The sequence below is a fragment of the Saimiri boliviensis genome, chromosome 7, assembly GCF_048565385.1.
Source record: "Saimiri boliviensis isolate mSaiBol1 chromosome 7, mSaiBol1.pri, whole genome shotgun sequence".
NCBI lineage: Eukaryota > Metazoa > Chordata > Mammalia > Primates > Cebidae > Saimiri > Saimiri boliviensis.
In genome coordinates this window covers 108,882,733-109,165,503 of record NC_133455.1, presented here as the reverse complement: position 1 = coordinate 109,165,503, position 282,771 = coordinate 108,882,733, and the positions used below count along the sequence as shown (strand labels likewise).

The 282,771-nt window shown below is 48.0% G+C and overlaps 7 protein-coding genes across 13 annotated transcripts; 5 read left to right on the top strand and 2 right to left on the bottom strand.

The window, feature by feature from the left end:
* The first annotated feature begins 16,821 nt into the window (after positions 1 to 16,821).
* VDR (vitamin D receptor) lies at positions 16,822 to 56,338 on the top strand. 2 transcript variants are annotated; one of them, XM_010352254.3, is made up of 9 exons: positions 16,822 to 16,904; positions 20,760 to 20,907; positions 34,187 to 34,317; positions 41,787 to 41,971; positions 42,226 to 42,346; positions 43,819 to 43,987; positions 51,048 to 51,199; positions 51,396 to 51,509; positions 52,842 to 56,338. In XM_010352254.3, exons 2-9 carry the CDS (start codon positions 20,762 to 20,764, stop codon positions 53,099 to 53,101), a joined length of 1,278 nt encoding a protein of 425 aa, XP_010350556.1. In that variant the 5' UTR covers positions 16,822 to 16,904; positions 20,760 to 20,761; the 3' UTR covers positions 53,102 to 56,338. The 2 variants fall into 2 exon arrangements, with proteins under 2 accessions (XP_010350556.1, XP_003941499.1); XM_003941450.4 differs by having other exon boundaries at positions 51,393 to 51,509.
* Positions 56,339 to 79,761: 23,423 nt separating this feature from the next.
* Positions 79,762 to 117,192, top strand: HDAC7 (histone deacetylase 7). Of its 3 annotated transcripts, none has more exons than XM_039461722.2 (26): positions 79,762 to 79,961; positions 97,753 to 97,803; positions 100,930 to 101,117; positions 101,249 to 101,339; positions 101,708 to 101,819; positions 102,422 to 102,537; positions 102,779 to 102,904; positions 103,620 to 103,711; positions 103,901 to 104,011; positions 104,150 to 104,330; positions 104,536 to 104,732; positions 104,984 to 105,157; positions 106,323 to 106,542; positions 107,899 to 108,032; positions 108,197 to 108,317; positions 108,555 to 108,604; positions 109,931 to 110,038; positions 110,271 to 110,326; positions 110,497 to 110,584; positions 111,669 to 111,788; positions 112,024 to 112,121; positions 113,249 to 113,367; positions 114,081 to 114,214; positions 114,509 to 114,593; positions 115,717 to 115,855; positions 116,048 to 117,192. In XM_039461722.2, the coding sequence occupies exons 1-26, from the start codon at positions 79,943 to 79,945 to the stop codon at positions 116,091 to 116,093; spliced, it is 2,976 nt and encodes a 991-aa protein (XP_039317656.2). In that variant the 5' UTR covers positions 79,762 to 79,942; the 3' UTR covers positions 116,094 to 117,192. The 3 variants fall into 3 exon arrangements, with proteins under 3 accessions (XP_039317656.2, XP_039317657.2, XP_039317658.2); XM_039461724.2 differs by lacking the exon at positions 79,762 to 79,961 and adding an exon at positions 94,460 to 94,720; XM_039461723.2 differs by lacking the exon at positions 103,901 to 104,011.
* Positions 117,193 to 119,396: 2,204 nt separating this feature from the next.
* Positions 119,397 to 126,338, bottom strand: SLC48A1 (solute carrier family 48 member 1). The gene is made up of 3 exons (XM_039461728.2): positions 126,085 to 126,338; positions 120,632 to 120,799; positions 119,397 to 119,664 (listed from the first exon to the last, which is right to left on the bottom strand). The coding sequence occupies exons 1-3, from the start codon at positions 126,218 to 126,220 to the stop codon at positions 119,528 to 119,530; spliced, it is 441 nt and encodes a 146-aa protein (XP_039317662.1). The 5' UTR covers positions 126,221 to 126,338; the 3' UTR covers positions 119,397 to 119,527.
* Positions 126,339 to 129,419: 3,081 nt separating this feature from the next.
* Positions 129,420 to 143,037, bottom strand: LOC101031440 (uncharacterized). The gene is made up of 5 exons (XM_074403481.1): positions 143,020 to 143,037; positions 142,436 to 142,831; positions 141,275 to 141,469; positions 140,300 to 140,415; positions 129,420 to 133,988 (listed from the first exon to the last, which is right to left on the bottom strand). The coding sequence occupies exons 1-4, from the start codon at positions 143,035 to 143,037 to the stop codon at positions 140,356 to 140,358; spliced, it is 669 nt and encodes a 222-aa protein (XP_074259582.1). The 3' UTR covers positions 129,420 to 133,988; positions 140,300 to 140,355.
* RAPGEF3 (Rap guanine nucleotide exchange factor 3) lies at positions 142,822 to 175,284 on the top strand. Of its 4 annotated transcripts, XM_003941454.4 has the most exons (28): positions 142,822 to 143,041; positions 143,508 to 143,720; positions 150,624 to 150,677; positions 150,764 to 150,870; positions 151,088 to 151,209; positions 151,392 to 151,560; positions 152,173 to 152,257; positions 152,608 to 152,668; positions 152,779 to 152,855; positions 153,042 to 153,188; positions 153,643 to 153,755; positions 154,032 to 154,120; positions 154,421 to 154,499; positions 154,717 to 154,867; positions 154,953 to 155,035; positions 155,654 to 155,693; positions 158,769 to 158,850; positions 159,158 to 159,304; positions 161,535 to 161,632; positions 162,092 to 162,217; positions 162,313 to 162,494; positions 162,740 to 162,830; positions 162,914 to 162,964; positions 163,842 to 163,929; positions 164,480 to 164,544; positions 164,973 to 165,027; positions 165,127 to 165,198; positions 165,544 to 175,284. In XM_003941454.4, exons 1-28 carry the CDS (start codon positions 143,036 to 143,038, stop codon positions 165,660 to 165,662), a joined length of 2,772 nt encoding a protein of 923 aa, XP_003941503.1. In that variant the 5' UTR covers positions 142,822 to 143,035; the 3' UTR covers positions 165,663 to 175,284. The 4 variants fall into 4 exon arrangements, with proteins under 4 accessions (XP_003941503.1, XP_074259287.1, XP_074259290.1 ...); XM_074403186.1 differs by having other exon boundaries at positions 155,654 to 155,776; positions 158,769 to 159,304; XM_074403189.1 differs by lacking the exon at positions 142,822 to 143,041 and adding an exon at positions 143,173 to 143,192 and having other exon boundaries at positions 155,654 to 155,776; positions 158,769 to 159,304.
* A 96-nt stretch (positions 175,285 to 175,380) lies between these two features.
* On the top strand, positions 175,381 to 194,513 carry ENDOU (endonuclease, poly(U) specific). The gene is made up of 10 exons (XM_003941457.4): positions 175,381 to 178,483; positions 183,261 to 183,383; positions 186,346 to 186,411; positions 186,871 to 187,008; positions 187,473 to 187,644; positions 188,034 to 188,233; positions 191,095 to 191,208; positions 191,847 to 191,953; positions 192,689 to 192,831; positions 193,534 to 194,513. Exons 1-10 carry the CDS (start codon positions 178,429 to 178,431, stop codon positions 193,649 to 193,651), a joined length of 1,236 nt encoding a protein of 411 aa, XP_003941506.1. The 5' UTR covers positions 175,381 to 178,428; the 3' UTR covers positions 193,652 to 194,513.
* A 4,160-nt stretch (positions 194,514 to 198,673) lies between these two features.
* Positions 198,674 to 234,393, top strand: RPAP3 (RNA polymerase II associated protein 3). The gene is made up of 17 exons (XM_003941459.4): positions 198,674 to 198,750; positions 201,806 to 201,964; positions 202,705 to 202,845; positions 207,014 to 207,136; positions 208,453 to 208,580; positions 214,218 to 214,339; positions 215,618 to 215,688; positions 216,935 to 217,060; positions 218,021 to 218,148; positions 220,785 to 220,906; positions 222,931 to 223,001; positions 223,111 to 223,212; positions 226,946 to 227,184; positions 228,536 to 228,722; positions 229,530 to 229,627; positions 230,739 to 230,839; positions 234,145 to 234,393. Exons 2-17 carry the CDS (start codon positions 201,812 to 201,814, stop codon positions 234,228 to 234,230), a joined length of 1,998 nt encoding a protein of 665 aa, XP_003941508.1. The 5' UTR covers positions 198,674 to 198,750; positions 201,806 to 201,811; the 3' UTR covers positions 234,231 to 234,393.
* The last annotated feature ends 48,378 nt before the right edge of the window (positions 234,394 to 282,771 follow it).

The window sequence follows — 282,771 nt, the reverse complement described above, 5'->3', positions numbered from 1 at the left end:
TACCTACTGTGTGCTAATTGTCCCATTGGCCAATGGGGAGCCATTCTCACCTTGCCTGCCTTTTCTGCCTCCTGGCTATCCCTTAAGGACTCCTGAACCTGGCCCAGCTGGAAGGAGAAATGGACTCTAGCCTCCTCTGATAGCCTTGTGCCAGGCCCCGTGCCGACTGCTTTACTTGTCTCCTCTCATCCTAATAGCTTCTCTCAGGGGTAGGTACAGTTATTCTCTCTAGCAGACATAGTGGAGAAACCAAAGTTTAAAGAGATGCAGTCACCTGCCCACGGCTGCAGGGTCAGCCTATAACCGCTGCTATATGCTGCTTGCCGACACTGGGCCTGGCCATACAAACCACTCTGGCAGAGCCTGGAGACAGAAGTGGAAGGAAGAGAAAATGCTCAGCCTGGCCCATGCCCTGTGGGTCCCAGGGTTCCTGGGTAGATGACTAAAATTTTAGATAGTGCTGTTAGAAGCTAGCAGCCTGGCAAAATAAGGGAAACACGGGGTCTGAGTTAGATTCTTGGGTTCAAAGCTTGGCATGATCACTTTGTAGCTTGTGACCTTGGGCAAGTTTCTGAATCTCCCCGTATCTCAGTTTCCTTACTTGTAATCTGGGTATAACAATAGCTCCCTTGTAGGACTGTGTGAGGAGTTGATGATGTAAGTCAAGTGCCTGGCACACAGTAGGCCCTTGAAAGACACGTGTATTAGTAGATATGAGCCAAGAGCCTACTGTGTGCCAGGTACTATTCAAGACACTGGGGATTTAACAGCAGGGAAAAAGAGACTCTTGCACTTCTTTTCAAAACTTCTAGCCCAGAAGCCGATCCTCGTGAGAGCCCCTTTTAGAACTCAGGAATGGCTGTCCTGGCACCTGACTCAACTCAGATTTGGCAAATTGATTTCTCTGTCATTTGTTAGCTGATGAGCTTGCGACCGTTACTTAGCTTCTCTGCCACTTGGGTGCTTCAATTCTTTTTTGTTCATTTTTAAAAACTGTGATAATATCATGCACACAAGATTATATAATATACTTATGTATAGTTTAAAGAATCATATACTCTGGACAATGCGTGGTGGCTCATGCCTGTAATCCCAACACTTTGGGAGGCTGAGGTGGGTGGATCATGAGGTCAGGCGTTTGAGACCAGCCTGACCAACATGGTGAAACCCCGTCTCTACTGAAAATACAAAAATTAGCCAGGCAAGTTGGCACGCGCCTGTAATCCCAGCTATTCGAGAGGCTGAGGCAGGAGAATCGCTCGAACCTGGGAGGCAGAGGTTGCAGTGAGCCAAAATCGTGTCACTGCACTCCAGCCTGGAAGACAGAGTGAGACTCCGTCTCAAAAAATATATGTGTGCTCTGTACCTACCACTTAAGAGTGGAACATTCACAGCACCTTAAAAGCCCCCCTCTGTCTCTCCCCATTTGTATTCTCCTTCCTCACTCCCCACCCCAAAGCGAATTTTGGTTAATTGTTTTCTTGCTTTTCTTTGTAAGTTATCATCTAGGTGTGTTTTACAAAATACTATCTTGTTTTATTTTACATGGCTTTGAAGTTCACATACATGTGTGTTCTCTGTGATGCACTTCTTTGAGTCAATATGAGTTTTCTGAGGTTCATCCATGCTGAGGCACAGCACTGCAGTTCATTAGTTTGCACTGCTGTGTAGCATTCCGTTGTAAAAATACACCACGATTTGTACATCCTCCTTCTCACTGACAGACATTTGGGTTGTTTCCATTTGGGCTATTACAATAGGACAGTACTGCTAGGGGTGTACATGTTATACCTGTCTTCTGGTGCATGAGAAACTCACAAGAATTTCTGGAGGGCACATACCTAGGGTTGGAATTTCTGGCTCCCATGGAATTCTATGTTTAGCATTGCTATAGGGTGCCAAACAGCTTTCCACAGTAGTTGTACCAGAAAAAAACCACTCCTTTCAGTAGTGGACAAAAGTTTCCATTGTTCTCCATCCTTTTCAACACTTGATATAAGCTTCATTTCTAAAATGAAAAAGTTGTATTAGACGAGTTTCTACAGTTATAATGATTAGCTATAATAATTGTATTCTTCATGACCTAGGGACCTAGTTTCTGACACACGTGTGTGCTCTTCCGCTGCACTGTGCACAGGTGACCGCATACGTGCTACAGCCTGACTCTGAGAGCCCTGTGCTGGGCCTGCAGGTGCAGTCGAAGCCCTTCCTGTCTGGGCTTCCATGAGCAGTGCTTGAGGGATCCCACGGCTCTTCGTCCTCCCCAACACTAGGTGGTCCCTTCAGTTCAACCAAGAGCCTGGTGTCAGCCCAAACCCATACTAGGTGCTCAATTAATATCTACTAAGTTGCATTTTCACTAAGTGGATTTGGAGGAATATATATTTTCCTTGGGCACCAATTTTGAGAAGAGGACATGGAAGTATAAGAACCATGAGTGTGCTAGCTAATCAAAGCATGTGGAGCTGGAGCAGTGATAGATTCACGTCTGTCCTGGGCTTCTTGATCATTTAAGGGATCCAGTGAGATGGGGTGAAGTTTAGTAGTCTCTACTGTCTATCTGTTCAGAGTCTGGCCTCATTCTTTGGCTTTCTGATTTGTTTAACCTGAGAAGCAGGGAGTAGCTGGAGGGTTGGGGTGGAGGGAACAGAGACAATGCTATGGGGAAAGGAGCCAAACGCCTGTAGAGAATCCCTTTCCCTTTGAAAGTCAAACACCCTCCTGGGATTACTAGGGAAAAAACTTAACTACACTCGGTGTCCTGGTGGCCACATAAACAGCCGGATACTCACCATCCAGTCACCCACAGGACAAAGGAATGTGGCTGGCTGGACAGTTGCATGGGGCACCCCAGCCCTCAACTTTGTAATTACCTATCCAGTCTGTGCCTGTCAGCTCCGGGCAGGCAGGTGTTTCTGCTTCGGGCCTCACCTTGGCTACCAGGCCTGTGCTGGGCTCAGGGACAGAGCTCTACCTTCTTCAGCCATTCCTCCACTCCTAACTCCACCCAGTGTCTCTTTCTATAACAACCTTTGACCCTTGTGAGGTTACTATATTAAGTCATAGCTGACAATCATACTAACCAATGGTTATTATAACTCACTATGTTCCAGGCACTGTGTTAAATGTTTTTCATGCATTTTCTCATTTATGCCTCTTAATGATCCTACGAGGCTGGTAATATTATGCCCATTTTACAAAAGAGGAAACCAAGGTTCAGAGGCTACATTTCTTTTCCAAAGACACTGAGCTACTAAATCAGAACCAGAACTTAAATTCAGCCCTGAGTCCGAAATGAATGTTCTTTTTCTCACTTGCTCATTGCCTTTCCCTGCGGGGTCCTGGTCATTCCACTCAGTCTTCCCTCCTCCCCTTCCTGTCTGAGGAGGGCTGGAAAAGATGCAGCAGGTGGAGCGAGGGTGAATGGGGCAGTTCCAAGCTGGCCAGGGAGATGCTGGAAAACACCTTCGGGGCAGAGTTCTTTGTTCCAAACGGCTCTGAATTTCAGGACTGCTGCCAGGGGCAGGAAGTGACTTCTGCCCAGCCTCTTTGGCAAGCACACTCATATCTTGGGTGCCATGATGTTAAGAAGTGGGGGAGGGGCTGCCTCAGGTAAAATTCCATTATAATGAACTCCATTTGAGATCAGACCAGCTTTGTTGAAATCACGTGCACAGCCTGGGAAACTGGAAATGGAGTGGAACTAATCTGTGGTTGGGTGTCTTTTAGTAAAGCCCCCTGAAAGGTTTGGAGACTAGAAGGAGAAAGAGAAAAGAGTCAGACCCACCCCCAGGTCCTCCTGAATGCCAAGCTCTTGCATGGTCCTGGGCAGGCTTGGTGGGGAGAGCTTTGGGTGTAATTCCACCTGTCAGCGCTGTATCTCATTGTCCATCCCCCCTACTCTGCTGTGAGCCCCAAGAACAGGTCTGAATCCCATCTCTGAAGTGCCCCTGCTCCACACAACAACTAACATGTCACAGATACACTCGCTAGACGGTTTTTGTCTGTAGACCAGGTCCCTGAGCTAGAAAGAGGGGTTGAAGGGCAATTGCTGTTGTGTTGTTTGTGTTGTTAAATCGTCTTCAAAAACTGGGCTGCAACTCATATGAGTTCTCCTTAGTCATTGCAGCAACTGCACACAGTAATAAGCACTAACATTGACTGAGCAGGTACGACATGCCAGGCACTGTGCTGAGCACTTGACGTGATTATCTCATGGACTCCTCACAGACTATGCAGTAGGTGGTGGTATTCTTCTCACTTCACAGGCAAGGAAGCAGAAGCTTAGAGAGTGCCTTTCGTTGGTTCTGGTTGCACAGCTAGTGGTGGGGAGAATCCAGAGTTGGGAGCACCCAAGCCAGCTGCCTCCAGAACCTCCACTTCTAACTGTGAGCCCTGCTGTCACCATGGGCTGGTCAGGGGGCCAGGGCCAGGTGGGTTATGAGTGAGGCCAGAGGGATTTAAACCCCATGAGATGGGCCAGAGAGCGCTGGTTGACGAGAGCAGCCCCGCTCGGCCCAGCAGGCTTCTCATAGGAGCTGTGGCCCAGTGTGGCCAAATTACCCGACTTTCGCATAGAAAGCTGCACATTCAGGGTTTTGTTTTTGTTTTTGTTTTTGTTTTTCCAAAAATGTAACCTCTTGATTTCTAAAACACTGACAGCCAGTTAAACAAATGTGTACTCACTGTTGGTGAAGGGGGAGGAGAGGCGGCAAAGAGCGCACATCACAGCCACGTCTGCCCTGCAGGCTCAAGTGACTGTTGGCCGGGCTCGGTAGCTCACACCTGTAATCCCAGCACTTTGGGAGGCCACCTGAGGTCAGGAGTTTGAGACCAGCCTACCCAACCTGGTAAAACTCCGTCTCTACTAAAAATACAAAAATTAGCAGGGCGTGGTGGTGGGCGCCTGTAATCCTAGCTACTTAGGAGGCTGAGGCAGGAGAATCACTTGAACCCAGGAGGTGGAGATTGCAGTGAGCTGAGATTGTGCCACTACACTCCAGCCTGGGCAACAAGAGTGAGACTCCATCTCAGAAACAAACAAACAAAAAAAACCAGGTGACTGTTACAGAGTGGGATAGGAAAAGCTCTGTTCATTCCTTACTAATGTACTAGAGAAGGTACCCCTCCCAGCATATGGTAATAGATTTATAATACAGAGTGTTTCTTCCTTGTAAGTTAGAAAGAAACCTTTCAGAATAAGATATTCCAAGAATACATTCCCCTCCTTTCCTTTCTCCTCTCCTCCTTCTCTCCCTCCCATACTCTGTCTTCTCAGGAAGGTATTTTCCCGTGAGTATTAGAAGAAAAGTCATGTAAGAAAAATTGAAAGGAAACTAGCAGAGGATAGGGTCTTAAGGCAAAAACAGAACAAGACAAAACAAAACAAAACAAAACAAAACAAAACAAAAAAACCCAACGACTGTAGAAAGTCTGGGGATGGGCTTGGTAGACAGTGAATGAATGACACTTAGCATGCATTTTATATGAAGTCCTCGATGCACTTGGGCTTCCCCAGGCTGTGAGGGCCTCATGCTGGCAGAAATCATCCTCCATGCCATCAGTTATTGACGTGTTTTTTCACAGCCTTCCCCTTTTTACCTGAATTTATTCCTCTTCCTCTCCTACTCTTAAATACCTGAAAAAATAATAGTAAGGCAATAGCTAATATTTTTATAGAGTGTAACAATTTCTATAACACATTTAAAATATTTACCTCAGCAGACACAACAATCATACAGAACCTCCTTTTGGAGGCTTGGTAAAGTAGCTGTGTCTTCTTCTTCTTCTTCTGTATTCTGTAAGAGTTGTAGCCATGGAGGATGGAAACCCTTGGCTCCCTTGGGCCACATGTCCCATGTGGATCCACAGGTGGAGGCAGGTGTGGCAGACAGTTACTCTAAGCCCTTGACTAAGGTCCCACCTCTATAAATTCTGGTGCCCGGAAGAGTGTGCAGTGGACATGGGAAAGGCCCTAAATGGTTAGTGGCCTTAGACAGTAGCCCGAGGCCAGCCTCCCTGGCCCCACCCCGCCTGTCACTCTGAGCTATTGTTCCGAAAGCTGGCCAGAAAATAGCTCACTGGGGGAATTATTTGCGTCTCTGTTAAACTTCAATCCTGGGCTACTGACCAGCCTGGCTGTAGAATTGTTTTTCAGGTCAGGGGGACCTCTGGGAAAAGTAAGGGTGGAGGAGTGAAGGGAAGCAGTGGGCATCTGCCCCCAGGGCAGAGATGGACCATGGCCACTGGCTTCTCCCCTAGGATGCTACCCATCCGCAGCCCACCTGACAGCAACTCCAGCTGACCTAGTGCAGCCCAGCCTAGTCAGAGGAAAAGGGGTTTCACCCCAAGTCCTGTAATTGAACCTAGTTTCTGAGCTAGTCCATCAAATTCCTTCTTGAAAGATGTCTGCCACTGCCAGAAAGAGTGTTGAGTGAAGGGAGTGGAACTTCTGCCAGCTGGTGCAGAGGCCCGGTGGGCAGCAGGCCTAGCTCAGGGCAGCTCAGCAGGGGAGGGGGCCTGGGGGTGGGGTTGCAGACACCTGACCTGCAGGCGAGAAAGTTGCTTCTCTAGGGAAAGAGCTTGTTCCTCTAGGGACTCTGAGTTTAGCTCCTCCTCTGTCCTGGGGCAGCACTTATGGAAAGTACTCTGTGGTTTAAATCTGTTCTGTCTTTGCCCCCTGGCTACCAAAGAAAAACAAAGAAGAGGGGGATGGCCAATGGGTAGGGCTGGGGAAGGGGAATCAGGGGTTCATGAGTTAGAACAGAGGCTGCTGTTTCCTACCACTTTGTGGCCCTGGGGAAGAATCCTCCAGACGGATTCTGATATTTGGCCTGAAACATTGAACCGAGAGGGTTATTTTCAATTACAGCTCTGAGAGCAAGGCAAGGAAGGCTTGTGTTATGTCGGCCAGCAGTGAATTTGGACAGCCAGACTCACATAGGCACTGGCATATGCCTGTATGCATGGGAGACATTCCACACATGTCCATGGTGCATGCTGTTTGTGAGCATCGTGTATTCTGTCTGATGCCTTTGCTTGGACAAATTCCTGGCAACGAGCAAGTGACCTTGTTGACCAGAACACAGTGGGCTGAGTGGACTGGTGGCGGCCGGTTTGGGGATCCTGCGGCTGTGCGTAACTCACCTCTCTTTGTGCCCAGCAACCATATCTGGCTACCCTGGACAGATTGATGAATTAAGTAAGGATTGCACTGGTGATAAGGCAGCTGAATCGTTCACTAACCTCCCTTCCTTCCATCTGCCCTTATTGAATCATTTGTTCTGTCTTTTGATTTTCTCCCGCAAAACCAATTTTGTTTTTCTTCAGCTCGGCTGAATTTTCTAGGGCTCTTTCCTTTACCTCTGCCTTCTAGCTCAACTACTGATGGTCCTATTCCCAGGGTTAAGGATGTCCCTGAAGAGCTGTGGGGGACAGTGGCTTTGTATGTACCTCAGCCGTGACTTCAGCTGTGCTACAGGAGAGACCTGGGCATAGCTGACCCCTCAATGAAAGAACGAGAGAGGCCCCGTTGTGATTTTCTTCGCCACACTCAATGTGGATTCAGGTTGGAATGGGAATCTGAATGGGGTCTGAAAGTCTTCCGTTTCAATAAATCATGGCAATAATTTAAAATTCCTGATAGTCAAGACTCACTGAGCTTAACTTGAAGAAGCTGAGGAAAGATGGAATGTCCTTCCTCAGGCCTCTGATATGAGTGTGGTCAGTTGGTGCGTCTCTTCCTGGTGCCCTCTCCCTCTCTCCAGCCATATTGAATGAGTTTCTCTGTCCCAAACATGTCTTTTCCCCTTCATTCTCAGCTTGTGCAGGATTGTCTGCCTGGAGTGGTCCTTATACCTCTTACCACTGCCACATTAAAATCCTCTGTTCCTTCCTGTCTCCGGAGAGGTTGAGAGGGGACCGCCTCCGAAGAGCCTTCGCTTCTCTCCTCTCACTAAGATGAGGCAGGGTCTCTCCCACATGCTCCGTTTAGACCTGGCACTTACCTGGGTGGTGGCATGTATTGTATTGAATTGGAGGTTTCTCACCCTGTAGACTGTAAGCTTCCAGAGGACAGGGCCTATGTCTTGCTCACCACTGTGTCTCTCACTCCCAGTACAAGTCTTGCCATGTGGTGCTTAAACATAGGCAGGGACTCCATCAGATAAGGCAGCAGAGGCCAGAATCATGCCCACCACAGTCTGAGGCCAAGGAGAAATGCTGCCACTTCCCCGGCCCTCCAAGGGGGTCCCCAAGAGGGACCCTACCCAGAAGCCTGACCAAAGAATTCTGGAAAAGCTTGTTAGGGGGAAGTCATTCTAATCAGAAACTGAGGAGCAGCTAGTGTCACCTTGGGGTGACTGCTGCTGCTCTCAAAAGTGAGTGGGGACCTCTCACATAGCCCAGGTCTTGAGAAGCTGATGAATACTGCACAGGCGAAGTGTCCACACCTCACTAGTAACCCAGAAGATGGAGAGGATACTTTTGGGCCAATCAGCCCTTTACGGGACTGAGGCTGCCTGGTGGAGAGATAGCCCAGCCCTGCCCATCCCAGAGGACCCTGGGGACCCTTCCCTGATTCTGACACAGGCTTCAGAATCTATCCCAGGATAAATGAGTGGCCTTCCCAGGCCTTTAAGAGCCGGGGCAGCCAGTAGTCCAGGCCCAGAGCCGAAGCCCACCCCATTGTCTAGGCAAAGGGGCATGGCGGGATCACACTTCTGCCAGGGCTTCCGCAGTTTTCACTGCTACCTCCTGGCTCCCGCCCCCACCTCAGCCTTCCCCTGAGTTCTGCTTTCTGCTGTAGGTGGTGGGGGTGGGAGTGTAGGGGGGTGCCACTGCCCTGGTAACAGACAGAGGGGCATCTTGGAAGTAGTCAAGCTTCAGATCTCACTAGAGTGAGAACAGACACGGTACAGGACAAGCACGTGATGATGGGGGAGGTGGGGGAGGGAGGTGGCACTGGGTGAGACAGGGACAGAAAGGTTGGAAGGGTTGGTAATTGGTGACAACTCGGGAGCCATAAGCTTTATCTTCTACGTGGGGGAAAAGTCCAGATATGTAGATCAGCTTTTCTGCTTGTTAGGGGAGAGATTAGAACAACTCATTTCTCCTCATCCCAAGAAGTTTTGGAAGATTTTTAAAAGCCACAGACAATGGGTGGGGTGGTCAGTTGTTTTTTTTCCCAGCTCAGCAAAATTGTGGCTTTCTGGGCAATGTTTGTTTGGGGTGGAGCTTTTGGGACTGAGAGCAGGCGTGCTGCCCTTCACAGCACCTCTCTAAGCTCTTCCAATTTTCCTAGATTCTCTAGTGATTATACTAAAGCCAGGTACAATTTCAATAATAATAGCTAAGATATAAAGCTTTTGGTATGCCGGGAACCCTTCTGAGTGCTACTCAGAGATCAGCTCGTTTATCCCCACACAAGACCTGAGACTCAGGTATTATCAGTTCCTATTTGTAGATGAGGAGATAGGAATGGGCTCTGGGGGGATCTGAACAATGGTCAGGTGGCCAGGGGTATCAGGCTGGCCCAGGTGGCTGGACAAAGCCAAGATGTCTGATCCCAAGGATCCCAAATATCTCAGAGCTGGTAGGACCTGGGTTTGCGGTCCTATCTTCGACACAATGCGGGAAGAGTCTGAGTGAATCAGAGATCACATTGGTCCAGAAGGAACATAAGCCTGGCCACCCTGGATAGGGGTAGGTGGTTGGGCCTCAAAGAGGTCTGCCTGAGCAAGAGTGGCTCAGGCCTATGTGGACTTGGGCTGACGGTCCCAGCATTAAGACAGATGCTTAGCCTGGAAGGAGGCATGCAGGCATGCTGGAAGCTGGGCTTGGGAACTGCTTGGAAGCAGCTCTGTTCTGCTGTCCTGAGATGCTTTTTTTTTTTTTTTTTTTTAGAGAAAATCCCACTTATCCATCAGCTCCACTAGCACTAGCAGTAGTTTGGGTCTCCCCAAAGAAGGATTGAACCTACTCTCTCCCTTCAGGGCTGCCCCAGTTTCTATTTCTTGGTCTCCAAGTCACTTGAACAAATAGCCTCCTTGTCGCAACAAGGTTATCTGCCTTGGGAAGTACCCCCATGTTAGTGTCCCAAGAAAATCCACCCAGAGTAGAGAAAGCTCAGGCCAGGTATATCCCACTTCCCTCGAAAGTATTCCCTGTCTTGAGTCCTTGTTCATGTCTCCGGCCACAGGGGCTGAAGCCAGGAACTGGTTGGGCGGGAGCATGTGAGTGATCCTTAGCAAGCTTTTTGTTTCTCTGTATTGATGGTAAGGATGTAGTCAGTGCTGAGTGGTCCTGCTGCAGTCTACATCAGGCCTCCTACAGGGAACTCTCAGGCCCAGAGGGAGAGTACACATCCCCCTCCATGGCCCATTCCTACCCCACACCACACTCTTGCCTGGAAGCTGCTCAGGCAGGCGGCTGGAAGTCCTGGACTCAGCCAGGTTAGAGGTGAGAAAGTACACTTCCTTACTGTGTGGACTTGGCATGTCACTTCCTCTCTGATGGCCTCAGAAGAGACTGAGGAGAAATTGAGGCCATCAGAGAGGAAGTGACGTGTCCAAGACCATACAGTGGGAGTGTACTTCTCTTCTCTTGTTTTTATTGACTTTCTTAACATTTTTTCTTTTTATTTGTAGTTGACACATAATAATTGTACATATGGAATACAGAGTGGTATTTCAAAATGGGTATACAATGTGCAGTGACCAAATCAGTGCAATTTGCATATCTTTTGCCCCAAACATTTATCATTGTTTGTGTTTGATCATTCAAAGTCCTCTCTCCTAGCTTTTTGGGAATGTAAGGTAAACGATAGTTAGCCACAGTCACCCTATGGTGTTGCAGAAAAACAAAATCCATTCTTCCTGTCCAGCTTTAATTTTGTTTTCGTTAACCAACCCCTCCCCATCTTACCCTCCCTGCTACCCTTCCCAGCCTCTAAATACCCACGGTTTTATTTTCATGGTCTCCATTTTTTCAGTTGTAAAATCAGAGAGATTGGACTGCAGCTTCTAAATGGGCCAGGCCCCTATGCGTCACCAGCCACTCTCCAGCAGTGACGGGCATAGCCTGCCTGTTACCTGGTGAGCAGTAATCAGCCCAGAAATCTTGTTGACAAAGCTGAGGGCAGAGTTTCCACTGGAAAAAAGCAGCTTGCAGGAATAATTATTGATAAAAAATGGAAATCTATCTAAGTAAGCCGTGTATCTCCTGCCCCACTGCCTGAGGCCTCATGGACTCCCAACTCCGAGTCCCCCCATGCTCAGGAAGCTGCTGGAGCTCCCCAGAGTGGCCTTGGTGAATGAGAATGTGTAGCCCGGTTTCCATGGAGTGACCCCTAGCCCTGTGGTATGGTTTGGCTGTGTCCCCACCAAATCTCAACTTGAATTGTATCTCTCAGAATTCCCATGTGTTGTGGGAGGGACCCAGGGTAGGTAATTAAATCATGGGGATTGGTCTTTCCTATTCTATTCTAGTGATAGTGAATAAGTCTTATGAGATCTGATGGGTTTATCAGGGGTTTCTGCTTTTGCTTCTGCCTCATTTTTCCCTTGCCACTGCCATGTAAGAAGTGCCTTTCACCTCCTGCCATGATTCTAAAGCCCTGAGGCCTTCCCAGCCATATGGAACTTAAGTCCAATTAAACCTCTCTTTCTTCCCAGTCTTGGGTATATCTTTATCAGCAGCCTGAAAACAAACTAATATACCCTGATACTGTAGGAGGTGTCAGTCCATGGCTTTTCTCAGGTTCTCAAAGGTGATCCATCGTCCCAAAAGTGTTAATGAAGAACCAGCTTCAGGGGAAAATTCCTTCCTGCAACTACTGTGTCATCAGGCCCTGAATTTCCCATCGTTCAGTCAGTCATGACTGGTGAGCCTCTTAAATGTTCTTAGAGGTCCTTAGAGCCGGGTTGCTGGGGCCCAGCCTCCTCTGGAAAGAGCCAAGTGGCAGATAGAGGAGGCAGCAGGCCTGCTAGGCGCACACCCAGCACTCAGACTGCATCATGGGCTCTTTCCATGGAACAGACGCTGTTCCCTCCCGGTGCAGGGCACAAAGGCGGACGCTGTCTGCGCTACCACCTTAGTCGCTCTTCTTGTGGGGATCATGATCAAACCTGGAAAGCTGATGGGGTCTAAATCAAAATTAAATGTAGCCCAGGCTATCTGCTGCTTCTCCCCTCGAACCTCAATCACAACATAAGCATTGTAGAGTTTTCTATTTTTATGATGATTTTCTGACTGATGGAAGTGAAGTGTCTTAGGGCTTAATGTTTTAGAAAAGTCTAAGTGTCTGAGAAAAAAGGATTCTTTTTCTTTTTTCTTGAGACGGAGTTTCACTCTTGTCACCCAGGCTGGAGTGTAATGGTGCGATTTCTGCTCACTGCAACTTCTGCTTCCCAAGTTCAAGCAGTTCTCCTGCCTTAGCCTCTCGAGTAACTGGGATTACAGGTGCCCACCACCATACCTGGCTAATTTTTGTATTTTTTTTTAGTAGAGAGAGTGTTTCACCATGTTAGCCAGGCTGGTCTCAAACTCCTGACCTCAAGTGATCTGCCCGCCTCGGCCTCCCAAAGTGCTGGGATTACAGCTTGAGCCACTGCGCCTGGCCAGGGCTCTTTTTCCAATGTGCCTATGGCACCATATGGCGGCCCCCAAAACCTCCTCTAGAGCTCCTGTGTGAATGGCCTAGTAGGTTTGTCTAATGTGGCTGCTAAGAGCTGTCTACGAGCAGCCATTGAAAACTACATTGAAAGACGGGGGCTATTCCATCTGTGTATGATAAAGAGCTTTCTAAGCATAGAGTCATCCAAAGAGAGTGGATACCGTGGGAGGTGGCTCTGCACTAGGAAAATTATTCAAGCACGGGCTAGAAAACTGTTTGGCTAGAATATTACCAAAGGAATTTAAGATGATTGGACTAGGTGGTGCTTTTGCCTTCCAATCTTGAGATTTTTCTGAGCTGAATGTTATCTATTGGGTTTTGCTGTGAACATTGTGATCTGTAGAAAATAATTTCCAATCATTCTTACCTATGTTTAAAATACGTGTGTATGAAGGAGCTGGGGGAGACAGTCAGGGCAGGAAGTTGTCTGGATAAGTTCTATTTATACAGTAAACCCTCTCCCCTTGCTCTGTTCCTGGTCAGCTTCCTCTGGGAGGGCCTGAGATTGTTGTGGACAAAGCGAGTGGGTTGTTGGGGATGGTGGAGAAGGAAGAGAGGGTATTACCTTAGCTGGTCATAATGTTGTTATGCCTGAGTTATGTACCAGAACAAAGAGATGACAAATAAAAAGGTAGGTCATGCAGTGCTCAGCACTTGATGAGGCAGAGTTTAGGGGATAATGAAACGAAAAATAGCATGACAAGGGTGTGCGCGCACAGGACCTGTGCAGTTGTGGCTGGCGGACACACAGGCATATCTTCTCCTGGAAAAGCCCAACATGTGGCTGACTCTACGTGCCAATTTTAGAAAGAGGAAGAGTTGTCTCCTCCTCTGTGGGGAACTTTCTTGGCTTTCCATTTTCTTCTAGAAGGAATGGGAACTTTGGAACAATGTCAACAATTAGAAAGCCCAGTTTAGATCATTCCAGTCCCAACCTGATGGAGAGAGGACCCCTCTCCTGGGCTCCGCTTCTCACTGGGGTTGATTAGGGGCCACAGCTTTTGTACCCTTCCTGCTCATTGGCCTCTGAGGATGAGTGAACCTCACTCACTGAGGCATGAATGTTGGGTTCATTTGGTTACTGAGGGATCAGGGAGTAAGCTTCATCTCATTTAAGGCCTCCTTGCCTGGCATGGCTCACACCTGTAACTCCAGCTACTCGGGAGGCTGAGGTGGAAGATTGCTTGAGCCCAGGAATTAGAGGCTGCGGCAAGCTGTAATTGTCCAACTGCACTCTAGCCTGGGTAACAGAGGAGACCTTTTCTCTTAAGAACAAAGAAAAAAAAAGTACTTCTCATGCTGGGAATTCCAGTCTTGCAGTTGCATGCTCCCAGAGCTAGAAAAGACATTAGTGGTCACAGCTTTACCACCTTGGGGGGTGGGCAGTCCATGTGGAGTTAAACTGAGCCACAAGGGACTTTGATCTTTGTCTTTCCAGGGCTCTGCCCAGGACACTCGGCAGTTGACACCCTGAAAGACTGCCGTAGGCAAGACTGCTTGGGGATGCCCATTTAACAGAAGCTGCTGCAAGATGGGGCTGCCTGTGGTATGGGTTGACAGGCAGACGTGTAGGAGAGGCAATGGTTGTGGCTTCAGTGACTGGAAGGAAATATGTTATCTTCTCATTTCTTGCTAAGGCAAGGTCAGGACTGGGGTCAGGGTCAGGCAGAGGTTTTGATGTGGGATGCAGGCCCTGGAGGGATGGAAGCCAGGGGCTTTCTACAGCGTCAGGCTCCTCCCCCTCTGCTTCTGTGAGGCTCAGGGCTACGGGTTTGGTATTTCTAAAGCAGAGTCAGGAGAGGATTGCTCTGGGGACGGTCCCAGCAAAAGCAGTGGGATGTTCTATGTACTCAGAACACGAATTGCTGGTGGGGTGGGCGTGTGACGTGGCAGAGGGCAGGTATTAAGCAGTTTTTCCACCTGTCCTCTTTTCCACCTTATGTCTTTGCCCCACTTTCCCATAAGCTTGCACTTGGACTTAGAGGCTGAATCTAGGATATCTCTCCTAAAAGGACCGTCCAGTACTGGAAAGCTGAGTGAGGAGGAGAGGCCCATCTACTGAATGGGATTTTCCCAGCTGAGAGGGGCTGAATCCTGGGAAAGTGGTTGGATCCTGGCTGAGGTCTGCCATCCCTTGGCCTGGGGATCCTTGGAAGGAAAAGAATAATCCCCAGGTTCTTTCCTCATGACCTGGAGATTATTCTCTGCCTTGTTCCCTACTTAGTGGAAATAAAAGGTGTCCAAGGCTTAGGGTTGCAGAAATGACTTCGAGCTAAGCTACCTAGATTGAAATCCAGCTCCAAAGACAATCACCTTCTCTGTGCCTCAGTTTCTACCCTTAAGATAGGGGTAATAACAGTACCCACTGGAGGAGGCTGCTGTTAGAGTGAAGTGAATGAGTACACAGGAAAAACGTGGAGCAGGGCCCCGTGTGGAGCAGGAGGCATCTGCTCTGATGATTATCGTTGGAAAAAGACCCAGTTGGGGACTGCAATTAGCCTGTCCTCGTTTGGCCCCAGGCACCACCCTTGCCTGGCTGTGGGACCCTGGGCAAGTGACTCAAAGTGCTCTGAACTTTGACTTTGCTTATCTGTAAAGTAGGACTGCTCCCTGCCTCATAGGACTGTTGTGAGGACTAAATGAAATAATGTGTGCAGAGCTTAGCAGGCCTGGCATGTAGTAAATACTCCAGAAACATGTTTTTTTTAGGTTCCAGGATGGTGTTCTACCTAGATGTCACCTGTGACCTCTGAAAACCACAGTGACTGAGGATAGGAAAGCTGTGCTCCTTTCTGCACCCGCCTTTCCCCCGCCTCACCTTCCTGAGCACCAGGAAAGGAGCCTGAGGGATCAATAAGGCCCGAGAGGGAACCCCGCAGAGTGTGGTCAGCTAGGAGGGACTTGGGTCATGGGAACAGAGTGAGCAAAGGAGGGCTTGGCTTGGGACATGTAGCAGCATGTCTGTCCCCAGCAGATACTTCCCACTGCCCACACTTCTTGGGGGTGGGCCAGCCCAACTTAGGTTATCTCAGCCCATTGTCCGCTGGTGTTTTCCTCGGATGCCCCCTGGGAGCTGGTAGTGCTAGAAGGGGTGGCAAATGGGCTCAGCTAGCTCACAGTTCTAGGACTGGACCCAGGTCTTGGAAGCCCCTTGAGTTCTCCTACTTCCCTGCTTCGGCCACTGGAAGACTGAGGTCGCCAAAGAAAGACGAAAGCTGGGGTCCAGACACACCCCATCTGGGGTTTGGCTTAGAGGTCTTTGCCAGCGTCACCTCCTGTTGGCATCAGAGAAGGAAAGGGGTGTGTGTGTGTGTGTGTGTGTGTGTGTGTGTGTGTGTGTGTGTCCATGTCTGCAGGTGGACAAGCAGGGCTGGGTGTCTGTGGAAGTGGAAAGAGCACAATTCTGCCAGTCCCTCCTTGCTGGCCCCCCTGCCAGCTGCTAAGATCCAGAGTCTGGGCACCAAAGTCAGCCCTACTGCAGGTGGGGGTGTTGAGCGTGTCTGGGGAAGAGCTAAAAGTGGCAGAAAACATCCTGTTTGAAAGCAATGCATTGCTGTATTTAACCCCTGCAGCACCTGCTCCGCCTACACCCAGTCTCCACAGACAGGAGATCTCAGACACCTGCCTTTGAAGCTGTCCCAGAAGGCCAGGGCTGTGGGCTGCTTTCCCAGCCCGCCCCATTCCCAGCTCCTGTGCGGCTCCTCGCTGCCCTGCCTCAGGCAGCCATCTTCTTCCCATTCTTAGTACTGGGCCATGTGGCCTAGTTGCTTTGCTTCCAGAGCTGCCTACAACCTGGAGGTGGAAGGAGCAGTGGGAGGGTCTCCCTAGGGAAAAGGCCCTTCCTCCTTCCTGACACCTTGGGCTGTGAGAGAAGTGCCTAGGCAGGAGGCTGTTTCCATATCACCCCTTCCCACTGCTTCTGCTATTCCCTGCCTTGAGGGAGGGCCATCCTGGCTGCTGCCCAGCCTCTGCCCCCACACCCCTGCCAGCGATGACATGGCACACGTGCCCCCAACAAGCCACTTCTGTTTGCAGTCCCTGGTCTGGGGACTAAAGTCACTGGAAAGAGCTTCTCACACCCACTTCCTTAGAGATTGTCAAGGTGGTCAATGCTCTGCCTTAGATAAAACATTTCCCCTTCTTCGTTTCAGAAGGCTTTGGGACTGAAGTGTCTGTGAGACCTCATAGAAGAGCATCTGGGGGCTCCACTTACCTGCCCCTGCTCCTTCAGGTAGGTGTTTCCTCATCAGCCACAACTTCCCTGGCTTTCTGCTTTCAAGGGGCGGGGGTGGGTCATAAGAAGATGGTGGACAGGGGGAGGAATGGATACTACCCAGGATTTTGCAAGGTGGGTCCTGGGCCAGCAGAGTTTGCAGCTGAGATGCAGGAGTATGTAGGGTATGGGTGGGAGTTCAGAGAGAGGCTCAGGAGATGAGGCTCGTTGGCTCCGGCCACGATCCTGGTGGGCTCTCCTGTGTGTCTGATGTTACCCATCCAGCCTCCCTCTCCTCTTTCTCTCTCCTGACCTCTGTAGTCTCTGCCTGTCATTCCCAGGACTTTCAGCTCTCAGGGCGCAGAGGCTTGAGCTTCCTCTCCACATGGGGACTCTGGTCCTGGGCGCTGGTTTCTTGATAGCAGTAAATAAGCCCAAGCAGGGCTGGGTCTTGTGTCAGCTCCCCTGAAATGGTCCCATTCACTGTGGGTCTCTGGCTGCTTGATCCAGCCTTTCCAGCCTTCATCCTCAGCATGGAGACTTCCTGATGTCAGGACAGCACCTCACCCCACTGCAGGCCTGTCCCGTTGCTGTGCTGTGGTAGGATGTCGTTCCAACTCGCTTGCATCATAGCACCTCCACATGAGCCCATGTGATGCTGAACCCTTGCTGAACTGATTTAACGGGTATTTCTTCCTACCCACCGTTTGATTTCTCTGTTTTCCACGAAATCCACCGGATGCTTTGGAGCCTGGATGACCCAGACTCTGTAGCAACACCACGATGACTTGGAACTGCAGCATCTCAGCTGACCCAGGGTTAAGCCACAAGCATCCTGGACAGTTTCTATTACCCCACAATGGCCTTGGGCCTCCAGGATGCTGGCCACATCTTAGATGTGTGCTATGTTCTAAAACCTGCAGGTGTCAGCTTGGACTTGGGATGCTCTATGGGTTATGGGGACAATGTTGATAGACCCACAGGCACTTTTCCTATTTTTAATTGTTTTTAAATTATGAAGCCTTTGATATATTCAGAAGGGCATGCAAACACAGATGTACCAAACATAGATGTAGTGTTCTGATAATAATTGAAAGAATAAGATACGTATACTCACTACTCAAAGAAATAGAATACTGCTACTACATAATGCCTCTGCACACTCTTTCCCGATCTCATCTCTCCAAAGGTTTCTGTTAATCATTCCTTTGTTCATTTTTTTCTGAACGTTTCTTATAGGTTCAGGAAGTATCTGTGCAGGTTTTTTACAACGGTATATAGCATGATACTGAGGTTTTGAGTATGAATGAATTGTCTTCCAGGTAGCAAGCATAGTCCCCAGTAGGTCATTTTTCAGCCCCTGCTCCCATCCACTTGCATTCCCAGCGTCCATCGTTCTCATCTTCACATCCGTATGTACACGATGTTGAGCTCCCACTTATAAGTGAGAACATGTGCTATTTGATTTTCTGTTTCTGTTTCAGTTTCCTTAGGATAACGGTCTCCAGCTGCATTCATGTGGCTGCAAAGGACATGATTTTGTTCTTTTTTATGATTGCATAGTATTTCAGGGTATATATACCAAATTTTCTTTATCCAGTCCAGAGCTGAGGGCACTTGGCTTGATTCTGTGTCTTTGCTATTGCTGCAATGATTTTTTTTTAAAGTGTTTCTCTCTTTATATATAGGTATATATTTATACTTGCTAAACTTTAATGTATATATACTTGCCAAACTTTAACATATACATTAAAGTATGTATGAATGTATATGTAATATATACATTAATGTATACATAATATACACATGAATGTATTATTGTATATGCATTAGAGTTTAGCAAGTATAAATCTAGCTGTGAAACAAATTAGCAATAATGTTACTATTATTATTAGGAGGGTTCAAAAGCAATTGCAGCCTTTGCCATTATTTTCAATGCCCAAAACCACAATTACTTTTGCACCAACCTAATACATTGAGGTTTCCAGGAAAAGAAAAGCTAAATGAGGTTAGGGAGTCTCCAAGATGTGTCTGTGACTGGGATTCCCTCTGTCCCTTTGGGACTGATAATATTATATTCTTGCTTATCTGTACCACTTTCTTCCCTTGGCATGAAGCTCTTGGGGAAATTTTAAAGAAATGTTTAAAATTCATTTTGCAGTAGTAGTTTCCAGAGATGTCTTAAGGTTCGGGCTTCTCTGGGCCTCATTTGTAAAGGGGATGATGGCAATGGTGCCTACGCCAGGGAGTGGTATGAAGATGAAGTAAGATAAGCTTTGATATTCCAAACCCTGCGTCAGGGATTATGGGCCTAGAGCCACCCAAGGGCCCCCAGAATCTGCTTCTGTCACCCAGGGGCAGGAGGAAATGGTGCCCTGGGGTGGAGTGGGCTCTTGTACCCTCTTTTTCTGGGCGTTCTCTCTTATTTTCCTTCTGACATGAGGGGCCCTTTGCCTTGGTTCAAAGGGGTAACTTAAACCTGTAATGACCCTTGCAAGAATTCGGATAAAATTGGGAGAACCGGGAGACAGGAGGGTCTGAAAGCATTTTAGGGCAGTCTGAGGTATCCCAGAGTCATCTCTGACCCTGGCAGTAGATGGGATCAGAGTCAGCAGGCAAAGCCGAGGGCCCAGTTTCAGCTAACGGAAGAGTCAAGCCCCTGCTTCCTGAGAAGGCCTTCCCAAAGCCATGCCTTCCATTCCCTCCATCTCTTCTTCTTTCCTCAAATGTGAAATCCACCTCTAGATAATAATGCCTATTTATGAAAACTACCTCTGAAAACACAGTTAATTGCATGGGACTCATGTGACTCAGAAGGGCATTCAAAATAATGTTTTAAGTATTACCGCCAAAAAAAAGTGGGGGAAAGTATCTCGAAATTTTGATCGTCTTGGTACCAGAACACTAGGAGCATAAGCCTGTTAGTTCTGAGCTTTATGGTTGTGAGGCGCTGGGGCTGGAATGACCAGGGCTCTGGCTTGGGCACCTAAATCTTTAATTCCCCTCACCCTCAAGAGGAGGAGACCTGAGGATTTCTCTCCACATGTGAGGTACTGAGGCTACGGAAGGACTCTCACTTTCCCTTGGAGGGGGTGTTGGGCACCTAATAATAATAGTAACACTATTGCTAATTTGTTTCACAGCTAGATTTATACTTGCTAAACTCTAATGCATATACAATAATACATTAATGTGTATATTATGTATACATTAATATATGTATTACATATACATTAATACATACTTTAATGTATATGTTAAAGTTTGGCAAGTATATATACATTAAAGTTTAGCAAGTATAAATATATATAAAGAGAGAAACACTTAAAAATTTCAAGATACTTTCCCTCACTTTTTTTGGGCAATAATACTTAAAACATTATTTTGAATGCCCTTCTGAGTCACGTGAGTCCCATGCAATTAACTGTGTTTTCAGAGGTAGTTTTCATAAATAGAAGCCCCTGACCTGGTTCAGGCCTGTGCCTGAAGCAGAGCTGGTGCCAGTAGTATGCATGGGCTCATTCATACGATCCATACACCCTGGAAGTAAAGTGCCTCTTCCAATGTAGACAGCGGGGGCACTCAGAGGTGAACCACCAAACCCAAATTAGCCTGGCAGATATAGCATCTGAAGCCAGGCAGCTGATTCCAAGCCGTGCTGTAAGCCAGCTGTGTAGGGAGAACCATTTATGAGGGCTCCAAAGGCACTGTGCTCAGGCCTGGGCCCTGGGGACACACCCGCCCTTGCTGAGCTCCCTGGTGGTGGACGGTGGGGGCGGTGGGATGATGCTGGGGGACGGGTGACACCAAGGATGCCAGCTGGCCCTGGCACTGACTCTGGCTCTGGCCATGGCCTGTTTGCTGTTCTTACAGGGATGGAGGCAATGGCGGCTAGCACTTCCCTGCCTGACCCTGGAGACTTTGACCGGAATGTGCCCCGCATCTGTGGAGTGTGTGGAGACCGAGCCACGGGCTTTCACTTCAATGCTATGACCTGTGAAGGCTGCAAAGGCTTCTTCAGGTGAGGCGTCCTCCCAGGCTCTCCCCAGGGAAAAGGAAGGGAAAGGAACCAAGGCATTTCCATGAATGGAGCTCCTGCATTTTCCACGTCTCCTTCCTTACAATGTCCGGGAAACATGGCGGTGCTCACAGCCACAGGAGCAAGAGGTTCTGAGTGGTATCTTCTTCCCCCTCCCCTCAGCTCCAGATGTGTCCTCTGTTTCACTTGGAAATCGCTTTCCTGAGGTTGCTGTGTGGGTCTCTATCTTTCCATTACCCCTGTGACCCACAGCCTCCTGCACCAACCCATGTGTCCGTTCTTCCAGAGTGAACCTCCTCCCTGTTGATTATCACAGCTTCCTCAACTAAAAGACAGGCATGCCTTTGGGGAAAGCCCAAGAGCTTGGCTTCAGAGCTTGCCTTCCCATCCAATCCAAACTGTTCCTTGGAACAAGGGAAATGGCACCTCTTGTTGGGTCATCACGATCTGTGCCCATATCTTCACCCAAGCCTTATTTGTCCCTGGACTGAAAGCCAACCTTGGAACACCCAAGCAGTGTCAGGAATGTACCTGCATTCCTGTTTGATCAGGGCTAGTTTCTCTACCAGCATGCTCCCCTTACATGAGCTCAGGCTTACAAGTGTGAACGGTGTGAGAAAAGCATTGGAAAGCCAAAGAAGATTCCCATCCAAGGCCAGGGTGGGAGGGTGGGAAAGGGCTGGATTGGAGCAGGAACTGGGAATTGTGAGAAATTAGCATTTGGCATTTATTGGAGAGAGAGTAGCCTGAAAGAAGGCAGCCAAAATAGAGCTTCTGCCTAGCTGTCTACACTGGAGGTGGATATGGCAGGGCTCTAACCATCAAACAAGGAAAGCGCAAATCAAGTCCAGACAAGGATGCCGAGCCTGGCTTTGTTGTTGTCTAAACTGGAGCACTCTCCTCGCCTTGGGGGGCATAGTGAATTCAAGTCCAGGTGCTTTTGTGGGACTCTCAGTCAGGGGCTTGGGGGCTCTGTGTCAATACAAGCTCCGTGTCAACACAAGCTCCAGATTCACCTACCCTCTGCCCCAGGAACCAGTAGGCCCAGAGTTTCATGGCCTTGAGCAATTGCTGGGCAGCGGGGTTTCTGTGGGTGCTAATTGCCTGTTTGGCCTGGCGCTGGCTGCCCGCTTGGCTTCCAGGCAGCCTACTCCCCAGCTCAGGAGCCAGACCAGAAGCATCGCTGGCTCTAAGTTGTTTTTTTTTTTTTGCCAGTGCTCGGGTTTGAGGACCACACATCCTGCAGAGTGGGCCTTCTAGAGCCCTGGCTGTGTCCCAGGTGACATGTGGACCCTTTCCTGCTGGGTCCTGGGACTCGGGGGGGCTGCCTTGAGTGCTAATGAGAGGGGAATCTAACACACACCTCAGGGCCTGCTTCCTACCATGAAACCCATCAGAAAGCTGTGGCCTCAGGTGCTGGCCATGGCAGTAACTTATGGGATGTCCTTGCTCAAATGGATGTCCTTGACATCTCTAGGCTTTAGTTAACTCAACTAATGGCATGCATGTATTGATATCCACACCCTCTGATACACAGTGTTAATCCGAGGATGGATGAGACAACATGTAAAAAAGTGCTTTAAAAAACACTTTTTCAGCCTGATGAAAAAAGCTGAGATGTTTTAGCCTGATGGGCCACTAATGCTGCCCTTCGTGGAACCATGCTCTCATAAAATAAGCAGCCTCACAGCCGGTCAGCCAGCCAGCCACTTTACGTTTGTGTGTGTGTGTGTGTGTGTGTGTGTGTGTGTGTGTTTGTTTTTAAATAATGGGGCCTCCCTATGTGGCCCAGGCTGGTCTTGAACTCCTGGGCTCAGGTGATCCTCCCACCTTCACCTCCCAAAGTGCTAGGATTATAAGCATGAACCACCATGTCTGGCCTTGTGTTTCTTTCACTCATTCCCTCACCAGACTTGAATGAGCATTTATGATCTGGCATAGGGCTAGGAGTTGTCAATATGGAGATTCTCGCCAAAGGTCATATCTTGCCAATCTGCAACCAAAGCATTTGGTTATGGAGTCTCTACCCCCAAATCCACTCTCTTCTCCTAGGTCTCCTTCCTGCTGAGATCCAGCTCTGGGAAATGAGCCTCTTAGGTGCCAGCTGGTTGGGTGGTGACATGTTGGAGGGCAGTTCCTCACTGGAGTGGCTCTGATGGCTGGGCATCTGTGGTTGCTGCTCTCGGACACACCACTAGGCTGGGAATCCTCAGGACAGGACCGTGTAAGGCATCTGGGTGGAGGGAGGGCAGGTCCTATCATGCCCCAGGCTGAGTATGGAAGTTTGCAGAATGAACAAGGACGGTATGTTTATAATCTGTCACCACAGACTGACAGAGCATCTGTGTTGCTTGTGGCACGTGATGCCACCATAATCCACCCTCATCCCACCTCAACAAGAGAACTTAGAGTCTGTTGCTGGCTGATGGCCACAGCCACTCCCTGCATGCATGGCACTGTCGGCTGCAGGCTGCTTCTGTCTCGTTGCCCTGTCTTCGGTCTACCTTAGATCTTTACTGTCCCTGTCTTAACTAAGCCAGGCTGTTATATTCTAAAGACTCAACATGTCTGTCATTTGCTTGAGGTTGTAGATGAAAGAGAATGAGTGTGGTTATCTATGGATTGTCCAAGAGTAATGTTCTGAAGCTAGGATGGAGGAGGCCAGAATACTTGGAGAGGGAAGGTCACTGAAGCTGTCAAGAAAGACAGCTGCAAGGTTCTGAATTTTGTCTGATATATAAATAAACAAACACACACGTGCATACACATGCTCACGCACACAGTCAATCCTCATTATTCATGGATTCTGTATTTGTAAATCTCCCCACTTGCTAAAATTTACCAAAATCAATGCTTGGAGCCTTTTTGTGGTCATTTATGAACATGTGCAAAGCAGTGAACGGTTCGCATGGCTCGGCACCTTATCTTCCAAGCCAAGGTCTTCATGATCTATTTAGTGCTGTTTTTTTTGCCTTTTCATGATTTTTGTTGGTGACTTTGCTGTTTAAAATTGTCCCCAAGAGTGGTGCTGCACCACTGTCTGGTGTTCCTAAGTGCAAGGCCATGATGTGCCTTACAGAGAAACCATGTGTGTAGACAAGCTTCCCACAGACAACAGTACTGCTGCCTGCTTGTTCAATGTTATCTATTGAATAAGATATCTTTAAACAGAAAAATCACATAAGCCAAGGTTATGTGTTGATCGGTTGATGAAATTTTGTGACCAGAGGCTTGTAGAAACCTTACCTTGTGTTTCCTCCGAGAGCAATGGTTCAATATTTACTAATCCAGCACCCACAGTGACTTCATAGACCATAACTATCGTGAATAATGAGACTCAGCTACACATACATCATTTCTCCTCTTCTCCCACCCCTGGTACCTGCTTCTCCTCCTTTAGTTCATCCAAATTTTATTTGGAAGTTTTCCATCTGGTCCAAATAGTTGCTTGAAAACCCTCTGTTTGTGAAGCTCTGACCCCAGGAAGCAAGGACAGTGTCAAGGGTCTGTGCTTTCCCTGTGGTGGGTGCTGCATCCATGCATCCTTGGGAACACAGAAATGACAGCAACCAAGTCTTTGCTCTCAAGGAGCTTGGTTGAGCCTTTCCTGGTAGTTATTGGTAGATAGCATTGCTTGAAGGTTGGGTCACTGGCTGTTTTCCAAGCCCTGGAAACCAGTAATTCAATCCCGTTTGACCATTTAGTATTTGGTTTGGCCTCTAAGATAGTTAACTAAACTGCTCCAGGAGCAAGTTGCTATCATCCCAGCAAGTCAAAGACTCATAATCTAACTGAAAGATGATGAAGGTTAGAGAGGGACCACAGTTCTATTGATCTGTGGTCAGGCATTAGAGGCCATTGCTGGTCAATTCCTCCTGAAAGCTATTTCATGTTGCTTGTGCTTCCTGTTATTCTGGAATACAGGGACATCCTCAGAGAAAGGTTATATTTCCAGTGTGAATAAAAGGTTGGCACGAGCAGGCTTGTAGACGGTCAGACACCTCTTGGCTATATGTTAACAACTAAGGCATAAGTAAGGGCCAGAGGAGGAAAAATATTTGGAATAGATCTATTCCAAATTATATATATAGTGGATGATCCATATATGTATATGCATGTGGATGAATATGGTCATGGATGGCTTCGTCCAGGGTCTGATATAAAGGGAAAGGTGTAATGGACAGAGAAGAAAATCAGAGGAACCCCTTTGATGAAGAGAATGAAGGTGGATGGTGAGGTTTAAGAGCTGGTCCTGGAAGGCAGGATGAGAAACAGGTTATCATTTGCCTGCTTATCTTGTCTTCCTCCTCCCTGTTGGGATGCTTTAATCAGGACACTGTGCAGCTGTGGGCTGCAAGCTACAAGCCAACAAAGACAGTGAAGAGAGGTGCGTTTTTGCTTAGAAGCTCCAAGGTTCTTGAGGACTTTGTTAATTCTGGGTCATGTGGAGTGCAGGGGGCAAAAGGTAGGCTGGCGAGGATCCAGGAACATGAGGAATGTTCTGGCATTCAGGAAGGTCACCCTGCTGATATTTGTAGCTCTTCTAGGAACCTGATGTGAAGGGAAGCAGAGAAATAGGACAGATGTCCAGGAACTTAAAACCTAAACTGCTTAAAGGAGAGAAAATAGAGAAAAAGGGAGGGACAGCCACACGGGGTAGTCTACGGGCACAAGAAAATGAGTCACCAAGAAGTCAGTATTGCTGGAGAGACTTTGTCCAGGTCCACTTCGGCAGCTGACCTCCATTCACAGATGTTCAAGGATGTAGATAAAGAGAATGAGTGTGGTGATCTATGGATGGTCCAAGAGTAATGTTCAGAAGCTTGGGTAGAGGAGGCCAGAATATTTGGAGAGGGAAGGTCACTGAAGCTGTCAAGAAAGATAGCTGCAAGGATATGATTTAACATTACCTTTTTGTTACTCTTTTATTTCTTTTGAAATTCAGCACTCTAATCAGGGCTCATTTGCTTTGCAGTCAGCACACACTTGAGATCTTCCTCGTACTTGGGTTTTATAGGGCCAGTGGAGGGCATGGTCAGATGTGACCCCACACTTCCAAAGCATCCCTCTAGAGACTGCCTGAATCCCAATGGTTTCTTTGTCCTTGAGAAGTCCTTCAAACAGCCTCTGCTTCATGCTCCTGGATTTTGGGGAAGCGTGTGTTTGACTGCTGCTCTAGCTTGGATTAAGAGATGGTAGATTCCTGATGAGGACCATAGTATGTATAAAGATCAGTGTAATAGTCCATTTTCACACTGTTTTAAATAACTACCTGAGACTGAGTAAAGAAAAGAGGTTTAACTGACTCATAGTTCAGCATGCATGGGGAGGCCTCAGGAAACTTGCAATCATGGGAGAAGGTGAAGGGGAAGCAAGGCCCATCTTACATGGCAGCCAGGGAGAGAGAGAGAAATGAAGGGGGAAGTGCCACACTTTAAAACCATCAGATCTTGTGGGAACTCACTCGGTATCACAGGAACAGCAAGGGAGAAATCTGTCCCCATTATCCAGTCATGTACCACCAGGCCCCTCCTTTAACACGTGGGAATTACAATTTGAGATGGGATTTGGGTGGGGACCCAGAGCCAAACCATATCAATTAGATTCCTTGGAGTCAAACAGATTTTGATTCTAATTCCAGTTTCCACACTTGCTAGCTGTGTGACTTAAAGCAAATTATTTAACTTTCCTGTGCCTTTTTGTGTCTTTTGTAAAACAGGGATAATACCTACCCAAAAGGTTGTCGAGAGCATTGGAGATAGTATCAGAAATACTGACCTAGAAAGCTTCCAATAGTAATAGCTAGTATCATTATCCCTTTTTAGTGTCTTAGTTTTGAGGACAGACAAACCTTTCTTCCTTTCTTCTACCATGGAACTTGGAAGGTGTAACTATGTGATGTGCTGGCAGTGGTCTCTGAAAAGAGGTTCCTGGCCGGGCGCGGTGGCTCAAGCTTGTAATCCCAGCACTTTGGGAGGCCGAGGCGGGTGGATCATGAGGTCGAGAGATCGAGACCATCCTGGTCAACATGGTGAAACCCCGTCTCTACTAAAAACACAAAAAATTAGCTGGGCATGGTGGCGTGTGCCTGTAATCCCAGCTACTCAGGAGGCTGAGGCAGGAGAATTGCCTGAACCCAGGAGGCGGAGGTTGCAGTGAGCCAAGATCGCGCCATTGCACTCCAGCCTGGGTAACAAGAGTGAAACTCCGTCTCAAAAAAAAAAAAAGAGGTTCCTGAACAAAAAGAGTTAAATATCAGGTATGGAAGAGGCAAGAGCTGGGCAACAGGCTCTGAGAGAGCTTCATGTCAGTCCAAGGCCGGGTAGAACTGGCTGGTGCTCAACAGAACTGGACAGTGGTTGCTGTAACTGGCATAGGGGCTGTGGCTCTTGACATCAGGAGCTACAGTATATAAAACAGCAATAAGGTTTGAACCTCTGCTGCCTGCAGGGTCCTGTACTAGGCACCCAAAGGGCAGGAGCAAGACATGGTGTCTGGGGTCTCAAATTCTTAATGAAATGCTTAAAATCTGTTTCACCCACTCTTAGCACTCCTTCCCACTGCCTCCTTCTGCCAGTTTCTCTTCTTTCTCTTTATTTAGTGTTTCCTTTGTCCAAGTCCTGTTCCCTTTTCCTTTATTTAGCCCTTACAACCTTCTCTGAAATGTTGTTCCCATTTTACAGATGTGGAAACTAAAGCATGGGAAGGTTAAGTAACTTGCCCAAGATTGTGTTTAAAAATTAAACTCAAGACCAGGTGCAGTGACTGATGCCTGTAATCCCAGCACTTTGGGAGACTGAGATGGATGGATCACCTGAAGTCAGAAGTTTGAGACCAGCCTGGCCAACATGGTGAAACCCCGTCTCTACTAAATATACAAAAAAAATTAGCTGGACATGGTGGCACATGCCTGTAATCCCAGCTACCTGGGAGGTTGAGGCTGGAGAATTTCTTGAACCTGAGAGGTGGAGGTTGCAGTGAGCTGAGAATGCACCATCACACTCCAGCCTGGGTGGCTGAATGAGACTTCATCTCAAAAAAAAAAAAAAAGAGAGAGAGAGAATTACATTACACTCAAGCAGATCAATCTAACCACATACTGTATTTCATTTTAAATTTTTTTGGTAGTTGTAGTGGGTAGTGGATTTTTTTTTTTTTTTTTTTTTTGAGACGGAGTTTCACTCTTGTTACCCAGGCTGGAGTGCAATGGCGTGATCTTGGCTCACCGCAACCTCCGCCTCCTGGGTTCAAGCAATTCTCCTGCCTCAGCCTCCTGAGTAGCTGGGATTACAGGCACGCGCCATCATGCCCAGCTAATTTTTTGTATTTTTAGTAGAGACGGGCTTTCACCATGTTGACCAGGATGGTTTCGATCTCTTGACCTCATGATCCACCCGTCTCGGCCTCCCAAAGTGGGATTACAGGCTTGAGCCACCGCGCCCGGCCAGTGGGTAGTGGATTTTTAAAATGTAATATCTATATATGGCTTTTTAAAAAGCCAACAGTTTAAGAGGATATGTAAATGAAAAGTAAATCACCTATGCGACTCAATCCTTGGTTCCCTACCTCCTCCCGGAAGCTGTCACTGTGACCAGCTCATCTGTTTGCTTCCACATTCTTTATGTAAAAGTGCATATGTGTGTGCACACACGTCACCATTCTGCAGCTTGGTTTTATCTACTAAAGAACACTTCTTCAAGCTCTTTCCCACTTCAGCATTTTTCCTCTTTCTTTTTCACAGTCACAGCATATTATATGGAGGTTTCATGACATAAGAAATCAGTTCTAGCTGGGTGCAGTGGCTATGCCAGTAATCTCAGCACTTTGGGAGGCCGAGGCAGGTGGACCACTTGAGGTCAGGAGTTCGAGACCAGCCTGGCCAACATGGTGAAACCCTGTCTCTATTAAAAATACAAAAAATTAGTTGGGCTTGGTGGCACGCACCTGTAATCCCAGCTACTTGGGAGTCTGAGGCAGGAGAATTATTGAACCTGGGAGGTGGAGGTTGCAGTGAGCTGAGATTGTGCCACCACTGCACTCTAGCCTGGGTGAGAGTGAAACTCTGTCTCTCTCTCACACACACACACACACACAAAAGGAAAGAAACCAGTCCTCTATCATGGGCATTTAGGTTCAGTGTTTGGCTTCTCCAGACAGAGCTGTAGTAACCACTGTTGGGCCCATGGACGATCTACCCACAGGATAACTACCTGGACATGGCTTTACTGAATTAAAATGTCTGTGCATTTAACATGCTTGATTCACATTGCCAGTTTCCCTCCAAACAAACAAACAAAAGTCTGTGCCTTTCTCTACATTGTTAACTGCCCTTTAATGCTTTTTAAAACCTACCTGAGGAGAACCCCCTGATGCTGCCTCTCACATACCTGTAGGACCCTATCAAGTGATATAGGTCTTTTCATTCCTCTAGCTTTACTGGGACATAATTGACAAATAGACATGGTCTACATTTCAGGTGCACAACTCGATGTTCTGCTATATATATATGTTGTGAAATGATCACCATAATCCAACTAGTTAGCATTCCCAGCGCCTCACACAGCTCTTTCAGATCAGGAGCTCCCGCTAGTTCCTGTATCCTGAGCAGGCACTGGGATCTCTGTGACACTCAGTGCTGTGGAGACGGAGCCCAGAGGGAATAGCTGACCCCATGCCTGGTTATGCGAGGTGCATCTCTGCTGGCAGAGGCCACCTGCTGGAGAAAGGTCCTACTGTCCTAGGCCTGAGGTCCTGGCCCCAGGCTCTTGATGCTTTTGTGAGATTCTTGTCTCTTTCTGTTTTGGTAAATTGGTCTCTGGCATGGGAATCCATCCATGTCCTCTCTCACCCCTGGCTTTCTAGAAACTGCATCTATATTTAGCTTTGTTGCCCCACCCCTACCCTCCTCCCTGAGCTGGGGTATAAATGCCAACCAACCAGAGGATGACAGGGTCCAGCCTCAGAGAGCAGCTGAGGCAATGGGCTCTCATGGAAACCTGAAGCTCTTGTTTCTCAAATCTAAACCAACTCACAGGCAATTAGTACTGGGAGGAAGGCAGGGTAGGGTGTGGACCTTCAGGACAAAGCACAGACCCGGGCTTGGCAGTCTGGCTTCCCTGACTCCTCATGGGCAGACAGTAAATAACAGCCACACATGTGCAAGTGTCCTTAGAAGGTGGGAGGACAGGGAAGAACAGGACCTCTGAGCCAAGAGGATCCGTGGCCCAGTAAACAGTCATGTTGGGCCAGACACACCTGAAAGGCCAGCTCTGGGATCTGAGTTCCAGGAAGCCCTGGGTCTGGCTGTTGGAGCTGGTGAACGAGTTTTCTGTATGTACCTTGAACAGTGACCCCACGCTCCAGAGCATAATGGTGCTGTCTTCTTTGTCAGTGCTCTTGGGCTTCATATGACAACTCTTAAGCAGAAGCAAGGGCACCAAACTTTTTTTTTTTAACCCCCAGTACTTTCTGTTTTATTTTTTATTTTTAGAAATAAGAGCCGGGCGTGGTGGCTCAAGCCTGTAATCCCAGCACTTTGGGAGGCTGAGGCGGGTGGATCACAAGGTTGAGAGATCGAGACCATCCTGGTCAACATGGTGAAACCCCGTCTCTACTAAAAATACAAAAACTAGCTGGGCATGGTGGCACGTGCCTGTAATCCCAGCTACTCAGGAGGCTGAGGCAGGAGAATTGCCTGAACCCAGGAGGCGGAGGTTGCGGTGAGCCGAGATCGCACCATTGCACTCCAGCCTGGGTAACAAGAGCGAAACTCCGTCTCAAAAAAAAAAAAAAAAAAGAAAGAAGATCTCACTCTGTCACCCACACTGAAGTGCAGTGGCGCAATCTTGGCTCACTGCAGCTTTGACCTCACTGGCTCAAGTGATCCTCCTACCTCAGCCTCCCGAGTAGCTGGGACCACAGGCGCACACCGCCATGCCTGGCTAACTTGTGTATTTTTTGTAGAGATGAGGTTTCACCACGTTGGCCAGGCTGGTCTCGAAGTCCTGTGCTCAAGCAATCCTCCCACCTCAGCCTTCCAAAGTGCCGGGATTACAAACGTGCTCCCGCCACCGCGCCCAGTCCCAGTACTTTCTCTTAACTCAGCTCTGCACTGTTTTCTCTTCCTATTCCTAGCCTCATTCCTGTTGTCAGGCAAGGTGGGGCTGGGTGGCAATCTCCAACCCTCCTGTGTAGAGCTGTCTGAAATGGAGCTTCATATTTAAAGCAACATGAGAACGATGAGAGAAAGAGGGTGAAGCAGTGGAATCTCTTTTTCAGGCAACCCTGCAGCTGGGGGAGCTGCCCCTCAGTGAGGGTCAAAGACAGGCTCCCTGGAGCCTGGGGAAGGACAGATAGGCCCCCGACAGGCCCAGGGGCCACCTCCCTTCTGAAGCCTCAAAAAGTTCTCAGCCTCTCAGGCCTGGTCTGGCGAGAGGCTTTGGCTCACATCACTGGAGGTGGTGGCTGGGCTAGGCTGACGATGTGCTGTCTTCTTGGTGCCCACGGCCTTGCAGGGGTAACAGGAAGAGCTCCGAGCCAGACAAGACAGCCAGTGGGAGGACAGAGCAGCCCCTCAGCATCCAGAGCCAAATGCCTGATTGCTTAAAAAAAAAAAAAAAAAGGAAATGAGAGTTTCTTCTGAAATAGAAACTTCTGGTCCTTGAGTAGGTTTAGAGAATTACGGGCATTCTGAGGCCTGAGCCTCTGTAGTGACGGATGAAGCCTCAAAAACCACAAGGTTGGTGGGAGGGACACTGATCTCATGTCCGGGAATATACAGATGTGCCCTGTGAGGATGATTGTATCTCATTTCTGGGGAGCCCTAACGGTTCCCAAGGTACTTGTATATTCTCTTATCCATCCAGAAAAGCAGCAGTAAACAAATAGAGGTGAAAGGCAAAAGGCTTTTTGTTTCCGTGAAGATGGAAAAAAGCCTGGCATATTGTCTCTGGGTGGCTACTGCAGGGGCAGGACTGAGCTTGGAGCTTAGGAGCCCCTGATAGCCTGGTGCTGCTCCACCCACCGATAACCCCAGCTCTTTGGGTAGGTCCCTCGGTTGATGAGGGCCGTCACAGCAGGGTACCAGAGCCAAGGTCCCAAACCAACCGCAGCTGCTTCCTTGACTGCTGGGTCATTCTTGGCCTTGAGCCACCCGGGGCTGTTTGGGGTGCCAACTTTACTAAGCACTTTTAAGTTTCTAGGGTTGAAAGCAATCCAGGAAGCTAAAGGCTAAGCCTCAAATCCCTAAGACTTCCAGACCTAGGAGCCCACACTTCTTGCTGAATATCCTCACCCATAAGTTTTTTAACTTCAGTGGTCTCACATATAAAGGGAGGGAGCTGCACTGACGGTCTCTTGGGCCCTCTGTGGATCTGAGTCTGGGCTGCCTGGGACTGCCGGCAAAGCCCTGCTCTGGTCTCTTCTCTGTCCCGTGGGACAAGTCCATGTGGTCTCCAGCTGTCAATTTGCTGGAGCTTGCCTGTCAGTTGATGAGTGCAGTTGCCCTCAACCCCGTGTGTGTTCTAGTGAACGTGAACAGTGACTCATGTTTTACCAAAAATCCTAACTAGTGCCTGGCCCTTGAGCATATGATGTCAGAAGCTGATCTCCAGGAAGAAAATGTTTGGGGCTGGGCTTTGGCTTCGAAGGCTTGGGCATTTCCGCAATCAGCAGTTCCTTGGAAGATGCTGCTGCTCGTGCAGATAGTGATTCCACCACCACCTTTTTCCAGTTATGTCAGAAAAGTGGGGCCTACTCCTGCTGGGCCTGGGAGGAGGACAGGACTCTCTAGGACATGGATGATGACAAGCTTCTAGGGAGGTGCCTCAGGGAGGTGTCCTTTATGCAGCCTCACAAAGTCCACGTGGTGTGTCTGGCCGTGGGAGAGAATATTAGAGTTAGGAACATGAGCCCTTAAACTTAAACACACACACACACACACACACACACACACACACACACACACACAACTTACATAGGCTACAAGGGTACCAACTTTCTAGCTAAGAACACTTCAGTAGTTTTCTGGGGGTTGTTTTGTTTTGTTTTGAAACAGGGTCTTTCTCTGTTGCCCAGGCTGGAGTGCAGTGGTATGATCTTGGCTCACTGCGACCTCTGCCTCCTGGGTTCAAGTGATTCTCCTGCCTCAGCCCCCGGCCCCCGGTAGCTGGAACTACAGGCATGCACCATCATGCTCGACTAATTTTTGTATTTTTAGTAGAGACAAGATTTTGCCATGTTGGCCAGGCTGGTCTCGAACTCCTGACCTCAGATGATCTGCCCGCGTTGGCCTCCCAAAGTGTTAGGATTACAGGTGTGAGCCACTGTGCCTGCCTCTAGTTTTCTGTTCTTACAGAGCTCCTGCTTCCTCTGCCTTTCAAAAATCCAAGGCCAGACCTCAGGAGTTCCACCTGCTTGTCTGGCCCCTTCTCTTGCTGAGCAGGTTCTGGCACGTCTGGAGCTATGGTTTGGCCTTTTCCCCCTTCCCTGTCCATGTCCGTCCCTGGAACAGGCGGTGTTCCAGTCACACATCTCTGGCCTCCAGAAGACTTCATGCTGAGAGTAGCACCCTTACTTCTCACAGTGGCTCATTAGATGTTACTACGCTGGCTATTCCGGAGATTTCAATATTTAAAAGCTTTTTTAAGGGAAATGTTCTTGCGTATTTCCTGTGTAATTGTTAAAAGAGGAAGGGGAAGAGAGTACTGTGAAAGTAAGGATAAGGCTGGGGCGCAGTGGCTCACACTGATCCCAGCACTGTGGGAGGCCTGGGTGAGGGGACTGCTTCAGCCCAGGAGCTCCAGACCAGCCTGGGCAACATAGTGAGACCCCGTCTTTACAAAAAAATTAAAAACTTATCCAGGCATGGTGGTATGCACCTGTAGTCCCAGCTACACTGGAGGCTGAAGCAGGGGGATCACTTCAACCCGGGAGGTCCAGGCTGCAGTGAGCGGAAATCATGCCACTACACACCAGCCTGGGCTATAAATCGACACCCTTTCTTTAAAAAAAAAAAAAAAAAGACACAAAAATTTAAAAAGGTAAGTACAAGCCATGATAGGAGCTGGGCAGGCAATGAAAGGAGAAGGAGGAATTGCTTGGTGCCCGGTCTAGAGGTGAGAGTGGCTGGCAGCTGGGGTGGGCCCCATGTCCTCTGTCAGAGAAATGGAGACCCGGGGGCCCAGAAGGCAGGTCTTTGTGGTCACAGAGAGAGGAGCTGGATGGTCGGTGACCCAGGGCATGGTGTGTGCTTTCTTGGCAGGCGAAGCATGAAGCGGAAGGCACTGTTCACCTGCCCCTTCAACGGGGACTGCCGCATCACCAAGGACAACCGGCGCCACTGCCAGGCCTGCCGGCTCAAACGCTGTGTGGACATCGGCATGATGAAGGAGTGTGAGTGTCCAGGGGCTGGCCGGGGTTTGGGGCTGGACTGGAGTCGGGGAAAGGCCTTGGCCACTCTCCTGCAGGTTCGGGCAGAGATCTGCCTGCCCTTCCTGTGTAGCTGTAGCTGCCAGCATCTGGGGCCAGGGCCTCAGTGGGACCAGCAGCTGGTGGCAGGGCAGCTGGAAGTCCAGGGTCAGATACACTCAGTGGCCCTGTGTGCCTCTTGAGGACCTGTGTGTTGGTGTCAGAGGCGCTGGAAGGGCCCCTCCAGAGTGGGGTCTGCGAGAAAGGAGAGGCAGGACACTGCCTTCAAGATCCCCTGCTACTCCCCGGTCACAGTCTTCCTCCAGGATGTCATCCTAGTCTTGCAGCTCCCTGTTCCCTGGATCTAGAGGACAGAATGAGGTTCGAGGAGCCTCAGGTTCCCTGGGCTTCGGGAGAGAGGGCTGCTGTGGGTTGGGAAGGGCAGGAGTAACGGGGAGAATTCGTATTCACACGACAGCTGGGATCTGCGTTCTGTCCCACCCCAGTCTGCCAGCCTCTCTGGCACCTTGAGCACATCTGAGGGCTTGTGCCAGGGGGAGACCAGGAAGAAAGAGTGTGTGAGGGGAAGCGCCGGGCTCTGGGGTGACCCTCTGAATCCAGATGAAGAAAGAGGAGTGATTCTATAGGACTTCCTTTCCCACTCTGGGGTTGGAGAAGACCGATGTGGCAGATTTATACACGTTCTCACCCACCACTGAAAACACTTGAATCTTGCATCGGAGCTGTAGTACAGTGATTTGGTAGCTAGAGTAGCCACTGAATTCAACAGATGCTGGGAGAGCCAGCCAGGCCCTCTCTGGGCTGGAGCAAGGGCACGGGGCCAGCTGAGCATGGGTGCTCTCTGCACACTCATTCCTTGTTCACTTTCCCTTGCTCACTCCTGTCTGCTGTCTGTACCCAGACCCCCACCCGGCCCCAGGACAGAACCCAGGCCCTGATAGCTGTGGGCCCAAGGAGTCGGGGTCTGGGTTGGGGGTGTTGCTCAGATGCAGGCCTTCCTGGCTATGGGAACGTTTTGGGTGGTGAGCGGTGGGGAGAGGTCAGGTAACAGGAAGATGTGTCAGGGACAGAGGAAACATTGCAGGACAGGGTTCAGAGGATGGGGAGTTTCTCCCTTAATGGGAAAATAATTCTCTGTCGTTGGGACGCAGGCAGAGCTCAAGCCCTCATCTTGGGCTGCCTCTGTGGGCCTTGACCCAGGCTCCTCTTCTGTGGGTCATGACTCCTCCTCCTGATCTGACGACTCCCCAGCCAACACTGGCAGCCCTGGAAGGAGTTTCCAGGGCTGTGGTTCCTCCGCACCCCCACAGCAGCGTGCAGGCCTGGACACGCTGGTCGCTCCTACCTCGGTCCCTGCCACACCCTAGCTCCTCTGTTTATCCTGGAGAGAGTGAGAAAGTGGAGGCTGGAGGCTTGGGTGCCTTATGGGACTTCACACACATTCTCAGTGGGCCCTGCTCAGGGCAAGGTGCTAGGGTGGGCACCAACAAGGTGCGCTCAGCACGGCCCCGTCTCCGCGGAGAACACGGCCTCTTCAAGGCAGGGAGCCTGGTGTCTAAGCTCCAGCCCACTAGGAGTGGCATGGGGTTCCACTGCTGCAGCTCGTAAGGCACTGCCACAGGCGCTCCCCTCAGGGCCAAGCTCAGTGAGGCCCAAGAGGCCCCTTTCCCACCTCAGGAGGAAGCGGATGTCCTACGGACTTAGAATAGGAAGAACATCTGAGAGGCAGACAGGTAAAGACCTCAGCTGGGGTCAGAAAGCGAGTTGATGGCCAAGCTGGGACCAGAATCAGACTCGGTGTCCCCTCCTACCTGCCTCCTGGCCCCATAAACAGCACTGCATCCATGCTGAAGAGCAGCCCCAGCCTGGGGTGCATCAGGGGCCCTGCCCAGGAGCACCCTACCACATGGTGGGGACCCAGCAGCCCAGAAGCAACATCCACCCCATCCCGAAATCAGTGCTGTGCCTCAGCCGCCCCCACCCCAGCTAGTTCTCCCCTGTGGAGTCCTGTATCCCTGTCCTGCTATATGCCCAAGGCAGCTTCTTGCCCACATCACTCTCCTCATCCCAGTGCAGGGAGCAGTACTGAGTTCTGAATGGGCCGGTGGAGTGGGGATCCAGTTCAAACAGAAACATCCTGGTGCTCTTTACTGCCCCAAAGGGAAGATTGTCCAAGAAGAGGCATCATTCCCAGCCTCATGTTAGCCCAGCTTCAGGAGGCCTCGCCAGTGTGAAATCCCTCAGCCTCAGAACCCTGGGAGAGCTGCTCATTTCTCATCTGGGCTGGCTTTTGTCCCCAAGGCATAGTGTCCCAGAGACAACTGAATGTCTCAATATTTGTAAAACCACAGGAAGGAAGCTGAAAGCCCAGGCTCCTGCTGGCCAGGCAGGGAGGTGGGCCTTCCGTAGAGGAGGCACAAGAAGGGAAAGGATGAGAAGAGAAACCATGTGTATTGACCTCCTACCATGTATCAGATCCCATGTCAGGCACATGCATTTTCTTCTGAAATTCTCACAGCACTCCCTGACTATGGAAATGCTTTTATTTTTTCAGTAGCTAAGGCAGCTCAGAGAAATTAAAATATCATGGCGCTGAGTTAATAAGATAATGGTATCAGCGTTCATTCTAATCTAGGTCTGTCTGCTTCCGAAGGTCAGGCTTGTGGGTCACACCCAAGGCAGGCTTTCGTGCCCCCAGTGGGTCAGAACTCACTCCAATGTGCATTTCCAGGCACTTCCATGCACTCTAAGAGATGGGCTGAAGAGAGCTTTGTTCCCATCAAAGACTCATTTTCTCTCTTTTCCATACTTAGTTGACTTTATACCCTGCGAACCCAAGAAATTTCATAACTGAGTTCTTGCTTTTGGCTTATACTATACCTGTCCTGCACAGAACCACACATTATGGTAACTTGTTTGATGTTTTTACAGATGTATGTCTTTCCTTTCTGGTGTTAGCACAGTACCTGGCACATAGTAGGTGCTCAATAAATGTGTGGAATAAATGAATATTAGCTCCTTCTTCTTTGGCTTGGTGTATCTTCCACAGGTCTGTGGATCAGTAAGATTCTCCCAAACCTGATCATTTCTGTGCCATTCATTTGGAAACATTTTATGTCCTCTTCCTGTGGTTGTTCTTAGGCCATCCTTGGCATCTTGAAACATTTTGAAATTGTTTATGTTGCAGATCTTGACTTCGTCAGGGAGAGAACATGTCTTGCATGGGAATAACTGTGCAAAATTATTTTCACTCAGCAAGGAACTTAGAAGGAAGTCAAAAAAAGCTTCTGAGCCAGCTATGTAGGTTTTACAAAGTCCACATGCCAAAGCTCATACACTTTAGATGCCTAATCATCAGAGAGCCCAATACTCTTTCAGAACCTGTTTACTCTTATTCCAGGTCAATGGCTTTTCACTTTGAAATGTGTCTTCCTATATGATAGCAATGACATTTTAGGTTCAATTCATTGAAAAAATGATAAGAAATTTCCTATGAAAGTAAAAAACTCGGGCCGGGCGCGGTGGCTCAAGCCTGTAATCCCAGCACTTTGGGAGGCCGAGGCGGGTGGATCACGAGGTCGAGAGATCGAGACCATCCTGGTCAACAAGGTGAAACCCTGTCTCTACTAAAAAAAAAATACAAAAAATTAGCTGGGCATGGTGGTGTGTGCCTGTAATCCCAGCTACTCAGGAGGCTGAGGCAGGAGAATTGCTTGAACCCAGGAAGCGGAGGTTGCGGTGAGCCAAGATCGCGCCATTGCACTCCAGCCTGGGTAACAAGAGCGAAACTCCGTCTCCAAAAAAAAAAAAAAAAAAAGAAAGTAAAAAACTCTTTAAACAAATGATTTGATAAATCATAGCATGTTTGCATATGTGCAAGGCTTCAGACTTACACAGTCCTCAAACAGTGTTGCCTTGCAGAAAGCTTGAGCCTGTTTGAAACTGATAGATCTCAGCATTTCTTCCTCCGTTAACTGCATAGAAGATGGTGGTTACTATTCGATGCAAGTGACTGGGAGGAATAATGTTTAAACTTGAACCTTCTTTGTCTCTTTAAAGTAGGTAATTTACAAGCTTTGTGACATAATTTTATTTCACACTCTTCAGATGGATTGGAACACAATGCGTGTCAGAACTCCATAGCTGAAAGTCAAGGTCCGCTTATAACCAGTTGTAATCAGACACAGTAGAGAGCAGTGGCTAGGACCTTCCACTCGAGAGCCAGACTGCCCAGGTCTAAATACCAGTTTCACCACTGTTCGCTGTGTGACTTTGAGCCAGGTATAAAGCCTCTATGGGCTTCATCTCCTAAATGGGAATAACAACAGCACCTGCCTTAAAGCGTTGTCATGAGGACTAAATACGTGAGTTAATATACAAAAAGCTCTTAGCATAGTGCCTGGTAGATAGAAAAACTCTACATGTGCGATCCAGTGTTATGAATATTTTCTTTTTATTACATCAAACTTGATCACTAGAACTTCTAGCTCCCAACAGATCAGAAGTAAGTCTTAGTGGGGAGAAAGGCACACTTCCAGAAGAGACACCAATAAGAAGAGAGGGGTGGACGCTGGAAGCAAGAAAAGTAGCCCAAGAACTCCAAAGCCCAGCACACCCAGTTGCACAGTGCAGGGCAGACAGCCTCAGACAATGCCGAGGCCATAACCTTGGCCTGCAATGTTCAGTCATTATTCAGAATGATACCTCTGAATCATCCAGGAAAGGTTATATGACGTTAGAAGTGTTCCGTTACAAGGTTTTCTGTCTTGAAAATGTTTCCATAACAATTGTTTCAATAAAAGAGGTCAGCTTTGCTCAGTTCTCTGGTGTGCCAGGTACCATTCCCTACATTTCAGGGGACAAGCAGGACTGGAGTACTCACTAGCCTTTCCCAAGCCAGGAAAAGGATTTGCACACAGTTGCTGTGATCTGTGTGGATGCGTTTGATGTTTGGTGTCAGACTATTGAGCAGGCACCACGGCTGGGTAGCCCCTCTGGGCTAGCCTTTAGGAAGGAAATAGAAGAATTGTAAGACAAAGTCTGGGCGCGGTGGCTCATGCCTGTAATTCTAGCATTTTGAGAGACTGAGGTGGGTGGATCACCTGAGGTCAGGAGTTCGAGATCAGCCTGGCCAACATTGTGAAACCCTGTCTCTACTCAAAATACAAAAAATTAGCTGGACATGGTGGCGCGTGCCTGTAATCGCAGCTACTCCCAAGGCTGAGGCAGGAGAATTGCTTAGAACCCGGGAGGTAGAGGTCGCAGTGAGCCAAGATGGTGCCGCTGCACTGTAGCCTGGGCAATAGAGCAAGACTATCTCAAAAAAAAAAAAAAAAAAAGAGAGAGAATTGTAAGGCATGGACCCTGCCCTTAAGTAACTTGTAATCTGGAGAGAGACCTTGAACTTCTTGGGCTACCTCCATAGGTATGGATTGAAAACCTGTGCTAACCATGAGTCTTACAGAACAGAAGATAATTGGGTGCCAGTGTGTGGGGGAAAGACTAAGTATGTAGCAGACAGAAGAAATGAGGCTCAGCAGGTGCAGAAAAGATGAGGCTTGGTGCAGATCAGGGCAATTGAGAAATGTGTCATGGAAAAAGAAGGCTATGAGGTAGGCCCTGAAGAACTGATAGAACGCATACAGGTATTAGAGAGATGAGACACAACTGGACACACACCCAGCACAAGTGGAAATGCAGGGGCAGGCATGACCCGTTCGTGTTCTCAGGTCAGCAGCAATGCCAGCGTGCCCAGAGCAGAGGCTGTGTCCAGAAGCACTGAGAAATGAAGTCGAAAAGTTAGGAAGAAGCCAACGTTAGTGTGGACATGGTCAGCAGTAGGGGCCGGGAGAATATCCGGGCAGGAAAACAGCATCACAGAATCACAGGAAAGTTAGCCAAGTCCAGTCAGGCTGAGCTACATGCCTGTAGACACCTGGTATGGCTGGCAGAAACAGGCCTCCTTAACTCTGGTCTCCAGGTGAGCAGGAAAGACCAGACATCTAATCTTGGGCTCCCCGGGTGAGGGCTCACCCCGTTGTCTTCCCTGGATGCTCCCTGCCCCTTCCTCTCCCACCCTGCCTGACCTGGTAGAGTGCATAGACACCGGCAGTGAGAGGAGAGTTGGCAGCTCTTGGGGAAGGTGAGTCAGTCGCCTGGGCGTGGTCTCCTCCCAGGCTCCCCATGGAGGGAAGCTCCATCTCTTGCAGTAGCGCTCCCTTTCCTGCCATGCCAGTGGCACTGGCTGCCCACTCCCACCCATCATAGGCTCTTCCTCACCCCCACCAACTTCTCTCATCCTCCTCCTACCTGGGCCAATGGACCTTTCTCGAAGCCTGGAACTCACCCACCCTGGGCTTCTGGTTCCTTTTCCTTGCTCTTGTGAAACTCCCCAGTTCTGTGGGCAGATGCCCTGGCAGCACCAGCACCAAGCAAGTAGATACAGGCCGAGGGCCCCGGTGCCCACTCCTGCCGTCAGCACTCAGCAAGCCACAGCCAGGAGGTCTGTTTGCCCAGCCGCCGTGCCAGGCACCTCTGCTCCCAGCATCCTCCTGCCACCCCCGCAGCTGCCCCAGCAGGTGGTGTTGGGGCTGTCTACCGCCCAACGCCCTGACTATGGCTGGAGAGAACTTCCAAGATTAGAGCTGCGAGTCCTCACCCTTTGAGGCTTTCCAGAGGACTTGCAGACTTCCAAGGACAGACGCGTCAAAGCTGTAGGGGCCGGAGGAGGGGTGGTTTTGCAGAGAACCGAAGAAGCCTCGTCTTTCTATATTCCAGAGCCCCACGTCTGGAAACTTGGATGTGGAGACAGCCACATAGCAGAGCCAACTCCACATCTCCTCACGTCCAACACTGTGAGAGTCCACACAGTTACTCTGGCACCCTCTGTCCACCCTGACGTCTTCTTCCCGGTCATGGAACATGGGGGCGGGGAGAGAAGAGAACTAGCATTTAGTGAGCATCTGCTCTGGGCCAGGCATCGGTGGATCCTTTGAGGCAGGTGGTGGCACTTCCCCGACCTGCATATGAACACACAGAGACACACACACATCTTACGGAGGAAGGTACAAGAAAGGAGCCTTGGAAGAGCGTATGTGACCCGAACCTCTCATCTTACAAACAAGAGAACGAAAGCCCAGAAAGCTTGCCCAAGGTCCCGCAACTCATTCTTGAGAACCCCGACTCCCTGAAGCCCAGACCATCCCATCTCTCAAATCTTCTTACTCTTCTTCTTGCACGTGCCTTCCTTTTCACCATAGCAAACCCAGTGTTTCTTCATATAGTGAAGTGGGAGTCCCCGTGGCAGGAGGACCCTCGAGGGAGCCCTGAGTGCTGAAGCCCCTCCTATCTTGGGCCTTTACCCACAACCGCAGGAGGCAGGTTTCCTGGAGGAGCTGCTGGCCGGCCCTCCTGACTCCCCTCCCGCCCCACAGTTATCCTGACAGATGAGGAGGTGCAGAGGAAGCGGGAGATGATCCTGAAGCGGAAGGAGGAGGAGGCCTTGAAGGACAGTCTGCGGCCCAAGCTGTCCGAGGAGCAGCAGCACATCATCGCCGTCCTGCTGGATGCCCACCATAAGACCTATGACCCCACCTACTCTGACTTCTGCCAGTTTCGGGTATGTCTGCCTGCTGGGAGGATGAGCCAGTCCAGAGGAGAAGCACTAGAGGAGCTGGGGCCCAGGGAGTATGAACAGAGGGCAGGGAACATCCTGAACAGAACTGGGGTAGGGATGGAGGCTGCTCTGCTCCCAGGCACTGGGAGGCCTCACCTTCTGGAGACCTTCCTCAAAGCCATTCCTGTCAGAGATCAGTGCCAAGGTAGGAAGGTGACGCCAAAATGTGGGTCTGAGACCCCATCTTTCCCTTCCAGCCTCCGATTCGTGTGAATGATGGTGTAGGGAGCTATCCTTCCAGGACCAACTCGAGACAGACTCCTAGCTTCTCCGGGGACTCCTCCTCCTGCTGCTCAGATCACTGTATCACCTCTCCAGGTAAGCAGGACCTCAGTCCTCCATAAGTAAGTGGGCAGGGGCAAGGAGTCCACCCCACCTGCCCTGGGGCTGCTGGATGGAAGGAGGTGGAAAGCTCCCTAATGGAAACTTATATACATACCGTGTGCCATTCAGTGTCCTCAGAACAGGCTCTCTGTTACAGAAGGGGTGACTTGCCCAAGGCCCCACACCGGGGAAGAGGCCAAACTGGGATTCTAGCTGGGCAATATCCTGGGCCAATGCTCTTTCCTCTAAGCCAGGCTTCAGCCCGCGGCCCCCTCCCTGGAGGTGACTGGCTTCCTTTAAGTGATATTTTGATCCTGGGCCCTTTAGAAGGTGAAATTTGGAGTGGGAAGGCGAACATGTTGGTCCCAATGCAGCCCACCCTTCACCTGAGCCCTGGGGACCACTCTGGTCCTGGAGGACCTGTCCTCAGTAGACAGTCTGGGAGGCATCGTGCTTTTTTTTTTTTTTTTTGAGACGAAGTCTCGCTTTGTTGCCCAGGTTGGAGTGCAGTGGTACAATCTCGGCTCACTAAAACCTCCACCTCCTGGATTCAAGCAATTCTCCTGCCTCAACCTCCTGAGTAGCCGGGACTACAGGCACACACCACCACATCCAGCTAATTTTTGTGTTTTTAGTAGAGATAGAGTTTCACCTGCTGGCCAAGCTGGTCTCAATCTCCTGACCTCGTGATTTGCCCACCTCAGCCTCCCAAAGTGCTGGGATTACAGGTGTGAGCCACCATGCCCAGCCTCAGAATATAATTTTTAAAGGCTGCATAGTACTCTGGAATATAGTAATGTACCTAAACCCCCTACCATTGGATATCTGGATTATTTCCCAGCTTTTCAGTAAGATAACAGTATACTTGTAGCTGAATATTTACACTATCTGAAATTTTCCCTTACAATGAATTCCAGGAAGTGGGATTACTGGTCAAAGAGTATACATAATTGTGTGACTAATGTCAAATGGTTTTCTGGATTACCTGCAGTAATGTACATCTCCTTTGGCACCCCAACCCTCACAGGTATTGCCTAATTTCCTGCATCTTTACAAATACTGGCATCAATATTTAAACATTTTTGTTTCTAGTTTATAGGTGAAAAGTATAGATGTTCTACATTGCAGTTCTTTGATCATTAGCAAGGTTGAACATTTTTTTCCATGGGTTGATGGGTCCCAAATTCATTTTTGGTTGAAATCTGTAGAAACAGCACATGGTCTGCTTGAGGTAGTCTCATTGCTCTGAGTGTCTCTGTCTCTTTGATTTTACTGCCTCATCCTGCTGAAAGAGACAGAGAGAATCCCACAGGGAAGTCTGGGGCTGAAGGGTGATCTCTGGAGTCACTGTGGGATTCCCAGCTGGCTTTGCTGCCAGGACACACCAGGTCTTTGCAGGGGCTGGCAGGAGGGGGCCTGGTCCAGGTTTCCTTAAATAGCTCTTTCTCTTCCCTCATGTCCCCCAGACATGGAATCATCCAGCTTCTCCAACCTGGATCTGAGTGAAGAAGATTCAGATGATGGTTCTGTGACCCTGGACCTGTCCCAGCTCTCCATGCTGCCCCATCTGGCTGACCTGGTCAGTTACAGCATCCAAAAGGTCATTGGCTTTGCTAAGATGATCCCAGGATTCAGGTAAGAAACTTCTGCATTGTCTGGGGAACAGAGTCAGAGTCTTAGACTGAGCTAGAGGAAGGGTTGAAGATCAACCATTCACTATTTATTTCTTTATTTTTTTAAATGTAGTCTCACTCTGTCACCCAGGCTGGAGTGCAGTGGCTTGATCTCAGCTCACTGCAACATCCACATCGCAGGTTCAAGCAATTATCTTGCTTCAGCCTCCCAAGTAGCTGGGACCCGCCACCACACCTGGCTAATTTTTGTATTTTTAGTAGAGCTGGGGTTTCACCATGTTGGCCAGGCTAGTCTCAAACTCCTGACCTCAAATGATCCACCTACCTTGGCCTCCCAAAGTGCTGGGATTACAGGAATGAGCCACCGCACCCAGCTTCCACTGCTTCTTTAAAAATAGAGTTTCAGGCCCTACCCTAGACCTGCTAAATCAGAATCTCTGGCGTAGGCCCAGGAATCTGTCTCTAGGAAGTGCAGCCTGTCCTGCATTACTCTGCACACCAGCACTGGAGAGCTAGTCCGTCCCTGCACTTTCTGGGTGATGCTGTGAAAGCCCAGAGAGGTCCAATGGCCAGCCAGTATCCCTTCCTGGTGTTGCAGCCAGTATGTCAGAGCCAGGCGTAGAACTCCCAGTTCACTGCTGTGTTCACTCCAGCTGGCTTGACTACAATCCTCATATTATCTCTTTAAATTCATCGATACGATTCCTCCACACCCCAACTCTGAGACCAGAATGAAGTAATAGAGAGTAAAAGGGCTTGGCCATGTAGACTTATGAGACAGTCTAGGAATCCTGGAGAGAGGGGTTTCCTGGCATATACGACCCTGGCATCCTTCACCAAAATGTACATTTAAAGACCATTTCCTGGCTGGGCACAGTGGCTCATGCCTATAATCCCAACACTTCGAGAGGCTGAGGTAGGAGGATTGCTTCAGCCCAAGAGTTCAGACCAGCCTGAGCAACATAGTGAAATCTCTTTTCTACAAAAAATTTTTATAAATTAGCCGGGTGTGGCGGCGCATACCTGTAGTCCTAGCTGCTAGGGAAGCTGAGGTGGGATCACTTGAGTCAAGGAGATCAAGGCTGCAGTGAGCCAAGATTGCACCACTGCACTCCTAGAGCAAGACCCTGTCTCAAAAAAGAAAAAAAATAAAGACCGTTTTCTAACCATACGAAACATTTTTGCCAAAATAGATAAGTATAAAGAGTTCTACTGGAGAAGGGATCCTCCTTTATTATTTCACTCATATAAATTTTATTCATTCATTCCTATGTTTTATTGTTTTAATACTAATAGTGTGTATAATACTTACTTTTTTTTTTTTTTTTTTTTTTTTTTTTGAGACGGAGTTTTGCTCTTGTCACCCAGGCTGGAGTGCAATGGCACAATCTTGGCTCACTGCAACCTCTGTCTCCTGGGTTCAGCCAATTCTCCTGCCTCAGCCTCTCAAGTAGGTGGAACTACAGGCATGTACCACCACGCCTGGCTAATTTTTTTTTTTTTTTTTTTTTTTTTTTGAGATGGAGTTTCACTCTTGTTGCTCAGGCTGGAGTACAATGACATGATCTCAGCTCGCTGCAACCTCTGCCTCCCACGTTCAAGTAATTCTCCTGCCTCAACCTCCCAAGTAGCCGGGATTACAGGCATATGCCACCACATCTGGCTAGTTTTGTATTTTTAGTAGTAGAGATGGGGTTTCACCACATTGGTGAGGCTGGTGTCAAACTTCTGACCTCAGGTGATCCTCCGGCCTCAGCCTCCCAAAGTGCTGGGATTACAGGTATGAGCCACCACGCCCGGCCAATATTCTTAAAACAATAGAGTATTGACACATTTAGTAGATATGCTGGGAAATGGCTATATTTATGTATATTTGTATCTTCATTATTCCCAAAAGTTCATTTGGTATATTGCCATAAAATACATAAACCATATGGTTGAGAAAGAGGAGTTAATCTCAAGCAATGTTGTCATTTCAAGTAGTGGCAATACCTGTAGTTCTGGCAAAAGGGGAAGACTGCTTCCTAGATACTGATGCTCGGATTCAGTGCCGGAATATGGGGATCTGCAAAATGAGTTAACATTGCTGGCTCTGGATGGAAACAGATATGAGGCGTCATTTCTTGGTTGATGGACCTCTTAGCTGTGTAGAAAAACCATCAGTTATTGCCTAAATTACTGCCTTGTCGGTGAGATGATGGTAAATTCACAGAGTTAAACCCAGAACTTTCCAGTTTGTTTCTGCCCTGAGAAAACTGGCTCTGTGTTATTTTACGCTTCTCACCAACCCAGATAGCAGAAACTTTTCCATGATGTTCCCCTGGAATTAGTGTGAAAATGGTGAAGAAGAGAAAACTGTCAGACAGTGTTGAGACACTCCTACTGCGTTGCACATTTTGCTTGTAGTGATAGGCAGGCAGGCAGGAGCAAGCGGCAGATCTCGTGTGAGCCCGGCATGGCTGTGGGCCTGGGGTTTACCCTCAGCGCCTTTCCTTGGAACTGACAACACATTCCGTCGAGCACAAGTTCCAACTCCCTCCTCCACGCTTACTGTTTGCAAACTCCACATATTCCAAAGTCTTGTTTTGGGTAAACAGCTAGGGAAAAGACACGGGAGCTCTCAGCTTCCATCCCCATGCCAGGCAGCAGAGACTTCACCTTTCCCTGCTCCAGTGGGGAGCAGGACAGAGGACCCCCATGGCACTTCCCAGATACCAAGGTTCAGTGATTCCAATGGTGGCTGAGATTGCACACATGAGAAAGCTGTGCGAAAGAGAAAGTTACTCATTAAACCAGGTTACTCCAATGCTGTCGCTTTCACTAAGGAACCCCAGCCTCACTTTTCTCCCATGCTAAAAGGCCGCTAACCCTTGCCCTCCCACAAGTATCCTGACACAAATAGCACTACCCTCAGTTTCTCTCCCGAGCTTAAGTTGAAGTCTGCCTTCTTCCTTTTATCACGTTTTCCTATGTCCCCTACTCTGTCCTTGCAACTCTCAGCTAAAGTGAGGTACATATGGGCAGGTACGGGAGCTGCCCAGCCATTGATGCAAAATGGGTTTAACTGATCCTGAACATGCTGGGGTTGGCTTCTCTGTCTTCAGTACAACTTGAGAAGTCCCATAGCAGAAGGTATTCCATGAAAATGGAGAAAACCTTGCTAAGAGAGGTGTAGGGACACTGGTGTGGACACTCTCTGTGACTGAGCAGAGGTGATGCTGAGCCTGGACTGGAGCCCAAACCCAGGCTCCAACTGGGCGCAGCGTGGGCCAGCCCAGCATCTCTCCGGTTCTGCTGCTTTCCACACTTAGGGGTTCTGTTTTTCCAAGACATAGAAGAAGAGTGGCTGTGTCCCTGGTGGCTTTGATCTTGCTGTCTGTAGGCAGGGGCGGAGGGTGTGGGGAAGGCAAGATGAGACTCCTGTGTGGGTGCGTGGGGGCACAGGGTGAGTCTCCGGTGTGGGCGTGAGACCAATGTGGGGCGGGGCTGGACCGGCTGTTCTGGGTGTGAACTGTGCTGCGGTGTGGCCTCGGCCTGCTCTCTCCTCCCACCTCTCCTCCCTTAGCCTCTCCGTTTCACCCCACAAATCTCCCTCCTTGCTGGCACTGCAAATGAAATGCATGGAGGAGTTGCTGTCAGCAGCAGCATCTAAATGGCCAGGAGCAGCCTCAGATCCGAGACCTAGGACTCCCAGGCTTCACTGCCAAGTACACGGGAGAACAGGCCACATCAGCTGCAGCCCTGCCCTCTTCTGCTAAATGCCTTCATCGTCATTGTCACCTCCATTCCCAGGGCTCTTCAAAGGCCTGGGGGTTATCATGCTTTCTTCATACTGTGCCCTTTCTCCATGTTCGTTTCTTCATTCATCCAACGAATCGCTTTCTTACATAAACTGTGAGGGACAAAAGTTGTTGAGAACACAGTCCCTGGCATCCAGGGGTTTGGTGTCTGATGAAAGATAGACATATAAACAATTGCTGCAAGGAGATAAGAGCCCTGCTGCAAGCCTGCTGGAGGTACTGTGGGAATGTGGGAGGGGAGGGCCCGGGCTCTGCCTGTGGGGTGGGAAAGGCAAAACAGCAACACAATTCCAGGCACATCTCGGATGCCTGGAAGCGGCTGCAGGCGTGAAGACGGAAGAGGGTATCAATGTCACACAGGTGAGGGATGAGGAACGGAGCTGTGCCGGTGCCTGTCATCGTGCAACAAGCTCTCTTATGGCTCCCCCCGTAATTCCACCTCTACTCCCACCCCGCCAGCATCCCTGGTGCTGGCCGTGAGCTATACTTAGAAAGGCCCTGTATTTCCAAACTGTGGGCCGTCATTTGGGGTTGTTTTGGGTTTGTGCTCCTAGCAGCAGTATGTCTGAATCGCATATGCAGTGTTCCCACTGAAGTCCCTCTGGCCTGTACCCATAAAAGGTGTGTTCGTTGCTGGTCATCTGTTTGGGTGGGACATTGAACAAAAGGCCATGTATAAAGATACTCCTCTCAGAATTACCTGTGATAGCAAAAAGGAGAAGCAACCAAAATGTCCATCACAGGTAAATGGGAGACTGGCTTAATCACTTAGAGTACATTGCTATGATGTAACAGTATGCAACCTCTAAGAACTGGGCTAAAGAATTTTGAGTGATATAGGGAGTAGGATACAGAATTAGTATAAACTCAAATATGTTAAATATATACTCTATGTATGTGTGTGTGTGTGTGTGTGTGTGTGTGTGTGTGTATGTGTGTGCAGAATAAAAGATAGAAAGGCCCAGGCATGATGGCTCACACCTATATTGCCAAAACTTTGGGAGGCTGAGGTGGGCAGATCACTCAAGGTCAGGAGTTCGAGACCAGCCTGGCCAACAGGGCAAAACCCTGTTTTACTAAATATTAGCCGGCGTGGTGGTACGTGCCTATAATCCCAGCTACTCGGGGGTCTGAAGCAGGAGAATCGCCTGAACTCGGGACGGGGAGGGTACAGTAAGCCAAGAGTGTGCCATTGCACTTCAGCCTGGGCAACAAGAGCAAAACTATGTCTCGAGGTAAATAAATATATAAATAAGAAAAAAGGAAGGAAATACACCAAAATGTGACGTGTGGTTATGAGAAATTTTTTTTTTTTTTTTTTTTTTTTTTTTTTTTTTAAAGACAGAGTTTCGCTCTTGTTACCCAGGCTGGAGTGCAATGGCGCGATCTCGGCTCACCGCAACCTCCGCCTCCTGGGTTCAGGCAATTCTCCTGCCTCAGCCTCCTGAGTAGCTGGGATTACAGGCACGTACCACCATGCCCAGCTAATTTTTTGTATTTATAGTAGAGACGGGGTTTCACCATGTTGACCAGGATGGTCTCGATCTCTCGATCTTGTGATCCACCCGCCTCGGCCTCCCAAAGTGCTGGGATTACAAGCTTGAGCCACCGCGCCCGGCGGTTATGAGAAATTTTAATTTGCTTTTACATTTTTATGTATTTTCCAAAGATTTGCTAATGAGTATGTTTTACTTGTATGAGTCAAAACAAAAATGGGGATGGTGTTCACTTTTGTTTTTAAATGTGGATTGAGCACATTGAGCAAAGTGACAAGGATGGTCAGATGCTTAGACACTGTGTCATTAGACTGTCTGAAGGAGGGCGTGGTGATTTTCCTTTTTAAAAAACTCCATTAGCTATGGTTCAAAGGAAGTCCCACGGCTAGTGGAGAAGTCTGGTTCTGTGTTTCTTAGGAGTACAAAACTGTAAATGACAAAGAGTGTACCATCATGTGGGTGGTAGCTGCTAGGAAAGGAGGCCATTAACAGCACTGCCTAACAACCCCATGGCCATGTCCAGGGGCCCTGAGCACCCTGACCACAGGAGTGTCCTGCAGAGGTTATGTGGGAGCCATCTCTATGAGTTTCTAAGAGGGGCCCTCCAACTCTAGCACTTTGTGATTTTTTTCAATACAGATCCTTTGCTGGCCATCCTGATCATGCAAGCCTTCTGATTCTCCATCATCTGTCACTCATTGATACAACACTCTCATCAGTTAATAGCTGCTTCCCGTCTTTATATATAAACGTGCATCCATCGAGGGGACGACAGCCTATCTACAGGATATCCAGGAGGAAGTAGACAGTCAGGAAGAGAAAGGGAGTAAAAGCCAGAAGCAAGTTATTTGTGGGTCCTGGCTTTGCCTTGCCATTGTTCAGACAAGCCCAGTCATGACTCAGAATAGTGGAACCAGTCACTGGCCTCTCAACTCATCAGTGCATACCTATTGATCCCCTTGTTGTGCTCGGGGCTCAACGATCAGTGTGTGGGCAACAGTAAGGTATTTAAGAGGAGGTGCTGACCCCCAGGTAACTTACAAATAAGAGCAGAATACAAGTGGCCGGGCACAGTGGCTCACACCATAATCCCAGCACTTTGGGAGACCAAGGTGGGCAGATCACCTGAGATCAGGAGTTCGAGACAAGCCTGGCCAACATGGTGAAACCCCACCTCTACTAAAAATGCAAAAATTAGCTGGGTACAGTGGTATGTGCCTGTAGTCCTACCTACTCGGGAGGCTGAGGCAGAAGAATCGCTTGAACCCAGGAGGCAGAGGTTGTAGTGAACCAAGATCGCGCCACTGCCCTCCAGCCTGGGTGACAGAGGGAGACCTTGCCTCAAAAAAAAAAAAAAAAGCAATGGCACACATTTAAAAAAAAAAAAAAAAAAAAAACTTGGGTGTTGTTGAAGATATTGTGGCCCTACCTTTTGCAGACTGCCAGATGCATGCCTCAACGCTAGGAGCTTCCCTGGGCTCTGTCTTCTTTTGCCTCATAGCTCTGGCTGCTTACTCTCTGGGTTTTCCCTTTCTTAGTGACTGAGCTACTTCACTTCTGGCCCCGGCACACAATCACAGTGTTGAACTGTTCTCTTTCAAGGAACACTCTTGTCCCTTCCGGTCAGGCTGCCATCTCCTTGATGAAAGACCCAGGGCACATGTTGGTTGCCCAGCAGGTGTATGCCTGTCAAAACACTAAACTGATTTGTGTGGCTTGACGGTCTTGACTGCTAAACTCACCTCCCTCCCTCCCTCCCATGCAGAGACCTCACCTCTGAGGACCAGATCGTGCTGCTGAAGTCAAGCGCCATTGAGGTCATCATGCTGCGCTCCAATGAGTCCTTCACCACAGACGACATGTCCTGGACCTGCGGCAAACAAGACTACAAGTACCGCGTCAGTGACGTGACCAAAGGTATGCCTGGACTACACCTCCGCCTCTTCCAGCCCCCAGACTCTGGCTCCACCCGTCCTGGGGTTTGGGCTCCAATCAGACACACGGGAGGGAGCTGAAGGGAGAGAAGGGCGAGGGTCGGGCCCATCGGGGTTGAAGGTGGGTGGGTGGCTCCTCAGCTCTGCCCGTAGTACCTGGCCATTGTGTCTCACAGCAGGATACAACCTGGAGCTGATTGAGCCCCTCCTCAAGTTCCAGGTAGGACTGAAGAAGTTGAACTTGCATGAGGAGGAGCACGTCCTGCTCATGGCCATCTGCATCGTTTCCCCAGGTATGGGGCCCCGCAGAGAGGAGCTCAGGGCCCTGGGGAGTGGGCAGTATGAAGGACTGCTGAGGGCCAGCTGGGCCACCGGAACGGAGAAGTGGCAAAAGGAGCGGCAGAGAGGGAAAGGCCGACTTTGCTGGTTTCCACCACCCCCGTGGTGTGTGGACACTGAGGAGCCCCTCGCTGCCCTTGGCTTTGCCTTACGGAGCTTGCAGGTAGCATTCTGAGGAACTAGGGGGCATTCCGAGGGCAGATTCTGAGGAACTAGATGAGCAGGGTTCCTCAAGCCACACTCAGGCTCTACTGTTGTGTGAACCGGGCTCGACATTGCTGTTATTTGAGGTTTCTCAGGGACAGGGTACAAAACCCTGGAGTCTGATAGATGGTTCTACCTAGACAGTTTACCTGATTGATTTTGGAGGCAGTGTGCTGTGACCCTTGACCTCTTCTGCTTATTAGAGGTGAGAAGAGGGAGAAAAGGCTGAAGAGGAAGTTATTGTAACCTCGGGGACGTTGTGTTGGTGATGAGGTCCAAAGAGGGGCGGCCCTGCCTCAGCCTGTGCTGTGTTCAGGGGACAAGCTAGTGGCCTCTGCCCAGGGATGCTTTCCTGGACTGGAGGCTCAAGAATGGAGGTGGACTCCACTACCCCTGCCAGCCAGCCTTCACTCACTCATTCATTCATCCACTTAGCAACAGTTTATTGAGCACCCATTAGGTACCAGGCTCTGTGCTAGGTACTGGGATTCAGCAGCAAACAAGACACAGGCCGCTCTCCCATGAAGCTTAGGAGGAAACATTAAACAAATGCTATTTAACAACAAATTCCTAACATGGCATGGGTTTTTTAAATAAAGGAAGTGTTACTACAGAAGGGCAGACTAGAAGGAGGGAAGCTGACCTGGTCTGGGCCATGGAGGTAGTGTGGCCAGGAATGGCCTTTTGGAGGAAGACCTTTTAAGCTGCTACCTGAAGGATCACTAGGAGTCTGGCAAAGATAGCAGAGCAGAGTTCCAAGCAGAGGGAACACAGATGGGGAGGCTGGTGGCCGGAGAGCATGGCACATCAGGATGCTGAGGGGTGGAAGGAGCATGGACAGGGAGTGAGGCCAGGCAGGGCCAGGGCCAGGTGGGCCGATGGAAGGACCTGGGACTAGATCCTAAACGCAAGGAGACGTTGCTGAAGGGCTTTGGGGCCGGGCGGTATCACCGGTCAGCAGCCACAGAGGGGTCGCCTAGAGGGAGCTGCCATTGTGTGTCTGTGTGGGTGGGGGGTGGTGGGACTGAGCAATGAGGGGCCCAGCTCAGACCTGCTGTGCCTTCTCTACCTCGTGCCCACAGATCGTCCCGGGGTGCAGGATGCTGCCCTAATTGAGGCCATCCAGGACCGCCTGTCCAACACGCTACAGACCTATATCCGCTGCCGCCACCCGCCCCCAGGCAGCCACCTGCTCTATGCCAAGATGATCCAGAAGCTGGCCGACCTGCGCAGCCTCAACGAGGAGCACTCCAAGCAGTACCGCTGTCTCTCCTTCCAGCCCGAGTGCAGCATGAAGCTCACGCCCCTTGTGCTGGAGGTGTTCGGCAGCGAGATCTCCTGACTAGGGCAGCGGCAGTGCTGCCTGGGTGGGGCCGCTCCTCCAGGGCCACGTGCTGGGCCCGGGACTGGCAACTCCTCAGCAGCCCTCCTCACCCCCGTCTGGGGTTCAGCCCCACCTCGGGCACCGCCCCTGTCCACCCGGCCCATTCTCTCTCCTGTCCAACCCAACCCCTTTCCTGCAGGCCTTTCGCTGGTCCCTTGAGACCTCAGCCATGAGCAGTTGTTGTCTATTTGACAAAGAAACTCAAGTAGGGGCAGAGGACAGAGGCTGGAAGCAGGGCCTTGCCCAGAGACGCCCTCACCCCTGCGTGAGTGGCTGCTGACTGGTGTCGAGGGAACAGGCAGGAGAAATGCATCCATTCCTCAGGGACACAGACACCTTCCCCTACTCCAGGCCCTGGCCTCCAGAGCCTAGTGGGATCTCCCTCTCCTGCCTACTCATGATAAATAATCGACCCACAGCTCCCACCCACCCTAGCCTTCAGTGCCCGCTGTCGTCCCACTGCCCTGGTTATACTCTCATGGACAGTAGCTGTGGTGAGGTGGGCTTTCTTCCCATTACTGGAGCCCCAGGCACAAACCCACCAGCTGAGAGAACCAAGGAGGAAAAACAGACAAAAGCAGCCTCACAGGAGAATAGTGATGGTGGCCACCACTGTCCCTGTCACTGAGCCACGGTTCCGTGGCCTGGATCTCAGGGGTTGGCTGACGTGGGGGTCCTCCTTCCACGGATCCACGTAGCCGGACTGAATTGTCCCAGCTTGCAGAGAAGCACCTGCCATCCTCGTCCTCCCCCTGCCAGTGCCTTACCTCCCACCAGGAGGGCCAACCCTCCCCTCCTCCTTGGCTGTTCCCCCCACCCCCTCCCCATTCCCAGTCCGGAGAAGCAGTGAGCCGCATCTTCTCCACCTGGCAGAGTGGGAAGGAAGAGAAGAGCTGTCAGACCCCAGTGGGTGAATCATGCTCTCCGCCTGGATGTGGTTCCAAGGCCACTGGCAGCCCCCAGGACCAGGAGCTAGTGCTCCCACACCCCAGGCTATGAGAAAGGAGAGCGGGGCAGCCTCTGGTGGCTAGTCACAGAAAGCGTTTGGGGGTTCCGTGATGTAGGGCAGGGTCCCTTCATAGTCTCGCTCCACGGTTGCGGTGAGCCGAGATCGCGCCATTGCACTCCAGCCTGGGTAACAAGAGCGAGACTCTGTCTCAAGAAAAAAAAAAAAAAAAAAAAAAAATTCATATTCTCGCTCCACCACCCAAAAGTCAAAAGAGGGCTGTGAGGCGGGGGCTCAGTGATTCAACTTCCACTGCATGCTCTCCTCTGCAGCCAGCCCAGCCCAGGGGGTGCGGCCCTTGGGAGAGTCAGCTTCGGGACCAGTAGAGAAGGGTGTGCTTTCAGGTGGATCACAGAGGCTTCTTCAGATCAGTGCTTGAGTTTGGGGAACATGGCTGCATTTGCTGTGTAAAATGGAAGGTAAAAGTCAGTGGGAACATGACCGCCCAACTCCTGGAAGCCGCGTCTTTCCACCTGCATCTGTTGTTCCCTGAAAACCCAGGGAGGAATCAGGCTTTACGCTGCAAGAGCCTCGGTGTCTCTCAGAATTCTTCAGTTGGAAAAACATCTGAAAGCCACGTTCCTTATTGCAAAAGAGCATGTATATCGCCTAATCTTAAATGTATTAGATATGAGTTGCTTTCAGAATCAGACTCCATTTGTACTATATTCTAATATAGAGGGGAGCAGGTAGCACTGATTTGGAAATATTCGTAGGGGGAGAACTTACATTGTGAAACTTCTGTACACTAATTAATATTGTTGTTGTTGTTATTTTACAACAGAGAGACCCTTGTTTGATTTTAGCTGTAGAACATATTAGGCCAGCTTGCTCTTCAGTGGGAGAAAACATTTGAAAGTTGCTAAACCACTCAATCTCCTCTTTAAGAAAAACTGACAGAGGAGGGCGTGACTCCCCTGGGCGTACATAACTAGTTAGAAGTGGACCAAGACAGAAGCCGGGCGCGGTGGCTCAAGCCTGTAATCCCAGCACTTTGGGAGGCTGAGGCGGGTGGATCACGAGGTCGAGAGATCGAGACCATCCTGGTCAACATGGTGAAACCCCGTCTCTACTAAAAATACAAAAAATCAGCTGGGCATGGTAGCGCGTGCCTGTAATCCCAGCTACTCAGGAGGCTGAGGCAGGAGAATTGCCTGAACCCAGGAGACGGAGGTTGCGGTGAGCCGAGTTCGCGCCATTGCACTCCAGCCTGGGTAACAAGAGTGAAACTCCGTCTCAAAAAAAAAAAAAAAAAAAAAAGAAGTGGACCAAGACAGAACCAGACTAGACTGGACTCGTGGTCTGGTGTCCTTTTCACTACACCACGTTTGAGCCCAGACCCCTGTTCCCATTCCCCAGTTGACTGACCCAGTCCCTGGGGAAGCCCTGGATTTCAGAAAGAGCAAGTCTGGGTCTGGGACCCCTTCCTTCCTTCCCTGACTTGTAACTCCACTAACCTATCAGAAGGAGAAGGAAGGAGACTCATCTCCGTCTCAGTGTGAATCAGACCCCGCTCCACCGCAGTGTGGCCCCGGCCCTCCGCTTCAGCCTCGTGTCATGCTGTTGCCTTATCTATAATGTGCATTTGTCTTTGGAATTTGCCACCGTCCCAGCTCTTCCTCTGGCCCTGCCTTCTCCAGGGTACTCCTGGGAATATCAGTTACCCAGTCCTGGGGCCCACAACCTAGACCACTCCCCAAAGGAAGTCTAGGAGCTGTGAGGAAAAGAAAAGAGGGAAAAATGAGTTTTCATGGGGCTGAACTGGGACGAAAGTCACCATCAATTCTATTTTAGAATGAGAGTGTGAAAATAGACATTTATAAATGTAAAACTTTTAAGGTATATCATTATAACTGAAGGAGAGTGTGCACCAGCATTGCAAGATTTCCTCCGAGATTCCCAGAGACAGGAAAATCCTCCGCTGGCTAACTGGAAGCGGGCAGGAGAGTCCAAGTGAGGCCGGTAGGGTAGGCAGGAACGTGCAGCAGATTTGGTGACAGCTAGAGATACGGCAGCGAAAGGAGGATGTAAAGAGTGCCTGCTGAATAATGTCCAAAGAGAACAGAAGTTTGCCAGAAGGTCGTCAGGTCAACGAATGTAGAAAGCTTTGCTTATGGTAATAAAAATGACTCACATAGCACTTACTTTGTTGAAAGTACTGCTGTAAATAAATGCTTTATGCAAACCAATCTGCCTTATCCTTCTAAGAATCCTATGGGAGATGAACTGTTATTACCCCCCACTTGACAGAAGGGATTAACTTGCCCAAAGCCACACTGGCAAGAGATGGGACTTGAACCTTCGGCAGCTAGCTTCAGAAACCACAAATTAAATACTGCATTGTCCTGCTTCCTACTGAGTTGGGGGACCTGACAGGTGACTGATGATCTTGCTAGCTCTCTCCTAGAGAGAAGATAAAAGAGGTTCCCCATCTTAAAGCAGTCCCTGAGCCAGGAAAATTAGGGGTGCTGGATAATCAAGCAGGTATTGGCAAAAATGTGTCTATTAGAGATGGTGGCTGTGCTAGTGACCTGAAGGATTACAAATGACTGCTGTGCAGAACAGGACTCCTGCTGGCTGGGCGCCGTGGCTCACGCCTGTAATCCCAGCACTTTGGGAGGCCAAGGCGGGCGGATCACAAGGTCAAGAGATTGAGACCATCCTGGCCAACATTGTGAAACCCCATCTCTCCCCCCCAAAAAATACAAAAATTAGCTGGGTGTGGTGGCACGAGCCTGTAGTCCCAGCTACTTGGGAGGCTGAGGCAGGAGAACTGCTTGAACCCAGGAGGCAGAGGTTGCAGTGCACTGAGATCATGCCATGGCACTCCACACAGCCTGAGTGACACTGTGAGACTCTATCAAAAAGAAAGAAAGAAAGAAATGAGAAAGAAGAAAGAAAGAAAGAGAAAGAAAGAAAGAAAGAAAGAAAGAAAGAAAGAAAGCACTCCTAAGGAGCCAATGCACTCTGCTCTGCTTCCCAAAGAAGTGGGGTTAATGATGAAGGGTAGCGTTGGCACAGTAAAGAAGAATAACCGACCGGCCAGGCGCGGTGGCTCATGCCTGTAATCCCAGCACTTTGGGAGGCCAAGGCAGGTGGATCACGAGATCAAGAGATCGAGACCATCCTGGTCAACATGGTGAAACCCCCGTCTCTACTAAAAGTACAAAACATTAGCTGGGCGTGGTGGCACGTGCCTGTAATCCGAGCTACTCAGGAGGCTGAGGCAGGAGAATTGCCTGAACCCAGGAGGCAGAGGTTGCGGTGAGCCGAGATTGCACCATTGCACTCCAGCCTGGGTAACAAGAGCGAAACTCCGTCTCCAAAAAAAAAAAAAAAAAGAATAACCAACCAAGGACACAACACTGGGATCTGAAAATAAGGAAACCATGCCAACAGATGTATTGATTTAGGATAAGTTGACCTGGGGGTGTGATTCACTCAAATTTTTCAGAGCATCTGAAAATATTTCAGACCAAAGGCTAAAACGTGTTGCAATGAAATGAGATAAAGACAGGGGAGCTGGCATTAGAACTTGAGGGATATTTTGTGAAACATGAAGGGACTCAGAGAAAGAAAATCAACAGCTGCATAAATGGGCATGTCTCTGGCGGGAGAAATGTGGAGAATGGAGTTCTGATACGCTGTTAGGAGAAGCTTATGTAGCATTTTTATAGCTAACCAAGCAGAACACAGAATTTTCAAGGCTGTGTTATAGTAAACTTTTTCAGGTAAACCAAGGGGAATATACCCCAGGAATATTGCATAATTAGGATCAAGTGATTTTAAGCTTTCACATTCCAAGCTTTGGTTCTACACCTGCACTGTTCAATAAAGTAGCCACTAGCTATGTGTGACTATTTAAATGAAATAAAGGTAAACATGTAGGTTCTCAACTGTACAAGCTGCAGTTCCAGTGTTTGATAACCTCAGGGCTACCATAAAGGACAGTGCAGATACAGAACACTTTCTTTCTTTCTTTCTTTCTTTCTTTTTTTTTTTTTTTTTTTTTTTTTTTTTTTTTTTTTTTTTGAGACAGAGTCTTGCTCTGTCACCCAGGCTGGAATGCAGTGGCATGATCTTGGCTTACTGCAATATCTGCCTCCCAGGTTCAAACCATTCTCCTGCCTCACCCTCTGGAGTATCTGGGTTACAGGTACCTGCCACCACGCATAGCTAATTTTTGTATTTTTAGTAGAGACAGGGTTTCACCATATTGCCCATGCTGGTCTCGAACTCCTGACTTTAAGTGATCTGCCTGCCTCAGCCTTCCAAAGTGCTGGGATTAAAAGCGTGACATTTTCATCATCACAGAATAGTCTATGGGGCAACACTGGTCTACACAATGCATTCTTATCTGTACTAACTGTGAATGACTCCATGAAGATGCTAGCCCATTATGCTTCTGCTGATCTTCTGGGCAGGATGGCCACTAACCTGAACAACTTCCCCTTATAAGGGGTTGTGCTGCACCTGGGGTAGTGTGAACGAGTCTGCTTATTAAAAGAGACATAAGCCGGGCGCGGTGGCTCAAGCCTGTAATCCCAGCACTTTGGGAGGCTGAGGCTGGTGGATCACGAGGTCAAGAGATCGAGACCGTCCTGGTCAACATGGTGAAACCCCGTCTCTACTAAAAATACAAAAAATTAGCTGGGCGTGGTGGCGCGTGCCTGTAATCCCAGCTACTCAGGAGGCTGAGGCAGGAGAATTGCCTGAACCCAGGAGGCGGAGGTTGCGGTGAGCCGAGATCGCGCCATTGCACTCCAGCCTGGGTAACAAGAGCGAAACTCCGTCTCAAAAAATAAAAATAAAAAAGAGAGAGACATAAAGCAGCAAAAACACTGCACAGGCCATGGGGCTGATAGGCTCAAAGCATCATGTGGTATAAATAGGTCACCGGTGTGCTAGGAAGTATTGATTCCTTCAGCCCTGGAACAAGCAAACAGCGCCTGCTGGGAGTGGCCAGAGCCCTTCAGTTTCCCCAGCTTCTACCAGACTCCTCGCAGGCTGCCTGTGCAGTGTGGGTCGGTTGGTCTGCCTGCCCCACAGCCCCTGCAGACAGCAAGAAGGACAGATGTTATCTGACACCTCCAGCGTGGCCAAGGAGATGGCTCATGCCGCTGACATCCTATAGGCAACTAGTCCTCATTGTGCGCAGGGAGCCCGTGAGGCTGACAGCGAGTCTGTGCTTCTGGAGACCCAGAAGCACAGCAGGGTGTGCAGGCTGTGGCTGGCAGGGGGAATCTGAGAGCTCGCTGCTCTAGACAGCTGCTCCGAATCTCTTTACGCACACATGTCATAGATGATATACGGGATGGTGTTGTAAGCTGGGTTCCAGGGACGTAGACTCTGAAACGCAGGCTGAAGTGCAGGGTGTCTGTTGGTGAGTGGTCTCAGGATTCTCAGCCCTGGTGGATTGAAAAGAAGTAGAATCAGCAGCGGGAGAAGTTGGCTGCAATGCAGTCTCAACAAAAGTCTCCACCAACCCGTGTGGGGGTCTCTGAAGCTGAGATGTCCCTTTGGCTTGCCCCAAGATGAAGCGAGGGAGACACTTGTGTATTTCTGCATCAGGCAGCCATTGGATACTGGCTGTTCCCTGAAGAGCGTGTGAGCTCACTGACATGACCTCAGCTAGGTGACTCCTTTCAGCCTGGGGCCCACAGGACGTGTCCATAGGCGGTGTTTTCTTCACATTTTGTGCAACCTGGTGAGAGCTTCTGGAGTGAGCTGCTCTGGCTTGGGGAGACGCTGGAAGAGTTCCAGGCCCTTCCCTGTGGCTCTATCCAAGGAGAGTGTTCTCTCCCGCAAGGGTATTCCCAGCCTCCCCTCTGCTATGGATTAGCCAGGTATTTCTCCTAAGTAATCTTGAGCGTCACCACTAGGTGGTGCTACTGCCCTATGGGGATAGGTTTGAGCTACTTGCCTGGCCTCCCCACCCCCCAGCTCCCAAATACCCGACACCCCCCTTGCCCCCTTCCTCTAACTCCATGATGTGACTGAGATTCAGCAAGACTCCGAGTCTCTGCTACCGAGGGCACCTGGTGGTGCTTACCTGTCCTCATGTGAGTGGTATGGGGTTAGGGACCAGCTCTCTGGCTTCCCAGGCCACCTCTCAGGCAACAGGGAGTATCTGACACTTTCACACCTCAGCCAAGGGCCTCCCAGGGTCGAGATCTTGTGCCTGGGGCCTCTGAGCACAGTCCCTGCTGAGAGTGAGCGAGGCTGCAGTTCCTTGTGAGGTCCAGCCAAGCTGTGTAGTCCTTCCAACGTTTCTAACTTTCTTGGGGAGATGAACAAGACAGTCACTACCCCCAAGAAAGACACAGTGCAGTGGGGAAAGACAGCCCTACAGACAGATGACAAGGCGCACCAGGTGGAAGCTGCAAAGTGTTAAAAAGTCACCAGTCACAGTTAACAAGTAAACGGCTGCCTGGCTCTGCCATTTGCTACTTGTATGACCTTGGGCAAGTTATGTAATGTTTTTGAGCCTCGGTTTCTTCATCCACAAAATGGCAACAATAATAGTACCTACCTCATAGATTTGCGATTGTGTGACAGAATCCGTGTAAAGTGTTTATGATAGTACCTGGCACACAGTTATCAATTGTCATTATCACCATTGGGCTACTGAGATGGCCAAATAAGTTTTGTTGAAGGACGTGACATTGCTCCACGTTCCGACCACCCATCCCTGATGGACCTTCTAGATTCACTCCATGCTGGGTTTTTTGGGGCCCCTTTTCCGAATCTCAGCCTCCGGTGCCAGGGACTCCTGCTCCGTGATAGCTACCAGAGCTGAGAGGTGTCATTGTACCACCTGGGCACCAGGGGGCAGGTGTGGCACTTAATAAACCAAATTGGCCCCAGCTGAAAGCTGCCTGGGAAGAAGAAGAAAAGTAAGGGAAAGAGGTGGGAAGGTAAGAATTCTGAAATTCATGGAACTCTAGTGACTACTCTCCCCCATTTCCTTCAGTCATGGTCTTTCTTTGTCAATGTCACCCCTTCAACAATCACCGACACCTGGATTTCCCTACATGTGTATTTACTGACTATAATTAATGTCCGTATTCTCTAGCAAGGGGTCACATACGCCAAGAGAAAAGGGAATCAAAACAAGTTTCAAGAATCAGGTTTGATCGATGCATGTGTCCCCATATTTGTTGAAACCCTGCTTCTCTGATGAGATGTAAATCCCACCATGATCTCTTCAGTGCCACTTGTCTTTGTTCCAGACATTGAAACTCAGCCCAGCACCGCATCTGGCTGTGTGCAGTTTTCTGAGCATGCACCTCTGTGGCCTGCCTCTAGACCAGAGTTTCTCAAACATTTTCGTCCTGACATCCCTTTACTTTCTTAAAAATAAGGACCCCAAAGAACTTTTGTGTATGTGGGTTAGATCTGTCAATAGGTACTAATTGTGTACTAATTAGAAATTAAAACAGAAAATTTTAAAGTGTGTTTATTCGTTAAATGTGGCAATAATGAATCTATTAAAAGTTAAGATAGGATTCATGGGGTGGCTCATGCCTGCAATCCCAGCACTTTGGGAGGCCAAGGTGGGCGGATCACCTGAGGTCAGGAGTTCAAGACCAGCCTGACCAACTTGGAGAAACCCCATCTCTACAAAAATACAAAATTAGCCAGGCATGGTGGTGCATGCCTATAATCCCAGCTACTTGGGAGGCTGAGGCAGGAGAATTGCTTGAATCCAAGAGGCAGAGGCTGTAGTGAGCCGAGACTGTGCCACTGCACTCCAACCTGGGGAACAGAGTGAAATTCTGTCTCAAAAAAAAAAAAAAAAGGTTAAGATAAATAACACAATTTTTCTTTAAAATAACCATTTTCCAAAGTAAAACTAATTTAATGACACGACAGTATTGTTTCACAGTTTTGCAAATCTCTTTAATGTCTGGTTGAATAGAAGGCAGCCAGATTCTCATGTTGGTTTCTGCATTCAACCTGTTGTGATATCATGTGTCAAGAAGCCCCCCAGAAAACTCCACTGTACATTTGTGAGAAAATGAAAGTCAAAAAGGCTAATAATGTCCCTGCTAGAAAATGAAACGCAAACAGACTTATGCAAATTTAAACACCTTTCTTTCAGCTTCAGAACCCGTGAAGTTAATTCCATGTGGCTTCAGAAACTTCATACTAACTCCTCTCCCTAAAGTGTCTGCCACATCTCCCTCATTCTGTACTCGGCTGATTTTGGGGTGTGTGTGTGTGTGTGTGTGTGTGTAAGAGAGAGAGAGAGAGAGGAGGTCTCGCTCTGTGGCCAGGGCCAGAGTGCATGATCATAGCTCACTGCAGCCTCAAACTCCTGGGCTCAAGCAATCGTCTTTTCTCAGCCTCCTGAGCAGCTGGGACCACTGGCACACCCAGGTAATCTATTTTGTGATTTGTAAAGATGGGGGGTCGCACTATGTTGCCTAGGCTAGTCCTGAACTCTTGACTTGAAGCAACCCCCCCAACTTCCCCTCAAGTCTTGGCCTCTCAAAATGTTGGGGTTCCAGGTGTGAGCCCGGTGCCTGGCCACCAATTTGCTTTTGGACTAAATGCAGAATATAGCATTTGTCCCTCTTTATATTTATCTGATTTGATTATCCCATACTAGCCTGCTCGAACGTTTTGAATTCTCATTTTGTCATCCAGTAGTCTGGCCATCCCTCCTGCTCTTGCATCTTCCAAAACCTAGGTCTGCAGAGCATATTCGGAGTTGACCAAGACAAAGCCAAAGACTGTGTCCTCTTGCAGGTTAATATTAGCACATGAACCAGAAACTCTTTGGTTCAGTTGTTCAAGAAGTCACTGATAAGGAAGGGAAAGGGGCGGGTAATGAGAAATTGAGCCTCAGGTGAAGGGAGTCATTGGAAAGACTCAGGTACCACAGGAATGTGGGGAACTAGTCAGTGCTGCCACAGCCCCTCCCTCCTCAGGACTCAACAGCCTCACTCCAAGTCTGGACAGACTCTTTAAGAATTAGACAGATCTGAGCCAAGGGTCACGGATCCAGGGTTATTTGATCCAGGGGATGCACAGAGAGGTGGATTGAGTCTCAGATTTCAAGCTGGATTGTTCTGCAAATTCTGTCTGAGGTGGACTCTGGGAAGGAAGGCATGGCCTCCTAGATACTGGTTGCTGAGAGGAGGAAGGCAAGAAGAAGCTCCCGTGAGCTCTGGGGGTGTTGGGCAGGGCTCCCCTTAGACCTTCAGACCTTGGTGCTGAAGGGAGAAGTCACACATAGCCTGGTTGACAGTCCTTATTTTGCTCCGTAGGGTCTCTCCGCTGCACTCTTCACTTGTACACAGAAGCCTACTGGGCCTCTGGAAAGACCTCTGCCACCCTAAGCCAATCCCAAATCCTGGTTGGGCATGGTGGCTCATGCTTGTAATCCCAACACTTTGGGAGGCCAGAGTGGGAGGATCACTTGAAGCCAGGAGTTCAAGATTCAAGACCAGCCTGGGCAACATAGTGAGAAGGCATCTCTACAAACACATTTTAAAAATAAATTAGCCAGGCCTGGTGGCATGTGCCCGTAGTCCTAGCTACCTGGTGGGGCCAAGGAGGGAGGACCACCTGAGCCCGGGGCATTGAGGTTGCAATGAGCCATGATCGCACCACTGCACTCCAGCCTGGGCGGTAGAGCGAGATCCCCTCTCAAAAAACAATAAAAACAAAACAATCCTGCAGACACCTGTGAAGATCTGTGGCAGCTGACATGTGGCTAGGGCCTAAGTGAGGGCAGGTGCCTCAACCCTGTCAGCTCCTGGCTACCATTTCCCCATTTGCCTGCTAGCCTGGCCAGATAGATCAAGGAGCTTATCAGAAAGGGCTTGCTCCCCTATGCCACTGGCCCAGCCTGGCAAGGACTGTGAGCTGCAGCTTAAGTGTGTCAGGGAAATGCTCCTGGTATTCTTTCTGCTTCCTCCGCTTCCCCCAGCCCCTCTGATTTACATGTCTTTCCCTCTCCTACCCAGGAGCCCCCGGAGAGGGACAGGGAGGGGACTGTGGAGGCCCTGGGTGATAAAGTAGGGATGGGGAGAAGTGATAAAGGGGGTGGAGGAGAAGCCAGCTGCACTTCCTCCCTGATAGGGACCCCACCCCAAGAGACTCCTGCCTCGCCTGCGTTCACAGGAAGGACTGGAGGTGGTAGAGGAGTGGATGGGGAGGGCGGTGGGCAGGATATCAGCGGCTTCTGCAATCCTTTGCTGTGGGAGATGACAGTTCATTATTTTGTCCTTCGGTTGTTCGTTCATCAGCAAATACCGCACTCCTCCTACCTCTGCTGGCAGAACTCTGGGCTGGGAGGCCCACGGAGGTAGACTGAGCTCAGCAGCTCTCCTGGTCTCCCCTCCACCCCACTCCTCAGCCTCGAGGGAAGCAATGAGTGAATAAGAGATGAACTTTAAGAGCAGGCCATTGGAATCTTTTTTTTTTTTTTTTTTTTTTTTTTTGAGACGGAGTTTCGCTCTTGTTACCCAGGCTGGAGTGCAATGGCACGATCTCGGCTCACCGCAACCTCCACTTCCTGGATTCAAGCAATTCTCCTGCCTCAGCCTCCTGAGTAGCTGGGATTACAGGCACGTGTCACCATGCCCAGCTGATTTTTTCTATTTTTAGTAGACACGGGGTTTCACCATGTTGACCAGGATGGTCTCGATCTCTCGACCTCGTGATCCACCCGCCTCAGCCTCCCAAAGTGCTGGGATTACAGGCTTGAGCCACCGCGCCCGGCCCCGCCATTGGAATCTTGACAGTGCCTCTTACGGACTGTGTAGCCTTGGGGGAAATGTGTGCGCTCTCTGAGCCTGGCTTTCTCACCTGTGAATGACAGTGTAGAGCTGGTGAAGATAACGGAAGGAAGGCTCGCAGCACACCGTGGGGCCCGGCCTTGTCTAGGTTAGTAGTGAAGAGCAGCAGAAGTGGCATCTAGCAGGAGCAGGATTTGAACCCTGGCATCCCCTGAGTCACTGTGGGACTTGCCGGCCATTTCTCTCTCTTCTGTAAAGTGAAGAGAGTAATGGTACTTACTTCATAGGTGTGGTAAGGACCAAATGAGCTACTATGTAGCATTTAGAATTGCTCTTGGCACAGAGTTCGGTGCTCAGTAAATGTTAGCCTTTATTACTGTAATTTTCATCATCCTCTGGGGACTCTCTACTCTAAACAGATAACCTCTATGGCCAGGTGTGGTGGCTCACACCTGTAATCCCAGCACTTTGGGAGGCCAATGTGGACAGATCACCTGAGGTCAGGAGTTCAAGACCAGCCTGACCAACACCTGTAAACCCAGCACATTGGGAGGCTGAGGCGGGTGGACCACCTGAGGTCAGGAGTTTGAGACCAGCCCAGCCAACATGGAGAAACCCCGTCTCTACTAAAAATACAAAAACTTAGCTGGGCATGGTGGTGGATGCCTGTAATCCCAGCTACTTGGGAGGCTGAGGCAGGAGAATCACTTGAACCTGGGAGGTGGAGGTTGCAGTGAGCCGAGATTGTGCCATTGCACTCCAGCCTGAGCAACAAGAGCAAAACTCCGTCTCAAAAAATAAATAAATAAAATAAAAATAAAAAGAGATAACCTATAAACTGATATCGTCTTCCTTACAAGCTGCTCCTCCAACACATTTTGAGTCAGGGACGGATAGAGGGGTAGATGGTGTCGAAGCGGGGACTCCCAGGTGGACCCCTCTTGTGAAAGGCCAAGCTGACCCCCAACCCAGCTCCGAGGATGGCAGACACACTCCTGGCCCGGCCCATGGTGCCAACAACCTGCTCACTCCCCCAGCTCCACGGTGGTGTGGTGGTGGGTAGTGTGGAGGACCCGAGGTCCGCCCCATTATCTCCTCCTGCAAAACCTCCTCCACCCGTTAACCCCCAACCGAGATTATAGAGCCTCAACTGTCTCCAACTGCTCTGATTCAGGGATAAGGCTGGACCTTCGAGCCCACCAGCCCTGCAGTGTTGAGGGGAAGCTGCATGCATCCCTGGGAGCTGGGGAGCTGGGGGGTGGCACCCCCGCCCACCAGCCTGCCTGCCTCCGGAGCTTGAGGAGAAACGTGCTCCTCCTCTGGGGAGAGGCCTTCCTGGATTCTCCAAGGCTCTTCTCCCACCTCTGTCTTTCCTGTCTCTACCCCGCTGGCTCCAGGCTGCTTCTGCTTGCTGCTTCTCTCTCAGGCTGCTCTTCCCCCACCCCCAGAACCTCGAAGCTGCACACCTGGCTCCTCACATCAGATAACCCAACCACAGCAGCTCCCTCACCCCAACAGCCCCCCAGCCCCCTCACCCTCGCCCTCTTCCTCTCCTGCCACCCCCACCTTCTAGCTCCCTGACACACCTAGACGGTCCTGGAGAGGGTCCGGGAGGGGAACCCCAAAGCCTTACTGGGTAATGAGAGTGTGAGAAAACCACTCTTCCTACTCCCTTGACACACACACACACACACACACACAGTGGAAACTCTATACCCCTATGCCTAGTCAGAAACAGTGAGTGGGAGGGACCCAGGGACCAGGTCTTGAGGTATGAGGAAAATCCAGCATGCCCAAGCGAGGGGGCTGGGGAGTCACAGAGAGGGGCAGCTTCGGGTGCTGGGGGTTCCACTGGCTCCTGTTTCCAAGCAAATAGGGTCTTCTTCCCTTTCCAGGGCTTCATCTCCAGTCCTAAGGCTAGAAGCCTTCCCAGCAGGGCCTTCCTCCAGTGGGGCCGGGCTGGGGAGGTGGGTGGGTGCCATCTGGATCTGCCCCAGCCCCTTCCCGCTGGTCCCTAAGGGGCCAAGTGGGGAGGAGAGGGGTGGAGGTGGTTGTGGGGGTGGAGGCGCTGAGTTTGGGATGCCGGGGCTCAGGAAAACGGGGTCAGAGCTGGGCAGGACACCGTGGGAAGGGGAGGGGTGGGACCTAGGAGGAGGGGAGCAACCCCGGGGTGTCTGGGAGCTGGAGGTTTTAATGCCTCTTGACAACAAATGAATCATAGGCAAATTCTGTGGAAATGATGGCGTAAAGAAAGATGTGTTATTTCAAGGCCACAGTGTGTTGTTGTGGGAAGAGAGTGGACGGGGGAGGAGCAGGAGGCCCAATGGCCCCTGCAGGTGAGGGCCCGGGTAGAGTTCCCGGGGGCGCGGCGGAGGTGATGGCCCCTGCATCTCATGTCACCTTCAGGGTGACATGAAACAGCAGGTGGCTGACCACAGCCCACCAACCCCCACCCCAGAGCGGAGAGGCCCTCATCCCTGCCGAGCGCCTCACCTCACTGTGGCCACTACTGCAGAGGCTCTGTACCTCCCCGGTCGACTCTGTCCTCGGGGGGCTGTCCCCACAGGCACCTGCCACGGCCCGCTCCTCAGCAGTAGTCTAGGAGACTATGGAGCTCCAGGAGCCTCTGGCGGACGGGAGGGAATCTGCGAGAAGAAGCCGTCGTCCCTCGCAGTGGGCATTTTCCTACCAAAACAGTACTGAGCTGATACCCACAGTGACCACACCTGCCTTGTGGACGGAGCTCAGTTCATTTAGTTGCCAGACAAATGCATTCATGGCCTCTATAAGGTTGTCAGCGGCCTCCCCATAGCTGAGACCCAAATCTCAGCTTCTGGTCAGTCCTCATTCCCAGTCTCCGCAATGTTAAGACTCATTAAATGGTACCAAAACCATATATACTCGCTCCACCCCACATATATTACCTATGGCACATGTTCCCTCTTTACCTTCTCCTCCATGCCTGTATGGTTGTTTGTTGTTGTTGTTGTTGTTGTTTTTGAGATGGAGTCTCACTCTTGTTGCCCAGGCTGGAGTGCAATGGTGCGATCTCGGCTCACTGCAACCTCCACCTCTCGAGTTCAAGTGATTCTCCTGCCTCAGCCTCCCGAGTAGTTGGGATTACAGGCGTGCACCACCATGCCCAGCTAATTTTTGTATTTTGGGTAGAGATAGGGTTTCTCCGAGTTCGTCAGGCTGGTCTCAAACTCCTGACCTCACGTGATCGGCCCACCTTGGTGTCCCAAAGTTCTGGGATATAAGCATGAGCCACTGCACCCAGCTGCCTGCATGTTTTTTAATACAGTTGCAATCGTAGGGTATGCACCAATCTATATCCTCTTGTGATACTATGTTGCATATAAACATCTTAACAGCTTCATAGTTTTCTATTAAGTGGAAATACAGTATCATAACTTACCTCCATAATTTTCCAATTGTAGGTGTTCAGATTGTTTCTAATGTTCCCTATTATTGGCAGTGTGATGGGGGACATCATTAGGCACATATTCTGCTCATCCTCCCACAATTTTGGCTGTAGAAATCTAGTTTAGGATACACTGGGTGGGGTTATTGAGCCAAAGGGTAACAGCACGTTATAGCTCTTACTATATATTGCCAAACTGATTTCAAAAGAGGTTACGCCACTACCGACACCACACACACTTCACCGAGCTCTCGCTAATGTTTCAAAAGGCATCTACCTTTGTCTCATTTTAATTGACATTACTTTGAGGATGATCAGGTTGAACATACCCGTACCTTTGCTTTTCGCTGTGTTTCCTCTATGCCAGAAGGGTCTGTTTCTGGGCTTTGAACTTCAGTCTCCACTGTTCTAGTGCTTCTTAACAGTTCCTGTGAGCTCTCTTTATAAGAGTGATTTTATAGCATCGTCAACTGCAACTGAGTGCAAATCTCTCCTTCCTGACATTCCCTCCCACTTGGGATTCTGATGCACTTCCTCTTGCTTCATTGAAGTCCGTGACTGCTTCCTCTCGGCCTCCTCCAGCTTCCACTCCTCGTCCATCTGAAATCTTTGTTTTCTCAGGTTTCTGTATTGAGCCATCTTCTCTGCCCTCCCCTTCTCTTCTCTCTCCTCCCCTACTCTTGTGGTGTCATTCACTCCTACAATTTTCTCTCTCACTGATGGCCTCCATATTCTTTCCCGAGCTCCAGATACCACCAACTGTCCCCTCAACACCGCCCCTTGCATATCCCACCCACCGGCACCTCAAACTCCACCTGTGCAAAGTTCCATTCTGCATTTTCCTTCAAATTTGCTTCTCCTCCCATGTTCCCTAACTTGGCCACCCAAATACCTTTGGGTTTGGAGTTGCTTTTGGAAGAGGAAAGAGGAAGGTAGAGGCTAATACGACTGAAGAGGAAATCCGATTCTATCAACCTTCCGCTCAGAGAAAGAGTGCTGGGAAGGGCAGGAGAAGGCCTATTGTCAGGGAAGGTGCTGCTTCGTGCCTCAGTTTCCTGGCCTGCCTGGACACTAGAACTGATCCAGGTCTAGAGATAGATGCTTGAAAGCCAAAGAGAGTGGCCACCCTCCTAGAGCAAATTAACCCGTAACACTGACCTCACCAGCGTTTTCCTTCACCTCTTGAGCCTCTTCCCAGCAAGAGACTGGAAGGGGTGAAGAGGAGGCGAAGCGAAGCTCTAAGTCTAAACTTGTGCTGTCCATACAGTAGCCAGCAGTCACACGTGGCTACTAAGCACTTGAAATGCGGTCAGTCAGAATTGAAATGTGCTATTAAGTGTAAAATATACACTGGCTTTCAAACAGTATGAAAAAATGTAAAAGACTTCATTAATAAATTTTTATTTTGATTGCATGCTGGAATAATGTTTCAGTTTTATTATATTAAGTTACACAAATATACTGCTAAAATGAATTTCACCTATTTATTTTTACTTTTTTTTGATGTGGCTGATAGAAAATAAATTACTTATGTGGCTCACATTCTGTTTCTATAGAACAGTGCTGGTCTAGACCCTCCCAGCAGGTGAAATGTGGAGCTCCAGGCTCAGGAGACAAGGGCAGTCCATGACAGACACAGGTACAGACCCAACTGGAGGTGCGGGCCAGCCAGAGCTCCAACCAGGTGTCTCCAGACACACACCAAAGGACAGATTCTAGGTGGCCAGCCTCACTCAGGCAAAGCAAAGTCAGGCAACATTTCCCGGATAATTTCTTCAGTCTTTGACTTCATGAGGATCTCTGGACTGATGCTTAGCTCTCCTGGGCTTGTCCCTATAAATGCCCCATTATTCTAGAAAAATTCACCCAGGACCACACAGAGCATTGGATTGCCTCACCTCGATAGTTCATTGGAAGATTTTTCCATCATTCCACATGGGTCAGGTCCTAGATCTCTTTCCAGAAGCCCAGAGGTGTCCTTCCTCCTGTCTAGAGCCCTCCCTCCCACACACTTGGGCTTAGGCTCAGCTCACCCATAGGCTGGGAGGGGCTGACAGATGGAAGTGTCCTCAACTTGATCTTGAGCCTCTACCTACACTATCTGGGTCACAGGCACATTTTCAGCTCCATTTCTAATGCCTGTGCTTCTTGGGGAACAAAAGGGAACAGGAGGGAACCAGAGGTGGCAGACATACTCCACTGGGCTACCCTTCTCTGTCTCATTCTCCTTTTCCTGTGCCCCAGCTGCACCATTCGAGGGCACTGAAGCTGGGGCTCAGTTTGCGTGGGTCTGCCCCTCCCTCTCCTTGCCTAGATGACTCCACCTCTCCTAGGTCCTGGCTGGGATCCTAAGGCCCCAGGCAAGTGGGGGAAGGAGAGCCACTCCCACTTTCCCAGAAGCTGCTGCTGCCTCTTCCTGTTTTGCTAAAACTCTGGCTCTGGACCCAAGCAAGGAGGGGGAAGTCACCAGCTCCTGCCCCCCAAAGGTCAACTTTGCCCCCCTGGTCCTCTTTGTTATTTATAGCCCCACCCCGCCCCCAGGCCCTGGCTAAGGAGCTGGATATCTCCTCCCTTAAATAGCAGCTGTGGCCATTGCCCCAGGGATGCAGCCAGCTGGGCAGATCACTCCAGATGTGCAGTGTTTAGGGAGGGGAGGCCAGGCCCTTTCTGCAGTCCCTGTGACATTCCCCGCAGTCTGGTCCAGGCGCCCCTCAACTTCAAGACAACACGTAAGGATTTCAGGAGGATCAGGAAGGTTGTACCTTTTTTCCGTTTTCTGTAGCCGGGCCAACCTACCCCATACACCCTGGAAAGGTCAGTTGGACGATAGCCCTATTGGATTCATCTGCATAAATCAGCTCAGTACTCACTTTGAGACCTCAAATTATAAAGGAAAACAGACTTAGGGAGACAGAAGAGATAGGACACTGTCTTTCTTCTATTACTGATATGAGCATTGGAGCTCTGTCCCTACCAGCCCAGTGTGTATCAGGTGCTGTAGCAAGTACTTCATGTCCTGAGCTCATCAGTCCTCCCAATAACCCTAACATGGCAGGCACCCTAATCTGCAGATGGGAAACCAAGCCTCCTCAGGGTTAAATAATACACCTTAGGTCAAGCAATGGGGCAGCAACAAGCTCCAGCCCAAGCAGCTGGACACTAAATCCTTGCTCTTAACCACAGTACAACACCTCCTCACTTTGTCCATTTGTCTAGGTGCTTTTAAATGATTTCTTTTTTTCTTTTTGAGGTGGAGTCTTGCTCTGTCGCCCAGGCTAGAGTGCAGTGGCAGGATCTCAGCTTACTGCAACCTCCACCTCCTGGGTTCAAGCAATTCTTCTGCCTCAGCCTCCCGAGTAGCTGGGATTACAGGCACCCACCACCACGCCTCGCTAATTTTTGTGTTTTTAGTAGAGACGGGGTTTCACCATGTTGGTTGGGCTGGTCTCAAACTCCTGATCTCAGGTGATCCACCCACCTCAGCCTCCCAAAGTGCTGGGTTTACAGGTGTGAGCCAGCGTGCCGGCCTAAATGATCTCTTAAAAGCTCAGTGCAGGGAGCCCTGGAGCCCAGGTCTCAGGGCCTGCCCAAGGAAAATGTTTGCACATTGCCTCTGCCTCCTCTTTCTTGCTATTCCTAGCCATTTCGGCCAAGGTGGAGTGAGGGATCTGATGAGGCAGAGACTTCTAGAATCACTGTTCTGGTTTTCCTTAGACCCTGAGCGGAGGAGAGCAGCAGGTGAGGGCAGAACCATCTTACCCACCCACAGTCATCCCAGGATTCATTAGGTCTCTCCCATCTTGGATCTCTGGTGACTCTGAACCCACCCTCTCCTTTGCAGCATGTGTTATTCGAGTCCTTCACCTGACAGTTTTCTCCACTCCAGGTTCTGTTCTTAGACTGTATCCTGCTTCCCAGGAGGTGATGAATTCCTCAGTGATAGGGACTGTGGCTTTTTTGTTTGTTTGCCTCTGTGCCTGAGAGCCTGGCTTGGTGCCTGGCACAGAGCAGATGCTCAACAAATATGTGTTGATGAAGAGGAGTATACTGGTGATCATCATGGGTGGAGTTTTTCAAGGTCTTAGCCAGGACACCCTTGCTCACCTCCCAACTTAGACAGCCTCAGCTCATTGCTCTCTCTCCTGCCTCTAGTCTCCTGACTCACAGGCGCATAATCCAAACCCACCCTAAGAGTGTCTTCAGGCCAAGACCTTCTTAGGGGTCTCTCCTGGAGATTCTGGAGTCAGAGGTATGTGCCTCCAAAGAGGAAGCATCGGGATTTGTAGCAAAGTGGGATCCTGCCCGCCAGCCAGTATAGCCTCCGGGGCAACCAGAGGGTTGCGCTGGAGCATATGGCAAGGCCGAAGCCCAAGCCTGCCAGGGGGAGGACCACAGCATCCCTGCAGGGGCCCACTGGAGCAAGCAATAGTGAGCTGGCTGCAGAAAGGCATTTTGCAACTAAGACAAATTTCTTCTCACTCATGATTAGAGTATGGCCCAGTGGCTGCCTCCCTGACCATAATCTCTGCTGGCACAGGCATCTCGGGGCTGGGCAGCACGGGCTGTGGAAGGAGCACTGACCTAGCAGCCCGGGGGCCTGAGTTCTCAGCCTGCCCCAGCCCTGATTAACCATGTCATCTCTGGCAAGTCACATGCTCCTCACGTCCTCCATTTCCTCGTCTATAAAAGAAATGCCTTGTGTTAGACCGGGAAGTCCCACACTTAACCACACTTTAGAATTACCTGTGGCGCTGCAGGTTCCTGGGCACTGCCCAACCCCCTCAGAGTCTGACGGGGTCTTTGATGGGACCCAGGAATCTTTCTTTCACAGGTTCTCTTAAGTGGTTTTGTTTGTTTGTTTGTTTGTTTTGTTTTTAGACAAAGTCTCGCTATGTCACCCAGGCTGCAGTGCATGGTGCAGTCTGGGCTGTGCAACTCCGACTCCTGGGTTCAAGCGATTCTCCTCCCTCAACCTCCCTCATAACTGGGATTACTGGCATGTGCCACCACGCCCGGCTAATTTTTGTATTTTTAGTAGAGACGGGATTTCCCTATGTTGGCCAGGCTGGCCTCGAGCTCCGACCTCAGATGATCCACCTGCCTTGGCCTCCCAAACTGCTGGGATTACAGCCTAAGTGGTTTGATCTAGTGTCAGGTTTAGGGGATCCTAGAGACTAGATAATCTTATAAAACACTTGCAGTCGGCCGGGCGTGGTGGCTCACACCTGTAATCCAAGCACTTTGGAGGCCAAGGCAGGCGGATCACCTGAGGTCGGGAGTTCAAGACCAGCCTGATCAACATGGTGAAAAAGAAAGAAAAATCACGTGCAGTCTTTGGGAGCAAACATTCTAGTAAATGGAATGGGTACATCATGAGGTTTTGCTGCTGAGGGGTTTTATCAGCGAGCAGGTGATGGGTAGTTTATTTCATCACTAGCATTATTATTTTGCTGCTGCCATCATTGTTACAGAAGGATGTGGTGGCTGCCCGTCTGTATGTTTCTGCCATGGACAGGTTCTGGCCTATGGGGGGCCTTGCTTACCTCCGGGTTGGGAGTGAAGCTGACAGAGGAGGGTAGGGAGGGAAGGGCCTTCCCTGGTGGGTGGGGCCTCTTGGCAAGGGGATCTTGCTTTCCCTCTCTCTTGGGTGGAGTTTGGCTCCACAGGCTTTGGCACTGAACTCTGGGGCTGAGAGAGTCTCTCCCCACCCATATTCCTCCCCCACTTTCGCATCTTAGCCACTCAGCCCTGGGGCCTGCCCCCTTCTACTTTTCCTTTCCTGACTTCCTCCCCAGCCCCTCCAATCCTGCCAACCTCATTCCTGAGCCTGGTTAATCTGTTTGCCACCCTCTGCTTCCTTGCCTCGCCCTTGCACATGCCATTCTCCCTACCTGGAATGTCACCCCTTCTTCTCTCCCCACTCTGATTCACATCTCTGGGCTCTTTCAAAACCCAGTTTGAACGACACTTGCCAGCTTCATTCAGGCTGTGCTCGGCCCTGATGTCCTCCGGTCTTCAATCTTTGTGACATACTCATTTGCACTTGGAATAACAGAATCAGAAAACTGCTTAAGACTCAGAAAAATAAATAGAGATGATTCAAAGCAGCTTCCTCATTCGATAGATGAGAAAACTGAGGCCCAGGGTGGTTGTGACTTGGCCAAGATCACACAGTAAGATTTTTTAAATAGCTGGCGTTGCAAGAGGCTTTCAAGTATTTTATGTGTTTGTTTTGTTTCCTCAATGCTCTGTGGCCAATAGAAGGGCAGGGGCTTCATTTTGTTTTTAATGTTCTTAGCTCCACACTGTGGGTGTGTTGTGTATCCAGGAGCTGAAGTAAACAATTGTAATATTTGTTAGGCCATCAGAACAATCATTCTAAAACTCATAGTGGTACAAATCTTTTCACGTATTATTCATCTGATTTCAGACCAGCTCTGTGAGGTAAGTAGCCAAGATATTGCTATTTACAAAGCAGGAAACTGAGACTTAGCAAGGTGTGACCCAGGAAGTGAATGGCAGAGCTGGGCCTAAAACTCAAGTTCCCTGACTCCGGGCCCAGGCTTCTGACGCCCACAATGTCTCCTTTCCAGCTCTCTCCTGATGCTCCTGGCTGGGGACCTGGCATAGTCAAGGCGGTGACCATTGCCATCTTTTGCACTCGTGGTACCTTCTTTGTCTTGGGCTTGAGGAGACTGCCTGGCTTCCTGCCCCTCCCATCCTGTCCCAGTGCTTTCTCCCTCTGTCTCCCACCAAACACGTGGCACATAGACATATACGCATATACTGAGAACTGCAGGTGTCAGGGCAACAGACCACAGGGGAAACCACATCACCTTTGTTGACTCCGTAGGGAGGTGGGGGTATGGGGAAGGGACCGGCTTACTGCTCTTCACCTGCTCCAGTCCCTGCGGCCATCTGCTCTCCCAGCCTGAGCCCCTGGTACTTGTAGCCACGCTGCAGACTCTTGATCTAGCCATCCCATACGGACCCAGAAGGAACTGACACCTCTTCCCGCAGACCCTGAAATCCTAGATAGGGGTCTGCCTGCCTGTACCCCAAAGCCACTCCCCCAACCCTACCCAGAATACAGAATACATATACAGCTCCTCTGATTCTGCCTGTGCAGGGCAACAGAGAAAGGTGGGAAACAAGCGGGAGACCACATGGCTGGGGTCAGAAACTTGGCATCTGGAATGACATGTATATCAGTAAAGGAGGCAGGCTACACTGGAGCAGGAGACCCTGGCACTGGCTTCTTCATTGTTTTGATCTCTAGGAAATTGCACAGGATCTGAATCAGACATATGTGGGATTAAGTAACTTACTGGCTCTGTGGCCTTGGGCAGATCATTTGTCTTTCTGAGTTTTACTTTGCTCATGAAAACAATGGGGATAATAATGAGATTTCAGCCAAAGGACTTTGAACAGTGCGAGATATGTAGAACATGCTCAATAAATCCTAAATCATCTTTCCTTCTTTTTCTTCCAGTCTTCCCTCCCTCCCTCCCTCCCTCCCTCCATCCCTCCTTCCCTCCCTCCCTCCCTCCCTCCCTCTCTCCCTCCCTCCGTCCCTCCCTCTCTCCCTCCCTCCCTCCTTCCCTCCCTTCTTTTCTTCCTTCCTTCCTTCTTTCCTTTTCTACTTCTTATATCTCTTACGTCTGGTCCCATGAAACCCTTTATTTGGAGTTGGGGACCTAATCTCCCCTACTAATTTGCAAGTCCCAGACCCTATGAATTGGCATTTGATTCCAGATCCAGAAACTGAAATGCAAGATCCAAACCAACCCAATGCAATGGGCGGCCACCGAGATCTCACTGAGGCCTTGGGGAAGGAGCACTTTCTGGTTGGCTTTGAGGGAAGTGTGTGATGATAAGCACAGGCTGGGGGAGGAATTGTGGCTGTGGCCCCCACATCTAGAAAGTTGAGAATGGAGGATATCAGAAAGTTTGGATAACTTTCTCGGGCTTTAAATCCTGGCACAGAGTAGGGACCCAGTAATATTTGTTGAATGAGTGAATGACCCTGTTACTTACTAGTTGTGAAATTTTTGTCAGGTTTCTTAACCATAAAGACCATGCTTTACTCATGAGCATAACAAGGATTATTGTTAAGAATAAATGATCTGGCCGGGCGCGGTGGCTCAAGCCTGTAATCCCAGCACTTTGGGAGGCCGAGGAGGGTGGATCACGAGGTCGAGAGATCGAGACCAACCTGGTCAACATGGTGAAACCCCGTCTCTACTAAAAATACAAAAAATTAGCTGGGCATGGTGGTGCGTGCCTGTAATCCCAGCTACTCAGGAGGCTGAGGCAGGAGAATTGCCTGAACCCAGGAGGCGGAGGTTGCGGTGAGCCGAGATCGCACCATTGCACTCCAGCCTGGGTAACAAGAGCGAAACTCCGTCTCAAAAAAAAAAAAAAAAAAAAAAAAAGAGCAAATGATCTAATGTTTATCCAGGGGATAGCGAGGACTGCTACACACTAAACAGTAAACATTAGCTAACTATGGAAAGAAGGAAAGAAGGAGAAAGAGATCAAGTAAGCCCAGAGCCCCAAAGGGAAGCAGATAGGGGTGCCCTCAGGCTTTGTGCTGGCCAGAGACTCTAGGGAAGGCTCAGAAAGCCAAGGCAGGTCCTTTGGGGCGAGTCTCTTCTGCTAGGTGTTGAGCTGAGCAAGCTATGAGAGACCTGGACTCAAGAACCTTTTAAAAAAACGCTCCCCATGGTAACCAGTCTAGAGGAGACAGAAGTAGCTTGCATTTCTCTGTCTCATGTCTCTAAGGTTCTTGGAGGCTCTCTAATTTATCCTGGTAGGCCACATGTGACTTAGAAACGAGCTTAGGACTTTGCCATGAGGCGGGGTCTGGTAAGTAAATCTGGCAGGGGAAGGAGAGACACAGTCCAGCTTTCCCAGATGCAGGTTGCACATGCTGTCTTTCCCTAGGACTGTACGTTGCAGGCAATGAGTCCTGGTGCATGTAGAAAGCCACATGTTGGGCACTGTGTGGACAGACAGGCAGGGAGACAACCTCTTTATTCAGATCACTGAAAACTCAGTGACGAGGTTAAAAAGAGAACGAGATTCACAAATAAATGCATACACAATGCACATAGTATAAATGAGCATAAAAGGGCCTGGCTTCAGTACAGAAATAGCTACAGAAAAGCTACGGGTATGTGTGTGTTGGGGGTGGGGAGCAATTGTGGACCTAGGAGAGGGAGATAGCAGGGGTGTGGCTGGGGGGTCTGCAGTAACCAAGCGGTTTTTCTGAAGTCTGTGGACACCAAAGAGGCATTTGGAAGGAGGGCGATCTGGCTTAGAATTGAGGGCTGGGGATGACATACCTCAGATGGAACAGCATGTGTCCTGGAGAGTCAGTGTGGGTAATCATGGGGTGAAAGAGCGTATTGTAGGTGTCCAGCTGGAGAAGGTTTCTTGAAAGTCATGAACATCTGTCCCAATTCAACAAATAACTCACATCAAGTTTGAATTCTGTGCAAGGCACTACAAGAAATGCACCCACGACTAAGGCAGTAGCTGGACTCAGGGATATCCACTCTTGAATGCTCTCGGAAGGAAGAGAGTTGAGACAAGTATACTAGGTGGGTGAAGGTCAATGTATAAAGACCACACAGTTCAGGGAAGAAGCCCTCTTGGCTATGGGAATCCCGGAAAGCCTTCCAAAGAAAGTGGTACAGCCTGTGGGTCTTGAGGACTGGAAAGATGTCAGCAGGAGAAAGGGGCTGGGGAATACATTTATTTTGGAGGGAGCATGATGAGAGAAGGCAAGGGAGTGGGGATGCATAAGGCCTTGATGGGAAGCAGCTAGCAGCCCAGTCTGGTGGAAATAATGATAGTAATAACAGCAACTAACACTACTGGGCCCTAAGTACCAGGAGATACCAAGCAGGGATGTGTGTGGAGTGTAGTGCCAGCTTGTAGGAGGGCTTGAATGCCAGGAAAGGAGTTTGGGAAGATAAGTTAACAAGCGCAGAGGGGCTGGATCTGCCTGCTGAGGGAGTACTGGGACAAGGGAAGGGACTGAAGTAAGAAGTCCCATGCTGAATATGCCCGTAGCAACAGATAGTGAGTCCCGAGCTGTGGCTGAGGGAACAGAATCTATGGTTTGAAGTTCACCACCAGCATGACCAAGCTCTCCTAGGCCACACTGTGGGCTCTTGCTTCCAGTCACACATGACTCCACCTCTGGGGCTGCCTCAGTTTCTTCTCTGGATTCTTGGGGTTTCTTAGATTGCAGGAGTTAGGATGGGGTCAGGGGAAGCTGCTCCCTGCCTTGAGGTGGCGGCGCCTCACACTGCAGGGAGCCCCGTGTTCCTGGGTGGTAGACGTCTCCCCTCCCTAGGGGCAGCTCCAGATTGCTGGAGGCAGACATGGCTGACAGGCTAGGCCAGGAAGCACAATGGCGAGGTCCTCAGCCCCTGACCCCTGAATCTGACCTTCTCTCCAGCTAAAAGCCGGGCTGGAGGGAAGAGGTAGGGAGGGCCAGTGCCTAAAGTCGGCCTGAGCTGAGTTTATTAGCTGAGGGAGGGCTGGAGGCGGCTGCATTCCGACTCACAGACTGGAACATTTCTGTGATCCGCTGTAATGCACTGGGGGACACTGGGCACATTGCTGAAGTTTGACTCATAGGGACCGGGAGGGGGAAAGAGGGGGGTTGTGGAGGGAGAGGAATGGGAGGAAGAGAGGAAGAGGAGAGGAGGGAAGGAAATCCCTTGAAAAATTTCTTTAAAAAAGGCAAACTTTCAAATTCGCACCACCCCCACACCCTTTTTCTTTTAATAGGAACAGGCTGGACCCTTCCGTTCCCCTCAGCAGGCATGGTGTGTGTGGGGGGGTGCCAGTGGGGGAGGGCTGGGCACTGATTCAAATCAGATCCTGGAACTTTCCTGAGGCAAGTCGTGCTTATGTGTGTGTGTGGGTGGTGGTGGTGGGGGGGTGTACGTCTGGGATTCCTTGCATGGGGCATGGGACTCCACGCGTGTCCCACTGTGCCCGCGTGTGGCTGCGTGCTTGTGGGCTGTACGGGTATGCAGTGTGTGCACCGGGTTCACCCCGAAGCCCCAGTGTGTGCTGTGTGAATGATTCTGCCCCGTGTAAACATGGATGCGAGCTCGTGTACGCTGTGTATGCCAGGGTGCGTGCGCCCAGGTAGCTGGGTTTCCGGGAATTGTGCCCGGCTCGGAGCGCCTCGCGGCTGCTCGGGCTCGGGGCCGCAGCCGGCGTTCCGGGTTCGGCGCTGCCTCAGCCGCCGTGCGCCGCGCCCCGCCGCGATCCGGCCGCGCGCGGTGTCTGCGGCCCGCCTGCTTGCCGCGCCGTGCAGTGTCTGCCGGGGTGGTGTGTCCCAGGGCCGCGAGCGCCTGCCCCCTCCCTCCCCTCCCCCTTGGCCCGCTCTCAGACTCAGATAAAGCATTTCCTTCCATTGTCATCCTACCCGGCCGGCCGGGCTGCCAGGGCCCTCCCCCTCCCGGCCCCCTCCCTTCCTCTCGCCGTCTCACAGTCGCTCTGCAGCCTCCGGCGACTGGGGGGATGTGAGGCCGGCGCCCCAGCCCCCCGCCCCGCCATGAGCCCCCCGCTCTGAGGGCCCCGGCCCCTGGATGCACAGCCCCAGCGCTGGTGAGTACTGGGCGGCCGCTCCCCGCCCCGCCCTGCGCGCGGCACCCAGCGCCGCCCGCCCAGGCTCGGCCTCCGGCCCCGGCTCCGGCTCCGGCTCGGGCTCCGGCCGGCCCCGCGGGCCCAGCCCCGCGTGCGCCCCCGGACCGCGCCTGTTCCGCCCGGCTCCTCCGGGCTCTGGCAGGCTCCGGATCGGAGCTGGTTCCGAGGGCCAGAGGGCTCGGGCCTCCCGCTGGGCGCCCGCATCCGCCCGCCCTGGGGCAGCGACAGGCCCGAGGGAGGGAGTTGGAGGCCCTGGCCGCCGGTGCGCGGGCCCGACATCCCATCACCCCCGTTCCCGGGGAGGGCGAGCCCAGGGACCGGGGAGGGAGGGACGGCCGCAGTGGCCCGGCGAGGGGGCGGTGCTCCGGGGCGGAAGGTTTGGAAGCGCGAGGGCAAAGGGCAGGACCCACTGAGTTGGGGCTGGGCTTTGTGGGGCTGGACATCAGCGCCCCCATCCCGTGGTGCGGGGCAGGGCCCTATTCAGATCCTTCGGCGGGGAAAGAAGTCCCTTGGAGGGATCTCTGGCTGGGAGGTTTCTCCGAGGATCGCCCCCCGTCCTTGCTTTCCCATCAGGGTAAAGAGACACCTGTGCCCTAGTGAGCTGTGGAGGGCAATGCTGGCAGAGGCGCGGGAAGGGGGGCGCCGCAGGCTGTGTGAGGGGTGGGGGGGGCAGGATGTGTACCCTGGGGTCTGTTGGTGCTGGGGAGTGTGAGAGCAGGCGGCAAATCTGGCGGATGGGCTGGGTTCCCACGACCAGAGTTTGTAGGCCTGTGGGCCGGGAGAGAGCCCTCTGTGGCCTGCAGGCCACCAATGACCCCACCCCCATTGCTTCCCGCTGTGGCTGCCCGTTTGGGTCTGACCTCCCCAGCCGCGGCTGCTCCTCACTCTTCCTCCCCGCTGGCTGTCCCGCACACCGAAAGGCCTCCCCCTGCATCTGGACACTGGCTGTCTTGCTGCCAACACTCCCTGCCCACTCCCCTAAGCAACATCTGCCTGAGGCCCAGCTCTTGTCTGCCGCTTTCTAGGGTGAGAATGGGGCATCGTTCCTCAGCGGCCCTGCTGGGAGCTCAAGATGACTTCTCAGCCTGTTTGTTCCCTGGACTTGCAGCTGGACCTGTGGGACCTTCCTCAAGACCCCGTTCAGCCATAGGGCTGGAAGGAGACTGGGACTCAGGTCCTTGCCCTCTGAGGGGGCGCTTTTGCGGCCCTTTCCTCCTCTCAGGACTCCATAGGCTGCTAGGCTGCTGCTATCCATGAGTTATTAAGTCATTTTCTTCTCCTCTGCAGTCACTTCTGAGGGAAACTAAGGCACAGAGTATCCCACTGAGTAGTACCCAGCCCAGTGAACCTAGACTGGAACCAGGTCTTGGACCTATTGGGACTGGTCCTCTGCCTTTAGTCCCCTGATGTCCCTCCTTGCCCAGCAGGACTAAGCTAAGAGGCAAGCTCAGAGCTGCCTCCTGTGTTGCACCTGGAATGGTGTTCTCCAGAGGCCGCTGTGTCCCTCACTGGGCGGGTGTCTCTGTGGCCACCGGGTCTTATACTGGGTTTCGGGGCAGAGAAGTTTGCATGTCTAAGCTGTTCACTCCACTTTGACATTGAAGTTCAGTTTCCCCATCAATAAAATGGGGAGAAGATTCCAAGCACACTTCCCAGAGAAGAGCAGGAGAGGTTGGCTGTGGAGAGGAGAATCAAGATCCAATGCTATTATCCACCCCCTCCAGTTTGCTGAGGGATAATGGACCTCAGCTTTAGTGCTTGGTGGCTTCTGGGCATGGAAGCTGGAACTTTCTCAATTCTGATGTAAAACTCCTGGGCAAGTGAGAACGCATGTGTGAGGGGGCAGGGAGTGGGGACCCTCTGTTAGCTGTGGGCATGCTTGCCCAAGAACTGGGAAGACAGAAGCCTGTGGAATCCCACCTCCTGCTTGCCTTCTTTCACCTGGCCTTTCATTAAGGGCTGGTAATTTTGAAGTTGGCAGGGGCCTGAGAGAAGATGTGCTAAAGCAAGGCCCAGGGTCACCCAGCTAGGGAACAGCAGGCGGAGTGGGGCGAGAACCAGGCGGAGAACCAGGCCTTCTCAGTCTGCCAGTTCCCATTCTGCTGTCCCTCCCTCCACAGCTTGGCTCTCCCCGGCCTGCCCCTCAGTTAGACTTGGGACGGGGGCCTCCAGTGTGGTGTGGGGTATTGCTGCAAGTAGGGTCCGAATAAGGCCTGGGGCTAGGGGGAGGGCATTTGTCCTCCTGGAGGCTCCCAGGACCCTGCGTTTGTGTTGGATTTGTTCACTAGATGGGGCACTTCCTCTGGGGCAGGAAGCTTTGATTTCCTGTGGTGGTGGTGAGGGAGGGGTTGGTAAGGATTAGGAGTGGGGGGCTCAGCTCTGGGCCATCCCTGATGTTGTTTAGAACCATAGAGGGGCAGAGTTTCTGCTTAAGGCTGCTTCTCCCAGTCCTGGGGAGGCAGGAAGGAGCGCCTTGGTGAGGAGGCCCAGGCTGAGGCTGGAGAAGGAGGCTGTGAGAGCAGTGAGCTGGGGGTGGGCAACCCAGCAGGAAGCCCGGTCAGCAGGTGACCCTGCCGGGTATTGTGTTTCCTTGTAATATTTTCTCCCTGTTTCTGTGGTAACCTTCCCTGGAGGCCCCAGGCCTTAGGGCTACAGGAAGGTGCCCCCAGACAGCCCTTTCCTTAGAGGCCTGAGTATTAGGAGGAGTCCCTAACACTAGCCACCTCCCTAATTCTTCTGGCTCCCTAGGAGCAGGGCCTGGGAATCTAGGCAAGTGGCCTGAGTGAGCATGGACTTGGGGGCTGGGTGGAGGCCTTTAGCATCTTCTGGGGGGAAGAGGGAGGGAAAGAGGGGGGCTGGACTTCAGGAAGGGCTCTGAGCAGCTTGAGGGGCTAGCCTGGCCTCTGTTTCCTCCCAGCCCATCTCCACTGCCCTCCTCCAGTCTCCCTCCCCCTACAGGGAGAGGTGGATAGCATGCTGCCTGGGGCAAGGGGCAGGGGTGGGGATGGCAGAGGTGGGAGGGATGTTTTCATCAGCAGAGCATAGCTCCTTTGGTCCTGGACCAGTTCCCAGAGGCAAAATAAATTCAGGACAGTGTCTGTTTAGTGTGGGTCTGCATGAGATGTGGGTGAGCACACACTGGGTGTGCGGGGGGTATCTGTGTGTGTACCCCAGCCCTACCCCTGTGTATGTTGATGTGGTGGCTCTGGGCAAGTTGTGTTCTGTGTGGTGGCTCTGTGTTGGGTGTTTCGGGAGTATGCACACATATAAAACAGACGTGCATCATCTGTATGGTATGCACCTTTGCAGGTTATGGCCCCGTGTGGGGTATACGGAATACGTGGACATGTTTTTGGGGAGTATATACCTGTGCAGGAGTGGCTTTTTTTTTTTTTTTTTTTTTTTTTTGAGATGGAATTTTGTTCTTATTGCCCAGGCTCAAGTGCAGTGGCATGATCTCGGCTCACCGCAACCTCCATCTCCCAGGTTCAAGCGTTTCTCCTGCCTCAACCTCCCGAGTAGCTGGGATTACAGGCATGTACCACCATGCCCAGGTAATTTTGTATTTATAGTAGAGATGGGGTTCCTCCATGTTGGTCAGGCTGGTCTCGAACTCCTGACCTCAGGTGATCTGCCCGCCTCGGCCTCCCAAAGTGCTGGGATTATAGGTATGAGCCACTGTGCCTGGCCAGGAGTGGCTTTCTAATAGAAGTCCAGATGTCTGCTTATACAACACCATTTCATTTGGGATTCTCAAATTCGGGTTCCTGGACCATTTGCTTCGGAGTCACCTGGGGAATGTGTTAAAAATAAAGATCCTGGGCCGGGTGAGGTGGCTCACACCTGTAATCCCAGCACTTTGGGAAGCCGAGGTGAGTGGATCACCTGAGGTCAGGAGTTCAGGACCAAGCCTGGCCAACATGGTGAAACTCCATCTCTACTAAAAATACAAGAAATTAGCCGGGCATGTTGGCGTGCTCCTGTAATCCCAGCTATTTAGGAGGCTGAGAGAGAACTGCTTAAACCCAGGACGCAAGTGTTGCAGTGAGCTGAGATCGCATCATTGCACTCCAGCCTGGGTAACAAGGAAGACTGTCTTAAAAAAAAAAAAAAAAAAAGATCCTGGTTTGACATGGTGGCTTTGGGAGGGGGAAGCAGGGAGATCACTTGAGGTGAGGAGCCTGGCTAACAAGGTGAAAACCCATTTCTACTAAAAATACAAATTTATCCAGGCGGGGTGACACAGGCCTGTAGTCCCAGCTACTTGGGAGGCAGAGGCGGGAGAATCACTTGAGCCCAGGAGGTGGAGGTTGCAGTGAGCTGAGATCCTGCAACCACACTCCAGCCTGGGCAACAAAGTGAGACTCTGTCTCAAAATTTAAGAAATAATAAAGATCGTCAGGCCCATTCCAGATTGACTGGTCAGAATCTGAGAGGTGGGGCCTGGGAATCCGGATTTTAACAGGTACTTCAGGTGATTCTGGGGCAAAGCTGTATTTGGGGGCCACTGCCTTGGGCCAACCTCTTCATTTTTTCTTTTGAGGAAACTGAGACCCACAGAAGATATGTGTTTTTCTAAGGTGACAGGGCCATTAAGAGGAAGGACCAAGAGAAAACTCAAGGCTTCTAAGACCTGTCCAGGGCTTAGTGCTCACCCATGCACCCCCTGTGTGTGTGTGTGCCGATATCCACACTTTGTGATGATGTGGACCCAATTGGGCTGGTGCTAATTGGGTCTGATCTTTCTCCTGGGGTCTTGGCTTTCCTATTTCCTGATCTGGTTCTTCCTGCTACATTCTGCTTTCTGCTTTTTGGAGAAATCCTGGAGCTGTTGAGTGTCAGCCCTAAAGGTCAATATTGGCAACCAAGGAACCATGTTGCTGAGCCAGTCATTCAGCAATTCATCCATTCACTGGATCCTAGCTGAGCCTTACAATGTTCCAGGCACTGGGTACAGATACGCCGTGAACACATAGGCAAGGCACAACATCTGACCTCAGGGAACTTCCACTCTCGTGGAGAAGACAAACAGAACAAGTAAGCAAGTAAAGGAATGAGTATGTGTGACTACTTACACACTGCGATAAGCGCTAAGAAGGAAATGAATGGGGCATGGCAATAGAGAATAACAAGGTGGGACTTCCTTTGATAGGGTGGCCAGGGGAAGCCTGCCTAAGAAGGTGACATGGATGCCGGCTCTCACCTCCCCAGGCTGAAAGGGAGCCATTCCAGCCTCTGGAGCCGTGCTTGGAAACTACCTGGATCCAGGTGGAGATCCTGGCCTAAGCAATGGCGGAGGGTTGGAGCTGAATTGCCAACCTCTCACTTGGCATGGAAAACAGCATCGAGTAGCCCCAAAGGTTGGCAGAAGGGAGAACAGACGGGGAGCTGCACAAGGCCAAGATCAAGGCTGCTCCCTTGGTTGGGGAGCACGCTTTTTCCTCCATGGGGCTGAGTCCAGAGCCCTGTGGCCATACTGAATGTTGAGAAGGAGGCAGGAGCCTCCTCCCCCCAGGAGCTCTCCTGGTTCACCTTCCTCCCACCTCCTTCCCTTCTCCGTCACGTCATCTCCCCAATCGGGGAACCTCTGTGCCAAGTCCCTCCCCTCTGGTCTAGCCTGCTCCCTCTGTGGCCACTGGGATTTATTTACTTGGCTCAGGAATCACCAAAGAGAGAGGGTCAAGGCCTAGAGAGGACCTGGGCCCCCAGAAAGGCAGGCTGGGGCTGGGACCAGAGAGGACCGGGCTTGAGGGAGAGTGGAGGCTGGGACAGGAGAGGTGCACCAGGAAGACCTGAGCCCATATGTCCCTTCGGTTGGGCTCTCCAGAGTCTCTCCCGGGCACTTGGAATCTGCGACTCAAACTGAGGGAGACTCTGAGACCAGAGGGCTAGATGGAGCTGATTCAAGCCACCGGCTCTACGTCAGCTGGGAGGAAATGCCCCTATCTGGTCCACCTGCAGCCCCGCGGCTTCACCCCTCTCTCAGGAGGTTAACTTTCACATTAGCAACTTGAGCTTCAGGTTCCGGCTCTAGGCCAGCGGGCTTCGGCCCCTCTCACTTGCAGTCTCTTCTCCCAGGAAGGTTTTTCCACGGACTCAGAGCTTCAGGCTGCAGGAAGGTGTTCCCTGGCCCTGGCCCTTTCCTTAAAGACGTGAGTGTCAGAGGAGCCCTCAGGCCAGGTGGGCTTTCCCACCTGCACACTGCCAAGGCTGTCCTTCCACCCCGACTCCAAGACCTTCCCTGCCCAAGCTCCACGGCCCCCACCGCAGGATAGGGAGGGGACTTCTCCTCGTGAGGAGGGCCCTGGGCTAAGCTCACCATCCTCACCCTGTCTTCACACCACTTCCTTTTTCCTCCATGTTGGCTGCAGGGATTGGACACCCTAGTGGTCAGAAGCTTTAGGCCTATAGGGTCAGCCTCACCCTGGGGATCCTTAGGGGAACTCCATTCCCCTTCAGTTCAGCTTCCTCCTTGCAGGGCCTGTTCCAAGGAGCCGTGCTCTGACCCCTGAGGTGACCCCAGCCCAGAAGTCCCATTCCCCTCCACCCCAGCCCCCAGAATGGCAGGAGGAGCGGGGCAGTCTGAGAGTTACAGGTTCGGAAAGAGTCCGGGGTGGGGGAATTCGGCAATTGGGCTGTAACCGTCTTGTTTTGCTTGCCCCACAAACCTGCACGTCCGGGGCGTCCGCTGCGCCCTCCCGGGCGCGTTCAGGTTATAGAACTGCTCTCAGAATGACAGGCTGGTGGCACCCGGCTGGGGCGGGGGGTGGAGAGGTGAAGGGGGAGCCCCAGGCAAGGGGGAGCTGGAGGGTTAAAAATAGCTGCAGCCTTGTTTCGGTTAGCAAATGTGGAGGCGGGGAGCTGGAGGCGGGGCGGGCGGCGGACGATGTTTGCCCGCAGCACAAGGCTGTGCTTCCCCTGGGTCCCGGGAGTGAGTCACTGCGGAGACGCTGAGGAGGTGCTGGCGCAGCACCCCACCCCCACGGGGCGAGGGGCTGAGCGCAGGCTTCTCCCCCGGCTTTGAGCGCTAAAGGAGGTGTGACTGTCTTTGAGCGCTAAAGGTGGTGTGACCGTCCCTTCCAAGCCGCCGGGGCCACTTCGAGAGTGAGACAGGGGCGTCCTGTGATAATGGGGAAGAAATGTGACGATAGAGACCTGGTTTGAATCCCAGCCGAAAGGTGCGGGATCTTGAGCAAGGATGCTGATGGCTCTGAGACTCGATTTCCTAGTTTCAAGTGGGGCGTTTCTCTATGCATATGTAAACCCTTGGTGCTTAGAGCACTCTACAGATGTTAATTATCGCCTTAGACCCTACTGTGTCCCTGGCAAAGCCTGGCAGGAGAGCTTCCTGTAAGGTCGCAGAGGGAGGAATAGGATGGCCTTGGGTCGGTTTCTCCTGCAAGTGTGATCATGGCACATTTCGCTCTGTGCCTCTGCTTCTTCATCTGTAATGTAAAAATAATTACAGTTTCAACTTTGTGGAGTTGCTATAAAGATGAAAGGAGATAATGTAAATAAAGTTAGCTCCGTGCCTGGTATGAAGTCAGTGCTCACTGAATATTCGTCATTATTATTAATGTTATTGTTCGTATGTTCTGAAGGTCAGGGATAGGGAACATTGCAGCATGAAGAACAGAAACTGGGCCTAGCCTCAGTTCACAGAAAAAACCAGGCCAAATCCCTGTTCCAGATTCCTCCACCCATCAGGGCCTGGAACAGCCAGAGCCTGTAGCCAGAAGTCATAGGGTGGACCCCTGCTTCTCTCGTTCACTTCACCTCCCCCAATCTTACCCAGTGAGGCAGGGAGAGGAGGGACCCAAGGGCCTTGAAGCCAGCTGGCCCTGGAGAGGGGCTGCTGTGCCAGCTTGGGGAGGGTCTGGGAGGGGCTGCCCCTGATGGCTCTGCCCCTGATGATGGCCCTGATGTGGAGTACCGTGCCAGCATCTGCTGGTGTGACCTTTATTTTAGCCCTTCCCTTGTTGCTCTTATGAAGAACATGAAGCAGAGGAGGGGTGGGCAGGTCAGTGATGTCAGCAGTGAGTATTCCCAGCACAGCGGCTCTGGAAGAGGCATGAGGCATTTCTTTCAGGAAATGATCATTATTCAGCCAGAAGGCATTCATTAATAAGTCCTGACTTTGTGCCCAGCCCTGTGCTGGGTCCTTGGTGGGATTCTGGAGAGGCAGAGGACACTAGGTTGTAGATAACATGGAACCTCAGAGTATAGATGGTTCAGGAAGACACAGGGGCGATGAAAGCCCTGTGGACTAATTCTCGTGGGAACCCGAGGTCACACTTTAACTTTGCAGCCATGGGCTGTACCATCGTTGTGTGTGTCTATGTACATATATATGCTGCTTTATTATTGCAGAGGCAGTCCATGTGCGTTGTGGATGCTCAGACAGGACAGATCAGCAAAAACGAAAAGATAAAAAACATCACAGACCCGTCAGTGAGAGATCACCGCACACCTTGCCATTTCCTTCTGTGTCTTATGTGTTGTAATTTTTACCAAAATGAGATTACTCTGTATATGCTGCTTTTTCAGTCAGTGATTTCCACCTTCCATTATGGTAAATTTTCATCTTACTGAATTCCCAGTTGGCCAGAAATTGTCCTTACGGCTGGTTTGTCCAAATCAGTGCCCAGGACCATTCATCTGTATGTTGAGTGCCCTCTGAATGCTTTGTAAGCACCCGGGTTGGATTTGTGATCTGGAAAAACCCCTTCAACCAAGACTCAACCAAGGCTGCTAAAGGGAACCAGGTCGCCTGGAGAATCTGCCAACTAGACTTCTGCCATCTTCAAAAATAATAGGCAAAACGAGAGGGATTCTAGGGCACCACTGGGATGGGACCTCCAAGATACTTACTTTCACAAACGTTACTGTGGCATCCCTGTGAGTGTCAGCATTCATGGCTTGTGGCTATTCACATACGAGATGCCTTAGTTTGGTTTGCCTGGTTCTTAATGAGTGCAGACCAGGGTCTCCATAGTGGCTTCCGCCTTCCTCTGCCCCAGATCCAGGGATGCTGACAGCCATGCGGCTGTGTTCCTAGTCCCTAGGAAGCTGCCCTGAAGGCAGATGCTTCCCTTTTGCACTTCTGGGTGCTTCCAGCCCTTCCACCTTCCCAAGGCCTGCCTGAGGGTGAGGCCCGGGAATGAGAGACAAGAAAGAAAGAGAGAGACCTTTTCCTCCCAAGGGAATTTTCCCCTTCGTATCCACTCTGAGGGTGACTTGCTCTGGTTATGCAACCCACATTTTGTAGAGGGCTTGACAGTTTCCAGCAAGCTCAGGCAGCGTTTGATCCTCCATGGCAGCCCTGGGAGGTTTGCTTGTTTAGTTATACCCTGCTGGAGGCAGCTAACAGGAAACACTGTAAAGTGTTTAAATGGTACACTTTAAAATGGTAAAATGCACATTTAAAAAGCAAGGAAAATAGAAGATGAAAAAGAAAGTGAGGATGGCAGGGGTGAAACGCAGCACGCTTTGTGGGAACAGACTGGCACTAGGAGCATACCCAAGACCGCACTGTGTCTTGCATCCCCTTGTCCCCTTAGTGGCTTCACTTTACCCCCTACTAGGAGGCAGGCTGAGTTAGCAGTCCACACCCATGTACTGATGCTAAGCTTAGCTTCTGGAGTCCCAGCAGCTACACTTACCATCTATATGACCTCAGCAAGTTTCTGAACCTCTCCAAACTTCAGTTTCCTCATCGGCAAAGTGAGAATAATAACAGTATCTAGGCTGGGCATGGTGGTTCACGCCCATAATCCCAGTACTTTGGGAGGCCAAGGTGGGTGGATTGAGTGAGGTCAGGAGTTTGAGACCAGCTTGGCCAACATAGTGAAACCCTGTCTCTACTAAAAATACAAAAATTATCTGGGAGTGGTGGCACGTGCCTGTAATCCCAGCTACTTGGAGGGTTGAGCAGGAGGATCACTTGAATCTGGGAAGCAGAGGTTGCAGTCAGCCGAGATCATGCCACTACACTCCAGTCTGGGTGACAGAGTAAAACTCTGTCTCAAAAATAAATAAATAAATAAAACAGTATCTACCTTACAGAGTTGTCAGGACTACTTGAAGTAGTACAATTAAAATGTTTAGTGGGGTGGGGCGTGGTGGCTCACGCCTGTGATCCCAGCACTTTGGGAGGCCATGATGTGTGGATCACCTGAGGTCAGGAGTTCAAGACCAGCCTGGCCAACATGGTAAAACTCCGTATCTAATAAAAAAATACAAAAATTAGCCGGGCATGGTGGTGGGTGCCTGTAACCCCAGCTACTTGGGAGGCTGAGGCAAGAGAATCACTTGAACTCAGGAGACGGAGGTTACAGTGAGCTGAGATCCTGCCACTGCACTCCAGCAAAGAGAAAACCTGTCTCAAAAAAAAAAAAAAAAAAAGAAAGGTTAATGGGTTAATGGGAGGAGGTTGCCCCCCTGAAAAAATGCTTAAGACAATAGCCAGCACACAGTAAGCATTAACACATAATTGTTGATCATTATAGAATACTATAACTCGTTGATACTGTAACTTAAACGTTTCCCTGGCAGTCTTGGGAATGGGCTGTGTGGCCTTGTGGGTGGCACAGGTGAGAAGAGTGAGGAAGGCACATCTCTTTGCTCGGCCTGCAGCTGGCAGCGGCAGAACCAGTGGGCAAAGCAGGAGCCGGGCACACAGAGGGGCAGGGTCTGGCCTAGGAGGGCCCAGGAGCTGGGGGTGACAAGGACAACAAGGGAATGAGTGTGACACCTCAGAGGGGAGAAGGAGCCGCCCCTAGAGGCAGCCTGGGGCGGTGACTGTGCTTCCTGTTGGGGCAAACACTGGCCTTTGAGAAAGACTGGCTCACACTGGCTGCTGAGAGGGAGCAGCTGGTCTAAGTGGGGCACCAGAGGGGTAGAGGAGAAAGGGAGAGATGAAGACAGGAGCTGGCAGACTTATCCCCATGGATAGTTACAGATAAGGCCTCAAATCTTGCCTGCTCAGGATGTTTTGCCTATGATAGGAAAGATGGTGGTTAGACATCATGGTGAATTTCCTATCTCAGGGATTGGAGATACTGGAGCAGAGGAGTGAGGATGAGTATGGAACTTGTGTCTTTGAGGGCTTTTCGGAACTGAGAAATCATCCTAGGGTAGTGTGGACTAGGGGAGCCTACTGGCTCAGGAATTCCCTAAGTGGGCAGGGCAGTGCAGGGGCAGGACCAGCTGTAAGCCGAAGGCTGTGGGTAACAGGAAGTAGATGCAGGCCCTCCAGGCCTGCCACCCCAGGAAGTAGTTATGCCCTCCCTTTCACTATGGACTTGCAGGGCAGGCTGAGTGGTGGCCTGAGAGGTCCTAGGAGGTGGACAAGGCTGGGAGGATCCCTGTTTTTCTGTGTCAGAGAACAGCAAGTGTTCCCAGAGAGTGCCAGGCCCAGAAACCGACAGCCATATGCAAGTCAGAATGGCTCAGCTCCCTGGCCTCAGGTTCTGCCAGGTCTCCATCCTTGAGAAGAGGACATGGGGTAGAGCAGGGGATCTGGGGTGCGGACAACAAACCAAGGAGGATGCTTTCCCACCCCCAGGGAGCTCGAGCTGCCGCTGCCATGGTTACATCTGCTTCCTGTTTGATTCATCTCAAACAGCAGAAGTGGAGGTGGAGGGGGGGGGGGCGACGCTGGCTCCCAGCTCAGGCCACCGCTGCGTGGGGCTGTTTACAACAGTCGCATGTGGGATTCCCAGAAAGAGACTCCAAACCGGACATCCTGCGGCTACAAAATACCCAGGTGTCAAGAGCTAAAAATAGCTGCCCCAGGGCCCCAGCTGCCCCGAGGTGGCGGAGAAAGGGGCACGCTCCTTGCGGAGGCAGGAGGCCGGCCCTGCCACCCTTACATCCAGCCTCCTGCTTGGTGCACAGCTGCTGAGCCTGCGGAGCTGCCCTGTCCCCTTGCCTTGGACTGACAGAGGCCTTCGTCGGGGTAGGCAGACATTACGGCTGGCTCACCTGGCAGCTGAGCCTCTACCCTGATGGGCAGCTGGCTCCTCTGTCTATACAGAGGATTGGTGCAGCTTACTTTGGGACATTAATGAGAGAATCCTAGAGGGACTTCAGAGCTTCTAGAGAAGGGATATGGCAGGGCGCTGAGAACAGGAGAGATGCTGCTGAGGCTCCTCTAAGATCCCAACCCATTGCCAGCTCCCTGTTCCAAGTATACAGTCCCAAATCTTTGCCTGGCTTCTACGAAGTCAACAGCTGCTCCAAATGATTCTTTGGGACTGTCTTCACCGGCACCCAGAGATGATGTAGCTTCTGCCCTCTCACCTGCGCAGGGCTGGGGATTGCTGCTGGCATGGGTCTCTTTGGGGCTGTGTGATTTTTTCCCATCTTTCTGTGTGTTTGTCTAGGTCAGGCGTCCCCAAACTATGGCCTGCCGCATGCGGCCCCCTGAGGCCATTTATCCGGCCCCCTGCCTCACTTCAGGAAGGGGCACCTCTTTCATTGGTGGTCGGTGAGAGGAGCACAGTATGTGGCGGCCCTCCAACGGTCTGAGGGACAGTGAACTGGCCCCCTGTGTAAAAAGTTTGGGGACGCCTGGTCTAGGTCCTGCAAGTGTCCCATGCTGGCTGGCCTGTGGCGAGTGGGAATGCTGGGGAGGAGGGGTGGAGTGTGTTGGTTGAGAACATGGATTCTGAAGCCCAATTGCCTGTGCTCAAGTCTCAGCTCAAACTGTGCCACTTGTCGGTGACCTCAGACAAGTTATCTAATACTGCTGGGCCTTGGTCAACTCATTTATCTAATGAGAATAAAACAGTAAAGACTTCAGAGATTTGTCATGGGGACTAGATAAGTTAGCAAATATAAGGCACTTAGAACAACTTCTGGCGCATAGTAAGTTGTTTGCTTAGAAAGTTGAGGTGGAGGAGAAAGGGAAGAGACATAGTTAGGAGAGACTGAGGATAAGATATGGGGCAGGGAGCCGGGCGCGGTGGCTCACGCCTGTAATCCCAGGGCTTTTGGAGGCTGAGGCAGGCAGATCACTTGAGGTCAGAAGTTCCAGACCAGCCTGGCCAACATGGCAAAACCCCATCTCTCCTAAAAATACAAAACTTAGCCAGGTGTGGTGGGAAGCGTCTGTAATCCCCAGCTCGTCAGGAGGCTGAGGCAGGAGAATTGCTTGAACCCAGGAGGCGGAGGTTGCAGTGAGCTGAGATTGCACCACTGCATTCCAGCCTGGGTGAGAGAACAAGACTCCATCTCAAAAAAAAAAAAAAAAAAAAAAAGAGACAGACTGAGAGAGATGGGATGGGGCAGGGGCATGCATCCAGGAGAAAATGGTTTGTGATAGAGGAGGGAAGAGAGTTGGGAGCAGACACTGAAATGCTAATGCCAGAAAGGAGGCTGCAGACAAGTGCAAGAGGCGACCTACTAATCGCCACCACTGAGGACACACCCACCATGTGCTGGGTGCATCACACCAAATTGCTAATTTCAGGTGACCTTTTTGAAGTAGGTATTCTTTTGATTTTTTTGAGACAGTCTCTCTCCATCTCTCAGGCTGGAGTGCAGTGGTGCGATCCTAGCTCACTGCAACCTTCACCTCCTGGGTTCAAACGATTCTTGTGCCTCAGCCTCCCAAGTAGCTGGGATGACATGCACCAGCCACCATGCCTGACTAATTTTTGTATGTTTAGTAGAGATGGGATTTCACCATGATGGCCAGGCTGGTCTGAAACTCGAACTCCTGACCTCAAGTGATCTGCCTGCCTTGGCCTCCCAACGTTCTGGTATTACAGGTGTGAGCCGCGCCCGGCCTGATGTAGGTATTCTTAGCTCCTGATTACAGATGGGGCAGCCGAGGCAGGTTAACTTGTGTTCCTGGCTTTCCCTGCCAGTCACTGAGGGAGTCGGAGCTTAACGCCATTTGACCGCAAAGCCAATGTTTTCTGTGCTTCAGACCTTCAATTCCCCCACAGTTTGTGGCCTGCCAGACTTCATGTGGCAGGGGCTTCCAGCCCACTCTCGGCTCGCTGCTGGGTTCTGGATAAATCTGAGCAAGAGGTGTTCAGTGCCAATCAATGAGCAGTATAGAGAATTTCTGGAAGGGAGACACCAGAAGCTGTTAGAAAGGGGGGCTTCCAGGGAAGTTCTGGGAAGTCTGGGATGAATGAGAAACTCATCCTAACAACTTTTGGGCTATCTGAATTTTTTTTAGTATCTGCAAGTATTGTATGGGTTCGATTGTGTTTAAGACTCTAGGTGGTATTCTAAACTCCTTGAAAGTAAGAACCAGGTTCCATTCATATTTCCGTCTTTTCAACCCTTAGATCGGTGACTTTCCATGGAAGTAGTACCTGCAGTGGGGGTCGACCTTTCTGTTTTCCCTGTATTGGTCCGGCGTGGCCTGGCTGGACCGCTGGCTGGCTGAGTGGCTGTGACCTAGCCCCTTCTTGCTCTTTCCTCCTCTGTCAAGTGAGAGTGTTGGTCCGAACGATCTCTAAAGCCTGGAAGAAGAGCTGATCCTCTGTGCTCAGCCCCCACTCTGTGTCAGGGAGTCCTGGCAACCACAGTGTTCTTTCTCCTGTTTATTTATTCTTGGATCTTCCTGAAGCCATTTCACTGCCAGCTTTCATCTTCTCTGCCAGCCCCATGGAGAGTCAAGCTTTTTCCAGCCTATGTCAGGGAAAGGGAACCAGAGACAGTCCAGAGAGGTGGGAACAGCCTTAACAAAGACACTGAAGGTGAGTGGGGATGATCACTTGAGCCCAGGAGTTAGAGACCAGCCTGGGCAACAGGGGAAGACTTTGTCTCTATAAAAAGACCCAAAAAACCCAAACCCAAACAAAGCAAAACAATTTAGCCAGGCGTAGTGGTGCATACTGTAGTCCCAGCTACTCAGGAGGCTGAGGCAGTAAAATCGTCTGAGTTCAGGAGGTCAGCACTGCAGTGAGCCATGTTTATACCACTGTACTCCAGGCTGGGCATTAGAGCAAGACCATGCCTCAAAAATAAATAAATAAAAATTAAAAAGACATTGGAGACATTGGGAAGGGGGTTCTAGGTGGCAGTGCTCCTGGGGAAGCCCTCTGCCCCACCGAAGACATGAAGTTCCTGGGAGAGCAGGTGGTTCGCAAGGCTCAGGTTTTCGTCCACTTTGTGCAGATCTAGAAGGCAAAGTCATACCTGCTGGGCAGTGAGGTAGGAGCAGTAGGGAAGCCAGCTTGTTCCAGGTGCTTAGACTTGTGTTTGTGTCTACTCTGGAGGTTGCTGAAGGCTGGGGTGTACCCATTGGAGCAGGGGCTATAGGTTTCTGGGTAATATCAGGTATTCTGGTTTCAGAAGGTGACGTGGTAGGCCCATGTGCCCCAGTGCCAAGTAAACTGTTTCTTAAGTCTGCTGCAGTTGCCTCCAAAGAAGATAGAAAAAAGGAGTAGCCAGGATTCCAAAACGGAGAGCTTACCAACCTGGCTGAGAGCCATGTGGAGAAGGGTCCCGCCCTAGACAGCATTCCTGGTCCCTGGGGTCCATTACTCCTCATTTTTTTTTTTTTTTTTCCAGTCTGATCCCAAATTATAGTAACAGCCCTCTGAGACAGTGATGAGAAAAGAGGTTCCTACACTCAAGCCAGGACTGGGATGCAGGCTGTTCATGCTCTGGCTTCAGTTCATCTACCGACAGGGTGCCATTAGATACCATTCCTCTCTCTGGGACACAAAGAGAGCTGTTCCCAGGTCTTATCTCTGTTGCTCTGGGCTCTTCTGAACTTGATGGCCCTCAGCACAGGGCCAGAGAGTGGGGGAAAAGCAGAACTTTTACTAGGAATTGCTATTGGAAGCAGCTCCCATTGCCAACATGTATGCACTCTTGCACATGGCTTTTCTGAACAGACTTTATATTATGGGTTATCACCACAGAACATCCCTTTGGGGCCTGGTAGCCAACACCACAGAGTTCAGGGCCATTAATTTTTCTCCTATCCAGAGAGTGCATGGTGTCCAGAATCTGTGGTTACCAGGAGAGAGAGGTACAGAGAACCTGGCTCTGCTCCCAAGCATGATTGCTGCTGACCAGCCCTTGGGGAGGGACTGGGGAGGTGGGAGAGAATTCCCAGGAGGCAAGGGACTCAGCCTGACACAGTCTCTGAGAATGCATCCTGGAGTCCAGTACAGAAACCTCTGGGAGGACCAGGTCCTGCAGAAGGAAGAGGTACTAAGAAAGCCTGGGATTGGCAGTTACCGTGTTGTGGGGAGGAGAGTTTGCCTCTGGGGCCCAGCATCTTGAGAAATACGCATGCTGTGGCTCAGGCAGGTGGCCAAGAGAGAGTCATTGTATTTGATTTGCAAGTTACTAACAGAGCCTGCCATGTGCCAGCAAGGTGTGGCGCAGATAGGCATGGCTTCCACATGGCACCACAGAAATCATGATAAATGAAGGGCCAAGGTGGCAGGCCCAGAGTGAGTGCTGTGGAAAAGGAGGAGGGGGGAGATTAGGGGGAGCTTTCCAAGGAGATAGACTTGGTCTGGACCTCAGAGGACGGGCAGAATTTTAATAGGTAGAGCAGCATCTTCTGCCCAAGTTTGTCATCCAAAGCATGGAGGGCAGACAGCGGGAGTCTCCCTGTGCCCCTCCCCAGCAGCCCCCGCCTGCAGGGAGTTCTCCTTTCTCAGCTCTGAAGAGGAATGGTGGCTGCCTCTGAGACACAGAACCAAAGGATCACCCCAACAGTTTCTCAAAAAATACCCCTTCTTCCCCAAGTCTGGCCGGCAGAGGGCTTCTGTGTCCACCCAGTACCCGCTCCAGGCGGCCTCTGGGTCTCCTGGCCTCCTGTCTCCTTGACCCTGAGCTGGACAGCAAGAGGAAAAGGTGTCTGCCGTGGGCTGGTGGCCTCAGGACTCACCCCTGTCTTCTCCACCCCCAGCTGGCCTCCACCTCCCCTGGGGGCTTTCTGCTACCGACCAGCCTTAGGTTTACTATGGGTTTGCTTGCTGGGCTTAGGAGCCGAGAGAGAGAGGTAGCCATTTCCTAAAGAAAAGATTTCTGTCTCAGATGATCTGGGAAAGAGGCTGAGTCGGTCCCTTCTCTGAGGAAACAGAGGCAGCAGGACACAGGAGGGGGCAGCTGGAGGAAAAGCGTCTGCACTGCAGGGTCCTTGGGCCATGCACTCCCGACCTTACCCCTTCACACTTCACAGTTCCCACCAGATCTGACCTGACCCCTGGGCCATGACCCAGTCCCTCCCGCCTGTGGAAACCTCTGTGTCCCCACCTGCTCCTTTCACTCCCACTTGGGAGGTTCTGAGCAGGCCGGGCTCCCCCTCTCCAGGTCTGCTCCTCCCATCTCCTCCCATCGCCCCAGCTGGGCTCTCCCACCTCTGGCCCCGCCTCACCTCTCGGCCCTCTTCTTTCCCTCGGGCAATAGGAGCCTGCTTTGGCTGCCCAGGGAAGATCGTATCTGACCACAGGAGGGAGGGCTGAGGGCACTGCTGGGTGAGCTGAGGCCTCCTTAGGTTCTTGCTGTGGCCTGAGATCAAGTCACTCAGAAGGTTGCCTGAGGAAGAGGGAGCTGGGGAGCCCTCTTCGCCAGCAGGGGGACTGGAGGAGCTGGATGGGGTGGAGTCTTCTCATTTCGGTTAACTTCTGGTGGAGGTCCCAGGCTTCGGCACGCTCAAGCTTGGCGTGGCAGGGAGCAGGCCTGGCTTGACCCTCTCTCCTTCCTGCTCCTTCTCCTCACCCCTTGCTGCAGCTCCTTCACTCCATCTCTCTTCTCTCTACAGATGGGACCCAGGTGAGCCCGGGTGCCCACTGTCGCAGCCCCATTGGCACAGGTAAGACTCAGGCCTGGGGAAGCCCATGGTGGGGAGTGGAAGATGAGGGATGGAAGGGCAGTAAGAAGAAGAGAAGCTGAGGGGTCAGAAAAGTAGGGCTGCTGGCTGTTCTACCAGAGAGCCAGGAGGTAGGGGCTCCAGGGAGGGGTGAGGAGCTGGGGTGAGAGGGGCAGCTCTGGATGCCGGCTGGGCACAGTGCTACGAAACACAAGAGGAAAAGGACAGACAGGATGCCAGGATGCCCTTTTCATCCTTGCTGGATGCAGTGAATCAGGAAGGAAAGTAAGAAGCTAATATTTATACTTAGACCCCTGCCCCATGTCAGACACCAGGCAAGGTGTGTTCTCGTGCATGGACTCATTCGGTTCTCACATCAGCCCTGCAAGGTGGGCATGGCAGCCCCTGCAGGAGTGCTCTGCTGGAGAGGAAGGGTTCTCTTGCGCCCGAGCCTCTTCTGCTGCTGGGCTGCCCTGGGGAAGGACTGGACTTCCTGCCACTGCTTTGGTTTAGGACATGCCCATAGGGCCAGGTCTGCACTAGATGCAGTCTGCCCTTCCTTCAGCGCAACCAGTATCAACTGAGGGTCTACTGAGTGCAAGATACATAGCCTGACGTGTACTAATTCCGTATAGCAGGGAGAGTTGGAGCCCAGGCATCCTCCTTGCTTCAGTCCTGGCTGTTTAAAAGCTAACAGGCAGGTTAGGGAGGAAGGTCACACAAATACAAGGAGAAAAAAATAATAGAATGCAATAATGTGACCAGTGCCCAGTGAAAGGACATGGATTCAGGAGTTTATCCATTTGTTCAAGAATCATTAATGAGTCCTGTCTCTGTGCCAGGGTACTTTCCTGGACATTTTAGGAGAGACACAGATTTATTCATTGATTCCATGTTTGTGGCTCAGACATGATACCTGCCCACAGGGCGCTAATCCTGGCGTGGAACCGCCACGTGATTGAAGTCCAAAAGAGGGAGGGATGCTAGGCACTGGCTGGTCCAGGGATGAGGGAGGACTCCAGCTGGGCTTTGAGCAAAGAGTGGGATTTGGAAAAGTAGAAGGTAGGGATGAGGACAGCACAGACAGGGAGACGCTGAGCAAAAGCTCAGAGAACAGAAAAGACGTGGATCTGTGATGGCCAGGGTTGAGGGTTCATGTTCAGATGCAGACCAAATTGAGAGAAGCTGAGTTAGGACCAGACTGTGGAGCCTCACAAATGCCAAAGCGCCCTGAGAAGTATTTCCAGGGCTCCAGGTAGAGCCCATCCTATACTCTCTTCTGCTGTGGTCATGCAGAGAGTGAGGGGAGGGGCCCCTGCTGGGGGGACTGCTTGCAGTCTGTGTGTGGCTGAAGCCACTGGTCTTGAGTCTAGATGGCTGGCCTTGGTTTCCCTAAGCCCCTCTTGCATCATCAGGGGAGTCACCCCAGGAAGCCAGGACACAGAACATGGAAGGACCGAAACCTTTCTTGGGGCAGGAATGTGTTGATATTGGAAACCCAGACTCAGCCCAAACGAGAATCCAGATTTCTTGGGAGGCAGCGTGAACACCGGGTGGTGCATTGTCTACTGCGGGCGGCATCTGGGTGCACAGGCATCAGCCGTCCCTCTGGGGCGCTTGATATTCAGGGGCCACGGTGGGCACCTCCTGGCTGGGCTCCTTTCTCGTGCCCTCCATGTCACAGTCAGGTAATGTTAGAATGAATGCCTACTAGTGACAGCTGACTGCAAACCCCTCTTCTTTGCCTAGTGAGAGCCCCTCGAGGGGAGGTGAATTCCTGAAAGTTGGTAGGAAACTGGAGTACCTGCCTTGGTAGGACCAGAACCCATACTAACTCTGCCCCTAGCTGGGTTACTTTGGACAGGGCCCTTCAGCTCTGAGCCTCAGTTTCCTTATTTAGAATAACAAGATAGTAATGTCTACCCCCCAGGGCCAATGGGTTGATGAGCTGAGAGGGTTTTGTAGATGCTCATGCAAAAGTGCTGTGGAGGTAGAGATTGTGGTTAGGAGTGGCTGGCTTGGGCCTGTAGGCTGTGATTTCTGACTCCTGGACTAGTGCTTTGCCACAGGCCTTTCCAGCTCTCCTCAGCCCCAAACCCTGAGAACAGTCTGTGGCTATCCCACTGGGAGATGCCCAACATTGGAATTGCTGAAGGAGGCCTCTCCAGGAAGGTTTCTCCACTTGTGTGCCCTCTTACGGGGCCGTCCTGCTCCCACCCCCACCCACTCCCCCTTCTTGAGGATGAGCCCGCTGCAACGCTCCATCTCTGAGTGTCTCAGCCTCTCTGGCTGCTCAGCCCAGCCTGGCCCAGTGGGCTCTGCTGGCATGGACCCTACTCTGGTGGCCAGTTATAAATAGCCCTTGCACCCACAGCCTTGGCAGGGTGCTCCTGGCGTGGGTGCAGAGGACAATTGGGAAGAGGCAGCCGTGCCTGCCATCCTGACCATGCCAGGCCCAAAGCTGCCACAGAGGCACCCAGGAGCAGGCCCAAGGGCACACGGGGCCTGTGAGCTGAGGAACCTGCCCTGGGCACAGGGTTCTGCAGGCCCAGGGTGGCGGTCAGGGCTGGCTGTAGGCTTGAAGCATCACTGTATCCCATGACTGGGGTTAGAGCATGGGAGGGTGGCGACCCAGAAGGCCTGTGAGGCTTGGAGCTGGAGGCGGAACAAAGTGGGCCTGTTGGCTGCTCGATCGCTTCCTTTGAGCCCAACTCAATGGAGAGCAGCTGGGCAACTCCTCTGATTCCAGGGAGAGATGAAGGGAGGGAGAAGGCAGGGCCAAGATGTCCCACCATAGGGCCTGCAGCTCATCATAGGTCCCCTTAGCCCTCAGCCCCCTGCCCAAGGAGGAGCATGTCTAGTGGAAGAGCACTGTGCATGAAGTCGGAAGCCCCCGTTCAAACACCACCAGTGATACAGTGTAACTGGACAGTTCATGTGACCTTTTCTCTCACTAGCAAAGTGGAATTGATAATACCTGCCTTGCAGGACTATGACAAGGACTAAGTGAGGGAAAACCCCACGAGAGGGTTTTGCCATTCTCAAGTGAGCCCGAGGGAGGTGGTCAGCTGTAGTCACGCCTCTGAGGACAAACTTTCCAACTTACCCTGCCCCTCTCTCTGCCCCCAGGCTGCCCCAGGCCCTGTGCAGACACACCAGGCCCTCAGTCCCAGCCCATGGACCTGCGGGTGGGCCAGCGGCCCCCAGTGGAGCCCCCACCAGAGCCCACATTGCTGGCCCTGCAGCGTCCCCAGCGCCTGCACCACCACCTCTTCCTAGCAGGCCTGCAGCAGCAGCGCTCGGTGGAGCCCATGAGGGTAAAGATGGAGCTCCCCACATGTGGGGCCACCTTGAGCTTGGTCCCCAGCCACCCTGCCTCCAGTTCCCTACACCCCAGTTTCAGTCCTCAACTCCTTGTCCCTTCCTGGGCCTCTGGCCCTGCCCACAGCTCTCCATGGACACGCCAATGCCCGAGTTGCAGGTGGGACCCCAGGAACAAGAGCTGCGGCAGCTTCTCCACAAGGACAAGAGCAAGCGAAGTAAGGATGAGGCTGCCCCAGCCCCGCCCCGCCCAGCCCCGCCCAGCCCAGCCCCGCCCAGCCCCACCAGCCGGGTGCCTGTGGCTGCCTGTGTGGCCTGTGAGGGGTGAGGTGGGAGGGGTGCAGCCAGCTGGGCCTGAGCTGAGCCTTTCCCTCTGCTTGCCTGGTTCTGCCTGTGAATATGTGTGGGGTGTGGAGGTGGGGGAGTGTCTGGAGGCTCCAGGGAGGGGTAGGGCCTTGGGCTTGGCTCTTGTCTGGGGAGTCCCTGGGATGCCTCCTACTGAGGATGGGGACAGAGCCATGCCAGGGAGTGCCATGAGGCCGTCTGTCCACCCATCTGCAGCCCCCTCATGTCTCTGCCCCAACAGGTGCTGTAGCCAGTAGCGTGGTCAAGCAGAAGCTGGCGGAGGTGATTCTGAAAAAACAGCAGGCAGCCCTAGAGAGAACAGTCCATCCCAACAGCCCCAGCATTGCCTACAGGTAATGCCCTCCTCACCTGCTCCCTCCTGACTCCATATGCCCCCCACGTGTTAGCCATGGGCACACATACTTGCCCCCTTCCTCTCCAGCTGCCACTGCCAGTCCCTACCCTTCCTCTAAGCATAATGCTCCCAAGCCCCTCTCTCAACTGATACTTGCCCTCTTCTCTCTTTAAATTTTCTCCCCATCCTGCCCAAGGCCCTTCACAGACACACACACACACACACACACACACACACACACACACACTCCGTACTGGCTGTGTTTCTTGCACATATGAGCCTCTTCTCTTGTTATATTTTCCCTGAGCGCTAAAATGTCCTGGTTCCCAGAGCAGAGTCCTAGTGCAGGTGACACAGCCTCCAGTGGTCCCCTCACCCAAGCACCTGGCTTCTATGCCTAGGTCAGAGCTCTGCACTGTGGCTGCTGGAGAGGACAGGTGGCCCACTGCTGCCACCTGGAGATGGTCCTCATCCTGCCAGCCCCACACTGCCCAGCACTGCCTGCTGCAGCCTCCTCCACAGGTCCCTGGGCCCATGCTCAGGGTGATGCCCGTGCAGTGTTCCCACCCCTCTGAAGCAGCCTTGGCACTCATTCTGCAGAACCCTGGAGCCCCTGGAGACGGAAGGAGCCGCCCGCTCCATGCTCAGCAGCTTTTTGCCTCCTGTTCCCAGCCTGCCCAGTGACCCCCCAGAGCACTTCCCCCTGCGCAAGACAGGTGAGCTGGACAGACAGGTGGGACCTTCCAGACAAAGGAACAGAGAAGGGCCTTGGAGGTGGGCAGGAGGGTGCAGGGGTGGGCAGGCTGGCCTGGGCCAGGGGATTGTGGGTAGGCTAGGATCTTCTTTCTGGCTCTCCCTTCTCTTTCCTGGACCCATAGAGATGACTGGGACTGAGGGACTAAAGGGTGGGAAAAAGAAGGATGGTGGGGGCCTGAGTGACGCTGGTGCTCCCTGCAGTCTCTGAGCCCAACCTGAAGCTGCGCTATAAGCCCAAGAAGTCCCTGGAGCGGAGGAAGAATCCACTGCTTCGAAAGGAGAGTGCACCCCCCAGCCTCCGGCGACGACCTGCAGAGCCCCTCGGAGGTGAGGGCCGGCCAAGCGGGTGCAGTTGCCATCCTCAAACCTGGCTGGTCTTGTCCCTTCGGGTCAGGCCCCACCCAGACAGGGGTCTCCCCTCCCTAAGACTGCCGTGCATGGTTGTATGGGGGTGTTTCACACACTTGCCGAAGGCGGGGAGTTGGGGCTGAAACCCAGCCCCTGCTCTATTAGATGACATCTCCCAGAAAAGGAGACACCCTTTAAAAAAAATTGTGCAAAGGTGTTGTAGGCCAAAGGTGGCCTGCCTTCTTCCTGCTCTTATGGGAAGAAAGCAGGAGGCCGTGCGCGGTGGCTCATGCTTGTAATCCCAGCACTTTGGGAGGCCAAGGTGGGCAGATCATCTGAGGTCAGGAGTTTGAGACCAGCCTGGCCAACATGGTGAAGCCCTGTCTCTACTAAAAATACAAAAATTAGCTGGGCATGTTGGTACATGCCTGCAGTCCCAGCTACTTTGGAGGCTGAGGCAGGAGAATCGCTTCAACTTGTGAGGCGGAGGTTGCAGTGAGCCGAGATCGCACCATTGCACTCCAGCCTGGGCAACAGAGTGAGACTCCATCTCAAAAAGAAAAAAAGAAAGCAGGAAGCAGAGGTGCCCGTTAAGGAAGGGGCTGCCCCTGGGTCTCCGGCACCAGGTGGCCTGGCTGTACCCTCCTGCCCACCCTGGCTTCTGACTGCGCTTCCCTCTCTCCCCAACCCTCAGACTCTTCCCCAAGTAGTAGCAGCACGCCTGCGTCAGGGTGCAGCTCCCCCAATGACAGCGAGCACGGCCCCAACCCCATCCTGGGCTCGGAGGTAAGGCCTTGCCGAGACTGGGCTCTCCTGGGGCAGTTCTGAGGCCCGGCCTTCTTCTAGCTAGTGGCCCTTCCCCAGCTGGGGCTACAGGGTCTGGGCAGCCCCTGCCAGAGCCTCCTGGGTGTTCTGGGGAAGGCGCACCAGGGTAGAGGTCTGGGACCGGTGACCCTCGCCCTGCTCCCATGGCAGGCGCTCTTGGGCCAGCGGCTGCGGCTGCAGGAGACTTCTCTGGCCCCGTTCGCCTTGCCGACAGTGTCCTTGCTGCCCGCTATCACGCTGGGGCTGCCCGCCCCTGCCAGGGTGAGTGGCTGGGGTGCCCACCCCCACTCCAAGCCCCCCCAGCTTCTTTCACTCCCTTTTCCTGCTGCCTCATCCCATCACCTTCATTGTTCTCTGCTGGAGTCTTCTTCCCCGTGACTTCTCCTGCCTCTCCCCCAGGCTGATAGTGACCGCAGGACCCATCCGACTCTGGGCCCTAGGGGGCCGATCCTGGGGAGCCCTCATACTCCCCTCTTCCTGCCCCATGGCCTGGAGCCCGAGGCTGGGGGCACCTTGCCCTCTCGCCTGCAGCCTATTCTCCTTCTGGACCCCTCAGGCTCTCACGCCCCGCTGCTGACTGGTGAGTCTGCTGCTTCTCCAGGGAAGGGCCTGGGTCCCTGCACCCTGCTAAGTGCCAAGCTTGGGATGGGCCCATCCCTCCTCCCCGTCTCTGTCCCCCATCCTGCGCATCACCTTGCAGCACTCTGGCCCCCCACCCTGTACCCTTGCTTCCTTCCATTGCTCCCTGTGGTTCCCTCCTTATTCCACCCCCTGATTTTTTGCAGTGCCCGGGCTTGGGCCCCTGCCCTTCCACTTTGCCCAGTCCTTAATGACCACCGAGCGGCTCTCCGGGTCAGGCCTCCACTGGCCACTGAGCCGGACTCGCTCAGAGCCCCTGCCCCCCAGTGCCACCGCCCCCCCACCGCCGGGCCCCATGCAGCCCCACCTGGAGCAGCTCAAAACTCACATCCAGGTGATCAAGGTGAGAGGAATCGGGTGGTGAAGGTATCAAAGGGGTGCTTGACTGGGGCCTTGGGGGCCAAAGGAAGAGGGGTACTTAGAAAGGGCGGGGATTTGGAGGGCAAAAGAGGGGGATGTGGCTTCTGGGGACCCAGAGCTGCATGGCAGCTGGAGTCCCAGCAAGATGACTGGCTGCCTGTCCCAGCCCACCGCCTCCCACCCCGTGCCCCTTGCTTTACCGTGGCTTCTCAGCCAGGTGTCTTCCCTCCCCAGAGGTCAGCCAAACCTAGTGAGAAACCCCGGCTGCGGCAGATACCCTCGGCTGAAGACCTAGAGACAGATGGCGGGGGACCAGGCCAGGTGGTGGATGATGGCCTGGAGCACAGGGAGCTGAGCCACGGACAGCCCGAGGCCAGAGGCCCCGCACCTCTTCAGCAGCACCCCCAGGTATGGCAGTGCCCACCTGCCCCTCAGAAAATGTCCTCAGAAGACTCTGGGGCCTGGCATAAGATGGGGTAGGGAGGGAGATACGACATCAGGGCAGGAGGCAGCTCTAGGACCCACGGTTGCCTATAAGATCCTGAGTGCTGGATCCACACCAAGTTGTAGGCACACACACATATGCACACTCACACACCCAGACACACTCATACACACAACGGCTTGCCAGTCTCAGGTGTGGCCATGTTCCTTTCCAGCAGGTAGTCTGGACTTTCCTGCAGCCACATACAATCCCGTCCTGGCAGGTCTCCCCTCTATCCAGAAAGGTGGCTAGGGTGGGAGGTGGGATGAGCCAGGCTCCAGCATGTCCAGCAGAATGTGCTCACTGTGGGAGTCCAGACCCAGTGCATTAGCCTTTGAGAGCTGTTGGGATGCGTGCTATAGGCTGGGTGCCTTAGGCAACAGACATTTACCGGCTCACAGTTCTGGAGGCTGGAAGTTGAAATCAAGGTGTTGGTGGAGTTGGTTCCTTCTGGGAGTGTGAGGGCAGGGGCTGTTCCAGGTCTCTCTCCTTGGCTTGTGGATGGGCATCTTCTTCCCGTGGCTTCACGTGGTTTCCCTCTGTGTGTGTGTCTGTTCAGATTTCCTCTTCCTTTAAGGACCACAGTCATGCTGGGTTAAGGCCCACACTAACGACCTCATTTTAATTTGATTACTTCTGTTGGCAAAGACCTTATCTCCGAATAAGGTCATGTTCAGAGGTACTGGGGGTTGGAATTTAACATATACATTTGAGGGTGGGGGACATAATTCAATCTGTAACATGTGGTGACAGGCCACATACATGTTCTTGGATGGTTACACAGTCCAGGAGATGAGGACATCCCGGTCAGAGCAGGATCCAACACCCCTCCCCTGGTTTCTGGCTTTGGAGTCCCAAGGGTCCGGGGAGCTCTGATGGAATGCGTGGTCAGTCTGGGGTGCAAGCCTTTGAGGGGACTGCTGGGGACAGGGATAGTCAAAGGCTAGAGCCCCACTAGACAGCAGATCCAGGTTTATTCTGGAATCTCTCTAGGAAAGGGGCCAATTTGGGGGTCCCCAAAACCTTAGGCAGATGTAGAGGGATCAGGACCCTGAGACACTGGAGACCAAGGCCCTGTCTTCCCCCCAGGTATTGCTCTGGGAACAGCAGCGACTGGCTGGGCGGCTCCCCCGGGGCAGCACCGGGGATACTGTGCTGCTTCCCCTGGCCCAGGGCGGGCACCGGCCCCTGTCCCGGGCTCAGTCTTCCCCAGCCGCACCTGCCTCACTGTCGGCCTCGGAGCCCGCCAGCCAGGCCCGAGTCCTCTCCAGCTCAGAGACCCCTGCCAGGACCCTGCCTTTCACCACAGGTGAGACCGGGAGGAGGGTGGTGGGTGGAAGGAGGGGCCTGGTGGCATGAGTCCATCTGGATATGGTGGTGTCACTCAGCATGTTTTTAGAGGCTGCAGAGCGCTTAGCGTTGTCAGGCCCACATAGTGCCCATGGAGCCCTGGAACAGCTGGTTATTACGTTTAGCTGATGAGGACCAAGGCTCAGGAAATCTAAGGTGACAAGCTTGTGGTCAAGTAGCAAGTGGTAGCCAAGCCAGGATAAGAACTCCAGGCTCCTGCCGATGCACTCGGCCCTTTTAAAAAATGATATTTATTACTGTTGCTCTGCTTGTAAAAAGAGCTCAGAAATATTTTAGGCATTTTGAAGAGTACAGAAAAATATAAGAAGAATAGGAAAATCACCAACCAGTGCCCCATAGCCCAGAAGTAACCCCTCTGAAATTCTGCATTTCACTTCATTCTTTGTTCTGGCCATAGGTACATGTACAGATGCCCTAAACACATGAACTATATTTTGTATCTGCTTTATATAGTTAACATAGTATGAACCCTTCTTGGCATAATTAATCTTTAAAACTGAGAGTCTCATAGTATTTCATTATTGTATTTCATTTTTACTGTGGGATTCCTTATCAGTTAGACATTTAAATTATAGCTTATTTTATTTTCTTTATGCATCAATATTTCCTCATGCTTGGGATTATTTCCCAAGTTTCACCCAAAAAGAGTAGGTTTCCTGGGTCACATGGGGTGAGCAGTTTGAAGGTCCTTGGTGTCCTAGATGCACAGAAATTGACCCTCCCACCCGCTATGCACAGGGCCTCCTCTGAAGACTTCCCATGGCAGACTGAAACAGTCACTTCTCCAAAGCTGGATTTGACTATCCCATGGTCCAGTGTCATTGTGGGCTTCTTAGTTTCGGGTTTGGGGGTTTCCTAGGAATTCTTTCCCCTCCCACTGCCCCTTGGTAGCCTCTCTGGGTTCATGACACCCGTGTGAGACGCTGTATGTTAGGCCTCGTGCTTAGCTCTGAGCACTTGAGGGCCTGATGCTGGGCCGGGTGCTGGGCCGTGGAGCAGTTGTGTTCCCACGTGGGAAGGCCGTGGCTCCGGGAGCCGTGTTGGCTGGAGCTGTGTTGGTGTGTTGGCTGCCGCCACCTGGAAAAGTGTCTGGGCGCGTGTGGACAGGTGTGAGGGGCTGGGGCTGGGGCTGACGCTGGGGTTCGGGGCAGGATGAAATGCAGGCCTGTGTAGGTGTGAGGGGTGTGTGCCTGCCTGGCTCTGTGTCGGTGCCTGCTGTGGTGGTGCTGGCATGTTCTCTGCAGCCAAGGCCATGGGACTCCCCAGGTCCCCACTCTGACCCTTGCTCCCGCAGGGCTGGTCTATGACTCGGTCATGCTGAAGCACCAGTGCTCCTGCGGAGACAACAGCAGGCACCCAGAGCATGCCGGCCGCATCCAGAGCATCTGGTCCCGGCTGCAGGAGCGGGGGCTCCGGAGCCAGTGTGAGGTGAGGAGGTGCGGGTGGGGGCCCAGGAATAGGTAGAGGGAGGAGTTGTGAGAGGGCTGCAGGTGGGGCCCCTGGGGTCCACGTGAGATGAGGGGCAGATGGGGTGGTGGTGATAGGAGGGAAGGGGTGAACATGGGCACAGAGCTCTGTGGGCCCCTTCTCAGTGCCTCCGAGGCCGGAAGGCCTCCCTGGAAGAGCTGCAGTCGGTCCACTCTGAGCGGCATGTGCTCCTCTATGGCACCAACCCGCTCAGCCGCCTGAAACTGGACAACGGGAAGCTGGCAGGTAAGGGCCTAGTGGTCCTGAGCGCCGGGTCTCCTGTGCCCACTCACCTCACCCAGCTCCCGTGCGCTCCTGTCTTGGCTCTGCCCAGCCTGCCTCCTCCCCAGCCCTGGACGTCCCCATTCCCTTCCATATTTCCTCCCGCAATACCCACCTGGCCCTGCTATCCAGGCTCCCTGCTCCCGGTCGGGCCAAAGGCTGAGCGCGTTCACACTGACGTGGGCTGGGCTCTCCCCGCAGGGCTCCTGGCACAGCGGATGTTTGTGATGCTGCCCTGTGGTGGGGTTGGGGTAAGTGTGCCCAGGGGTCTCAGGGGCATTGCCAGGGCTCTCAGCTCTCCTCCCCGTGGTTCTCCCAGGCCCAGCCCCTACAAAACACCTGCTTGTTGTGGTTCTGCCAGACAGCGTGGGCCAGGGACTTCCTGAGGTGCCTCTGCAGTGGGAACCTCCTTTTGGACAGGCGTGTCTCAGCTCACAGTGTCCCCCAAATGCGGAGCCTAGCCTAAGCCTCGCCCCTGGAAGGTGTTTGGTAGCTGTTAAGCGAGGCTTCAGGAGCAGGGCCAAGGCTAGGGCATAGGTTCATCTCTCCCTTCAGAGCCCCTCATGGTTGGGTGTTGGCCGCCAGGCTGCTCTGTCTGCTCTGAAGTGTCAAGTTAGGGAACCTCAGCCTGGTCCCCAGATTTTGGGCTGCCTGGCGTGAGGTCACGGTGGCGCTTCCAGTGTCCTTGGCCATCCGGCACTTCGCTACTCTGGGACACAGCCCCAGACTCTCGAGCTTTGCTTCCTCAGTCCTCTCCCCTTCGTGAAGGGAGCTTCCCGCCCCCTCTGGCTCAGCTCTCCTCGCCTAACGCTGTCCCTGCAGTAGTTTCTCAAGCAAGGTGTATAGAGGCAGGGGACGGAGGCCTGATTCCGGAGGGAAAGTGGGAGCTGTAGCTGGTGGGTGACATTTGGGAGCCAGTCAGTACCCTATTCACGACTTCCCATTTCTTGCCACTTTCTGGTTTTTCCAACTGTTGTTGCTTCTGTTTTCTCCTCCCTCCTCTCCCTCTGTCTTTCTCTCTCTCTCTCTTTCTCCAGCCTCTTGCGACTCTCTCTGCCTTCCTCGCCTCTCTTGGTCTGCCTCGCCCTCCCCATCTCCCCATCATGCCCCCCGGCCCCTCCCTAGCCTTGAGGCCCAGGGACTGGGTTTGGGGGGCCTCCCAGCCTGGGCTAGGGGCCCTGAGTGGAAGACAGTGGTGCAGACGGCCCCTCCAGCTCCGACCATCCCGCAGGGCCTGAGCAGAGTCAGCTGGGGCTTAAAACCCCCTCCCGGCCCAAACCCCAAGTCCCGCCCAGGTAACGCCATGCCCCCTCCCCTGACCGGGGAGGCAGGCGTGATACTGCCAGCAGAGTGCTGGCCAGATAATGGGCTGGTGCTGGGACTTAAGCTGGGAAGAAGTCATGCTGGGATTGGGGGACACAGGAGGCCTTGCCTTTGGGCGGTGGGGCACTGGGGAGGCAGCGCTGTCTGTCCAGCTCCCTGCCCCTGGGGTCCTGGCCATGGGGTGGGGACCCCCTTGGGCCCTGGCTCCTGTGTGAAGCCTTGGATGATACGGGCCCTGACTCTGGCTCCCGCAGGTGGACACTGACACCATCTGGAATGAACTGCATTCCTCCAATGCAGCCCGCTGGGCCGCTGGCAGTGTCACCGACCTCGCCTTCAAAGTGGCTTCCCGTGAGCTGAAGGTAGGAGGTTTGGGATGAAGGTGGACACACCGCAAAGGAGGCAGCAGGGTGGGGTAGTGGGGAATCCAGGCCCAGGACCCAAGGCATCGTGTTCCTCTTAGAGATTGCCACAGGCGTTTGGAGGGAAAATTGAGGACTCTGGGGACCAGGTTGAGATTTCGAACTCTCGGGCATTCATGCAGCTGTGGGTCAGAGCTGTCTGTTGGTTGGCATGCATTCTTTCTTTTTCCAGAATGGTTTCGCTGTGGTGCGGCCCCCAGGACACCATGCAGATCATTCAACAGCCATGTAAGGCTAGGGAAGATCTGGACGGGATGAGGTGGGGGCACGCCCCCAGGACCTTCCTTTAGGGACATTCTCTCTCTTCCCTGAGCCTTCTCATGGTGGGCCAACCCAGGGGCCTGGGAGGTGAGGAAATGTGGAGAAAATGGGCTGGCAGGACCTGTCTCTCCTACCAGGGGCTTCTGCTTCTTCAACTCAGTGGCCATCGCCTGCCGGCAGCTGCAACAGCAGAACAAGGCCAGCAAGATCCTCATTGTAGACTGGGTAGGTCCCTGTTCCTGGCACCCTCCAATCTGATCTGAGAGCTCCGGAGGAAAAGCTCTGAGCCTGATGTTAGAGATGTGGCTTCATGTCTTAGTTCTGCATTAGCCTCCCTGAGCCTCAGTTTTCCCTTATGTAAAGTTTGGGTGAGGACAATACCCTCATCACAGTTGGGAGGTCCGCAGGGGATGGTGTGTGGGAATGCATTCAGCCATCACAAACCCCCACAATGGGTAGGAGCTCTCATTTGAGTGTTGTCTTTTGAATTCTATTGGCTTCTGTTGGCAGATCTAGTAATTTCTGCATTTCCTGTACAGGTAGTGATGATAAGAATAAGAGCAGATAACATCAGTACACCACTAATCACATCCAGACACTGATGGTTTTACACATGATGGATTAAATCCTGACTATAACCCACTTTACAGGCGAAAGTGAGCACAGAGAGATTAACTCACACACAGTCATTCGTAAGTTGTGAGATGGATTGGAACTCAGGCCGGTTAGCTCGCGTTTAACTGCTAGGCTATTTCCCTTCTGCACTGACAGCTGTGAAAGATGTTTCTAAGCAGAAGTTGAGACGGTGGAGGACCTTTGCACACTTGAGTCCCCACATGGTCCTGTGAGTTGAGTGTAGGGCCCAGCTCTCCCCAGGAGAGCTCATGTATCAGCCCCTCTGTGACCGAGCTTGGTTTCTGATCACCTCATCACTTCACGACTTCATGCAAGACACAGTGGTTCCTGATGTGTGTAATCCTGGACCCTCCCCTCTCCATACCATTAACCCCATGTCCACACAGTTACTCTCTCTCAGGTGGGCTGGCCTGAGATTGGGACACTTCCTCTCCTTCTGGATCTCATATTACAGCCAGCCTCGTCCCTCACAGAGAGACCGAGTTTCAGAGCCGGGGCAGTGGATTATGTGGGGCTCCTCAACCATGTGGCTCTAGGAACCCCAGGTTCCTGATCCCCAGTCTAGGGTCCTGACCTCAGAATGGCCACTGACCTTGAAACCCTCCTAACTTGTCCCAGCCTCCCTCTCTCTGCCTTCAGACCTTCCGTAATCACTGCCCGTCTCCCTACATAGGACGTGCACCACGGCAACGGCACCCAGCAGACCTTCTACCAAGACCCCAGTGTGCTCTACATCTCCCTGCATCGCCATGACAACGGCAACTTCTTCCCGGGGAGCGGGGCTGTGGATGAGGTAACCGCACATCAGGGCCACATCTTGCAGCCTCATCGACTCTCCTCCTGGCACTTGCTCTGCCTCTGTCATGACAAACTATGTGATCCTGGGCAGACTGCCGAGGCTCTCTGATCCTCAGCCTTCCCACCTAGAAATGAGAGGCTGGATGAGCTGGGCTGGCAGCTCTGACATGCTGGCGTTCCCCTTCTGGGACTCTACTGTCCTCATGTCTCTCTTGCCTTCTGTTTTCCAGGTAGGGGCTGGCAGCGGTGAGGGCTTCAATGTCAATGTGGCCTGGGCTGGAGGCCTGGACCCCCCCATGGGGGATCCTGAGTACCTGGCTGCTTTCAGGTACGTGCTCTGGGGGCCCAGAAGGGCAAGGCCACCCTCTCCTGTCCCTTATCCCGAGATCACCGGGGTGGAGGTGGCCAGTTGGATTGTCAGCCTGTCCCCAGCAGTTCCCAGACATGGTAGGTGAACAGCAGTGGGAGAAGAACGCAAAAGTCAAAGAACACTTTGTAAAGGCATACATTACCAAGAGCCAGTGTCAAACTGATTGCCGGCAGACGGGTAGTGGAGTGAGCAGAGCTGGCACATTTAGTCAGAGAAGGCTGCCTGCAGGAGGTGGGCTTTGAGCAGGAGAGCAGAAACTTAAATTGTGGAGAAGGAGAGAAAGCGTATAATGTCCATATTGGGAGAGTAACTTAAGAAAAACTATTCTGGAAGGGGGCTTCAGGATCTGTTCAGGAGCCCTCATACATTTCACACTGGGGTCCCTGTACTCCATTTGGGGAAAGAGAACTCTGGAAATGGATCTTGAAACACTTTTCTGGAGTTGTCTCTATGACAGCTAATTCTGCTGGAGCCCTGGGCTGGAGTTCCTGGAGTCTTCTCAGAGCTCAGGGCTTTGCAGAGCACCCAGGCAGGCCCCAGAGTTGGGTTAGGTGTAGGTTAGAGCAGGTGGAGGCAGCTGTGGGGACCTGGAAGAGGGACAGGATGAGAGAATGCCCAGGACCTCGGAGGACCTAGTTGCCCCGCCTCCACTCAGCTCTCAGGTAGCAAGTAGCTGGGTGTGGTCAACTCAGTCCAAAGGGCTGAGCATTTCCCGTCCCCCAGGCTTAGTGACCAGGGCCCATCTCCACAGGCTGAGATTACCCTTTCCCTGTGGCTCTGCCCACTGCACCCCACAGATGCTTGCGTGCACACCCACACTCCTCTTCTGTTCCCTCTGGTGCCCATCCTTGGTTCCTTTCTGCCTCTTGCTAGTTAAGACCCTTAGGGGGCTGAATCCTCAGGCTATGTGTGCCAGGGACATGGACGGCCAGCCAAGGTCAGGGAGGTCGGAGAAGTCTGCCAGTTGTGCTGGGGCATTGGGAGCCTTGGAGTCCTAAGAACAGGATGCCCCACAGCAAAGTTGGCAGGACCGGCCCTGGCAACCCTGCACAGTATGATGACTGCCACTTCTTGTGACCTCACAGGATAGTCGTGATGCCCATCGCCCGAGAGTTCTCTCCAAACCTGGTCCTGGTGTCTGCTGGGTTTGATGCTGCTGAGGGCCACCCAGCCCCGCTGGGTGGCTACCATGTTTCTGCCAAATGTAAGGGAGGCTCAGCTGAGGGGGAGGTGTAGGGACTGAGAGCCAGGCAGCAGGCAGGGTGGGCAGGCATTCCCAAGTCAAAAGGGGAAGGTGGCAGTGGCCAGCCCAGGGCTTTCAGCCTGAGGACTGGATTATGGCAGCTGGTCCTGAAATTCCCTGGGATCTCCTAGCCGAGCACAGCCCAGGCTTTTTCTCAGGATCAGGCCGGTTCACCAAGAAAGGCTTGACCAGGTCCTGCCTATGGAGACTTAAGTCCAATAGGGAGGAAGCTCAGCCATGGGACTCCCCACCCCAGCTGAGTTGATTCTAAGTGGGCTGGCAGCTCCTCCAGAGGAAGTGGGGAGGAAGAAGCAGCACTCTCAGAATAGAGGGCGCCCACTCAGCCCACTTGGCCACAGGACCCAGAGGACAGAAGGAGGAGAGGGTGTGGCTCAGTGAAAAAGACCCAGGCTAGAGCCAGTGCCTCAAGTTGAAGTCTGACCTTGCTGCCACTTACTAGCTGTGGGGCCTTTCCCAAGGCCCTTAACCTCCCTGAGCCTTGAGTGAAGCATACTAGAAGGTTTTGCATGAGATTCAATGTGAAAGCACTTTGGAAATCGTGATTGATACACGTGAGTCACTATTAGGGAGGAAGCAAGCGGGGAAACCACAGGGCCAGAGAATGGGGCCACCTCTCCACTCCCGCCCCTCTGTTTCCCCCACCCAACCTCTAGGTTTTGGGTACATGACCCAGCAGCTGATGAGCCTGGCAGGGGGCGCAGTGGTGCTGGCCTTGGAGGGTGGCCATGACCTCACAGCCATCTGTGATGCCTCTGAGGCCTGTGTGGCTGCTCTTCTGGGCAACAAGGTGAGCTGTCTCCCTCCCCACTCCATGCTTCTGTCAGGCAGGTGAGCCCAGCTCTCCCAGGACTACCCAAAGAGCAGGCAGAAGGGATGGGACAGGGGATGGGACAGGGTCGGAGTGGCCAGGCCTGAAACCAGGTAGGTGAAGCGGAAGCCTCCGTTCCGAGCTGGGTCCAGGCAGCAACTCCCGACCGAGGTCAAGCGTGCTTGTGCCCAGAAGGCAAGAGCCCCTGGGGTGGGAATGAGCTGGGCCTGTGGGTCCCTGAGAGACTGGTGGCTGATGCACTGTTTTCTGTAGGTGGATCCCCTTTCAGAAGACGGCTGGAAACAGAAACCCAACCTGAACGCCATCCGCTCTCTGGAGGCCGTGATCCGGGTGCATAGTAAGTCTGGCGATGGGACACTTACTGAGCTCAGACTGAAGGATCTTGGTGGTACCCTGCCCCCCAGTGGCCAGAGTCCTAGGGCTTTCCATGCCAGCCAGGTGACCTGCTGTTGGTCTGGAGTAAGATTCCTGTGAGTCACCCAGGTGGGCACCCCTCGATGAGGGGGTATCCTCTGAGCCCTCCCAATGGAGCCAGAAGGGCCCACCAGACAGTGGCCCCTCAAGGAAGGGACTGGCTTCCATCGCTAGCTAGACCAGAGCCAGGTCAACAGCAACACTCATGGCCTTGTTTGCCAAAAGGACTGGTTCCCATCCCTCCCCTCAGTCCTGGCCATGAGGATCTCAGGAGCTCTGCCGGCTTGGGGGCTGGGTCTTGGGATAACCCCTACATTTGTAAAGTGCTTTACATTTTCAACTTCAATTCAACATCTATTGAGGATCTTATGTAAAGACCTATAATCTATACTGGGGATAAAAAAATGAATAAAATAGATTCCCACATCTAGGGCTGGATAGGGGAGCCATTGTGTCTTTATGTAATGGTAAAGGCACCACTGATTCCTCTTATGGGGGCTGCCCTCACACTGAGCCAGATTCCAGGACACGGTTCCTCACAGCAGCAGGCAAGAGCAGCATTCTCCTGGCCTGGGCATGCATGCAGAGCGGCCATGGTGACAGTCAGCTCTCTCACGTTGTGTTCTTCCCACCTCCCTTCCTGAGTGCTGGGCTGGGCACTGGTGGGGGCTGCATGAGTGGGAGGCCTGGGCTTGGGGTTCCAGGAGGTCACTGTCACACAGACCCTGTCTGCAGGCAAGCAGACCCTCCTGGTGCTCTCAGGAGCCCCACACCTGTGGGGAATGAGTCAGAGGTGGCCTTGCAGCCAAAGGGGATGAGAGAAAGGCTGGGTACCTGGGCACCCTCACAGCCATGTTGAACCCACTCTCCTCACCCTGTCAGGCAAAGTGAGAAGAGGGGCAGGTGGGAGAGCCAACCCCAAGTGGATGACTGGCCCGCTACTCTGGGGCCCTGGGTCTGAGACACCAACCTCAGTATCTGGTCTAGGACGCGGTGTGGAGGGGCTTACTTTCTCCAACCCTTTCTGACCCGGTGCCTTACCTCAGGTAAATACTGGGGATGCATGCAGCGCCTGGCTTCCTGTCCAGAATCCTGGGTGCCCAGGGTGCCAGGAGCTGACAAAGAAGAAGTGGAGGCAGTGACCGCATTGGCATCCCTCTCTGTGGGCATCCTGGCTGAAGACAGGTAATGCCAGACCCCGGCCCTGGGCCCACGGCCTCTCCACCATGTCATTCCTCCCTGCTTGAAGACTCCAGATCCCCAATACAGCCATCCCAACCCTCCTCCCAGGCTTCCTGACCAGGGCTGAGGAAGCTGGGCTAAGGCCCTTCCTGCAGCCCTAGCGCTCCAGCACCCCACCCTTGTCCTTCCCCGCAGGCCCTCGGAGCAGCTGGTGGAGGAGGAAGAACCGATGAATCTCTAAGGCTCTGGAACCGTCTGCCCACCCATCATGCCCTTGGGACCTTGTTCTCCTCTAACCTCTGGCAGTTCCTGGGTCTTTAGAGGTCCCGTGGGCAGGTAGTTGGGACCAGAGAACAGCCTGCCTGCTTTGATAGTCATCCAGGGAGCCTGCAAAATCCCTTCGTCTAAATGGGGACTGGAGAGGACCCTGAGAGGAGGCAGGCTGGGCGACGAGCCCCCACAGTGCTCTGAACAGATTCTACCCTCCGGGGTCTGGGCCCTGGCTGTGGCCCCCATTCCTCAGGACTGCACAGAGGAGAACTGGCTCCGGCTCTGTCGGACTCACCCTTAACCACTATTCCCGGCTCTGCAGACCCCAGACTTTGCACACAGCCCCAGGCTCCACACACAAATGTGAACTTGGCCTCAGACTGGGTGGCCCTTCCTAGGCTCTAGGGGCTGGGAGGGGTGTGGGGAGCCAAGTGGTCCCATATCCCTGAGTGCAGTGGGAGTACCTCTCACTTGCTTCCTCAGATGACTCTGGAAGCTTCCCCTGGCCACCGGGCACTAAGGTGAAGCTCCCCGATAGCTGAGACCAGCAGCCCTCCATCTGTCCCTGCCCCTGCCAGAGGCCTCCTACGTGGACCTCCTAATGCCCTGGTGTAGCGGACGGGTGCTCTGGGAGTCCTGTGCTTCCTGATCCAATGGTGCCAAACCCTTCATCTCCCCTAGAAGCACAGCTTACCCCCGGGACCCCTCAGCCACTCCACCTCTGAGAGCCTTCTCTGTTTCTGGGGCATCCCCTGCCACCACTCTGACTCCCACCCCACACAGGACTAGCCTGGCTGAGGGGGAAGGGGTGGGAGAGAAGATTACAGACATGGAGGAGGGGAGGCTGCTCTGGCAAAGTCTTCAAGGCTTTTGGGGGTCCAGGCCTGGGACCAAGAAGGAAAATGTGTGTGAGCGTGCGCGTGAGTGAGGAGTATGTGTGAACGTGTGCGAGTGAGGCGTGTGAGTGTCTTTCCTAGGACCCACCATACCCTGTGTATGTATGCATGTTTTTGTAAAAAGAAAAAAAATGGAAAAAAATCTGAACAATAAATGTTTTATTTGCTTTAAAAGTGCCTGTGAAAGGGCCCCCCACCCCCGGAAGTGAGCAGCACAGTGTGGGTCTGAGTCAGTACCTCAGTGCCAGAGGAGGGCCCAGGGTGGTCTGGGCTGCAGCCCCTCTAACTCCTGCCCTGCAGGAAGAACCCATTCTGAACACAACTTGGCTGTTCCACTTTGGCTGCAAGGAGGAGGCAGCCGTGGGCTGAGTCCACAGAGCCCAGCCTGATGTGGCGGGACTGGGGGTAGGGTGGGGGAGTGGGAATACAAGAGCTCAGCCCCAGCTTGCCCCAGCATCCCCAAACAGCTGTGACTCAGACACACTTGGTTTAAGTCCCAGCTGGGAGCTCAGGTAAGTCAAATCATCTTCTGGGGCTTCTGTGTATCAGTAGAAGGCTCCAGAAGTATACACTGTTGATGGTTCCTTCCTGCTCTGATGCACCATGCCTGAGTAAGCATACACTGAACCTAGAAGAGAGAAGGGGCGAGGCACAGGCCTGGACAAGCTCGCCCAGCCTAAGCATAAAGGAAGGCGCCAGGCTGGCAGCACCTGACTTTGTGGTTCTGAGGCGGCCTGGTTTTTCCAGCAGGAAGAGCAGCACCTCATTACCTTAGATAGACCTGGCCCAAGCTCCTGGCAGCCTGGCAGGGCGTGAGGGAAGAGGTGCTAATCTCTTTCCCATCTGGCCTGGACTCTCAGGTGTGGACACGAAATCCTGCAAGCGTGGTTGTAGCTGTGCCCGTGGGCATCCTTGCCCTGGTGGGGTGTGCTGGAGAAGGAGAGCAGACCCCGTGCCAGAAGGCCCAGGGAGAGAGGGCCTCCGGCCCCAGAGACACTGACCCTGTCCCCTGCCCTCCAGGGCACAATTTAACTAGGGAAATGGCTTAGTCAGGTAGCCAGAGAACTGCCACTATCACTCCTTCCCTGCCTAGTCCTCCTGAAGTCCACCTGTCCCCGCAAGATTCCCACCTCACAAGTAACCACCAGAGGCTGTCTGATACAAATGGCCGCTGTATTTTTGCTAAAGTGACAGTGACACAGATAAGGCAAAGAGCTGAGGGGCAGGACGTATCAGGTGGGAAGGGGGAGACCGTGCAAAATGGCAGCCTAACATAGAATCATCCTTGTGACAACTGCCCCTTCCCTCCTGATTGAGGTCAGCCCTTGGGCCAGTGTATGGGCAGAAAAGCAGATTTGTGTCCTTCAGAAGAGAGATGTAAAAAGGGGAAAGCTCTAGTTGAAGGGCAGTGGAGGGGCTGGAGTGGGAGAGGTCTCTCCTGGCCGGTGGTCTGGGTGCAGTGAGGGTACTCTGAGAAGGCAGAGTGGAAACGCAGGGCTGGAGGGGCATGGGCACAGGTGTGGGGGCTCCTTCCAGCCTCTACCATGTTGCCCCCTTCCCCAAAGCCCTTCCAGGGGTAGGAGCACATTCCCTGTGACCCTGAGTCTGGCCTCATTTGAGAAGTCCTTCTCTGGGGTGTGTGGATGCCTGTGTGTGTGAGTGAGAGATGGGTTGGGGGCCATGGCTATCTGGCTCTAGAACACTCATGGGAGACCAGCTCGGAGCAGTGATGGGATGGGGGCTTGAGCGGTCTCTGCTAGAGATTCCTGACCTGACCTCCCCAGGTCCCCACCCTGGCCTTGGGGAGAGAGTGCCTAGGGCAGCAGGGACGAAAGCCCCTGCCTGCAGCATAGGTCCAGGCCTCGTGGCCCTACCTTGACCTCTTGACTTTGTTGTCCTGGCCTTACGTACAAAGATTCCTCACTGCATGCTAAGAAAATAGATCCAGGCTGGGCACGGTGGCTCACGCCTATAATCCCAGCACTTTGGGAGGCTGAGGCAGGTGGATCACCTGAGGTCAGGAGTTCAAGACCAGCCTGGCCAACATGGCGAAACCCCATCTCTACTAAAAATACAAAAAGTAGCTGGGCATAGTGGTGGGTGCCTGTAATCCCAGCTACTTGGGAGGCTGAGATAGGAGAACTGCTTGAACCCAGAAGGCGGAGGTTGCAGTGAGCCGAGATGCTGAGATTGCGCTGCTGCACTCCAGCCTGGATGACAGAGTGAGACTCCAACTCAGAAAAAAAGAAAACAGATCCATTTGAAAAGGTCTAAAGCTGCCCTCTGTCCAGGCCGATGAGCAACATGGCAGGATCCCCTCTCTACCACACCCAGGTCTCCCCCAAAGGGGATGGGTGGGACAGCTTCCTAGGAGACCACGCTGGTCCTGCTGTGTATTTTCTGCCACAGTTCTGGGGCCCCCAGAGGGTGGGAGTAGTCCGTCCCAACGTCTCAGAGGCTGAGTCCAGGTCCTAAGGCCCCCCAGGGTGCAGAGACCTCACCCCCTGGGTCAGAAATCACTGAGGATGCTGATGTCGGCAAAGTCAGCCCGGTAGCGGTGGGCGTAGAGGCTGAGCAGGAAGGCCCACTTGAAGGAAATGAAGCTCCAGACGCTGGAGAGGTAGTAGCTGGTGGGGTCTGTGAGGCCTGCAGGGAGGAAGCACCGACAGTGACTTGAGCAGGCCCTGCCCTCGGCCCCTGCACCAGCCACAAGGCCAGGGCCACCCTCCCCTCTCAATGTCCCTGCAACCTCCCAGCAGCTGAACCGACCCTACAGAAAGACGGTGTAATAAAGGTTTAGGGCCACAGTCCCCAACCTTTTTGGCAGCAGGGACTGGTTTTGTAGAACACAATTTTTCCTTGAAAAATTGGAGGGGATAGTTTTGGGATGAAACTGTTTCACCTTAGATCTGACAATAGATCATCAGGAGCACACAATCTAGATCCCTTGCATGCGAAGTTCACCACAGGGTCCGCACTCCTGTGAGAATCTAATACCCGCCGCTGACCTGACGAGGCAGAGCTCGGGTGCTAAGGGTTGCTCACCCCTCACCTGCTGTGCGGCCTGATTCTTAACAGGCCACGGACCGCTACTGTTCCACGGCCTGGGGGTTGGGACTATTTTAGAGCACTCTAGGCTTTTCAGGCAGGAGGCCATGGGGATTAGGGAAGGGCAGGGCTGGCCAATCACAGGTCTGTATCATCCACTCTGCTTTTGTGACAAGTACCCTAGGACACTTCCAACCTGCTTTAGCATCAAACTCCAGGAAGAACGGCCTCTGGTTACTTCCTGCCACAGCCACCAGAGGGCGCTCCCGTCCCAGAGCAGGGCAGAGACTAATGGGTACCAATATCACAAGCTCTTGTATGGGCTATGCACAACTCAAGACTTCCTATCAGTTTCACTGAATCCACCCAACTTGGGAGGTAGGGACTTGTGTTCCCCACTTGAACCATAAACAAAACCTCAGCCCAGGGAGGTTAAGTGATCCACCCAGTCCCTCTGGAAGTAACCTGTGGAACCAGGATGGGAATCCCAGGGTCTGCCGCTAAAAGCCGCCCCTCCCCGCCCCCAATCCATCCCATGCCCTCTTTCCCTGGAACCCGCCCTCACTCTGGTGCCGGGTGATGGCCAGCACGAGGAAGGTGCAGAAGGCAGCAATGCAGACGGCCGAGAAGAAGACGCCCACGAAGAAGAAGCCGCGCAGCCCCTTGAGCCAGGTCCTCCAGTAATCCTGCATGTACATCACGTGCGTCACCAGGACCCACAGCGCCAGCACCCCTGCAGGAGAGGCACATCAGGGCCCGTCCGCCAGGTGCTCCAGGGCCCTGTAGGTCCACTAGGCCAGGTCTATTTGCAGAAGAAGATCAAGTATTCCAAGAATATGGTCTAGTCACTCACTCCCTCCTAGAATGGAGTTTTCCTTTTCGGTGGCTGTGGTATCAGAAGCAGGTAAGAGACTGAGCTGCCTGCTAGTAAGCCCAACATTAGAGGAATCTGCACAAATACAAAACTCTACCCTTCTCTCTCATTTGTTTGTTTGTTTTGGAAAACATGAGTATCTCTCACAAAAATGTTAATTCATGTTATTTTAGTATTACTTTAAAATGCTGAAAATGTTCCGTTTTAACTTCTAATGTGGTACTTATCAATAGCTATAACTCACATACATAAAATCTGCGTGGAGTCTCACTACTTTTCGAAAGAATAAAGGGATCCTGAGAACCGGAAAGCCTGAGCCTTTACAGCTCAGCCTGCTTTCTGGGGACCTGTCGGTCTACCCTGAGAGCCACAGAGCAGGGAAGCCGTTGCTCCTGCCCCAGTCACGAGGTCTGCAGCCGAGCTCTTGGGCAGCAGAGCTCTTTCCAAACTGCCTGAGTTGGTCTTGCAGGATGGAGAGGTCCAGTCATGAAGACCCCAAGGCCACCCAGCCACTGAGTGGCCTTCTTGTTCTTGGCCAGATCTCATGCCACTCCCTCCGTTTTGCGGCAAACGGCACGCCACGCCATGCCCCCCATTCCCCCGCCTGCCCCAGCTTTTCCTGGGCCTGGCCTCTGCGCCTGGGTGGGCACTTCCCCTAGGATGCCAGCTGCTACCCGGCCGATACAATACAATACAAAACAAAACAACCCTCTGTGCCAGGCAGTGCCTGCTGGTGCAGCCCAAAGAGTGGAACAAATATCGACTCCACTGGCAAGGTTCCGGGCAGGGTGGCGGGTCCCGGCAAGGGAGGAATGAGGAAAGACGCAGAGCCAGCTGCAGGCTCGCAGCTGGCTGAGCTACAGGGTGTGGGCCACTCAGGCCGCCGCATCCTAGGCGTCGGGAGGCCTTTCCAAAAGGCGGATGCACACAGGCCATGCAGAGTACTTACCAAATGTGCACAGGAGGGATAGGCATCTGGCTGGGGAAAGTGGTTCTCTCTGGCAATGGAGACAAGGAAGGGAAGCTGATGGGGTGGTGGGGCAGGAAAGTGCTTTGAGGGAATCTATGCTATTTTGTTTCTTAGGCTGGGTGGGGAATGTATACTACTTTATCTATGCTGTTTTCTTAGGCTGGGTGATGAGTATAAGGGTATTTGTTAAATCGTCCATCCTTTTTTATGTCTAAAATATTTCATAACTTTTTTAAAGGGGGGAAAAAGGGAAGGGGAAGCTAGTTCAGCTCAGAGGCTGTCCCAGTTCGGCTGTCCTCAGGCCGTTCAGTGAGGAACAAAAATCCAGGAGACTCCAAGCAAAGAAAACGGTAGCCTGGCAGTGCTGTGTCCCAAAGCCTTGGTGTTTTCACATCTAAAAATGGGCGGGCCCAGGGTTCCACCCTAGTGAGGGCAGAGGCCTACCAAGCCCGCAGCTTCCCCTAGCCCCTGCCGCTGTTTGATCCCCTCAACACTCCCCCAGCTGTGTCCCTGCCCACCTCCACTCTTCTTCAGGGGTTGGGGCCTGGGTCCCCCTCCCACTGAGATCAGGGTGGTCCTAGTCTGGATGCTGGAGTGGGTCAGAGGCGGACAGGACAATCATCCCACAGCGTCCTCTTACATCCAACAAGATCTGGATTTTGTACCAGCCACCCTCCCCAGAAGTCCCTCCCACTCCTCACAGGCATCCCCTGTTTTCATTTGAGGGAGCTGTTTGGTTTCTTAAAGGGCCCTGGAAACAAGGCTTGCTGTCACTGAGCACACTCAAGGAATAGTCTGATGGGCACCTGTCCGGAACGGGTCCACTTGCTGTGTTTCCTCGAGCCACAGAGGGGTTGGGGAAGTTGAGCTCTAAGATCCTTTCCTACTCAAAGATTCTAGAAGCCAGCTTAGGAGAAAAATAAGGTCAGAACAAATCCTCTGTGACTCAGCAGTTTCTGGGTTAGGAAATGCCGAAATAGGGGCCCATGAAGATGCCATGAGTCCACTGATCATGATCGGATGGTTCCCCAAAATTCCCACCCCCATATACATGCACATACCAAAAAGGGCTAAGGGCAGGAGGGAGAGGAAGACAGGCATTGGGGTGTTTCGGGCCCTGTTGTTTGTTAATAAGCAGGCATACTTTACCCACCTCTCACCTTTCCTCAGCCCTGCTCCAGGCCCTGCACAGAGGCCTCCCCTCCAGATAAACACACAACTTTGGAGGCAGGCCTGATCCCACCTGCCCGGGCTCCCACCACCCTCCTGGGAAGGGAGCTGTCCACTAGCCCTACCCAAAGGGGTCACTGAAGGGGGTAGAGCCCCCTCACTGGTCCCCTTCCACACATCAGGCAGGAGGCAATGTCCCTCCCTAGTACCCTTTCCTACCATACTTGGGGATTCTAGGAAGCCTGGTTTGCAAATCTCAGGGTGGAACGAACAGGTCCCCAGCTCCACCTGGCCACAAGCCCATGAGACCACACCATTGTTCCGTCCCACCTGTTTCAAGGAGCAGAGCCCTTGCTCAGCCTCTGGGCTCACAGCTGATAAGTAAGCTAAGGGCAAGGAAGGCACAAGGTAGGGCGGTGAAAGCAACCCCAGTGGCTGCGCTGGAGGTGAGGAGACAGGAGACACCCAGGGGATCCTACAGGGTAAAAGCAGAGAAGAGGAACACTGGGCTGAGGTCAGGCCCTCTTCTGCCTAGGAGGAAGATAGTCCTGGGGCCCCAGGGCTCTTGCTTACAGCTCATGGGGGAAAAATATAGAGCTGTTTAGACTCCTGGAGCAACTTTTCTTTTTCTCTTTCCTTGGTCTACTAAACCTAGAGCAAGAGTCTATGTGTTACTCCAGGGTTCTCACAGCAAAGTCAGACCAGGTAGATCCAACCCACGCCTGCCCACCTCCCCCAAAAAACCAGCCTTGCTTCTGCGACTGCCGTTTTCCAAAGCCACTTCTCTCAGGATACCCATCAGGATGGGAGAGGGTGTCCCCACCCATGAACACTCTGAGCACCAGACCCAGGGGGCTCCATGACCCTGCTTCAGAAACTGGCATGCCCAATCCGTCCTTGCCTGGTCCAACCTGGGGGAGAAGGAACACTCTGGGGCTGCCCTTGGGTGACTCAGCAGATTCTGAGCTATAAAATGCTGAGTCAGAAGTAGGGTGCTCACAAGTTAGTAAATCTGCTGACACTTTACCGCCAAAAGAGGAAGAAGGCTTGACTGGCCACAGACCCTCTGGGAACCCACTCATGGTGGGGAAGGTGAAAGGCCCAGGCTTGGCAACCCTCTCCCTGCCACCATCATCCACCACCACTGACAAGCAGTTTTGGCTCTTCCACGGCCACTGTCAAAGATCAGACCATCAGGGAGATGCCAGGACCCTCCTCCAGCTGGCTGTGGCCCTAATGCCTCTCTCTGAAGGCAGCTCCACAGCTGGCCTGCCTCAGAGGCCAAGGGAAGTCTGTGGGGAGGGAGAGAGGGCAGAGGTGGGTCAGAAGGAAACCCCAGGCAACTCCCTAGAGTGTAAGAAAGGCCTTTTCCACAGTCCTCTAGTAGGCAGTGGAGATGGAAGATTCAGGGAGTGGGCAGAACTGCAAGATTCAGATCTGGAGGGAAGTCGGGCACCATTCAGGGACATCTCCTCCCACTCCTAATAGATGAGGAAGCTTGCCCAGGAGGGGGTCAAATGGCCAGGTAGGGCTCACCTCCACTTCCACCAGGCCGGACTCAGAACACCCAGCTGGGATCCCAGGGCTGGCCCTCCCTCCTCATCCTATCTCTTGCTTTGGATCTCAGCAAGGCAATGGGTAGGGCCGTGACACCACCTTCCAGAGGGGAAAGCGACAGGGTCCATAGGAAACAAAAAACTGGCAGGGAGATGGGCCAGTTGTCCTCAGGAGCCCACAGGTGGTGAGGCAGCTACCCTCCTTCTTGGTGATCCAGCGTTTTGCTGTCATTGCATAGGGTGGGGCTATGTATGCCCATCTTCTAAGGAAGAAACCCTGCCTCATGCTGTGACTCTACCCAGGGATGGCTCTCAGCAAGCCTGGGGGCAGTGAGTAAATTAGTTATTTTTAGTTATTCCATTTAGAGTTCTCTTGGCAGAGGGTTTTTGTAATGGAACATGATCATCATGTGTAAAAGTATTATCCTTACACGTATTTTCTTCCCAAAGTCCTTTCCCACACATATTATTTCATTTGGCTGTGTAATCTTGGGTAAGGAATTTATTTAACTGCAGGCCTCAGTTTCCTTGTCTGTAAAATGGACACAATAATAATGCCTACCTCATGAGACTAAGGTTAAGGATTAAATGAAATACGGGAAGCAGGTTGGTTAAGATAGATAGTACCCGACACATATAAATCATCTAAAAATGTTAGACAACAGAATATTTTTCAACTTCATACCAATTCTATGGCACAGAGAAGTTAAACTGCATGCCCAAAGGTGCACAGCAAGGAGCACTGGTCAGCCCAGGGCGTCTATTACCGCGCGGATGCTTCCCCTTCCCTCCCTGAGGCACAGAAGGGGCCGCTGGGCTGCGGGGTTTGGCAGATCTTGGCTGAGGAGCCACAGAAGGCGGGTGGCAAAAAGGAGCCGACGTGGGTGGAAAGAGGATGTCTAGCTTCTGAGAGCTCCCCAGCGCGGTGCTCCCGGTGGGTCTCGGCAGAGGGCTCTCCGGGGGATGGGGTCCGCACTGGCAGGAGGCAGACGCGCTTCCCCAGCCACCCCTAGCCCCCTTCCTTTCCCACTTCTCCCTTCTCTGCCCGGCGGGGCAGGGACCTGCGCGTGTCCGGGGGAAGGAGGGGGCCCGCGCCGCGGGTGCGCGGAGGAGACACCGTCGTGGGGCAGCTGGGCGGAGGGCGACCGGCGCTGTGCCGGGGCCGACAACCCCGGCGGCGCGGCGGGCCTGTGCCCCAGGTAGCGGCGGGCCGTCGGCACCCCCGGGTGGCGCCCGGGCGGGCATCGGGTCCCGGGGGCGCCCAGGAATGCCCAGGAGCCCGGGCCCGCGCGGGGCCTCGGCCGCCAACCGTCGTTTTCGAGTCGGCACCCCACCCGCTCCCCGGGGAAGCGCCGCTCGGGAGGCGCGTCCCGGAGCAGCTGCCAACGCCCGCCCCGCGGCCGCGCCCCCGCCCCGCGCCGCCCCGCGCCGCCCCGCGCCCGGGGTACCTGCGAGCCCTCCCATGGCCGCGGTCCCCGGCTGTCTGTAGACCACCGTCCAGACGAGGAAGATGGAGAAGCCGGCCACGGAGCTGAGGCCGGAGTAGGCGGCGCGGAGGCCGAGCTGCAGCCGGGACGGGGCCATGGGGCTGCAGCGCCGAGCGGGCCGACGGGAGCGCGGCCGAGTCACAGGTGCAGGACCCGGAGCCGCCCGCCGGAGCCGCCGGAGCCGCCGGAGCCGCCGGAGCCGCCGGAGCCCCGCGCTCCGCCCCCGGCCCGCCCCCCGCGCCGCCGGCACAGCGCCCTCCCCGGCCGGAGGCCGCCCGCGCCCGGAACCGCAGACGCCACCGCCGCTTTGCGAAGCCGCCGGGCCGTTTGGGGGATGCCTGTTAGTTACAAAGGCGGATTCCGGGGCTCCCCCCCAGACCCGCCGTGTCAGGATAGTTGGGCCTGGGAAGGGCCTGGGAATATGCCTTTATACAAGCCAGCCGCGGGGATGAAAAATCTTTACCTCTGAACAAAACGCGTATTCTCGTTTACATTTAAATTTCTCATTAAAAATTAATACGTAAAACTTTTTTTTTCTTTTTTAAATTTTCTTAATCTATTTTTTATTTTTAAATTTTTTTTAGTTTTATATTTTATTTTTTAAGAGACGGGGTTTCAGCATGTTGGTCAGACTGGTCTCGAACTCCTGACCTCAGGTAATCCCCCCGACTCGGCCTCCCAAAGTGCTGTTATTACAGACATGAGCCACCGCGCCTGGCCGATACGTAAAACTTAAGAAATAAGTGAATAGAATTCCTTCCACTCGTCCCTCTATCAACCAGGTTCCTTCCCATTGTATCTCAGAAGATTCCTCCACACGCTAAAGTCTGAGAACCCCTGCGACCATCACCTGACTGTAAACACTCTATCCTGCACAGCTCCCCACAAATCCCAACTTTTTTTACTTTTATTTTTGAGACACCCCCCATCTTTCCCCCAGGCTGGAGTGCAGTGGCGTCCAGTGGTGTGATCTTGGCTCACTGCAACCTCCACTTCCCTGGTTCAAACAATTCCCCTGCCTCAGCAGCCGGAGTAGCTGGGATTACGGGCACCACCACCAAGCCTGGCTAAATTTTTTGTATTTTTAGTAGAGATGGGGTTTCACCATGTTGGCCAGACTGGTCTCGAACTCCTGACCTCAGGCAATCCGCCTGCCTTGGCCTCCCAAAGTGCAGGCATTACACGCGTGAGCCACTACCTTTGGCCTTTTTTTTTTTTTTTGGAGCTCACTCTTGCCCAGGTTGGAGTGTAGTGGCGCCATCATAGCTCTGTATCCTCCAACACCTGGACTTAAGCAATGCTCTCTCCTCAGCCTTCCAAGCGGCCACGTGAGTGCCACCACACGTGGCTAATGTTTTTTGTTATTTATTTTTTATAGAGATGGGGTCTCACTATGCTGCCCAGGCTGGTCTCCCATTCCTGGCCTCAAGTTGTCTTCCCACCTTGGCCTCCCAAAGTGCTGGAATTACAGGCCTGAGCCACTGCAACTGACCTCACCTTTCCTTTTATCCTCACAAGCCTCATCGTCCCAAGCCCTTTTGGAACATCATCCTGACCCTCAGAATCATACCATTCTAAGGTAGAGACAGATTTGTAGCAGGAGTGCACTGAGCTCCCATGTGAGCCCAGCTTCCAGCCGGGAGCTGGAAGGAAAAATCCCAGCACAATAATAAGGCTCGGCCACAAGCACTTAGATCCACATGGGGAGGCCCATCACAAACCTCCACGAAACAGCCAATACCCCTTGCATTACGTTTGTTGTTGTTTTGTTTTTGCTGTTGTGACAAATTACCACAAATGTACTGACTTAAAACAATACAAACTTACTATTTTACAGTTTTGTAGGTCAGGAGTCCAAATAATGGTCTCACTGGGCTAAAATCAAGGGGACATCAAGGCTGCCTTGCTTCCGGAGGCTCTAGGCGAAAATCAGTTTCGTTGCCTTTGCCAGCTTCTTTGTTTGGTTTTGTTTGTTTGTTTGTTTTGAGTTGGAGTCTCACTCTTACCCAGGCTGGAGTGGAGTGCAGTGATGTGATCTGAGCTCCCTGCAATCTCCACCTCCTGGGTTCTGGCAGTTCTCCTGCCTCAGCCTCCTGAGAAGTTGGGATTACAGGCTTCCACCACACGTCTGGCTAATTTTTGTATTTTTAGTAGTTACAGGGTTTTGCCATGTTGGCCAGGCTGGTCTCAAACTTCTGACCTCAGGTGATCTGCCCACCACGGCCTCCCAAAGTGCTGGGATTACAGGCATGAGCCCACCGTGCCCAGCCGCCTTTTCCAGCTTCTAGAGCAAGGCTACCCACGTGCTTTAACTCCCTCTTCCTGCTTTTCCCTTGTAAGGACCCCTGTGATTGAGGGAATAGTCCAGGATAATCTCCCATCTCAAGATCCTGAACTTCATCACGTCAACAAAATAAATCCCTTTGCCGTGGAAGGTGACATATTCACAGGTGCTGGGATGAGGCTGTGGACATCTTTGGGGGCCATTATCCCACCCACCACACCCCCTCTGGAACATAAACTTCATGAGCAGGGACAGTGCCAGTTTTGTTCACACCAACACCTAAAAGGGTGTCTGGCATATACTAACCACTTAATAAATGTTTGTTGAATAGATGAATGTGAGTGAATGAAGGGAAGAATAAAATAAGAACAAAAGTAATTATACACAAGGAACCTAGACAGGGTGTGCTGAGTTGGCAAACAAGGGATGTAAACCAGTGTTAAGCACATTGACCTCACTCTAGAATAATCTAGGAGCTTCTTTTAAAAAAAAACAAAAACCCAACCCCACCCCTGCCTATTAAATTTTGAATCTTGGAGGGTGTATTTTAATGAGAAGTGATGTTAAGGCTGTGAGCTCAGCACCAGCCCCGCTTTAGGAGCCACTGGTGGGGGGTAAGCGCTGTTCCTGTCTAGGAGGGAGCAAGCCCGGTGGTTGGTGGTCAGGAGCGCATTGCCGTGGATGGCTTCAGAGCTGGCCGGGATGGATGGCATTCCAGGCAGCGGGAACCGCGTGTGTGATGGCCCAGAGGGAAGAAATAACGTGACGGCTTTGGGAAACTGTAAATCGTTTGTGCCTGGAATGTCAAGTTTGAAGGCAGAGTGGTGGGTTTGGAGATTAAAAATGTTCTGAACATAAAGGGCCTTGCGTACTCTGTTAAGAAAGCTGTTCCCCTCCCCCTGGGGCTGGGGGAAAGAAGTTACAAGTCTGTGTTTTAGAACTATGGCAAGAATAATAGAGGGAAGGCGAACTGCCTTTGAAAGACTAGAAGCAGAGGGATGAGCTGGACAAGTTTCACTCCACAGTGCTTTAATTACCACGTCTTTAAAATGGAGACTGCAGTAATACCTACTTCCAAGTGTTGTGATGAGGACTGCTTGGAAGAGTGCCTAGCAAACGGTAGGTTCTCAATAAATGTCAGGAAGTAGAATTAGTAGCAGCAGAAGGTTGCCATGGCAAGAGACACGAGAGGCTTCAGAGTTGGTTCAGGCGGAAGCAGTGAGAATGGAAGAGACGAAACTGCTTCAAGAGCTATTTCAGCTATCTGAACCTAAAGGTCAGGGGAGAATTCATTAGCTGAGCAGACAGAGGAGGAGAGCCCAAATATTGTGAGTGGACATATTAGGAGCATGGGAGAGCAGTGAGCAAACTTGCTGTGCTGGAAAGTGAGATTGTGCAAGAAAAGAAAGAGAAATAATTACATAATAGTAGTACTGGCCCAGGCTGTGGAAGGCTAAGGCTAGGCTCCAGCGTTTTTAAAATTGTGGAAGCAATAAAGAGCTACTGCAGAGTGGCAGACTCAGGTAGCACGAGAGGCCCGGCTTCACCATTTGCTGTGACCCTGGGCAAGTGCCCCTAACGCACAGCTGCCCAATCCAATCGGCTTCTGCCTGGAAGAAAATGGTCCATATCTGCACCCTCCACAATGGCGGCCACTAATCACAGGTGGCTATTGAATACTTGATATGTGACTAGTGTGATGGCAGAACTGAATTTTTAATTGTATTTGATTTAAATTAGTTTAAATTTAATGCATTTAATTTAAATTAAATAGCTGCACATGACTAGTGGCTACTGTGTTAAACAGCTAGAACCTCCCGTGACGCCTGCTGCTCCATCTGTACACAGGGAATGACGCTGATACATCACAGGCTTGTTACAAAGGTTGAGATATATTGAGATACTGCAGTCAAAGTGCTCAACATAGTAATTCAAATTACAGCTGCTATTGTTGATATTGTGATTGTTATTATTGAACAGGGATTGCATGGCATAAGCCAAGTCTTAGGAAGATTAGACTGTAATAGCCAGTTCGATTTGGTGCGGGAAAGTGTAGAGGATAAAACATTCACAAGGTTCTTACGGTGATAAGGTACAAAGGAGTTAAGATCTTATCCAGTGAAAGACCTTGAGAATGGGAAAGAATGGAACGATTGTTGAGCCACAAAGCACACGGGTGTGCACCACACACACATCTTCTCGTATCAGCTTCCTTCAAGGCATTCTCAGAGAGCACAGTCCCATCCCAGTCCAGGACAGACACCACTTCGATCTCTACAAGTGCACAGCCATTCTCCCTGCCTGTGGCAGAAACTACTCGTGAATCGGCAACACACGCCAACATTTACATGTCCCTTTCTGGGCACAGGACCTCCCGAATTAGAACTACACTTCCCAGCTTCTTGCAGTTAAGCGGATGTCATGGGATCAATTTCTGAACAATGGAATGAAGGCAGAAGCAATGTGTGCCATTTCTAAGCTGGACTCATTAAAAAAATCTCCCTTACACCCTGCATTCCCTCTTCCCATTCTGTGATGATTTTAGAGGCCATATGTAGCAATACCACATAATGGAAAGAACCCAGAGCCTTGAATGAACAAATGGAACAGAGCTACCCCTGGCCCCTAGCCCTCACTGAACTATACAACATGAGTGAGAAAGCTCCGTGGCTTTGTTACAGCTCAGTTGTTTGTTACAGCTAACCTTATTATCCTCATACACCATCCCTCATTCCATTGACGGTCATCGAAACAGGTCCTATATAGATGACCCGCCTAAACCATCCATCCCTCTGAAGTCTCTTTTGCACTGGGTCCCACCAATACTAAGACAGATTTCTAACTCCCCATCTGCAGACATGCTGCCTGCTGACATTCCTTTCTCACTCCCCGAAAAAGGCACATTCCAAACATATCTTCTCCCACAATGCTAGATCAGGGATACACCTTCTGAGCCATCTTCCAGATGATTGAATTTATTGGACATGTCAGGGCTTCCTCCTCTCTTCTTAATCCCCATGCAGAGAGACCTCTGATGTCCCTGGGGCGTGTCCTTGTTTACTGTGGCTCAGACCCAAACCTAGGTGTTATCTCTGAGTCATCCCTGCTCTTCGCTCCTACATCAAACTCATTACAAAATACACTTGGATTTGCCTTGTCCTCTCTCTCCATTCCCTCTGCCACCCTAGTCCGGCCACCATCATTGCCACCTGCCTACCTGCAGCAGCCTCCTAACTGGTACTCCTCTGTTCATTCTTTCCCCTCTAATCTACTCTCCACCAGAAGCTGGAGCAATCTTTTAAAAGGGATAACCATAACCATGGCTGGGTGCAGTGGCTCACGGCTATGATCCCAGCACTTTGGGAGGTCAAGATGGGTGAATCACTTGAGGTCAGGAGCTCGAGGCCAGCCTAGCCAACATGGTGAAAACCCATCTCTACTAAAAATACAAAAATTAGCCAGGTGTGGTGGCACACGCCTGCAATCCCAGCTACTCAGGAGGCAGAGGCAGGACAATCACTTGAACCTGGGAAGTGGAGGTTGCAGTGAGCCGAGATCACACCACTGCACTCCAGCCTGGGTGACAGAATGAGACTCCATCTCAAGAAGAAAAAAATTTTTAAAATAAATAGATAAAAATAACAACCAGAATATGGTACTCCCCTGCTTCAATCACTCCAACAGCTTCCAAAGCTTTGATCAGGGTTTTGCCAACTCCAACCAGCCTTACTCACCCTTGCTCATTTCACTTCAGACACATTGGCCTTCTTTCTGTTTCTCAAACATGCCACACTTGTTCCTGTTCCAGGTTTTTTATGCTGTGTGCCCGGAAAACTCTTCTCTGAGTGTTTATAAGATTGATCTCTCATCATTCAAGTCTCAGCTCAAATGTTACCTCCACGGTGGGTGCCGTGGCCCACCCCTATAATCCCAGCACTTTCGGAGGCCAAGGTGGGAGGATCACCTGAGGTCAGGAGTTCAAGACCAGCCGGGCCAACATGGTAAAACCCCATCTCTACTAAAAATACAAAAATTACTTGGGCATGGTGGCGTGTGTCTGTAATCCCAGCTACTCTGGAGGCTGAGGCAGGAGAATCGCTTGAACCTGGGAGGCGGAGGCTGCAGTGAGCTGAGATAGCTCACGGCAATCTCAGAGAGGAGTCTGGCTTCTCCTTGAGACCTCACTTCCTCTGCCTGCCCACTGACAGCCTAGAGGTCTGTGCAGAAGGCAGGAGTCTTGCTTCGTCACCACTGCACTCCAGCCTTGGTGACAAAGCAAGACTTCTTAAAAAAAAAGAAAAATTACCCCCTCAGAGCTCTGTTTTATTTCCTCCACAGCACTTACCATGACAAGAAATTGTATTTATCCTTTCCACCCCTACTCCTGCTGTCTCTATTGGAATATAATCTCCAGGAAGACAGGGGCTTATCTCAGGGTGATTTACTCATCCTGATTTACCAGGAACTTTTCCAGTTTTACCACAAAAGTTCCACATCCCAGAGCCCCTCAACATAGGGCAAACTGTGATAGTTACTCACTTTATGCCTGCCTCGATCACTTCTGTATTCCCAGTGCCTAGTATAATACCAGGTGCCCAGGTAGGAACTCGATAAATATTCATTCAGTACACAAAGCAAAGCACGGCCGAATGTCCATAAAGAATTCTTCAATCCTGGCTCTAGGGGGCAGCCTTCCCCAACCTTGTGCCTTCAGACAGCTGTGCAGGTTGGGCTGGTAGCTTGTGTACATAGGTAGTGAGTTCCACAAGATTCTCCCCAGGACTTATGTGGTCCCCTTGCCCACCCCCAGCCCTTGTGGAGTTCACAGTTGAGGACCCTGGCTGTGGCAACCGGAGGCTGTGCCTGACACGAGGTAGATTCCTTTCCTCTCCCCATCCTACCCACCCAGACCCACCTCCTGAGGTCAGCCTTATAGACCACAGAGCAAAAAGGGCTGTCCGAGACAGCAGCAGCAGGTGGCTGGCTCCAGGGAGAAGCTGGCCCCATCACGGTGAATTCTAGCTTTGAGGTTGCAGGAAGGACTCAAATCCAGGGGTCACCTTGGCCCCCCAAATGCTGCACCCCAGGGCTAGGGCTGCCTTCTGCCCCTTTAGAAGGGGTTCTCCTGAATTCTCAGGGCTAGAGTGAAACTGCTCAGTCTGGCTTCTCGCTGGGACCTCACTTCCTCTGCCTGCCCACTGACAGCCTAGAGGTCTGTGCGGAGGACAGGATGACAAGCGAGATGCTGAGCGGAAACAGCAGGTCTTTGAGCTCAGGAGCTAAAAAAGCATCAGAGGCAGGTGGCCTGGGGGTTGAGGAGGGGGAGGGGGATCACAGTCGCAGCTGCCTGGGAAGAGCAGCATGAGGGAGCTGGGCCCAGGCCTGCCACTGTCTCCTGGTGTTCTCCAGCAACCTCCATCACAGGTGCATGCTCTGGTCTTCTTTCCCCTTTTCCTGAGGGAGCCGTTGCTGGATGGGGAGGGTGGGGTGGATAAGGGCTGCAGTTCACCTCCACGGAGACTTGGGCATGGAGGCAAATGGGGCTGATTGACTTCTTTGACTCCTTGGAAGCTGCCAGAGGCTGGAGAAAGGCAGGTTGCAGCACCGTGAGGAGTGAGAGAAGAATAAGGCTTGAGGGCAGGAGGGGAGGGCATTAGCTCTTCCCCGAGGGAAAAGCCTGGCAGAGGGGTTCATCAATATTTGCCCGTTAGATTCGAGTTTGAGAACTGGCTTTAATGAATGAGAAAGTCACTATGGAGGCTTCATCAGTGCATGTGGGTCCCCGTCTAGTCCAGCTGCATGGGCCCTGGGTGATGTAAAAGACTAGAAATAAGGTTGTCTGCCGGGCCCGGTGGTTCACACTTGTAATCCCAGCATGTTAGGAGGCAGAGATGGGCGGATCACAAGGTCAGTAGATGGAGACCATCCTGGCCAACATGGTGAAATCCCATCTCTACAAAATACAAAAAAGTAGCTGGGTATAGTGGCACATGCCTATAGTCCCAGCTACTTGGGCGGCTGAGGCAGGGGAACTGCTTGAACCCAGGAGGGAGAGGTTGCCGTGAGCTAAGATCTCACCACTGCATTCCAGTCTGGCGACAGAGCGAGACTCTGTCTCAAAAAAATAAAATAAAATAAACGTCACCTGTGCTTAGTTCAGACCAGGGGGCCCATGAATGGCACCCTAGAGAGACTCAAGTAGCTACATATCACGACACTTCCAGGAGGAGGAAGAAAGAGATGGACAAGAGACGGACTGAGACAGCGTGAGGAAGGGGAATTGGTCAAGAACTGGGTGGACAGGCCCCAGGAGGGAAAGACAGAGCTGGGGAAGCTAAGAGGGAGGTGAGAAAGAGCCGCAGCAGGAGCCGGGGAAACCTGTTTATTATTAAGGCAGGAAACGTCTCCTGAGGGCCTTCTGTGTACAAGGCACTGACCATGCAAGGCCAGCAGCCGGAGCACAGCAGAGAGGCTCTCACCCTCTGGCAGCTTACATTCTCCCCGAGGACGGAGCAATGCTTTGATTTCAGCGTGGTGAGTGCCAGGCCTGTGGCACAGAAATGAGGCTCTGCACGGGGAAGCCCGACACAGGCTAGACCCTCAGGCAGGCGCAGAGCCAGACTCGGGGGCAGTGACAGGCCAGAAGCTGCCACTTTGCCTGGCCCCCAGGGCCCAGCAGGCACCCTCAGCTGACACTCGAGGAGGCTGGGCCTGGGGAGAACTGAAGCAGCTGGGGAGACTGAGGCAGGATTTGGGCCAGCCCTGCAGTGTGCTTACGTGGACCAGGCTCCCCACTTCCACCAGAGGCAAAGCGGCTAGAGCAGGAAGGGCTGAGACTGAGGGGTGGGGAGGCAGAAAAGTGGGGCTGCCTCGCTGTCCCTGAGAGGCCTGACGGGGGGTCTGTGCTCTCTCTGAGGCACAACTGCAGACTTCCCCTTACTTCGCTTTCCTTCTCTGGACTCCCACTTTTCTGTTTCCCTCTCTGGACCCCATTTTTCTGTTTCCCTCTCTGGACCCCCCTTTTCTGTTTCCCTCTCTGGACCCCACTTTTCTGTTTCCCTCTCTGGACCCCACTTTTCTGTTTCCCTCTCTGGACCCCACTTTTCTGTTTCCCTCTCTGGACCCCACTTTTCTGTTTCCCTCTCTGGACCCCACTTTTCTGTTTCCCTCTCTGGACCCCCCTTTTCTGTTTCCCTCTCTGGACCCCCCTTTTCTGTTTCCCTCTCTGGACCCCCCTTTTCTGTTTCCCTCTCTGGACCCCCCTTTTCTGTTTCCCTCTCTGGACCCCCCTTTTCTGTTTCCCTCTCTGGACCCCCCTTTTCTGTTTCCCTCTCTGGACCCCCCTTTTCTGTTTCCCTCTCTGGACCCCACTTTTCTGTTTCCCTCTCTGGACCCCACTTTTCTGTTTCCCTCTCTGGACCCCACTTTTCTGTTTCCCTCTCTGGACCCCACTTTTCTGTTTCCCTCTCTGGACCCCACTTTTCTGTTTCCCTCTCTGGACCCCACTTTTCTGTTTCCCTCTCTGGACCCCCCTTTTCTGTTTCCCTCTCTGGACCCCCCTTTTCTGTTTCCCTCTCTGGACCCCCCTTTTCTGTTTCCCTCTCTGGACCCCCCTTTTCTGTTTCCCTCTCTGGACCCCCCTTTTCTGTTTCCCTCTCTGGACCCCCCTTTTCTGTTTCCCTCTCTGGACCCCCCTTTTCTGTTTCCCTCTCTGGACCCCACTTTTCTGTTTCCCTCTCTGGACCCCCCTTTTCTGTTTCCCTCTCTGGACCCCCCTTTTCTGTTTCCCTCTCTGGACCCCCCTTTTCTGTTTCCCTCTCTGGACCCCCCTTTTCTGTTTCCCTCTCTGGACCCCCCTTTTCTGTTTCCCTCTCTGGACCCCCCTTTTCTGTTTCCCTCTCTGGACCCCCCTTTTCTGTCTCCCTCTCTGGACCCCCCTTTTCTGTTTCCCTCTCTGGACCCCCCTTTCTGTCTCCCTCTCTGGACCCCACTTTTCTGTTTCCCTCTCTGGACCCCCCTTTCTGTTTCCCTCTCTGGACCCCCCTTTTCTGTTTCCCTCTCTGGACCCCCCTTTTCTGTTTCCCTCTCTGGACCCCCCCTTTTCTGTCTCCCTCTCTGGACCCCCCTTTTCTGTTTCCCTCTCTGGACCCCCCTTTTCTGTTTCCCTCTCTGGACCCCCCTTTCTGTCTCCCTCTCTGGACCCCCCTTTTCTCTTTCTCTCTCCAAAGCCCTGTTTTTTGCCCTGCCCTAATTTCCTACCAGGTTCTCTCTGAAGGGAGGAAACAGGCAGTAGATCTGATGCCAGGAAAATGTCAGCCTCTTTGGTTTCCTCTCTGACCCCAGCACTTCCAGAGTGGGATTTGGGGGTGGGATGGCGCTGCTCTGATGCTGGGAAGGGGGCCTTAGCCCTAGCCTGCTTTCCTGGTTACCCACATCCTCCCCCTGCCCCCAGCCCGTGCTCTGGACCCAGCCTGACTGACTGGGCCTGGGAGACAGAAGTGGGCATCTCCTGAGCGGGGGGCAAGGGCCCTGCTAGGACCCCTCTCTCAGGCTCCTGCAGTCACACCTGCCAAGACTCTGAAACAAAAGGACAAAGTGGGCACAGGGTTTGAATCCTGAACAGAGGCCGTGGGTCCAGGATGAGTTGGAAGATGGGAGCACTTAAGACAAGGGTTTTGGGAAGGCTGAAAAAGTTGGAAAGAGGGGAGGGGTGGGGGGTGGTAGGTAGTGTGGGTGTTCAGCCCCGGGACAGAAGACAGGGGTGGGGAGAAAAGTGACCCTTAGGGAAAGTGGCCACAACTGGAATGGGACAGGCATTGTAGAACACTGATCGCTCAAGGTCAGATCAAGTGTCTTCTGGGACCCACACAGGACACACACACACACCCCACACACAAGCACACACACACCTTGAGAAGCAGAAGTTGGGGCGGAGAAAGCAGTTACCCATTTCCGTACGTTCATGTAACAGTAAATTTGCCAGGAGGCAGGCTGCTGCCCTTCCCTCCATGGGCATCTCCAGCCCTGCCTGTCCTCTCCTGCTCTTCTGGCTTCTCCCACCCCCTCCCTGCCCTCCATCCCAGCATCGCCACCACAGGTCTGTCCCACGACTGTTTCCTTGTCTCTGCCATGCACGGGTAGCTTGAGCACCAGCCAGAGGAATGTGCCTCCAGGAGAGTGTGGGGCTCCTGCTTTCGCCTCTGCAACTTCATGCAGGTCCCAGCTCTGACTGTGAGCCCCAGCTTGCCCACATGGCCCTCCTAGAGGAGGCAGGAGCCCATCCCTCCTCTCCCTCCCATCACTTTCATAAGCGGCTCATGAGTGACTGGTTGTGACCTGTTAGTCCTAGGAAGGTTTGGCTTGGCGCCCATCAACGTTCCAGCTCCCTGCCCCTGCCTCCCCCACCGCCCCAGGAATGGACAGGGAGGAGATGGAGGAACTGAACTGGAACCGCCCTTGGGGGATGGGGCCTGGGCAAGAGTCGGAGGGCCTTAAACCATGCAGAGCCTGGAGGTAGAGTCCAGAGGAGAATACCTGGCTCGCTGCTCAATCTCTTCTCACTGTTGACGAACCATAGCCAAGGTCGACTCCTGGGGGTGCTGTGGGAGGGTCGGGCGCAGGCCAAGGCCCTGGCACAGCCCTTACATCCCCTACTGCTTTATCTCCCAGTTGGCTTCCAAGCTGGCCATTTTCTGCAGTCCCATGGGAGGCCAATTAGTGAAAATTTCCTCCACCTGCCCTCTCTCCATCCCACCAAACCCCCTCAAAAGTCATGGCTGAGCCTTGTGAACAAAGTTGGCAGCACAGGATAGAGAAATGAGGAGACAAGAAAGCAGCAAGGAGGGAGAGAGATGGAATGAACGGCCTTGAAAATGAACTGGGAAACCAGCTCCTCTCCCTTCCACCCTGCTGAGGCTGCAGGCCCATAGTAGGCACCAGCTGACTACCCACTGTCCTGTTCATTTCATTTCCTCTCGTAATCATTAAGCATCAGTTTTATGCCAGACACTGTGCTGGGGAGGGAGAGCCAATCAGATTAGTGTGTTAGAGGCCGGGCACGGTGGTCAAGCCTGTAATCCCAGCACTTTGAGAGGCCGAGGCGGGTGGATCACGAGGTCAAGAGATCGAGACCATCCTGGTCAACATGGTGAAACCCCATCTCTACTAAAAATACAAAAAATAAGCTGGGCATGGTGGTGTGTGCCTGTAATCCCAGCTACTCAGGAGGCTGAGGCAGGAGAATTGCCTGAACCCAGGAGGTGGAGGTTGCGGTGAGCCGAGATCGCGCCATTGCACTCCAGCCTGGGTAACAAAAGCGAAACTCCGTCTCAAAAAAAAAAAAAAAAGATTAGTGTGTTAGAGAGATGAAAGATAATTCCACTAGGCTCTGGGAAGGCCACTGTCTCTCTACCCTCTCAGGAGTGGGGCAAAGAGGCCCACGCTGGGCCATTTGCACAGTGGTGGAAACTGAGGCCCAGGGAAGCATGGGGCCTCAGTAGTAAGCCTGCTTAGTAGGGCGCTGGAATCCTTGGTCTCTGCCTCAGTCTACCTGGCCACCAGGGAGTGTGTAGTGTGGGGTGTGGTCCTCAAACAGACACTGTCCAAAGGCCCTGAAGCTTTGGGACAGTGTCTGCTGCTGAGTTTTAGCTCTCCAGTTTACAGGAAAGTTCCCGGCACCTACAGTAAATGCTGTTGAATGAATTAAAGATTCCTTGGAGATTCTTGGGGCATTGCATAGCAAGGACTGAGCGAGGCAAGGTTGAGAGTAGTGCTCAGGGGCAGGAGCACAGTGGTGTTTAAGAATATGGGCTCTGCAGTTAGACTGCCTGAGTCTGGCTGTACTACTTAACTGTGTGACCCTGGGCAAGTTACTTTGTCTCCCTGTGACTCAGTTTCCTCACTCACAAATAGGAATTGTTCTGAGGATACAAAGATGAAGTGACTAACATAGTATTCTGCATATAGTAAACACTGGAAAAGACCATTATTGGGCTAAACAGTTGCAGTGGGGATGGGGCATAACGGAGAGATGCTTCATGGGTTGAATCAATCCAACTATGTTGGCTGGATGTGAGAGAAGGAGGAATGTGGAGTATCAGGCTCCTTGCTTTGGCAGTGGTGGAGCTCTGGGAGCAGGGAGCTGAGGAGCAGTGCAGGAGGAAGGGCCACCTGGGGCAGGAAGGGAGTTTTGGACACAGAATATGAGGTTCCTGTGAAGATCCTAGAAACCATGGGCTTACCTTGTGTAGAGCTCAGCAAAGAGGTCGAGGTGGGGAAAATCAAGCCCAGAGTCAAAGCCTGGTCCAAGAAGCCCCCTTCACCCTCCCACCCTCCTCAGCTATCCATGGGAGCCTCTGCCACCTCCTTGAAGGGAAGGGAGGAGGATTCAAGGAGGTCCACGCTCTGGCAGGAGCTCATTGTCTGGGTAGAGTGTATCAAGGGGGCCTGCTGTTCAGTTTCCACCATCTGTACCACGGTGTGGGCAAATGACTATGGATGTGAGTTCTTCCTCCTTTATAGGAGCTGTCAGTAGGTTTCAGAGGCAGGACTGCCGAGTGATAAAGCACACAGGTAGACACCACCTGGGCAGGGTCACTCACTGCTCTACCACTTCCTAGTGTGGAACCTTGGGCAAGTCATTTAACCTCTTTGTGCCTCAAGTCCCTCATCTGTAAAATGGGATAACGATAATAACAATCCTGTCTCATAGGGTTATTGTGACAATTAAATCAGTGAACAGATATATAAAGTATCAAGAACAGGGCCTGGTGCATGTTGACTATTGTTATTATTATTTATCTGTCCTAACACACCTGCCAGGCATTTAATGACAGTTAGAGGAGGGTGGAGGCGGTACCAGGACATGGCATGATTGTCTCCAAGATGACTCACCATCTTGTTTGGATGCGTTCCTCAGACATGCTCCCAGTCTGCTGCCCTTCTAGGCCTCAGCCTTGATCAAATATCTGCTGAGCAGTAATTCTATTGGCCAGTCCCAATCCAGGACCCTGAGAAGGGAGAAACATGCCCCGTCATCTGCCTTGATGGCAGGCTGGGGGCCTTACCTTTTAGAGAGAAGATGAGCTAGCAATGGAAGTGGAAGATCTAATCCCTAACATCTCTCCAGAGACCACCTAGGAGACAATAGGTGATCACTCCAGGGCCCCTTCGGTCTCCCCAGAGATGGGGAATGAGAAAGAGATGGAAAAAGGAAAGGCAAGAGTAGTGTTGAAGGGGAACACAGATGGGGGAGTGGGTTTGCGACACTCATTTTCACTGATTTGAACGACTTTCTTTGGATCCTTGGCTCTCTGAGGCTCCCCCACACCTCTGCACAAACATATTTGATTTTCTTTTTCTGAGTAGCCTCTCCTAGGCAGTCTAGTCTATCTTAGAAGAACAAACAGAATGCATCAAGATATGCAGTACAGCATGGGGAGTACGTGGAGCTGGACAGCCTGGATTCATGCCCCAGCTCTACCAATTACTAGTTGTGTGACTTTGGCAAGTTACTTAATATCCCTGAGCCTCAGTTCCCCCATCTGTAAAGTGAGGATAACAGAAGTACCTACCTCACAGGATCGTGGCAGGGATTAAACCCATGGAAAGCACTTGAAACAGAGCCCACACATAATTAGCTTTTGTGGCTCTGCTGAAATGTCTACAGGTATACAAGTGTCCTGCCTCACCCCTCAGCAACTTTTCCACCTGCCCAGAGTAACGGCAGCAAGAATCAGAAATAGGGGACCCCTTTCTGATCCTACTGTCAGTCTCAGGAAGCCTTTCCGAAAGAACTTCTAGTCCAGGCCACTGGCCGCAGCAACCTGAAACTCACAGCTCCACCCCGCAACTCTTCCTCCTGCATACCTGTGACTCCCAATTCGTTATCCTTTCCCGCCAGTTTCCAGGCTGTTCTTCCTTCTTCCAGATTACCAGAACTTGGTTGAATGGATTTGGGTCTGAGGTCAGATTCATTTTCCGGCTTCCCTCCTTCCCTGGAAAGGCATTTAAAACTCCACCAGCGTTTCTTAACGTGTGGACACAGCGGATGACCTGAGGTATCTGTTCAAAATACAGATTGTTCCATTTCATGCCAACAGGATTGAACATGAATTGGTGCGGATGGAGCCTGCATTTTAGTAAGTTTCTGGGAAACATTTTTTATACGCATATACATTAAAATTGAGATTTTAATCACAATTAAAATTCCTCTCCCTACTTCCAAGAAAATAATCATTGGTGGAGGATGGGGGCTTGGCATTCCAAAATTGGGGGCATAGGCTTTTTAGAGATAATTCTTCCCAGTATGGGCAGGCTTAACAGCAAAGGGAAAAGGAAAGAGAAGGGGCAAAAGTCCTACGGGGCGTGGGTTTCCTTCCAAATCCTCATTTTCGTCCTGAGCAATCACGGGGCACCAAGCGAGCCTCTGTCCCCGGCCACTGTCTCTCCACCTTCTCAGGAGTGGCGCAAAGAGGCCAGCGCTGGGCCATTTGCACAATGGTGAAAACTGAGGCCCAGGGAAGCGTGGGGCCTCGGTAGCGAGGCGCTAGAATCCCGGTCTCTGCCTCAACCTACCCGGCCACCAGGGAGCGCGCGGTGGGGGGCGGGGGGGCGGTCCTCGAACACCTCCTGCTCCCCTGGAAGCTCTGCTACAACCCCAATCTCCTCTTAGGACCACGAATCCCGCCCCTATCCGTTCCGGAGAGCGGTCCTTCCTCTCCAGCCTGTTTCCTCAACTGCGCCCGTCGTGTGTGTGCTGGGGCAGGGGGCAGGGGGGGCGTGGGTCTGGGAACGCAACTGCGGGAGGCAAGGCAGCGGGATTCCCCGCAGGAAGGCCGCCTAGTCCCTCCCCCGGGCAGCCGCAGACCCTGAATCGAAACAGGAGGCAGACGCCCCCGGCCGGGAAGCGGCCCCGGCCCGGATTTCCCTGCCGGGTGGGGCCGCAGTGACTCACCCCTCCCCCCTTTCCCCGGTTTCCTTGTTTGCATTTCTCCTCCCGGCCACGTGGCGGCCAATGCAGCCACTCACCGCCCCATCCCAGACACGCCGGCCTCCGCGGCCCCCGCACACACCTCGGGGCCGCTCCTGCCCTCTGAGGATGCTCGGGGCGCAAGCTGGTGTCCACTCTCCGTATTCCGAGGGGCAGACTCCAACGCCGGCCGGTGCCCGCCCCCTTCCCCTACGCTCTCCCCTGCCGTAAGGCAGGGCGCCTCCTCCCCGCCCCCTCCGCCAGTCCGGGGGAGGGGAAGGGGGCGGGCGGTGCAGGGGGTGTGACAGCTCCCGCCCGGACCGGTGCCAGCTGCAGCCTTGCTTCAGCGCCCGGTGCCAGCTGGCTCCTTCGTCTGGGACGAAGGCGGAGGCTCGGGGCTCCTTGTAGCCGGTGGCGGTGGGGGGATCGTCCCCCGCCCCCACGTTCCCAACCCTCTATTCACCCAAGAGGAGCCTCTGCACCGAGCCCTACATCCTGCTGCCCTGGCAGCCGGTCCAACTAGCCACTGGCCCCGTTCACTGTACCTGGACTTACCCACTGGCTCTCTCCGGATCCCCTTATCAAAGCGGATGGGGGTCGCTGGGGAACCCCCAGCCTTTTGCTAGAGCCTGCAGGGCTGTGCGAGCTTGAAAAGAAACATGAAGGTGGGTAAGGTGGGTCAGGGTTGAGGAGGAGCAGGAGGGGGCGGGAGAGGAAGCTGACACGGTGGGGAGTTTGGGTGGGAGAGAGAGGGTTGGTCAGGGCTGAGGAGGAGGGGAGAAGGATTTGATCCGAAGCTGCATTTCTGGGGACCCGGTGAATCTATAGCCTCATGCTGGGAGGTGGTGGAGATCCCTGCAGGGGCATGGACAGTGAGATGGGACAGAACTCCAAAGAGGGCTAAGAAGGGCCCGATCTTTTCCAAGAGCCAGCTGGGGACCCCTAAGTGCGCCAGACCGGGCCCCAGTGAAGGTCTTCCTGTTCCTCCCCCAGCTCCTGGCAGGGTAGCAGCACCTCCGCCTGACCAGTCCAGAGAACTCTAAGGAAGTAGTTCTGCCTGGGGCAGTTGTAGTATGGTCCAGCTGTCCCAGTCGCGTCTCATGGCTGTCCACTTTCCTCCTTGTGTCACAGGTGGGCTGGCCAGGTGAGAGCTGCTGGCAGGTGGGCCTGGCTGTGGAGGATAGCCCAGCTCTGGGCGCACCGCAGGTGGGAGCCCTCCCTGACGTGGTCCCGGAGGGGACACTGCTCAACATGGTGTTGAGGAGGATGCACCGGCCCCGAAGCTGCTCCTACCAGCTGCTGCTGGAGCACCGGCGTCCGAGCCGCATCCAGGGGCTGCGCTGGGTGAGTACCTTTGATCCGCCCAGGCCAGGGCCAGCACCAGGGCTAGAGGGGGGTCTGGATTGTGGCTGGGCATGCTGCAGGTGGCCCAGCTTGCTCTGGGAGTGTAGAGTGGTACAGCTGCGGTGGACAGTGGGTCAGGAAGCTTGCCTGCAGTGTGCGTGGGTGGCTCACACAGCTGCAACCTGTGTCTGTTGTGCCCAAACGTTTCTGGGCATGGGGGGAAGGGGAAAGGGATCTGTTTTTTACCTGTCACCTCTGTGAGCCAGGCATTGAGTTAGGTGCTTGCGGATACTCTCCAGGTGGGGGTGGGAGGTACTGGGGGCCAAGTCAAAGGGCAGGGGTGACGTAAGTTTGGCTACAGTTCTGGGTGCGTCACCGTGGCAACATTGTTTTTTAGTGAGCAACTGAACTGTGCCAATTCTGCATTTTGGTCTTGGGGTGAGGTGGTCATGTGGACACTGCTGGGTACCTGCCTTTGATGGGGTTTGGGGAAGGATTCTGAGACATTGGAGAATCTGAGATGACCTAAGTGCCCTTTGCCGGTGAGAAACATCTCCGGACCTGAAAGAATGAAGGAGAGAGCAGGAAGGGGAAAGAATGGTGGGGTTTGGGAGGCAAGATAATGGCTGTACCATCCAAATCAGCAGAGAAACTGTCCCCAACCATCCAGACTAAATAACTTAGCTTGAGATTCAGGTATGTCTCTACTGCATGTGTCTACCCAGGTTTCGCTATGTTGCCCAGGCTGGTCTGGAATTCCTGGGACCAAGCAATCTGCCTGTCTTGGCCTCCCAAAGTGCTAGTATTATAGGCATGACCCACCGTGCCTGCCCGGGAGAGTTTATTTCTTTCTCTCTCTGTCTCTTTCTTCTTTCTTTCTTTTTCTTCCTTCCTTTCTTCCTTTCTTTCTCTCTCTTTCTTTTCTTTCTTTCTTTCTTTTTTTTTTTTTTTTTTTGAGACGGAGTTTCGCTCTTGTTGCCCAGGCTGGAGTGCAATGGCGCGATCTCGGCTCACCGCAACCTCCGCCTCCTGGGTTCAGGCAATTCTCCTGCCTCAGCCTCCTGAGTAGCTGGGATTACAGGCACGCGCCACCACGCCCAGCTAGTTTTTTGTATTTTTAGTAGAGACGGGGTTTCACCATGTTGACCAGGATGGTTTCGATCTCTTGACCTTGTGATCCACCCACCTCGGCCTCCCAAAGTGCTGGGATTACAGGCTTGAGCCACCGCGCCCGGCCTCTTTCTTCCTTTCTTTCCTTTTTTTACTAGAGTCTCACTCTGTCTCCAGGTTGGAGTGCACTGGCACGATCTCGGCTCATTGCAACCTCCACCTCCCAGGTTTAAGCGATTGTCCTTCTTCAGCTTTCCAAGTAGCTGGGACTACAGGTGTGTGCCACCACACCCAGCTAATTTTTGTATTTTTAGTAGAGACAGGGCTTCACCATGTTGGCCGGAATGGTCTTGATCTCTTGACATCGTGATCTGCCTACCTCGGCCTCCCAAAGTGCTGGGATTACAGGGGTGAGCCACCGTTCCCAGCCAGAAGTTCATTTCTTATTGTCAAGTCCTTTTGAGTAGAATAAATACCATCCTCTCCCTCCTTCCCCCTACCTTGCCCAACTGCCATTTACATTGAGGCTGAGTTGAAAAAAACCGAGACCCACCAAGACAAGGGGCTCCACTTTGCTATCAGAATTGAGAAGAGAATTCAGGTGTTGATCCTGGTAGAGTTGTTCTCTACCAGAGTCTTTCTTATCATGAGCCTGGGTCCTCCCCCGATACCCCTGACTCTCCGGGTCACTGGCTGCGGCTACTGCCTGGAGCCAGTGGGCTGGAACCCTCCCCTCCCTCCTTCCCTCTCAGGCTATAATTACTTGTGCATTTCCTGTCCCCTTCCCAGCTTGTAAAGGCAAGGTAGGGGGTGGGGGGAAGGTCAGGTGCCAGGACAGTGTGGTCACTGGAGGATCCCCTGGGACCAGAAGTCGGGAAGGGAGTGGAAGAGGCCACCAGGCTCTCTCCTGACTTCCCCCAGCCCCTAGAAATGAAGGGCTGGTGTGCGTGGGGAGGTCAGAAAGGTGGGGGTGAAGGTTGCTGAAGTGTAAATGGGGGCAAAGGCACAGAAACAACGCCCTTCCCTGCCAGGTGGATGTTGGTGACTAGAGGGAACTTAGATTTTTAGTGCTTAGAGGCCGGTGGCCACTCCCTCTTCTGATGACCATCTTTGGGGACTGGGGTGGGGAGGTTTCATTCCATCATGCCTATGTTTGAGAGGCTCTGGGTACCTGTGAAGCTGTACTTCTTACCTCTTGATGCTGCCTTTAGCCCAGGGAAGGCTTCTATGAGGGAGTGAGCGCCAGCTGTGAGTATGCATACCCAGGGTGAAGGGGTGGGGCCCGAGTCCCCGGAAGACAGCACTGCCAGTTATCGAAGCCAGGCCTCCCTCTTTGAAAGCCAAGGGGAAAACCCATCAACCTCCCAGAGAAGAGGTCTGAAGACAGCTCTTTCTGTTCCTGCCTAGCCCAGCACAAGAGAAAATGAAAACAGGTTGCAGCAGGAGTGCTTGCAGTTGATACAGACTAAGATAAGAAAAGTACTTAACAGCTATGGCAAAGGTGACACTGGAATGGGATGGAAGAACATCCCTGGAAAATAGAAGTGGGAGGTGAGATCTTGTCTGATGTCCAGAGGCAGGGGCAAGATCAGGGTGACCTCTGGTGGTTCTACTGGCTCAGGGAATTCTGAGATGATTCTCTTTACGTGACTGCTTTGGGGAAAGTGGCCCTATTTTGTAACTCGAAGAACACACTTTTGTCCAATCTGTCCAAAACATGGTAGGAGCTAATAGTAATACAGTACTTATGTGCCAGACATTATGGTAAGAGGTTTGCCTTTATCATATCAAAGAATTCTTGCTGGGTGCGGTGGCTCATGCCTGCAATCCCAACACTTTGGGAGGCTGAAGTGGGTGGATAACCTGAGGTCAAGAGTTCAAGACTAGCCTGGCCACCACGGTGAAACCCCATCTCTACTAAAAATACAAAAATTAGCAGGGCATGGTGGCGGTTGCCTGTAATCCCTGCTACTGTGGAGGTTGAGGTTGCAGTGAGCTGAGATTGCGCCATTGCACTCCAGTCTGGGTGACAAGAGCAAAACTCTGCCTCAAATAATAATAATCATAATTCTCACAACAGCCTTGTGAGATAGGTACTAATGTCATCATCCCCATTTTATAGATGTGAAAACCAAGGCACAGAGAGGTTAAGTGACAGGTTCAGAGTTACACAGCTGATAAGTGGCAATGCTGGGCTTTGGTCCCAGGCAATCTGGCTGCAGAGTCCAAGCTCATAACCATATAACCACCACGCTGTGCTTCTCTCCTGCTACAAATAGTAACACTGACACCCTTAAGGCCTCGCCCCACCCCATGCACCCTTCCCCTGTCCCATCACACGCAGCCCTGGCCTGAGACCTTAGCTGTGACCCAAGGGAACTGGTCTGACAGGTCTCCAGGCTGTCTGGCTCTGTGCCTGTCTCTCCAGCCCAGCTCTGACATTCAGTGACAGGGAGTGAGGGTAGGGCAGGCCACAGTGCTGGTGCCGGGGGAGTCAGCGCCTCCTCTTCCACCCTGAACCCTTTCTGTTCAGGAATGAGAGGAGGGAGTGGGTGAGGGCCTTCACCGTGACCCATATCAGCTGTTTCTTCCCAGCTAAGAACCCTGAAACTAACAGGGTATAGCTGTTGTTGTTGTTGTTGTTGTTGTTGTTGTTGCACTGTGTCCCAGTAATAGGGCCCATCATGAAATGATAACATCTGATCAAGTCAACTAACCTTTACTAAGGAGTTATTATGATCCAGGCAGCATTCCAAGTACTTCATTTCATTAACTTTGTGATCCTCATAACCCTATGTGATAGGTACTATTTTTATCTTTTTTTATTTATTTTTTAAAATTTATTTATTTATTTTATTTTATTTTATTTTATTTTATTTTTATTTATTTATTTTAAGACGGGGGTCTCACCATGTTGGTCAGGCTGGTCTTGAACTCCCGACCTTAGGTGATCCGCCTGCCTTGGCCTCCAAAGTGCTTGGATTACAGGTGTGAGCCACCACACCCGGCTCAGGTACTATTTTTATCATCGACCCCAGTTTGCAGATGAGGAAACTAGAGCACTGAGAACTTCAATAACCAGCATGAGCTCACACAACCGGATGGTAATGCAAGAGCTAGGATTGGAACCCAAGCTTCTGGCTGCCGAGCCCACACACTTGACCACTGCCCTTAAGTAGCAGCCCTCTCTCCACCTCATCCTAGAAGGTTGCCATGCACACAAACATCCTGGGGGCACAGAGAGGTTAGAATAACAAACCTATCTACCTTTGTCTAACCCAGTGGTTTCCAAACTTACTTACTCATGGAGCTTGCCTGAGGGCAGAGTACCTCTACTGTCTGTGTCCTTAGCACACAGAGGAGGAAACATGGGAATGGGCATCATGGGAGATGGTAGGGGTAATGCTAAGAGCATGGCCTTTGGAATCAGACAGGCACAGGTATGATTCCTGGTGCCCTTATTGACCAACAGTTAGGGCAGGCTGTAGAACCTCTGAGCTTCCTTTTCTCTAGCTGTGAAATAGGAAACCTATCTCTGGGGTGGGCACCAGTAGCAGAGTTATTCAGTAGAATCTTACGTTTCTAAATAGTTGTGTGATCTCTCTGGGCTTTTGCTTACCTTGGCAAAATGAGAGAGATTCCTTAAGGTCCCTTCCTTAGTGCTCATGAGCTCGGGCCCCATTCTCTGACCCGCATGCTCATCCCCTGGGGGAGGACAGGAAATGACCAGCCTGGCCACATGACTCGGCACCTCCCCTCCTAATGTGCCCTCTCCCTGGTCAGAATAATACCAGGAAGGGGGCCGGTGCTGGAGCCTGGGCTGTGGGCTCCAGTGGGAGTTGGGGCAGGGACTGGGGCCACCTGGGCATTTTGACATGAACAACAACAAGTCATTAGCACTCAGGCACTGTTTGTTCCGACGCAGGGGGCTGGCTGGGTAGCATTCCTGCCCTTCCTCCCTTCCCTGGCTCCTCCTCCTCCCCATTTCCTGTCATTAAGTCTCCAGGGCTCTATGTCTGGTACTGGGCTGGGCCCCATGACCCGGGCAGGGATACCCTTGGGACACCTAGTGACTTCCGCCCAGCCCTGGGCCAGGCGCCTGCGCATGCCAGACATCAGGCCTCTGCCTGGATATGCAGTGCCAAGATGCCCGTGCCCTTGCCTGGTTGCCAGCCAGGCCTGGTTATACTGCAGCTCCCCAGCAGGCCCTTTTCAGGGAGATGGGAAGGTAGGAGAGAGGTGGCTGGTGAGGGGAGAGGAAAGGGCAGGGGGGCGGTGGGTGTAGGGAGACCAAGAATGGGAGCACTTCTGGATGGGAACTTAAACGTCTCCACAGCTGTCTGACTGTCCCAAGTATGTGTGACTGAATTACACAAGGCACCTCACCTCCAGGCTTTTATTTTGTCGTAAGTCACAGAGGACTGACAATGCCTGCTCTGCCCACTTCACATCTGATCCTGTTTTACATGAGATCCAATGCAATCAAGGGGGTGGTTGTGCTTTGTAAACTGTAAAGTGAGCCCTTTGAGAGGGCTCATAGAGGGTAGAGCATCCTGTCCAGAGATGTCCACGAACCCGTTCTCAGGTGGCAGGAAGAGAAGGGTCATGAGGGGCTTTCATGGCCATTATTCCAGGGCATAAGGGGCCCCGGAGTGCCAAATGGCTTGATTGTTAACAAGGGCAGAAGTCCTTGCTAAGCAGTGTTGCAATGACAAAGCACGTCTTCGTGAGCCAGTCCTGTGTGCCACCAAGGACTTACTCACTCTCGCAGGGCATGGGCTAGCAACATCTCAGAGAAGAAAGACGCCTTCCAGCAAGCAACCCCACCCTAATGCTTCACAAATGAGTACTAGCTAACATGTGCATACAACTGTATGCCAGGCAATGCTTTAAACATTCAACGTGTAGCAACTCATTTAATTCTCCCAAAACCTTATAAGTTGGTATTAGTGCTTTATAGATTTTTTTTTTTTTTTTGAGGCGAAGTCTTGCTCTCAGGGTGGAGTGTAATGGCGTGGTCTCTGCTCACTGCAACCTCCACCTCCTGGGTTCAAGCAATTCTCCTGCCTCAGCCTCCTAGTAGCTGGGATTACAGGCACCTGCCACCACTGTTTGTGTTTTTAGTAGAGATGGGTTTTCACCACGTTGGCCAGGCTGTTCTCGAACTCCTGACCTCATGATCCGCCCGCCTTGACTTCCCAAAGTGCTGGGATTACAGGCATGAGCCATCATGTCCGGCCCTTTATAGATTTTATAGATAGGAAAACTCAGGCAGGGAGTGAGAGGTTAAATCATTTGTTTGAGGTCACATCTGGAATCGCTGGGAGTGCAGGATTTGAATCCAAGAGCCTGGCCTCAGGGTTTGTGTTTTTAACTACCAGGCTGATCTAAGGCCCAGAGAGGGCAAGAGACCTGCCCATGGGCCTGTGGATGAGCACAGAACCTGGCTGGGGATCAGGCCTGTGACCCCAGCCCAGGAACGGGTGTTCCTAGGCCTCCTGAGTTGCTCACATCCTGAGCCCTGAGTAAGCAGATTGTGTGTCTGGGGGCTCTGATCTGTAAGGAGCCAGTCCCTGGATTGGGTCTGGTGATCAGGATGGCAGGGTGGGAAGAGGCAATGCCTGGGCCACAGGGTGCTGAGTGAATATTTGTTTCTTTGCTGAGTGAGTGGCCACATGGATGCATTTGGGATTGGGGCCTAGGCAAGGGTGGGAGTGGCAGGGGAGGGGAGTCATCCAAGCGCCGGGTTTGAAGGCCTTACACTGATGTGCATGCTTTCCCTGCTGCCCCCAGACACCACTCACCAACAGCGAGGAGTCCCTGGATTTCAGCGAGAGCCTAGAGCAGGTAGAAGCCTGGGAGGCATGGAGCTGGGACAGGTGGCACCATTAGGGGTTCAGAGCCTGAACTGCTGTGTCCTTCCGCCCTCCAAGGCCTCCACAGAGCGGGTGCTCAGGGCTGGGAAGCAGCTGCATCGGCATCTGCTGGCCACCTGCCCGAACCTCATCCGAGACCGGAAGTACCACCTTAGGCTCTATCGGTGAGTGGAGGTCCGGCTGCCTCCCTGCCCAGCCTCACCGCTGTCTCTCCTTTCCACTCGATTCCAGGCTCCTGGGCCTCACCCTGCTTCTAGCAGAGGGATGAACCAGGCTTGGGCCTCAGAGGGTGCCTTTCTAATGCAGAGTTCCTCCCTGCCCTGCCACCCTCCTTCCACTGGCTTCTCCCTATTCTTCCTTGTCCCCTTCTACCTCCTGTAGGCAGTGCTGCTCTGGCCGGGAACTGGTGGATGGGATCTTGGCCCTGGGACTTGGGGTCCATTCTCGGAGCCAAGCTGTGGGAATCTGCCAGGTTCTGTTGGATGAAGGTGCCCTCTGCCATGGTGAGCCCAAGCCCAGGGTGGGGTGCCCTGGGCCGGGCTAGGCAGTGATGGGGACGAGACAGGGCAGTCCTGGGAAGCAGGCACCATTTGGGGAGTAATGAGGGGTGGCATTGCAGTGGGGTTTCATACCCACACGGCCTCAATTTCCTCTCCTCCCCCACACCTGGGCCTCTGCCCCCCAGTGAAACACGACTGGGCCTTCCAGGACCGAGATGCCCAATTCTACCGGTTCCCCGGGCCCGAGCCCGAGCCCATGGGAGCTCATGAGATGGAGGAGGAGTTGGCTGAAGCTGTGGCCTTGCTCTCCCAGCGGGGGCCTGATGCCCTGCTCAGTGTGGCACTCCGAAAGCCGTGAGTCAGAATCCCCGCACCCTGTGACCCAAGGCCGCACACAGCACTCAGATTCCACGCTTGCTCAGATTGATTTCTGAGGGCATTCCTTACCTGTTGCAGAGGGAAGGGAATCTGGCTGGCCCAGAAGCCCCTGGCCCTGGCTGCCATGGACTGTGTAACCTGAATCCCCCCACACTCCCACCCCCCCAAGTCAGTTTCTTCCTCTGTAAATGAGGGTGTTGGGCCAGGGGGTTCTCTGAGGACCCTTCTCACTCAGAGACAGTTGTGGCTGAAAGCAAGTGGGCTTTGGAAACTGCAGTCGGGTCCAGGTTCAAATTCCAGCTGGACCGGCTACTGGCTGTGTGGCCTTGAGCCTCCCCATGCTACTTCCTCTTCTGTCAAGTGAGGATCATAGGACTGCTCCACAGGCTTGTTAGGAAACAGTGCATGCAAAATGCTCATCACAGGTGCTGCCACATATGCGTGCTCAGTAAAGGTTAGCTGCTGCTGATGACCATCGCTGCTGAGGCATCGTCGGGCACAGGCTTGGGCTGGGTGGGTGGGGTGGTTCGCTGCACCTGGTCCGGCCCCACAGCTCACCGTATGCTCCCATCCCCCCTGTGCCTGCAGCCCAGGTCAGCGCACTGACGAAGAGCTGGACCTCATCTTTGAGGAGCTGCTGCACATCAAGGCCGTGGCTCACCTCTCCAACTCGGTCAGTCCCGCCCGCCCAGCCCCGCCCCATCCCAGGCATCTCCTCTTCCCAGGACTTCCCTGAAACTCCAACTGCTGGGCCAGAGGGCGGTTTCTCCGCTTCCATCTATGGCTGGAAATTTTCAGTCTGATTTCTTGCCTCTGGCACTTCCCTGTCTGAAAATCCTTCTGCCTCCCTCAGCCCATTTTCTCCACTTGCTTTGTCTCCTGCCGAATCCTGGGAACGCCTGACCTGGTTCCACATCTCTGTCCCCGGCACTTGTGTCATTGGACCTAATCATAGCCCTGGCAGGAGCCTGGCTGTTCTGCACATGAACTTGCCCCACCGACTCTCCTGTCTCCACCCGACAGGTGAAGCGAGAATTAGCGGCAGTTCTGCTCTTTGAACCACACAGCAAGGCCGGGACCGTGTGTAAGTCTGGCAGGGGACCAGAAGCCAAGCATGCCTGGACATGGGCAGAAGGATATGGAGAAGGAGTGGTGGGTGCTAAGAGGGCTCGGTCTGAGCTGTGCTTCTGTCAGTGTTCAGCCAGGGGGACAAGGGCACTTCGTGGTACATTATCTGGAAGGGTTCTGTCAACGTGGTGACACATGGCAAGGTGAGACCCCCCCCTACTTCCCGCCCCAGTGCCCTGGGTCCTAAATGCTCCCTGGCCTGGGTCCTCATGGGCAGTGACTTTGTTGGTCCCTTGTGCCTCCTGTCTGGGTTGCTTCTCCTGGCATAAGTCTGTCCTGGCAAGGGCTGGGGGCGGCAGGGGTGGGCTGAGACTGAGGCCTGGCTGCAGGGACTGGTGACCACCCTGCATGAGGGAGATGACTTTGGACAGCTGGCTCTGGTGAATGACGCACCCCGGGCAGCCACCATCATCCTGCGAGAAGACAACTGTCATTTCCTGCGCGTGGACAAGCAGGACTTCAACCGCATCATCAAGGTGCTACTGCTGGCGTTGGGGAGGGCAGGGGCCGTGGGTCCAGAGAAGTGTTGTGGATGGAGGGGTAGGGACCAGAGCAGAGGGCCGGTAAGGAGCATGCAGGTAGGAGATGCTGGGCTATGGTAGGTGGCAGTGGGGACGACGGCCCTGGGCGTGTGTGAGAAGGGGAAGCGCATAGGCCACAGAAGGGGTTCAGTGAGACCAGTGACTGCAGGCTGGTGTGGGAGACCAGGGGAGGGGTGGGCGTGCAGGTTGGGGACCAGGCTGTGGGGAGGCAGGATGCATGGAGGGAAGGGAAGGCTGGGGAAGTGGAGCCAGAGTCGGAGGTGGGAGAAGGGCTGTGGGTCCCTGTAGGACCCTCATGGGGTTCAGGGGCTGGAATGAAGGAGGTAGATGAGAGGGTCTAACGCGGGAACCATCATGTGTTGAGCACGGGCTGTGGCCTGTTCTCCAGGATGTGGAGGCCAAGACCATGCGGCTGGAAGAACACGGCAAAGTGGTGCTGGTTCTGGAGAGAGCCTCTCGGGGCGCTGGCTCTTCCCGACCCCCAACTCCAGGCAGGAACCGGTAACACACCTGCCATGCTTCCTCTCTACACTGTCTCTCCTTTCATTTCCCAGTCTTTGCTCCCTTGCCTTGTGACATACCCCTGCCCTCTGGCCGCCTGTGAGTGGAGAGGTATTGAGGTACCAGCATGTGCCTGCTGAGGCAGTCTCCTCCCCACCCTAAGGTGGGACAGGGCTGGCTAATCGAGAAGAATGATGTGATTGATTATTGATGTCTGCCCAGGTGTGGCAGTGGCGATTAGTGGCTCCAGTGCCATAGACTGGCCATTTCTGCTAGGTATACGGTGATGTCTGGCACCCCAGAGAAGATCCTAGAGCTTCTGTTGGAGGCCATGGGACCAGATTCCAGTGCTCATGACCCAACAGGTAAGGGCAAGAGACACCCTGCCTCATTTCCGACTCGCTGGGTGGTCCATTAGCCTGGAAAAGAGCCAGGTACCCTGCATCTGGTCTCACTGGATGCTCAGTTGGTCTGTACAGTGGTTGGCAAGAAGTCCTCTTACCTATGCTCTTGGTTTTGAGGGGAGCACTATCACAGGGAGTGGACATTGCTGGTAACTTGCAGGTGGTGGGATGTGGGGAAGGGTCCCTCCAGCTGTCCATACACCTGTGCTCAGCGGACATGGCCTCTGAAGCCTCCTCCCATCCCCCCACCCTGCCCTACAGAGACATTCCTCAGCGACTTCCTCCTGACTCACAGGGTCTTCATGCCCAGCGCCCAACTCTGCACCGCCCTTCTGCACCAATATCCTTCCAGCCCCAGGGGATGTATGCGTAGGGGATAGGATGGTGTGTGGGGTTGTGACAAAGAATCTCATCAGCGTGGCTGTGCTGAGCCCTCTAAATGCCAGCCTGCTGCCAGGCCCAGCTTGCTGGGGGCCCTGGGCGTTCTTCCCCTCCTTTGCCTCAGGTGTGGTGGGTGGCCCCAGTTGAATGTTGTGGTTCCCTTGACTGGTGCCCACCTTCCATGCGGAGCCCGCGGGTGGCAGCGAGCAGGAGCGCAGCACCTACGTCTGCAACAAGAGGCAGCAGATCCTGCGGCTGGTCAGCCAGTGGGTGGCCCTGTATGGCTCCATGCTCCACACTGATCCTGTGGCCACCAGCTTCCTCCAGGTATCTGGAAGTGAGGCACAGGGGGGCTGCGCTGCCTGGGGGGGATGCAGCTACAGCCATCTCAGTGAATCTTGGCTCTTCTTAGAAACTCTCAGACCTGGTGAGCAGGGATGCCCGACTCAGTAACCTGCTGAGGGAGCAGTGGCCAGAGAGGCGGCGGCACTACAGGTGATGCTTTGACTCTTAACTTGTCATTTCCATAACTGGCAGTGCCACGGGGACCAAGAGCATACGCTCTGGAGTCAAGCACCTGGCTTCAGATCCAGGCTGCGCCACTTCAATTCATTGTTCGTATCAGTCCCCTGCTGTTCACCCTCATGCCACATGTCCATCCATTCTCATGCGTCATGTACTCATTCATTTATTCATTCTCATATCCTGAGTGCACCTGCTGCTCTCACTTCCCCCATTGGGCATGTGTTTATTACCGAATACCCTCAGTGCCAGCTCCTGCCAGCCCCGCCCGGCACATTTCCAAGATTTTACCTTCACCTTTGCAGATACTCCCACAGGAACAGCTGAGATTTGGGGGAGTGGGGAGTGCATCTGAAACAGCACTCCATCTGAAACCCGGAGTCTGCATCTGCCTTTAACTTTTTCTTCCCCTTCTGGTGTTGGAAAATCACAAAGTCGAGGGGCCTGAGTTCAAGACTGTGTTTGCTCCTCTCTATGATACTTACCTGGTCGTGCTTATCTCTGAGTTGCTGGTGAGGGCCGGGAGTAATCCGGATCCCAAGGTCCCAGGGATACCTGGACTCGCTCACCTCCCCTCTCTCTTGTCCGCAGGTTGGAGAATGGCTGCGGGAATGCATCTCCTCAGATGAAGGTGTCTGCCTGGCCCCAGCTTCTTTCCTCTGCTCCTTCTGGACTGCAGGCCCCTCCTTCGCCCCCCACCCTGAGGGACTCTGTGTGCGTGGGAAGCTCCCCTCCCGCAGACGCACCCTGGGGTCTGTGATAGGTGTTCACGGGGCCCTTGATGCACGTGGTGGCCTGGCCAGGCCCTGCCGGGAGATGCAGAGGCCTAAGGCAGCCTCCCTCCTCCCCAACTCCCTGACTCCAGGGGCCTTTATTCCTTTTGGGAGGTAATTCTTGCCCATAGTTAGAGCCTGGGAGAGGAAGAATGGTGGCTGGAGTTGGCATCTGAGGCCCACGGGGCTCCTGGTGGCCAGTGCTGTGGGAGTTCAGGGGAAGGCGAGGCCTCTCCCTGTAAAGTCAAAGGTGGCCCCAGGCCATTCTCTGCTGGGGCTTAAGGGGAAGCAAAGAGGGGCCGAGAAGATGTGACTGCAGCCAGGATTTGGTTGAGGAATGGTGGGAGAAATAACTGGAAAGGTAGATTGAGTTGGTGGTGGGGAGGGCTGTGCTGGTAATGACATCCAGGGGCCTCACCCGCCCCTGTGGTCCCACCTGCTGAGCGCCCTGCCCCTGCCTGCTGGAGGCTCTCACGGGCTCCTCCTCCAAACCCATTCTCCCCTCAGGGCCTGTGCTCTTATCCCTTAGCCTGGAAGGGTCTTTCTCTGTCTCTTTGCCTGACAGGATCCTTCGCATTCTCATCTCAGCCAAGTGCTGGGTTCCAGACAGGCCCCTCCCACCTCCTTATCCGGTGCACTCTCCTGCTTCTCCCCAGCACGCTCTGCTGCGGTGTCCTCTGTGGTATTCTTCAAAGCACTCGCCGTGTGGCGTTGCGTTCTTTGCCCACTTGCTTACTGTCCTTTGGTATCTCTCCCATCCCACTGGAGGACTGACTTCCCTCCCGCGGGCCCCCACCTCCGCTTCTCCTGTGCTCACATGCTGCCTGGCTCTTGGCTGACGCTCAGAACCGATATGGATTTGCCCTCCTGGGCCGGGCACGGGCACTGCCCTGGGTGCTGATGCTGCACTTCAGCCCTGGCCTGTGGGGCTGCTGTCAGGCCAGGGGCAGAGCAGTTAAACAACCCGTGATGTGCCGTAACAAAGGTGGGGTGTCTGAAAATGGGAGGGGAAGAGCCAACTCCAGTGCAGATGCAGGGAAAGTGTGCTGTGTAAGCAACTCCTGGAGCTGAGAGCTTCAGGGGGCGAGGGTGGAGGAAGAAGAGGATTCCTGGCGGTCAAACCCAGGAGGAAAGGGAGCCCAGGAGGAGGGATCCCTGGAGGAACTAGAGTGAGAGCAGGACCCCAGAGGAGGCAGGAAGTGGGCAGGGCGCCCTGGGCCAGGGCCAGGGATCCGATCTTTGTCCTAAGAGCAGTATAAACCATTGAAGGGGTTGGAGCCAATGTTGGCAAAGTCTGATTGGTGTTTTGAATAGGTCAGCTAAAGAGCCTGGGCTTTCTCCAGCAGACAGTGGCCACCATTGAAACGAAATGCAGGAGCTTTAATGAGGTTCTGGTCAGACAGATTGAAGGAGGAGGGGTGCAGGCACCTGGGAGGGAGGAGGAGGAGCATAGCTGCGCCGTTGGAGCAGATGAGGAGTGAGGCGTCCTGGGCAGGTGGAACTGGAGTTAACCTGGGCAGGGGCGGAGTGGGCACAGGAGACCCATTTCTTTTTTTTTTTTTTTTTTTTTTTGAGACAGAGTCTTGCTCTGTCATCAGGCACCAGACTGGAGTGCAGTGGCACGATCTCGGCTCACTGCAACCTCTGCCTCCCAGGTTCAAGCAATTCTCCTGCCTCAGTCTCGTAGTAGCTGGGACTACAGGCACGTGCCACCACGCCCAGCTAATTTTTGTATTTTTTTTTTTTTTAGTAGAGACGGGGTTTCACCATGTTGGCCAGGATGATCTCGATCTTTTGACCTCATGATCCTCCTGCCTCGGCCTCCCAAAGTGCTGGGATTACAGGCGTGAGCCACCGCGCCCAGCCAGGAGACTCATTTCAAAGAAGAATCCTCAAAGCAAGATGACAAGCTATGGGACGCGGGGAGGAGCCTGGAGCCTGGGAGAATGGCCGGGGAACAGAGTGGTCTGGGAGGCAGGAAGCAAGGATCCATTGGGTAGACGGAGTGTGAGGTGGTGGATCACTAATGTGGAAGGAACCAGGGGGCGTTTGAGACCAGGGTTCGGAAGAGAGTTCAGGGTTTTGGAAGAAAGTTTGGTGGTAGTTCTGGGAATCACCCATATGCAGACGACATAGGAGGCAGTGAGGAACTCTGTAGAGGGCCCTGAGATGTGGAAATGTTGGGAAAAGCAATGGATTGAGGCCTGAACCTGAAGGATCTGCCACCCACAGAGCTGGGAGGAGGGACAGAGTCAGTACCAGTGTTGGAAAAAAGCAGGGTGGGAAAGGGAACCTGCATCAGGAGCCTTGCACCGCAGCAGGCACTGCCTTGCCAGCAGAGGCTTGGCAGTGATTTCTGCACACTGCACCCCTGCTGTGGGCTGGGACAGGGCACAGTAATGTTGGTGGATAGGAGCACCGAGCGGGAAAGGAGCAGAAGGATTCCAACTCTGCCACTTAGCAGCTGTGTGGCTTTGGGCATGTTACTTAACCTCTCTGGGCCTCATTTATTTAATCCATAAAATGGAAATAACAATAATACTTGACTTGTCAAAGGGCCGTTGTGAATATTTAGATCCTTAGAATAATGCCTGACTTGTAGCAAATGGTAGCTGGAGGGCAAGGAAGAGAAAACCAGAGTCCGTAGTTGAAGAGTTTTCATATTAGAACTGCTCTGGACCTATTTGGCAGAGGGAGAAGCCCACACACGGAGGGGCATGGATTTACCCCGCCCTTAGGCGTGTCTTCTCCTGGAGCCTTGGCTCCAGGTGCCTTACCTGGGCTCAGGTGAATGTGGGGAGCAGCGCCCTCTGGTGGTATCAGGGCTGTGTGGTGTCCGTGCTCCTGAGGACACAGGGTCCTCACAGTCCCCTCCCTGCACGCTCTCCTCTCTTGTCCTCCCAGCCTTATTTCCTCTTTCCTCTTCCTCCCAGGCCCGGCATCTGCCAATTTGGCTCCCCAACCAGGACGAGCCCCTTCCCGGCAGCAGCTGTGCCATCCGAGTTGGGGACAAAGGTTGGTGGTCTGAGCCAGCCAGGCACAGCCCGACATCTGCTCCCTGCTGTCTCTGTCTCTCTTCTCCTGCTGTCGTCACTCTTGACCTCGGTGTCCCTCGGCCAAGGTGGCACGCTGTACTCTTCAGGGTCTGTGTTCCAGGCTGCTGGCTGTATCTGCCTCTTGCACCCCTCTTTTTGCTCAGGTCCCCCCCACCTGCAGCTCAGCCTCTCGGGGATTCCTGCTATCATTGCAATGGCTGCCCTCTCTCTCTGGGGTGGAGAGATCAGGCAGCCCTTCCCACAGCTCAGTCTGGTCTCCTCTTCAGTCCCCTATGACATCTGCCGGCCAGACCACTCGGTGTTGACCCTGCAGCTGCCTGTGACAGCCTCCGTGAGAGAGGTGATGGCAGCGCTGGCCCAGGAGGATGGCTGGACCAAGGGTCAGGTGCTGGTGAAGGTCAATTCTGCAGGTGGTGAGTTATGTCCCCGGATAGACCCCAAGAGGGTGCCCCTTAGGATCTGTGCCCAGGTCTCCCAGTCAAAGTCATGGTAATCATTGTCACTTTTCGCGTCTTCCTCGGTGTGAATGATGGCGAGTGTTAAAGGGAGGTGGATTGCAGCTATTTGAAGTACATTTCATTCAGTGCATAAGAGCATGAGCTCTGGGGCCTGCTGCCTGCATATGACACCAGCCCTTTAGCTCACCTCCAGCAGCGTGCTTCATCTCTCTGTGCTCAGTTTTATCATCCATAAAATGGGAATCGTAAGAGGACTTGCCTGCTGGAGGGATTGTGAGGATCAAATGAATACATCCATGAAAGCATTTAGAATGGTGCCTGGCACACAGTGATACATAAGTATTAGCTGCTTTTATTACCATCATTTGTGTTTAGCTATTTAATTTGAAATGGTAACAATCTCATGAGATACAGGTACTTTTATCCTATTTTCAGACAAGAACGCTGAGGCTCAAAGGGCGAGAGCCATTTCTCAGCTCACACAGTGAGAGTAGCTGGTGGCTGGGCGCGGTGGCTCACACCTGTAATCCTAGCACTTTGGGAAGCCGGGGCAGGCGGATCACAAGGTCAGGAGTTCGAGACCAGCCTAGCTAACATGCTGAAACCCCATCTCTACTAAAAAATACAAAAAATTAGCCAGCCGTGGTGGTGGGAGCCTATAATCCCAGCTACTTGAGAGCCTGAGGCAGGAGAATCGCTTGAACCCAGGAGGCAGAGGTTGCAGTAAGCCAAGATCACACTATTGCACTCCAGCCTGGGTGATAGTACAAGACTCTTGTCTCAAAAAATTAAAATAAAATAAAATAAAATAAAATAAAAAACAGAGGAGAGTAGCTGACCTTGGACCTTAGGTAGTCTTTTTTAGTCACTCAGCCAACATTTTTGAGGGTCAGCTGTTAACCAGCAATATATCTGGAGCTGGAGATAACCACAGCGGGTAAGACAGGTCAGCGTGATGGTTAAGAGCAGGGACTGTGGACTCCCAGACCCGTCAAGGCATCTTAGGCCCACCGTTTACTAGCTGTGTGATGCTGGGCAAGTGGCTTAACCTCTCCGAGCCTGCATTACCTCACCTGTCAGATAAGGACTGTAACCGTATCTACCCACCGGGTTGTAGTGGCTACTAAGTGAGCTAATCTGTGTAAAGCACTCAGCACGGGCCTGCCGCAAAGTCAGTGCTAAGAACATGGCAGACTCAGGATACTATGGGGCTTCCAGAGAACCTGGAACATTCAAAATCACAGTTCTCTATGGAGGGCACGCGCCTGAGAGCTGGAGCCCAGGGCAGACAAGTATTAGGGGCATTCAAGAGGTGGGGATGAGAAAAGGAAAGCCTTCTCCCCTCAGGAAGTGGGGTACGATGGTCACCTGTGGTGCCTTGCCCTGGGAAGCACTGCCCTCTGCTGGCCACCTGGTGAGTTGAAGTTGCCCGAAGGTCGTGTTTATTGACACCCTACCCTGTGCCAGGCACTGTTGAGAGCACTGATCTCCAAAGCACTTGGATCGACACCCGTGTCAGTAACCAATATTTAATTAAAACCCCACTCCACAGTGTGAATATTTGTTTATAAGTAATACACATGTATTACTACACTAGTATAATATAGACAAAAATAGAAATTGACGAAGTAGAAATGCAAAGCAGGTGGGAAAAAGAAATGTAAGTAGAAGAGCTCATATTTTTCCCCAGGCACATGGATGGTCTGATGTACCTTTCTTCGGAGGCCACTGCTCTAGGCACTGGGGACTGAAACACAGCCCCAGTCCATGAGGAGCTGATGAAAATCAACACCAAGACTTATGCAAGACACTTCCCAATTTTCAGAGGGCTTTTATACATAGCATATATTTATAGCCACTGTTTATATACATTGTGTTATTTGACTTATGAAACAGCCCGGGCAAGTCTTATTGTCTCCATTTTACCAGGCTGAGGGAGGCTCAGCCCCTGCCCAGTTTCTTCCTGACTCACTAAGACTCTTTTCTCATCCTCTTGGATGTGCTGCCCTGAGCAGTGCAGCTGCGTGGGCACATGCACCTGTGTATTCTGAGCACCCACCCAGGACTTCAACCCCGCTACTAGGAGAAACGACCTCCCAGCCTCCCAAACAGCACCTCCACCCTGGTCTCCAGCTGGTCCCTGGCCTCCCTTCCCTAACCCAGGCCGCCTCTGCTGTCTTTGCAGATGCCACTGGCCTGCAGCCAGATGCCCGTGGTGTGGCCACATCTCTGGGGCTCAACGAGCGGCTCTTTGTTGTCAACCCACAGGAAGTGCATGAGCTGGTAGGGACCAGGCAGGGTGCCAGGGCCCAGGGAGGAGCTCTATTTTGAGGGTGGCAGGGATGGGCTCTGGGGAGAGTCCCAGGGAGAAGAGGGAGGAGGGGCCTGGCTCTGGCTGCCACTGGGTCCTCAGCATGCAGATGGAGTGGGCCTCAGCTGATGGGAGAATCCCAAGATTGTGGAGGGCAGGGGCTCGTAGCACTGGTTGGGAACTCCCAAGGAGAAAGAGGACCCGTCCTAGTTAAGGGTTCACAAGGAGACAGGGGCCCCAAAGCAGGGGACTTAGCATTGGGGAGCCCTATCCTCCAGCTGCTATAGCCCCTAGAGACCCTCCACTCCCCGCTCCTGCCCTCCTAACCCTCCTACCACCTTAGGCATACAGTCCTTGCCCCAACCTTTCCCCTACCCTGTGCCTTTCCCTGGATGCCTCGGGCTGCTCCTTGAGCACTCTCCCACCCGCAGACCCCACACCCTGAGCAGCTGGGGCCCACTGTGGGCTCTGCTGAGGGGCTGGACCTGGTGAGCGCCAAGGACCTGGCAGGCCAGCTGACGGACCACGACTGGAGCCTCTTCAACAGCATCCACCAGGTGCGGGAGGCAGGGCTGGGGGAGGAGAGCAGGCAGCGGGCACCCAGCTTGGCTCTGCTTGGCACTCGCTGACCTCTCCTGCCGCCCCCGCCCAGGTGGAGCTGATCCACTATGTGCTGGGCCCCCAGCATCTGCGGGACGTCACCACAGCCAACCTGGAGCGCTTCATGCGCCGCTTCAACGAGCTGCAGTACTGGGTGGCCACGGAGCTGTGTCTCTGCGCGGTGCCCGGCCCCCGGGCCCAGCTGCTCAGGAAGTTCATTAAGCTGGCGGCCCAGTGAGTCCCTGGCCAGTGGGTGGGGCTTGGCCAGAGTCCCCGGGCTACCTTGTCCTAAACCCCCCCTCTTTGCTTCATATGTTGCCGAATCTGCCACCCTATTTTTTCCCTGGGTCCCCTGGAGCCTCTGCCGTCCCACCCCATCCAGCTTGGGTCCCTGCGCAGGCTGGCCTAGCTGTAGTTTGGGGACACTAGGGGGTGGCTGCTTCCCTTCCCCTGAGGGTCTCTGGCTCTTCTGCTCACAGTCTCAAGGAGCAGAAAAATCTCAATTCCTTCTTTGCCGTCATGTTTGGCCTCAGCAATTCAGCCATCAGCCGCCTAGCTCACACCTGGGAGGTAGGTGTAGTCGCCCCGTCCTGGGAGTGCTGGCGGGGGCTGGGCCTCCCCCAAGCAGCTGCTCCACTGCCTCCCCTTCACAGCGGCTGCCACACAAAGTCCGGAAGCTGTATTCCGCCCTGGAGAGGCTGCTGGTGAGTCTCAGCCCTGCTGGGCCTGGCTCTGCTAGGATCAGCTGGGCTCAGCCCTGTCTTCCAGACACCCTGACTCTTGGCTTCCCCGAAGCTCCTCTGCCCGTCCTTTGTCACTTTTAGGGTTCCCAACCTCGGCCCAAGTTCTAGCTCCTCTGGCCCGTGAATTTCGGGAGCTGGCTGAGGAAGGGGTGCTCAGCGCTAGGGTGGGGGCTGCACGGTGCGCTCTGGCCCTCAGTGTGTGTCTGTATGGGGGCAGGAGATCCTGTGTGAAGCCCGGGCGGAAGCATGTGGGCGTCTGGTCCTGGGGTCTGAGGTGCCAGGGCAGCATCAGGGGCTGCAGAGCCCGAGGGCCTGGCATGGAGTGCTCCTGGTGCACCAGGGCCTGTCGGCCCCTCAGGAGCTCCTCGGGGCTTGTAGAAGAGGCGAGGAAAGAGCTGGGGACGGTACCTTCCACCTCCAGGAACTTTTGAGGATTTTGACTGTTCTGGAGAGAAGCAGAGGAGAGGGGCTTCATCAGCATAGCCTGGGAGCTCTTGAGAGAAAATCCATCTCATGAGGCTCAAAGGAGTTTACTCTCCAGAGAGAGGGAAGGACACAGAGAGAAGAATACAAAGGGACAGAGAGATGGCAGAGACAGACTTTCTCAAGAAACTTGGGGCCCCAGTGTGTAACCACTGTGAACTTTCTCAGCGCTAATGGGAGGTTGGAAGTCCTGTGCTCGCCTGCGGCAGAGCCTGGGTAAGACCTGGGCTGAGAAGAGGCTGAGCCGGGGTCTGTGCACCTGCTGTGGGAGGGCCATGTGGCCCCTCCTTGGTTGGCCGGGGTCTGTGGTGGCTTATGGTGTGTGCAACCCCCTCAGTGTGGCTTCTTCCCCTAGGACCCCTCATGGAACCACCGGGTGTACCGGCTGGCCCTCGCCAAGCTCTCCCCTCCTGTCATCCCCTTCATGCCTCTTCTTCTCAAAGGTAACAGGCCTTCCTGCCTCTATCCCCCATTTCCGCTTCCTATGTCCACCCCCATTTCCGCTTCCTATGTCCATCCCCCATTTCCACTTCCTATGTCCACCCCCCATTTCCGCTTCCTATGTCCACCCCCATTTCCGCTTCCTATGTCCACCCCCATTTCCGCTTCCTATGTCCATCCCCCATCCCCCTTCCTGCCTCCCCCCATTTCCCGCTTCCTGCCTTGCTCCCCCATCCCATGCCTATCTGTGTGTGCCCCACACTGTTGGAGAGATTACAGCTCAGGTGCTGATGCCTCGAGGAGCGCAGAGATGACTTAGGAGTTCCCAGGCTGGAGGAAGAGTTAAAACACCAGACAAATTAGGGCTGCCTTTGAGGGCCTGTGTGAGGAGCCTGAGAGATACAAGGAAATGCTGCTGGGGCTTGGTGGGGCCAGAGGCAGGGTCGGTGTGGGGCGAGGCAGGCCCAAGGGAGCCGTTATGCCCTTCACCTTTTCTGGGCTACAGGAGGGCAGGAGTTTGCGGACCTATGAATGAAACCCATCTCTTTGCAGACATGACCTTCATTCATGAGGGAAACCACACACTAGTGGAGAATCTCATCAACTTTGAGAAGATGGTGAGTTCAGGGAGAGCGGGCATCTGCCACTGACATAGGTTGGGGACATGACTGTGGCCTGGGAAGGGGCAGGGCTTGGAGGCGGCTTAAAGTCATTACAAGTAATATGAAGATAAATACTTACTGTGTAATAGTCCTGCCTTATTCCACTGCAACTGGAGGCTCTGCCGGGGTACCAGCCTCAGACGGCTCACCATCAACGAGAGCCCTTCCAGCCCTCTTCTCTCTAAGCCTTTCTCTCCTGGCCTCTGCCTTCTGTCCTCTCTCTGGTCCTCGTGGGGCCTCTGGGTGTGCTGGGGAGTACACATGCCCCACCTCTCACAGTCCCTAACCCTTGGCTCAGAGGGAGCTTGGCCTCCCTGCTGCTGCACAGAGCGGGACAGGGTCTATCTCTCAGGCGAGAGCTCATGCTCCGGTGTTGTCCGCAGCGAATGATGGCCAGAGCCGCACGGATGCTGCATCACTGCCGAAGCCACAACCCTGGTGAGAGGGCGGGTCCCAGGGCAGGAGGTCCCCCACCCTACATCCTCTGTGAAGCTCCAGGGTGGCTCTGACTCCCTGACCCCATGCCCCGCCCCGCAGTGCCCCTCTCACCACTCAGAAGCCGAGTTTCTCACCTGCACGAGGACAGCCAGGTGGCGAGGATTTCCACCTGTAAGTGTGGGTGATGGGAGGTGGGCGGGAGGGGGTGCTCATCGTAGTTACCTATGTCCTGGGCACTTGTCATGTACCAGGCACCAAGCCCGGCCCTTCCATACATGACAATGATAACGTCAGCCCATGATATTGATAACGTTAGCCCATGATATCGATGATGTTCAGACTCTGTGCTCTGAGCCACAGGGCTCTCTGTCCCCTCACCCAAGGGGAATTGATGGTGGGAGATGGTTGGTGGGTGGCAGAAGGCAGGAAAGCTGATGTGATGTGGTTCCTTGGAGGGGAAGGGTTGGGCTCCACAAAGGGGCATTGGTGCCTCCCTGACTGCTCTCCTCCGGCCAGGCTCGGAGCAGTCCCTGAGCACCCGGAGTCCAGCCAGTACCTGGGCTTATGTCCAGCAGCTGAAGGTCATCGACAACCAGCGGGAACTCTCCCGCCTCTCCCGGGAGCTGGAGCCATGAGGAGGGGCTGCAACTGGAGCTGGAGCAGGCACTTGCTGCCAGGAAAGCCGGGGTGTGCTGGGCCAAGATACCCATAGGCTGGCCACAGCTGGGTAGGGCTCTCTGTGGAGTGGACTCGAGGCCCTGGAGCAGGCAGCGTGGAGGCAGCCGTCCCCTGTGATGACTGGCAGCTAAGGAGGACCTCGGAGTGGACCCCAGCCGGGAACGGGGAATGACCCAAGGCCAAGGAACGGGGGACAGAGAGGCCCCAGCAGTGGGTGGAGAGTGGAGTGCGCTGGGACGTTGTGTGCAATAGAGAGCTCTCCACACCAGGTGTTTTCCAGATTCTGTGCCTCTGGCTTTGTGGGCCAGCCAGGCCTGCGGTTTGTTTTCACAGTGGACATGGACAGAGAGGTTGCATGTGTGTGCCGTGTGTGGCAAGCCCAGGGCCTTGGCCTAGGGCAGCGGCCGCTGCTTCTCTTTCCACAGCATCTGAGATAAACAGCAGGCAGTGGGCAGGCGGTGGGGCTGTAGGCCTGCATGGTGGTCCCGGAGGAGCTTTCCTGTTACTGGCAATTAACTCAGTAGTGCGTTCCAGGCAAGCCCGGAAGGGGCGTGGCAGGGAGGCTGAGGCCCCGCCCTCTGGGAAGGAGCTGTGGAGAAGCAGCTCCATGCTGGGCACAGGCTAGCCCGGGTCCAGGATCCTGATGCCACCCAAATGTGCTTCTGGGGGGGTCGGCCCACTGGGCGGGCTGGAGCTTGGAGCCCCTGTCAGCAGCCAGCCAGGGTGACCATCAGCTCCCCATGGTGGTTCGATAGGACTTTACAGTCCAGACACAACTAGTAGCTTCCTCCCAACTGCAATCCCTGCTGCTCCACACTTGAGCTCATGCTGGCCTCTTGGGTGGTGTTCAGGCTTCTGGGGTCTTCTGGGGGTGGCTCGTGATAGAAACAACCCTGAAGCTTCCGTGGAGAGCCCATCGCTGATTGAGTCCCAGCAGACTTCCAGGAAATCAGAGTTTCTCATCAATGTTGAGAATGTTCCCTACAAGCTCTGGGCATGTGAAGTCCTCTCCTCCCTGCCCCTTCAGCACTTCCCTTAGGAACCAGCTACTGCCAGACCCCTCCTGTCACCCAGGAAGCTCCAGGGACTCCACCCTCTTGCCTCACCATTGCTCTGAGTCCCGGCAGCAGGAGGCACCTGTCTGGCCAGAGAGAGACCTCACGGCTGGCCCCTGGCATGAACCCTGAGTAGGTAGTGAGGCTGCAGGGCCGTAAGCGTCTGGAGGTGGCTGGTAGGCCCCTCTGCACTTCAGCTCCATGGATGTGGATACACGGGCCACCTGTTTCCAGAAGGGCTGGAGCCCTCGGCAGGAAGGCAGCACAGCTGTGCTTAGATCCCAGGTCACTAAGTGAATCTGAGCAAGTCACTGAACAGTGCTCTGCCTTCATTTCTCCACCCGTAAGCTGGGTATGACGAACGCCATCCGGCACTTAGTGACAAACACATAAAACTGCAGCTCCTGCCCCTGCAGCAGAGGGGACAGCCACGGGCCGGCCTGTGCCATCCAGGCCTGGTAGGGGGGCATTGTTGCCTCAGGTGAGGGCTGAGGGAGAGACAGGTGGAGGAGATGGCAGTGGTAACCAAGCCAGTTCCCTTGCCATGGGTGGGGACAGAGTCACAGAAGCGTCCGGAACTGAGCAATCGGGACAGGAGGCTCAAGCCTGGGTGAGTCAGGGGCTTTCTTCTCCTCCAACTCATTGTCTGCTGGTGTCTTGGCAAAAGCCAGCCAGCCAGCTGTGGCCCTTCACTCTTAGACTCCAGGGTGAGCCCAGTCCAGCGACACAACAGAGACCAAGCGCTATGCAGGCCCACGTCCTACAGTGTGTCTCTCCTGGTCACATCTACGTCCTGATGAGACTCCTCCCTCTGCCTTGGACCATCGGCTTTACAGCCCAGACCACCCTGTAGCCGCCCTTTGGCCTCCCAGCTGCCCCCGTCTCTTGGACAGGACACCTTTTCAGCCTGTCGGGAGAGGCCTTGCCAGGAGGACAGTGCCCGGGGTAGGCAAGAGGACACAGACTCTGGGAGCTGGAAGAGCTTTGGCCCAGGGGTCCAGGCCGCTCCCAGAGGACAGGAGGCTCAGAACCGGGGAAAGGCTCCATGTTCTTTCCACTACGGTGGCCTCATGCTCCCAGGCTGTGCTGCCTTCTGTCTCCCTGACTGCCCAGGCATGGGGTGGCGTGGGGTGGGAGGCATCCTCTCGTGTTTCCCAGTGGCTCAGGCTGTGTGCAGGGGCTCCCACTTTGTGTCTCAGCTGCAAGAAGACCAGAAGGGGAGGAGGCGCTCATGGGACTGCTGAGAGGAAGGTATGAGGGAAGGGAGCGGTGGCCTGAGATTAGTCCTTTTAAAAGCCTTTGTTTTGCTGGGCACAATGGCTCATGCCTATAATCCCAGCACTTTGGGAGGCTGAGGTGGGTGGATCACGAGGTCAGGAGATGGAGACCAGCCTGGCTAACATGGTGAAACCCCATCTCTACTAAAAATATGAAAGATTAGCTGGGCGTGGTGGTGCATGCCTGTAGTCCCAGCTACTCAGGAGGCTGAGGCCGGAGAATCGCTTGAACCCAGGAGATGGAGGTTGCAGTGAGCCGAGATTGCACCACTGCACTCTAGCTTGGGTGACAGAGCAAGACTCTGTCTCAAAAAAAGAAGTCTGTTACCTGAAAGGAGGTCAAGTAGAGAGGAATGGCTGCGTGTGTGTCCTATGGGGCAGGGCAGGACAAAGGGAGGTCATTATTACACACTCGTCTCCTCCTCCTTCCCTCTTCCCCTCCACTTCCCTGTGAAGGCCCAGGGGCAGGCTGTGGCCACCCTCAGGCCCTGACTGTGGGGTGCGCTCCGAGAGGGCCATCCTCTCCGCAGAAGGGGTGGAGTGGTTAGGGGAGCCAGCACCCTCTGCTGCTTCAACATCTCCGCCTGGAACCAGCCGTCCCCTCTCTCCCAGGCTCCATCCAAACAACAGGAAGGCACAGCCTGAGATCCGGCACCCCCTCCCCTCCATTCAGCACTGAGTTAGAGCTGGTGGGGGCATGCCTGCCTGGTGGCTTTTGTGTCTCCAACAGCCCTCAGCCTCTGGCTGCTCTCCTTCCCAATAGGCACAGCTTTACCATGATAATAATAGGTTAAGATTTGAATAGAGTTTTCATCCTCTTTCATCTTCATACTGTCTCACGTTATCTTATTTTTATCCTGAAAACAGAATAGGTACTACAGGTATTTTTAGCCTGGTTTTACAGTCAAAGAAACTGACAAAAGGCAGGTTTGCCCAAGGTTACAAAACTGCTTAATAGCAGGGTAGACAGATGAAGTAACTGGATGTGTATCAGCCATGCCCTTTCTCCACACCCCTGGCACTCCCCAGGACAGCTCCCTGAATCCCAACATTTTCTTCTTTTGTAGGATTAGACCCAGGCATATAAATTCCTTTTTCCCTGTCTCCGTTCCTATATCCTTTCATTTTCACATACGATAGGCCTTGGAGGGGATCTGTGAACAAGACAAAGGCCAGGTGCAGTGGCTCACGCCTGTAATCCCAATGCTTTGGGCGGCTAGGTGTTCGAGACCAACATGGGCAACAAAGCAAGACCTGGTCTCTACAAAAAATAAAAATCACCTGGACATGGTGGCGTGTACCTGTAGTCCCAGGTACCTGGGAGGCTGAAGTGGGGCAATCGCTTGAGCCCAGGAGTTCGAGGTTACAGCGAGCTATAACTGGACTCATCCTTTCTTTGATGGATAAAGACTCTGTCTCCAAAAAAGAAAAAAACCAAGACCGATGGTTCTGGCCCTCATGGGGTCAGTTACCCAGCCAGGCAGCCAAGTCCATGGGTAACAGAAGATGCCTAGGGGTAAAGTTCAGAGCAGCAGAATTCCAGGGCCGCGGCATGTCAGTGCTTACCCCAAGCATTGAGGCCCAGAGTGCTCCCCGGTCGGAGCACAGGTTTACAGTCCCAGCTCCCCTGATCCCTGCATAGCTCTGTCCCCTGACATGGGGGTGCTCTCCACTCAACCCTGGCACAAGCCACCTGAGTAGCAGACAGGTATGGTGGCCGGTGGCCAGAGCAAATTCTGACCTGGCAGTTGTCCTCAACCCCTTTCTCCTTTTCACAGACCAATAGGCCAGAAAGTACATGTATTTCCAAAATGTGTCCTAATACCCCAACCCGCACTCAGTATTGAGCTCCTCCTACATCTGCAGGCCATGGATCTGTACTAAGTAACTGTCCACCCAGGCCTGTCCAGTTGCCGCAGCCAATCCAGACACCTTCCTCTCAGATTCTGGACTCTTCAAGACCTGAGCTGTAGCCTTCCTGCAGCACAGTCTGCTGGCATCTGAGGGTGAAGGGGCTCGCGGGTTAGGGCACGGGCGACTACCATCCCTCCCAGTGATGATAAAACTGGATCATCCTGAGAAGCCGGGTCTGACTCAGCTACACTTAGAAAGCGTCTTCTCTCCCACGCCTGAGGGCCTTCCTGGAGCAGGTGCCTTGATGGGGTCAGGGGTGGATGCTGCTGGTGGTAGTTGGTAGGACACGGAGGAGCCTGTGACTCCCAGAAGAAGAAAGGTTAAGCTCAGAGCTTGGACCCACTTTTTGTGTTAGGAGGTGTGGGATTCTGGTTGCGTGCATGTGTGTGTAGATTCTGATCACTGTGCACCCTGGACCAGGGAGCTGGATGCTTCAGGCTTCACCCTGACTCTGCCTGCCATGCTCTTGGCCCTTGGAGAGCACTCGGGTCTTGGTTTTCTTGCTGGAGTGAGTTGTAGGCAGCTAGAGCTGCTCTGGACTGCTGAATGGAGGACTGTACTGGCTTTCCTGGCACTTAGGCGATGACCCTAGCCTGCAGAGGGGTAGAGACAGGATGCCTTTTTTAGGGGGTCATGACAACGGGACCTTTTAAGCTTACTTGACCACCCAGAAAAGTGCCCTGTCCACCAGAGTGTAAGGTGGCATGGAGTGTCCCATAGGTGGGCAGTGTGCTGAGGCAGCAGTGGGGGGCTCGATCTCTCAGCATCCCTGGGCAAGGCAAGTGCCTTCCTCTCCCTGGGCCTCACTTTTCCCATTTAGAAACAGGGATTTGGATAAGTGTTTGAGGATCTATGATCTCGGTGTCTATGAACTCGACAACTCAGGGTGTCAAAAGGGGAGGGGGTGCAGGCCCTTTAAAGCATCTTCCCAGTGGTGGCTTCCAGCCATGGCTGCTCATGGGAGGGAGAGTAAGCTGCAAGCTCTGCTTTATTAGAAGGGTTGTCAGCGCTCCTACCCATGACCATTGCTGCCTGCCTGAGTGTATGACTGCTTGCCTTCTACTCTTTGAGTTCTAGTCGTCAATACAAGGCCCCTGTTATGTAGATACATATATAAGTTGGGAAGATTCTAATGGCCCAATTGTGGATTCCAATTAATACTTAGAATGGTCACTTTTAAAATGAGGATAGAAAAAGAAGAGCCCTGAGGCAATGGCATTAGGGGATTTTAGGTGGCAAGGTCCAGAGATGATGACTTAGAGTGGGAGAGTGTTACAGGGGCCCTGGGAAGGAGAGCCTCCAGGGTGGGGGTCAGAGGGAGAAGTAGGTGGCCAATTTCACCCTCTCAGCATTGCTGGAGCTGAGCCCTGCAGGAGCACACTGTGTGCTGGAGGGAGAGCCTGAACATGCAGGATGGACTCTGGTGGCCCACGGAGAAGGTCAGCCATCTCTGTTTCTCTTCTCTGGTTCTTGACTTTACACTGGGCAGCTAGGAATAATCTCATCAAATAGACCTCAAGGCTCAGGAGGCTGAGCCATGGATTTGCTGCTCTTAGCTTAGCCCCGTTGCAGCTTTTAGCTTCCCCCAGAGCAAAGCACTGTTCCTCAGGTTGCAGGCCCCAGTCCCAGAAAAGAGCTGATTCCTTTTGGCACCAAACCAGGTGAGTTAGACAGTGCGACTCATCGAAGGGGCATCCCCAAGACTTGAAATACTAAAGGTACACATTTTTTCAATGAAAACTTATCTTTGGAATTTTAAAAGAAATATTACACTATGGAGAGTGTAGATAAGAGAAGTTGCCACCTTCTCACTATTGTCATTTTTTAGAACATTTTTATTTCTTTGAGATGGAGTCTTGCTCTGTTGCCCAGGCTGGGCTCACTGCAACCTCTGCCTCCTGGGTTCCAGCCTCTGCCTCCTGGGTTCCAGCAATTCTCCTGTCTCAGCCTCCTGAGTAGTTGGGATTATAGCTGTGCATCACCACACCAGGCTAATTTTTGTATTTTTAGTAGAGACGGAGATTCACCATGTTGGCCAGGTGGGTCTCAAACTCCCGACCTCACATGATCCACCCTCCTAAGCCTCCCAAAGTACTGGGATTACAGGTGTGAACCATTGTGCCCAGTCACAGAACACTTTTAACATTCATTTTTCAGGCCTTTCCTAACCATCCTATAATTAGGCCCTTTGTGGCCCTACACACACACACACACACACACACACACACACACACACACACACACACACATATATGTATTTTAAACAAACATTTGGCCTTATGTGTTAGACACTGTTCTAAAACCTTTGTAAGTTTTTTTTTTTTTTCTTTTTTGAGATGGTGTCTCACTCTGTTGCCCAGGCTGGAGTGCAGTGGCACAATCTCAGCTCACTACAACCTCTGCCTCCCAGGTTCAAGCAATTCTTCTGCCTCAGCCTCCTGAGTAGCTGGGACTACAGGCACATGTCACCACGCCCGGCTAATTTTTTGTATTTTTAGTAAAGATGGGGTTTCACCACATTGGCCAGGCTGATCTTGAACTCCTGACCTCGCGATCTGCCTGCCTCAGCCTCCCAAAGTACTGGAATTACAGGCATGAGCCACCGCACCCGGCCAACCTTTGCAAGTATTAACTTAGTCAATCCTCACTACAGCCCGCTAAGGTACTCTTACTTGTTCTATTTTAGATCTACAGGGGAAATTGAGGCACAGAGGGGTCAGGGAACTGGCCCAGGGTTGTACAGCTGGTGAGTGGCAGAACTGGGATTCGAACCCAGGCAGCATGGCTTTAGCATCAACAGTCTGAGCTTCATGTCCTGCTGCCCCAATCTGACTGTAATCACTGTTTATGTCTTTCTTTCCCTCCAGCTGCTGAGCTGCTCACCCTTTATTCACTTTGTATATCACAGTGTCTGGCACAGCATGGCACTCAAGTGTGATTTGTCAGGTGAATGAAAGAATGAATGAGAAAGGGGGATTTCCCATAACCCAACTACCTTGGCACGATAATTATGGTAATTTTGACAGATTGTAGATTTCAAATCATGGATAAAGAACTGCTCCTGCCAGTCCTGTTGTCTCGTCATTGTCTTTGAGGCCAGCCGGAACAGCTCAGCTGTGCCAACATACCTGGGGTGAGAAACAGCCCAGGTTCCTCATGCCAGCGGCCAGCTGTGGGTCGGCCTCAGGCCTGTCTCTCTCTTGATCTCACCCTTACTCACTCCCTTGCTGTCTCTCTCAGCCTCCTTATCGCTGTCTGCCTGTCTTGTCCACTTCCCATTGTGCCTCTAGACACTCTTCAAAGCCAGTGGAGTTTGAGGATATGGAATAGTAATTCTATTTTATAATAATTACTAGGCAGTGTAAAACAAACATTAGCATAGCTGGCAAAGAGTGTAGGCAGGTGGTTACTTTGGGATCCAAAAAAGCAGGATACAGCTGCGATCTCTGTGACATTGTGGATTCAGACACTGCAGGAACTGTCCAGTCCCTGTGGTGGCTGCCCCTTGTGGGGTGGTGCCAAGGATGCCTTGGGGGTTTAGATCCTCCTAAATTTCCACTAGGCCCCAACAAGTATACAATATAGCTAAAAAATAATGTATTTGTTAGGAAAACGTAACTTCGAGATGAGTCTCTAGATCCCACATCCCCTGCTCCGGATAAACTCTGGAGCTCCACAGCTGCCAGAGACCCATTTTTGCTGTCCTCTGCTGTGCTAACATTCTTCACCGATTCTTTAATAACAAGTGGGGCTGGAAGGCTGACCAGTGCCCTGATTCGTTTAGTATTGATTCACTGCAGGTCCCAGGCACAGGCTGATAATTATCTAACTGTTATATTCTGACACACATTGGATGGTAATACAAAGGACCCATGAGGCAGTGTTCCCTTCTCAAAGAATTTCAGAGGAAAAGTTCAATGGCAGTGCAGAGGTTAACTGACACCACGTTGGCAGCAACGATGGTCAGAGATGACCGTGTTGTGTCAAAGGCACGCAGGACAAATCCGCACAACTGAGTTGGTAAGCAGGAGCAATCCTGTGGGCTAGAGAGGGGAGCTCAGGCTTTGTGGAAGGGTGGATTTGCCCTGAGGCCGGAGGATGAGTAGGAGCCGGGCAGCTGAGCAGGGAGTCGGGGAGGGTATTCTAGGCTGAGGACCAGCATGGGGTGTGGCTGGCAGAACTAGAAGCACAGCATGGGACTCTGACGAGTGGGCCTAGTCGGGAAGTCTGACGAATATGCTCAGGCCGGGCAGTGAGTGTGATGCTGATGTCAGGGCTGCCCACAAACTTAAACAAAAGCCTAGGAACAAATGTGGTATGCACCATACTAACCAATGTGGGGAAATAAATCACATACGGAGGCGCTTCTAAGGCACATTCAATAAGATCAGACGTGGGTGACTGTCCTGGGCTTCTATCCTGTGGGCCAGGGCAGCACTCCCAGGACATCCAGCATCTCCAGGTGCCAGGGTTGCCTTGAAAGGTGAGACTGGGCCTCCCCTGTGCTGGGTCAGCTGCAGGGTCCTTCCGTACTCAGGTCCTCTGCTGAAATGACTCAGTCTTGGTTTTGCAGGAGGATGAGAATGGTAGAATAGGCTGGCCTGGGCAGGTGTCCCCTTCAGTAGTCCTCTGGGTCAGTCTCTCTCACGGCCTGTATATGCTGACAGATCCCAGACCACCTGTGGTATCCCAGAGATGAATGAGTCCTACTTCAAACAATGGCTGAGGCTTATCTAGCCTCTGTCCCAGCAGAAACTAATCAGTTCCAGGAAGTTTTCCAGCCCTGCCTGAACCCTGCCAGTCCAATAACAGCATAGCACCTGGTATGTAGTGGGCACTACAAGTATTTGGCTGATGAAATTCCCACCTCTACATCTCTGACACTTCTCCCAAATCTTTGCCCAAGCAGCCTTGGCCTCTTCCCCACTCTCCAAAGCTCCGCAGAGGCCACAACTGAGCCATCTCTGTTGCTATTCTCATCACTGGGTTGCCATCTACCATGTATCTCCCTCTTCCCTCTCCCCACCCCAGCTCTCCAGGACCCAGCCTACCTCAATGCCCAACTCGCTGGCTGGTCCTACTGTGGCTTCTTGGGAAGCTTGCAAGGATGGAAAGCCCATGTGAGTGCCTAAAAGGAGGGAGAACTTAGATGAGCAGCAGAGTTCTTGGTCCAGAACAGGCTAGCAGGGAAGAGAAAGCTGTCTGAAATATACCTTAATGTATCTGTGCATATATGTGTATATGTGTATGTGTATGTGTGTATACATACATATATGGACATCTGAGTTTATGAGGCATCTTTGCATGAATATGTATTGATATATTTTCATTTATTGGCTTAATGGATTTTTTTCTGCTGTCCTAATATGCTTTTGCCTTCATCAGCATGCCTTTGGTTACAAAATTGGGGGTTTGGGAATCCGATCTGCAAAGAGGGAGTATGAGCAGTGCTGGGAGGGCGTATCCCAATTCCCTACCCCTCAACCCTCAGCACCGAGGCATTGACGTAGAGGCAGGACAAGCACTGAAGGTTGTTGAGGGAGTTGTGACATCCTATGAGAAGTGGAACTAGAATTGAGGTCCCTTTAGTTCCAGTGAATCTAAATCTAGACTGCTTTGTATAGTAACCAGGACATGATTAAGTGGTGGTCGAAAGTGTGATGTCATGGGCCATGGAGCTTCAGTGCTTATGAGAATGACCTCTGGTCAGATGCACCTGGGTTGAGGCACAGCTGCATAAGTTAATAATTGTGTGCTCTGGACACGTCTCCTAACCGTTCTGTGCCTCAGTTTCTTCATCTGTAAAATGAGGATGACAACAGTACCTATTAAGGTTGCGGTGAGAATCAATGAGATAACACATGATAAGATAACACAGGTGGTAAGATCTCAGTCAATGTTGCTGGTGGTTGTTAGGCTGTTATTCTTGTTGAGGATTCAGTTTGAAACACTTGGATCCTCAGATGAACCGCCTGGCTCTGTGGAGTCAGCCTTAACTGTCTTCCCCAGCTCCTATCCTTGCTTCTGACCTAAAATTCCACTAATGAGGGGAAGAGCGCGTGCCCTCAAAATGCCATCCCATAGCCAGTTCAGCTGGACACCAAGAGAACCCAGCCAGGCTGTACTCCACTCTGACAGCTTTGGCTCCAGCCAGGGTCCACCCAGCTGGACACTTGGAAGGGACAGACCATTCAATCCCAAATTCTGAGGCATCACTGCTTCCCAGGCCAGCAAGTGACACCCTCTTTTATCCCCTAAACAACAGGAGTCAGAGATATGTTTATGTGGTGCCATCCAGGGAGGATGAGGATTCTGATGGGCAGTGGCTCTGCAGCCTGCTTTTGGGTTGTGCGCATGAAACTTATGCAAATGAAGCAGCCACTTCTGCTCTTACTCCCTCTAACCAGCTTCCTTCTGGGAGAGAAGGGCCAGGCTCACTCTTCAGTTGTGCTTCCGGACCAGATGCAGTGGCTCACACCTGTAATCCCAGCGCTTTGGGAGGCTGAGGTAGGCGGGTCACCTGAGGTCAGAAGTTTGAGACCAGCCTGGCCAACATGGTCTCTATTAAATATAGAAAAATTAGCTGGGCATGGTAACACATGTCTGTACTCCCAGCTACTGGGGAGTTGAGGGATGAGAATTGCTTGGGCCGGGAAGACGGAGGTTGCAGTAAGCTGAGATTGCACTGCTGCGCTCCAACCTGGGCAACGAGCAAGATTCCATCTCAAAACAAACAAACAAACAAACAAAAAGGCTGGGAGTGGTGGTCCATGCTTGCAATCCCAGCACTTTGGGAGGCTGAGGCGGGTAAATCAAGAGGTCAGGAGATCAAGACCATCCTGGCCAACATGGTGAAACCCTGTCTCCACTAAAACTATAAAAATTAGGTGGGCGTGGTGGTGTGCACCTGTAATCCCAACTGCTTGGGAGCCTAAGACAGGAGAATTACCTGAACCTGGGAGTTGGAGTTTGCAGTGAGCTGAGATCGTGCTACTGCACTCCAGCCTGGCAAAGAGTGAGACTCCCTCTCAGAAAAAAAAAAAAAAAAAAAAAAAAAAAAAAAAAAAAATTGTGCTTTCCATTGCGGTATGAGCCCCTTGCAAAGGTTGCTTGCCTTAGGCTTGTCCTTCTCACTACCCGGGTCCCTATGTTTGGACTCATCTCTATACAGCAACAGGTTGCGGGGGTAGTGGGCGGAGGGGGCGGTTCTCTTTAACCCACCAGCAACTGTTCAACCTGGCGCATGGGCAGGAAACCTCAACATTAAAGTCTGAGAACTTGGAAGGAATTGTCAGATCCAACCCCATCATTTCAGATGAGAAAGCTGAGGACCGGTGAGAGGAGGAAACCTCCTGGTAAAGCACACTGGATGAAGCCGTGCTCCACCTCCAGCCTCTAGAAAAAAAGTCTCGGATAGAGTGGCCTCCACTGTTCACCAATTTTGCCTTTTTATATGATAGTCTTCTGTTCTGAAATGGTTGAGAATCCCTATGCAGTGCTCTTTCTGGCAAGGTCATTGTACTTAGCAGATTTTATCTTTATTATCGGGGAAAACTTGACAGTCACGGGGAGCTGCTCCTCTTCTTTTGGACTGGGGAACAACAGAACTTCACTGGGGAGGAGTTCCTGAGGAGAGGCGTGTAAGTGGGGGTGAAGGCGGCGAAACCCTGCGCTCCCAGGGGAGGAAGAGCGGGCCTTCAGTTGCCTTTAAGAAGCCTCTTGCCCCTCCCCTGCCTCATAAGGAATCTGAAATATGTAAACCCCAGAGACTGACTCAGTAAGAGTCATTTGCATAATATTTTAGGGTGATTTAGCCATGCACGGCTTCAGGTGGCTGATTTAGCTATGCTGGGCTTGGTAGTAATAGAATTGGTAGTAATAGTAGAATTGCCCTGGTTCTAACCAACACATCCTGTATCTCTCTGTTCAAGGATCCCAACCCTTGCTTGGGCACTTACTGTTTATCGAACTGGGACCAATCACCTTACTGTGTGTCAGTGTCATGCTAAGCACAGGAATTGGAAGATGAAGCCAACCTGTGGCCCCTTCAAAAGTCAAGTCTGAGGCTTGTAAGGAGGTATATTTTTGGTAGAGATCACCCAAAGATAAGCCCATGGGTGTCCCTAATTTGGGACAAACAACCTCCCAAACTGGACCCATCTTGCTGTACCTGCCTACATGACCTATTTTCTAGCTGCAAACAGCTAGCATTACCTGTTCTCAACATCTGGCATTCCCTACCTGCTTCGTCACCTTCCCTCAGGCTTCAAACAGCTATAGGGCCCCACCTCCTATCCATCTAGGATCCCTCCCTACCCTTTTTCTTCCTGAAAGGATCTGGAGACACCAGATCCACAAGTCCTGGTGTCTTTAAAAGGATCAGCCTGAGGAATAAGGCTCACTTCAGAGCTGTGACATTTATCTGACTCTAGTGAAAGTCCAACAGCCACTCCCCTTTTGGCCTCCAACTGGGCACCATGAGGGCCTGCATCCCCCTGGCACTGGCCGTGCTGTGCGGCCTGGCCTGGGCTGGTAAGTCACTCTCTGGTGGGCATGGGGAGGGATCTTGCCTAAAGAAGCAGAGAGTTGGGGAACTTGGTAGAGGGCAGGGCCGTGGGACAAGGGAGGATGAGCACTGTTGGGTTATCCTTGTCTGAGGGTGCAGGCATTGTTGCTGGAATCAACTGGACTATGTGGAGTGAATTGCAGAGCTGATGGACTGATTTCATGGAAGTCCTTTCTTGACACCTTGGAGGGTCAGCCCCAAACATCCTTTAGTCTAACCTGACTTTTGATGTCCCTAAGATTTTGTTGTAAGGGGCCACCATATGGTATAAAGCTAGGGCAGGGGCCCATGGGGTCTGAGTGGCCTGGCTGCCCTTGGTCACTCCTTCCACTGTCTGGTGACAGGTGAGGTTGTTTAGGGTATGACTTTACTTTGGGTAGAGCCTTAGGAGGTGAGCATGCTTAGGAGGAAACCAAAAGGACCCTTGACCAGGAGGTGGGCCAGGTCCTATCTGGGGTTGTACAAGGGTCAGAGGAATGGATCTCTGTTGCGGGGAGATTTAATTCTGCAGTGTTAGCAGAATTAAAGAATAGAGAAGGGACCTGGCCCACAGTTATGAGAGTTGGAGTGGATGGGACTGGCAGAGGAACAGGACTACGTTTCTGTTTAGTAGCTGTGCAAAATGCTAGTGCTGATGTGTTAATTGGTAGTTAGTGGGCAGGTGGAAAGGAGTGCCAAGGGAGGGGGCTGAGCTGAGGAGTGTGGGGAGAATCCTCTGCCCAGAGGAGAAAGAATCCTTCCACTCACTGGGTCACACCTGTATGGGACTGTGGAAAGGATTAAATGAAATGATGAGAAGCACCTGGCACAAACTGAGATCTCAGTGAATTAGAACTTTACTTATAAGACTATAAATATTCTTGGGATAAACTTCTGCTTGGGGTCATTTCCAAATGAGTTGTGGAAAGAACACCCGTAGTAGGATTTCTAAATGCAAAACCCTTGGCAGAGGAAGTTGTTCCCAGGCCTCCCAACTAGGGATGAGATGGTGCACCTTACCCAGAAATCAGCTCTTTCTGGGTCCTAGCGGGCGGAGAGGCAGTGGGAGAGCATGAGGGTGGGCCTGAGAGCTACCAGCTTCAGCCCTGTTGGTGGGGAGGACCTCAGTGGAACCTGAGGGCTTAATATGGAGGGGTGGCCAGTGGGCTTGGCATATCCCAGGCTTAGAGAAGAACAACTCTGGACATTTGGTCCCTGCGGGGACATCCCTGAGGGCAGAGGTAGAAGTGGCTTCAGAAATGCAGGTGGAGCTCTTGCTACTGGGTTAGAGGGCAGCAATCTGCATCGGCTGTGGAATCAACTGGGAAGTGAGCTCAAGTGTGTGAGGCCTCCTAAGGTGGCAGGGAAGAGGCTCTGCACTTGTTAATACTATCCCAGCATCTCAGAACTGAGATGCAAGAATATGAATCACACGATCATTGCCAGCCTCAGGTCCTCCTTTATGAGCTGGATGCCTGTGGAGAACCTTACTTGTTTTTTTGGTTGTGAATGGAGGTAGGAAGCTAGTCCAAGGGGTGAGGCTTCTTGGTTGACTAGGTCTCCATGCAAACAGCATCTAGGGCCTTCTGAGAGGCACAGGTGTAGGATGTTCCAGTCATCAGAGGGGCTGAGCGCCAGTGTACAGAGACACTGTGTCCACTCAGGCTTGGGACCAAGCTTTCTTGATGGCCAGTATGGATAGGGAGTGGCTATTCTGGCATATTGAAGTCTTAGACGGAGCAGAGAAATTGAACATTCCATGGAGTAATGGAGGGAGAATCTAAGCCTGAGAGAGGAAAGGCCCAAATGAAGAAAGGCAGAGAGTCGGAGAGGTGAAGCAGAGGAACAAGAGGCACAGGTTACTAGAGCAGTGATTCAGGTGCCTGCCTGGGGAACAAGGCTTACTCAGAGCGCTGGTGTCAATGGCACAGTGTAGGGATGCTGGAGTGAGTTGTTAGGGTGACTAGTTACTCATCAGAGATCCCCAGAACATCACTTATGAAGTGATGAAGTCAGCCAGGAAACAGCAAGGTGCCCCTGAGGAAAAGTTCCTCCTCCCAGCCCTCCACTGTCAAATCCCAAGGTCACCTTGAAGCAGGCCAAGAGCACAGAGACATGTGGGAAAGTGCCGGCATGGGGCTCTTGCTGGAGACAAAGTTCTTGGGCAGAGATGAAAAAGCCCACTCAGCTTGGCCAGCGGGGGTGCTCTCCTGCACATTCAGCGGACTGCTTGCTTGCAACCCTTCTCAACTGGTGCCAGCTGCTGGAATGAGGTGAATTATTTTCCTGGACTCTGCTGATTTGGCCCATTAAAAATATTGCCCTGATTTGCCTGAATTCTCTCCCTTTGGATTCTGGGTGTACTGCCAGGCTGACTGAGCAGGCAGCTGATGGGCTGAACATTTCTCCTTAAGATCTTTGCGTTCAGGCTCCAAGGAAGCATCATTTAACATTCAAGAGGAGTTCCTGTGGGCTTGAAGGAACAAGTGGCCTTGGGCCTGGTCTCTTTTGGGGACTGGAAATCTGCCTTCCTGGCCACCTTGGAGGACTTAATGCGAAGTTGTCTGAGGACCTGGGTTAACCTTGACCTGATGCCTCTCTGATGTGAAGAATACGGACCTGCAGCGGTCAAGTCAGTCGGGAAACCAGCAACACGGACGTGCTGACAACTCAGCCCAAGGGATGACCCTGCTGAAACCCTGGGGGAGTTTCAGCTAAATTAAGTGTGACAGCAGGGCCACTGCACAGGGAAGACTGCTCCAGCCAGTCGGAACACTTGTCACTTGGAAGATGGGCATGAAATATTGCCACCGTTTATTTACCTAACAAGTACTTCTATGGTACTTGCTGTCCTAAGTGCTTTACACATATTAACTCATTTAATTTTTATAAATACTCTGTGAGATAGACTCTATTATAATCCTGCTTTTACAGATAAGAAAACTGAGGCATAGAAGTTTAAATAACTTGCCCAAGATCACGTAGCTAGAAAGCAGTAGAACCAGAATTCCAGCCTCAAGTAGTTTGGCGCCAGCATCTAGGTTCTTTTTTTTTTTTTGAGACGGAGTCTCACTGTGTCGCCCAGGCTAGAGTGCAGTGGCACCGTGTCAGTCCACTGCAACCTCCGTCTCCCAGGTTCAAGCAATTCTCCTGCCTCAGCCTCCTGAGTAGCTAGGATTACAGATGCCCACCACCATGCTTGGCTAATTTTTATTTTAGTAGAGATGGGATTTCACCATGTTGGCTAGGCTGGTCTCCAGCCCCTGACCTCAGGTGGTCCGCCTGTCTCAGGCACCCAAAGTGCTTGGATTACAGGTGTGAGTTACCTTGCCTGGCCCAGAGTCTAGGTTCTTAACGTCTCTGCTAGGCCAACCCTCATTAGACACAGTATCAACCTCAATCCCAGAATCCAGTATTAGGGATTGGTAACTAAACCCAACCTCTAATATTTAAGCTCTAACCCACTCCTGGCTTAAATGAAGATACTATTTTGTGTTGAATCGTAACCAGAACCAAGCCCCCAAATAAAACAGGAATTATTTGTCCCTTTCTCATCCTGACACATTCCTCAACCCCAATGTCATTTTAAGTCTATTCCTATTCCTTACCCAAATATCAATACAAAATTGTTAATTCATCAATAAATTTAACTCAAAGCCCAAATCCTAAGTTCTTAACCTAACTAACCCCAACTCTGGTCCATATTAGATTTCAGTTTCCTCCCTGATAGAAATTCTGATGCTGATGGTAACCCTGACTCTGATCTTGAAATTCTCTGTAACCCACAGTATGATCGCTAAACCCAGCGTTCATGAAGTCCAAACCTCAGGAACCTCAAATCGAACAAACACTCCGTTATCACCCTTAAAGCCCAGAGTGGATAGTGGGTTTCCACAGTTCCTTCAACTTGTCTTACATCCCTTGCGACAAAAAGCTTGCTTCTGCAAACCATTTGGCTGGAGTGGGGGATGTGGTCTGTGGTTATATAATAGAATGCTATGCCAGAGCCCAATTCTCACCCACACTCGCCTCATTCCCTACCCCGAGCATAAATTAATCTGAATACACTCCAAAGACTGGAAAGAACTGAAAGATACGACACGGGGAAAGCGGGTGCAGAGTGGATGAAGGTGAGAGAAAAGCAAAGAAGCAAAGAACAGGGATGAGATGAGAGCCAGCGGGGAGTGAGAGGGCAGGGGGCATCCCTGGGACAGCATCTACATGACAGGTGAAGGGGGCCTGTGGGCTACACCCAGTTTACAGACCTCTTTCTTTGGTGCATTTAAAGCTTTACAAGCTTGGAACATTTCACATAAAAATGAATATTTGTCTTGAAGAAAAACAGGAGGCTCTGGCAACACTGAGCCCACGTCCCAACATGGCAACAATTGCCTGGAGCTGAGCATCAGCTGCAAACTTCAGATGGAGCATTGCTCTTAAGTTTGTCACAGTCTCCATTTCTTTCTACTGCCTCGTACCCTGCTTCTTTACTTGTTTATGTTATGGGCCTGACCCAAATAGGCATTTGGGTTTGTGATCCTGGTCTCCTTGATGAGCCTTGAAATATTCAGTGGGTGTTGGGTGGTGGGGAGGAGGCTTATGTTGTAGTTGGGAGGCTGTGGATGTACTTCTCCCTTGCAGAGAGTAATGCCATTCTCTGCCAGGTATACTCCTGCCCTGGTCTATGAACCCTCCTGCAGGAGGCACTTAGTGTGGAGAATAGAGTCTCCATAGGGCTGAGTTTCCTGCCTTTACTGCCCATAGAAAAAATGGAATCCTGTGCATCTCGATGTAATGAGAAATTTAACCGGGATGCTATGTGCCAGTGTGACCGCCAGTGTCCCCGGCATGGGGACTGTTGTGAAGACTATAAACACCTGTGTACTGGTGAGCCTCCCTCCTTGTGAGACAAAGGCACCTCCAGCCTGCCTGAGGGGCCATTGGCCTGGGTGTCCAGCAGGCCAGAGCAGTTTTCAGGACCCAGAGGGGCTTTAAGGGTCTGGACAGAGAGCACTGAGGGACAGAGGCAGGGTCAGGGATTTGGCCACCACTTGGTCTCAGGTTTTCTAGGATGCTCCCAACTTAAAATATATTAGATGTCATTTATATAGAATATCTGTCTGAACTATCAGTATTAACAATATCTTGAAAGTTTAAGTAACAAATTCTAAAAAAGGATAAAATGATAAAAATTATATTTTAGTATGTCTGACATTACTAATTGTTATTCAATACTTTAAACCACAAAAATGTAAAAATGGTAGCAAACTGTCACAACTTGTGTACCGCCAGAAAGACTGCATGGTGTCACAGTGACTGACACAATTCATACCGTTCTTCCTCTAGTGAAGGGACCACGTGGCATGACATCTCCATCGTGTCATTTCCAGCTCACCAATGAAAACAGGACATGTACCACCTTCAAAGGCCGTTGCTCCTCCACTACTCCAACTGCACAGTTTTAAGTGAATACTTGAAAACAATCTTATATGAATAATCTACTTGTTTAGGTGCTTCCAAATTTAGATTAGATTCCATTAATCTCTCCCAGAAGATTAATGATCTGCTTTGTGACACAAGGCCTTGCTGTCAAACCATGCACTCTGACTCTCAGTTTCGAGGACAGGTCACTGGAGTCGTGTTAGGTAATGGCCAGCAAGCCCACTGCATAATTGTTGTACAGGTTGTGCATTGTACAAGGGAACCTAGTTAAGCAGCAAGCTGGACCCAAATCCAGTCTGTATCCTTGTTATCAGGTTGTATGCTCTGGTGCAGAGTTGTGTCTGCTGAGAGAAAGGAGTGCCTTTTCTGAATCTGCCCAAAGATGGTAGCCAGCCAAGTGCCCACAGAGCTGCTTCCACTCATATGGAACCTTTTTTCCATTTACACAAAAACACCATATGTATTAGTCCCTTTTCATACTGCTACGAAGAAATACCCGAGACTGGGTAATTTATAAAGAAAAAGGTCTAACAGACTCACAGTTCCATACGGCTGGGGAGGCCTCACAAGGATGGTGGAAGGCAAAGGAGGAGCAAAAACACATCTTACATGGTGGCAAAGTGCAGGGGAACTTCCCTTTATAAAACTATCAGATATCTGCCAGGCACCGGTGGCTCATTTCTGTAATCCCAGCACTTTGGGAGACCGAGGTGGACTGATCATGAGGTCGGGAGATTGAGACCATTCTGGCCAACATGTCGAAAACCCCATCTCTACTAAAAACACAAAAAACTTAGCTGGGCATGGTGGTGGGTGCCTATAATCCCAGTTACACAGGAGGCTAAGGCAGGAGAATCACTTGAACCAGGGAGTCGGAGGTTGCAGTGAGCCGAGATTGCGCCATTGCACTCCAGCCTGATAACAGAGCAAGACTCTGTCTCAAAAAAAAAAAAAAAAAAAGGAAAAAGAAAACGAAAAAAAAACCTATCAGATTTCGTGAGACTTAATCACTATCGCAAGAACAGCTTGGGAAAAACCTGCCCCTGTGATTCAATTACCTCCCACTGGGTCCCTCCCATGACAGGCAGAGAATATGGAAGCTACCATTCAAGATGAGATTCAGGGGGGGACACAGCCAACCCATATCACTGGATATATTAGCACCACATGTATATATAGGTGTGCCCGTGTGTGTGTGTGTGTGTGCGCGCACACACACACACACACACACACACACACTTCCTTGCCCAGGCAAGGAGACCCAGGTCCAGAGCTCAGCCCGAATCAGAGCCTATGCCTTTTCTGCTGCCCTTGTGTCCCCACTTTTTCTTACCATTCAGCAAACACAGGAAGGCCCGTTCACCTTGGCCCATCAGGCTGGCATTCGAGATAAACGCAATACCCAGCATAACAGCCATTTCATCTCCAAGTTTCTGATTCGCAACTCAGAACCCCTTTCCAATAGAAAAATATATTGGAAATGATGGTTAGGACTCCAGCTCAGCACACAAAATTCTATTTAGTATAAAACGTGGCTGAATTCAGAAGCCTAAGGATTGCCAGCACTTAGAACACGGCCTGATCATAGTAAGTGATTAGAAGATGTTTGTTGATTGAAGAATAACCTGACTGGTTATTCTTCTGGTTCTGATGGTAATAACATGATACTTTCCAGAAACTCACTAGTAAATTCTGAATCACTTTGTAACAGTATTGTTTGTTGGGTGTGTGTGGGGTGGCGGGAATTATGTGATCAGAGAGGAACTCAGAGTCCCCAGGAACATTTCTCCCCTGGCCCCCTCCCCACCTTAAATCCACCCTTCTCCACCTAGAGAGGAGCTAAAGTCATTCGGCTTGCAGGTGAAGGGAATGGGGCAGCAGCAGGAATGTGCTCTTCTGAACATGCCCTTTCCCTAGACACAGTCTTTGCGGCCATTTCCAAGTGGGGCAAAGAAAGAAGGGAAGTTGGAATCTCAGGAAACAGCTCTTTTTCCTTGAGGCCCTGAGAATTTACCCTAGACTCTGACTAGAAGTTATTCTAGGTACAGGAACTTCCTAAATGAGAGCCTTATCATTAGGAAAGCATCAAGACTCTATCCATCTGTTAACTTTTGTTAAAAAAAAAAAATCATCACCAAAATCAGAGTTTTCGATCCAGATGTGTCACCTGGGGACATTATTTTCCTTTTTTATAAATTTTCCATAATGTGCTTTCCACTGGAAACATCTTCCATTTTCTGTTTTCATCCTTGTTATTTGGTGACTGTCCATTGGACCCCAGCCCCTGTTCAGGATTTGCTTCTAGTGCCCTTGCCTGTCGCTGAGGCTGGGGGCGCTGAGAACCAGAAACCAAGCAGGAGGGGAATTCTCAGGTGATTGGTGACTTTATTTTTCTATCTACCTGCAGAGGACCACAAAGAGTCAGAGCCATTCCCACAGCCGGAGGAAGAGACAGAAGAGGCCCTCGCCAGCAGTGAGCCTGCCTCCCCAAAGGGCCCTCAACATAAAGCAGGAGGGACATGAGGGTGACAAGGAGAGGCAGCCATGGCCATGGCACCAGGCCCAGGCCTCAGCCAGATGAGCGGGGCTTGCTGGACTCTGGGAGCCTGGGCAGGAAGAAGTCTGGGTGGCTCAGCCAGCCTGGGGGGCTATGGGAGAAGGGTAGCTAGAAAGAGAGCCTGGAGAGGAAAGCGGAAGAGATTTTATTTTTAGATTGGGAAGATCAGAAAAACAGCATGCCAGAAAGTAAAGTTCGGCATGGGAAAGGACTTCCTGACTGTGAAGGGTGTGCACGAATTAGGCTTGTTTGTTTTCCTTCCCTGGAGATCTTTACTGGGCAGAGTCGGGAGAGCCAGGAGGGAGGGATGGCCTGGGGGGTGTTCACAGCAACCTCTAGAGGTTGGTCCGGGACACCCCTCCCCTCTTTTCTCAGACTTGTACTCGGCACCCACCTCCTGCCAGGGCCGCTGCTACGAAGCCTTCGACAAGCACCACAAATGTCACTGCAATGCCCGCTGCCAAGAGTTCGGAAACTGCTGCAAGGATTTTGAGAGCCTGTGTAGTGACCGCGGTTAGTCTTCTGCTCCCTTAGCTAAGCTGCAGAGATAGGACTCTAGAGTAGAGGTTCCCAGTGTGTGGTCCCCAGACTAGCATTATCAGCAATGTCTGAGAACTCGTTAGATAACGCAAACTCTGGGGCTTTGCTCCAGGCCTGCTGAATCAGAAACTCGCAGGGTGGGACTTACTGCCCTGTTTTACCATGGCCTCCAGGTGATTCTGATGCATGCCGAAGCATGAGACCTCTCCTGGGGGGAAGGGGTGGAAGGACATTTTGTGGGCAATGCCATGTGCTGATTTTACAGGTCCTTCAGGCTCTGCGCCCCTGTCCTTCAACCACTAGGGTGTCCAATTGTGGCTCCCCTCCCTCCATGCTGACTTCCTGAAGGTCCAGGAGGGGATGAACACAGACAATTTCCTGCCCACCTCCCACTTTCTCTCTGGCTCTGAGAGCACCCCTCTCCCAATTCCTCCCAGAGGGCTTCTCCTACAGCAGTGATGCCATAACCAAAGAGGAGATTCAGAGCATCTCTGAGAAGATCTACAGGGCAGACACCAACAAAGCCCAGAAGGAAGATATTGTTCTCAACAGACAAAACCGCATCTCCCCGTCGGAGACCAGAGACCAAGTGGATCACTGCCCAAAGCCGTGAGTTCCTGCAATTCCTCTTCCTGCCCCCGAAATCTCGCCCCCATCCTTGCTTCTTTTGACGCCTCAGCTCTTTTATCTTCAAGTCAGGCAGGGTCAAAGAGAGAGAAGAAAAAAAACAGGTCTCCAGAGACAAAGCCATCTTGAGGGACTACGGATATCCAGTTGGGAGGGTTTCTGTGATTGGCCAGGCTGAGGATAGAACAGCTTTTCCAAAATATGAAGTGGAAGAAAAGTGACCTGATGTGTGGCCTTCAAGAGTACCTGAAGTCCCCCCTCAGCTCCTGAACCCAGCCCTCGCCTGCCTGCCCCTGGCCTGTCTAGAAGTCTCTGGAGGGGTCTCTGCCCCGAGTTTGGGACTCTCAGTGGTTCCCCTCTGCCTCCCCCAGACTATTCACTTACGTCAATGAGAAGCTGTTCTCCAAGCCCACCTATGCAGCCTTCATCAACCTCCTCAACAACTACCAGCGGGCGACAGGCCATGGGGAGTACTTCAGTGCCCAGCAGCTGGCCGAGCAGGACACCTTCCTCAGAGAGATCATGAAGACGGCAGTCATGAAGGAGCTCTACAGCTTCCTCCATCACCAAAGTGAGTGAGCATCCCCAACCCTCAGGACGCATGAGTCTGTCTATGCGAAGCCAGGTGGGTGGGGGAGGGGAAGGTTAGGAGGGCAGGTGAGGAGGCGGTGGGGACTCCGTGGAAGTTGGTATACATCTGAGAGGAATCAGGGATGAGGCCAGGGGGAAGCCAAGAAAGGTTAGGAACCCAACCAGGAGCTGACATCCTCTGGCTGGCTGGCCTGGAAATCACCCCACCTTTGACCTCATGTTAGCTGCCTCATGCATGCCCCACCCTCTGCTACAGTCTCCGGGTTCTCTGCCGGGTGTGAGCCTCCCCTCAGATCCCACCCCCACCCAGGGCACATCTCAGCCACCCAAAGTCAGCACCACATTTCAGATAGGTAGAGTCGCTGATTCCATTTACTCCCTTCTTCTGCACTAAAGTCCAGGAATCGGGTTGGCTGAGTCCACCTTTTGGCTGAGGAAATAGCATCAGAAAATCAACAAAGGTTCAGAGAGGGAAGTCCTACCAGGAAGAGCTCTGGTTGGAAAGCCTCCAGATAGAGATAGATTTGAGTCAGACCAAAAAAGATTTTGGCTGCAGGACTTCTTGGCACGGGGTTTTGTTTGTTAGTATCCTGCAGATTTCTCTCCCAAACTCCAGGCACCTGGACTTTGTCTCGGGTGGCTCTGCCCAGGTCTTCCCTCTTTGCCCCTGAGAGTGGCTTGGCTCTGAGGAGCTGCCTCCCTTAAGAGTTGGTGACACTGTTTTTAGGTAAAGTGACAGTGACACAGGAGTGACTCCATGAAGAAGTTGCAGTCCTGTGCTGCCCCCTGGTGTTCTCTTTGTAGTAAATACACAAGAGAATCTTAAAGGTCCAGACTGAGCAAGGGCTTTTTAAATGAGAGAAATGGAGGTCAGACAGGCTAGACTTACCTGAGGCCACAAAGGAGTTGGAAGCAGAGCTGGGGCTGGAACTCAGGGTTCTGACGCCAAGGCCAGGTTGTCCCATTACTCACTCTCTTCTCACCTCTCTCCTTGTCCAAATCCCACTTATCCTCTAAGTTCTGTAACAGCTCATATCCCATCACATTTGTGAAGGCTGTACCTGTCCCAGCTAACTCTGGCTTTCGACACCTCTGCAGAATTTGAAGTGTGGTCCACAACAGCCTTGGGCCAGAGGGACTTGGTTTAAATCTTGGCTCTGCCACTTGCTAGTGACTTGACCCTGGGGAATTTATTGGACCTCTCTGGGGCTTCCCTTTGAAATGGGGTTTTTGAGGATGACTGCTTATAAAGCACCCAGTAGAAAGCCTGACTCTCAGTCAGTGCTCAGTAGGATAGCTATTCAGTGTGTGAAACCATTCTCTGTTATTTCATGTATAGTCTTGTGTTCCAAATGTGTTTTAAGTCCTTGAAAGGAAGGAATGTCTGGTATCTCTTTTGTATTCACCATACAAAATTCTAGGCAGTTAAACAGGCAATGTTGGATGTTTCCCTCATTGAGATCTCCAGCCCTAAACTTTCTCAAGGGCTTTTTCAACATCTCCACTTGGCTATCTAACCGATATTCACACAGAACTTAAAGTAGAAAGAATTTTTGGTTCCCATCTCTTTCTGCATACCTGCTCCTCCCTGGGTCTTCCCTGTCTCATAAATGACAGCACAACCCATCCAGTTGCTCAGATCAAAAGCCGAGGAGTTGGATTTAATTGTTCCCTTTACCTCAAAGTTCCCTACCGCCATCTCCTCCATCAGCAACGTAATGTCCTGGACCTGCTGCTGTTCCCTCCTCCTCTGGATTTAACACCACCATCTAAGCCCCATCAACTTCTTACGTGGCCAAAGCATAAGCCTCAAAACTGGTCTCTCTGCTTCCACTCACACCACCCCATTGCCTTTTTTACATCCACAGCCAGGGTGATTGTCTATCTGCAATTCCCCTGCTTAAAATTCTTCAGTGGCTCTGAAGGATTTTAAAGTTGAGTTGTTAAAGAGGTTGGTCTCTGGAGTTAGACTTAGTGGACTCAAGTGCCGTCTCTACCTTTCATTAACTGTGTGATCTTCTATGAGTATGATACTCTTTGTCTCAGTTTCCTCATTTTTAAGTTGGGGATAATTAGTACCAACTTTATGTGAAGATTCAATGTGAGGATTCAGTGTTACATTGAAAGCATTTAAAATGGCACTAGGTACACAGAAAGCAATTAGTAAATCTAAAATATTTTTTGTTTTATTTCTATTTGCCTGAGATCTGACCTTCTTGCCATGGCTTGGAGGATCTGACTCCCGGCTGCTTCTCAAACCTCCTCTCCTGTCACTCTGCCATCACTCTCCCCTCCTGCCTCATTGACTTTCTTCAGTTCTTTGAATAGCAAACTCAAGTCTGCCTGGAGCCTTTGCTCTTGCAGGTCCCTCTACACAGAAGAATCTTCTCCCCAGATCTTTGTGTAGCTGCTTCCTTATCCTTCAGCTCTCTGATCAGTGCTACCTTCTCACAGAGGCCTTTCTGATGTTCCTTTCTAGAAGAAACCCCCCACCCCTACGCCAGCCCTCCAGTCATTGCGGGCTACTCTGCTTCATAGCACTGATCTGAAATCGCATTTCTTATTGTGTACTTGTTTATGTTTTGACTCCTCCACTGGAATGTAATATAGATAGAGACTGTGTCCGTGCTATTTCCAGCTGAATCCTTAGTCTTTAGATCTGGACCTGGCATAAAACAGGCATCTCATAGATAGATGTTGAATAAACAACTGAACACATTTGTTGATTGAACCCACATGTCTCTTGGCATGTGGAAGCAGGTAGCCCTACAGGTCTCTGTTTAGCGCTCCCAGGACCTAGCCCTGCCTCCCCTCTCCAAAGCCCCGTGTTCCTCTCTGCAGACCGCTATGGCTCAGAACAAGAATTTGTCGATGACTTGAAGAACATGTGGTTTGGGCTCTATTCAAGAGGCAAAGAAGAGGGGGACTCGAGTGGCTTTGAACACGTCTTCTCAGGTGGGAGCACTTTTCTTGAAAATAAAGAGTTGGAGGGATGAAGAGGAATGGCTTTGCTCAGGAGCAGGGTAGCCCTGGGTGTGGATTCATCAGCAATGGAGCCAGCTAGCAGGGAGGGACCCGTGCACTCCCCTGCCCAAATGGCCGGGGTAGGGGGTGGGTCTGAGGAGCCATTCTGAGAAATTTCTGGAGTACCTAACTGAGAAAGAAGACCAGATGCTGATTCCCAAGAGGTTACATCTAGGACAAGACAAGTGTCTGGGAGCAAGGTTGCCTACCTCTGAATAGTCCTTTGCTTCCAGGGCCTGGCCAGCTGCTTCCCAAGAGGGCCATTGTCTGTTCTCTCTTGTTCTGCCCATAAAACTCCCACCGAGCTTGGCTTGCTGCTGGAGTAATGGCTGAGAGAGGTCATCAGGATCACCAGAAGGAAGGATTCTCCCAACGGCTTCAGCCAAAAGGGGGCCTTCCTGATGTGAGAGATAGGACTGTGAGAGACTATGGGGGCTCAGAGCAAGGGGGTGAGCAGCTAGAAGTAGAGACTGGAGAAGCGGGAAGGCTTGGCATGGGGTGGAGAAAGGGGATTGGAGGGCAGGGTGGGGAAGGAGTCCTGATTATCCACCTTGGACTCTTTATTACAGGTGAAGTCAAAAAAGGCAAGGTTACTGGCTTCCATAACTGGATCCGCTTCTATCTGCAGGAGAAGGAGGGCCTGGTTGACTATTACAGTCACATCTTCGATGGGCCTGTGAGTACATGGGCTGGAAAAGCCTTGACAGCACCCAGATGTCCTGCTCTCACTCTTTGTTCCAAAGAGTCAGACTCGTATCTCAGCCTGACTCTCATGGGGCAGCCCCAGGGGATTGTGACTAGGACGTCCTCACCTACTGGACAACCAGTTTAGCCAGGACACTGGAATTCCCTTCCAAACAGTGAGGGCTCCAGAACTGCAGGGGACAGGAGGCAGAAGGCACCATATCTGGGTGGCAGGCTGGGGCCTGGGGGGGATTCTCAAAGGGAAGAACCAAAGATATGCAATTACTCACTGCCTCAGTTTCCTTAGAATGTGGCTGAAAGTTTCAACCTGGCTAGTCTGAGCTAAACTTCATACACTTTATAAGACAGAAACCTTTGCTGCCTAGTACCAGGAAATAATTTGGGGGCAGTAAATGATCCTTCTCTTTCATGTGAGGGCCACAGGGAACAGTGACATCCTTGATACCCAGAGATGATCCTATGGATAGTGACTCTGGCCTTCTTGGTAGATGTACACTGGCAGCTCCAGGCAGAGGGTCTGGGTGGGCTCAGACACCTTAGCAGGGCAGACTGTCTCCTCTATTTAAAGAATCCAGTCTCTCTGGAAGGTTCACACAGGCCCCTAACGGACCCTCAACAAATACTGTCTGACTGTTGCCATTGGGCACCTGCCCTACCCCACTGTGTGGCACTCACCAGACCCCCTTTTCTGCCCTTCCCTCTGCAGTGGGATTCTTACCCCGACGTGCTGGCAATGCAGTTTAATTGGGACGGCTACTATAAAGAAGTGGGCTCCGCTTTCATCGGCAGCAGCCCTGAGTTTGAGTTTGCACTCTACTCCTTATGCTTCATCGCCAGGCCAGGCAAAGTGTAAGGATGGGGCCAGCCAGGCCCAAGGAGCAGTCTGGGGCTGCAGGCTGTCGTCAGATAGCCCAGTGTCGGGAGACCTGGGCTCTGCCACAAAGAGGCTGGGAGGGCTTGGACAAATCTGTGCTTTGGGTCTCACTTCTCTTGCTTGAGCAATGAGGTTTTTGGATTAGTTCAGTGGCTGCCAAACTTCATCTTAGCAGTAAAACTATCTCCCCTCATCCCCCCAAACTAAAATCCTCTGTAGGACCTTAACATATGAAATAAAAGTGGAGTTGTCTTGGGGCTCTCAGCCTCTTCGTCCCCTGAGGCTACTTAGGGGAACCTAGAGCCCAGGAAGTACCATTAGGAACCACTTGGCCTCATAGTCTCTAACATTTGAACACATTGACTTCTCCCACTTCTGAGACCTTAAGCAAACATTTAATTTCTGAGGATTTCACCTCTAGAATCTGAGATTTTGAAATATTGCTCTAGGAAAGATAAGGAACAGCATTCTTTAAGACAAGAAATGAGGCAAAGATTTTGAAATGGCTCCCTACACAGGGACCTGGAGGCAGCTGCTGGAGAGGGCAGTGCCAGCTGTCTTTAAGGCTGTTTAAACAGGATGGAGCCCTTCTGCTTAGGCTGGGTTTGATCCTTCCAGCCCAGGGAGAGGCATGGTAAAGTGGTAAGCCCCTCTGATTTCACGATCTTTCCCCACAGGTGCCAGCTAAGCCTGGGAGGATATCCCTTGGCCATCCGGACCTACAGCTGGGACAGTCCCACCTATGGGAACGGCAAGAAGTACATCGCCACAGCCTATATAGTGTCTTCCACCTAACAGAACTTTGAGCCAGAAAGGGGCATGAGGGCTCTTGCGAGACTAAAGTGCTATCTTCTTTGGACTAGAGAGAAGAGGGAGAAGACTGGGAGGGATCCCCATATCTCAAAGCAATGAGAAGCATTCCTAAATCCCAAAGTGCCCGTATGGGAAAGAGAGAAAATGTACAGATTAGAAAAATGTGGAGAAACAGTCAAATCTTTGTCTTCCAGAATTCTGGCAATGTAGACTAAGAAACAGAGTCCAGGCAGAGAAGGTAGGAGCCCTCCATAGCTCTTTGCCTTGATGTGTGGGGAAACTAGGAACAAGTCCTTCGACCTCACCAGGCCGCATGCTTCCCTTTAATGTAACGGGAAGGGGTCTGCACACCTTCCTCTTTTAGCGGTTGGTGAGAGGGCAAACCCTGATGATATTTTTACTGTGAAGGTGTTTTCAATTGTTCTTAGGAAGAACAGCATAGAAATTCAAGTTATAATGGCTGTTATTATACACAGCTCCGTAAACGACAACTCAGCCCTGTGTTGGAGTCCTCAGAGAAGTAAGGCCACAGTAATCAAGCAAGGGCCTTTGTTTTTTTCCAGAGTTAGATTCTCTCAGAACATAGTCTGGGAGAATTCCAATGTTGGATGGAGAAGGGTAGTATGTTGGTACCGTGAGTGGGCTGGGGATGGTGTGGTCTTCTCCAGGCCTGACTGTTTTTATGTCCAGCTCAGTATCTGCATCAAGAAGTTTCCCACTTGTGTATGTTTAGTGCAACCACTAAACATACAGACTTGTATTTTGATCCCAAATAGTTTTTTTTTTTTTTTTTTTTTTTTCGAAAGAGTTATCCTCCTAGGAGGAAGATTCAGCATCAGAAGAAGTAACCCGTAGGTTGGCGTCATTGATATAATTATTTTAGGTCAGGTGAAGTGGCTCATGCCTGTAATCCCAGCACTTTGGGAGGCTGAGGTGGGTGAATCATGTGGTTAGGAGTTTGAGACCAAGCCTGGCCAATATGGTGAAACCCCGTCTCTACTAAAAATACAAAAATTAGCTGGGCATGGTGGCACATGCCTGTAATCCCAGCTATTCAGGGGGCTGAGGCAGAAGAATCACTTGAACCTGGGAGGCAGAGGTTGCAGTGAGCGGAAATCGTGCCACTGCACTCCAGCTTGGGTGACAGAGTGAGACTCCATCTCAAAAAAAAGTAATAATAATAATAATAATAATAATAATAATAATTTTAACACTTATCCAACAGCTATGATTTGAATAACTCTAGGAGACCAGAGAGACTGGGGCTCTCTATTTTAACCTCAATTATGCATTTCTTCCCCAACCTCATTGAGAACCAAATGCTGTACCACAGAGCTGGGTGTGAACTATGGTTCAGAAGGGTCAAATTTCCAATTAAAGTCATTGAAGAAAACTTGAAATGAGTGTCTTCTTTGTAAATGGCCTCCCTCCACTGTCTTTCTCTTTGCCTTTTCCCTGGAGCGGGGCTAGGAGTGATACTTCTGCTCTAGCTTCTTTTCAGAATGGCTTGGAGAATGCAGTATCTGGGTGAAGTCCCTGTTGACTCACTAAGTCTCTAGCTAAGAAGGGAAGAGAATTACGTAATATGAAGAGTGGAAAGAGCACTGCATATACATAATGAGGAGGGGGATAAATGAAGACTGGTGGTCCCCATCCTCAATAACCAGTCCCCTTGACCACAGACACAGGAGTATAGGGACATTTCTGGATGTAGCTTCTGTGGTTGCAGAGGCTGACCACACTGGGGGAAGAGGAGATGCTAAAGAGATACAGAAAAAGACTTCTTATCTGTAAACAGATTACTCAAGCTACAATGCTAGAAAAAGGTCAGGTATGAAGGGGTACCTCGGGCGAGTTACAGACTTTAGATAGATGGAAAAGGGCCTGGTCTTGTCCTTCCCCAGGGATGTTCACGGGCAATAGGCAAGACAGGGAGTCAGTAGAGCACAGGGCTAACAGGTACAGGCTCTGAAGTTATGTTGCCCAGGTAACTAGCCAGGCTTTGTTGCTTACTGGCCATATGAGCAAATTTCTTAATTATTCAGATCATTTCCTCACCAGTCAGATGGGGATGGTATTACCACTGCTGTGAGATACGGAATGTAAAATAGCATGCTGGTCTTTCTTATAGTAATTCTTGTCTCATTTATCATGCAGATTTAATTTTATACTAGGAGAGGCAATTTACTGTCCCTGCTATCAGCCTTAACCTTCATCTATTGGTCCCCAGTACTTGTGCTCTTCAGAGGCCTCTTCAGAGGTCTTCCAGGTAGTCCAGTAGAAGGCAGAAAGACAGAAACGCAGGACAGAGTACTGTATTCCAGGGTCTGGACCTTAGCTTTGCAGGAGAGCAGGGTAAGAACTAACATTTGTTAAACTGTTACCATGTGCCAAGCTGTGCTAAGTAGTCCTTTTACATTCATTTTCTCACTCTGGTGGGTATTTTGGTCTTCACCACTTTTATTTTACCAAGACAACTGAGGCTCAGATTAAGCTACGTTCTTAGTAGCAGAATCAGGATTGCAAATTTCAACCCTTTTCCTCATGTTGTAGTAAGCTTCGATTTCTAGTAGTATCTACTCACTTATTAATTCATTATTTTTTAAATATTTGTTAAGACCCTTGACAGAGGTTGTGCTGCTGGTTACCCCTCTGTATCTGCTCTCCTCTTCTTCCTTATTCATTGAACTCTCAGTTTTTAGTACACAAATAACTGTCAAGAGTATAGACTCTTGACCTCCCTTGCAACTGGAAGTCGATGTGTGTCTAAGTCCTCACCAATGGCATGCAAAAGAAGTATTCTTAATGGGCAGGGGGTACTGTTATTCCCACTCTTGCCCCTTTCCGCTGACTGGATTTCAGACAAGATCATGGGAGCTTGAGCAGCCAGCCTGAACCACGAATGAAAGCCATGTGCTGAAGATGACAGAGCAGCCAGGAAGAAGGAGCCCGGGTCTCATACTGGAACTATCACACTAGTCCTAGATTGCTTATATTCAGACTTATGTGAAAGAGACATAATCTTTTTTCATGTTTAAGCCACTCTTATTTTGGGCTTTCTGTCACATGCAAACAAACTTAACACAGTATCTCCATAACAGGAAGTACCAAGGGTCATAACTTTTCTTCCCAAAGTTAGTTAGCTAATATTTCCTTTCTTAAGATTTACATTAATTGTCAAATTCTTTAACTATTTTAAAGATCTCAATAATTGTTTTGGATATTAAAATTAATAGCATTCACAATCATTAACTGCAGCATTTTAATTGCAATAATAAACACTCCTGTTTATTTCCACTGACCATTACAATTTCAACATATAAAACACATAAAGAGGTTTGTTTCTTTGAAAATAACTATTCAGATATTAATAAGTTCAACTGAGATGACTGGAGTAAATAAATGAATAAAAGAGACATAAAAGAAAGGCATGATTTAGACATTTTGTTGAAATCCATTTGAAGATAACTGCCAACAGAAGTGGGGAGGTCTGCATGGAATCTAGAAAAGAACTTAAGGTGGCCTATGTCTGAGCTCACAGGAGAGAAGGCTACCATTGCAGGTATATGTTTTTGTGGGACAGCAGGAGCCTCGGAATCAGGTGATGATGACCATCAAAACCATTTGATTAACTTTTCTCAGTTTGACTCTATATTCACTAAGCTACTTCTGATTATTATGTGGCTTGAGAGAGAAAGAGAGAGAGAGAGGGTTCACCTAAGGATCTATGAGGTTTTACCAGAGCAGCCAGCTAGCCCCCTTATCTCTCATCTCAATCAACTCTGCCAGAATTAATAAAACAAATGTGGTTGCTTTTGTTAAAAACATCAATAAATCAATATATGTTTTTAAATTAATTTTTAAAAAACAAAAATATTCTTAAAAGTCAATCTATCTCCCTAAGACAAGCAAATAATCATTTCATTAGTAAATATTTTGATGTACATGTAATGATTTGACTACTATGATTTTAAAATACAAAGATACCAATATTAAACAATGGAAAAGACACGTTAATATGACCCCAACTTAGTTCTTCATTGATCAGCACCTGGTTAGTGGCTTCAAGCTTCAAATGCATGGCTGTATCCTATGCTTTTAAAAATTCTGATAGGCTTCACTCAGACTAGTTACATCAGAATCTCTGGGATGGACACAGAAATCAGTATGTATATATACACGCATACACACACGTATATGTATATACTCTCTGATTCCAAAGTTCAGTCAAGCCTGAGAACCACCGATCTGCATTTTGAGGATAATATTTGAGGTCACAGTCCTGTCTTAAATGTAGTTTCATTTGTTTGTGTTTGCTTTTGTGGACTTCTAGAATTATTTTTGTTTTGCTTTTGTTTTAGAGTTATCATTGCAATGAATGAAGACTCCCTCACACGGGAAGCAGAAGCAAAAAGTGTTAGAAGTTTCATTTTTCTTCTCTCTGTAAGCCAGAGCATATCTAAAGACAGACTGTAACACTGGCACACGTCAAAGAGAGACTCAGAGATAGATCCACTTAGAAAAGGAGTTTACTTGCAAAAAGTGCAAGGGCGTTAGACTGAAGGACTAGTTTGCCAAATACCAGTACTTAAGGGGGAAAAAAAATCCCCTAAAATTACCAGGATTACCAGTTGACAGTTGATTGTTCATGGTGGAAAAACAGTAACTTTCTCACATGGTTATCACATTCAAAAGGTCAGACAAATCGTTAGACATTAGCAAGATAAATATTAGGGATTAAACTGTTTAAAGGGAGTCCAAGGACATAGTTAAGGTTTTATTGTTTTGGAGATCAGAAAATCAGGATGATCCTGCAGTTTTTGGGTTATCTCCTATTAAGTTTAGTCATCAGAGAAGGAGGCGGAAGGCTCAGATACTGCCTTTACGTACCCTCAAGCCACGAAGCCGGTTCCATTCTGAGAAGGAAGTCACCAATCCGACTTCCTGCGCGCGCTCAATCCCAGGCTCCAGGGGGCGGGGCGAGGCCGCGGGGGCTTGTGGGCCAGCGCGGGAGGCGGGGCTCGGCGTGAGTCTCTGCGGGGCTGACTGGGCGTCAGTGCGGAGGGTGACGATCCGGTCAGGTAAGCTGGCGCAGCGGTTCTCGCCGGCAGGAGCAGCGGAGGAGATCCTTGGGGTGGCGGGTGGGAAGAGGGGTAGCGGTGATGGGTACCGGCGAGGCAGAGTGGGCTGAGGCAGGCGGCGCAGGCGCGCTTTGGGGCGGCGCGTCGGTGTCCAGGGAAGCGGCGTCCCGGGGCGCGCGTTCCCGGGCGGGGCTCGCCCCAGCTTCCCGGGCCGACGCGCTCTGCTTTGCGGGCGGAGCCTCCACCCTGCTCCCCGGGGTGTGGGGCGATTCGCCGTGCTCTGGATGGCAGAGCCGCGCTCCCGCAGAGCCCGCGGTGGGGCCCGCCCCCTCGCGGCGTGGGTGTGTGGGGTTCTTCGGGACAGCGGGTGTGAACGTGCTGTCCCGAGCGCTGGGAGTTTCTGGTCGCGGGCTCGCACCCTTGCCCCGTCGCAGGGTCCCTGGGAGTTTTTGGGCCTGCTCGAGCAGCAGCGGTGATGGGTGACAGGCGAAGCACCTAGCCCCCGTCAGCGTCTCACTGACTCGTTGCGCTTTTATTCATCTATTTGAGTCCCCAACAAAGCGTTGTGTAGTTTTGTATTTGCATGAGGTGTACATATGTGATCAAACATGAACGCCGCCTGAAAGAAGCTTAAACCTGATTTAGTTGCTGAGGCTGCAGGTCAGAAGACCGATCTGCATCTGCAACTGTCCCTTCTTAGTGAGGTGATTTTCGCTGTCCTAAACAAGTGCTTTTTCTAATTCTGTCTCTCCTTCTCCCACCTTACTTCCCTCCCCCTGCCCTCAGGCTTTGAATCTTCTCCCACCTTTTTGGAGATTGTGGCCCACCACTCATCCTTTTTCCTGTATCTTTCACTTTCTTCCTCTTTCCACAGACTATGCTCAAGAACAAGTCTTACATTATCAAAGGCAAATTTTCTCAAATCTCCATATAATCTCATTTACTTAACTCATATCATCCCTCTTTTTTTTTTTTTTTTTTTTGTCCCAGACTGGAGTGCAGTGGTACGATCATCGCCCATTGTAGCCTCTATCTGTGGATCCTCCCACCTCAGCCTCCAGAGTAGCTGGGACTACAGGCACCTGCCACCACGCCTGGCTAATTTTCATATTTTTAGTAGAGATGGGGATCTTGGAGTGTTGGCCAGGCTGGTCTTGAACTCCTGAGCACAAGCTCTTCCCCCTGCCTGCCAACCCCTGCCTCTCAAAATGCTGGGATTATGGGCATGAGCTACTGTCCTTGGCCTCCCACCCTTAAAAAAAAATCCCATTGAAACTCTGAATCGAGGCCAGGTGCGGTGGCTCACACCTGTAATCCCAGCACTTTGGGAGGCCAAGGTGGGTGAACCACTTGAGGTCAGGAGTTCCAGATCAGCCTAGCCAAAATGGTGAAACCCCCCTCTGTACTTAAAAAAAAAAAAAAAAAAACAACAACAAAAGCCAGGTGTGGTGGCCCGCACTTATAACCCCAGCCACTTGGGAGGCTGAGTGAGACTGTCTAAAAAAAAAGAAAAAAAAAAGAAAAGAAGGAAACTCTGAATAGTCTTCATATAATACACTTTCTTTACCTCTGTGTATCCTCCATGGCATTTGGCACTGCCAACCGCTTTCACTGTCTTGAACTAATTTTTTTTTGTCATCTGTAACGGTACACTCTAGGTTTTCCTCCCAGCTGTCTAGGGCTACGGCCTCCTTTTTCCTTCCTTGGCATCTGTTTCTCCGTTTAGTGTACCCCAGGTTTACCCCATCCCCCAGTTGTCGCCAAGGTGAAACATGACCGCGTCCTTGATTCTAGCTTCCACCTTTATGCTGGTGACATCTGAATTTATCTATAGTTCTATATAGCTACCTACTGAATTATCTCCTCGCCCCATTAGCACTCAAATTCAGCATATCCCAAACAAATAATTTGACTTTCCATTTGCCCTCCAACTTTGACACCTCTTTTCCTTTTAACGTTGTATTTCTTGACTCAAAGTGCCGTCAGTAATCGTACTCCCAAGCCAGAAATCTAGGCCACTGTTTGAATTTTTCTCTGTTCTCTAACACCTCAGTCTAGTCAGTCATCCAGTTCTTTTTGTTTTACTACCTTGATATTTTCACATAACTTTTCAAATACAGGTTAGACCTCATGCCCTGCCATTTCAAGGCTGTCCCATGTCCATCTCTTCAATCTTCTCTTCCTTCGTTCTCTGTCATAGTCCCTCACTCTGCCCGCCAACTCCTGTTAGTTAGTCACTTGGCAGGCCCCTTTGAAACCCAGCTAAAGTTCCAACACCTCTGGGGACGCCTTCCTTGATTCTACCACCCTACCATCTGACTGTTGCCTCTCCTTTGTGGTCAGTATAGCATCTGTGTGTACCTCGCCCAGGGTTCTCAGCCAGGGGTTATTTTACCTCTCAGGGAACATTTGGCAGTGTCTGGAAATTTCTTCCTTGTCACAGTCCATGAGGGGAAGGGATAATCCTGGCACATAGTTGGTAGAGGGCAGAGATGTTGGCAATCGTCCTGCAGTGCACAGGACAGCACTCTTAAAACAATTTTTTTGGCTCAAAATGTCAGTAGTCCCAAGGTTGAGAAACCCTGCCCAACATATTAATTTTGTTACTAGTACTTTATATATTTTTTTCTTCTCCATTAGACAGGGGATCTTGTCTTGTTTTTGCATCCCTAAATCTTGATTTAGGATCTTTCACATAGTAGAAGTTAAATGTTGGAAGGAAAAGAAGTAAAGGAGGGAATCGCTCAACTCCAGAGATGAGCAGCCTGTGTGCTACCATAGGGTACTTGATAATTTCAGTGATTTGTCTCCATATTCCCATTCTTTATTGTTGCCTTTCAGGGGTGCTCAAACTTGTCTATTTTTCATTTGTTTATTCAGCAGCTGATTTATTTTTAAAATATTATATTGATTTTTCTTTATTTAGCATCACTTGGCTCTCTTCTGTCCATGTTTCTTGGCCACTTATGAAGGGGTAAAAAAAATAGTTAGCTTTCAGAAAAATAAACTAAATAGGCTTATTCTTATCAGAGGTTGGTTGTTCAAAACTCTGCAGGCCATAATGACTTCAGCAAATAAAGCAGTTGAATTACAACTACAAGTGAAACAAAATGCAGAAGAATTACAAGACTTTATGAGGGATTTGGAAAACTGGGAAAAAGACATTAAACAAAAAGATATGGAACTAAGAAGACAGAATGGTGTTCCTGAAGAGGTAAGTTAAGAATTCCTAATTAAACATCCACCGAAATGAGTTTTTTAAAAATAAGGCATAACTTCTTAAAGTGTTTTGTGAAAATACTGAAATTGAAGTGGTTTGCTTCACTCTCAATGTTTTTAGAAATTCTGCTTTTCAAAAAGTCTTTGTAATAATTAAATATGTTACCATACTTTAAGGCTTAGTGAATAGTTACCAAAAGGTTGATCATGTGATAATACTTAAGAGGTAAATGACTAGCATCATAAAATATATAGAGGTGTGTGTATATAAAAATAATATGTGTAGTTATACATTTAGTGATATGTTAACCTACCATATTGCCATACAAATGCATTTAGTACCTAGGTTCAACCAAAAGTTTTTCTTAAGACAGTGCATTTAAGTATGGCTGGATTTTCATACTGTACATAATATGGAGGCAGTTTAGTTTGCCTTTGCATTAAGGCTGAAGATAGGTCGTTTTTGAAGTTTGAATTTATGATTGCAATTTAAAGGTATAACTAGAATTTCTAGGTAACACTTTTTTCTTGTGATTGAACAGTGTCCAACATTCATCAAAGTATGAATTAAACTTTTCAAGTATAATTATTATGAGTGAAGATGGTGAAACACTTTAAAATTAAATTGAAAAATTCTTAAAAGAAAATATAGTAAGAATTTTAAACATATCTAGTTACACAAAGAGTAATAGAGTAGAATACTCACAACTTTGTGTTTTTTTTTCCCCGCCTTAGAATTTACCTCCTATTCGAAATGGCAATTTTAGGAAAAAGAAGAAAGGCAAAGCTAAAGAGTCTTCCAAAAAAACCAAAGAGGAAAACACAAAAAATAGAATAAAATCTTATGATTATGAGGCATGGGCAAAACTTGATGTGGTAAGTTAATCTAGTCATTTGCTTCTTAATATTTGAGTAAAATTTTCTGGGAGTTAGCTGATAGTCATGTGATAATTGAAAAATAATGTAGAGTTATGGCTTGTGTCTTTCTCTTAGACACTATTTTATGTGGAATAAACATTTAATTACATAGTTGTTTAGTTAATGAAATAACTTTTTTTTTCTGCAATCTTCTTTTAGGGAATGGTAGCTAAAACAGCCAGAATTTTGTTCTTCTTTCTTTCTTTTTGCAAACATTATTATTTATTTACTTATTTATTTATCCAGTGTACTCTTTATCCTGTTTCCTCTGGTGGTTACATCCTTCTTAGCTGTAGTATATAGTATCAAAACCAGGAAATTGACATTAGCACAGTGTGTGTATGGTTCTATGTTATTTTATCCCATGTGTTGGTTTGGATAACCCAGCTACAATTAAAGTACAGATATATGGCACCACCACAAAGATTCCCTTTGTGCCATTCTTTTATAGTCACACTGCTCCCTTCTTCCCCATCTTCTCTAACCCCTAAACAGCCATAATTCTAAGATACTCCCAGAAAAAAAAAGTACAGATCAGAAGTCTTTGTTGCAGACTGAAGGACCTGTAGAATTCTGCTAAAAGAGAATGCCTTTGTGTCTAGTCTTGGGACTGGGGCTGTGTGGCAATAAACGTAGGCCTATCTTGATCCCAGGGAGTTGGGTTTCTTCACCCTTCTAGACTGGGATAGCAGATGTGTGTCCTCCCATCTCCCACGTGTGATACACAACCTACTTGGAGAATCACCACCAGAGTGCTCTGCCTTACAACCCTCTACCAATGTTTTAAGCAGCCACTGTCATGTCAGCCTGTGAAAGGGAACCTGCTGGCCAGCCTTATTCTGCACTCTGGTCTACTTTGAGGATTGATTTGGTTAGGGGTATGTGTGTTGGGAGATGTGATAACCAAATTTGGAATAAATATTCCTTTTTAGTTTTAAAAAAATGTTTATTATGTAATATTTGATTCATACCAAAGAATATGTAGAAATATATGTTCCAAAGCATAGTAATACAATGAATACTTGAGCCTACCATCTAACTTAAAGATAATTTTTCCAATACCATTGAAGCTTACTGGTATGTTCCTTTCTGATTCCATGTTCTTTTCTCCCCTCTACTCCAGAAGTAACCACTCTCTAGTTTCTCTGTTTATTATGTTCTTTGTATTTTTCTGTTTAACATTTTTACTGAACTATAATGTGCATAACATACAAAAATCTTAAGTGTGCATCTTCCTGAATTTTTACTCAAGTGTACACCTGTGAAGCCACTGTTTGGATCAAAATATAGAACATTCAGGAGGCTGAGGCGCGAGAATGGCTTGAACCATTGCTCTCCAGCCTGGAAGACAGAGGGAGACTCTTAAAAAAAAAAAATTTTCTGCCTCACAGAGGCTTTCCTATCAGTAGACAACTTCTCAAAAGTAGCCACTGTTCTGACCTCTCATACTGTAGGTCAGTTTGGAATTGCACATAAATGTATTATGCAGTATGCATTCTTTAAGTTTGGCTTCTTTTGCTATCATTATCTGAGATCCATATTGTGAGTAGCAGCAGTTCTGTTTCATTGCTGACCAGAATTCCATTGTGTGGATCTCAATTTGCGTGTCCATTCTCTTATTGATAAACCTTTGTGGTGTTGGCTGTTTGGGGCTATGATGAATAAACCCGCTGTGAACATTCTTATGCTTGTCTTTTGATGGACATAAGCACCCTAGAGGGGATTTGCTGGGTCATAGTTTATAAATATTTAGCTTTAGAAAATACTGCCAAACATTTTTCCAAATTATTTGTGTGGTATTTTTCTTTTCTTTTTTTTTTTTGAGATGGAGTTTTGCTCGTTACCCAGGCTGGAGTGCAATGGTGCGATCTCGGCTCAACACAACATCTGCCTCCTGGGTTCAAGCAATTCTCCCGCCTCAGCCTCCCGAGTAGCTGGGACTACAGGTGTGCGCCACCATGCCCAGCTAATTTTTGTATTTTTAGTAGATATGGGGTTTTACCATGTTGACTAGGATGGTCTTGATCTCTTGACCTCGTGATCTACCCTCCTCGGCCTTCCAAAGTGCGGGGATTATACGGGTGAGCCGCCGCACCTGGTCTGTGTGGTATTTTTCTTAATAAAACTAAGGCTAATTAAGAGAGAACTGGGACTTTTATTTAGTTTGCTGTCTGCTTCAGGATTGTCCCAGTATAAGAGAAGTAAAATTTTGGGTCTTGAATTTATCACTGTTGGAAATGATACTTTCTGAAAATAGAATTTATTCCCAAGTGTCATGTAGCCTGTCTTCATTTTTTTTGTGTGACGTCTTGTTACACAGCCTGTTCCTTTTCATCAGTTGGTGTCTTCTAATAATGCCCTTTCCTGAAAGGCATCATCTCAGATGATTTCTTACAGAGATGTTTTTTACACAGATACTGATTGAGCTCTTGTTGTGTGTAAACAATGCCATCATGATTGTACTGCATAGCTTGCAGTTGTCGTTTTAGTGTCTCTATGCAAGATATAATTGTTTAGTTTCCATTGCATTCTAGTTCAGATCTGAGCAGCTGCCTTAGTGCCCTGCTGCTATCTACATGTCAGCATAGCAGGGTTGGATAATCCTGACTACAGTATTGGTAGGCTGGTGGTATTTCTAGAATCTTCATGCTAAAACACATAGCAAAATTTCAGTCCATGTTTCAATGTTCATTTAATGAAACTATGAATAATTTTTTTGTTTTATAAGTGATTTTTTAATGTAAATAACTTTAAAATAGTTTTTGAATGCAAAAAGAATTTTGTTTACGTAATGATTAAAGTTTGTGTTTAAATGTGCTTTAACAAACTCTAATGCTGGTCTCAGTGGCTCATGCCTGTGATCCCAGCACTTTGGGAGACTCAGGTGGGCAGATTGCCTGAGCTCAGGATCCAGACTAGCCTGAGCAACATGGCAAAAGCCCTTCTCTACAAAAAATAAAAAAAAATACTTGGGAGGCTGAGGCAGGAGAATTGCTTGAACCTGGGAGGCAATGAGCCAAGATTGCGACACTTCATTCCAGCCTGGCGCCTGGTGACGAAGCGAAACTCTCTCAAAAATAAAAAAATAAAAAAATAAAAAAAATTAGCTGGGCATGGTGGTGCGTGTCTGTAGTCCTACCTCCTTGGGAGACCCAGGTGGGAGGATGGCTTGAGCCTGGGAGATGGAGGTTGCAGTGAGCTGAGATCACACTACTGCACTCCAGCCTAGGCAGCAGAGCTAGCTGCTGTCTCAAAAATAAAATAAATAAAAATAAAATCTTACTAAAAATCATTGTTTTATCACATGAAAAATGAGAGAAAAATTCTGGTGGGGGGGGTCTATGAAATTATTTATTACCATGAAAGTAGTGTGAGTCAAAAGAGATTGAGAATCGTGGGACTTGCATATTGTATTTTTCCTTTGGTAGAGGCAGCTATATTTTGGAATATACTGAGAGATGGTGTAACATAACGGTTGAGAACTCTTGGAGGAAGTAGACTTGGCCACTTACTAGTTGAGTGACCTTGAATGAGTTCACTAACTTCTGCATTTCAGTTCCCTCAAGTGAAAATTTGAAGGAAAATCAAGTGAAGGTAATTATACCTTCCTCATAGGTTATTGTGAAGTGTAGCAGCTAATGTGCTCTTTTTTTTTTTTTTTTTTTTTGGTTTTAAAATAGCAGTTTTAAAGCAGCAGTTTTTTTGTTTTAAAATAAAGAAGAATAATGTTTTTTAAAGAAAACTTTCTCTGTTACTGGGGTGCTAATTATATTAGTGTAGGGCTATTTGCAAACTTTCTGTAAGCCATAATACCTAACTGCTAATAGTTTGTGATTTAGGGGTGATTGGTATAGTCTATTGACTTAGCTTTATGAGTTCAAAGTTAGATTCTTCGTTTGGATCTTGGTTTTCTAAACAAAGGCATCTTTTTCTCTGGATATAATCTTAAGGAGAGATTTGGGTTGCTTTGTAAGCCTGTAGGTCCTTAGATTGTAACAATTTGTAAGCCTGTAGGTCTTTAGATTGTAACAATTTACATTCTTTTGAGTGTATTTTTTTTTAGCATATCTTTTTTCCCCCCTAATGATCATATAATTATGAGCACTCTTTCTTCTTTTGATTTTAGGACAGTATCCTTGATGAGCTTGACAAAGATGATAGTACCCATGATTCTCTGTCTCAAGAATCAGAGTCGGAAGAAGATGGGATTCATGTAGATTCTCAAAAGGCTCTTGTTTTAAAAGAAAAGGTATTAATTAGTTAGGTTTTGTTTTGTTTTGTTTTTGTTTTTGTTTTTGTTTTTTTCAGGTAAGCAGGAGCTGTAGAAAATCATATGGATCCTAAAGTTTCTTGAACATAGTTTAGTAGGTGTTTTAACTTTATATTGTTGTTGGCTACATCCCTCTCTTGAGGCAGTGGAACATAGTGGTTAGGAGTACATGCTTTTGAGCCAGATTACCTGAGTTCAGATCTCTTTTTAAACTTCTGAACTTTGGTTTTCTCATCTGTAAAATGACATTAATATTACCAACTTTAACGGGTTCTTGTGAGTAGTAAATGAACTATTTTGTGTAAATGCTTGGACTGTACTTGGAGTTGTCCAGTGTTTTTAGTAGAAGATTGAAGTAACTTGAAATTAGTGTGTTATTCTTGGCATAAGTATTATATTCCACTCCTGCATATCAAAGGCTATCTTTGGCTGCTTTTTGGAATGTTCAGTATCTCCCTGAGGGATGGTTCATTATTATAAAACCAGCTTTGTTACTTTCACAAAGATGGAACTCTTTTCAGATTAAACTCTTGATGCTTTTTTTTTGGTTACATTTCTGTAGGTTGGTATTGTCAATAAGGAGTATAACGCTAGGTATTTTACTCATTTTTCTGACTGGGCTCTTGGATTGTGCCCATACAATGGTCATATACAGTTGCCCCTTGAACAGTGTGGGGTCAATGCCTCATGCAGTAAAAAAATCTGCATATAATTCTTGACTCCCCCAAAACTTTACTAATAGCTTACTGTTGGCTGGAAGCAGTATGGATAACACAAGTGGTTGATTAGCACTGAATTTTTAGAGGAACACCTTAGTAAAGTGAGCTATGGAAACCTAGTTTTTAGTACCAGATGTTCAAAATGGCTTAAACAAATAAAAAGGAGTGAGCTATAAGAATTTTATGTTACATGTATTATTTACCGTATTCTGACAAAAAAGTAAGCTGGAGAAAAGAAAATGTTATTAAGAACATTTTAAGGAAGAGAATGTGTATTTATATAAACATATTTTACTAAGTAGAAGGGGATCATCGAAGTCTTCATCCTTGTCATCTTCACATTGAGTAGGCTGAGGAGGAGGAAGAGGAAGAATTGGTCTTCCTCTCTCAGGGGTGGCAGAGGCAGAAAAGGTGGAGAAGGTGGAAAGGGAGACAGGCACACTTGGTGTAGACTTACTGAAAAAATCCACATTTAAGTGGACCCGTGCTCTTCAAACCTGGGTTGTTCAAGGGTCAACTGTAGTGAATTTAACATTTGTAAAAAAAGATCATCTTATTTAATTTTCTTTTCTTCAGGGCAATAAATACTTCAAACAAGGAAAATATGATGAAGCAATTGACTGCTACACAAAAGGCATGGATGCCGATCCATATAATCCTGTGTTGCCAACAAATAGAGCGTCAGCGTATTTTAGATTGAAAAAGTAAGGACTTTCTGTAATATGTGTGAATGTGAATGGCTTACATATATATTGAGACTAATTTTAAAAAACGTTTGTAATAAAGTGTGGAGGACAGATTGAAAATGTATGGCATTTCTTTTCAGCTGTAAATTTTTATAGCTCACTCCTTTTTATTTTTTTGTTTAAGCCATTTTGAACATCTGGTGCTAAAAACTATGTTTCCATAGTTCACTTTACTAAGGTGTTCCTCTAAAAATTCAGTAATAGTATTCGTTTCTAATTCACAAAGCTAAAACAGTTTGTTGGATGTTTTTAGAAATTAATATCCTTCATTATTTTGAAAAGCCATTTATCCACTTTTTAATCTGGAGAACATTTATGGTGGTAAACTTAAAATATGTTTCAACATTTGTCTTTAAGTCATACTGACTTTTAAAATAAATACTTAATGTGGAAGAATATAAAAGGTGTTGTCTTATCATATGCAGGTAACCAACCTATCATAGGGGTTTTTTTAAAAGGTAAATAATATCAGGGAAGACATTCTTACTGTTTTAATTATTTGGAAATACAAATTTTATTGTTATCTGAGTTTTTACTATTTAAATAGCATATTTTTATGTCTTCGAAACTCATATTAATATTCTAAAAAATTAGGGGATCTTTACATTTTATAATATTTGATATCTGCAGTATTTGTATCTCATATATCAGTTATAGAGAATAATTTAAAATAAGCCTATATAAGGGCCCCTCTCAACTTAAAAACCAGAACATTACCATTATTTTTGAAATTACCTTGATGCTCCTTTCTGTATCCTGTTCCTTGCCTCCCTCCCAGTTAACCACTATCTTGAATTACGTATTTATCATTCTTTTGATTTAAAAAAGGTTTATTATATATGTATATGTCCCTAAATAATATATTGTATAACCTTGCTTATTTTTGAGCTTTAAACATATATAGTTGTCTGTGACTTACCTATTTCTCTGAATGTTATATTTTTATGATTCATTCTGGTTTTGATGTGTATAGCTCTAGAGCTCTCATTGTAACTGTTATATAAGATAATTTCTTTTTAGAAATATACCATTTATTTTTTATTTTTTATTTTTTTTTGGAGACAGTCTTACTGTCTCACCAGGCTAGAGTACAGTGGTGCAATGTCGGCTTACTGCAACCTCTGCCTCCCAGGTTCAAGTGATTCTCCTGCTTCAGCCTCCCAAGTAGCTGGGTCTACAGGCGCTCACCACCACACCCAGCTAATTTTTGTATTTTTAGTAGAGACGGGGTTTCACTGTGTTGGCCAGGATGGTCTCCATCTCTTGACCTTGTGATCTGCCCGCCTCAGCCTCCCAAAGTGCTGGGATTACAGATGTGAACCACTGAGCCTGGCCATTATCTATCTATTCTTGTGTTGCTCGATTGTTGGTTGGTTCCTATCTTCCTTTCTTTTTCTTCTCTCTCTCCCTCCCACTCTTTCTTCCCTCCTTCTGTCCCTCTTTCTGCTGCCCACTTTCTGTCCTTTCCTTCCTTATTTCAGTGATGCCAGGAACATTTTTGTACATATTTCTTGGTGTTGAGCCACAAAATATATAGATGTTCAGCTTCACAGGATGATGATAAAGGTAGTTTGTTGTTACACATTTGTTACAAAGGTAGATGGATGAATTCCATTCACATTAGCAGTGTATAATACTGCTTATTTCCTACCCTTACCAACACTGATATAATTGGACTTCTTAATTGTTTTCAATCTAGTAGGTGTAAAATGGCATTTCATTGTGCCTTTGAAGAGTTCTTTATTCTGGATACTAATCCTTTGGTCTTTTTCGTAATAACTATCTTCTCTCAATTTGTAGCTTATCTTTTTTCTTTCTTTATGGAATTTTAATTAATGTAAACATCTACTTTTAACATATTTCAGTTTATTAATTTTTTTTAAAAAGATTAGGACTTTATAAAATGATTTGTTAAAAAAATAGTTTGCTGCTTGAGTTCATAATAGTCTCCTCTGATTTCTTCTAAACATTTTTAAGATTTAATTTTCACATTTAGGCCTTTTCACATATGCCAAAGGTTTTTCCAGCTCTTATTTTTGGAATAGCCCTACTTTCCCCCATGGATCTGCCATGCTACTGTTACATGTCATGTTTGCCTAGATCACTTTCTCATCTTTTGTTCTTTACACTGGTCTCTTGCCTGTCCTTACATCAATTCCACAATCTATTCAAGCGTTATAACTGTAAGTCTTGATATTTGGTGTAGGGCATATTCTCCTATTTTTTATTATTCAGCAATGTGTTGGGTATTCTTGGACTTAACTCATCAATATAAATTTTAGAATCATCTTCCCAAATTCCTTAAAACATCTGGTTGGGATTTTGATTAGAATTGCATTAGATTTATAAATCAGTCTGGAGAGAATCATATTATTACATTTTTGTGCTTTGTTATAGATGAATGTGAAATATTTCCACTTATATTGTCGTTAATGTCTTTGAAAATAGTCTTACAATTTTTTGCATCTGTGTCTTGTACATCTTTGTTAGATGTTTTGTTTCTTGTTGATCTGTCATAGTCACTAAACTTTTATATTTTAATATTTCTAGCAGTGTCTTTAGATTATTTTGATTTTTTTTTTTTTTTTTTTTAGACCATCATACCATCTGAGAATAATGTCAGGTTTTTTTTTTTGTTTCTAGTCCTTGTATTTCTTTCTTACAGAACTACATTGGTGGAGACCTCTATGTAATACCAAGAAAAAGCAGTGATAATGGGCATTCTTGCTTCTTGCATTAAAGGGAATGCTACTAATGTTCCACCATTAGGAATTATAGACATACATTGTTTTATTGTGTGTCACTTTATTGCATCCACAGATACTGTTTTTACAAAATGGAGGTTTGTGGCAACTCTGTATCAGGCAAGTCAAGCAACTCTGTTGGTGCCATTTTTCCAACAACATGTGTTTACTTTTTATCTCTGTGTCACATTTTAGTAATTGTTGCAGTATTTCAGACTTTTTTTGTTATTACTATATCTGTTATGGTGATCCCTGATCAGGGATCTTTGATATTTCTATTGTAATTGTTTGGGGGAGCCATCAAGCATGCCCATATATTAGGGCAAGCTTAATGAATAAATGTGCATTCTGTCTGCTTCACTGACCAACTGCCCCCCCATCTCTGTCCCTCTCCTTGGGCCTCCCTATTCCCTGAGATACAACAGTACTGAAATTAGGCCAGTTACTAACCTATAGTGAGGCTGGGCACGGTGGCTCATATCTGTAATCCCAGCACTTTGGGATGTCGAGATGGGTGGCTCACTTGGGGCCAGGAGTCTGAGACCAGCCTGTCCAACATGGTGAAATCCTGTCTCTACTAAAAATATAAAGAATTAGCCGAGTGTGGTGGTGCATGCCTGTAATCTCAGATACTCTGGAGGCTGAGGCATGAGAATTGCTTGAGCCCAGGAGGCAGAGGTTTCGGTAAGCCAAGATCATGCCACTGCACTCCAGCCTGGTGACAGAGTGAAACTCCATCTCAAAACAAACAAACAAAAAACGCCTGCAGTGGCATTTAAGTGTTCAAGTGAAAGAAAGGGAGACTTGCAGTTCTCTCACTTTAAATCAGAGGCTAGAAATGATTAAACTTGGTGAGGAAGGCATGTGGAAAGCCAAGATTGACTGAAAGTTAGGCTTCTTGTGCCAGTTAGCCAAGTTGTGAATACAAAGGAAAAGTTCTTGAAGGAAATTAAAAGGGCAACTCCATTGTCACAAGTAATTAAAAAGTGAAAGAAGCCTAATGTTGATAGGGAGAAAGTTTTATTGGTCTGTATAGATTAAACCAGCCACAACATTCCCTTGAGCCAAAGTCTAATCTAGCACATGGCCCTAGCACTCTTCAATTTAGTGAAGGTTGAGAGAGGTGAGAAAGCTGCAGAAAAAAAGTTGAAAGCTAGCAGGAGTTGGTTCATAAGTTTAAGGGAAGATCCTGTCTCCATAACATAAAAGTGGAAGGTGAAGCAGCAAGTGCTGATGGAGAACCTGTAGAAAGTTATCCAGAAGATCTAGCTAAGGTAATTGATGAAGTTGACTGTGTTAAACAACACATTTTCAGTGTTAACTAAACAGCTTTCTGTTAGAAGACAGTGCCATCTAGGACTTTCACAATTAGAGAGAAATCAATGCCTGGCTTCAAAGGACAGTCTGATTCTCTTGTTAGGGGCTAATGTAGCTGGTGGCTTTAAGTTGAAACTGTGCTCATTTACCATTCCAAAAGTCCTAGGGCCCTTAGGAATTATGCTAAATCTACTCTGCCTGTGCTCTATAAATAAAACAACAAAGTCTGGATGACAGTACATCTATTATAAACTAGTTTACTGAATATTTTAGGCCTACTGTGGAGACCTACTGCTTGGAAAAAAGATTTATTTCAAAATAGTACTGCTTATTGACAATGTACCTACTCACCCATGATCTCTGCTGGAGATGTACAAGGAAATGAATGTTGTTTTTATGCTTCCTAACACAACATCCATCTGCAGCCCATGATCAAAGAGTCATTTCAACTTTCAAGTCTCGTTATTTAAGAAATACGTTTCAGCAGTTCAGTGGTCCCTCAGATCTATCTGTTGTTTCGACAGTGTTTAGATGGAACAGATCCCTCCCTCCCCCCCAAAAAATATAAAAATAAAAATAAAAATAAAGAAATACATTTCATAGGCTATAGCTGTCATAGATTGTGATTCCTCTAGTGGATCTAGACAAAGTAGATTGAAACCTGGAAAGGGTTAACTAATTTTAGATCCATTAAGAACATCTGTAATTCATGGGAGCAGGTCAAAATATCAGTGTTAACAGAGTTTGGAAGAAATTGATTTCTACTCTTCTGGATGACTTTGAGGGGTTCAAGATTTTCATGGAGAAAGATGTGACTGAACACTGTGCAATCCTGTGTTCAAACTTGAATGGATGATCAGTTGCTTCCTATGGATGAGCAAGGAAAGTGGTTTCTTGAGGTAGAATCTACTGGTGAAGCTGCTGTGAACATTTTTGAAATGACAACAGAAGATTTAGAACATAATACAAACTTACTTGAAAGTGGCAGAGTTTGAGAGGATTAACTCCAATATTGAAAGAAGTTCTATTATGAGTAAAATGCTATCAAACCAGCATCACATGCTACAACCACCACCCTGATCAGTCAGCAGCCATCAACATCAAGGCAAGATACTTCACCAGCAAAAACATAAATATTCACTGAAGGCTCAGATAATCATTAGCATTTTTTAAAACAATAAAGTATTTTTAAATTAAGGTATATACATTGTTATTTATCCATAAAGCTTTTGCACACTTACTAGATGAAGTATAATGCAAATATAACTTTTGTATGCACTGGAAAACCAGAAAATTTGTATGACTAGATTTATTGTGACATTTACTTTGTTGTGGTGGTCTGAAGTCAAATCCACAATATCGTTGAGGAATGCCAGTGTTGCTTTTATTATGCTTAATTAAAAGGAAGTGGGAAACATGCCCTCAATGGGTAAGTGAATTCCCTTTGCAAGGATTTCAGAAACAAACCTTTGAAGTTTTGGTTTAGTAAATGAATTTTATTAACTTCATTTATTTTAATGTTTTAAAATCGCAGATTTGCTGTTGCTGAGTCTGATTGTAATTTAGCAATTGCCTTGAATAGAAGTTACACAAAAGCTTATTCCAGACGAGGTGCTGCTCGATTTGCTTTGCAAAAATTAGAAGAGGCCAAAAAAGGTACTTTCTATTCATTATCTAAAAAATTCTTTAACAGTGTAATCTGACAGATGCTATGTAGAGATTACTAAGTAATCACAGTTAACTATCTTCAGAGAGCTTTCTATATTTGAACAAAGCTCATTTTTGCGACTGAAAGGATATCTTGATGTTTTGAGAAAGAATGCATTATTTGCTACCAATCGGAATTTGGTTCAAATTCTCATGTTATCAAACACTAGCTATGTGACCTATTTTTCAGTTTCTCATCTGTAAAATAGGCATTAAAATGTCTTGGCTTTAGTGAGGCAAGAGGTAGTGTGTTTAAAGCTCCTAACACATTTTTGTTTATTTATAAATTCTAAGCCTTCTGTTATTCCACAAAATAAATTTGTATATTATAAATAAAATTCTGAATAAAGCTGATATTTAATTGGATTTTGCTGCCTCTTGGGCTTTTTTTTTTTTTTTTTTTTTCTGTTCTGTCACCCAGGCTGGAGTGTGATGGCATGCTCTCAGCTCACTGCAACCTCTGCCTCCCGGGTTTAAGCAATTCTCCCTGCCTCAGCCTCCTGAAAGGTGCCTGCCACCATGTCCAGCTAATTTTTGTATTTTTAATTAGAGACAGGGTTTCACCATGTTGGCCAGGCTGGTCTTGAACTCCTGACCTCGGATGATCTGTCTACCTCAGCCTCCCAAAGTGCTGGGTTTACAGGTGTGAGTCACCGCGCCTGGCCTGCTTCTTGGTTTTACGATGTACAACTTTTGATAGCAGGTATCCTTACTGGGGCTAGTGGAAGATGGTTTGTCATAGGATTTTGTCTGCCTTGGAGGAGAAAAAGAAAGTTCAGTGACTTGGCTGGGCACAGTGGCTTATGCCTGTAGTACCGGCACTCTCAGCGGCCAAGCTGGGAAGATTGCTTGAGGTCAGGAGTTTGAGACTAGCCTGGCCAACATGGAGAAACCCTGTCTCTACTAAAAATACAAAAAATAGTTGAGCTTGGTTTTGTGTGCCTGTAGTCCCAGCTACTCAAGAGGCTGAGGTGCAGAATCTCTGGAACCTGGGAGGTGGAGGTTGCAGTGAGCCAAGATTGGGCCACTGTACTCAGCCTAGGTAACAGAGTGAGACTTTGTCTCAAAAAAAGAAAGTTCAGTGGCCTAATGATGGTATTTCTTTGTTTCTCCTTTGTTTTGCTGTAGGACGGTTGCCTAATTGTCACAGACAACAAAAGATTGTTTCATACGGGTTTTTAAATATTACCTATTAAAAATTTTTTTTAAATCTTCTCGTTTACTTAGATTATGAAAGAGTATTAGAACTGGAACCAAATAACTTTGAAGCAACAAATGAACTCAGGAAAATTAATCAGGTAAACTATAGTTATTTAAGTTAAGGGCATTACTTATGACCTTTATTTGAAGAAGTAAAGCTTTTTGCATAGATTTTGTATGATAGATTTCTTTATATTGAGATTTTCTAATTTTAATTCTTTGTAGAGTTTTGCTAAATGAGTTTGCAAGCTAAAGGTAGTGTAATGGTATTTAAAGATCCTTGATTGTTCTAAAAGTTGCCTGAGATCTTTAGAGCTACTGCTCCTTTTCTCTTTCCCAGCCAACAGAATTATTATTTTTTTATCTCACTGATTTTCTTCCTTTTTGACTTAAGCACTGATTGAAACATTGAGAGAAAAATGACAATGATTGGGGAAAGTGTGCTTTTAAATATTGCCATGACTATTGCATATAAGATCTGCTGTTAAATATGTCAACTTGATTATAGTTGTGAACTGTATTATGTATTTTTAAAATTTTGTCTTGCATCAAATAGTTACTGTGAGTATTGAATTTGAGAAATTTGATGATGTAGTTGTAATGAACTGTTATGTTTGAAAACAGCTCCTAAAACTGCCTGGCCTGTGTGGAAATTCAATAAATATTTGTTGAATAAATGAGCAATTACTTTTAATGGATGCTGCTTATTTATCTATTTGAACATATAATGTATATGTTTTGCTGGGTGTTGATTTATTTCTTGTATATTAGTTAAATTTCTTGCTTCTCTAATATGAAAATTTTGCTTGGGTAGGAATTGGAAATTAAATACACTAAAGCCTCTTGGGACCGAAATAATTTCAACTTTTATTTTAGATTCAAAGGGTACATGTGCAGGCTTTTTACATGGGCATATTGTATGATACTGAGGTTTGAAGTATGAATGATTCCGTCACCTAGATAGTGCGCATAGTACTCAATAGGTAGTTTTTCATTCCCTCCCCACCTGCAGGGTCTGTCTCCCTAACAGGTAGTCTGTAGTGTGTTGTTTCCGTTTATGTCCATGTGTACCCAGTGTTTACCTCCCACTTACAAGTCAGAACATGCAGTCTTTGGTGTTTGATACTAATTTTAATTGAAATGAGAGGCACATTGTTTATTATATACTTAAGTTACTTTTTACTTTAATAAGTAGGAAGGTTTTGAATTAGAGTAGAAAATGTTATTTTGATTACGTAAAATATGGCAGAAATTGTAATATATTTGAGGTATTTATGTTTGAGGTCAAACATATGTGCATCTTGCATTACTTGTTTTATTTTAGCTGACTGCTATGTCTCCTAGGCTTTAGCATCCAAGGAAAACTCACATCCGAAGGAAGCTGAAACAGTGATTAAGTCAACAGAGGGCGAGCGAAAGCAAATTGAAGCACAATGGAATAAGCAGCAGGCCATTTCAGAGAAAGATCTGGTAATCCGAAGCTATTCCAACATATAATGTATATGTTTTGCTGAGTGTTGATTTGTTTATGGTGTATTAGTTAAATTTCTTGCTTCTCTAATATTAAAATTATGCTTGAGTAGGAATTGGAAATTAAATACACTAAAGCCTCTGGGACTTAGTAATTCAAAATTTGAGTAATTGATGACTTTGTACATAAATTTAAAAAATAACTATAGAAACACTTAAGTTTAGGAAACTACTTTTGAGTGTTTTATTATATATTTACATATACATAGTTATAAATTTAACATAGAAGTTAATTACAGTCCATTCTCATCTATACTTTTTTCATTAATTCACACCGGACTGTTTCTGATTGAAATTCCTCTACTAATCATGAGTTGAGGAGGTTTAATTTATTTATAGCCTTTCCTGGACCCACAGAGGATTCCTAATAAATATATATGAAATGATTATTGATTGTGATATTTGACTCTGATTATAAATAAATGTTATAGTGAAATCAGGTATACAAATTCCAATATTGTTGAATTTATCTTATATTGAAGAGTGGGCCTTATAGTTCTGGTACTGAGTTCTTTCAAGAAAATTATTTGAGTTAATGAAATTCTTCTGTACAGCTTCTAATGTAGCTAAAGACAGTATAATATTTGGGCCTTTGTTAAAATAGATTTTTAAATTTAAGCTTTGCGTAATATTTTATTAATGGAATAATAGTGAATGCTGCAAAGTAATATAGTAGTATACATGTTTTTCCTTTTTAGTACTAAAAAGAGAATAATGCCATTAAAAAAGAACTCAAACCAACAGATTCTAAAACATGTCTCATGGGCTAGATTTTTAACAATTAATATTCTTTCCTGAAATACTGTTGATGAACATCCTCACGGTTTTTCATAAGATTTGAATTCATTTAATTTTTTTTTACATTTTTAAAATTCTTCATATTTCTCTACAAAATAACAGGGAAATGGATTTTTCAAAGAGGGGAAATATGAAAGAGCAATTGAATGCTATACTCGAGGAATAGCAGCAGATGGTGCCAATGCCCTTCTTCCAGCTAACAGAGCTATGGCCTATCTGAAGATTGAGAAGTAAGTATTGGTTACATTTTAGTGCTTTTCAGGATAAAAGTTTACCGTAAATTGGTTATTTGTTATTTGCATGTGATTGCAGATAAGCAGCAGGTTAAATTTTTACTGTAATTCTGAGTAGTGGTGAGCATAAGCAATATTTTGAGATACCAGCAACAGTTGTAATGTGACATGAAAACATCTGATTCTTTTTTTTGAGACAAAGTCCTGCTCTGTCACCTGGGCTAGAGTGCAGTGGATCGATTTTGGCTCACTGCAACCTCCACCTTCCGGGTTCAAGTGATTCTCCTGCCTCAGTGTCCCCAGTAGCTAGGATTATAGGCATGCACCATGACCACTGGCTAATTTTTGTATTTCCAGTAGAGACAGTGGCCCGGCTGGTCTTTAACTCCTGACCTCAGGTGATCCACCTGTCTCTGCCTCCCAAACTGCTGGGATTAGAGGCGTGAGCCACCACGCCTGACCAAAATATCTGATTTTTATTGGTGGCAGAGTGATAGGTACTGTTATCTGCATTTGTATTTGTAAGAGAGCTAAATTTTATTTAAAGGTCAGGGACAATAATGATACAGTATTTTTCCTAACCAAGTTTTCACATCCCCCAGAGGATCTCAGGTTAGGAGCTCTTGTCATAGAAGTAAATTTTGATTATGTATTTAACCTCACTTAAGGTAATAGATACCACTAGAGATAGATTCTTTTGCTGACTATTCAGAGTAAAGATCATTGTATCTCTTGCTAGCTTATGAAAATTTTGATTTTTACTATTGGTTTGACTAATGCTAAGAGTAATACCTTCTTATAGGTGCGAGATTATATTTACATTTATAAGATCTCTAATTTATTGTATTAGTTTTATTGCTTTAGTGTATAATCACATTAGTGGAATATACCATACCAAGTTAGCAGAGCATATTTTAAATTAAAAGAACGATATGACTCTTACTTGTATCTTTTCTAGTGTGGGAACTTCAGATTTTTAGATTAATTGTTGGGTGTTATTCAGCTATACAATAGAACATGCAATTAAATATGCAATTAAAATGGTTTCCTAAACATTTATCTTCTAAATTTTATTTGAATTTGGGTTTTCAGAAATTTTTTGATTTACTTATTCAGCAAACATTTATTGCACTAAAATGTATCAGGTATTCTGTTAGGCACTGTGGAAGGTATTAAGTGTATAAATATTAAATGTGTAGTTGTTTTTGTTGAAGTTTGCAGGGAGTGACAGAAAAGGAGACCAATATTTGTGAAAATACACTAAGAAAATATGATGAAGGATACATGCTATGGGCTTTCAGGGTGGGAAGAATACTGGGATAGATAGAGTCTAGGCAGGGGAATTCATGGGAAACCATCTTGAAATAGTTCAAACCAAACTGAAATCTAACGGATGAGTTAGTGAGGTAAAAAACAGGTCTAAGGTTCTAGTGCAGGTTCAGAGACATGAAGTAGAAAGATTCATGGTATCTCCTGGAAAGGCTGAGTGGTCCATATTAAGGCTGTTATTGCAGGGGACAGTGGCAGAGAGAAGGCCAGATAGTCAGGCAAGCCCCTGACTTTGCCCTCCAAAGGAGTTTGACTTTATCCTGAAAAGTGTGGGGGCCATAATCAGGCAAGTAGAAAATACATTGATAAGGGCATGAACACAGATATGTTCTTTATCTCTTGCTGAAAAGTGAGTTAAAGAAATCAGAGATGTTTAAGTTAATTCTAAATTCCGATTTTGTTTATAAGAGATCTTGTTTTGAGGGGAAGATGACATCCATTTAAGCCTTGGGGAGAATGCAATTACAGGAGCTTCTTTTTTTTTTTTAATATTCTCATGAAACTTTTCAAACTTACACAAAAGTAGTCTAATAAGCCCCATGTATCCATCATCTAGTTTTAACAAGCCATTTTTTTGGTTTTTGGTCATATTTGTTTCAGCTTTTTCCTCCTGAATTATTGTAAGGTAAATCATAAACATGACATTATCACTAAAGGATATTTTATACATATTATCTTAACAAATTAACTAATTCATTAATGTCATATTGATATATGGGAATGTCTCAGGTTTTTCTCTTCTTGGGTTTTTTTTTTTGAGCTCTTCTTAAGCAGCAGAATGAGTAAATCTGTAAGGCTGAATTGATTGCTGGTTGCATGGCTGAGTGGAATTTATGCAGAGTATTAGATGATGTGCTGTCACACATATAGCAAGTTCTGATTTTTTTGTTTTTCTATGAGTATGGGAGATATACTGTGGGTAAATGTTAATAATGTTTTATTAGAAACTAATGCCAGTTAAAATTCTAATGTAGTACCTGTGCATATTGAGGCTTGGAGAGGAGGTAGGCTGCCAGCAGTGGTATTCTTTTGTCTGCCCTAGTCATACTTTTGCATTATTATTCCATCCCTCCAGCAGACTCTCCTAACTTTCCCTTAATCTGGTACCTTCTGCCTCCTCACCAAATTATTCCAAAATTTGGTGAGAATAAAAAAATTTATGAAATAGTTCGCCACTTCAAACACAGATTAAGGAGTTAGTGATTAAAATTATATACAAGTTTTTAAAATTGGAAACTTAGTTTATATGAGAATTTTCCATAAGCTGCCTTTTTCTCAGTCAGTAATTTTATCATGTTCAATAGATATGAAGAAGCTGAAAAAGACTGCACACAAGCCATTTTATTAGATGGCTCATATTCTAAAGCTTTTGCCAGAAGAGGAACTGCAAGAACATTTCTGGGAAAGCTAAATGAGGCAAAACAAGGTAAGACTTTATAATAGCTGGCACTCAGTCATCCTGATGAGATGCCCAAGTTATAGAAGTAGAGATTCATGTAGCTTACTCATGGTTCAAAGATACTGAACTTAGGGAATTATATTTTCTTTCCACAGTTTAGATCATGAATAGATTTGGAGGCATGCAGCTTCTACAGTGTACCCGATTATCTTTTTGTTTAGTAGCATACAGTACATTCTGGCTAATTGCCAGTCAACATTAATGAAAAATTTTAATTATAGATGAGAGTGGGAAAAGTGATAAAAAGACAAGATTAAAAAAAAAAAGGAAGAGAATCAGTGTTGCTGAGCAAAAAGGACTCAGTGCCTGATGTGCTAGAAGCCAATACTCTAAGCGTCCCTTTTTTTTTTTTTTTTTGAGATTTTTGAGAAGTCAGATTTTTTTTTTTTGTTTTTTTTTTTGAGAAGTCAGATTTTTGAGAAAAGCCTTTATGTTGAAAGTTTACTCCCAAAGAGACAGGAAACAAGCTCAAATCTGTCTCCTTGTCCTAGCTTTAAGGCAGTAATTTTATTAGAAAAGGTGTAGGGGAGTGAATACTGGAATTAGGTGATTAGCAGAAGGAAAGGGGAAAGTTCTTGGGCATGGGTAGCTATCTCTTCATGCTAACTCATGAATTGCATTGTGCAAATTCAGGGTAGTTAGTATGAAACTTGGTGGAAATTCAGGCTGTGAAATCAGCAAGCTTGTTTTATGCAAACTCCACTTGGCCATTTTGGTTCCAGTGATTTCAGCCAGTCTTTTGTTGTTGTTGTTGTTTTAAATCCCAATAAGCAGAGGAAGTTTCGTTGTTCCAGCAAGTTGTCTTTTCCTCTGTCATCCTGCAAACTCAAGAATTTCTGTTAGTGATTGATTTTTTTTTTTTTTTTTTTTTTTTAACTCTGCACTGTGGTTTCATCAGCAGGTAGGGAATGGAGGATAATGGAGATCTGTAGTGGTGCCATTTTAATTCTTGATACTAGTTTTTTTCCTTGGTTTTTTTATGGTCTTGTCTTTTAGGTAGTCATTTAATTAGTCTTTTCAAAGAAACAACTTGGTTCTCCTGTGTGTGTTTTCTATTTAATTTCCTTCTGCTTTTTATTTTATTCCTTCAACTTTCTTTCAATTTAATTTGCTGCTTTTCTAGCTTCTGAGATCAGTACTTAGATAATTGATTTTCAGACTCTGTTCTTTTCTGGTATGTACATTTAAAATCTGGTAGTTTCTCTATAAGCCTGTTAGCTGTAGCCTGTGTTTCTTTTTGTGATAAAAAATACATGTAACATTGAACTTATTATTCTAACCATTTTTCAATATATAGCTCAGTGGCATTAAGTACATTTACATTGTTGTGCAGTCATCACCACTGTCCATCTCCAGAACTTTGTCATTATCCCATTCTAAAACTCTATACACATTAAACAATACCTCTCCTTTTCCTCTCCCCCAAGTGCTGGTAATCGCCATTCTACTTTCTGTCTCTGAATTTGAGTATTCTAGATATCCCATGTAAGTGGAATCAAGCAGTATTTGTCCTTTTGCCTCTGGCTTATTTAACTTAGCATAATGTCCATGTTGGAGCATGTGTCAGAATTTCATTCCTTTTTAAGGCTGAGTAATACTTTGTTGTATGTCATTGTCTTACTGACATTTTACATTTAGCAAGTTACTCTGTCATTTGCTTACGTGGTGAACTTTGCTAAGGTAGATGACCTCCTGGCCTCAGTTTTATCACCTTTAAAGTGGAGTTGTAGTGAGGATTACGTGAAAATTCATATAAAACAACTACAATAGCATTCAATAAATATTCTTACTATAGCTCACGTGTTGCCTAGCAATCTGAGTAAAACATCTTGAGCTAAAAATGTGATTACTTGCACTGAGACCTCACTACCTTCTACCCTAATAAAAAAAATTTTTAAAATGTGATTACTGAGTATATCATGAATATACATGTGAATATGAAAACTCCACATTTTCACTACATTGTAATATTTTTTTAAAATTCACTTTAGATTTTGAAACTGTTTTACTTCTGGAACCTGGAAATAAGCAAGCAGTAACTGAACTCTCCAAAATTAAGAAGGTAATGTGTTCTTTTCACCAAAACTTGGTCATATTTTCTGAAACATAAATCTGTTTATTTGTTGTATGATAAATATTTTGGTAGTTATGATTATAAATTTATTTTCAAGGAATTAATTGAGAAAGGACACTGGGATGATGTCTTTCTTGATTCCACACAAAGACAAAATGTGGTAAAACCCATTGATAATCCACCACATCTTGGATCAACTGTAAGTAAAGCACTTTCATTTTCTCCTTGCCATTTAAATATGTTGTATTAAGAGAATTGGAAACCAGCTGTTGTATTAATAAACTCTAAAAGGAAATGTTGAAATGTCTTCGTGGGGACTTTTTTTTCTTTTTTTTAAGAATCTTTAAGAAATACTAGTAAAAATTTAAAAAATAAAAAATAAAAAAAATTCTATCTTGGTCAAAGTAAAAAGGGAAAAAATACTTCATTACTGACATAATAAGGGAAATTTAGCCGTGTTTAGATTTTTGGGGTAACTTTTTAACACTATAAGTTTAAATATTTCTACCTATTTTATGTTAAAGGAATTTTGAGCAGTTTTACATCTTAGAGATATTAAATGTCTGTACTTTTATTACTATTCTGAAGTTGGGATAAACACATTTGCATCAAGTAAATTATGAAATATACAGAAAAGTACACAAGACAAATTATGATTTAGAGAACAATTACAAAGTGAACACCCATGAAACCACCGAGTCAGAAAATAGAAAGATATCACCCTCCAAAAACCTCTCTATGTGCCCCTTACTGATCAATATCCTCTTCCTGCTGTCTTAAACTGTTACACATAGATGATCCTTTGCATAACAGTCAGTTTTCTTTATTAGAAATAACAATTTCATAAGGAAGTCAGAGCAGGTATTTTTATCCTTTTTTTTAATAAAGAAAGAAAAGGAGAGAAAGTTTGTTTTGCTACGTTTATATTAGTAGTTAGTAGCAAATAGATTTCTTAGTTTAATTCTTTTCCAGTGCACTTAATATGACTGCTTTTTGTTTTTGTTTTTTTTTCGAGACAGAGTTTTGCTCTTGTTCCCTAGGATGGAGTGCAATGGTGTGATCTCAGCTTACTGCAACCTCCACCTCCTGGGTTAAGGTGGTTCTCCTACCTTAGCCTCTGGGTAGCTGGGATTACAGGCATACCACCATGCCCGGCTAATTTTTGTATTTTTGGTAGAGACAGTTTCACCATGTTGGCCAGACTGGTCTTGAACTCCTGATCTTAAGTGATCTTCCCACCTCATGATCTTTGGGATTTCAGCCTCCTAAAGTGCTAGAATTACAGGTGTGAGCCACTGTGCCTGGCCTATTATGACTGTATTCTTGATAATACTGGTTTTGTGTGTTGTGTGTTCCAGGAATAAATCTAGGTATTTTCACACATTATGGTCATTTTCATATATTCATTTACTATTCTTTTCAGTAAAAGTGATTAAATATTTAATTAAATGTAGTTTAAACTTCTATATCTTTGTAATACTTCTTTACAAAAATTAATTCACAAGTTTACAAAAGGCCTTTGTTAGATATCACTGTCCATGATTATAAAAACATTGCCATATGATATGTGTAATATTCCATGACTAATATACTGTACGTAGCTTTTACACATTTGTTGGGTCCTCCTTGTTAAAAATGAATTTATGTTAATAGTTGTGAAAATGCAACATGAATTTAAATCTCTTACGGCAGTATGACAAAACAAAACACCTCTAGGAAATGAGAAATCTCAGAGTAAACCATTCTGTAAATGATCCAAAACAAACTAAATTAGTATTCTAGTGGGAAGGGAAAAAAATTGCTGTTTATTTTTATAATGGATCTTCATGATAAAAATAATGTGGGCATTATTTTTAAAAAGTGGAGGATAGCAGTTTGGTATAATGCCTCTGATACTGGATTTTGAGCCCCACTTGATAAACTTAGCATTCTTGAACAAGTTAGTTAATCCTTGTGTTCTCCTTACTTTTTCTCCTTGAGAATAACCCACAGATTAGTTTATATCAAAGGAAATAATATGCATAAATGCTAAGGCAATTTCAGGTGAAACAAACTTTAATTTCCTTTGTAGTCACCTATTTGTGACAACACCTGGACACCAGAGAAAATGATCAGAAAAGAAAGGAAGACTACAAAAAGTAGAGCAAGAGAGGGAGAGTGTCCCAGGATTATTGCAATGAGAGGCTAGGCTGGGGTAGTCTGTGCTTGAAGGGCTAGCAGCTGGGAGGTGTTTTTAGCAAACCTCTAGACAGAGTGTAGGAGAGCAGAGATGTAGATGAACTTGGGCCTTGGGTTTCCCCACTAATTTTCTGCTAAAATGTCTTATTTTGCTTTATTTACTTTTTTTTTCCTTCATTTTTCTATTTCCTGATGTCAAAACTTCACCTTCTGTTTGGTTCTTTTTTCTCTTTATTTCTTTGTTCTTTTTTCTCTTTTTTTTTTTGAAATGGTCGTAATATACAACTAAATAAAATGTTAGGCTTCTGAGTCATGATTTTAAAAAAGAAATGAATTGAACCTTTCATATTTTCTTAAGATCTTTCTTTCTACAGTGGTTTCTTTTATGGTTTACTCCTGTTACCAGCATACTGTTGTTCCCTGCAGTCCTTCCAGTTGTCATCAGTGACCCTCAGTGGCTTTCAGTACCCCGGGTCTACATTTAACAGAGACCATTGATAAGGCAATTCATAAATTCAAATCATTATTTACATATCTGTTATCAAGGAAAAAGGTTTACTACTAATATATCCATTCTTGATCAATATCTTGATAAAAACTATTGCTGACATAGTTCTTAGCAAAGCATAGGCCTTAATATGATTATTCTTTAAAATAGAACTGCTTGAAGGATTCTGTTACAAATTTCTTACAGCTTTTTCATTTTTTATACCTTCAATTATTTTTCTCTTTTTTAAAGATAATCAATTTTTAAACATATACAAAAGTAATAATAGCTACAACTGTTAATCAATATTTACAAAATTTAGAAGAAGCTTTTTTTGTTTCATTTTTCAATACTCTTGGTGGAACAGCAGCTCCTCAGTGTATTTCTGTGTATTTGGTATGATTATATAGGGAAGAATATTGTTATATTTTACTAGATATAATTATATAAATATATAATTAAATATAACAGTACTGTATGTCAACATAAGTTGAAAATGACATATGTAGTGATCAAGATAAACAGTGAAAGCCATTTATTTTATTAAATTGGAAAAAAAAGTTTACTTTTACCAACTTTGTGAATACTACTTGACAGATTTTTAATTCTGGGCTAGTTTTATCCAGTTGCTACATATTTAGACAGTGTGCTTAGGTTTTAATGATAGTCTGCCCCATACACAATGCTGGTTATTGTCTGCCCTTATTCCACTTGTCTTCAGTGAGTCCACAATACTGCCGTTGGTTTGGTAATTTCTTCACTGTATTGCCCCTAGAATAGAGTCCAAATTCCTTTCATGGCATCCAAGTCCCTTTGTAAACTGTCTTCAAGCAGCCTTTCAGGCTTTGCCTTGACCACACCTTGCCTTGCACCAGCCTATTGGACTTCTCACCTTTCCACTGACCATGCTGCACCCTTCAACTTTGCCATTCCTGTGTGCTTTTTCTGTGAAGGCTTCCCTCATGCCAGTGTTTATCTTCCTTCCTGTATTCTCTTAGCGTTTTGTGCTTTCATCTCTTAATCATACCCATAGCCTTATTATTATTTACATATACGTGTCTGTCTCCCCTGAAGACCTACCTGGGATAAGTGCTATGTATAGTTTTTAATTTTTATATTATCAGACTCCTAAGTCTGTCTAGCCACCAAATTGAATTTACTCATCACTAGGATATTAAGACGTAAGAACACTGCAGCCTTTTAACTTGTGACCCTAAAATAGGAAACCTTTAATATATTGATTTAAGGAATTGTTTAATTGTTTTAGAAACCACTCAAGAAGGTTATTATTGAAGAAACTGGTAATTTGATACAGACTATTGATGTGCCAGACAGCACTACTGCTGCTGCCTCAGAAAGTAATTCTATTAATCTAGCAAATGTGATAGCAGCCACAGGCACCACAAATAAGAAGAATTCAAGCCAAGATGACCTTTTTCCCACAAGTGATACTCCAAGAGCAAAAGTATTGAAAATAGAAGAAATCAGTGATACGTCATCCTTACAGTGAGTAGAAATATTATTTGATGATCATCTAGAATGGTGGTAATTCCACTGGAGAACTGATATTACTGAGACTTCTGATCTGTACTAATCATGCTAATTTTTTGAACTGCCTAACTTAAGGTTCTAGTTTTTCTTTTTTTATTTGTACTTACTTTAAGAGCGATTTTTTTTCACCATAGTGTGAAATTTAGAGATGATAAGAAGGTGTCTTGAAAATTGATTTTGTTTAAAAATTTTCAGTTCTAGGATTTCAGTGTATATGTTTTATTATTTAGTTCAGCAAAATTTTATTTTTTTTTTAAAGAAAGCTTCATAAAATTGTAGAATTTATGCATTGCCATCATTTCATCCATTAATATTTAAGATTTGTGGACTCTAACTTTTGTTTGGTGTTGAAAAAATAGTTTACATGTTTTTTCTTAATAATGAGAATATAGAAGTTATAGACTAATTAGGTTCATTTTGAGGTATGGAAACCTTACTCATATATTTTTACATTACCACTCAACAAACCTGCTAAGAGTTATTATTATTTTTTTTTTGAGACGGAGTTTCACTCTTGTTACCCAGGCTGGAGTGCAATGGCACGATCTCGGCTAACCGCAACCTCCGCCTCCTGGGTTTAGGCAATTCTTCTGCCTCGGCCTCCTGAGTAGCTGGGATTACAGGCACGTGCCACCATGCCCAGCTGATTTTTTTTTTGTATTTTTAGTAGAGACGGGGTTTTACCATGTTGACCAGGATGGTCTCGATCTCTTGACCTCGTGATCCACCCACCTTCGGCCCCCCAAAGTGCTGGAATTACAGGCTTGAGCCACCACGCCCAGCCTAAGAGTTATTTTTTAAACTTTGAACTTCAGTAGTAGTTTTATTCAAAGTGATAGAAATGAATTAGATAGAATGATAGATTGTGGGACAATACTAAATAGGCAGTTTTTTGTGTGTGTGTGCGTTTTTTTTTTTTTTTTTTTTGGAAGAAGCATTTCTTCCTTTTTTGGAATATTTTGAAAATGGTCATTCAGATCTTTGAAAGGCCAAGTCATTAGTGTATGTGACATGATGACTGAAATATATAGAAATGGTGTACTCAGAAGGTGGATAGGCTAGTTGCCTAGCGGATAAGAATAGTCATTACATAGCCAGCATGTGAAAATTTGCAAGACCATAATCTATTTTGCCAAAAAATGTTTATATATTATTAGCTGAAATAATCGGAATACTTGTAGAATACAAATAGATTGTTAATACAATATTAATAGGGTCAAAAATTTAAAAATTGTATTGATGGCTCCTTGATTGAGCTATGATTATTTATGGTTCTTTTCTGTTTGATACCTCTGAAATATTTCAGACCTCAAGCCAATTTGAAACAGGATATATGTAAATCTTACAGTGAGAAAATGCCTATACAGATAGGACAAAAACCTGCTCAGTTTGTCACAACTGTTCTTCCTCCAATTCCCGCAAACTCGTTCCAGCTTGAATCTGATTTCAGACAATTGAAAAGTTCTCCAGATATGTTGTATCAGTACTTAAAGGTAAGAGAGAGGAAGCTAGTAGTTCTGTTGCAAGTAAAAGGTCAAAGAACTTCTTTTGTCACTTTATAATAATGGTGCCATATTTGCTTTTTGTAGGATATTATTGGAGAAATTATTGTAGAATACATCACCCTGGTCTGACCATTTAAAAATACTTACAACTAGGGAACCTTGATGTTCTCCTTTGGAAATAGATTCTGTGTCAAATTTTATTGTCTCAACTTAATCTAATTTCATATATATTAGCTTAAGCTTAATCCGTCATAAAAATTCTAAAATACATTGAGTATCTTCTGTGTGCCAAGTAGTGCTTGCAATATTTAGGCAATCATTCTCTTAAAAATGAGCTTTTATTTGCTCTAAGAAAAAGAATCAAATCCTATGAAATTTAGCCAATAATGAATTAGCATGGTATTTTTCAAGTGTAATGATAGTAACATTTCCTTATAATTATGCAGTATAAAATTACTTCCAAATACATTTTCTTATATAATTCTACCTTTTAAAATCTCTAGTTATATTTATTATTCTTTGAGAGCCCTCTAAAGTTTCCTGTCTCTCTTAGGTTGGTGTATATCTCTTCTGCTCATAAGATTTTTCTGGGGCTAGAGCAGAGTGATTATCATGCAGTTCCTGTAACTCATTCTTCTATCATAATTGCATTTTAATGTGACTTCATTATTATTCATAAGTGCTAATGCATAATAGTTATTCTTTACTATTTTTACCCAAGCAATTATTATATAATTTGTGATATGTAAGTGTTGCCATCAAGTAATTGTCTAACTTTTAATTTTTTTTTCCAAGCAAATTGAACCATCTTTATATCCTAAGTTGTTTCAGAAAAATCTGGATCCGGATATATTCAACCAGATCATTAAAATTCTGCATGACTTTTACATTGAGTAAGTCAAGGTTTTTTTAGTTATCCAGTTATCCAGTCCTCACTTAATGCCATTGATAGGTTCTTGGAAACTGCACTTTAATTGAAATGTTTAAACCATAGGAACTTAAGTCTTGTTTATATCAGCTGGCCTATGGTAAAATTAGTTTGTTTATACAGTATGCTGTAAAGTGCAAGAGTCAAAGGAAAGCTGGGGAAGAGAGTTTTAGACTGAAGGAATGGTACCTGCAGTGCTTCTGAGGCAGGAAAGAGCAAATGAGTCCAGAGAATTTATTTATTTATTTTTTTTGAGACGGAGTTTTGCTCTTGTTACCCAGGCTGGAGTGCAATGGCGCGATCTCGGCTCACCGCAACCTCCGCCTCCTGGGTTCAGGCAATTCTCCTGCCTCAGCCTCCTGAGTAGCTGGGATTACAGGCACACGCCACCACGCCCAGCTAATTTTTTGTATTTTTAGTAGAGACGGGGTTTCACCATGTTGACCAGGATGGTCTCAATCTCTTGACCTCGTGATCCACCCGCCTCGGCCTCCCAAAGTGCTGGGATTACAGGCTTGAGCCACCGCGCCCGGCCAGTCCAGAGAATTTAAAGTAGTGTGGCTGGATTACAGAATAAGGAGCCTTTCAAGAGCCTTTTGATGATGTTAAGTGATAATTTACTGTACTTTCATATTATAATGCTACGCTATTTGCAATGATTTGGGAAGTTCATTCTCTTTGAATATATGTAGCAAATTAACATCATATAGCAAAATTAGCTTTATTGTAAGTTTCATTGTTAACAGAAGTTGCAAGGAAATGACAAGTACAGACAATAAAAGGGAAAAGTTTAAAAGGGAGAAAAAGGACTCTAATTTTTTTTTTATAGAGAAAAGTAGGGTGTGGAAGTGACCAATGTTTTAACAGAATAATAGTTTCTATGCTAAGCTCTCATTTAAGAATGTTATAATTTCTTCAGTTGACTTAATACATTTCTTCATTTGGGCACTTAAATATAGGTAGTATCCAGGGGGGAAAATGATATCATTTATGTATAATTAGAAGTATTGTGTTAGTAAACAGAATTATTAATAAATGAGCTACTTTTAACTTATTTTATATTTGGATTGTTTTAGGAAAGAAAAGCCATCACTTATCTTTGAAATCTTACAAAGACTTTCTGAACTAAAAAGGTTTGATATGGCAGTAATGTTTATGTCAGAAACAGAGAAAAAGAGTAAGTTCTATGAAAATTTTCCTATGTTTGTTTATTCTGGTACATTCCTTTATTCATTTAACAAATAACAGCTGACATTTACTATTTACTGTGTATAAGGTTATATTTAATCAAATATTTATAATTAAATTACGTTGTTAAATTAATTATATTAAATTATATTTATTAAGTTAAATTGGATAACAAGAACAGTTAAAATTGTATTGTTAGTCCTGACAATATTATGAAGTGTGGGTACTGTTTCCTCCTTTTACAGAGGAGGAAACTGAAGTATAGAGAGGCTAAGAAACTTGACTAAGGTCATATAGCTAGGAAGTCAGACCCAGGATTTGAACCCAGGCAGTCCGGCTCCATAGTCTGAGCTCTTCGATTTGAAAATGCAGTAAATGGTATAATGGTTGAGTTCCTACTGTCACTGAGTATGTAAAGGATCAAAGCCACAGGACCTGTAACTGAGTGAGGTACAGGAAAGGCCTGATCTAATCTGAGAGAAGTAACTCAATCCTTGAGTTTAATCTTAGCTGAACTCCCAAAGAAGTGCAAAGGGAAGAGTCAAAGGGAAAGCTGGGGAAGAGAGTTTTAGACTGAAGGAATGATACGTGCAGTGCGTCCGAGGCAGGAAAGAGAAAATGAGTCCAGAGAATTTAATGTAGTATGGCTGGATTATAGAATAAGGAGTAATGAGTGGCAGGTGATGAGCCTCAAGAATTTTAATTCTTTTTTATTTCCACATCAGATAAAGAGTCCATTTTGAGAAATCCTAATTAAAGCAAAATTGCACGATGTAGAAACTGCAGTTACATAGAGTTTTGGGGTATAGCCGTTTCAGGAAAAAGAAAAAATCACTCAAATACAAGAGTGTCTTTTTTTTATTTTTAAAAATTAGCAAAATAACTCATCATTTTCAGATACTTCCTGTACTAAGCATACATGGACTTCTTTTATTTCTTCTGTATCTTTTTAGCAGTGATGTTGAATGATTTTAAATAAAAAAGAAAGACACTTTTGAAATTATACTTAGGGAAATGGACATGTAATTTAGATGCATTTTTCTTTAGGGCGGGCATGGTGGCTTATACCTGTAATCCCAGTACTTTAGGAGGTTAAGGCAGTAGGATCACTTGAGACCAGCCTGGCCAACATGGCAAAACCCTGTCTTTATAAAAATTCCAAAAATTAGCTGGTTGTGGTGGTGTGTATCTATAGTCCCAGCTACTCAGGGGGCTGAGATAGGAGAATCGTTTCAGTGCAGGCGGTTGAGGCTGCAGTGAGCCATGATTGTGCCACTGCATTCCAGCCTAGGCAACAGAGTGAGACCCTGTCTCAAATAAATAGTTAAATAAAAATAAAATAGATATACATTTTTTAATAGTGAGGGTTTAAACCAAAAGTTTTAGTTTTAGCTTTAGTTAACCAGAAATGTTCCTTGATATCCCTGAAAAATGTTACTGTTTCTTTTTTTTTGAGACACAATTTCGCTCTTGTTACCCAGGCTGGAGTGCAGTGGCGCGATCTCGGCTCACTGCAACCTCCACCTCCTGGGTTCAGGCAATTCTCCTGCCTCAGCCTCCTGAGTAGCTGGGATTACAGGCGTGCGCCACCATGCCGAGCTGATTTTTTGTATTTTTAGTAGAAACGGGGTTTCACCATGTTGACCAGGATGGTCTCAATCTCTTGACCTCATGATCCACCCGTTTCAGTTTCTTATTACTGTTTTGACCTCATCTTACCACTCTTTTTTCAACCACTGTGCCCCATTGTAGTGGTTTTATATAGCTTTTAAGATACCAAACTGCTAGCTGAGTGTGGTGGCTCACACCTGTAATCCCAGCACTTTGGGAGGTCAAGAGTTCAAGACCAGCCTGGCCAACATGGTGAAACCTCATCTCTACTAAAAATACGGAAAAATACTTAAAAAAATAGCTGGGTGTAGTGGCGTATGTCTGTAATCCCACCTACTTGGGAGGCTGAGGCAGAATTGCTTGAACCTGGGAGACGGAAGTTGCAGTGAGCTGAGATTGTGCCATTGTACTCCAGCCTGGGCAACAAGAGTGAAACTTCATCTCAAAAGATAAATAAACACACACCACCACCCCCAAACTTCATCTCAAAAAATAAACGCACACCCACCCACCCAACCACCCACCAAACTGCCAAACTTATTTTGGCCTCAAGGACTTAACTTTGTGTTTGGTTCTTCTCTCAACCCAGAATATCTTCCTGCATATCTTCACTTGTGCTGCTTCACTTAGTTTTCACCTATCACCACTTCAAAGACATCTTTCTTCACCAAACTGCCATCACCCTCTGTCTTCTCTCCCTACTTTATTTTTCTTCATAATACATTACTAGCTGACAGTGGTTCATGTGTATGTTTATTATATCTATCTAGTAGAATGAAAGCTCCTTGACAGCAGAAACTTTGTCCACCTGGTTCACTGGGCCTCAGTGCTAGTACATAATAACCCCTCAGTGTCAATGTGTTGAATGAATGAATTTTTTGTTACTCTAATGTGATAAGTTCAAGATGTCTGAGAATACAAGTGGGCTCTTCAGACTGGCTGACCAATAGTACTGTCTTGAAGGGGTTGAAGTTAAACATGGAAAACACTTAGAATGGTTCTGGTATGTAACTAAACATTCAGTAAATACTTAGCTGTTATTATCTTTTATTATTGCCATTATCTTTAATAACTGTTAGCTAGTTCTTCAGTTTTAATGTTGAGAAGCATGAACTATAACAGTGTTTTTCTAATGTTGAGTGTTGATTGACCAGTGGTAGTAAAGATGATATTTTGTGATTCATAGTCTTATTTTTCATTTAGTAGTTTTAATTTTGTAATATAAAAATATTTAGCTGTCCCATCAAGTGTGATTTCATTGATGTCATTGCTGTTTTTTGTTTACAGTAGTGATACAAAGTTTTCTTTTAAAATAAAATGATTTAGGTTTGAAAAACAATTTAATTGAAATAAAAATATTTAAAAAATAAAAATATTGTTACACAGATAGGGCAAACATTTTTAAGGTAGTACAGAATGAATTAAGTTTAATCTGTAAGATTAATATTGAGAATGCAGGGGAAATTTTATATTGCTAAAGCAAAATATTCTGGAAAGAAACGTTGGATTGCTGTATAATTTTGTGTTCTCAGATTGACTTTTTAAATACCTGAATTAGAATTTATAAACCTACTTATTTAAAATGCAAAATGTTTTTGACAAATCAGATTGCTCCTTTTAGTTTACATTTTGCTTAGTTTTTAAAAAATGAGATTAAAATGGAGCTTTTTTTTTCTTTTTCAGTTGCACATGTATTATTTAATCACATAGACAAATCAGGATTGAAGGATAATTCTGTTGAAGAACTCAAGAAAAGATACGGTGGTTGATTTCCATTTTTGCTGAAAGAATTGTTTCTGACTTTCATATATAATTTTTTTCTACTTAAAGTGTTTTGCTTTTTAAGAAAATGATACTGTGATTTAACTAGTGAGAATTGTATTCAAGTGAACTCTGTGTTTTTCTGAAAATAAAAACATAAACAATGAGGTACGTTTGTAAGGATCAGCATTTTGTTTTATGAGTAATTTTAAATGTTAAATTTAGATACATTATTCAGTGACCCATAAATGTAATTTTATTTTTATATTTTCTTGAGTTTTTGTAACCACATGCCAAAGCTGCTTCATTAACATATGAATAATTATCTTTATATAGAGGAAGTTAGATGGTGAGATCCTTTGTTTATAAAACTTTTTAATGTTACTGTGCCATTTCACTAACATAAAGTTATTTAGTTGCAGGATATGTATTTTTAGTATTTATGTTGAAAGAAAGAAGACTTTTAACTGGACTTTGAAACTAGGTTAATTGAAGCATTGCAGTATCCTTACATTTTAATGCCATAGAGTTTTTTGCCTTATGATATCCATGTTACATACCAGCTAAGGACAGATAATCTAAAGCAAGGTGTAAAAATTTAAAAATTGGTAATGTTTAAAGTACCAATTGGTGTATAGCCCATATGTATGTGTTGCATGTGAGTGCAGTGTTTGTAAGCTTTTGAAAGTAGGGCTAGAACTCTGCATAGTACCTAGTACAAACCTTTGCACATAGGTGCTCATTTATAAAATTTAATTGAATTTGACACAAGAATCACATTAGATCAGTGTTTAAAGTAGCAGTCTAGCAAATTTTGAGCATGATGTAAACACTGGTAAAACCAGTGTAATTTTAGAGACCATCAAGTTGTTAAAAAATATTAGGACACCATCCTATAATTATTATCAGCCTCGATAAGACAGTTCACAACTTTATAAAATATTGTTGTTAATATTTATTGCCATTATACATATTACTATTCTTATGAATTGTTTGAGAAATAATCATAATTTATTTACAAAGATTTTCTTTAGGTTATGGTATAAATTATTGAGATATGTTTGTAATTTGGATAGTTTGAATGCTTTACAATACACTTAAGATAAAGCTTATTAACTTTATCCATTGCTAAGTGTATTATGGTATATAAACAGGTAACGGAATTTGGTTTTTTATTTGTCATTATCTGAATGTTTACATCCCCCACAAATTCATATGTTGAAATCCTAACCCTGAGGGTGATGATCTTCAGAGGTGGGGCCTTTGGCATATGATTAGGTCAGGAGGGCAGGCCCTTGTAAAAGAGGCCACAGAGAGCTTGTTCACCAATTCTGCCATGTAAGTACACATAAGAAGGCACCATCTATGAACAAGAAGGTGGGCCTTCACCAGACACCAGACACCAGAGACCAGAATCTACTGGCATCATCTTGGACTCCGCAGCCTCCAGAACTGTAAGAAATAAATTTTTGTTTTATTAGTACAAGCTTCCTAGTTTGATATTTTATTATAGCAACCTGAATGGACTAAGGTATGATCCTTTGAAGAAACTACGAGATAGGGCAGGTAATGTTACTTTCATTCTTAACACAAGAAAAGGAGGCTGAGAGGATAAATGTTCTTTGCATGATTATAGAGCTAAAAGTGGACTAAAATGGTTCAGAACATGCTGTCTTCTTTTAATGTCGAGCTATTTGAACTACTCCCAGCTGCAGTTTTTATGTTGTTTTACCTGGATAGAGACTATTAACTGAAGAAGTACAGATCACAAGATTTACTGTAGAATTTGAATTTTAAAAATTTTCTAATGTCAGCCTGATTTCTCCCCAGAGACATTTTCATGTAGTGATTTAAGACCAGAGGCTGTGGAGTTAGACTTCTTGAGTTTGAATTCTGGCTCCATCTGGCTTTAGAGCCTTAGACCATTTACTTTTCTGTGCTTTGTTTTTGAAATCTGTAGAATGGGTATAAGTGACGATTGAGGGAATGTACACATTTGTGTTTGGAGCAGGGCTGAATATTATAGTAAACTACTGTTGTTAACTATCCTTACTACAATTACCATCCTTTCCTAAAAGTGATTAGAATAAAGAACAGTCTCTAGGGGCTGTCATATTGTTGCATCATTGCAAAATAGCATAGTGGGAGTCCTTTTTGGGTCAAATAACCTGAGTATACAACCTATGGCACCCAACTAGCTTGTGAATTTGGACATAGTCTTCAGCCTTGTTAAGCTTCAGTTTCTTCTCAAATAAAATAGAATATTAATAAATGCCTACCTCAGAGGTTTTTAGAAAGGTTAAATGTGCTATTATAGTAAGTGTTAGCATGTTAGTTTCTGTCACATAGTGCTCAGTCATTTTTATTAATAACAGTAATATTGCCTTAAAGGTACAAAAGCAGTAGTTTCTCAAGTGGTTTCTTTCTGGAAATGTAGTTATTTACTATTAATTGTATCTTTTAACTTGATAGCAACATTTAAATCATAATTATTCTTGTATTTTTGGTGGAAGCACCATGCCCATTATTTATTAGTTGCCTCCCACTCTTGTTTTAGTTACACTAAATTTAATAAATTGATGGGGTATACCCAAGTCCTCACCATTTTGACAATTTGTCCTAATACATTTGAAAAAAATTTTACTTCAAACCTGTGAAGCCATTATCTCTGTTAACAGAAGGCATTTCTGAACAGAGTACCAAGGCTCATTTTACCTTTTTACAATTCTTTTTTTTTTTTAATCACCCCCCCCAACCCCTCTACAATTCTTTTTTAATGTTTGACCTTTGAGTTCTGTTTAAAGAAACATTAAAAATTTAATGTTAATGAAACTTCTGTTTGATTCATTCATTTAATTAATTTAACAAATATTTGTTGAGTCTACATATAATTCAGGCACTTGCTAGGCACTGGAAATTAAAAAAAAATGAACAAAGTAAACATGGATTCTTCCCTCACAAAGCTTACAGGGAAGTGGGAGGTGGGATGAGGGGGTACAAATAAAGAGATACAGTGTAATAAATGCTAAACGGGTAATATCAAAGGATCATGGGAAATACGGGAATAGCAGATGCAAAAGACAAGACAAGTTGAGAAAATTTAAGTTTAATTTCTAGCATAGAGTGGGGAACTGGATAGTGGGAAGAAATGAAGCTCAAGAAAGAAGGATGGAGATTCTAGAGGACATTTGAACTTCATCCTAGAGGGTACTACAAAACTAGTGATAGTTTATATAGGAGAATGATTCTCTTTCTTTCTTTCTTTCTTTCTTTTTAAGACAGGGTTTCACCATGTTGGTCAGGCTGGTCTTAACACTTGCGACCTCAGGCCATCCACCCGCCTTGGCCTCCAAAGTGCTTGGATTACAGGCATGAGCCACCACGCCCAGCCGAGAGTGATTCTCAAATTTGTATTTAATAAAATTTACTTTGGCTACTGTGGGAAGAACATTGTTGCATGGGAACATGAGAGGCAAGGGAACTTGTTAGAAGACTTTTGGGGTACCTAAGGCAAGAGATTATGGTATCCTGAACAAGAGTACTAGCCATGAGGATGGAGAGAAGTGACCAAAATGGAGAAATATTTGGAAAGTAGAATGGACAAGATTTGGTGTTGGATACAGGGCCCCCACATTCAGGGCTTAACTCCATGGAGCACCCTTTACATTGTGATGTATGTGAATGGCATCTCTGGAACATAATGTGAATGCTTCCTGATGTGTACAATTTGGTGATCCTGTGTGGACTGAATGTGGATTGGGAAGCAAGTTGAGAAGCAGAAGGGAAAATGGTCATGCTCAGATTTTTTCCCCTACGGCAGTGCTTTCATTCACTGAAATACAGACCACAGTGAGTGACACTATATGTGGAAGTAGAAATTTTGGTTGAGTGGCTGAGAGAAAGATTCCATTTAGGATCTGCTGGATTTGTGATCCCCTTGATCATTGAAATAGATTAGGGATGGTGATTTTGGTTTGGACCTTAAAAAGCATTTAGGAGGAGTCTCAGGATTAGATGAGATTACTTGGAAGTATAGAATCAGGAGAAAAGGGTGACTGGGTAAATGGGATAGAACTAACATCCACATTTAACAGATTGGAAAAGGAGCACATAAAGCAAACTGGGGAGAGGGGGGCACAGAGAGGGTGACGGCAGAAAGCATGCAATGGAATTTTTTTGTTATTGATAGATTAAAAGTTTTGATTGGTTCTGTCATGTAAGTTTTTAGGATTATTGCCAAGTTTGAGAAAATCTCTACCATGTTTGTTTTATATTTGAGCTGTATGATTCAGGGGATTACATGAGTATATATTTCTCACAAGGCAGAACTCCTGTTTTGACTAGGCATCTGTGAAGCATCCTGTTACAATACATGTCTGAAGACTGGGAAGTATCTGTACAGATGAGCTTTGGGATCTGTACATTGCAAATCTTGTCCACCACTGCACATGTACTTATGGGGCTGGTTACTGTCCAATGCATTCATATCACGGTTCAACTTCTGGTCTAAAACTGGGAAAGTGGACGGTATGGACAGTAGGAATATCCCTAAAATCTTCCTATCCTGAGATGGTGAGCAATAGTTCAACCTGGTACAAAAATGACTGCAGACCATATAAATATATTCCATAACACTCAGCTACTTCATAGTCTACATCTCAAAACACTTCATGCAGGAAAATTAGAGTGGAAAGGGACAGCAGTCTAGACTGGGGTAAAATATCTTAGTTTTGAAATTTAGTTTGAAAATGTACTTTGCAAAAACATAGTCATGTAAAAACTTCCTTGGAGTCCCTCTCTGAGCCTTGGAAGTGGCTTGTACAAGTGAGAGTTCCTGGAATCTTAAGCTTTGTTAACTTCAGGATAAATCAGCTGTTTTCTCAGTCCACAACCTCAAGCCCTATGAGTGTTTAGCAAGCATCTCTTCTCTTGCAACGCCAGATGTTTTGGATGCACAGCCTATACATCTCAGCTATCAAATTTGTGAACAACTAAAGGGCTGTGCCTTTTTAGGGCTTGATCTGTCTGGTATTGATTTTTCATTTTTGTAGGTATGAGTTACAAGAGCTAGCCCTGAAGAGGTAATTTGCTTTCTCTTGTATGTATATCTCTCTTTTTTTTTTTTTAGAGTGTGGGCCTTGAGCCCATGCTCTTCCATCTTTTCTATTATCTTATATCCTGATACCCTCTATTTTCTGTGGCTCTTCCCCCGACTACAAGCAAGTCTGATTTCCCTGCTTACAGGAATGGCCCTTTGGCCCTGTCTATGTCCTCTCTCTCTTCCGGCTATCCCCAGTAGTTCTGTCATGGTAAAATTAGTCATTTTCCCCTAAGTTCTTACTGTCCTTGATCCTCTGTAGCATTTGACCTGGTTGGCTATCTTGGCCTTGGTGACATTTCACCCTATTGGTTCCTTGTCTCCTCCTCATAGCTGTCTCTGTCGCCTTTTCTTCTTTTCGTCGTCAGTATCTAGTCCAGGTGTCCCCCAGGCTTTTACACAGGGGGCCAGTTCACTGTCCCTCAGACCGTTGGAGGGCCACCACATACTGTGTTCCTCTCACTGACCACCAGTGAAAGAGGTGCCTCTTCCTGAAGTGTGGCGGTGGGGGCCGGATAAATGGCCTCAGGGGGCCGCATGCAGCCCGCGGGCCGTAGTTTGGGGATGCCTGATCTAGTCCTTGGCCCTCTCCTCTCCCCTGAGAGCTTGACTATTTAGAGAGCCTCTACTAACAACCCCCAAATTCGTTTCTTAATTACTCTTTTTTCTCAAGTGCTAGTCTTTTTCCCTGGTTCTGTACTAACTGTTACTCCTTGGTATGCTATTACTGACCAGAACCCAGCATTGTAAAAAATAGCTCATTGCCATTGCAGCAACCCCCCTCTAGCCATTTCTCCTGACTGCCCTCTTTTAATGTGGCTATTGTTGGTTCAGACACAAATTTCAATCTTAGTAATATTTTTGACCTCTATTTTTGCCTACATCCAATCACTAATTCATGAAGTCTAGTGAGCTTTCCTCTTGCAGTGCCTGCCATATGTCACCTCATGTCCTGAAGATGGCAGTAACCCTTAATGCGTCTCTCTGGCTGTATTCCTGTATAATCCACCTGTGTGCCTCTGCCAGCTAAATCTTCCAGTAGCATTGTTCTCGTCATGCCACCTGTGCACACAGCTTGCAGGACACCTCACTCCTCATGAGACTTCTTGTGGTGGCCATCTTCTGAGTGAAATATTGGAACAACTTGTTTGACCAAGGGCTTTCTGATTTGTGGATTTATTTCTTAATTTAGCAATACGTATTATGTGCCAGCTGCTATATAGGTGTTACAGATAGAAAAATTAAAACCACAGCCTCTACCCTGAAGTATCTGTCTATTAGGGGAATTGGATAAGAAACATGAACTATAATAAAGGGTGACAAATATAATGATAGAAGTCTAAGAGGCAGGGCTCAAAGCTCACCTGGTAGGATTGAGAAAGGCATCCCTGTAGAGGAGCCATCTAGTCTCAGGCATGAAGGATTAGAAAGAGCAATCCAGGCAAATCCAGGGACATCATGGTTTAGGTAGTACAGCTTGAAAAGAGGAGTGTGAAAACAGGAAACATTAAGGGATTTGCAGGCAGTGGGGGTAATTGGGGCTTGGCTGTTGGTGAGATGGTGAAGAGTTAGGAGCCAGATTATGAAAGGCATTTGCTGTGACAAAAAGACCAATTTTCTGAAAGTAATGAAGAATCTCTCAGGGCTTCATTTTAGACATAAGGAAACGGAGGCATATATAGGTTATATCATTTGCCCATAGACATCTGATTAACAGGTGGTAGAGCAGAGGTACTGTACCAAGTATCTCTGAAGCCAGAAGTCACATGCCTAACCACCATTCTATATGTTACTCTCTTCTTGGATATATAGAGAAGACAGGATGGATTTTTATTTTTATTTATTATTACTATTTTTTGAGACAGAGTCTCGCTGTCACCCAGCCTGGAGTGCAATGGTGCAATCTCAGCTCGCTGCAACCTCTGCCTATTGGGTTCAAGCGGTTCTTCAGTCTCAGCCTCCCGAGTAGCTGGGATTACAAGGACGCCCACTACGCCCAGCTAATTTTTATATTTTAAGAGACGAGTTTTCATTGTGTTGGCCAGGCTGGTCTTGAACTCCTGAGTTCAAGTGATCTACCCACCTCGGCCTCCCTCAGTGCTGGGATTACAGGTATGAGCCACCGTGCCCAGCCAACAAGGTGAATTTTAAAAATATATGTAGGAGGGAGAATCCACAGGACTTGTCCCGACGTTCATTCATTCAAACATTTCTTCAGTGTCTGTAATGTACCCTGTAGGGGATTAAGCATGAGAAAACAGATATAACTTCTGCCCTTCGGTAACACATGGTGTAGCTGAGTAGTCAAATAAATCTGCAATTACAGTACAGTGTCATGAGTGCCCTAGTAAAGGTTTGGAAAGAGCACAGAAGGCAGCTCTGAATCAGACTGGGTGGGAGGCAGGGAAGGAAGAGGCAGCGTTTGAGACTTCAGAAGGATGGTCCAGGTTCACAGTGGGAAGGAAGATGTCCAGGCAGCAGGATCAGCAGAGGTAAAGGTCATGTATTAATGGCATGGTCCTGAGCACTTTGACTTGCCTGTGGGGTTGTAGGCAATTTTGTGTACTACGGAAGGTGACACAGGGGATAGGGTTTGAGTTGACTGGAACATTCTCCCTTCATTTTTTATTTGTTAATTTTTCATGTGTGCACATACTAGATTTTAAGTTCCTGGAGGGTCATGACATCATCTTAGATGTCATGAATGCTAACATTGGCCTTGTCTATTACAGTTGTTTAGCTAATGTTTATTGAGTGACCAGTCTAGATTATTATGACATTAGGCTAGAATTAGTGAGTTTCTCCTCTTACTGTGGTTAATGTAGGACTGTCAGATCTAATAAAGAATTATTCTCTTCACTACTTTTTCATTGTAATGTCTTAAAGAGAAGAAAAATTAAGCTATCCATGATATAGGCTAGCCCAATCAGTTTGATTCTTTGTCAAATAATAATTTGGGGCAACAAAAAGACTTGATTAAAAATAGTTTTTACCATGATTGTTTTGTCGAGCTTATATAAGTTTAAAACTTACTTCCCATCAAACAGGATGGATAGCCTCACTTCAGTTTAGTCTTAGTGTAGCCTGTCTAGCCATAAGGCTTTTAAGATTTGTGATATCTTTGAATTTTGTATAGCAGTAATTGCAACCTAGTAGCATCAAGGAGTCAAAATTCCTTACATTCTGTCTCTGAAAATGACCACTCCTAAAATAGGAACACCTCAGGGATCTGGGAGCCTCCATTAGCTGATGCTTACAATTGGAGTTTGAACTAAGAAAAAAGGCCTCTGGGTAATTTTATTTAATAAATGCTGTTCACCTACTATATTTTTTTGCTATGATTTTTTTTTTTTTTTTTTTTTTTGAGACGGAGTTTCGCTCTTGTTGCCCAGGCTGGAGTGCAATGGCACAATCTTGGCTCATCGCAACCTCCGCCTCCCGGGTTCAAGCAATTCTCCTGCCTCAGCCTCCTGAGTAGCTGGGATTACAGGCACGCGCCACCATGCCCAGCTAATTTTTTTTAGTATTTTTAGTAGAGACGGGGTTTCACCATGTTGACCAGGATGGTCTCGATCTCTTGACCTCGTGATCCACCCGCCTCGGCCTCCCAAAGTGCTGGGATTACAGGCTTGAGCCACCGCGCCCGGCGCTATGATCTTAATGACTGTATCTCCCCAAATTCATATGTTGAAAACTAATCCCCAGTGTGATGGTATTAGGAGGTGGTACCTTTGGAAGGTGAGAGCTCTCATGAATGGTATTAGTGACCTTATTAAAAAAAGAAACCCCAGGGAGTTGCCTTGTCCCTTCTCCCATGGGAGGTTATAGCAAGAAGATTAACCCTCAACAGACTTCAAATCTGCCATGATCTTGGACTTTCCATTCTTGAGAATGGTCAGAAATTAATTTCTGTTGTTCATAAGGTACCCAGGTTATGGTAGTTTGTTATTGTAGCCCAACTGGACTAAAACAAGTTTAGAATATCCATTTTTATTTTATAATAGACAAAACACCAAACAACAATAACATACCCAAGGTTTATGTGTGTGTGAAGCCTTGCTCTGGTGTCCCACTGAATGCAGCTCTGGAGGAGGCTGTGGTTAACACTGCAGGGGCCTCGAGAGGGCTTGGCCTTGGTTTGCCTGGAATCTGCAATCCCAGAGGCTGATCCTAGGATCCAGGATCCAGGGATGTGGTAGTATCCCTGAGATGAAGACCCTACTTCAGTTTGTTTGACTTCTGTGATCCCAAGCAGCCACATGGGCTGCTTGGGAGGTAGGAGATATTTCCCCTGTGGCTTATGGAGTCAGTACTGTGCTTTTGCAGTGACTGGTGCTGTGCTGATAAACTGCAAAGAAGCAAGACCATGAGTGATGAAGGGCTCAATGAGGGGTTTGATGATTCTGGAGGTGGTGATCTGGGGAATAGACAGGGAAGGTGGCATGGAAGAGATGGGGTCTGAGGAGGCCTAGAAGGATGGGTAGAGTCTGGTTTAGGTAGAGGAGGGTTGATGGCTTCTCTAACAGGATCCATCTTAACTTCTTAGAGATACAGATGGATAGCAGAATGGTAGGATGGAAATTGCTGTGGCATCTTTCTTGAATGGCACATCAAAGCCCAGACCTGTTCACTCAGGAGAGATTTTGGGATGGAGAACAGTGGTTTGTCTCTTAAAGATTCTTATATTTCATGTGACACTTTAGCATTTAAACTTCATGCTTTTGAAATACCAAACTCAGATTTCAGAGGAAAAGACAGTAAAGAGTGCAGGTACTCAGTCAGTTGATGCGAGTAAAGCCAAATAAATATTTGGGCCTCATTAGAATCTTTCTTTTGGTTTGTCATCTCTTCAGGGAATACTGTAAACCAGGAAGATATGCCTGGGTCCCAGGGGTCTATTTTAACCTGCCATTTAGAGCTTGCTTTATTGACATTTCAAGTCACCCAAGCCAGTGAACATATTCGTGATGACCCTGAAGCTGATCATGGGGGAAAATGTTTTATAAAACTAGGGGCACCCTTTGGGTAGATGAAGCAGATGAAATCAGGACAAAATGAACACATTAATGAGGGTTGAGCATAGGCCATAAGAAATATTAAAAAACATAAAACTCATCAATGATAAAGTGTTCTCAGCTATTAGTAAGTTACTGAAATATATCAAATGCTCTTCTGATTCTTGACTTGTTCTCTTTGAGTAATGAGTCACTGCAGTTTCTGCCACCTTGGATGGAGACCAGTGTGCACAGGGCAGAGCACTGAGGAGGCACTCAGTAAATGTTCACTGAGTGAAAGGTGAGTAAAGCTGGGGACACTTGTTGCTGTTCTTTGTCCATGAATACCAGGCAAAAGTTCTAAATTAATTTGATATTTTAAAAGGAAAACTAAAAAAAAAAAAAGCATTCTGTAGCCAGAATAGTGGAAATACACAAAAATAGGTAACTCAGTCATTCCATGGATCCTGTATCAGAACAGAATTTGCAATACCGTTTAGAATACATCTGGAACTGTGTCCCAATCACAATAGAAAATGAGCTTTTATCATAAAAAAGCGCTCTAAGCTGTATAGTTTTCTTGACATTTTTTTTTTTTTTTTTTTTTTTTTTTTTTTTTTTTTTTTTGGTGACAGAGTCTTACTCTGTTGCTCAGGCCTGGGCTGCAGTGGCATGATCTTGGCTCACTGTAACCTCCACCTCCTGGGTTCAAGTGATTCTCCTGTCTCAGCCTCCTGAGTAGCTGGGATTATAGGCGTGCACCACCATGCCTGGCTAATATTCATATTTTTAGTAGAGATGGGGTTTCACCACGTTGGCCAGGCTGGTCTCGAACTCCTGACCTCAGGTGATCCACCTGCTTTGGCCTCCCAAAGTGCTGGTATTACAGGTGTGACCCACTACACCCAACCCTTCTGGACATTTTCAGTTTATCATATTTGACCCTTGCAACTGTGTTCAGTGAGTTATTTAGAGTAACTGTTACTTGGAAAACAAAGAGCTGGAAAGGTTAAATTACATGCCCAAAGTCATGTGAATAGTGACATAACTCAGAACTCTGTGCTGTTTCCAGTAACCTCTATCAAGTCCCCTCTTATGGAATCCAGTAATGATATGGACTTCACTGAGTCAATCCCATAGAACTGCAAACCATTGAATGTGGATTCAGTGGTGCTACAGACTGTTGTGTCTTACCTCAAATCCGTCTATTGAAATCCTAATCCCCACTGTGATAGTATGTGAAGACGGGGACTTTGGGAGGTAATTGGGTCATGAGGGTGGAGCCCTCATGCTGGGATTACTACCCTTATTAAAAAGAGACAGGAAAGAGCTTCTTTCCCATCCCTCACCCCCCTTCTCTCTGGCTCTTTCTCTGTGTCTGTCCTCTGCCTTGTGAAGATACAATGAGAAGACAGCCATCTGCAAACCAGGAAGAGGGCCCTCACCAAATACCAGGTCTGCTGGCTTCTTGATCATGGACTTCTCTGTGTCCAGAATTGTGAGAAATAAATCTTTCTTGTTTAAGCCACCCAGTATGGTATTCTTAAAATAGCCTCCTGAGCTAAGGGACATGAAAACTAGAATTTATCTGTATATCAGTGGGATTATAAATGTACAATGTATTTTAAAGAGATGATCTCCAAAATACAGTATTTAGCACATAATATGAAGTTAATAATTGCTAGATGAATGAATGCAAGCAGTATAGAATAAGAATGAAGTATTCAGATGAAATTTTAAGTTTGGCTAAAATCACTTGTCTGAACATTTAAAGACCTTTCATCATCAATGAGGATTATTTTAATTCTCTGTTGTAGGATTGTATTCGCAGTGTTCCTCCCCCAAAATGTTTTTTTGAAACCAAATTAATGTAAAAAGGAATAGAGTATAATGTTGTGTCTCATGTGGAACTCTTGTTTATGGCAGTTCAAATAGACTTACTATTAGCTAATATTTATATGCATCCTACCGTGTGGCAGGCACTGTACCAAGGGCTTTGCATTTATAATCTTAATCCTAGAAAGACTAGAACAGGTTTTCCTGTGAAGCTGGGGGGTCAAGCAGAAGCTAGTCTGACTTAGACACTCATATTCTTCCTTGTACACTGCAGTGGTTGCTGAGCCACTGTCAGGGTTAACACAAGCAGCACTGCGGCTGGAGAAGGCAGGCTGGCAGCTGGCATTTCATTGGTATTACTGCCATCCACTGGATGTTCAGAAAATAGCAGTATGCCTGTAGCAGAAAGCATTCTGCCAGGAATAAAAATGAAAGTGAAGATTTTGGCTCATGCCTGTAATCCTAGCACTTTGGGAGGCCAAGGCAGGCAGATTGCCTGAGCTCAGGAGTTCGAGACCAGCTTGGGCAACATGGCAAAACTCCCGTCTCTACTAAAACTACAAAAAGTTAGCTGGGCATGGTGGTGCATGCCTGTAGTCCCAGCAACTCTGGAGGCTGAGGCACAAGAATCATTTGAGCCAGGGAGGCAGAGGTTGCAGTGAGCTAGAATCTCACCACTGCACTCCAGCCTGAGTGATAGAGTGAGACCCTGTCTATCTCTAAGTCTCCTTCTAGTGCATGTAGCAAAAACGAAGATGTAATCTTTGATCATGTTGTTCAGTATTGAAACCTGGAAGGAGGACATGGTGAAAGGAGGGAGTGTGGCAGATACTTTGTTATGGCAAGTTCATTCATTCAGCCAACAGACAGGCCCTGGAGGCCTCCTCTGTGCCAGTCAATGTGGTGGTTGGCTTTAATAGCTGGCACACAGGAAGGGATGTCAGAGTTTATTTGGGCCCTATTATGAGACATTGGATTTACTCTGTCCTGTAGCCTGACAGTCCTTGGGCCATGGTCATGTCGGGAAGCTGTGGGATCATGGAGTAGTATCCAGACAGGGAGCATACCTCAAAGTCAGTGCCTAACCATGGCTAGGTCAGAATTCCATCTTCCTCCATCAGGGAGAGCCCCCTTCCTAATGTGTCATAAGGTCTTTCTAGGAACCTGGGAGGAGTGTGTGGGAAGCATGTTTCCTCCCCTCAGTACTAGATTTAAGCTAAATATGGACTAAATTTTGAAGAGGAGGAGGTGTCACAAAAATGTAGTTAGAAAGGGCTGTTCTTCCTTGAGAGAGGGGGGTGTTTGTGTGCATGGTCATGGTTGTCAATGGCTGTTTGTGTGTTATAGGCAGGTCTGCTTTACTGGCCTACAGAGATACCTGCTTCTCTTCTACTTCCTCCGCCTGTTAGTTTCTAACATCAGTGAGTCATTTTGATGTTTACTTTATGAGGCCTATTTGAGTAGTAAAATACAGTGATTTTGTTTAGTCTCATTTGGATAATAGAATAGGCATTTCTGTAACATCAGAGCAAAACTGTAACTATTAAGTCAAGGCAGATTCTGAATCATGATGAAGCAGCACATTTGCAACGGCAAAAAGCCAGGCTGACACCAAGAAGTGTCAGTTTTGTGGTCATTGGTTTGATCTCCCAAAGATTATACCATATTCAGTTCTCTCTTTTCTACTCTGTGTACCAAGCCTTTTGTGAGTGCTAAACATCTTTTGAGTTATCTGTGATTAGGTACTGCTCATTGGGCAGGTATTAGTTTATTAGAATGGTGAAAAAACCAAAGGAAGGGCTTCACTCACAGTTCTGCCTAACAATAAATAGAGTTGACTAGGGTGCCAGTCTGTTTTTCCAGCTAAAGTTGCTATCTGGCTGGGCATAGTAGCCCACGTCTGTAATCCTAGCGCTTTGGGAGGTTGAGGCAGGTGGATCACTTGAGGTCAGGAGTTCGAGACCAGCCTGGCCAACATAGTGAAACCCCATCTCAACTAAATATACAAAAATTAGCTGGGTGTGGTGACACACACCTGGGACCTGTAGTCCCAGCTACTCAGGAGGCTGAGGAAGGAGAATCTCTTGAACCTGGGAGGTGGAGATTGCAATGAGCTGAGATCACACCACTGCACTCCAGCCTGGGTGGCAGAGCGACTCTGTCTCAAAAAAATAAATAAAGTTGCTATAGGCCTAATTTTAACCCTAACATCCTGCAATTCAAGACCCGGGGCAGTATTATCCCTAGAGTCTGGCAATAGTGGAAGCTCTGCATGGTTACAGACTTGATCACATCCTCACTCTCGCCCTGGACTAGCCAGCAGCCTCGAAGTGCCAGAGGGCTCCTGCCAAATACATTTCCCTCCTGACTTGCCGGAATGCCTGAAAATCCTATACTAGACTTCTTAGAGACATACACATTTTAAACTTAGCTCAGCTATGACTATAATATGAAAATAGTAACATATGAGCTAATTAATCTATTAGCAAAGACAATTTTATCAGCCCTATGCTTTGGAGAGGAGGATCCTGAAGGAACCTCAAAGCAGGCTTTGAGAGGCAAAAGCCAAGGTAGGGTTTAGGTTAAGTCAGAAATGAAAAAGGTGATTTAAGTGGGAAAATGAAGAATAAGAATAAGAAGGTAAGCATAGTCTTTTCACCTCCTACAGGCTCAGAGTTTTGCCTTAGTTGGGGTTGGAGAGGCTGAGATCCCAGGCTCACAAATTTGACATAGAAGGCAGTTTAATGATACTTTACCATAGACTTGAAGATACCATTGGGGCATTATGGGACACAAATGAACTTTAGAACCAGGCATCCCTGCTCCTGGAGTCCACTGGCTGTGCTTCTTTGCCAAAGTGCTCCTCCTTAAGCCCAGAATTCTCCGCCAGTTGGCCTAAGCCAGATGAAGCAGAAATCAGTTCTCATCCTCTAACGGTCTCTGTAGAGCTTCACTCTGCACTTGGTGAAGACCGGCTCAGTATCTGAGTCTGAAGCCTGTACATGTGGCTTACTCCCTGCTTTCAGGACTTCTCTGACCTGAAAGAGTGAGTAGGCGTTTACCTTAGATCTACTTGACCAAAACAAACTATGTTTCCTAGAACAATGGGGGAATCTTCCCAAAGGAAAAAGAAAATCCAGGAAACACACAAGAATGAAGAGAATGCATCTGATTCTCCAAATGGTGGCTTTAATTTTGTTTTCTCATGTCTGTTGTCATGGGTACCTGGAATTTGATTTTGTCCCTTTTTACTCACCTTACCATCTTTTCTATCCAAGAAATCCTAATTTGGATAATCAGTAAGTCAGTCAAAATGTTCAAATTGGGTGTAAAGTCTATCAGGTAAGTATCAGCCCTTACAATCTGAAATATTGTCAAGTCAAGCCACACTGCATATTTGCCATCTCACTTTTCATCACACTTGATTTGTCCTTGCATTTGACAAAGAAGCAGAACAAAGAAATGTTCACCAACCAACCACATGGCAGCATTAAGCACCAGAGGATTTTGAACCTAGGCCTGGTGAAAATTCAGAAGCAGAGAAAATCACGTAAGGCAATGAGGCTTCTTAGGAAAACTTTAAATATTTTATTAACCGGTCAACTTAACTAACAGTAAATGACCTGAGTTCAGGACTAAGATTTCCATAATTATAGTGATCAATGTTGATTTTAAATACATTACTTTTAACACTTTTTAGAAGGAAAGCAAATAATCTTATTTTCATGTATAATTACTCTTCATAGACCTGATATGCTTTTTACTTAGCTTGGAGCAATGAGTCATTTTTTAAAGGACTACATTATTAGCTTTGATCTAATTTGCCTGGGCTGAGTTTAAAATGTTTGTGTTTCTAAGAAGTCTAGGACAGGATTTTCAGGCATGAGATGGCTTTGTGCTTTCTATTTTGGTACTTGGATGTGAAATTTTATACCTCTTATTCCGATAGCTATCATATATAATAGGGTTGTACATTGTGAATTTCATGATGTAGTCATTGGTCCACAACATTAAAACATAAAAGCTGAATCTGAATTATAGGAGTGGGATCATATTATAAATTCATAAAAATTTAATTATTTTAATCAAATATTGATATAGTACTGGGTACTGGGGGTAAAATAGAAATTCTAAAACCATCATTGCTTAAAACTAAGGCTAATAAAAGTAAAATAAGATAGAACACCAATATGTGTTAAATGAATTAAGAATTAGGATAAAGGATTGATTACTGTGGTCTAACAGCAAGAAGACTTCTTAGTGGGAGGTGAAACTTAAAAAGTTTGGGAGCACTCCTAGGAAAAGAGAGTGGATTAAGCACATTTTTTCTTCTCCTTATTTTTCTTCAGATCCTAGTAAAGTAATAGTAAAAAATTATAAATGAATAAATCATAAACAGCAAAAAGAAGGGGAACAGTACACTAGGAAACAAAAATTATTAATACATTTTAGAAAGATGAAGGTGGAGGGAGTCACGGAAAGGATTTGCATGAGGGAGCATAAGGAAAGTGTTATGGGCTAAATTATGTTCTCTTCAAATTCATATGCTGAAGTCCCACTGCCCAGTACCTCAGAATGTAACTAAATTTAGGGATAGGACCTTTAAAGAGGTAATTAAGTTAAAGTGACATTAGGGTGTCACTAATATGATATGATTGTTGTCCCTATGTGAAGGAGGTTAGGACACAGGCATATATGGAGGGAAGACCATGTGAAGACACAGGGAGAAGACAGCCATTGGCAAGCCAAGGAGAAAAGGCACCAACCCTACTGGCACCTCGATCTTGAAGAAACCAACCCTACTGGCACCTTGATCTTGGACTTCTAACTTCCAGAATTGTGAGAAAATAATTTTTTATTTTTTAACCCATCCAGTCTGTGGTACTTCATTATGGCAGTCCTAGCAACTGAGTACAGATGGTACTTACATTCTAAAACTCTTGAGAAGCTCTGGACTAGGGAACACTAGATACAGTAAAGGGTATACAGTCTGTTGGTTAAATATCCAACTGATATTTTGGAAAATTCTCAGTCATTATTTATTGCTTCAGATATTTCTTCTGTTCCTTTCTGTCTTCTTCTGGTATTCCCATTATGTGCATGTTACATCTTTTGTAATTCTCCCACAGTTCTCGAATATCCTGTCTTTTTCCTTCTTTTTTGTTTTTGCATTTCAGTTCAGACATTTTGTGTTCTACATTTGGGCCTGTGATTTATTTCAAGTTAAGTTATGTTAAAATTGCACTAGCTAATGCATTGTCTAGACTTTCCAGCATTATGCAGAATAAGGAATGGTGAGAATGGACATTCTTGCCTTGTACCTTAGGGAGATCTTAGGGAGAAAGCATTCATTCTTTTATCTCATTAAGTATAACTAGCTGTAGGTTTTTGTAAATACTCTTTATCAAGTTGAGGAAAGTTCCTTCTATTTCTTTTTTTCCCCTTAATTAAAAATAATAAATTTAGGAACAACCCTACCTTTTCTCTACAGGAAAGTCCCCTCAAATTCTGTTACTCAGAGAGATTTTATCAAGAATCTCTGTTGAATTTTTTTCAAATGCTTTTTCTGCATCGATTGGTTTGACCACATTTTTTTTTCGTTAGCCCAATATGGTAGATTATATTGATTGAATTTTAAATATTGAACTAGACTTGCATCCCTGGAATAAATCCCATTGGGACATGATATATAATTCATTTTATATAATGCTGAATTCTATTTGCTAATATTTTGTATCTGTGTTTATGAAGGATATTATCTATGGTTTTCTTTCTTTTTAAATATTTTTTTGTCTGGCTTTGGAATTAGGGTAGTAGATATTCAAAAATGAATTAAGAAATCTCTCCTCTATCTTCTGGAAGAAATTATGTAGAATAGATGCTTATTCTTATTTAAACAATAGGTCAAATTATCCAGTGAAACAATCTGCACCTAGAGATTTCTTTTTTTGGGAGTTTTAGAATTATAAGTTAGATGTCCTTAATATTGTAGGCTATTCAGATTATCTATTTCATAATAGATGAGTGGTTATTTGTGCCTTTTGAGATATTGATTTATTTTTTCTGAGTTGTCAAGTTTGTGTGTGCAATATTCCCTTATCCTTTGATGTCTGTAGGGTCTGTAGTGATAGTTTCTGTTTTATTCCTGATATTGGCAATTCGTGTCTTTTCTTTTTACTGTGTATAATTTCAGTTATTTTACATTTGTTGAGGTTTGTTTTATGTCCCAATATATAGTCCATCTTGGTATATGATTTGTGGACTCTTGAAAAATCTGTTCATTCTGCTGTTGTGGGGTGGAATATTTTATAAATGCTAACCTGTTGGTTGATGATATTGAGTTTTTCCATATCCTTGCTGATTTTATGTTTTGTTCTTCTATCAGTTGTTGAGAGGGTATGGAAGTCTCCAGTTATAATTGTGGATTTATCTATTTCTTTTTTCAGTTATATCAGTTTTTGTTTCACATATTTTGCAGTTCTATTTTTGGGTTCATTCACATTTAGAATTAACTATGTCTTTTTAGTTGATTTATCCCATTGTCATTATATAATGTTTTTTCTTGTTTGTGGTAATTTTCTTTGCTCTGAAGTCTACTTTATCTGATATTAATATAGCCATCCTTGCTTTCCTTTGATTAATGTTTGGATGATATGCCTTTTCCCATTCTTTTACTTTCAATACTTTTATATAATTATATTTGAAGCAAGTTTGTTATAGACAGAATGTAGTTGGGTCATGTTAGGTAACTCAACATGCCGTCTCTGTCTTTTAATTTGTTTTTAGACCATTTACATTAAACATAATTATGTTAGAATGTACATCTGCCATTTTATTTTTTGTTTTTTGCTGTTTTCATTTGTTTTTTTTGTTTTGTTTTTTTTGTTTTGCCTTCCTGTGTGTTACTGAAATATATTTTAGAATTCCATTTTGATTTATCTGTATACTTCTGAAAAAGGATATGTCTTTTTTTGGGGGGTGCTGTAGGTATTACATTATATATACATGACTTACTGCAGTCTACTGGTGTTATTTACCAGTTCAAATGAAGTACAGAAACCTTACCTTCCTTTTTGTTATGTCGCCCTCCCCTACTTAGAGTTGTCTTAAATATTTCCTGCACATACATTTAGCATCACATAGGACAATGCTGTGATTTTTGTTTCAACCTTCAAACATAATTTAGAAAACTTAAGAAGAAAAGAAAAACCTGTTGTATTTGTTCATTGTATCTGCTTACTGTGTTGTTTCTTTCTTCCTAATGTTTCAAGTTTCTCTTTTTGTCATTTTTTTCTGTTTTGAGAATTTACTTTACCCATTTTTTTTCATAGTTTTGCTGGTGAAAAATTATCTTAGTTTTCCTTCATCTGATAGTTTCTTTATATATATATATATATTTCCTAAAATATATTTTTACTGGACATAGAATTCTTGGTTGACAGTTGTTTTTATTTTATTTTATTTATTTATTTATTTTTGATATGGAGTCTTGCTCTATCACCCAGGCTGGATTGTAGTGGTATGACCTTGGCTCACTGCAACCTCTGCCTCCTCCATTCAAGGGATCCTCAGCTTCCTGAGTAGTTGGGATTACAGGCATGCACCACCACAGCCAGCAATTTTTTTTCTTGCATTTTTAGTGGAGATCGGGTTTCACCGTGTTGGCCAGGCTGGTCTCCAACTCCTGACTTCAAGTGATCCACCCAAACTGCTGGATTACAGGCGTGAGCCACTGTGCGTAGCTGGTTGACAATTGTTTTCTTTCAATACTAAAAAATATTGTGCCACTTATTTCTGCCCTATATGGTTTCTGATGAAAAATTTGTTGTTGTTGTTTTTCTGTAGGTAAGTTGTCATTTTCTTTGGCTGCTTTCAATATTTTTAAATTTGTATTTAGTTTTCAGAAGTTGGCGTTGATTTCTTTCAGTTGATCATGTTTGGAGTTTGCCCAGCTTCATGAATTTGTAGATCTTTGTCTCCTGGCAAATTTGGGAATTTTTCAGCCATTACTTCTTTGAGTGCTTTTTCAGTCTTAATGCCTTTGTCCCCTCCTTCTGAAACTTTGATTACATTAATGTTTTCTTTTTTTTAATAGTCCCACAGGTTCTTGAGATACTGTTCATTTTATTTCAGTCTATTTTCTCTGTATTTTTCAGATTGACTAATTTCTATTGTTTTATTTCTCAATTCATGATTTCTTTCCTGTGTTTCCTCCTCTTACTATTGAGCCCATCCACTGAGATTTTTATTTCAGTGATTTTATTTTTGAGTTTTAAATTTTTCATTTAGTTCTTTATATTGTCTATTTTCTATATTTTATTTGTTTCAGATGGCCAGGGGTCTGAGTCAAGCTCTGGGGTTAATGACCCAAGATCTCCAAACTTCAATTCATCATCTTTAAAAAGGAGATAATTATAGTGCCTACTTCACAGTGTTGATGTGAAGATTAAATGAGATAATTCACCTAAAGTATTTGGCATTGGGTTTGCAACATAGTCAATGACAATGAATGTTGTGTTTTATTGTTGCTGGGAGTGAATTTAATGAGCATACAATGAAATGTAATAAATGGCATCATAGTACCAGAAGAATCGTCCCCAAGTTTTCATTGCCCTGAGTAGCTCTTGTCTACTTACATATATTCTGAGAATGAGACTCTTCATTACAGTGGAGATAGCAGCCCTAGAGCAGTGAGCACCTGTGGTTAGGCATGCGATGGTGACTTTAATAATCTGATATGGTGGAACATCATTTTTCTCTCTATTTTCAGTCCAGGTCATGTATTTGAAGAAACATCCCAGCCCTTCTGTCTGTTGTCAGTTCTGATTTCATACTTTTTTCTGTATATTCTATCTAAATTAAATCTCTACTCTGCTGGGGAGCCCTCTGGCTTTTAGATCCTATTTTTAGAATAGTATTTAAGACTTGAATCTCCAGAAAGGGAGGCCCCAGGGCTCCTGCTGTGGTCTTGGGCTCCCCCAGGCTCTGCCTGCTCTGCATACTCAGCTAGATCTGCATGGCTCTGAGGGTTATTGATCCTTTTTTTTTTTCCATGCCACTGGGAAGTTGTTCAACAAGACATCAGTGGTGGCTTAATGCCAAACACTGGTCCATCAGTAATGGTGGGACTTCCCCAGCAGGCTCTAAAGCCAGAATCCCAAAGTCAGCGTTGAGTTTCTGCCTTTCATGCTTGTCTGTTTCTTTTTTGGTTGAGTAGATAGATGCTCAACAGAGAATGACATGCAAATTAGAGTTGCAAGAGGGAAGAAATGAACCTGGAAGCTCAGAGTCATGGAGTGTTGAAGATATTGGGAGCGAAGACCAGCTGTCAACGGTCCTGGACCCTGTTGCTATTTTCAGTAACACTTGTTGGTAGAGTTGTATGTGAAGAACTAAGGGTGCTTTTGTAGAGATCTTTCTTGCAGGGCTGGAGGGACCTGACAGGTGGGGAAGCATGGTGGGACCAAGGGATTGTGACTTAGTTTTCCCTTGGAGCACTCATATTAGGATATCTACTGCCACCCCTGAGCCTGGCTCCTAGAGTGCAGGGATTAGGCTGTGAAAAACACAGGCCCACAAGTGGATATAAACCCTTTCCTTTGATTTCCTTCAGTGCAGCTTAGATAAGCTGGCAGTTTCAAGAGAACTTTACCAAATTCTAGGGGAAAATGTAAAATATAAATAAAGATATTAGAGGCAGAAAAGTTCAACGTACATAGTCCAGGTCCCTGATGTCACCCTAGGTAGCTCTCTCACAGGATTCCCAGGCCATTCTGCTGTGTCTTCCAGAGTCCTTTAATCCATTTCCTATACTGCCTCCATGTGGAAGATAATTTCTGTCTTCTCTGATGCCAGAATCTGGTTTCCTAGATGTCAGCACTGGTTTCCCATACACTTTCAGTTATTCAAGGTCAGGACCAAGGAAAAATATTCTGCTCTCACCTAGGGCCCTGCCCCTCAGTTCTAGATTCTGGTCTGAATATGAGTTTTTCTCCAGCCATCCAAGAAGATGGTGTATTTCAGATGAGACCCTTTCTCTGCTTTGAGAAAGCAGCTTTGCTATTAACATGTCCAAGGGTGAAACAATAGATAAGAACTCCCATAAGAACTACCCACTTACAGTTTTTCAGAGGAATTCACTGACTGACAGACAATGCTCCAATGGAGCAAACGTGAAGAATGAAGGCCTAGAAAGTGTGGAAACCTTTCCTTCTTCTTCACTTTCTCAGAGTATCTCATTTTTGGTTTCATATATCATATTCACACATGTAATGCATTTATTGATTCTCATTAATTATGCATGTGAGCTTTTATAAGCTTCTTAGCAAGTGAGTACCTTAGTCTGCTTGGGCTACTATAACAAAAATACCGTAAACTGAGTGGCTTATAAACAACAGAAACTTATTTCTCATAGTTTTGGCCCCTGGAAGTCCAGGGTCAAGATGCCAGCAGATTCAGTGTCTGGTTCACAGACAACCGTCTTCTCTGTGAGTCCTCACATGGTGGCAGGGGCAAAGGAGTTTACTGGGCACTAATTCCATTCATGTGCCCAAGAGTGCTCCACCCTCTTGACCTAATCTCCCCCAAATACCATCACATTACAGATTAGGATGTAGCATATGAATTTTGGTGGGATACAAACATTCAGTCTGTAGCTTTCCACATTGTATAGCATGTGGGGAGTACCATCTTTCATTACAAAAGGAGGAAACTTGTGGTGGTGGGTGTGGCTGAGGGTGGAAGGTATTTCTTCAACTGAAAATTGAAGGGCTGTGCTGGACTACATGGTTTCTACCTTTTCACTCATAAAGTCTTCTTTCATACCTTAGTGAGCCTCTTATTTTTCTTTTTATTATACTTTAAGTTCCTGGGTACATGTGCAGATCATGCAGGTTTGTTACATAGGTATACACGTGCCATAGTGGTTTGCTGCACCCATCCCCCCCATCATCTACATTAGGTATTTTTCCTAACGTTAGTCCTCCCCTATATCCCCACCCCCTGCTATCCCTCCCCTAGTCTCCCTAACCCGCAGCAGGCCCTAGTGTGTGATGTTCTCCACCCTTTGTTCATGTGTTCTCATTGTTCAGCACCCACTTATGAGTGAGAACATGCGGTGTTTGGTTTTCTGTTCTTGTGTCAGTTTGCTGAGAATGATGTTTTCCAGCTTCATCCATGTCCCTGCAAAAGACATGAACTCATCCTTTTCTATGGCTGTGTAGTATTCCATGGTGTATATGTGCCACATTTTCTTTATCCAGTCTATTATTGATGGACATTTCGTTGGTTCCAAGTCTTTGCTATTGTGAACAGTGCCACAGTAAAGACACATGTGCATGTGTCTTTATAATTGAATATTTTATAATCCTTTGGGTATATGCCCAGGATATGGGATTGCTGGGTCAAATAGTATTTCTAGTTCTATATGCTTGAGGAATCGCCACACTGTCTTCCACAGTGGTTGAAGACTTCCACAATGGTTGAACTAATTTACACTTCCACCAATGATGTAAAAGCGTTCCTATTTCTCCACATCCTCTCCAGCATCTGTTGTGTCCTGATGTTTTAATGATCACCATTCTAATTGGTGTGAGGTGGTATCTCAATGTGGTTTTGATTTGCATTTCTCTAATTACCAGTGATGATGAGCTTTTTTTCATGTGTTGGTTGGCTGCATAAATGTCTTCTTTTGAGTGGTTTCTGTTCATATCCTTTGCTCACTTTTTGATGTTTTTTTTTTCTTTTCTTGTAAATTTGTTTAAGTTCTTTGCAGATTCTGGATATTAGCCCTTTGTCAGATGGGTAGATTGCAAAAAAATTTTTCCGTTCTTTTGGTTGCCAGTTCACTCTAATGATAGTTTCTTTTGATGTGTAGAAGCTCTTAAGTTTAATTAGATCCCATTTGTGTATTTTGGCTTTTGTTGCCATTGCTCTTTGGTGTTTTAGTCATAAAGTCCTTGCCTATGCCTATGTCCTGAATGGTATTCCTTAGGTTTCCTTCTAGGGCTTTTATGGTGTTAGGTCTTATGTTTAAATCTTTAATCCATCTGGAGTTAATTTTTGTATAAGGTGTAAGGAAAGGATCCAGTTTCAGCTTTCTGCTTATGGCTAGCCAGTTTTCCCAATATCATTTATTAAATAGGGAGTCCTTTCCGTATTGCTTGTTTTTGTCAGGTTTGTGAAAGAGCAAATGGTTGTAGATGTGTGGTGTTAACTTTTGAGGCCTCTGTTCTGTTCCATTGGTCTATATCTCTGTTTTGGTACTGGTACCATGCTGTTTTGATTACTGTAGCTTTGTAGTATAGTTTGAAGTCAGGTAGCTTGAGGCCTCCAGCTTTGTTTTTTTTGTTTGTTTGTTTTTTTGTTTTTCTTAGAATTGTTTTCTACCAGACAATTGTATTTAATAAAGCATTTGCTTTCTCATTTTTTTTTTCCATTCAGGACCTGGTCAGGCATTCATTATTATGACATAACCAGTGTTACTGCACAGAGGTGGTACAATTCCACTGCTGAGCAAAGAAACTTGGATTTTTAATTAACCTATGCTCTGCTTGCACATGTGATGTTTTTGTTATCTTTCTTAGTGATCTAAAGGGACACCAAGTAAGCTGGTTGGCAGAGGAATTAGTTGATGTGAGCTGAAATGTGTTGGTATGGGCTGCTGTAGTTGAGGGATGGTGGGGACATGAAGTCAATATTTATGGCAACAGTTTGGGAATTTTGGAGAGGCACATGAGAAGAAGGCATTGCAGGCAGTGTAATATTGTGAGGTTATGACCACCCATGCTGAAGACCTTTGGAAGATGGAGGTAAAAACAGAATTGGCAGACTGTGGACGTTTTCATGTGCCAAGTCATGGAGACTAAACTATGTTTTGGAGACCAGGGAGAGCCTTTGGAGGAATTTGAGCTAAGAAGTAATCTGATGAGCCTACTTTTAGGAAACTGCTGTGGCCACAGAGAAAGATTATATCAATTTAAATTGCAGAGATGTACAGAGCAGTATATTAAATGGAGAAACCATAAAATGTGAATAATTTATTGACAAAAGTATAATTCTTATATTGTGCTATGGCAGGAGAATATGTTATTAATGAATTTTTTTCTCACCCTGAATTTCCTTCTTTCTCTTCTGCATTCAAGCAGTTAGTTGGTCTTGTGTTCCTTACCTCAGGGAAGGAAGTGTGGTAGAAATGTATAAATGTGGAAATCTTCCTGGTTTTTAAGAGTCAAACCCAAAGGAACAATGAAAAAAATTCTGAAAAATAGATAAAAGTTTCTGCCAGAAACTTAAGGGAAGTATGATTTCTCAAAGACTAGAAAAAAAGAAAAATATCCATCTGGTCCCCAGGTTGGGGAGAGGGTAAGAGGTGATGCGAACAGAGAGAGCCTGTACCCCATTTCCTAGGCAGAGGCTCTCAAAGGAAGCCAGTTTCCTGGAGAACCTGCAAAAGAGGATTCAAGCTTTAGCAGCTTGCCAAGAGCCTGTGAGTTCAGTCTGTCACTGGAGCATCAGGGCTGCAAGGCTTCACAGGCAGCGTCTTGTGTGGGCCAACGACATGGTAACCAAATGGGATCCTGCTCCCATGGAGCCCATGGAGCCTGACACTGCGTAAGATCCCAGAATCATAGCCCACCTTAGGGAGAGAGTCTGAAAGCAGTACTTCCACAATCCCAGCAAGGAGGAGGATTAAAAATAGAAACTAAGTTCAGTTATACCAAATTAAGTTCTAATTTTTGACACCAGCATGTATAGACTAAGATTCATACCAGCTACAAGGTTAATTTACATGTCAGAAACATGCTAGTTTATATGAGTATTTGAGTATCTGATCAGAAGCAGTTATCTATAATAGTCTGTTTACAAATCTGGTTGAGAGTATAGGCCTCTTATTTTGGTGTGGTGGAAAGAACTCTGGGTTTAGGGGCAAAGACCTATCTTGTCATAATAATGAATGCCTGACCAGGTCCTGAATGGAAAAAAAAAAAATGAGAAAGCAAAAGCTTTATTAAATGCAATTGTCTGGTAGAAAAATAAGAGGCTTACCAAGACAATGCTAAGCAAAAAGAACAAGTCCCAAACTTGCCTCACACCAGTGGTGTGATTTTAGGTTAAGGTTGTCATATATAAATATATATAAATACAGGACACCTAGATGAATTGGAATATTAGATAAAGAATAATATTTGGTACATAACTTATACTAAAAATTATTTTGTTACTTATTGAAATGGAATAAGTAAACTGTAATTGATAAGTACAAAATAAATTTTTAGTATAAATGTTTCTCAAACATTATTTGTTATCTGAAAATCAAATTTAAGTGAAAGTCCCATATTTGCACCCCCAAATATGGCAACTGTACTTCAGGCAAGTTATTCAAACTCTTGGAGCTTCAGTTTCTTCATGGACATAGTGATAGTTACTGTAGAGTGCTGTGCTTCAGATCAAATAAGATCACAAAGTTAAAACGATTTAGAATCTACAGTCCTATGCACTCCTAGAATAGTGCTATGAAAATTAAGTCTGTGTGGAGTAAGACAAACTCAGATTTTAATTCTTCTACTTAATAGATACGTGTTCTTGAGTATCCATAAAGTAGAATAAAAATTTATCTACCTCATAGCACATCTTTGAGGCTTAAATGAGTTAGTGAATGCAAAGTGCTTAGCCCTGAGCATGTATAAGTGCTCAATAAAATAATACTTAGTTGTTACTGCAGTTGTGCAAGTATGATATAATATTATTAAAGTGAATCAAGGAGACTTGGAAATGAATAATTGGACCAAGGATGCTGTAATGAGCACTACCTCTGTGCTGAGTGGCAGTATCTTTTCCTTCCAGTTATTTATCAGAAGGGGACAAGAACTTCCAAATTTATCTGGGGAAGAAATTTACAAATTTTGCTGAATATGTTGAGACACAGATAACACCTTTGTGAGCATTTTTGAAAAAAGCCTAGAAACATTGCCCAAATCTTGGTCCATTCTGAAAATTCAGAAGAAATCAACAGCTCATGTTTTATCTCAAGCAAAAACATCCCTCATAAACAAACTGTGGGTCTACTGGAGCATTAGATGTATTGATAGCCCAAGGCTAAAACTCTTACTGTTTATTAAGTGAAACAGATCTAATCTAGGTCACAGTATTAGCAAATGGTGAGCTGGTCTTGCCAGATTTCACTAGATCCCTGAGCTCAGAGGGGGAAGAAAAAGAATTAATCAAGCAGAGCTGGGCCGGGGAGTTTCAGGGGAGGCTCTGACACCTTTAAAATAGGAAAAGATTAAGATGTAACAGAAAGGTATTAGTGGCCATCGTAGCCATTTTAAACAATTTTTGAGTTTGTTTAAAAATTATGAATATTATTTCTTTCACTGCATCTCATGTATTACCAGGGTTGACTTTGCAGGGACCTCAGAGACTTAATGGAGAGGTGAACTGATAATCAAGGGAGTAAGCTATCAGACCCTCCAGCCATTAGATAGACAAACAGAAAACCCAGCCTTCCTACCCAGTCCTCCTTCATTATGGTCCCAGAACCCATCCTAACTTATGCTGCAGATTTCTTTATGTTGCTCTCTCCCTTTTCTTTTCTCTTTCAATCTTTCTTGTATTTTCTTTACCAAGTCTTTCTCTTCTAAAGCTTTCAAAATCCAGTTTCCAAGTTGCTGTCTTGTAAGTCACTTTTAATATTTGGTAGGCTTAATTGCTGAAGTAATTATGCCTTTCCCTGAACCAATGTGTCAGTGTGGAGTGAAGTGGAGAAGTAAATATCTGTTTATAGCACTAGAATAGTGATACACAGATTTACATACATCAATCAGGCTGTACAGTCTGAACTGACATAAAAGATGCCCCTTGGGAGGGACTGATTCATTTTGCTGTTTTTTTTGTCAGTTGAAGAAGTTATCATTTCTTTCCCTTTCGTATTTCTCCAGATGCAATCAAGGCATGTCAGTAAATTTAAAATGCACAAGTCAAACATTTCTCTAAAAAGCAGTTGCTTTGAAATGATATATTTCACAGAACCAAGATAATTTTCATAACCTATCACAAACATTTGCTAATGTAGAAGCCTTATTATATAAACCCTTCTGCATATGTAATAGTGTCAGGGACTGAATGTGTCACTCCAAATTCATATTTCGAAATCCTAACCTCCAATGTCATGGCAGTAGAAGGTGGGGCCTTTAAGGGGTAACTAGGTCATTAGGATGGAGCCTTCATCAGTAGAATTAGTACCCTTACACAAAAATACTCGAGAGCTTGTACCCTCTCTTTGCTCTTCACCACACAAGGAGGATGCAAGAAGATGGCCATCTACAAGCCTCTAAGAGAGCTCTTACCAGACACTGAATCTGCTGGCACGTTGAACTTGGCTGAATTATGGTCATGTCCTAGAATTTTATGGAAGGCAGAACTTAAAAGTGATAAACTAGGATATTTGGCAGATGAAATCTCTAAGCAGAAATCTCAAGCAGGATGCTGTGTGGCTTCTCTCAATTGCTTATCATAAAATGAAAGAAAATAGAAATTATTAGATGGAATTTATAACCAAAAGGGAAGCAGAATGCAAATATTTGGAAAATTGTCAGCCTGGTCATGTAATGACTAAACACACATGTTTAGGAGAAAAAGCCAACAGTGTGGCCAAGTGACTGTTTGATAAAGAGATTAGTATGGATAGAAGGAAGCCAAGTGTTACTTATCAAGACAATATATAGGGAAAATGACCCAAAAGATATTTTGGAGATATTTAGCTGCTCCTCCAATCACAGGCCCAGGGCACCAGGCCCAGAATGGTTTGTCGGGATGGACCCAGGTCACCCATGGGACTTCAGGGTTCACTGCCCAGGGCTGCCTGATATATCTGCTCCCCACATTCCAGTGCAGTAGTACTCCTTAGTTGCCCCAGCTATGGCTCTGGTGGGCCCAAGTATGGTGTGGGCCACAACTCCAGAAGGCTTAAGTGGTGAGCCTTGGTGATGTCCATGCTAATTCTGCAGATACCCAAGCAGTGCAAGAGCTTTGGAGGCATGACTTCCTCCACATAGATTTCAAAGGATGTTTTGGACAGCCTCAGACCTCGAACAGAGACGTGCAGCAAGGATAGAGCCACTGGAGATAATCTCACTAGGGCAGTTCTTGGTGGAGCTGTGGGAATGGGGCCATGACCAAGACTCTAGAACTGTAGAGCCATCAGTATGCAGCATCAGCCTGGGAAGGCTGCAGGCATGCAATTTTAATATGTGGGCTGAAGCGTGCTTTGCCCTGTGAAGCTGTAGGGACGTGGCTGTTTGGGGCCTTGGAGCTCAACCCTGCCCAAGGGTATTTGGACGGTGAGACATGGAGGACAAAAAGATTGTTCTAAGCTTTAGGATTTAATGTTTGCCCTGTTGAGTTTTAGACTTATTTGGAATCTGTTTCTCCTTTCCTCTGGCTTATTTATCCGTTTTGGGATAGAAAAGTCTGTTTTACACCGGTTCCACCATTGTATTTTGGAAGCACATAACTTGTTTGATTTCTTAGGCTCACGGATCGAGGGAATTTGCCTCAGGATAAATTCTGCCTTGAGTCTCAACCATATCTGATTTAGTTGACTTTGGACTTGAACTTTTGAGTTGATGTTGGAATGAATTAGGATTTTTGGAGCCATTGGGATGAAATGAATATGTTTTATGTGTATGAGAAGTACATGAATTTGGGGGGACTAGAGAGGTGGAATGCTATGGTCTGAATGTATCCCCCAAAATTTATGTCTTAGAAATTTAATCAAGCTTATTTGTGGTCCAGCATGAACTCCAAAGTCCAAAGTTTCATCTGAGACTCAAGAAAGTTCTTTACAGTTGTGAGCCTGTAAAATAAAAAAAAGTTATTTACTTCCAAGACACAATAGTGTTACAGGCACTGGGTAAACATTCCCATTCCAAAGGGAGAAACTGGCTAAAAGAAAAGGGTAATAGGACCCATTCAAGTGTGAATCCCAGAAGAGAAGACATTAAGTCTTAATGATAAAAAAAATTGGATTCATGTCTCATGTCCTGGCATAGTGGTGTGAGGGTGGGCCCTCAAGTCCATGGCTTTGCTGAGTACATGCCATGTAGCTGCTCTCATGGGTTGGAGTTGAATGTCAGTGTGTTTTTCAGACTGAGGTTGCAAGCTGCCAGTGGCTCTATAATTCTGGGGTCTAGAGGGCACAAACACTACTCTCACAGCTCCACTAGGCTACTGCCTTAGCAGAATCTCTCTGTGGTGGCTCCACCCCAGGACAGACTTCTGCCTCAGGCACCCAGGCTTTATAATACCTCCTCTGAAATTTACACGGAAGCTTCCATGCCTCTACCCCTCTTGCATTTTGGGTGCCTACACTCTTAATGCTACATGGAAGTTGCCAAGGCTTATGGTGTGCCTTCTGGAGCAGCAGCTTGAGCAATACCTGAGGCCATTTGAGCCTGGGCTGCACTAGCCAGAGTGGCTGGAATGTGGGGAATGGCATCCTGAGGCAGTTGAGGGCAGCAGCACCCTGGGCCTGTCCACCTAAACCATTCTGTCCTCCTAGGCCTCCAGGTGTGTGATGGAAGGAACTGCCTCAAAGATTTCCGAAATGCCTTTGAGGCTTTTCCTCCATTGTCTTGACTATTAGCATCTGGCTCCTTTTTAGTCATGCCAATCTCTTTAGCAAGTGGTTGCTCTGCAGCACCCTTGGCTTCCTCTCCTGAAAATGTTCTTTCCTTATATAACGCATGACCAGGCTGTGAATTTTCCAAATTTTTACTCTGCTTCTCCTTTAAATATAAATTTCACTTTTAGGAGGTTTCTTTACTGCCATATCTGATTGTAAGCTGCTAAAAGCAGCCCATCCTACCTTGAATGTTTTGCTGCTTAGAAATTTCCACCGCATAGATTATCACTCTTAAGTCTGGCCTTCTACAAATCCCTAGATCATGGACACGGTGCAGCCAAGTTCTTTGCTGAGATGTAACATGAGTGACCTTTGCTTTAGTTCCCAAAGAGACCTTGTCATCATGGCCTTTACTCTCTATATTTCTCTTCTTTCTTTTTGTGGGGGCAGAGTCTTGCATTGTCACCAGGCTGGAGTGCAGTGGCACGATCTCAGCTTACTGCAACCTTTGCCTCCTGGGTTCAAGAAATTCCCCTGCCTCAACCTCCTGAATAGCTGGGACTACAGGTGCACCCTACCACACCCAGCTAATTTTTGTATTTTTAGTAGAGATGGTTTCACTATGTTGGCCAGGATGGTCTTGATCTCTTGACCTTGTGATCTGCCCACCTCAGTCTCCCAAAGTGCTGGGACTATAGGTGTGAGCCACGGCACCTGGCCTACTCTCTATTTTTCTATCAGCATTTTGGTCACAACCACTTAACCAGTCTCTAAGAATTTTCAAACTTTTCTCTCATCTTTCTGTCTTCTTCTGAGCCCTCTAAACTCTTCCAACCTTTGCCCATTACCCAGTTCTAAAGCTGCTTCCACATTTTCATGAATCTTTATAGCAACACTTTACTCCTTGGTACAATTTTGTGTCTTAGTCCATTTGTGTTGCCATAAAAGAATACCAGAGGCTGGGTAATTTATAAAGAAAAGAAATTCATCTGGCTCCCAGTTCTGCAGATTGTACAAGAAGCATGGTGTCCAGCATCTGCCTCTAGAGAGGGCCTCAAGCTGATTACACTCATAGCAGAAGGGGAAGGGGAGTCAGCATGTGCAGACAGCACATGGAAAAAGAGGAAGCAAGAGAGTGGGGGAAGGTACTAGGTTATTTTTAACAACCAACTCTTGTAGTTACTAATAGAATGAGAACTCACTTATTACCATGAGGATGGCAGCAAGCCATTCATGAGGCATCTATCCCCCTGACCCACATACCTCCCACTAGGCCCTACTGCCAACACTGGAGATAAAATGGCAACATGAGATTTAGAGGGACAAACATCCAAACTGTAGCTTGTTGCTATAAAAAGGGCTTATGGGAATGGGTTATCTCACTTCTGCTCTACTGCCATATGAGGACATGGTGTTCCTCCCTTCTGGAGGATGCGTGTTCAGATTACCATCTTGAAAACAGACTAAGCCCTAAACTGTCAGCACCTTGATCTTGGACTTCCCAGGTTTTAGAACTGTGAGAAATAAATATATGTTCTTTATAATGACCCAGGCTCAGGTATTCTGTTACAGCAGCACCTAACAGACTAAGACAATACTTGTGAGTCTGGACACTAGCTTAGAACTAAAACGTCCATTTCCATTTTACATTCCAGAATCTGTTTAGATTTTATTCTTTGTTTCAGAAATGTAATTAACATCCACCTAGGTTTTTTAGGATCTCAAGTAAATGTAGATCTTACCAGGATAAATTCATCCAAGTCAGAATTAGTAATGATTAGTTTAGGTTGGAAAGGAGAGGAGAAATTAGGCTCTATTTATTTCATTAACAGGAAAAGGTGCTATTAAAACAAAAACAAAACAAACAAAACATTCCAGGGAAGGGTGGAATTAATCACAGGCATAGATTGCTCCTTCAAAAGTAATTCTCATCAATGAGCTCTTTGTGTAGTGGTTGAGAGCTGAACAGCCTGGTAATAAAATCTACAGGGCAGAGGTCCTCAGGAGGATGGGTGTAGTGTTTTAGTAGGGAAGAAGGCAACTAAATGTGGCTTGCCATAAAACATCATCTCAGAAATCCCTGTAGTGAAAATGGCAAAGGGATTTTTTTTTTTTTTTTTTTTTTTTTTTTTTTTTTGGTGGCAAAGGGATTTTATAGGAGAAAGCTTGTTGGGGAGAAAATCAAGGTTTGGCTTTGACTGTTTTTTCTTTTTTTCTTTTTTTAATTCCTGGAGTCATGCATCAGTTGCTAGATATACTAAGTGTACGTAGTTATGTGCCAGATCCTGCACTAAGACCTGGTAATATAGAGAAGTGACTCACAGTACCTGCATCAAGAGCACTGAGTACAGAAAAGGGGACTGACATGTGGACAGTGGCAGTACTCTGCACTGTGGTAAAGGTATGCTGTATAACTTAGGGTAGGCTGCTGTAACAAACAGCCCCCAAAGTCCCATGACTTAGCATAGTAGATGTTGTTTCCCTCCACCATTACAGAGTAGTGCAGGTGCTTGGCAGGTAGTCCTCACATAGCTCCAACAATCTCCATAGTCTCAAAGTTCCTTCTGGATCCTCTGTAACTAGTTGACAAATGAAAGAAACAGGAAACTGGAGTGTGTCACAGGAAGACTTTGGGGGATAGGTTTAGAAGAGGTGTCCATAAGCCATTCATCAGAGCTTAGTCCTCCTGGCCTTTTATAATGCCATGGCTAGGTAGCCACTTTCTGGCAACAACTTTGCACTCTGGAAGGGGAGCATCAGTCTTTGATCAAGAGCCAACTGTCTCTGAGACTTATGCATAGAATGGGGGTGTAATGGGAGCTCAGAAGAGAGGTAAACCCATTTGTATGTGTGTGTGTGTGTATGTGTGTGTGTGTGTGTGTGTGTGTGTGTGTGCATGTGTGTAGTGGGGAGGGAACGAAAGTAAAGCAAAAGCTTTCCAGAAGAATTTATTTTGAAACAGTTTTGGGAGAAAAATGGGGTTGAAGTCATGAAAGCAGTGGGAAAGGACATTTCAAATGGAAGGAACAGTATATGCATAGGCACTGAGGTATTCATTCATTCATTCATTCATCCATTCAACAAATCTTTATAGATGTGCTTTTCAGGTATCGGGAGTCATTCTAGATGTTGGCAATACCAGTATACATAAACCAGACAAGTTTCCCACTCTCATTATCCTATCTTCTAATGATGGGAGACAGACTTTAAGGAATCAGCAAAACACAACTTAAAAAATCAAATTGCATGTGATGTGTTGGGGAAATACATGTCTTTAAGTAGGGTTGGGGCAAAGGTTGCATGTTTGAAGTGGGGGTGGAAAAAGTGAAAATTGATGAAACTAGAAAACATAGAAAAGGCCAGCCATGAAAAGACCTTTCATAAATTGAGGGGCATTGGGAAGAGGATATGGACCTAGATTTGCATTATAGAAAGGTCACTGGCTTATGACTGCAGAAAGACTTCTGGAGTGGCTGCAGGGAGGCCAATTATTAGGCTGTTGGAATAATTCAGATATGAAATGATGAGGTCTTGGTGAGGAGAGGGTGGAAATAACAGTCATGAAGGAGGTGCAATGCATAGGACTAGGCAGTTGCATCACAGGAATGAAGAGAAGTGGGGGTCTGAGGATGACCCCCTCCTTCCTTCTTGCAGATTTCAGGCAGAAAATGGGCAGCATGTATATCCTTGAGTTCAGTGCAGCCATTCTAATTTGTATACACTTTAATGTTAAAAAAGTATTGTTTACAAGATGCCACAGAAAGACGAATAAACTAACATTTTACTCTGTGTCTTTTACTAGAAGGCAGTGGGTATAAATCATGGTTTGGGTTTTTTTTTTTTTTTTTTTTTTTTTTTTGAGACAGTCTTACTCTGTCGCCCAGGCTGGAGTGCAGTGGTGTGATTTTGGCTCACTGCAACCTCCGCCTCCTGGATTCAAGCAATTCTCCTCCCTCAGCCTCTGGAGTAGCTGGGATTACAGCCACCTGCTACCATGCCCAGCTAATTTTCTGTATTTTTAGGACAGATGGGGTTTCACCATGTTAGCCAGGTTGGTCTAGATCTCCTGATCTCATGATCTGCCTGCCTCAGCCTCCCAAAGTGCTGGGATTATAGGTGTGAGCCACCATGCCCCGCCAAATTATGTTATTTTAATGTAATGTGGTTTATGCATTTTGGTTATTTAGCTAAATTATTTCCATTTGTTGTTCTGGATACCATTCAGAACACAGTGAATGGCATCACTGTAACTGTGGGGCATCCACAGAGCCTGTTGGGGTGGGCACCTACGAAGCAGCATCATTGGACAAAGAATATCTGCCCAGCATGACAAGTTGGGAGAAAAACTCATTTGAATGTATAGGTTATGGACTGAATGTTTGTGTTCCCACCCAATTTTTTTTTTTTTTTTTTTTTTTTTTTTTTTTTGAGATAGTGTCTCACTCTGACACCAGGCTGGAGCACCATGGTGCAGTCTTGGCTCACTGCAACGTCTGCCTCCTGGTTCATATGATTCTTCTGCTTCAGCCTCCTGAGTAGCTGGGACTACAAGCACACACCACCATGCCTGGCAAATTTTCGTATTTTTTAAGTAGAGATGGGGTTTCACCATGTCTGTCAGGATGGTCTCGATCTCTTGAGCTGTGATCCACCTGCCTCAGCCTCCCAAGGTGCTGGGATTACAGGTGTGAGCCACCATGCCTGGCTCTCCCCCCTCCCAAATTTATATGTTGAAACCCTACACCCAGTAATGATGGTATTAGTAGTTGGTGCCTCTGGGAGATAATTAGGATTAGATGAGCTTATGAGGCAGGGAGCTCTCATAAATGGAATTAGGGCCCTTATAAGCAGTAACAGGAGAGTTTACTTCCCCTTTCTGCTAGCAGGAGAAGTTAGCAGTCTGCAACTTTGAGAGGACCCTCACCAGAACTGACCATGCAGGCACCCTGACCTCAGACTTCCAGCTTCCAGAACTGTGGAACTATGGGAAATATATTTCCAGTGTTTATAAGTCACCTAGTTTATAATATTTTGTTACAGCAGCCTGAACTAAGAAAATTAGTACCAAAAAGTGGGTATGCTGTTGTAACAAATAACTAAAAATGTGGAACTGCATAGTGGGTAGAGGCTGGAAGAATTCTGAAGTGCATGTTAGAAATATGGATGTTAAGGGTGATTCTGGTGAGAGTGCAGAAAAAAAAGAAGAAGAGCTGGAGAGAAAACCTCAGTCTTCTTAGAGAATACCTAAGTAATCCTGAAAAGAACATTGGTAGAAATGTGGATGGTAAAGGCCATTCTGATGATGACCATGTTATTGGAAACTGGAGGAAAGGCCATCCTTGTTATAAAGTAGGAAAGAACGTGGCTGACTTGTGTTCATATTCTAGTATTTTGTGAAAGAAAGATAGAGCTTGTGAGAGATCTTACTGGATATTTAGCTGGAGATTTCTAAGTAAAGTGTTAAAGATGTGGCTTGGCTTTTCCTGACTGCTTGTAGTAAAATGAGACATGAGGGAAATGACTTAAAGACAGAATTTCTGGGCAAAAAGAAAGCAGAACTTAAAGATGTGGAAAATTCTCAGCCTGTTTATATTGCAAAAAATGAGAATATCAATGATGTGGGCAAATCCCCTTTGATGAGAAGATTAATATGGGTGGGAACCATGGACTTAATCAGCCACCCCAGCAGGAAAATTATTAGTTTGAACTGATGAGGATGGAGAAAGGAAAGAGTGAAGGAAGGCTGTCAAACTTATATTTAACAATATGGACAGTAGAGCTATTCAACTGTGAATGTGCACTATTCTTCAAGACAAGAGAAGAAGGACCATGAAGGCAATTCAGAGATCATCAGGGTTGCTTCCTTGGTTTCTAAAGGGGAGGACCATTGCTTTGCTTTCAACAGGCCAGATAGCTCCAACCCAAAGCCGTGGGAACAGGGCCGCCCAAAACTCTAATCACCTAATGGATTCTTCTTGCCCACTGCACAGATAGAGTCAATTCATTGAGACAGTGGTATTGCAGTAAAGAAAGAGTTTAATGACAGCAAAACTAGTCACATGAAAGGCAGGGGTTAATTATTCAAATTAGTCTTTCCAAGAATTTAGAGGCTATTTTATGGAGAAGTTTACAGGTGAGGGGTTAGAGAATGTGTACTGCTGATTGTCTGGGGATGAACTTATATATGGGTGAGACTCCAGGTGTGATTCATTTGAGACAGAATTCCTCCCCAGCTCAGAACCTGTGAATCCAAACAAGTTTTATGCTCCTAAAATACAGTGGTGGGACAGGCATAGGATAGACACTCCCTTTCCAAAAGAGAGAAGTGAAGAAGAGAAGAAAAATAGGGAGGAAAAAATAGGTCCCAAGCAAGTATAAAACTTAGCAAGGCAAACTCCATGAGAGCTTAAAGCTTGAGAATAATCTTTGGCTCCATGCTCTGCCCTTCAGGCCCAGTGGGGCAGTAGTCCCACCTCTGGACACACTAGGACAGAGGTGCTGCCCTACAGCTCTAACTGGCAGGGGTGTTTCCCCCACACCTCTGGGCACCCCATACCCCCGTGCTTTTGAAACCTTCTTTGCAAAGATTATGACAGTAAGAGAAGTCTAGCATGGTGATATGGTTTGGCTCTCTATCTCCACCCAAATCTCATCTTGTAGCTTCCACAATTCCCATGTGTTGAGGGGCTTGGTGGGAGATGATTGAATCATGGAAGTGGGTCTTTCCCATGCTGTTCTCATGATAATAAATGGGTCTCATGAGATCTGATGGTTTAAAAAAAAAAAAAAAGGAATTTTTCTGCACAAGCCCTGTCTTACTGCTTGCTGCCATTCACATAAATGTGATGTGCTCCTCCTTGCCTTCTGCCATGATTGAGACTTCCCCAGCCATGTGAAACTGTAAGTTCAGTTATACCTCTTTCTTTTGTAAATTGCCCAGTCTAGGTATGTCTTCATCAACAGCTTGAAAATGGACTAATATGGTAAATTGGTACCAGTAGAGTGGAGCATTGCTGAAAAAAACACCCAAAAATGAGGAAATAACTTTGAAACTGAATAACAGGCAGAGGTTGGAACAGTTTGGAGGGCTCAGAAGAAGACAGGGAAATGTAAAACAGTTTGGAACCTCCTAAAGAGTTGTTGAATGGCTTTGATCCAAATGCTGATAATGACATGGACAATGAAATCCAGGCTGAAGTGGTCTCACATGGAGATGAGGAACTTGTTGGGAACTGGAGCAAAGGTGACCGTTGTTATGTTTTAGCAAAGAGACTGGTAGCATTTTGCCCATGCCATAGAGATCTGTGGAACTTTGAACTTGAGAGAGATAATTTAGGGTATCTGGTGGAAGAAATTTCTAAGCAGCAAAGCATTCAAGAGGCAACTTGGGTGCTGCTAAAGGCATTTGATTTTATAAGGGAAGTCTGCATAGAAGTTTGGAAAATTTGCAGCTTGACAATGTGATAGAAAAGAAAAGCCCATTTTCTGAGGAGAAATTCAAGCCGGCTGCAGAAATTTGCATAAGGAATGAGGAGTCCCCAAAACAATGGAGAAAATGTCTCCAGGGCATGTCAGAGGTCTTCACAGCAGCCCCTCCCATCACAGGCTTAGAAGCCTAGGAGAAAATGGTTTCACAGCCTGGGCTTAGGGTCCTCATGGTGTGTGCAGCCTAGGGACTTGGTGCTCTGTATCCCACCGACATAGAGCTTGGGACATGGCTTCAGAGGGTGTAAGAACAAGCCTTGGCAGCTTCCACGTGGTGTTGAGCCTGTGAGTACATGGAAGTCAAGAATTGGGGTTTGAGATTCTGCCTAGAGATCAGAAGATGTATGGAAATGCCTGGATGCTCAGGCAGAAGTTTGCTGCAGGGGTCAGGCACTCATGGAGAACTTCTGCTTGGGAAGTGCAGAAGAGAAATGTGAGGTTGAGCCCTCACACAGAGTCCCTGCTGGGACACCACCTAGTGGAGCTGTGAGAAGAGGGCCACCATCCTTCAGGCTCCAGAATGGTAGATGCACTGACAGCTTGCACAGTTTGCCGGGAAAAGCTGCAGGCACTCAATGGCAGCCCATGAAAGCAGCTGGAAGGGAGGCGGTATCCTGCAAAGTTACAGGGATGGAGCCACCAAGACCATGGGAGCCCACCTCTTGCATCTGTGTGACCAGGATATGAGACATGGAGTCAAAGGAGATCATTTTGGAGTTTTAAGATTTGACTGCCCTGCTAGATTTCAGACTTGCATGAGGCTTGTAGCCCCTTTGTTTTGGCCAATTTCTCCAATTTGGAATGGCTGTATTTACCCCATGCCTGTGCCCACATTGTGTCTAAGAGGTAACTAACTTACTTTTGATTTTATAGGCTCATAGGTGGAAGGGACTTGCCTTGTCTTGGATGAGGCTCTGGACTGTGGACTTTTGAGTTAATGCTGAAATGAATTGAGACTCTGGGGAGCTGTTGGGAAGGCTTTTGAGATGTGAAGATATGAGATTTGGGAGGGGCCAGGGACAGAATGATATGGTTTGGCTCTGTGTTCCCACCCAAATCTCATCTTGTAGTTCCCAATAATTCCCATGTGTTGGTGGGAGCGGCCTGGTGGGAGATGACTGATTCATGGGGGCAGGTCTTTCCTGTGCTTTTCTCATGATAGTGAATGGGTCTCCCAAGATCTGATGGTTTTAAAAAACAGGAGTTCCTCTGCACAGCCCTCTTTTATTGCCTGCTGCCATCCATGTAAGATGTGATGTGCTCCTCCTTGCCTTCCCCATGATTGTGAAGCTTCCCGAGCCACGTGGAACTGTAAGTCCAGTTAAAACTCTTTCTTCTATAAGTTGCCCAGTCTTGGGTATATCTTTACCAGCAGCTTGAAAGTGAACTAATACACATGGCCACTGCATTTTAGAAGCACATAACTTGTTTGGTTTCACAGGTTCATAGCTGGAGAGGAATTTCCTCTCAGATGAATCATACCTTGAGTCTCACCCATATCTGATTAAATATATTTTGATATAATCATTAAAAAATTACAAAATCACATAGTTTTGTAGTCACATACTACATCTGCAGGTTTTCTGAAAAGCTTGGTAGTGATCAGTTGTGTACCACATGGCCTGGTCTGTAGTGATACAGGAGAGGAGATATCACTGAGAGTCTGTGGCTTGGTAGTGCTCTTTAAAATAGAAACCCCCCTCTCATTACAGCTTGGCAGATGCTTACTAAACACCTATAACATGCCACTGTGTTTGTTTGCTGCAAGGCAGTAGACTATAATATTCAGCAGAAAGGGCTTTCACATCAGACTCGCATTTGAAGCAGTGGTGTGCTGGAGCCAGCCTGTACAGGCTCTCAATACACTTGTCAAATACTCAGGAATTTTGCAAGCCAATTGTAAAACCATTGGTAGCTAGAAATCAGCCATAGTGGGAGTATTCGCAGCATGGAAATTGACAGTTACTACAAATCAGGCCTTTTCCCCCACTCGCTCCACACAATGAGCTGGTTTACCAGCACACCACTGGAAGTCCACTTCCACTACTTACTAGTTAGTAGGTACTAGCGCACCTGCGCCTCCAGCACCCTGCTGTCAGATTCCAGCTTCAGCTAATATCGGGTGTTAGCTATATGATGTGACTTTGAGGGAAGAAGCATGACATTTCCCAGCTTTATTTTCTCATCTGTAAAACAGTAATTCAATTCTATGCTATTTACCTCATAGATTTATTTACAGTATAAAATAATGGATGCAAAATGCTTTGCATAATGCCTATTTCATATTAAAAACTCAGGTCTTTCCTTTTTCCCCTTTTTTTTATCAGTGGAATGGGTGACTCTGTCTCCCAGGAGCTCCAATCGCCAGCTAAAATGGCGCCTGGACCCATGTATTTTGTGTGGAGACTCGCTGCGCCAAGGCACCAGCCAAAACAGCCGCGCTGGCCAAACAGTCATGCTGGTGACTCATGGGGCTCCTCCGCCTGGGAATCTCCTGGTTTGTGAGCAATAAAAATCCATCTGTAAATGCAGCGTCCACTCATCCTCTATGCTTTTGCTGGGAGCTGCAATCCTGAGCTGTTCCTAATTGGCCATCTTGGATCCATCTCCTATGTTTTTTCTTAAATTTGCTCTGCCAGTCACCGAAAGGTTAAATCAGAAACAAAAATAGCTGATAAAAAAGGCATCTAAAACTTAAAAAATATCTTTTCTTTTAAAATAATCTCAAAGAAAAGTTGCAAGTCTGGTACAAGTACCTCTTTTTCACGATCATTCTGAGTAAATTGCTGAAATGATGATCCTTCCAACACCAAAATGTTTGGTGTGCCTTTTTCGGTGACACAGAACTCTTATCACATCCAGGCATTAACATCAAAACATGACTACCATCGAATCCTTATATCCCACCCAGTTTTAGCACTTGTGTCTATATTGTCCTTTGGTGCAAAAGAATCACATTGAGCATCACACATTGCATTTAGTGTCCAGTTTCTTTAGTCTCCTAACATCTGGATCAGTTCTTCAGTCTTTGCTTTCATGACATTTTGAAGATTTTGAAGATTATAGGCCAGTTAGGTTGAAGAATTTCCTATTTCCTCATGATTACATTTGGGTTGTGCATTTTTGGCAATAATATTGTAGAAATGATGTATGTTCTTATTGCATCTTATCAGATGATGTGTAATTTTGGGTTGTCCCATTACTGATCATGTTGAGTTTGATCACTTGGAGGAGCCTCCTCTATTGGAGATAATCTTTTCCCCCTTTGTAATTAATATGCATTTAATTAATATCATGGTTTCCTATTATATTCATAGTTTATAATGTTACTATCTGATCTAGTTTGGATACTTGTCTCCACCCAAATCTCATGTTGAACCGTAATCCCCAGTGTTAGAAGTGGGGACTGGTGGGAGGTGTTGGGGTCATGGGAGTGGATTCCTCATGAATGGCTTGGACCATCCCCTTGGTGATAAGTGAGCTCTTGCTCTGAGTTTACATGGAGTCTAGTCATTTAAAAATGTGTAGCATTTCCCCTGCCCATCTCTCACTTGCTCCTGCTTTCATCACCATGAGATGTGCTTTTTCCTTCACCTTCCACCAGGATTAAAAACTCCCTGAGGGTTCACCAAAGACTGAGCAGATGGCAGCACTATGCTACCTGTAAAGCCTGGAGAACTGTGAGCCAATTAAACCTCTTTTCTTATAAATTAACCTCTTTTCTTATAAATTACCCAGTCTCAGGTATTTATAGCAATGCAAGAATGGCCAAATAGTAAAGGTAAGGTGCTGAGAGACTGTCTGCAGAAGTTTCATTACGTTGTGGTAGTGTTGAAAGGTGACCCGAGGCATTGCTTGTTACCTGGGCTGGTGGATCAAATGAGAAATAAGCTTTTCTATTAAAACAAAAACTTTAATATCATCCTCCATTTTATATGATTTTTTTTTTCTATCTTCAGACTTAGGTCTTTCCAGAACCAGAACTGAAATACTTTAAAAATGGATAATGTGTTCTCTGCTTGTCTATTTTCTGAGTGCCCAAATCTTGGTACCAACACAAGGATTGAAATGTAAAGCTTCATGCATTTTATTTGAAAGTGTCAAAGCTCTAACACTTGAAATTTTGGGGGGGAGGTGGAATATAGGGTTGCAACAACTTTATTAAAAGAAAAGTGCAGTGAGATCTGTTGAAAGATGAAAAGAAAGGAAAAACTTAGACACCTCCCCTCAAGTACAGAACCAGGTGCTGAGTGGACCTTTTAGGGATGTCGTAGTCAGAAGGTGTGCTCATCTTCCAGTTGTTTCTGGCAAAGATCAACCTCTGCTGGTCAGAGAGAAGGCATTCCTTGTCTTGAATCTTTGTCTTGACATTCTCAATGGGCTCGACCTCGAGGGTAGTGGTCTTACCTGTGAGGGTGTTCACAAAGATCTGCATTGTAAGGGGCGATTGCAGCACTACACAAGGAGAATAGCGACTCCAGCTTTGACGGAACTCTGACAATTTTTAATGCACAATAATATGATGACATCTTTACCAAGCTGTTGTGTCTATTAAATAAAATAACAAATACACAGTGCAGTTTGGAGCACACCACAGGAGTGTAGGAAAAATTTAGGAGGCAGTTGAAATGGGCTGGAAGGGGTCTAGCCTAGGTGGGAAATGAGCTTTTTCTTCCAGCATCTCTACTTCCTAATTTGATGGCTCCAGCCCTTCTTGACTTGGTGAAGCCTCAGTCTCTTCATAGGTAAATGGGGAAAGACATCAGTTTCTCACAGGGATCCTGTGCCAGGTAATGGTAACACCTACATGTGACCGGAGGCTCTCATCTCATATATTCTCCACATGTCTACCTTCCCGTGTGACTCATGAGCAAATAGAAAATGGAGGATACCTAAGCTTTTTTAAAAGGGAGGCATTTTTGCCATTTCCACTCTCGCTCTCTCCCAAGACAGGAGGCATCCCGATTGCATCCAGGTCCTCATTTAATAATTTTAATCCTTTTCAAGTTACTTAATCTCTCTGAACCTTAATTTCCTCACACATAAAATGGGGATTAAATTAATACCTTTCCACTGGATTGTAGTGAGGATTAAATGAAATCATGCTTCTTTGTTTTTCTTGGTAGTGATAAGTCTGGAATGTCACATAAGGTCTTGAATCTGAGGCACAGCTGTGCTGAGAGGACACCCACTTCCTGCCTCCCAGTGTGAAGCTGAGATGTGTTTCTTGAAGGCAGCAGCTGAGGGTACAGGATGACAGATATGGCTCGAGGCATGGGATAGGAACTCACTCTACAGCGCAGGCTCTGCTCAGCAAGACCCTGGAAGTTGCAGCACTGATGGGGACAAGAAATTGTATTGTCCTTCCTTGTCTATCTTTCACTTCTTTTCTCTGGCAGTAAATGTCTCAGCTATTCCTGCTCACTATCTCCCTGGGGGTTTAGAGCTTGACACCTGAAGTTTTAATGAGGACTAATAGCCACAGTTCGCTTTTTTTCTCCATGTGACAAAGGTTTAAATTTGTTTGCTTTCTGGAACAAAATCAAAAGTGTGTCATGTTGTCAGTCTTGGGCTGGACATGAAATAAAACAGTCAAACTGAGATGGAATGTCAACAAGAAGGTTTAGTTTTGGCTGTAGGGTTTTCAAGCCTGAGCTTCCTGGCTCCTGTGGCACTGGGAAGAGTGACTCCTCCCAGAAGGAGCTAACGACACACGCTATTTCTCTCTGGTAGTTTCTCAAACAGTCTGTTGCAAGCTATTTGACCATGTTCTTAGTTTGAATTCTATCTACATTTGTTTCTCCCTGTGGTGCTCATTTGAATGCAGGCTATGTGCCCGAGGACTAGAGGCTATCAGGCTGCTCCAAGGAGCACCAGCAGACCATCATGTCCCTGAATATCTTCTCTGCGCATCTGCCTAATGTTCTGTTATTAGCCATTATCTGCAGAAGTTCAATGTTGAAATGCTGCTGGGGGTTGTGGGGAGGGCCAGGGGGTGTTGCATCGCATTGATTCAGTTCCCTGCCTTAGACTGGCTGCAGCTGGGTTCCAGCATATTCCTTCCTGAGGCTCAGAGGCATCAGGGCTCCTTTGCACAGTGCTCCCAATTCTCCTTTTCCTCCCTGCTCATTGTATTTTATCTACAGGGCATTTAATGCTGAATCTGACAATTGTTTCACCCCACCCGCACCCCCTAAAAGAGTATAAGTACTTTTCTCTTTGCAAAATACATTTTATGGATGAATTGCTTCCTTTTTCAACGTAAAATTTACTGGAATGTCAAGTATGTTGAAAAGTACAAGAGCTTTCATCTCCCTTCAGTCCCTGGGAATGAATATTCCCAGCAGACAGCAGACTTCTCTCCTAAATTCTCTCTGCTTTGGCAAACACAAGCAAATAAACAAACACCTTTTCTCTACTAGTTGTGTGATATATGAGCAATCCTCATTGAAAATGAGACACAAAAATTTATTTTCCTTCCTTACAAATATGGTCACTTTGAAACTATCATTTCTTCTCTTCCTTCCTTTTTATTAGAAACTATCATTTCTTCTCTTCCTTCCATTAGAATGGGTATCTTAATGTTTATTTATATATTTCTGATTATTGGTAACTAAAGTGTTTCTATATACACTCATGTGAACTAATATGTATGTAACCAATATATTTCATTGGCTTCTTTGTCCTATATCTAGTGATTCCTGTCATTCATTCAATCACTTTCTCATTCATTCATTCATTCAGTAAGTATTTTTAAATGCCTCCTATATATTAGTCATAATGCTAAGTCTACTATGGGGGTAGTATGGGGTACACATGGCCACAAGTGAAGATACTACATTTTTCATTCATCTGAACATCTGGATGTGGCTGTATGTTGTAGGTTGGATTATCTAGTAAAGTCTGAGATGGAGTTTGGGGTGCAAGGGCTTTTTATGGGGTGACTCATCATTTAGTGGTGCCTGCACTGTTCTGAGATTCAGGAGGCTAAGTTCTAATATTAGTTCTGCCCCTTCCAAGCTGTGTGATCATGACTAGGTCATTTCATCTCTCTGGACCCAGTTTTCCAATGGCAAAATTTAGAAGAGAGTTACTCATTCTATGAGATTCTTAAGAGTGTTAAGGAGTCTGCCATTTCATCGGAAGGGCACAGTAATGATGATGTCACTGTTTACAGTTGTCTAAAGACTTCATCACTAATGAAATAGAAAATAGAAAACCTTAGTGTTAATGAGATCCCTATGCAGTAGACTGACAAGGAGACATTATTCCAACTTTACAAATAAGAAGGTAGATTTAGAGAGATTAAGCAACCTATTTAGGAATGCATGATAGTCAATTTTGCTTCAGCAAAATCATCCGACTAGAAGTGTCAGATGGTAGTGGCTTTGGAAACAGTCTTTGCTTGGAAGGAAGGAGACTAATATTTATTGAGTGCTTACTCTGGCCAAGGCACCAGTATTATGTTATTTTACCTGGATTTTTTTCATGGTATGTGATCATGTTGCTATGGTGTTATGTATTATCAGTTTATCATTTCACATTACCATGTTACAATTGAAATATCAAGGCTCAGAAAGGTTATGTGGCTTGCCCTAGGAAGAGGAAGAGATGGATTTAAACTCTGTCTTCTCTCACTCCAAAGTCCAGAACTGCCAGGGATCATGAAGCAGAACGGTCTACTCTACTTTTCTGGTAGGGCCATCAAAATAGGGCTTTCCTGGTCCATCTCAAAAAAATAAATAAAATAAAAATAAATCTCTGCTTTCTTTGCTCACTTCTTTCAAGTTCCTCCTCAAACATATCAGGCAAGTTTCTACCTTAGGGCCTTTGCACTTGCTGCTCTTTTTCTGAAACACTCTCCCCCAAATTTTCACTTCTTTCTAGATTTTGTGTCTCAGTGATGTCTTCCTTGGTCACTTTATTTCAGATGACTCCCCAGTCAGGCGTGGTGGCTCACACCTGTAATCCCAGCATTTTGGGAGGCCCAGGTGGGCAGATCACTTGAGGTCAGGAGTTCAAGACCAGCCTGGCCAAAATAGGGAAACCTCATCTCTACTGAAAACACAAAAATTAGCTGGGTGTGGTGGCACACCCTTCTAGTCTCAGCTACTCCATAGACTGAGGCAGGAAAATCGCTTGAACCCAGGAGGCAGAGGTTGCAATGAGCTGAGATCATGCCACTGCACTCCAGCCTGGGTGACAGAGTAAATGAGACTCCATCTCAAAAAATTAAAAAATAAAATGACTTCCCCTCCCCAACTGGCATTCTCTTTTCCTCTTTTATATTCTGCCTCTCCCTGATATTCCTAATACATATTATTGTCTAACTCTACAATTCACTTATTAAGGGTATTTTTGTCTGTCTCTGGATTTTTGACTATTTCGTTCACTCTAGCACCTAAAACAGTGCCTGATACACAGTGGGCACTCAGCAAGTATGTGCTGAGTGGCCAAATGACCAAATTAATAAGGAAATTGGTGGAGCAGGTGGATCTTTTTAGAGACATGATCTTTTGATGATTTGGAGCCTCAGTTTTCTGGATAAGAAGCTCCATCGTATTTGTACCCGTGGAGAAAATCAGACTTGGGAGAATCAGTCACAATAATTAAACATACAGGTGCTTCTCTGTTCTAGCTTTTCGTTTTTTTCATAAGGAGCCATACCTGGCCCAGATTCAGCACCAGCTGCTGGAGAATGGAGTTCTCTTCTTGGTGTATGTGTCTGCTCAGGAGCCCAGAGGCTCCTTAGGGGAGTGCTGAACACACACGGAATTAGAGCAAAGAGATCTTACTCTTAAGAGTTATTTTTGGCTGAGTGTGATGGCTCACCCCTGTGATCCCAGCACTTTGGGAGGCTGAGGCCATTTGAGTTCAGGAGTTCAAGGCCAGCCTGGGCAACATGGCAAGCACCTGTCTCTACAAAAAATACAAAAAGTAACTGGGCATTGTGGCATGCACCTGTAGTCCCAGCTACTCAGGAGGCTGAGGGGGTAGGATCCATTGAGCCTGAGAGGTAGAGAATGCAGTGACCTATGATCACGCCACTACACACCAGCCTGGGTGACAGAGACCCTCTCCTCCCTCTACTCCGTAAAGAGAGTTATTCTTAAAAAACACTTCTCATTTATGATTCATCTGTATATATGGTCATTTTGGTCTGAAGAATAAGGAAATACCAAAAGCCCCATTCTTTATTACTTCTTTCTTTCTGGCTTTTTCTCTATTATGTGTGGGCTATCATCTATGTGTGCATTTGCCATTGACAGCACCTTCATTTCATCATTTCTCCCTTTCATGTTCCAAGTCTTAAATGCTACAGATTTCCTTTCACTGACTTTCCTTTAGATGGTGCTTCACTAAGAGGCCTATCTTTTAAAGTCCTATGCAAAGTATTTCAAGCATAACAGACTCCTTACAGTTTTCAGCCGAGAACATTTCCTCATTGCTTAAATGAAATGAAATTGCTGATGAGTATCTTTTGCCATTGGGCCTAGTCTAACATTTTTTCATGCTGGTAAGCACCAATCAACAACCTCATAACTTCAGTGTACTTCATAGACATAATCCCATCTGGTTAGACTCAAAGAACATTGGACCTCATTTTAAAATATGACAACCATGTCATGGGCTGTAGGCGTTGCATCTCAATGTTTCGCCTTTCTTCTCTCAAGCCTGCAGGTCTGCATTTCCAAGGCTGGTGTTTTACATGAGGAACAAGTGAACTTCGGTCCTGGCTTCTCCATGACTCCTGTGTGCCCTCCAAGTAGCTTGACCTTTGAGACTGACCTTTCCTCGACATTTGACTATATGACAATAGTGAGCTTTGGGGCAACATGAATGACTTCCTTAAAAGCAACAGTATCCCAACTATTTAACCCATTCATGCCTGAGGTTGCAATTCTCTTGAATTTTTGCAATCAGAACTTGGTGATGTCTTTTAAGAGTAGGATGTAAATAACTCCCGCATGCTTAGTGTTCCAATAATGGAACACTAGGCAAAAGTTACATCATTATTGAAAAGAAAGTGTTAATATGCTCTCCCAATCTGTATGGATTCATTAATAAATGACACATAGTGACATTAAATTAGTATATTATTTATATCATAAAGATACATAAAATAGCAATTTAAATGAATGAGATAAAAATGAAATAAATGATTTCTCTTATTAATAGAACAATATCACTCTATTATGATGATGAATGTTCTGGCTGCTCATTTTTAAAATCTCTTGCTAATCCTGATGGCTTCATGCTCTCATTAACTAACATCAAAGGTAAAATACACACTCAAAGCAAGGATCAAAATTAATGAGTGGAGGAAATCCATATTTTAAAAAGCTTTTTATTAATTTCAGATTTGGGAGTTGACTTTCTGTCAGCTATGATCAGATCACTGTTTTACCTTACTATGCCACTGATAAAAAGCTTGTCTGTTCTAAGAATTAGAGAAGTTGGCCAGGCACAGTGTCTCATGCCTATAATCCCAACAGTTTGGGAAGCCGAGGAGG

Excerpts from the sequence above, each read along its gene's own strand:
- RAPGEF3 (XM_074403186.1), top strand. Across the intron at positions 153,756-154,031 it reads CCAACTCCAGGCAGGAACCG|GTATACGGTGATGTCTGGCA; the intron begins GTAACACACCTG and ends CATTTCTGCTAG. Across the intron at positions 155,036-155,653 it reads GAGAGGCGGCGGCACTACAG|GTTGGAGAATGGCTGCGGGA; the intron begins GTGATGCTTTGA and ends TCTTGTCCGCAG.
- LOC101031440 (XM_074403481.1), bottom strand. Across the intron at positions 141,470-142,435 it reads GGCGTGTCTGGGATGGGGCG|ATACCTCAGGTCATCCGCTG; the intron begins GTGAGTGGCTGC and ends TATTTTGAACAG. Across the intron at positions 140,416-141,274 it reads TAACGAATTGGGAGTCACAG|GGTCCTGGATTGGGACTGGC; the intron begins GTATGCAGGAGG and ends CTCCCTTCTCAG.
- ENDOU (XM_003941457.4), top strand. The coding sequence starts at position 178,429 with ATGAGGGCCTGCATCCCCCTGGCACTGGCCGTGCTGTGCGGCCTGGCC. Across the intron at positions 183,384-186,345 it reads CTATAAACACCTGTGTACTG|AGGACCACAAAGAGTCAGAG; the intron begins GTGAGCCTCCCT and ends ATCTACCTGCAG. Across the intron at positions 187,645-188,033 it reads GTGGATCACTGCCCAAAGCC|ACTATTCACTTACGTCAATG; the intron begins GTGAGTTCCTGC and ends TGCCTCCCCCAG.
- SLC48A1 (XM_039461728.2), bottom strand. The coding sequence starts at position 126,220 with ATGGCCCCGTCCCGGCTGCAGCTCGGCCTCCGCGCCGCCTACTCCGGC. Across the intron at positions 120,800-126,084 it reads GGCCATGGGAGGGCTCGCAG|GGGTGCTGGCGCTGTGGGTC; the intron begins GTACCCCGGGCG and ends CCTCTCCTGCAG. Across the intron at positions 119,665-120,631 it reads GGCCATCACCCGGCACCAGA|GCCTCACAGACCCCACCAGC; the intron begins GTGAGGGCGGGT and ends TCCTCCCTGCAG.
- HDAC7 (XM_039461722.2), top strand. Across the intron at positions 97,804-100,929 it reads TCGCAGCCCCATTGGCACAG|GCTGCCCCAGGCCCTGTGCA; the intron begins GTAAGACTCAGG and ends CTCTGCCCCCAG. Across the intron at positions 104,012-104,149 it reads GGCTGCCCGCCCCTGCCAGG|GCTGATAGTGACCGCAGGAC; the intron begins GTGAGTGGCTGG and ends CCTCTCCCCCAG.
- RPAP3 (XM_003941459.4), top strand. The coding sequence starts at position 201,812 with ATGACTTCAGCAAATAAAGCAGTTGAATTACAACTACAAGTGAAACAA. Across the intron at positions 220,907-222,930 it reads GCTAAATGAGGCAAAACAAG|ATTTTGAAACTGTTTTACTT; the intron begins GTAAGACTTTAT and ends AATTCACTTTAG. Across the intron at positions 223,002-223,110 it reads AACTCTCCAAAATTAAGAAG|GAATTAATTGAGAAAGGACA; the intron begins GTAATGTGTTCT and ends TTTATTTTCAAG.
- VDR (XM_003941450.4), top strand. The coding sequence starts at position 20,762 with ATGGAGGCAATGGCGGCTAGCACTTCCCTGCCTGACCCTGGAGACTTT. Across the intron at positions 41,972-42,225 it reads CTGACTTCTGCCAGTTTCGG|CCTCCGATTCGTGTGAATGA; the intron begins GTATGTCTGCCT and ends TTTCCCTTCCAG. Across the intron at positions 51,510-52,841 it reads CATCTGCATCGTTTCCCCAG|ATCGTCCCGGGGTGCAGGAT; the intron begins GTATGGGGCCCC and ends TCGTGCCCACAG.